Source organism: Aptenodytes patagonicus, chromosome Z (assembly GCF_965638725.1).
Source record: "Aptenodytes patagonicus chromosome Z, bAptPat1.pri.cur, whole genome shotgun sequence".
Lineage (NCBI taxonomy): Eukaryota > Metazoa > Chordata > Aves > Sphenisciformes > Spheniscidae > Aptenodytes > Aptenodytes patagonicus.
Genome location: NC_134982.1, coordinates 88,920,318 through 89,200,124, shown reverse-complemented (window position 1 = coordinate 89,200,124; position 279,807 = coordinate 88,920,318). Strand labels below are relative to the sequence as shown.

Here is a 279,807-nt window from a genome sequence, read left to right as displayed (position 1 = left end):
AATATGAGCCACTTGCTTCTTTTTCAAATTAATATTCCAACAGCAAGCAGGAATGTATTGATTTAAGCATAATAAAATTATATTTATGTAATTTGAATTTATTTTTAATTCAGCATTCAGAATACTGGCAGATCTAATTCTTGCCTATTTCCATCTTTCAGACAAAGCCAGGACCAATCAAGGCGGCCGGTTCTCATTCTGAGCGCTCTGCTTTAGTGTACTGCTACAACTGTTCCCGGAAAGGACATTTTGGATATGTAAGTCTCAGCAGTCTCTGGCTCAGTGTTGAGTATATCCTTGGGGTAGAAATTCATCTCTGCCATGGTGTGTGGTTGGAGAAAAGAGCTGGAAGAGTCAAACTAATGCTCTACGAAGGGCCACTCTAATGAAATGTTTGTGACTTCGCAGCACTGCTGCAATCAGTGGAGGCCAATGTATAAAGTGATCTTACCCATCTAATTTAAAGATTCGGAGGAAAAGAAACATTACTATCTCTCCTTGGCAGGTTTATTGATTTGTTTTTTAAATCTTAAATCAAAATGAGACTGCCTGAGAGAGTGAACGTTCATTGGAAAACAGGCAGTTGCTGAACAGAGCTTGCTTGCTTGCTTTTCCTTCTTTTCTTTCTTTTCTTTCTTTTCTTTCTTTTCTTTCTGTCTTTCTTTTCCCGTGTTCATGGGATGAAACATTAGTGCCTTACTACCATGTTCAACATGATGTAAGGTTTTTCACCACAATCAGCCCAACAATTTGAATGTCCGTTTTAGGGATTTTCCATTTCTGCCTGCTTTTGATGATCCTTATTTGTAGTTTCTTAGTTTAATTCAACATCTGAATTAAGTTTGACATCATCCTTCTGTAAGGTACACAGCCTGGTAAAGGAGGACATCATGATCCTTAAGTGGCTTCAGTAAAAACTGGAGGTGTGCTACATCTTCTAGCATCAGCAGATGGCTTGCTGATGTTTATCACCTTTTTCAGCCCCCTGTCTACCTGCAAACATCAACACCAAACAAATGTTAGTTCTTTTCTTTTATGGAGTAAGTCCAGAAGCCACAAGTATTCTAGAAAATGAATGGTACTCGCGCGCTGGATGAGTTAAGTTTATAGTTTCCTACAGCTTAGAGAGAGCAAATTCCCAGCAAATTCCTTCCTTCTCTCCTGTGTGCTCTGTGTGTTGACTCCTACAACTACTGAAGATGTACCTTTAAAAGCTTGCTGCTGTTTTCAGCTAAATAGTTAATCCCTGTGGGGAATAGTGGGACAGGTAGGGCAGGTTTGCTGGGATCTTCTCATGGCAGAGCTGAAAGATAAACGGAAGATTTTTAATGCCAAGTTGTCTTTGGAGACAAGTGAAGATTTTTCTCTTCGAGTGGTGTGTTGAGGCCATCGCGTACGTCCAGGACACACTGCTGCCTGCACAGGCAGGTTGGAAGGCGCAGGAAATAAGCAGCTGTTGCAATCCAAGCGCAGTAAGAGACGAGTGTGTGCCAGCAGCCTGGTGTCACCCCTGGCACGGCAGAAGTACAGGCACTGCCTTGGCTGTGGTACAGGAGTCCAAATCCTTGGCTTCACCTGCAAGACATCTGCTCGAGACACAGCTACTTATGCGGCAGCGGTGTGAGACCTCAGCAATACAGTCATGTGAACTAGCTTGTTCTCCCTGCTGTTTGGGACTAGAGCTGATAAAACCTATGAAAGCAGCATTGAAACTGATCCTGCTAAACAAAACCAGAATAAAGCCCCTGACAGTAATATAGACACTAAAATGAGCATATACAATAAAAACTGAAGTGACAGGATTGAAGAAGAAGTGAGACTGATTGCTGGCAATGGATAAGGAACCTTTTACTAAACTGTCAAAAAATGGCATTCGAGGGAGGCAGCCATACACAGATACAAATAAGGCTGCTGTAAAAATAATTATTAAATATGTGGGAGGAGCTGATAGTAATTACTTGGATAGAAAATGGTAGAAACTGTATAAATCAGTAAGGGAGTAAAGTGACTCAAGGACAACACTTTATGGCTATCAAAGTTAAAGAAGATAAGATAGTATTTTTACTAGCATACAACAAGCAGAAATAGCCTGAGCAATGACTGAATGAAAATGGAGAAGTCAAAAACAACACAGAAGGGCAGAAATACTCACCAGATCTTTCTATATGCATACAGAAAACATCCAGGACACACATAGGATTATGTAATGATAACTAAGTATTTGCCCTCAAATCACTAAAACTTCTATCCAAGAATGGCAGAGGAAATTGGACCCGTGGCCTGCATGTGCATCTTTACAGCGACCCAGCTGGACAGGCAATGCATCTGAGATTTGCAGCTCTCACTGGCTAAGAAAACTGAGGTCGTAATCAGTGCCTAAGCTCATGTGGTGAGCAGCTCTGTTACAGCTTGAAAGATCTGCCTATAATTTAAGGGGCAGAAAAAGAGGGGGGTTTATTGAGGGGGTTTTTTTAAATGCAAGTATTTTTAAGCGGGTAAAAATCACTTGTGATGACAAGCATCTCTTAACATTTTTCCCATTTCTATACCTCAGGAACCCTGCTCTATTGCCTTTTTTTGAGCGGTTAAAGCAGAGGAATAACAAACTGACCAAGAAGAAAAGGCTGGGGTTGGTTTTGTATAGATGCACCATAATCAGTGCTTCCCACTGCAGTCTGTTTCCTTTCATGTTACCATTTGATGTAGTTTAGGAACACCTGAAATTCCTTTTCTTTGCTAGAGGTCTAGGGAGACCTTTCCCAAAAACAGAGGCAAGAGCAAAAAACTTGCTAAATCCCAGAGTTAACTGTGCAGTTCCAGTAAGGAGGTCATTGCGGGTCACTTCTTCTTGTTTGTAGAAATGGAAATAGTTAAGACATAAACTGTCAGAGGTTCCAACGCCTGGCAGTTTTGTTTCCTGAATTTGCTGTATTGTTTATTAAGACAGTCATAATTTTATGTAAACTAAGGATTTAATAAGGACAAGAAATCTTATTTTCTTTAGTAGACTTCACATCATAGTTCATTTCATAGCAGTCCACACATCCAAAACATTGTCTCTTAGGGTCCATAACAAAGATGTGCTCATTTTAAGCAGCATCCCCGTAGGAAAGTTAAGAGGAAGGGCAAGTTAATGAGCGACAGCCCACTGCATTATTCAGGCTGCAGCAAGTTCTAAAGGCAGCAGGGATAAGGAACTGTAGGGTATCTGCAGATGTGCCTTGCATTCACATCCCAGTATGCCAATCACATAGAAAATTCCTCCTGCAGGTTGGTAGCAGGCTCTGCTTTCCATCCTCTGTACGATACCTCCAGCGCTGAAGACTGTCCCAAGAGTATTTAGTAGTACACAGTGTACGGCAGCAGTGGCAGCTTACTTGAGAGGAAAGGATATAGCCAAGTGCATGTTGGACATTGCTGACCTGATTTATCAATGTAGTGGAGATAAAGAGGAAAAGAGGAGCACCGATTTGGGTGGCATGTGCATTTCATTCACTAAGGCTTCTCTGTCAGCATATTAACAAAAGAAAAATAATGAACGGGCCACATGCCTGCAGAGCAAGCCCTAGATTTGATGCGGGATGTCAAGCAGTACATTTCACAGGTATCACAGAAAGATAAATGTGTCTTTGCATACTCCTGTGTAAAGCCAATCTATTTTGTTTTCAGTAATTTCTTCGGCAATGTTTAGGGATGATATTTTCTTTCATTTATTCCAGATAGGCAGGCAGCTTTGTGCCCTGCCTAAAGGCCACTCTTAGGTTTCACTCATGTGAAACACAGGTATCTGAAGTGTCGTTTCTCTGTTATGCTTTTCTCTCCTCTTAAATCTGAGGGAGGTAGATGGAGGACCCAGGAAGGGTGAGAGAGGAGGTTTCTTTGTAGGGCAATAGCTGGCTGTTTAAGGTGTTCAGTGTGAAATCTGGTCCGTCTTCCAGGATACGCCTATCTCAGATGAATAGCTACTGAGAATGGTCTCAGGCAACGGATGGACTCGCATGCCCCCTCCTAGCTCCCTTTCAACTTGATTTCACAGTGGGGTAAGGCTGAGCCCTCAGACTTGGGTAGGCTCCAGCTACAAGCTGCCATTGCTCGTCTGCGCTCCTCCATGTATGTGGAGACAAGCCAGTTGTCACACAACCTAACGGTATCCTTTTGGAGGACACCACAGAGAATAACCTGATTCTTCATTTAATTTCAGCCAAGCAAAGACCAAATACAAGCTGAGAAATATGAAATACATCTGAAATGCATATTTGATGTACTCTGCCTTTAAAAAAGATAGGGTAGGAGGACACACAGGGAAGGGGGGTGCTAGAGGTGGCACTGAGTGGTAGAAATAGCAAACACAAGAAGGAAAGCTGCTTCACTTGTTGTGGAGACATCGGGGGGAGCGAAAGCTCCTGACAGTTTCTTGACAACAGCAAGGCCCAGAGCTCATTAGATTTGGGCAGTGTCCAAGAAGTAGAAAGATGATGTTGCAAAGCACAACAGTTAACAAGAAGTTTACAAGTAGAAGAAAGCATCAGTTAATATCACATGGTACCCTGAAAGAAAAGACAGAATCATAGGAAGCATCCCAGTTAGCCTGGCTCGCAAGACATTGCTAAAACTTTGTGTACAGCAGTGAAAAAATTCACATTCCTGAATGAAGTCTTTAGGAAATAGGGTGACATGCATGTGATGCAAGAGCCAGCCCTCTCCTCACCTCAGCCGACTGTTTGGGGCTCTCTTCCTCTTCCCTGCAATCTGATGAGCTAGCACAGCAGTCTCCTTCAGGATTTGCTTTTGTTTTGTATCTGTGAGAAAAATGCATACAATCAGACACACCATTGTGGCTGCAGATGGGCTGTGTGGGGAGGATGCTGCCCCTGACTCCTCATCGCTGCCCGCTCCTTCCCTCAGCTCACCCCACCCTTTGAGTCTGCCACATTTCTGCACATACTTTCACCCCAAATGATCCAGGTTAAAAGACCTCACCTGCAATTAGAAGTATTTGTCTTTCGAGGAGACCGGGCATGTGGTTGTGCTGGGAGACCAGAGGGGGCAGTGAGAAGCAGCGAAAGCAGGTGGGGGGGGACGGGACTTGGCAGGACAGCCCTGTTCCCCAGATCCAACAGCTGTTTGCAGTGCTCACCTGTTTCTAGTCCTCCGCTTGTATCAGTGCTACAGGTGTGTGGTAACTGCGGGAAGACATGGGATTCCTTCCATTTGCTGCAAGAGGACTGCAGCTTGGCTCATCTAATGCATGTTTTTCTGTGTGCGCAAGGATTATTGGATGGTAATAAACTTATCAGTGTTTAAAGAATTGCTGGCCACATCCTCCACAAGTACAGGCCAGCACCTGCAGAATCTGACCCATTTCCCTTCCAGGAGAATTGCAACTCAGCCACATCTAGTGACTTGAAATGTGTTTTGCAGGAGTGCTCAGAAAAGCGGATGCATGGGGGCATGTTCCCTACTTCTCCATTCATCTACTACTACGATGATGAATACGATATCAAGAGAAGAGCAAACAGATTAAAAAGAAAGGTTGCAGGTACAGTATATTTTGGGAGATCCCTCCTGCCTTTCAGTTCTTTGAAATACTTTGTTCTGTGCTTGCTGCATTTAGAAATATAGTGGGATTATTTTCACGTGTTGGGAAAAGCTACAGGGATTTGAACAGATAGTCTAACGGTAGTAAAAGATTTGTGACTTTACTCATCTGTGTCTATCATGGAAATTTATTGTGTCAAAGCCACTGGGTGGGTGTTGTCAGATATTTTAATTCTAAAAAATTAACTGACATTAAAAATGCTATAAACTAGCAGGAAAAGGATTAAACTGTAATTTGTTAAGATTCTAGTCTGTTGACAGAAAAAAAACACTAAGAAATATCTATCAGAGAGTTTTTTCCCTAACTTCATACATAAGGAAAGCTGTGATGGCTTGGGCACTAGGTTTTAGGTTTTCCGCATGGGTATTGAAATAAACCGCTCTGTTTTACAGAACTACAGGAAGCCGGCCTTCTGCCAGAACAGTCAGAGACACCATGGCAGGAAGAAAAACATGGGGGCCACAGCCATAAGAAAAAGAGCAAGCCTTGGAAAGAACACGGGAAACATAACAAAGATGGCGAGTGTCACAAAAAGATGAAGATGTCCCGGGCAGAGAAACCCAAAGAGAAACACAGAAGTGATGTTGAAATTGGCCACAAGATGGAGGAAGACTTACCTAGAGGGTGTAAAAGGCAGGCATGCAAGGGCAGCAAAATCCATCACAAGTCCATTTTCCAGGCATTCTCAGGCAGCAAGACTGCGTATGTGCAGGAGCCTCTGGAAGGTGCTAAAAGGAAGAAGAAATGGAAAAAGCAGAAAGGCGCTAGTACTGATATCAATGAGAATTTATTCCTCATAAAACAGAGGAGGAAGAAGTCCAAACAGAAATCCTGGTGATGAGGAAGTAGACAGGTAGCACCGGCATTTACTGGCTCCGGCTCTGCCTTCTGTTTATTTTTGTCCCTCTCTTAGCACACTGAATTTGAGTCCGTCCCTGAACCCAGGCGGGCATGCCCAGGCACCAGTCACACATCTAATGTCCATCTCTGTTCCTGAAAGGGAGTGCTGTCTGTCGTGAACTGTCCACTTGACGGGCAGCACTCAGTGCTTGTGCCTGGAATGGCTGTACTTTTCAGCAGTCCCAGAATAGGCTGTAAGTTTATTTTCTTTGCTTTGGGGGGGGGAGTGGGGAGGGAAGGGAGCCATGCTGGGTTTGGTAGGTTTTGTTTCTTCACTGGTGAGATGTTGCTCTGCCTGTCGGAGCAGGATCTGCAGCTAGGGAGCACAATGCCTTTGGAACTGACGCTGGAGAGACTCTCATATTTGGAGGAGTCAGGCTGCAGGCTGGGGACATGGATGTACAGCACGTTCTCCGCAGCCACTCAATCCTCTCCACAGTGCAGCTGGGCGCTTTTTTCACTTCTGTCCCTCCTGGAAGATGCTGTGAAGTCGTTGCCGTGCACTTTGGGACATGACAGTCTCCCCCCTTGCGCTCCAATGTGGTGTTGTGGATCCATCACCCTCAGTGCCACGGCTTTCGGTGCTGAGCACAGGCAAGCCCTGTGCGAGCCCATTCTGTCTTTGCCAACTAGTCAGCACGGCAGGAGAAAGCAGCTGAGAAATGGAACGGAGTTTACATCTGGAATTAAATATGTCCATGTTCCCCTTGATGTGGAAGTTGTTTCTGGAGAAAAGATAGCAGAGTATGAAAAATGTATTTGATTCCAGACATACTGTGCTAAAATTTAATAATTTTTTTAAAGACAGTTATTTTTGTACACTGGAATTAAAGAAGTGTGTTGTTAAAAGCTTTGTAAGAATAAATGCTTCATCAAAGGAATAACCCAAATAAAACTTTACATGAGGGATATAAAAAAAAAGTAGGTTTGTTCTATATTTTCTTGCATTACCAAACATAATTAAAAACTCTTTAATTAAATAATTAACATAATTAAAAGGCTCTTTCCTGAGCTGAAACTGCATCACTTCTGGCAAGAGATTTTCTAGTTTTGAAAAGGAAATTATCTATACTCTACTGATTCATGACCTACTCTATACTATGCCATTGCTTTTGCTAAGCAATTGATAGTACATGTCCTCTCTTAATTCTTACTAAGAAAGGGGCCTTTGGCTACGGTTGTGTTTTGAAATTAAAAAGTATTTGTAACCTGTGCTAATGCAAGGATATCGGAGGAGAGGAAATGGGTACACTAGAAAAAATTCAGGACTGTCATTCTGCCAGTAGTATTCCATGCTGGTACTCCCTGAATTCATCAGCTTTTTCTTTGGCAAGGTCGCCAGTGAGAACACTGGTATTTTACTGACCGTATCACCTCATCTCAGAGGTGTTTGGAGTAGAGCTACACCTACATAATACTTGAGAACCTAATGCCCAGTTTTGCTTAAGTGCATCCTTGTGGCAACTGAAATTCATTTTTGCTTAACTTCATTGATTACTTGATTGAAAAGTTCCTGATGATATTGAAAAAGTAAATCACTTTTAGCCCTAATAAAAAAAAAATTAATTAATTCCACTCCTGAAAAGTCTTGCCCCTAACATTGAAACTCATCTTTTCTTGTGTGCTGTGTTTTACATCCCTTTTTGTTTCTCAATACCTGGTTCTGTTTGACCAAAAGTCTCCAGTAGCCTTTAGCTGAACCAGCACGTCAACTGGTAGATAGGGAAGGAGGGTTGTTTAGATTAAGTGCTGAGATCAACTCCAACTTTTCTGATGCATTGGTTTGGTCATGTGGCCAGCTAAGTTGTCACGAGTTCAGTAAATCTCCAGGAGCTGCACCCTTCTTCAAAGAGCCACCAAGAGCTTAGGAGACTGCATTCTTGCGCTCGTGTCCCCTAACACTTCCTTGGACAGAAGTGTCACAATGAAGGGGATTCCCAAAGGGACCAGATTCTCCATCGGCAAGAGATGGATGGCTCAGACGTCAGGAGTCAGCACTGCCTGGGGATACGTAATAAGCCTGTACCTACTGTACATGGACACCATGCAGGGATGGAAAATCTCTGCTCTAATAACGGGTGACTGCTCTCAGAGGATTGCATCCTAGTGGCTGTTCTACCTCCAGGGTTAACTAGAAAGCACATAAGTACAAAAATAGCGAAAGGACAACACTCCTAACCTGTGGTTAGGCGGATTTTAGGGAATCTTACCTCCCAGAACTGTTTTCTTCACCATTTTTCAAGCTAATATTCAATAAGTTTTGGGGGCTTTTTAAGGTAAAAGTGACTCGGTGAAATTGTGGCCCCACCATTCTCTTCACTGTACAATAGTGCACTAAGAACTGGTCCATGCGCTGGAGAGTTTTCAGATCCTCCATGCCTCTCATTTACTGAAGAACATCATGAGCAGGTAGTTTGCTGCTTCACTCCCCCAAAACTGAAGCAGCTGTGTTTTAAACAATGTCCAAGAGGCCAAGGAGAAAACTGAACTGCAATAGCAGCTAACGAGAGATTGCTCTGAGCCGTCAGTCTGTTTGTGAGGTGTTTTATGGGTGCCGTGTGGTGTGCCATAAAAGAAATAAAACAGACGCTCTTAGATGTGAAGGGCAGAAGAGCATTATTCTGATGGCTACTGGGGTAGCATGCTCTGGAGAGGATGCCCATGGGGACCTCCTCCGAGTCTCTACCTCTGACTGTCCTTGTTCCAGCATTCTCTTCCACCTTTTCAAAGGAACCTGCAAGGAGATAGAAAGTGCAATTTACTCCTCCTCCAGGCATTATGCAATGGCTTTATGTGATGATGCATTATTTAACAGCCTAGCCAATGTGAGAGGCGACATTGGTAGTGGGAAAATGATACATGTTGAAATCGCTCAACACAAGAAAGTCTATCAATATTAGTATTGCCGTGCTAGTGAGGCTGTTGTAGGAAGACTGATACACCAGCTCAGGGGCAGCGGCGTAGCCCCTGTGCATAAGAGGTGCAGATGTCTTCACATTGCCCGTGTGCAATGCCAAATGGTGGTCAGATGCGGAGCGAGTCAGTTTTTCCTAACTCCTCCTCTGAAGATAAGGTGCCTGGCCACTGTGGCAGGAGTTAAGCCAGCCAGGAGTCCCAAGTTGTTTCTCTGATGCTCAGTGGCTTCAGCCAACAATATGTCACCTTGGACTCTTCTATGGAATTTTTGAAAACCAGTTATGTGCTGGTGAGCAAAACCCTGCCTTGACTTGGGAAGCTAATGGTGGAAAGTCTAGGCAGGGTGTGTAACTTACACAAGTGCTTGGTGAAACCCACAGAAGCCTGGCTGTAGATTGTGGCTTCTGCCTGTCACTGGCAGTGACTGTTGCAAGCACCAGATGACACGTTTGTGGTGGAAACCTCTCTGGCTTTCCCTCTGAGTACTGAGCAGCTTCCCAGTCCTGCAGATATCTAACCTGGCTTTTGCTCTGATAGATGTCTGTTGCTTGTGGTTGCAAGACAGTGAGTAAAAGCACAGAGAAAGCGGGGTATTTGGGACCATGGAAAGAGAAAAAGATAAACCAGCAACATTTGGAAGCAGATGAGAGCTGGATGAAGGATCTTCTTCTAGCAACCTTGCAGGTGAAGGCCAGGATCTGACTGACTGAGGAGCAGTGTTGCAGTGCAGCTCCCAAGCTGAACATGAGGCAGCAAAGCTGTGATAAAAGAAACGATACTGCAGCAACATGTACAAACTGGAGCATTAACCACAAGTCCACTTAGGTCATGGCAGGTTAAGACATCACCTCAAATACTGACTTATGTCAGGCTTTGCACAGCAAGACAGAGCGAATCTGCTCTAGGGGGCCCACCAGAGAATTTGGAGAAGAATCCGAGGGTCCAGATAATGCAGCTAGCAAGGAAAGACTGATGTGAATGAGGCTGTTTTTTTCTAGAGAAAAGCAGCTGGGTAAATAAGGTGCAAAGGAGAATGGCTGTTCTTAATATGGGGCTGAGTAGGACAACAAAGCACACGCTTAAAGAACAGCAAGAAAGGTGTAGCTGAGACACCAAGAAAAAAAGACCTTAAAATGGTAAAGATGACGGGACCACAGCAGGTTGTCTGAGGAGGGCATGCAGTCTTGCTGGCAGGTTTCAGGGAAGAGTTGAACAAACATCTGCCAGAGATGACAGAGATGATTGAGCGAGCCAATGAGTGGATAGACTGCTGAGGTCCTTTTCTTCAGTGGTCTCAGCAGACTGGTCCTTTCCTCCCTTCCGTGTAAGCAGCAGTGCCCTGAGCTGCCGTTGGGCAGAGTGAGGGCAAGCATGCCTGTGACCAGGCAGTGCTGGAATGGAGAGCAGGAGAACCAAGACACTTACATCCCACCAGCTGCATGGGACTGCCCTGACTTCAGCAATTGCTCGCCAGCCCAGGGTAGTGCTCAGGTGCCTGAAACTCAGTGCCCCCCATCTCACAACCAGCATACTCCACTCCAGCTTCAAAACCTTCCCTCAGACCGGGTGCTGGAGCCTTCTTGCACCTGGGAGCAGCAAGGTGCAGTGAGACAAGAAGGATTTGTCTCTTGCCAGCCAGCAGGGCTGTAGCAGGACCCACGTTTCCAGCCCCAGAGATGGAGTCCCACGGTGTACACCCAGTCAGTGAACTGTTTCCCCCAAAATCATTAAACTCCCCGTGGACCAGTCAGGAAATCTCTGCTTACCTGCTGGAGAAGCAAAACCAAGTGTCTGGTCTGTGTGCCCATGCAGTGGGCTCCACTCACGGGTCTCTCTTGGGCCGCTTGAAACAAAACAGGTTGCGTCCGGCACCAGCAGGCTGTTACTGGTAATCAGTGCCTCCCAGCACTACCAGTAAGGCTTCTGTCTAGCAGCTGATGAATTTTACAGAACTTAGTGCAAAAATAATACAGTTGAAGATGTTTTTGCTTTAGATGAGAAGGACAGGATAAGGAAAACAGCAAAAAGGGTTGATGCATTTTCTACCAGCAAAAATACCACCACATTAGGTACTAGTTAAAGGAAAGCACTGCATTAAAATCCTTTTCTGGACCAGGTGGCTTGCAGACTGAGTTACTTTCATCAAGCTCCATTTTATCCTATTAAACCAAAATGTACTTCAGCCTGTCATTCCTCCCACCTCTTTTTTTTCCCCTCTTTTAAAGAACTGTCAGTCTTTACTCCAGAGATGCCTGGGACTGAAAAACATGCTTATCCCAGGAGAGGATAGTGTCTCAAGGTCACAGTTGATGTGCACTGGTGAAGCAGCATGAGGAAACCTACATTGCGTGAATAAATAAAGGGCCGTAGCTCAGTCCAGACTTTGTGGAGGAGACAAGATGGATAGATCAAGAGGTCAGAGTCTTGTTGGATAATGGGGGCAGTTGTCCCAGGAGTGAAGAGGGGAGAAGAGAGTATTTGGTCTATCATTTGTTGCAGCCACTGCACAGCAAGGTTGAGGAAGGAAGGAATGCTGTGATTTGAGGTGTATATCTCCGCAGCATACCAGCGTGCACTGGAAAGGAATTAAACGTGTCTTTGTAACACAGTGAAACAGAGGGCTGGCTCCTCCTTGAAGCTTTCTTTTCCCTAAAGTCTGCCTAAAAATATCACTCTCTCTCTCCCCCCCCCCCCCCCAAGCTATTGTAGAATCTGCTGGGAAAGTCATTTAACCAAGCGTGTCTGAGCTACACAGCCACACTGTACTGCGCTTCTGGGAGCAGTGACCAGCATTTCAGATGCTGAGTGCCGCCCCACACACCCCCACGCAGCCAGTGATGCCTGGGGTACTGCGGCTGCATCCCAGCCTGGAGCCCCTGCGCACAGCCCCGAAGGAGAGCTCTGAAGCCCACAGCAGAAAGGTGATCTGCTCCCACGTCACCAATGCCATGCGGGTCTCCAGACAGATCATCAGGGAAGCACCAGGCACGAGCAGCATCCTGCTAATGGCAGGGCCAAAATCTGGGGCTTCCCCCATCAGACAACGCTGCTACCGAGGTGGGGAGTCCAGTGCAGGTCTGACCAGGGTGTGCTACCTCCTCCAGGCTGGCACTGTTCCTCCAGCAGCAGCGCTAGGTAGTCTGTCTTGGACATCACAGCTCTCCAGGCTGACACCCCAGTTCGTGAGCAAGCCAGTGAAGATGTTTGCCCCAGGGGGTCCCTGCAGCAAAACGTTGCTTCCTGAGCTCCCCATGGTATCAGGGCACCACAGTATGGAGCTGTGTCCCAGTCCTGCCCAGGCAGAGGCTGCAGTGGAGCATGTGGAGTGGGGTGTCCTGGTGCTGAGGACATACAGGCTGGTGGACTGAGGAGAGAGTGATTATTGCCCCATTTTGTTGGTGTGGAGCCAAGGCCCGGACACATATGCCTAAGACATGCTGCATAGCCAGGACCTGAGTGCAGATGTGGTCCCCATCACCCCTAAAACCATCCTTCTTCCCTCTCGGGCAAGGAGCTGCAGCTACACTCCTGGCTTGGCAGAGCACATGGAGCTTTCAGCCCTTGATCTTTGCCAAGAAGTAGTCTCTTGCTGTGAGTCATTTGCAGAGCATGACTGGGATTTGATTTGCTGTGCTTTGCAATGGAGCTCGCTGGCTTTGGCATTATTCCTTAACCGCAGCTCAGAGAACACCGTTACCTCCCTGCCCTGGAAATCCTAAGGCCAATTTTTCTGACGAACAATTAATTTTGTTTTAAGGCAGCAGCCCTGGTCTCAATTGTGAAGAGGAGTACCACCTCTGGTCTCTGCCAGATACGCAGGACCTTGTGTCTCCCCGTGGCCACCGGTAGCCTGAGCAGCCTCCACCCACAGCGGGAGGCTCACGCACTCCTGCACCACGTATTGCAAGTGTGGAAGCACAGGCTCAGGCCCCAGCACCTGTGTTTGCCGCCACGGTTAGATGTTGTTCATCCTGGCAGAGGTGATGGCAGGGAAGGAGCCGTGGCAGGCAGATGGGCAGGACTAGTGTGGTGGCATTGCACTGCCAAGCTGGGCTGCAGGAGGGCACATACCCAGCCACGGCACCCACCTGGGAGCTGGCGGAAGTGTCGAGGATGCTGATCTGTGCTGTAGGAGCCAAGGAGGCCGGAGGCCAAGTCCATGCAGGGAGGCAGCTGTGGTTATTCCCTGCCACAGCACAGCAGAAGCAGTGGAAGCCACCCTGTTTTGGGACTGTTTTGTTGCTATGGGGCAGGAAGTGGATTTGCTGTGGGGGGGTTTGTCCCACGAGAGCACGGATCCCTGCTCCTCACCCAGAGGCAGCAGAGTCGGGGTCAGGATCCCCCGGACAAGCTGTTGAGCTGATCCCAGCAAGCAGTGAGTGTAATTGCAGCTGTGGTGCCCGCAGAGAGCGGGACAAAATTAACTGTCTTTATCTCCTGTCATTTTGCTTCCCCAGCAGCTCCTGACCAGACCCAGCCCTGACAGGTCAGGTGCTGTCCATGGTGACTTTGCAGACCCGCAAGCCTCAGGACGGTCTCACTCTTACCGACAGATCTTGTTCCACCCACATGTCACTGAATGGCTCTTCCAAGAGTGCCGAGTTTTTGCCCTGTGAGCAAACCAAAGCAAAAGCCAATCCAAGGTTCAGTTTGCGTGAATCGGTGGATGAAGATACCTCAACGCGTCAGGCTTTCACGGGCCAGATCAGCAAGGAAGGGCGCTCTCACACTGCCCTGTTTCACAAGCACCTTTTAGACAGGACTGCATTCTTCTGCCAGCGAGTGACCAACCCTTTCCCAGAGCTGGGTTTGCTTTTTGTGTGAAGGGTTTTCTTCTTCCTCACCCACTCCTCGCAGGCGCTCTCACAAATACCCCTACCACCCACTCACTAGCAGGGGTGCAAAGGGCATAATCCAGCGTCCACAAAGACTTCTGGTGGAAATGGGGTTGAATTCAGCTCACAGTGTGTGCATCAGTTTGGAAAATGATTAAACCCTGTCCCCTTTCTCAGTGTTGTGGCACAAGCCTTCTCAGGTGTTCTCCAGGAGGGAATCTCTTGCTCTGCAAGAATTATTAAACAAGGCAAAAAATACATCAGCCTAACGAAGCATGAGTGACGGAAGCTGCCCACATGGATGAGGCACTCTGTGGATTGCTGCTGCTGAAACATCAATGGGTGCACTTTCTAAAGCAATGCTGGAGCAGGAGGACTAACATCACCATGAAAGCCTGTCTCCAGCATTATGACTTCCTAATTACTAGGTCCTGCAAAAATTCATTTTTATCCTGTTCTTTAGGGCTTAGGCAGAACATAAGCTCTAAGAACCTCGCTGTATGGGAAATTCAGCACACGCTGAAGCAGACCAAGCAAAGGTTTATCCTCCTCGTCCTGCTCCTCTTAGCTTGTGTGTTAAGAGGTTTCTATTGAACTCCTGGTGGATTTTCTATGCAGCATGGTTTTTCATTTTGTCTTATAATTTTTCCTTTAATGATTTACTTTCAACAAAAGAACAAAGTCAACACCAAGCTATAAAATAATATATTTTTAAAGATACACACACTCAGACATTCTGAGCTTTTTTTAACTTTTAAAATATATTAGCAAAACTGCCTCAGCTAAAGGTAGGAAGCACTACATAAAGCGGATGTTGTGCATAGATTGTACCCCTCATCATCATCTTTAGTGCACTGATTTGGTACCTAAAGTCCTCTGCTTTTCTGTCTTCTACACCTGTGAGAGAAAGCCAAAGGAGTTTAGACTAATGCCCAACCTGTGTGTGCCCTGAGAGGTAGAAGTATCTCAGAGGAGCGCAGGGGCCTGAAGAGCTATTGCTTCCAGTCCTGCTTCCATCCTCAGTCTGAGCAGAAGTTTGAGGCAAAGAGGCACAAGCTGGCGGCTGCCTGCCCCTTCTGCTCCTTGCCACTGGCATGGATGAGGGCATCCTGGAGAGGGAAAGAAAGCCTCATCACCCTGACATAGTTTTTCTAAGCCTTTTGGGAAACACGAATTCACACCAGCAGCTGTGCAGCTCCTGCTGACAGTGCCCAGCAGCACAAACAGCTGCCCAGCTGTTGGCCATGCTCCCAGGCGATGGTGGGAGAGCCAGACACCACAGGAGCAGAGTGGGGCAGCTGTGCCATGGTGGTGGCAGCAGGACAGCAGCGTGCCGGCAGGGATAAGCCACTGGCGCCACAACAGCATGTGGGAGCACTGCTGCAAAGATGGCAATCAAGGTGAGCCTGCAGCATCCGTGGAACAAAAAAGCCCTGCAGCCACCTGGGTGGGTGACTGTGGCAAAGCAAGGTCCAGCTCACAGGACACCTGGCAAAGACCCGCAGCCCCGCCAGCCCCGGCCCAGCTGCACTGTTTGAGGCAGAAGGGACCAGTTGAGCACTCACAGCCCCACGGCACTGCTCTGCTCTCCAGCCAGTGCAGGTTTTGTCTCTGTGACCCTGAGTAACTCTTGACTGTCTTCACTGTGTCCACCCGTACCGATGCAGACTTTCACACAGTTACAACTGACTGTGGCACTTCATGGCACGGCAGCCAGTAATTGTACTTTTTTGCATTGCAAAACGATTATTAGCACCTCAGTTCATTATCAAAGCAAATTTAATTTTTCAATGTAAAGGAGCCAGTTGTATTTATAAAGGAAACATTGTTGATATAGCCAGAAAAAATTAATTCATGACAAATGTAAGGAAAATTAATAGTCTTTAACCAGGACAATATTTGACTGTGTCTAATTGTGCTTTGCCAGGTAAAGTACACTATCTTTGAAAAGTCCTGACAGAGATTCTTGCAGAAGCATTTTACACTTCTTCTGATGAAACTGCATTTAAACATTGGGGTTTTTAATTAACCTTGTACCAGTCTGGTCAAATCATATAAAAACTGTTGTGGAAACTCAGTATTCTCTCGTGTATTTGTGCACTGGCAGAGGTGTTGTGTACATTCAGGAAGGTCTTGTCTAATCCAAACCCTTCCAGGCAGAAAAAAAGGGAGAGGAGAAAACACCAAGGGCAGAACAGCCACAGAGAGCCCCTGGACCATGGGTACAGATCCTCACTGGCGGGACAGTGGTGTAGACATGCAGACACCAGCCAGATGCAGCTGATGCTGCGTCTGAGCCAGCATCTGCTGCTGCTTTCCTCTGCTGGCCCTCCCTGCGCAGGTGGTTGTACCCACTCATATGCCTGTACATGAGAAGCAGGACAGGGAACAGGAGCAGGAAGCTGACAAGGTAGGTGATTCTGCATTTCCCTTTCAAGGGGAAGCCAAAGAACCAGGCTCTGCCCCAGGGTCTGCTCACCACGGAGGGCTTGTCCCCACTGGTGCAGATGGTCTTGGAAAACTGGAGTCCCTGAGCCTTTCCGTGGGCTCCAGCTGGCCCCGCTGGCTTTCCCCATGGTAGACAGACAGGGAGAGCATTGAGGTGTCATAACAAAAGCCCAAATGCCTCTCACCGGACACACGCCCACGTTCACTCAGGGCAGGACAAGTCCCCAAGTGATCTCCACTGGTATCATGGTTTAACCTCAGTCGGCAACTGAGCACCACACAGCCACTTGCTCACTCTCCCCCCCCCCCCCCCCGCCCCGTGGGATGGGGGAGAGAATCAGAAGAGTAAAAGTGAGAAAACTCTTGGGTTGAGATAAAAACAGTTTAATAATTGAAATAAAATAAAATAATAATAATAAGAAGAAGAATATACAAAGCAAGTGATGCACAGTGCAATTACTCGCCACCCACCAACTGATGCCCAGCCAGTCCCCGAGCAGCGGCCCCCCCGGCCAGCTTTCCCCAGTTTATGTACTGAGCATGACGTCCCATGGTATGGAATGTCCCTTTGGCCAGTTTGGGTCAGCTGTCCTGGCTGTGCCCCCTACCAGCTTCTTGTGCACCTGCAGCCTTCTCGGTCAGTAGAGCACGGGAAGCTGAAAAGTCCTTGACTAGTGTAAGCACTGCTCAGCAACAACTAAAACATCAGTGTGTTATCAACATTGTTCTCACCCTAAATCCAAAACACAGCACTGTACCAGCTACTAGGAAGGAAATTAACTCTATCCCTGTCGAAACCAGGACAACTGGGCAGGGTCTTCCCTAGCAGACCCCCCTCCTCAGGCTAGCTGTCGCCCATGGAGCCTGCAGACAAGGGTGGGCACAGGGACCCCAAAAGTGGAAGGTTCAGCAGTTGTTGAGGGGGTTGGGGGGGAAATCTCAGAGAGACACGTATGGCTCTCTGGTTCTCCTTAGCAGAAGTTTACCGGTGAGAACATGCTAACACAGGTGACGTTTTGAATGACAGGCTGCTTGTGCATAGCAAGAACAGGTTCAGCAGAAGAGGCACAAGCCCAGTTGAGGCTTAGGTGCCCCCTTGGGTCAGAGCACCAGAGGGTCTGTTTCTGCCTGGTTCTCCAAAGGTTTCCACATCCCAGCTGTGGCCCAGCCCCTCTACGGCACCAGCTGTCTCCACCTCTTGGCTGCGACTGCAGCTATCCTGATTGACAGCAGCAGGAGAGCTGCATCCTTCATGTGAAGAAATCCCAGGTGCAGACCCCCCAGGACAGGATATGGGCTTGTTAACAAGCTTATAACACTTATAACACCTTCCCCATTACACTTGAGCGGAGGCCTCTCAATCAGCTGGTTCCAGTGTCAACACTCCTACCACCTTCATGGGGGCTGTGTAGGTACCATGGCCTTCTCCAGCACTCTTTCACCAAATGATGTGTCAGACTCCTGTAGTGCCCAGCGGGTTGACGGTGATGTGTAACTCTGAGCCAACCCCAGGGTCAAAGTTGCATCTCATCTCATTTGCACCCGTGTTGTCTGCTGGCTGCAGCCAATGTCAGAGATGGGAGCAGGGCAGTGCTGGCTGGGGCTGCCTGCTGATGGATTGATGCCTCCCACCCTCAGGGGAGATTCAAAGCTTCTCTGAGCTTTGGAAAGGCAAACCAGAGGGCCCCAGTGCATGAAAGCACCAGGTGGGCAGGATGGGTCCCCGCATTTTCCTTGTGGGCTGTGGGTGTTGCAGAAGCAATGTCTGCCCTCCCAGTGTCTTCCCCCAGCCCTGTGGACAGTCCCAGCCTCTCACCCTGCCACCGCACTCAGCTCTCCTCAGGACAGCTTGGAAATGCGCTGTCTTCTCAACTCAGCCTGCCAACTTGAAGCCAATTTGCATTGGATAATTATTTTCAATTAAGTGATAACAATCCTGTTCTGAACAGAAATAATCTTGTCCAAAGGCCAAACAGTTTATCCTGTCTCAGAGATGAGGCTGCAGCTTTGTGCAGGCGCACATCAGTGTCAGCGCTGTTATCGGCTCCACTGTGCTGAAGGGTACAGCTCATGGCCAGGGAGGGTTGCACATGGTCCCATGTGCTGACTAACTCAGTCCACTTAAAGTGGCCCACCCTGGCCACCGGTGCACCCTCTAGGTCCTCACCAGCACCTGCTTCTCCTGTGCAGGCCCACCAGCACACCAGGTCTCCTTTCCTGCTCCCCCACTGAGCTAAGGGGTTTTGCAACCCTGGCAGTTTTATTCCGGTCCCCAGGTGAGAGCAGAGCTATTTTTCATCTGCAGATCTCACCTGCCCACCAACTGTCTTCTGCAGCACCACACGAAGTGGGCATGTGGTCTGCACAGCAAGGTACAGCCGGAACAGAGGTGCGCACTGAAACGGCCCCAATCCCCCCAGCCGGCTGCCCCGACGGAGAGGACTTGAGCATGTTTCTTACAACGTTGGCACCTTTCTTGCTCAGCATCCTCCCTGCTAAGGATGTCTTGCCTCTGCAGGAGCCAGCAGCAGGAGCTGTGCAGGTGCCCTTGTGAACTGGCCTCTTGGCACTGGTTGTATGCAAGTGTCCTCTGCTCTCGAGAGCAGCACGAGCCAAGGAGGATCCCTCACACACAGCGGGTGGTGAGTATGGGTTGGTGACATTCCCCCGAGGAGCTTTGCCTGTAGGCTGTCCATCTTTAACTCAGCTCTTACAAGAAAAGACAAGCAGGATTGCTGCCACCAAAGTACAGAGTCAGCTGGGCCCCGTCCTGCACTCAGTGGGGCAAGGACCTACCCCAAACAAACTATCTGCCAATTTGGCACAAGTCACAGGAATTTGGTGCTGAAATTTGGAGGCTCTGGCCAGCTCCAGCACAGGAAGGGGGAACAACTGTGAAGGTGCCGGAGGCAGTCGCCATCCCCAGCAGCTTCAGCAGACACCCAGTGAGTCTGCGCCAGGCAAGCGGGGTCTGCACTGGGCTGGGGCCAGCCAGCTCAGCAGAGCTGCCTCCAGAGGCATAACCCGCTGGCCACGGTCATGGCCCATCCCGGGTGGCTGCCCCATGGCTTCCTCCCCCTCATCCTTCCATGCCCGGCGCCACAGCCAGCGAGGGGCAGGCAGTGGCCGTGGCTGCAGTGGAGGGCTGGCTGTGGTGCTTGTCGCTGCACCTCGGAGCCAGCCAGGGAGCTGAGCTGGACCGGCTGGGCAGTGGCAGTTGTACACACAGAGATTTCTATACTGCACTTTGCTGGATGGAAGTTGGGGGGGGGGGTGTTGGTTTTTTTTAATAATCCACCAAAGCCCAGTCAGTTGGGAAGATTGGACTCTGGAGCTCCTGCAAGTGAAAAATAGCAAATCCAATATCTTTTTAGTGGTGTTTTTATATTCAAATTAGACATAATCTCCATGAATAAAATTACTGTTCCCAAAGGGATCATGCCCAATTTAAATGTATAAAATGTCATTAAAAGGGCACTGGCTTGCTATTAAAATTTAACTCCAGCAAACCCCCAATGTCATTTGTATTATAGTTTCACAATTAAGCCAGAGATGTTGGAAATAATAGTTTTGATGTACAATCTCGTACCATACAGTAAGAGTGCATTGTTCCTTAGAAGACTGCAGCCAGACCCGTTGCTGGAAACATGGCCATGTTGGAGCTGCAATGCCACCGAGGCCAGCCACAGCTCCTGGGGAGGGGGGCGCAGCCATGGCACTGCCAAGGGGCATCTGGTCGGGAACAGGTCTGGTGCCACACTGTGCCCTCAACTCCTGCTCATAGAGTGGTCCCACCCAAGACCAATGGCTGCAGCAAGGACGTGGCCAGCGCAAGCTGACATCCTGCTGGAAGGATCCTGTGCATGGGGCTGCGACCCCCTCCCATTCGGGGCCATGAAAGCTGGCCCAGGACCACACCAGGCAAAGGATGCAGATCCCTTTCCTTGCACTCTTGCTGTCTCAAAAGCAAAACACCACGGGGAGGGCGCGAGGACTGGAAAGCAGCACCAGCAGGGCACGACTGCAGAGCAGGGGCTGCTGGGCTTATGCAACGGCTGGCAGCCACCTGGATGGAGGGAGGCACTGCCAAGGAGGAGGTAATCGCAGCAGCAGTGCTCCAAGCTCCGGGTCTCCCCCAGAGGGACACAAGCACGCGTGTTGCCCCACACAGCTCCGCTCCTGAACGTGTGGTGCCACTGAAAATGTCCCGCAGTACCCAGCTCTGGCTGGGGAGAGGTGAACACCCTCCTGCCCTGCCCCTGGCACCGGGGCTCATTTAGCTCCCAGGAGGGCAAGATGCAGCATCTACAGAGGTTGGTGTGTGGATGCTGGTTGCCCCATCCATGCTGTGGAAATGGTTCTCTGCAGCCACAGTGACCCGAGACAGGCGAGACATGGTCAGTGCAGGGAGCAGCTTGGCTTTGCTCCTGGCTTTGCCCTGGTCTGCTGCACCAGTGCTGCGTGCGATGGTCTGGCTGCAGGCAGCTGCATGGGGAGCTTGGTGCTGCTCTCAAGGGCAGGTAATCCCCAGCAGTGATCTTCCCCAGGCAGCTGGTGCAGCTCACGAAGCAAGGTGGGGGGGAAGAGGTCTGCCAGGCACGATGCCTGTGCCAGAGGGGCTGGGGGAGGTGGTGCAAACTGCTCACCCACCTCTCCCCAGCAGAGGTGTAGCTTGCACCAGGTCATTATTTTGTCTTTAATAGAGCACCAGTTCAGCCACGAGAGCTGCTGGCTGTTTTCCCCCAATGCAGGGGTAGGAGATCAGGGTCCTGTCGCAGGAGACAACATCTGGTTGTAGTTGAGAAAGGTGGGTGAGCTTTCAGACATACAGAGAGCCCCTCAGTTATCAAGTAACCTAACAAAAGGTGTTTTCACTGTCCCTAACAGATGGTGACTCTGCTGAGCCCCTGCTGTCATGTACTACAGTCCAAAAGCAAAACCAGGTAATCCTGGGCGGTTACAGGGACCAGAGGAATGGCCTGTCCTGTCCCAAACGCTGGTGGTCCTGCTCCCCTCACCTGGGCAGGCTTCAGCTTTTATTGAACACCGATCAGCATCAGCAGGGCAGCTCCTGACTCGGCACACCAGCCAACTGTGGCCATTGAAAGGGTGTGACTGATGTTTCCTGCAAAATCTGACAACACGAAGCACCCAGCTAAGGTTAGCAGGAGCCACCCCTTTGGCAAGCTGGTCACAGAGCCTATGCTGACCTTGGGCATCTAAAACTGGGGCCTTTTTTGCTGAGATCTGGAAGAGAAAAAGAAATCTGAGTGAGCTCTCCGGACCCTTCCCAGCCAGCACTTGCTGTCACACAAAGTGCACATAGTCCCCTGGGAAAGAAGCTGTCGCCCCATGCTGCCACCCAGCACTGCTGCACCGGCAAGGTGTCTGTTACCTGCCCCCAGCCATGCCGGGTCACCTGGCGGAGCTGCGGGCTGAGGCCAGCCCGGGGCACCGCCACCAGTCCTTCCTCTTCCTTTTGCCCCCCAAAGCCCGACCCTTTGTAAAAGCCTCTGCGAGCACCTGTCCCAGGCGTGGAAAAGGCAAGGTGGCTACTGCAGGAGGTGTGCAGGGGGAAGGCTGCTGGCAGCAGGCACAAGTACCCAAGCGCCATGTCCGTGCCTGTGGCACACCGTGCACGCCCCAGAGCTGCAGCAGGGCACCACGAGCAGAGGCAGCGCATGCAGCCCAGCCATGCCTTGTGACCTCAGCAGACCTGACACGGTTTACCTCCCAGAGTCAACGCAAGACTGCGCACAAACATCTACTCCCTTGAAAGGGACTGCTCAGAAAGACTCTTCGCTCTCTACCAAATAATTACTATGCATTAAAGGGTATAATGCATATTTAAATATGCATTTAACTGTCAGAGTAAGCAGGTGAGTGAATACGCATGTTATAAAAATATGTATTTAACTAATATGCAATTAATGGGGCAAAACAGTCAAAACTATTTATTACTTCTGGGAACAGAACACCTTCCAAAGCATTTTAATTACTGCAGTAATATTCTGAAAACAAAGATCACATTCAGTCTTTCTCACTTTCTCTTCTTTTTCCCCAAAGAATAGAAAAACTATGTTAAAACCCAGCAATCCTACATGTAGGAGAGACCTGTTAAGCAAACTGAGTATATGGACCCGTGGAAAGGTTGCGATCAAACAAACAGCTGCAACAGGAGAAAAGTAAATACCCCAGTGTGGACTTTGCAAAAACCAACCCAGCTTCTGGCCTCCACTCTGGCAAAGCAAAGCTGCAGCCCCCAGGGGATGCACAAGCAGTGTCGCGGGGACCAGCGCCACAAGGGCTCTGCCCAGCACTGGCGCAGAGACATGGAGGTGCTGCAGCACAGGCGGCCTCGGGGGCTGCTGCCAAAGCTTGCCCTCCCAGCCAGGCTGCGGGTCGCCCCTTGGAAAGTGAGAGGTCCTAGCCACATGCCCTCAGCGGCACCCGTGGCAGCCAGTGTCACGGCATCCTTTGCGAGTCTCCTCTCTTGTCATCTGTCTGGCAGTTGCCTGAATTACTGCTGGAGCTCATAAAGCACATGCAAACAGCCTGCAAAATGGGAAGCATTCATCTGAGACATGCAGCCCAAACGCCCTGCTCGCACTGCAGACGGATCACTTAGCCTTGTCATTGTGTTTATGAGGGTGAGAGAATTTTTCACTGCTGTGGTATTTTCCCATTAGCCATTACAAGGAGATGCTGGTGGAGGGAACAAGGAAAAGGCTTCTCCTATGCATGACTGAGCTCCAAAGGCCAAATCAAAGGGACAGGTTGTGCCCTGGGTAATTCGTACCTTGATTTCCATGTTGAAACATGATAAGCCGTGTAATAAAAACCTTGTTTTCTTCCCGCGCCCTCATGTCCTCACTACTGCACCCCTTTCCGAGCCCAGCCCCACGGCCATGAACACCACTGAAATTTCAGTGTCGTGTCCTCCCTCCCCGGGCCAGCTCTGTCTCTACGCCCACAGCAGCAGGTCTCAACAGGCCAGGGTCTCCTGGCTCACACCTGAGGCACTGACATGCCACTGCAGTCATGGTGAGGTGCAGCAAAGCCTCGACGCGTGGTGGCATAGAAGAAAGGCAAGGCCTGGGCACCACCCTGCAGATCAGCATGAGAGACAGTGAGCTGTGCCGTCAGCAGCCACCGCTGCAACAGGCGGTGCCTGTCCTCTCCTCTCCGGTCTCCCCGGCCAGGGTCTCCCCTGCACACACGGGTTCTCCTCCCGCCACCTGCGGGTGCACGGGCACAAAGGTATGGCGGGAGGAGGCAGGCCCAGCCCTCCCGCCGCTCCACGCATATGCCCTGCGGAGAGGGGCCTGTGGGCCCGCGGTGCGCCTGCAGGCTCTGCTGCCATGCACCTCCCCGAGCGCATAGCTGTTCCGGGGGACCCTTATCACACCAGAGCCAGCAGAAAGCATCCCAGGGCACTGCTGTGCTTGTCCGCCCCTTGCTGCTTCTCCTCTCCACAGGGGGGACATGTGGCCCCGCCAGCAGCAGCAGCAGGCAGAACCCCCCTGTGAGGACCAGCAGGTACAGCGACTGCCGAGCAAAGCCCGTATCTCTACAGGCTTCTCATGTGCAGAGCTGCACTGAACAGCTTGCCCTTGCGTGCACCCAGAGACCAAGAACCGTCAGCACACTCCAGATCCCCCATTGTTCGTGCTGCACAACCTCCCCAAGCACTTTCTGCATTTCCTGCCCGAGGGAGGGAGTTTTGCTTTTATTGTCAGAGTGAAGCAGCAACTTAATGAAAAATAAATCTTTTTTTTTTCTTTTAAAGGAAGTTTCCAAATTTATGTTAATGTCAGAATGCTTCTGAGTCATTAGGTGGCTGACAACACACTGGTTCATATTTTGCGTTAAAATATATTAATACAAAATGAAAATATTGGCAGATTTAGCATCCAGCAGTCCAGTGGGGAAATGCCCCCATCCGGGCATTTCCAACAATAGATTGCATCTAAAACAGTTCTGAGTTTGGTCCTGACCACTAATGCTCTGCACAATTGCATGGAAGAAGTCCCTTTTAATTCTTAAAAGGAAAACAGTTTAATCATTGTAAGAAACTATACCTTCAGGGTATCGTTTCAAAAATACAGGCAGAGATTAGAAGGGATTTGCGAGATTGTGTTTATTCCCAATTTAGGTACTTTCCATAAATTAATTACAAAAGCAAGCCCAAACCAGTCAGAAGTACACTGGGAAATTCTCAGAGTGTTAGTCATTTTCATGCACTAATATTCATGCCATCTGCCTGCCTTTTTTCTTTTTTCTCTAAATGCCCCATTGTTAACCGTAGTCTGCTTTCTTTTGCTGCGTTTAGTCCCTCTCTCCCTCACCCTGCTGCAGGTAGTTACCCTGAGCATGCTGTTTTATTTTTATTGAAAGAGCATTAAAAGGCGGAAGGGTTGTTTTGGTAATTGGCACTGATGCACAGCAAACAGCGCCTCATCACAATGCAGACACAAGCTGTCATTTTGTTCCCATTTAGAAGATTTGCTCCCGTCTGCGCGTTGTCGCCTTTCCGAGCTCCCCGCCCAGGTGGTTTGCAGAGGACCACAGGCTGGAGGCCTCCAGCAGAATGGAGAGCACGGGACAGGGCTGCGCTTGCCCTTGGCTCTTCCTGCAGCATGGCATGAGGTCCTGGGAGAGCCCTGGAGCTGCAGTTGTGGGCAGCGCTGCCTCTGACGGAGGGATGAAGCAGAGCAGACTGCCCATTTCTCCGCATGTGGTATCCACGTAATGCAGTCAAAGACCGACTTCTGGGTCAGCCTATAATGGCAATGGTAAAATGCAGGTGCCAAGTGTCCCCCAGACAAGTTTCCTCCGGCAGCTGTTACATCTCTGGACAGTGATGTCAGCAATGCAAATCCAGCAATGCTGCCCAGGATGGAAGCTCGTCCAGCAAGACTGGGGGACAACAGGTCACCTTGTGACAGGACGAGATCTGCCAAAAAATGGTCCCAGTGCTGTCAGCGCTGCTGCAGCCTGCTCAGGAAGTGTCTGGGGATTAACGAACCTTCCCTCACCTTGGGAGCTGTAGCCCCAGCTTAACCAACCCGGCCTTCTCCGGCAGCTTTCAGCTAGGGAAGGGGGGATGGGGTGAGCAGTGGAGACCTGTGGAGAGGGGCAAGCTGTGGGGCCGGGGCCACAGGACATGTGTCCAGGCGGCCCGATGCCCTGCCCGCATCCCAGGCAGGCACAGGGCAGGGGGGGGGCAGCCATGCTGGGCAGAGCCAGCACTGCTGGCCAGGACGCCCCTCCCTTTCGCCAGGCTGGCAGGGGATCACCACCCCCTGCCCTCAGCACTGACCCGGACGGCTCAGAAGACAGTGCTCCCCAGGCGTGTCTGGGGATGGCTGCTCAGGCAGCCTAATGACCAGAACCAGAGCTCGCTCCTCAACTCGCTCCTGCCAACCCTCTGGGCCCCGCTGGGGCTGCTGGTCGGTCACACCCCCACGGAGGAGTCCTCCCGGGTCCCCCTGAAAATGGCTGCCTGCTGTGAAAACCCAGAAGCCCCACCTCTGCTACCTCTCCTGGCCAGCCCAGCAGGGAAGCAGCCAGCAGTGGTTTGGGTTTGTCCATTGAGCTACCTGGGAATGGGAAGGAAGGGCAGGAGTCAGTGCGGGGAAGCCCCCAGGAGCTGTCCTGGCTCCGGGGCTGTGTGGCTGCTCCTCCAGCCCCTGGCTGGCAGAGACTCAGCGTGGTGGCCCAGGCCCAGCCAGGCCACTGCATGGAGGCAACTGGTGCTGAGTTTGATCTATCCGCTGTGAATTCTCTCCAGGTAGAGCTTTGAGCCTTCTGTTAAAGATGGCAGCTGTCTCTTTTAAGAAAAGAAAATTAAAATATTGCTTCTTAGAACAACATCGTCCAAAGGTTTTGGTTGCTGCTAAATACAAAATCCTAGCTATCCCTTAAGAAGGATTAAAGAAACTGGTGTGGTTGAAATCCCTAATGGAGATGATATGTTTTTCTTCCCTACAGGAAACCTCTGAAAATGCTTTAAAAATAATCTTGTGGTAATAGTCTAACAGCCTAAGTACACATTCGCCCTCCAGTAAAGGCAGACTTTCACCTGGCTAATAGACTTCTGAACATCACAGAGCCTGAAACAGCAGCGTCCTGTGTGTTGTGTCCCACATGCAAAATCCCTGGCTGCACAAACTGCACAAAGGAGAGGAGTCACCTCTGCTGCGGGCACAGCAAGGCAAGGAGGGTCACAGGCACAGCAAGGCAAGTGGGGACACAGGCACACAGCTAGGCAAGCGGGAGCAGCAACAGAATGAAGCTCAGACTAGGACAGGATGGGAAAAGTCAGGGTCCTGCTGGCCTCAGGCCCCAGCTGGGCGGGCAGTATGCTCCCACATGCAGCTCCCCGTCCCTCTGTCCAAGGAGTGAGCCTTGGACATCCAGGGGAGGTGAGGAGGAGACTGAGAAGTAAGTGCATTTGGAAGAACGACCCAAAGGGCTCCGACTCTCCATGGGACAGGGCAGTGCCACCTCCATGCATGCACGTGCCAAGAGGCAGTACAGAGCAGAGCTTGGAGCCACAGACTGGGGGGAAGGAGAGATGAGCACCAGTGCCTCAGGAGGGCCTGTGGCTCAGCAAGTTAACCCATAGGCTTGTGAGTATCTGATCCGTTCCACAGTCCCACCTCCACAGCTGCCACATCGAGCGACGGGACTCTGGTGACCTCGGTCCTGCTCAGAACTCCCAACGCAAGTGTCTGGGATCCCAGGGCTGTGCATCTGCTGCTGGAGGAGACACAGCCCCAGAGGCAGCAGCATGACTGGCAGGGGTGGGAGGAGGCTATCAGCCTTGCTAATGGACGACCATGCGGCACAGCAGTGGGCCTGTCCCACAGCACTGGGGGGGCTTCCAGCCTCATGGGGACATTGTTTGGCAAGGAAACAGGACAGTCAGTGATTGTGTGTGCAGTGACGATGCTGACTGACAAGGTCCTGCTCTGCTGGGGACACACGATGGTGCTGCCAGGCTAGCTAGTTCTGGCTCAGGGAAGCCCCTTCCAGCAGAAGATTACCAGTTTTGTCAGGAATAGACCCAGGCAGGGGCTGCAAAGCACTGCCAGCCCAGCGTCACCACTGGCTCTCTTGCAATGGCAGGAACCCAACCCAAGAGCAGTCAGCACCACCACAGTGGGACATGACCATGTTTACCCCAGGGAGGCAAAGAGGAGGTGAGCGGTGCACAGGCAAGCAGCAGCACATCCAGCCTCTTCCCCCATGGCATGGGGCAGGGACTGCTGAGGGGCTCTGGGCAGGAGAGCCGGCCCAGCCTTGCTCCCCATGAGCAAGGGGCGTGCAGAGCCACTGGCACAGACCTGCAGGTCATGTTGCTCAGGCGTGCAGGTCCCAGGGCCACTGCTCGTGCCCAGCTTTGTCCCTGGAGTCACATGGCACATCCTGATATGGGAACGCAGCCATGCCCCACGGCAGAGTTATTAATTAACCAGCTGGATCCCAACAAGCACGCTTTGCTCTGAGAAGTGACCAATGAATTTGGTGGGCATAAGTTTGGCTGGATTTGGTTCCGCCACCAGCCCTTTGGCAAGTGCTTTTCTAGTCTAGGCTGATGTAAACCCCTGGGAAATTGGTTCTCACCCCCAGCACTCCCTGGAGAGCCATGGCTCCTCCTCAAAAGTCAGGATGCATGGATGGGATCAGATGGGATGGGATGGGATGGGATGGGATGGGATGGGATGGGATGGGATGGGATGGGATGGGATGGACAGACAGACACCCAGCCATTCTTTTTGCAAGGAGCTGCCACACCTCCACACTCCTGTATCCTCCAGAGACCTGCAAGCGTTGTCAGGGGTGACTTGTATTTCAAAAGACATCACCTTCATATAGTGAAAGTCAGTGGTTGTTTTTGTCCTGCCCTGACACGCCCTCCTAAAATCTCATCAAACTCCTGCTGTACCCAAGAGGGTGGCATTTCCACCTCCTCTGGTGGAGCACGCACCCTAGAGTCACTGGCAGAGGCGGCTGCTCAGCTCACAGCAGCTCCGTGGCCCCGCTGGCATTGGCCCGTGGCTTGCACAAGGGCGAAGAGGCTGGGCGAAGCTCAGACACATCTCCTATGGCTGCCTGCTGACTCAGATGGCCAGCTGGCTCTCTTTGCGCCGAGCCTACTGGCAGGAAAAAATAAAAGCAAAGCGTTGGGAATCGAACAGCCTTGCACAGGGAAAACGTGAAAACAGTGTTTGGGGAGGCTATTCCCATGACAAGGCTTTTCCAGATGTGACAGCATCGATGTGCTAGCTGCTAAGGCAAACCCCTGCAAGTTTGCACAGGAGAAAGAAAAGCTGGCGCCAGACCTGGCTGGGACATACCCAGGGTCCTTGCTCCTCCAGCAGCAGCCCGGCTGCCTGCCAGCAAGTGGAGGAAAACGTGGCATCCATTCATCTGGTTTTGCAGAGCTCTGCAAAGTTTCCCAGGGCTGAAATGGTCTGCAGGCCTGTCTCAAACAAACCAGATGGTAAAAACAGAATTTATAGCTCAGTTTTCACCAGGGTGTCCAGATAACAGGAAAGATGCCAGGTCATGGATGAGAGACCGATTAATTAGTGATCTGAAACTCCGGGGTGAAGCAAAGTGTGGTAGAGCAAGGAAAGGCTACAAGGCATCCCCAGGTCAGGCAGACTGATGGACACTGTGCAGCATTTCAGAAGGGGCCAGCAAAGGCAAGTTGGTGGAAGAGGCAGTGGTGGAGGACAGTGGCAGGTGCAAAGCCATGAGGAGCAGGCAGAGGCAGCAGGATGGCTGTGCTGGCCTCCCTGCAGCCACTCATGTTAGTGGTCTGCCATGGCCGAGGAGACAATGGCTCACACAGCAGGAAAACGATTCAGAAGGAAAAGGTGGCTAAAGATGCCATGATGCCATGGCTAAGCCTGACATATTCACCTTCACAGTGTGCACAAAGAAGAGGAGAGCTGGCCAGGGCGTGCTGTGGAGAGGCAGTGCAGGCTGGCATTTCACCAAAAGAAGAGAATTAGAGGAAATACAGAAAATATTAAATAAAAAATACATTTACGCATTTGGGGGGGGGGGGGTTTACACACATACGTGTATGTAATATCTATAAAACACCAAGATGGGAAACCAGGAATTGCCATCCAGTTTGTCCCATGGGAGAAGAAGAGAACATTAGGTTGAATGGCACCCAGTGTAAAACCAAGGAGAGGAAATAGCTCCTTCTCTGTGTATGGCTGTGGCATGCCCTCGAGCCAGGCAACAAAGGGGTCACAAACAGACTGAACACTCTTTTGCACACAGAGACCGTTCAGGCTTAGAAATAGTCACTGTACGTGTTTTGCAAAGGGCACAATTTCTGCGTACAGGTGAAGTGCTAATTAATAGGGGTTATTTCTTGGGGTGGCTTACTGATACCCCTGCTCTGAAAACTCCAAAGAAGCTGGGACAGGCCAGACTTGGGAGTGGGCGGTGGGATGGGAGCACCCACAGCGCAGAGAGATGGTACAGCCACCAAGCTGCTGCTTTCTGCCCTCAAGGGACAAGCAGGTCTGCCCGTTTGGCAATGGCTTCAAACTGCTTCAGTCCCTGCAGTGGCCGGGCAGCTGGACACGCCTCTGGATGTGCCGTACGGTCTCCTGCCTGATCTCCTATAGACTTTCCCACCTCCCAGCAGCTGCCCCCATGCAACCCCCATCCCTTTTCCCCCTGCTTCATGGTCCTGCCCCAGTCCCTCCAGTTCTCCCGCAGCGCTCCCAGTTTCCTTCTACGTCCCCAAGTGCTGGCTGAGCAGGAGCTGGCTGGTGCTCCAGGTGGCTGGGTGCTCCTCCAATAGGTAGGCTGGCAGCACCGCACCAGCAGGACAGGCAACAGCTGCAGGCAGGCATGCCCCTGTCCCTGGCAGGGACCCTGGCTCTGGTCTCCCTCCCTCTGCCCACCTTGAGCAAGCAGGACTGCTGCCAGGCTGGGATGAAAGTGGACGGAGGTTTCACGCACATTTGGGAAGAGCCAACAGAGGTGGGCAAACGTTACAACCCTCATCCCTGCAGGAAGGGAGGGGATGTGTGTCAGGAGACACTCCTGACACCCCCGCACTGGAAGGTGAGGTACCAATACTGCACACCCCCCTACTCAAAGAAACAGCATCAGGCGTCTCTCCAACTTCCCCCTCCAACTTGCTAGCTCAAAAAATGTGAGGGCTTGGAAAAGTTGGACCACATTGATTTACACTCTGTGTCTGGAGATGTGAGCCACATTTCTACAGCCATCAGGGTAAAAGGTGGACATGTAGAGGGCCAGGACCTTGCCAGTGTCCCATGGAGGGGAGGGCTGTGTCACACACTCAAGTCAGTGCCTTCACCCCCTCCATCCTCATCCACAAGGAACACTTCAGTGAGATGTGCACCTCCTTCAACACTGAACGCAGTCATCCACAAGGCAGAAAATCACAGGGAATCAAGCTCCATTTGTTCCCGTGCTCATGAAACTCCTGCCTTTTTAAAATCAAGCACACAATCCCATGACGCCAGGACCCGTGGCTCCGAGTAGCGCTTGAGATGGGGTGATCCGGGGGAGGAACCTGTGGGCATTAGGAGCAGGCTCAAGTGCAATCCCATTTGTGCCTGGCCTGACAACACAGTTTTGACCAGTGCAAGAGCTGAGGAAAGAGAAGGTTCAGGGGGTCCTATCCCTGGGTATAAATACCTGATGAGGGAACAAGGCAAGGCAATGGGCACACACTGAGACACAGGAAATTCCACTGAAACAGAATAAAAATGCTTTTTCACTCTGAGGGTGGCTGAACACTGGAACCAGTTGCCCGAAGAGGTTGTGGAGCATCCATCTGTGGAGATCCCCCAATCCCAGCTGGACATGGCCCTGGGCAACAGGCTCTAGGTGACCCTGCTTTGAGCAGGGGTTGGACAAGGTGACCTCTGGAGGTGCCTCCAGGCTCAGGGACCCTGTGGCTCTGAGCTGCACACCACCACAGAGGACACCCATAAGATGCAGTGCAAGAGCACAGCACTGACAGTGACCTTGCCTCCAGAGGGACTGAGGATCTATCACCTTTCCAAGAGGCAGCGAGTTTCTCGCCCCAGTGGGCTGTGACCTGTGAAACTAACAGGCATGTAGACCTGAGCTGCCGCTAGCTCATACGGTGCAAAAGGATTTTGTCACCAAACTGTGCAAGTGATGTGATCCAAAGGAGTAGGTCTGAGTCTGCGAGCAAAATATCCTCAGGTCTGGCATGAGAGGCTGGCTTCATCCTGCTGGAGCTGACTGCCAGCTGCATGCAGGGAAGCACACGTTCCCTCGTCCTTGGCCGGATCATGTTGTCACAAGCTTTTGCCACTGAGCAGTGATTTTCTGAGACATCTTAGACCATGCACAGGGTGCATTTGCTGAGCAGGTCCTGAGACCACTGTGTGCCTGTGGCTGGAGCCAGTGGCCCAGGAGGGTGGTGACAAGCCAAGGCACTCCAGGAAAGGGTTTCTGCACATTTATAGTAAAGACTTTGAATCTGAAGCCACACAGCTAAGGAGACAGTTTACAGGTGCTCTGTGCGTTTAAGTGTATTGATAAAACCACAGTTTTGCCAGCACTGTGTATTTTGTTTTGTAAATAAATCCTCTCTGGGGGTCTCCATTTCGCTCGTACTGGTGCCACTGGAGGAACTGGCCAGGCGTTCAGACATTGCCACTGCACACGGTGCGCTGGCTCTGGCAACACAGGGCACTGGCAGCTGCGGCACATACTCCCGAATGAGCGACTCCACCATGTTCACCTGGACAAGCAGGGGAGGGCAGCAGGAAAGGAAAAAGGAAAACCCTTGCAGCCACAAGATTAGCATGGAGATGTCATGCTGGAGAGCATATACTCCTTGCACAAATCCTTACGTGATCAGGGAGGGAGATAAGATGTCAGCTCTAATGATAACCCAGCTCAATAAAATAAAATAAACTTTCAAGCAATTATTAAAGAATAAAATGGATTCTGCTGGCATAATCTGACAACATACTGATGGTGGGAGCAGATATGCATCACGATAAAGGAAAATCCCACCAGTAGAGTACAGTTTCATTAGATAAGCTGATACCTCATGTAGCACTGATGATTTGTGCCAGAGAAAAGCACTGTAAGTCCCTGGCCTCCAAGTTTGCTATAAAACTCCCGTTAAGATCAGATGGTTGCGCAATCTGGCTCTCTCCAGCCCTCTTGTTAAAGCTTCCATCACATAATGAAGGCTCTTATCTCCCAGGGCAATGACAAGGAAGAAGCCCCATAGCGGATAGACGCTTTGTTTTCCCAACAGGGCCAGCGCAGTGAACCACGATGATCCAGCCAGGCTCTGCCCTGCAGTCAGATTGCAGCTGCCCGACAGGAGTCACAGGGCCTGAGCCTCTGCCTGCAGATCGTCCTTTTTCTAAACTCAAAACCTGGGAGGGGGGGATGCTGCAGCCTGCCCCCATCTTTCGCATGGCACAAGCCTGTGGAGCACCTGCTGTGGAGCAGTAGAAGGAATCCCGGATAGATATTCTGGGACATTAAAGTCCACTTTCCCTCTGTCCACGGATGTGTTTTCTTTACTGGTATGACTCTATGCTCATTCCCAGAGATAACACACCTGTTTTACCACACCTTCCTATGCAAGCTCATGTCTCCTTTTGATTCCCACCCACCCACTCCTATACCTAGCTGTGTTCATTTTGTGATCATAAAGCAGATTAAGATCAAGTCTCCAGCAAATTTAAGTCTGGCTATTAACAAGTCAAGTCTGTTTAGCACTGGGAGAAGCTTTACTCTGCCTATCTCTGGCCTTTGGAAACCTCCCAAAGTAGTGACTGGAGGCTCTGAGGTGGAAACTCTCATCCTAAAATACTACCCAATACCTGTAGCATCAATTGCCAGCTAGAGGTGGCAATCCTTCTCCATCAATGAAGCTTAGGCAACCAGCTCAGCCTAGACCCTTGCTGTGGGGGCAATGTGTCAGAATGGGGCTGCTCTGTAGTGTCTCTTCAAGTAGCTGAACAGAGGCACCTTTAAGGAGATGAATGCTGTTCCTGGAGCTGGAAGTTGGGTAGCTTGTTCCTCTTGGCTGGCACGTTCTCACTCTTGCTTTGGAGTAGGTATGCACTGCTTAGAGATACAGGTTGGGTCCCAGCAGGGTGTATCATCATGGCTCCTCTGTGCCTCCTCAGCCAGCAGAGAGAGAAGTGCTTAAATGATACCTCAGGAGATAGAAATGAAAGAGATGAGAGCTCAGAAAACAGTCCTGGTCAGGGACCTGGTTGGGTAACCACAGCAAAACAGAATCTGGGAGGACCCATCACCGTGTATGCTGGTCCAGAAACCCACCATTTCCCAGCAAAAGCGATACAGGTCATAACCAACCCAACTTTAATGACACTGGCACAAAGCCATGTCTAAAAGCTGGTTGATGAAGTTCCTGCCCCACCTTGCTTACTTAGATTACCAGGCCCTTGGCTGATGATAACTTCCTTCTCCAAGTGGTAGAGGAGCTGACGATGGCTATGCTGGACCTTGTTCTCACCAACAAGGAGGGGCTGGTGGGGAATGTGAAGCTCAAGGGCAGCCTGGGCTGCAGTGACCACAAAATGGTGGAGTTCAAGATCCTTAGGGCACCGAGGAGGGTGCACAGCAAGCTCGCTACCCTGGACTTCAGGAGAGCAGACTTTGGCCTCCTCAGGGATCTGCTTGGTAGGGTGCCATGGGACAAAGCCCTGGAGGGAAGAGGGGCCCAAGAAAGCTGGGTAGTATTCAAGGATCACCTCCTTCAAGCTCAGGAGCGATGCATCCCAACAAAGATGGGCAAAAACTTAGAAAGGCTCTGCAGAGGGACCTGGACAGGCTGGATCAATGGGCCGAGGCCAACTGTATGAGGTTCAACAAGGCCAAGTGCCGGGTCCTGCACTTCGGCCACAACAACCCCATGCAGCGCTACAGGCTTGGGGAAGAGTGGCTGGAAAGCTGCCTGTCGGAAAAGGACCTGGGGGTGCTGGTCGACAGCCGGCTGAACATGAGCCGGCAGTGTGCCCAGGCGGCCAAGAAGGCCAATGGCATCCTGGCCTGTATCAGAAATAGTGTGGCCAGCAGGAGCAGGGAAGTGATCGTGCCCCTGTACTCGGCCCTGGTGAGGCCGCACCTCGAATACTGTGTTCAGTTTTGGGCCCCTCGCTACAAGAAGGACGTCGAGGTGTTAGAGCGTGTCCAGAGAAGGGCAACGAGGCTGGTGAGGGGTCTGGAGCACAAGTCTGATGAGGAGCGGCTGAGGGAACTGGGGTTGTTCAGCCTGGAGAAGAGGAGGCTGAGGGGGGACGTTATTGCTCTCTACAACCACCTGCAAGGAGGTTGTAGCGAGGTGGGGTCGGTCTCTTCTCCCAAGTAACAAGTGATAGGACGAGAGGAAATGGCCTCAAGTTGTGCCAGGGGAGGTTTACATTGGATGTGAGGAAAAACTTTACTGAAAAAGTGGTTAAACATTGGACCAGGCTGCCCAGGGAAGTGGTGGAGTCCCCATCCCTGGAAGTATTTAAAAGACGTGTAGATGAGGTGCTTAGGGACATGGTTTAGTGGGCCTGGTGGTGTTGGGTTGACGGTTGGACCTGATGATCTTAGAGGTCTTTTCCAACCTTAATGATTCTATGATTCTATGAAAAATGGCAGGAGGCCTGCATGGATGAACAAGGAGCTCCTGGACAAACTCAAACACAAAAAGGAAGCCTTCAGAGGGTGGAACCAAGGACAGGGAGCCTGGGAGGAATACAGAGAAATTGTCCGAGCAGCCAGGGATCGGGTTAGGAAAGCTAAAGCCCTGATAGAATTAAATCTGGCCAGGGGCGTCAAGGGCAACAAGAAAAGATTCTATAGGTACGTTGGGGATAAAAGGAAGACTAGGGAAAATCTGGAACTAGGCCCTCTCCGGAACGAAACGGGAGACCTGGTTACCCGGTATATGGAGAGGGCAGAGGTACTCAACTTTTTTGCCTCGGTCTTCACTGGCAAGTGCTCAAGCCACGCCACCCAAGCCGCAGAAGGCAAAGGCAGGGTCTGGGAGAATGAAGAGCCACCCACTGTGGGAGAAGATCAGGTTCAAGACCATCTAAGGCACCTGAAGGTGCACAAGTCCATGGGACCCGATGAGATCCATCCACAGGTAATGAGGGAACTGGCGGATGAAGTTGCTAAGCCACTATCCATCATATTTGAGAAATCATGGCAGTCTGGTGAAGTTCCCACTGGCTGAAAAAGAAGGGAAAACATAACCCCCATTTTTAAAAAGGGAAAAAAGGAAGATCCGGGGAACTACAGGCCAGTCAGTCTCATCTCTGTGCCTGGGAAGATCATGGAACAGATCCTCCTGGAAGCTATGCTGAGGCACGTGGAGGACAGGGAGGTGATTTGAGACAGCCAGCTTGGCTTCACCAAGGGCAAGTCCTGCCTGACCAACCAGTGGCCTTCTGTGATGGAATGACTACATCAGTGGACAAGGGAAGGGCTATAGATGTCGTCTGTCTGGACCTCTGTGAGGCCTTTGACACGGTTCCCCACAACATCCTTCTCTCTAAACTGCAGAGGTATGGATTTGATGGGTGGACTGTCCGGTGGGTGAGGAATTGGTTAGATGGTCACATCCAGAGGGTAGTGGTCAACGGCTCAATGTCTAGATGGAGACTGGTGACGAGTGGCGTCCCGCAGGGGTCCGTATTGGGACCGGTACTGTTTAATATCTTCATCAGTGACACAGACAGTGGGATCGAGTGCACCCTCAGCAAGTTTGCAGATGACACCAAGCTGAGTGGTGCGGTCGACACGCCAGAGGGACGGGATGCCATCCAGAGGGACCTGGACAAGCTGGAGAAGTGGGCCCGTGTGAACCTCATGAGATTTAACAAGGCCAAGTGCAAGGTCCTGCACCTGGGTCGGGGCAGTATCGATAGAGGCTGGGGGATGAAGGGATTGAGAGCAGCCCTGCCGAGAAGGACTTGGGGGTACTGGTAGATGAAAAGCTGGACATGAGCCAGCAATGTGCGCTTGCAGCCCAGAAGGCCAATTGTATCCTGGGCTGCATCAAAAGCAGCGTGGCCAGCAGGTCAAGGGGGGGGGATTCTGCTCTGGTGAGACCCCCCCTGCAGCACTGCGTCCAGCTCTGGAGCCCTCAGCATAAGAAAGACACGGACCTGTTGGAGCGGGTCCAGAAGAGAGTCACAAAAATGATGAGGGGGATGGAACACCTCTCCTGTGAAGAAAGGCTGAGAGAGTTGGGGTTGTTCAGCCTAGAGAAGAGAAGGCTTCGGGGAGACCTTAGTGCAGCCTGTCAGTACTTAAAAAGGGGGCTTATAAAAAAGATGGGGGCAAACTTTTTAGCAGGGCCTGTTGCAACAGGACAAGGGGGAATGGCTTTAAACTAAAGGGGGGCAGATTTAGACTAGATAGAAGGAAGAAATGTTTTACGCTGAGGGTGGTGAAACACTGGCACAGGTTGCCCAGAGAGGTGGTGGATGCCCCATCCCTGGAAACATTCCAGGTCAGGTTGGACGGGGCTCTGAGCAACCTGATCTAGTGGAAGATGTCCCTGCCCATGGCAGGGGGGTTGGACTAGATAACTTTTACGGTCCCTTCCAACCCAAACTATTCTGTGATTGGTGATGGTATTATATAGCATTACACATTATAGCATTACAGTGGTACTTCTTGTACAAAGGTATGAAATTATCACCACGATGATGGACAGAGTTCCATGTCATAGTTTCCAATATTTGGTAGTAGCCCCTCCACCGGTTCTGGAGAAGACACCAGGGCTCATGGATAATACCCTGATGCTGCAAGGAATTTGAAAAAAAGTCAAAAGGAACCCAAATAAATGTATGCAAATATATATACACATATACATGTATGTGTGTGTATGAATGCATACCTCATCCACACCAGGGTGCCCCCTGGAACCAAGGGCTGCTTGGCCCTCCTCATTGGCATGTGTACCTCTACGCACAGACACAGATGTGAATGACTGACAGGTGGATGCACCCAAACTGTTCTGTCTGTCCTTCTGTTTGCCTGCTCTGCTTTTCTGGCCACCAGCACATTGACATCTGTAAGAATCCAGCCAGACTTTATTAAAACATCATCTTAGGTTTAAAAATCTTTTAAAAGCCCTGCAGGACTCTTGTAAATTTCAGTCCCTGCCAGCTCGCAGGAACAGAGCAGGCAGGCGGATCAGTGGCAGGTGTGTTCTGAATGCAGACATCTGCAAGCTGTAACACAGCGGGTAGATCTCCTCTGCCATCCACCAGTACTCCATTTCTTGGGATTTGCAGTCTCCACACCAAGTCCAGTGGAGTTACTAATCTCCAAAACGCCTATGGAAAGGTCCCATCTCCCACTCCATGATGCAACCCACCTTTCCCCTCTCCCATCCTTAAATGTTACCCATCAGCATCCCAGCCAGGCTGCTGCTCCCACCCTGCAGGATGCCCACCTGCAGGCTAGGCAGTCTAGGTACCCACAGACCCTCGCTTCCCCAGAGCGCTGATCCAGCAGCTTGAAAGTCCAGGAGCCTTTCCCTCCTGAGGCCAGTGCTAGGGCTTGGGGACATCTGTCCTGTGCAAGTCAGGGGGTGGGAGGCTGCATGTGGAGTGCTTCTTTGAGGGAGACCCAGCAGCAGCCCCTGCAGGACTTGGCATGGGGCAGAGAAGTTGCTGGCTCCTCCTGATTCTAGGGTCCTGCCACCCACGCAAGCACCAACAGTAGCACAATGGGTGCTGCCAGGAGCAGCTGCGCTGCGGGAGGGGTTCCTGTGAGGCGGAGGAGGTGGCACAGTACGGAGTGCCAGCTCCCACCCAGGCCTCGAACCAGCTGGTTTCAGGGCAAAGATGGGCTGCTGTTCTCAGTGGGCATGGCAAAGCTCTCTGCAAGGGGAAACTCACACCTGAAACTTTATGATCATTTACCATCTGTTCTCGTAACAAGCTGCTGGTCCAGCTGAATGCACACCTTAATCCAGAGAAAGAAAAGGCGATGTTAGTAGGATGGAGGAGCTGCAGAGAGGCTGTAAGCTCTCCATGGTGGGTTAGCAGCCAGGACTTGTGTCCTGTCTCCACGCATGCACTGCACGTGTGCATTGCATAGGTGCTCCACGCATGCACTGCACGTGTGCACTGCGCAGGTGCTCCACGCATGCACTGCACGGATGCATTGCAGAGGCGCTCCGGGCGCGTGTCCCCCGTGTGCCCCGCCTCCCGCTCGCAGTGCACGGACGCTGCCCGGGGGCGGGCCGGGCGGCGCGGAGCGGCCGCCCGGGGTCGCTGCGGCGGCGGCGGGCGCGGGTTGGGTCGGCGGCGCGGCGATGGCGGTGTTCGTGACGCGGCGGATCCCGGCCGAGGGGCTGCGGGTCCTGTCGCAGGCCGGCGGGTGAGCGCAGGGCCGGGCCGGGGCCGGGGCCGGGGCCGGGGCCGGGGCCGGGGCAGGGGCCTGGGCAGGGGCAGGGGCGGGTCGGATCCGGCCCCGGCCCCGGCCCCAGCCCCGGCGGCGCGGTGACGGGCCGCGCTCCCGCCGCAGGTGCCGCGTCCAGCAGTGGGACTCGGAGGAGCCGGTGCCGCGGGCCGAGCTGTTGGCGGGCGTGGCGGGGAAGCGCGGGCTGCTCTGCCTCCTCTCCGACCGCATCGACGGCGAGGTGCTGGAGGCCGCCGGTGGGTGCGGGCTGCGGCCGCGGACCCCTCCGCTCCCGTTCCTTTCCCGTTCCCCTGCCCTCCCGGCCCGGCCCGGCCCCCACTGGGGCAGCGCTTGGTAGCCGCGTGCTGGTGGTGTCTTGCAGGGCCCAGCCTGAAAGTCATCAGCACCATGTCCGTGGGGTTTGATCACCTCGCCCTGGAGGAAATAAAGAAGCGGTAACCCTCGCCTGCTCTGCCCCTCGCCCTGCCCCAGTGAGGGATGGGGCCCAGCCGGGGGAGGTGGCGGGGAAGGAGGGCAAAGCTCAGAGCACGGCCCGCTCTTGACGCAGCAGAGCTGACTTCAGCAGAGGCCTGGCGGGTGGACTTTCGCAGAGCACAGGGCTGGATGGGGTTTGCGACCTGCACCTCCCTCTTGCTAGGGTATGGCTAGGGTCACCCCCAACCCAAGTGGGGTTGGAGGAGTCTTTGGATGCTAGGGTAGGGCTGGGATAACCCCACCTCAACTGTGGTTGAGAAGAGTCTTTGGAGGAAGGGCTGAGAAGCCAAAAGGGATGTTCTCTTGCACATGGTACTGCAGACACCTAGAAGAGGTATAGCATCAGAAACTTGCACAGAAATTTTGAGGTAGCACCCCAAGACTGGCAGTGTTGCCCCAGAGACCTGTGCTTGCCTTGCAGAGGGATCCGTGTGGGGTACACCCCTGATGTTCTGACTGACGCCACCGCAGAACTCTCTGTAGCTTTACTTCTGGCTGCATGCCGCCGGCTGCCGGAGGCAGTGGAGCAGGTAAAGAAGTGAGTATTGGCAGCTGCCAGCTGGAGCAAGGACTGGCTTCTGAGCCCGGCAGACCCTGGGTCGAGAGCTGCAGGAGAAAGTGTGCCACACTGGACAGATGAAACGGGGCTGATGCCAGAGTTTCACCCGGCTTGCACCGAACATCTTGCAGGCCAAGGTGGAGTCCCCTGCAGTTCTGTGACTCTTTGGAGACGTGCTGCTCAGGGGCTGTGAGAGGGGCAGAAGTCTCCTCTGTGCTAGGTAGAGGACCTGCAGGAGAGGGCTCCCAAGGCCACCGCAGGGCATGCATGGAAGGTCTGGCCAGAGCTCACTGACTGGCAGTCATTCCAGGGCTGTGGTTAGCAGTGCCTAAGTTAAATCAATCCCAAGGCTGCTGCTGCTGCTGCACACCTGAGGTCCAAGCAGAGTCCTGCAGGAGACCATGGAGGTCACTTGAAGCAGGAACCTCAGAGAGGCTAGTTGTAAGATCATCTGTCTGTGCCAGAGGGGCTGGCCACCTGCAGTGTTGTACTCTCTGGTGTACTTGCCCAAATGCTGGACTGGGCTATGAGCAGGCTCTCCCCTGCTGCTGTCTGACATCTGTTTCTGTCTTGCTCTCTGTGCTAGTGGTGGCTGGACAACATGGAAGCCCTTATGGATGTGCGGCTATGGTCTGTCTGATAGTACAGTGGGCATCATAGGTCTGGGGAGAATAGGTAAGTGCAGGTCAGGTGCAGGAGTTGTGTGTCTCCAGTGACGGCAGGGTGGTTTTGGAGGTTCAGCCAAGGTGGTGTCCCTGGTGCTCACCTCTTTAAAATCTATGAGAACAACAAGGAAAGCTCTGTAGAGCCTCTCTGAACAGCGATCTTGACTCATCAGGCCTAAACCTTAAAAGTTAAACGCATTCAAATGCATCCACTACATCTGAATGCTACAGCAAACTGAACGTCATTGTCTTGATTTTCAGTTAAACAAATGCCCTGACAAAGTCCAAGATGACGTGCTGGTCATCTGTTCAGTTGTGGACTTTGTCAGCACATAGCTATTTCTTTCCTCACTTTCCAGTTTGCTCCCTAGGGTAGCTTCCAGTTTAATGTCCCACAGCTCCCTTTCCGCAGTTTGACTCTGGCGGGGAGTTCGTTCCTGCTCACATGAGGAGCAGCAGAAGACATCCACCCCCCCACCCCACACCCACCATACTCCAGGCTTGGAAGCAGCCTGGCAGGAGCAATCCCACCACAGCAACCCTTTAGCGAGGGATGTGCTGTGCTGGCTGCTGCGCTGTCAGCTGCACCGAGTGCGAGCTTGCCAAAGGATGGACCTGGAGAAGCCTGATGGGCCCCTGCAGCCTGGCATTAGGCTCTGTGCAGCACACCTCGTGCAGGCGCTGGCACAGTGGCTGGACAGTCTTCTTTCTTGCTCCTAGGACAGGCGGTTGCCCGCCGCCTAAAGCCATTTGGGGTCAAGAAGTTTTTGTACACTGGCAGTCGACCGAAACCAGAGAGTGCTGCAGAGTTTGAAGCTGAGTTCGGTAAGAAAGGCACCAGGAGCAGGGGCGGCGGTTGGTCATCTGTTGCAGGGCAGCACAGAGCACTATGGCTGGGATGGCTCCAGGGACGTGTTACCCCACGGGGGTGGGCCAGCGGGCGGGAGGGTGCAAGCTGGAGGTTCTGGGCAGCTCCTCAGTGTAGCTGGCATGAGCCACTGTGGGGGCAGCAAAGGAGGGAATGGTGAATCCCAAACACTTCCCAGGCAGCGGTGGTGGATGGCAGGGAGGGAAGCCTGCCTCCTTTGAGCCGGGCGATTCCAGCCAGAAGGCTGGCTCAGGTGTGCACTGACCACCCACCATAATTGTGGACTGTGGCTGTTTCTGCTGCTTTTGCCTTTCCTCTTCTCCCTGTGTCCATCCATTTGTGATTTCCAGTTAGTTTCATTCCCACAAGGAAGTGGAACGTAACGGACAGGGAGGGGAAAGTGGCAGCTGCCCCTGGGAGGAGGGGAAGGGTCTTGTGGACCATCCCGCATGGGATGGGTACCCAGACATCTTGCAGGGAGGAGGGGATGGGCTGAGGCTGACCGCAGATCTTCACTGAGAGTAGATGTTGGTTGCTGGAAACAAACATCACCTTTAACCTCCTGCTTTAAAATGAATGTCACAGTCCAGCCAAGCCTGGGAATGTCTCTTAGCTGCTGAATGGGACTTTTCTGTAGCCCTGTTAGAGTCCCGAGACTTGCATCAAGTGCTAATTGAAGCTGGCATATTTCCAGTTCGTACTTTTTCGCACCAAGTCATTGGCAGAACTTGTCCTGCTCCTTGTACTTTCCTCTCACCTGTGAAAGTGGCACAAGTCATTATCTGTAGGTACTATATAGAGAGATTTAATGCTGGTATAAACTGTTGCTGCCATATTTTGCTGTCTAAACACGAAATATATACCAGAGCCTCCTTTGGGCCAGATGGCTGAAGCATTGCTAGGTTCCCCTTTGGCTTGACTTTAATTCAAAAGTGAAACAAAACACTGCAGTAGTATCTGTAGGAATGTGCATGGTTTCTGTTGGGTGTTTGCTGGTCCTTGTGTCTCCCCTTCTGTGGAGAAGGGTTGACCAGGTCTCTGCAGAGCAGCACTCGCTTGCTGGTGAACCGTATGGATAAGAGGGTTGCTGAGGTGTGTTGCTGAGGTCCCCAAGCAGAGCTGTGACCTGTGTTTCTCCACTCAGTCCCACTCACAAGGCTGGCCGAAGAGTCGGACTTCGTTGTGGTGACATGTGCTTTGACTCCGGCCACCCAGGGAATGTGCAATAAGGACTTCTTCTGCAGAATGAAGAAGACCTCTGTGTTCGTCAACACAAGCAGGTAATCGCAACCCAGTCTCCGGCACGGGGGGGTGACTGTCGCCCTGCCGACAGCTGTGGTTGCAGGAGGGATCTGGTAGGCTGAGAGATGTGCTTCCACTGGGAGTCCAGGCAGTGTGTACAGCCTTCATGGCTGCAGCTGCCGGGACCATTTGCTCAGTGTGTGGCCTGCTCCCTCCAGCCCAAGGTCTCTTGCGATCAAGCCAAAGGCAGGGTAAGTTATGCAGGGGGCTACAGCCTCTGTCTCCTCCCCAGGGCCCCATGTCCCACCCTGGTGGGGTGGACAGATGGGTGACTGTTGCGTGACAGGAGGGTGAGGCTGAGGGATTGCCCAGGAGAGGGCTGCGACTGCCAGAAGCCTTGCTTTTGGGACAGAGGTGGCTGCGACAGGGCTCCTTGGCCGAGCCTGGTGGTAGCCCCCCGTTCCCGCTGCCTTCTTGTGGAGCACGGTGGCAGGGCAGAACATGTGCGGCCCAACACGTGGCATCCAGCCGGGACGCCTCGGGCTGCCTGTGCCTCCCTCCACGGCTGCCCCGGGGCCGTCCTGCGCTCAGGCATCCGGCTCTTCTCCCTGCTAGTGGGCAGCCTGGAGTAGGAGTAGGAGCAGCTCATTGCACTGGGAGGTTCAGGTGCATCCAGAGAGGGTCTGACCTCCGCTCAGGCAGCCCTGGGGACCCGGGTGCCACCGCCCAGGCTGTCTGACATGGCCTGTGCCATGGCCACGCACCCCTGGGAGCCCATGGGACCCCTCAGCAGCAACACGGGCCTTCTACTTCTGTGTTTGCCAGGGGGGCCGTGGTGAACCAGGATGACCTGTACGATGCACTGGCCCATGGCCAGATTGCAGCGGCGGGCCTGGATGTCACAACACCGGAGCCACTGCCCGCTGACCACGCCCTGCTCTCCCTCAAGAACTGCGGTAAGTGGCCAGCTGGTCAACCGAATCCCCACTCTGCTCCAGCAGCCTGTGCTTTGGGTGCTTTGGGTGCCCATGGCTGGGGACCCACTAGCTGGTGTGACGAGGATTCCCCGTCCCCGTTAGCCTGCCGGTGCAAACAAGCATTGAAACGTGGAAGGACAGGAAGGTCAAGTGTATTTAAGCAGACTGTAGATAGCCACCATACAATGTGGGGAGCTGCTAGAGGGAAAGACCTCATCAACGTAATGTAAAACAAGCGTGGGAGGTATTTTAATTCTCCAGAAAGCAGTTGAGATCAGCTCATTTTTTAACACCTTCCTGATGGATCTCCATTCGATGGGCTGAGGCATGGGGTCAAATTCATGGAGGAGTCTACAAGTAGGTACCTGAATGAGAAACCAAATCCTTGCTCATGCTCTGCCAAGCTCTGGTACCGTGCAAGCTCCTCGGTATATATTCTGCTAGGAAAGCTTCCCATGTGGCTAAAAAGCTGGGTGCCGAGTCTGCCTAGAGGAATCTCGGCCTCGGGAGCGCTGCAGCCACTGCAGGACTCGCCAGCTAGCTCATCCACTGTGAGCCTGGGCTGCCAGGCACAGGTTCAGCACATGTGCTCAGAAGCACAGTTCATTTAAGTGCTGGCCTTGTCCTGACATCCACGTTCCCTAGCAGGTGTCAGCAAGGCAGCCCCGAGCTGAAGAGGCCAGCAAGTGCTCATGCTATGGGATGAACAGAGGTTTCTTTGTGGATGGGCTAGCTGCATCCCCTGGACAGCCCAAGGCAACTTTCACTGGGAAAGTGGAGCCCCGCAAGCTCAGGCAGCCTGTTTTCTGGATAGTAACGGGCATCAGGCAGGTAGGAAGGTGCTGGTCCCAGGACTAGTGCATGTCTTTTCCAGAGGAGGTTAGGCTGGATGAGGAAGGCCAGTTAGGAAGAGGCTTGCTTGGCTGCTCTTGTGCTTCAGCATCGCCAGGCTGCTGGAGTGGAGGCAGGAGCGCCTGCAACCAGAGGCAGTAGCTGATCAGTGTTAGTTTCACCGGTGCTTTCCCAAAAGCTTGCTGAGAGCTGCCACGTGGGGCAGGATGATGTTTTAGTGCAGGATGTTAGCAGCCCTCAGTGTTTTCCTGGGATCCTCGTTGTTCTGGACTGAAGGGGCTGTGTGGGGGGCTGTTTCCAATAGCCTTGCCACACACCAGTGCAGCTCCGTTCTCACAGGCACCACAGGCTGGCCAGAGGCCTGCGATGAGTTGGGGACAGCTCTTGGTGTGTTCACTGCCTTCCCTCATGAGGCCTTCAGTTAGTAATGTGGCCCATGCCCTGTAAAGTGGGGACAGGAGGTTTCCTCTCCTCCAGATAGGGAGCGTGTGGGTTGGGCCAGTTACTGAGTGGGACTGACTTGGACACAAGCCAGACAGGCTTGCTTGTATGCCTTGAGGCAGAAAAGAGACAGAAATGGAACATGGAGAAGGCACTGCTTTTTAGTTAGAAAGTAAACGTCTGCGATTGCGACCCTGTCACCAGTGCAATGGCAGGGTGCCTGTTCCTACCTGAATGCTTGGCTTCGCTGGGGTGGCTGGCCCTGCTCAGAGCTGATGGCACAAGCTGGGCCAGAGCAGCTTCCTCTCGCATCGTTGTGTGCCTTGGCTGCTCAAGCTGCACCCCAAGCATGAGATCTGGTGTGTGCGTCTTCACTTGCATGGGCAAAGTACCACATCGGCTGTGCAGGCAACAGCAGGATGTCCTCTCTCCAGGAAGGAGGTTTCTGGAGTAGGAAAAGTCTGTTCCAAAAAGAAACCAAAGAGACATTCATGAAAATTTGGAACTGACCATGACTGAGTATCCATTTCTGAAATACAAGTTCATAGCTATTGTTTTGATTATCTTTTTGCTAAAAACTATTTTTTATTTGTTTGCTTTGGTTCCCATAGTAGACAGCGTGAGAAATGATAAAAGCAGAGACTTTCTGGAAATATTTGCAGGACTTCAGAGATCTTAGAGCTCTGGAACAACACCAAGCAAGACACAAATAAATACATATGTATTTACTTTCACAGAAATGAGACTTTGATGATTCTGAAACTACTCACAGATTTCACCCAAAACTGCCAAATTGTTTCAGCAGCTGGAGGAACACGGCATAAATAGAGGAGGAAGAAGTGTTGACATTACATTCACAGCGAACAAGGAACCCAGGCTGGTTCTCAACTGGGGGAGAAAGGACCTACGTGGCCCCACAGCCCTTGGGAGAGCCTTCTCCCCCCGGGGCAGCAGCGTGTCGGGTGTTCAGGCTTCTGCATTGCCTGTAGATGCTCTCTGTTATAAAACAAACTGCAGTGCAGGCTTTTATCCATACCTTGGGCAAGTACTCTTCACTACTAATGTTATAATAATTTACCACTAAAGCAGCTTTGGCTTGTTCCTTTGCATTGCATAAAAGGAACCTTTTCACATAGGTGGATAAAAGTCCCTGCCCTGACTGTGCTACAGCATGCCAGCTCTGTTTGGCAGGGGCCGTTTGCCTCTACACATGCCTTTCCAGTGTACCCACGGGTCTGTAAACCATGATGTTTCACAACAGTCTTCAGGCTCTTGCCCCGATATGTGTTGGTTCATGCCTGTTGGTGAGCAGAACCTCCTAAAGCTGTGTGGCTATCAGGCAACAGCATGCAAATTTCACTGCATGTTCATCTGCTGCAGGGATAGTATTTTACATCTACCACCAACTCTGAGTCCATGCAGGAAGGTGAGTACCAAGCCTGAACACAGAAAGGAGGACCTACTCTTGGCTGACTGTCTTTGGTCTGGAGTACTTAAAAAATAGCTCAGTTAGCCATTTATCAGATGTCTTTTCCTGTCCTTAGTGGCTGATGATTTTGTTTCATGGTCCATGTCTGGTGTCGGCTCCTGGTGGAGCAGTGGCTGGTGCAGGACACAAGTTGCCCCACCATGGAAAGACCCCTGAAAGAGGCTGTAAGAGGTCGGCAAAGGTAAGAAACAAGCAAGTAACCCTCCCTGTCCCCTGCAGTGATTCTGCCGCACGTTGGGAGTGCCACGTACGCCACGAGGAGCACCATGGCAGTGCTGGCGGCTGACAACCTGCTGGCCGGGCTGCGAGGGGAGCCCATGCCCCATGAGCTGCTGCTGTGACAGCCGGAGCCCCGCTCCTGCAGGATGGCAGGGCTTGGCATTACCTTCCCCTGGAGAAGCTTCACAGACCAGTCCTGTGCCTCCTCACCTCTGCAGCAGTGCGCCAGTGGTGCCTGCGGTGAGGGAACTGCACTGTAGCCATTAAAGAGAAGCAGTGAATGTGTTGTGCTCATTTCATTTGAGAACGGGGTGCCCCCAGGCACATGGCAGAGCACACAGCAGTGCGGGGGGCTGTGGGTCCCACGGTTGCATCGCTGCTGCACTCAGGAGGCAATGGATGGTGTTTGGCCCTGATTCAGAAAACGCTTGAAGTGTCAGGACTGTTGTGCATTTTGCTAGCCAGCATGTGTCGTACTGTAAGGGAGCTGCTGCTGCAGTGCCTGTCCTCAAAGCCTGGCTCCTGGGGTCACAGCAAGAGGCCAGGCAGTTCTGTACTTGAGCTCCCAGCTCATAGCCAGGAAGGGAGAGAGGTAATTGCTCAATTGGCACAGGCGCACTGCTAAGCACTTAAAAGGTCTTGTTGAATCGGTGCCAAGGTGTAATGTTTCTGTTCTTCAGGATTCTAAAGAAAAGCAAAAAAGGCTGGCATGGCTCCCCTGGCACCTCCAGTTCTGCCTTTTGTATCTGTAACTAATTCTGGGCATGGCTCTGAAGTGGATTGCAAACTGGAATTCACGCTGGGAGGTTCTGCAACCCCCCACTGGTTCTGGCCTCAAATCCTCTCCCCAGTTCGTTTTTTTCCCAGACATGCAATGACAAGTGTTAGTGCAAAGGAAAACCTGAGCGGGTGTCAAGCCCCTAGCTGCCAGGAGAGGCCTGGATGAACACATTTCAGGGGCTTTGGGGATTCCGTCTCTCCTGCAGCAAGTCCCACTTCTAGAAATGGGGGTTGGAACCCATCTCTCCCTGCCAGTCCTCCCCAGCAAGCTTCCACCACAGCTGGTGAAACAATCGGTGAGGTGTGCCCCTTGGATTGCTCCTGCGAGCTGCTTACCATGCCCTGTTTGAGGGCAGCGTGCCCCGATGACATCATTTGCTTAAGAGAAAGGTGGCTGCGACATTGCATTGCAGTGGCAGGAGGAATTTAACACATTTAAAGCTTGTCAGAAATCCTGCTTTGAATGCATGTGTGTTGAGTGTGATCCCCGAGCACCTTCCTGCTGCAAGGGTGGAAAGGGTCAAGTACGTTTTCCAGTTTTGTAGGGGACATGCCCATAAGCCATCTGCAGCAGGATCCTGCACAGTGAGTGCACAGCACTGCAGCATCCAGCCATGTTCTTGAGGACAGGAGCAGCTCGTTCCTCACTTTCTTCAGCAGGGGGCTTGGCTGTGAGCTTGCAAAGTTTTCTTCCCCAGAATAAGGAGTGAGTGAGCCCCTTTCCCAGTGTTACCCCACTTCCTCTGGGAGCTTGCTTGAAAGGGGTAGCTTTCCTCAGAGTCCCCTGGAGCTGTGGCAGTCCTTCTCAGTCTGCTGCAAGCAAGCCCAGGGGTCTGCTCTTCCTCAGATGGGAACTGAGCCCTTTGGGGGCCCTGGGGAGTCTTCTGTGGCTGGGAGCCACAGTTGCAGCTTCACAGTCTAGACCAGAAATTTTCCCATTCTCCTGTGCAGCCAGCACTCAGGGAGCAGCTCTGAAAAGGTCACTACACAGCAAAGGAAAACATCCAACTGGGATTTTCAGAATAAAAGGCAAGGATTTGATGTATAGGATTGTTGCATTTTGAAATCAACAGCAAAGTCTGTTAAACAAGCACAGTCATGTTACTTTGCTGGAGTTCTCCCAGAGACTTGTCCTGTGCACAGTCTTGCAGCAACAGCACTGCCACAGCTGGACACATCTGCAAATTGTGAATTTGTGTTCCCCATGTATGAACACATGTATGATGAAGCAGCCAGTTCAATTTAGCTTCTTTTCATGTTCTACCTCTGCGGGATGGTGGGGAAGCCTTGGCAAGTGCAGCCTGCTAGGGCTGGTGGGGGGACAAGATGGGGGTTCGGCTGGCCCATCCCTGCCTGACGGTGGTGAGGCTGCTTGGGGGCACATGTTGGCCTTCCCATGGTCCCATCCCCTCGTGCCCTCCTGGCACCTATGACCATGAAGCAGATGGGAGAGCCCTGCCCACTGCCTGCAGAATCTGTTCACAGACCTGCCAGTCATGGCCACGTGGTGCCACCCACCCCGGCCAGCCCCATGGGTGTCCCCGCTGCATGGTGTGGAGATCACTCTCACCGGTTTTAAACCAGACTCCTGCCAGCTCCGTGTGCTCCCAGTCCTCGTGCTGGGGAACATGATGAAAAGCAGACCAGGACTCAGGTTCCTTGTGAGCTGTGGCTCTCAATCAGTGCAGTGTTGGCCTCACCCACCCAGACACTTCCCCACATCAGCCCAGAGGGATGGACCAGGGACATGGTCCGAGGACCAGAGGCAGCCCTCTCCTCCCTGCCAGCCAGCTGCCTACTTCTTAGAGCGACTGAATAAGGTGCCAGATGCTGCAGGCAGCCTGGGACCTTCAGCCGGTACAAACTCTGCACCTGCACCACCCAGCACCTCCCTGCCACGGCTCTGCCTGGTGATGCCACGTGCCCAGCCAGCACCCCCGTGCCCAGGGAGGAAAGACCCTTCCTTGTGCTGCCCAAAGGCTTCAACTACACTTCAGGTCTTGGTGAGAGCCACTCATGCCCATAGAAATTGCGCTGAAAAAGGGAGAAGTAACAAAGCCTCGGCTGCTGGATGGACGCGAAACCGGTGCTCTTGTGAAATGATGGCTCAAGGGGAGGGGGAGAGGGCCTGCAACAGGTAAAAGGAAAGTGTCTCATTCCTAGCTCAGGAGCTTGCTGGCAGTGCTCCCAGCAGTGCTGCCAACAGCCCCTCTCTGCCAAACTGCGGGTAGGAGCTCTCGGCACCCACGGACCAGGAGGAGGAAGAGCCTCATGCTTCCTCCCGCAGGGAGGCCACAGCCCGGCCAGACCCCTCCTGGAAGGTGACCAGTGCCCAGCGCTCTCCTCACGGCAAGTCAGGCACAAGGCAAGCAGTGCGTGCCAGGCGGTGACGCTGCCAGAGGTGGCCGAGCCTGCAGGCAGTTGGTGCTGTGCTGCAGCCAGATGGATGGACAGAGAACAGCCTCTGGAGGAAAGCCCAGGTCAGTAACTGTCCATAACATGCTTGAACTGCTCAATTTACTGTTCATTATTGTACAGCACAGGAAGGTTTCTGGAAAGGGTAAAAGAAAGTGCATGAGTCTGCACCTCTGAGAGCAGCAGTGTACTGTTTTCTCCAACTCTCATCCCGTATCAAAGCTGAGCAGGGTGCTGCATAATAATCCAAAACATTTCTTAACAGATGAGAGGGGAGGGCAGCAGCTGGTATTGTCGTAAGCCTGCTGCAGGGAGGGAGCTGAAACACACAGAGAAAAGCCTGTGCTTGGGAATTAAAGTTCATCTAGTACACTCTGTACTTCTCTTTCTGCCCCATGACAAGTATTGTTCATGCTGAATTCTCTGCTTGAATTTCTCTTGATGTTAAATGAGCCATACTCTGATAGCAATAATAGCTATTGGAAGATGTTAATTGATTAGTTATTGATGCTGGATAGTTAAAGGAAGACCTTTGCTTCATGCCTCAGAGAGTATCCGACGTTTATCAATACGCTTTGATTCACAAGCCTTGCTGATTACTGTATGCTTGCCCATCAGAAGCAGAAAGTGTTTGGGAAGTTTCTAATGAGACCTCTGCTGACCAAGGAAAAGTTTGTAGCCATGATGGTAGATAGGAAGGGAGTGGTCTCCTGAGCATCTCTACTGGCTGGAAAGTTTCCAATTGACATAAGAGAAATCAGAAGGATTTACTTTGATGTGAAAACCTTGGCTGTATTACATGGGCACAAGTCCATCAGGTTAGTTTGCTGGTCTGTATGATTTTTGAGTTTTGACACTAAAGATTCCGGTATTGGTGAAGTTACTGTAATGCTGAAGGATGTTGACTAAGTATTTGAGAGGTTATTGTGACCCCTAATGATGTGAGAAATAGTTAAGTGTAAATGAACTGGTATCTGAGCACTTGTATTAGATTCTGCAAGCATGTTAAGAAATGGACACAAACTTGTAAATAAGGCTGCCTCAGTGACTGAAGCACATTTCAGGTGTCGCATCTTGGAATTTCTTCGAGAAGAGTACCTTCTGCACTGTCGATCATTTTGCTCTGCCAGCCACAAAAATCATCAGTATGCCCTTACTGAAAAGTTTTTGCTTTCTAAAAATACTTAAAAACCTGTAAATGATAAAATGTTAACCTTATCTCTGTGCCCCTGCTTAAAGGAACCTGCAGTTTTTTTAGGCAAGTCTGAGTGTGGCTGGTCAGAGCTGAACCTACTGACAGCAAAGCACAGGTAAGCCTTGCCGAGTCTCTGTCCAAGGGCAAACACCTCTGAACAGGATTTCTTGCTCAGTAAATTCTGGACATGCTCTGTACCAACAATCACTAGTCAAAACTTTGTGCCACCAACACCTAAATAGCTAGCCAGTGTGGTGAGCTGCAGCAGCTCCCAGGGCAAAGTAGCTGTGCTGGGCCTCCAGATCATTGCGTCAGCATCTTCCCACAAGGAATTCAGAGAGCAACAATGACAATGGATTATGGATTTTACAGATGTCGCGTAGATGTTAACATTATTTCAGTAACGACCATAATAATAATCTCTTATGAAGAGTATATTCTACCAGGAACAAAATTGTTACTGAGTAAAGTACAGGCTTTTACGATTCGTTTGTGCTAAGAACAAGTATTTCCTTACAGGCTGGCATAAAGAGTAACAATCACTTTGCAGGTGCCTTTCAAGTGGCCTGTTTTGGTGGTTATTTGGCTGATGGCGCTGATGCAAACAAGAAGACTTGCACTTGCCCTGCTGCGTGGGAAGCATTTCACACCAGCAGAGCTATTTCTTCATTCACCGTGTGCTCACAGCAGGAGGAAGAGCCCCGAGCACAGCAGGGAAGAGGCACTGGAACGCTGTCCCTCTGGACGGGTGGCTGGTGGCTACGGAGCCAAGTGTCACGCTTGCTCTTTTCAGCTGCTTGCAAGGGTCAGCCCCCATCACGTGACACATAAGCAGTAAAGGTGGTAAAACTGCCACAGAAGTGAGAGTATTCACTGCAGCAGCTCAGCACTCAAAGTACCTACTGATGTTTAAACGATTGTCAGGGACAGACCCCTCCCTTGGACTTCCTGAACAGAGATATTCTTCTTGTGGTTCGGTAGTGTTTTACAAGGTTGAATTATGAGCAAGAGATGCTTGTGGACTGACCTAGTGAGATTACAGTACCCTGCTGGAAGTCACTGACACGAGTGACCTGTAGCAGCCGTCTGCAGAGACAACCGGCAGAGGACAGAGCACACAGCCTAGCCTCCGTGCAAGTTTTCCAACAGGAAACTTTGCCAGAGTCTTTCCAAGACTACTTTCTCTGGCAGGAACAGCAGGCCTTCAAAAGTGGTTCCATAGTGTAAGTGAACACAAGGCTTCAGCTAAGCATGCGCTCCTACAAACACATAGTTACACAGAGGTAGTATTAATGTATGGCTTCTACCAACTGACATCTTACATTAGTTCAGAGTATTCCTTTTTACAGGAACCTCCAGACTGAACTTATTTTCATATATTATTAAGAAAAATTAAGAGAGTGCAATATAAGACTTAAATTACAGCCTGCTGGTTTTACGCCTTTTCAAAATCTATTTAACTAACCTGATGTCTATTCAAGACATGAATTACGCTATCATGTAATGCAATTTATTCTTGTCAGCAGTAATACATTTTATTAAGCAGGTCACCAAAACAGCCTTTGCTAGTTGCCTTGTGCTGCAGACCTGGAAGGTCAGTGATGGGCATTCAGATGTTGTTACCAAAAATAATCATGCCATTACCTAGCCACTCATCCTTGCTCCCTTGCCAGCACAAGCACCTGCGCAGTCACAAAGTGAATTCATCAGGGAACTGATACAGCTGAAAAAAATGTCAATGATTTCCATGCACAGGTAGGGATGCTCCCAGAATCCCAAAGCTTTCCAGCCTTCATCTGATGAGGGAGATGCAGGCAATGTGCCCCTTCCAATCAAGGCTGCAGTAGGAGCAAGAATCCCTGCAAGTAGGTCAGCCAGCCACAGCGCATCTCAAATGATCTGCATGAAACATCTTTAATGAGAGCCAGCCAGAAGACAGCCCACCACACTGAGGCAGTGGCTCCATGAGACACTAAACCACCCTGAGCCTGATCAAAGCCACTACAGTGAAGTCCAGCTGCACTCTGCTGGTTCAAACAAAGCATTGAGGGGACAACACAGTCCTTCAAGACTTTATACTGGCTCAAATACGGACCCACTTCTTGTTGATTAGGTATCACATGTCCCCTCAAAATTGGCAAAGCCTCAGCATGAAGCAGGAGGCCGGCCACAGGCAGCACTATGTGCTTGGCCCCATTTGACAAAAATGCCTACATGCGTGCCTACATTTCAATAGGATTATTTTGCACTGCCAAGTGATCTAGTAACACAAAGAGCCCAATCAGCTAACACACAAGCATTACTTGTTTAGTCAATCCATTATATGCTGTTGGCAAAGACACCAGGATAACATAAACAAGTACATCAAGTCAGACGCAGCAGCACAAAAATGTACGGTTTATTTTCAGATGTTTCATAATACTAACATACCGACATCTTCACATGAGATCTCACTGTAGCATTTGTAAAGTTAAATTTTGAACAAAAGTCAGGGTAATAAGCTCTTTGACAATGTTACCAGGCTTTGAGATGAGGTACTCTCATTTTACAGTAGGGGATAGCTAAGTGGAGATACCATTCTGAGATGTCGCTTCATACTGGAAGACTAGGAAAGCAACAAGCTGGCCACAGGTTCCTGGGTTTGCAGTGTGCTCCTCCAGATGCACTAGATGTCAATGAATAATGAAATTTAAAGTTGCTACTTCCAAAAATGCTCCAAGTTGAATTTTTTCTTAAAGAAAGAAGTCCTCCTGCACAAGGTCTGATATTTCACAATGACATTAAAATTTTTATAAAAACAGAATGAAAGTACAATTAAATAAGTTTATTTGCTCATATTAGTTCTTAATTACTCTAATCTCCTTACGCACATAAATGCTTTATTCCTATGCATCATAAGAATTCAAGGAATTCAGATGTGCTATAGGGAACAGATAGAAAAGGTAAAAAATCCCCTATTTTTAAAACAAAACACTAGAAATGCAAGGAAGATGAAACAATCAGAACGTTACTAATAAGGCAACACAAGAAACTATTAAAGTACAAAATACTGCATTTTATTGATGTTTCAGTGAGATTGTTTAGTATAGCTCAATGCTGTTAGTCCCCTGATATCAAAATTATTATCAAACAAAACGTGGCATATCCTAATGCTTTAAAAAAAATGCTGTGTATTTCCTTAATGCTTATAAAATCAAGAGCCAGAAATATGACCATTAAATAAATCCTATAACAAAATCTTAACATTTTAAAGGAATTAATTCAATCATTCACTACGTTTCCATGTTCCTGTTTACCTTGGATGCTCAAGGTGCAAATGACACGTTGACAGACATTTGGCATTTTTTTTTCAATGTGAAGCAGTGTAATTAGAGATGAAGATACATTTCTTCATTAGCGGACTATTGTTTCACAGAAAGCCAAGTACAGAAAGATTTCCATGTTTCCTTTGGTCTGACAATGACTGACTGGTTTCTGTGCTTCAACAGTTTTGATAGTTCATCCTGCTAAATGACCTACAGGACTGTGGATTACAATTTTATCTTCAGTTTATCCAAATATAAGTCCAAGATGTTTAAGAAGGCTAACTATTATGTAGCACAAACTCCATAAAACTGCTGAATATCATCACACAGGATACATTTCCTATACAGAATAAAATAAAGAGGGGAAGGTTTGCAAATTTTTTTTGTATTAACGGAAAGCTCTTGCTCTGTGACTTAGATACCAGGAAATGTAAATCTTCTGTCTCTCCTGAGCAGAATGGACATGCTGTAGCCCTGACCCAGCTCGTATATGGTAGAGCAACATTAATCAGCAGAAGTGCTCCAAAATTTTGTTTAGAAACCTAATATGCTGAACACCAGCAGTTAGTTCATGTGCATCTTTAACACAGAAAAAAAGAGACTGCAGACAGTATTAGTTACAATGGTATCAAAGAGGAAATTAAAACAAGATTTACACAATTCACTTGAAGAATAACGATCACTGAATTTCTGCTATACAAAGTGTACAGTGCTATTTTTTAAATTAAATTTATGCTAGATTTTTTTAATTTATGTGGAAAAGTACATTTATGATACTACTTTAAGTGGAAGGACTGGATTTGACAACTACATTTTATAGAGAGACATAAATAAATATGGCAAATGAAGATCATTCCTGACTGGTTTGATCTGAGGAACAATCCATAGTTGTGAAGGACAGTAAGTAAGTGTACAGAGGAGGAAATTAAAGCCTGAAGATAAGAGTGTCAGAAAAGGACAATATGCTTATGCAATTAATGGGGATCAGATTGACTATCAGCATCTGGAAACAGCAAGAGACTATCTTACACAGTAAAAAAAGCCATCACAAATTCTCTCTCTCCTTCAAAATAACAAAGCAGACAAAGACAAGCTCTTTTCAGACTTCTCTGTATATAGAATTTTAACATAGGAGATACAAATTGGTTAAAATGCTGCTAAGAATAGCACGAACAAGAAACAGTACTTCACTTATCACTTAATACAAGTTTCTACAGAAAAAATCAGTCAAACATCCAGATCTTGCTGTATTCAAAGTATATATACATCTGGTAGTCCAAAAGTTACTTGTCTTGGATTTAATTTAAGCACCTTCATTACACAGTGTCCTTTACTACAAAACAGCCAAACATACATTCATAACCCTAGAACTATTTTTATAATTAGCATACTTTAAAGTATTATGTCAGACAGGTGCATCCAAAGTTGTTTTTCTCTTTTAAAGTCTACATTAGTTACAGTAAACAGCTCTTGCGTTACTATCCATATGTAATGCAGCAACTTGTTTTAAAGGTGATTTATTTAAATGCTTTCACTTTTACAAAATACTTTAGAAAAAAAAGAGGAAATTTGCACTTCAGTTTCTCATTCTTGAAACGTGCTACTTCATGAGATAACTACGCTCTCACCCCTCTGCCCTGCAAAGGAACTGCTTAGCTCTAGGGATTGTATCCCGATCAGCCCAAGGCCTGAACATACATCATAGTAATGCTTCGCACATCTACAGTGCGACTTCTGAGGATCTCCAAGTTCTTTGCTTACAGCTGTTTAAGCCTCACAACACCCCTGTGAGGTAGATACAATAATATCCCCAATTGACAGAACCAAGACTTTTGTGTGTGTGGCACAATCACACGTAAGTGTTCACTGACCAACAAGAGCAGCCTCTGAGCCTGCAGCCTTGAAGAAAATAGTGTTCATGTTCCTGCAGTGCTTCAGGGAGCTAGACATCTGCACTGGCATTCTCCTTCAGGCCCGGGGTGGAGAAGGTTAAAGCAACGTGCTAGGCAGATTGCTGCTCTGCCACCTCAGGCAGGTTGTCTTGGAGTGTTTATACAGGTGGCTAGACTGGCTGAACCGTTTGCCACACTTCAGGCAGGCGTAAGGCTTTTCTCCCGTGTGCACACGGATGTGTTTCTTGCAGTCTGTCAAGGTCAAAAACGTCTTGCAGCAGATCTTGCATGCATACTTCCGTGCACCTTCTACAACCAAGACGTTGTGCTCAGATAAGGCCTTCTTGCATTTTGAAAGGACATCTGCAGATGCCCTCGTCAGCTGTGGCGGACCAGGTTGCGACGGATGCCCGTTTTCAAAAGAAGTGGTCCCATTCATGATCAGCTGGGAACTGGATGAGTTATCTTGCAGCTGGGAGCTCCTGACGGAGGTCACCACAGGCATTTTGGGGGCTATGCGGCGGTAGCCAGGAAAGCTGCTAGCTCCACCTCTTACTGAGCCCATCATTGCCCTTGACAGGGAGTGCAAGCCCAAGCCCGACCGTGGAAAATCCATGCCGAACTGTTCTGCCGCCCGGTACCCAGAAGTCTGTACACAGGGGAGACCCATCACGTCCTGCATTGGTCTAACAAAATGAGAGTCTGCAGGCTCACTAAATGGATTCTCGACATGAGAGACAGTGGTGGATGAATGGCCACCAGCAGGCCCCGACTCTGGACTCATCAGATAAGAGGCATCACTGTCCATTCTGCAGTCACTGGTGGTATTTGGAATGTTGTCATCGCTGTTCTGACTAGCACCGAAGCCACCACCTCTGCTTTTATTTAGAAAATTTGAGATACTGAAAGTAGACTTGTGTTCCAGGTTATTTGACACCTCCATAATATGGATGTCTCCCACCCTATCCGTACTGGACTGTGGGTCAGAAAAGCTACGATCACTGCTCTCGGGACTCAGTTCTATCTTCTCTGCGCTCACTACTCCTCCTTCCACTTCAACAGACTCACTGCCCTCTGCTTGCGACGTGACATCGCTCACCTCGTCTTGAGGCTCTGGGGAACTCAAGGGTTCAGACTTCACCACCACCCTCATGTGCTCTTTTTCATTCAGACTGACCTCTGGATTCTCACATGGGAAGTTGTTCTTCTCAGAAGCAGCCTCCTGATCAAAGCTGGTTTCCACCTGCGTTGCCTGGGATGCCATGGACATCTGTGAAATGTTTCCTCCACTGTTGTCAGACTGGCTGGGCACTTGAGCATCTTCCTGAGCACTGAAAGACTGATCAAACATAATAGTATTATCCTCCTGGTTATCAGCAACAGTGTCAGCCTTAGAGTTGTCCACAATCTTCAGTGAATCAGGTGAGAAGAAATCTTCCCGTGAATGAACTACTGACTGCCCGGTCTCTGCAGTCACATCGGAAACAGACTCATCCATGGTAGGCCTGATGCGCTGTCTGGCCCGATCTTCAGAAGACTGTTTACGTTTGTGGAGACGACGGATAGGAAAAGTAGTGCGCTGCTCGATGTTACTTCTCATCGAGGAGCTCATAGTATTTGGTTGTTCTTCTGTGCTCTGAGTGGAATTTAATGCAGAGCTCACGATGCTTAGTCCAAGCTGCTGGAGCATAAAAGACCTCTGCATGCGCGCATTTTGCTCTTGAACTCTATCACTCGGTGGAGACATCGGCAGCGTCCTGGTAGTAAGGTAGTGTTTGCATGCTTTAACAACAGAGTTCAAATGTAAGTGAGAAGCAGCCAGCAGGACATCCATAACGTTGCTCTCCCCAAGCATTAGTGTGGAAGTATACATCATGTCTATCAGAGCAGCAAAAGCTTCTGCTGTCACCACTTCACTGTCCAGCTGAATCATATTCATAGTCTGATCTCCTTCTGCTACTGTAAACAGAGCTCGGAAATGTGTGCTACATGCTGCCAAAACAGAGCGATGGGCTTTGAAATGCCTGTTTCCCACCACAATGACACAGTCGCAAAGCTGGCCATGAAGCCTCTGGTAGTTGAGCTGCTGAAAGATTTGCTCAAAGTGTCCTGGAAAATCCATGATCCTATAAAACAAAACAGAAGAAACTATAATATTAAAAATGGCTGAAGTCCTATTCAGACCACAGTGAAACCAGGTTTAAAAATGAAAGATGATGGCTGAAAGACAGATGAACAATAACTGATCTTAATTTACCACTGACACATTGGTACTGTATCAAAGCTGGCAATCTTGTGGAGGAGGATGAGGAAGAAAATACAGGTTCTGCCATGGAGCTGACCTAGTATAACAGCCACCTCAGCATCAGATGTGTCACAAGCAGCTCCGCTGTAAACTGAATAACACAGACCATTTCACCTCCGTTAGCTCCTGTCCAAACTAAACCACACTCTTTAGTAAAACATTTAATCCTGTTTTTTAAAAAAATCTAGTTGTGAATAATCTACTGCAATCTTTGATAAATTGCTCACGTTATTAGGTAACCTCCCACTGAAAAGTCTGAACTTTAATTCTGAACTCATTTAATCCAGCTTCACCTTCTGCAAATGACTTCCTGCAGTTTCTCAACTACTGCACAGAACTGTCATGCAGGTATCTGCTTTTCACACAGAAACATAGAAAAGAGAGTTAATGGAAAAGGAGGGAGACAATTCTGCACTGGAACAAGTGGTCAGCTCTTATCTCAAACTGCCACCTTTAGCTATCAGAAGTGCAATACAATTTTCTTATTCACTATAGTTTATCAGCTGGGATGCACTGAAAGTCCTCTGTTTTTCCCACAAAATAAAGAAAATGGTAGAAAGATAGAAAAGTTTGCTGACGTTAAGAGCCATCTCCGTACTTGCTATTCCTTATGAACCTTCTCGGTCCATAAGGAAGTTATGGGAAGCTTTTGACAAAATGATGCACTACTCAACAAGACAACTAGACAAACTCAGGGGTGTTTTTTTTAAATTTCCATTAACAGAACGTAAGTCAAATCTTAGCAGACTCACCTTAAGACTAAATAGGTGACTTTCAGTGATATCTCTACTTTTTCTCATGACAAATCAACAAAGCATAAGATTTGGGAAACAGAAAGGTTGCATGTATGGGGCATACACACACACATTTTTGTGTTCACATTTATTTTTCAATAGCAATGCCACAGTATCATGTGATACAAGAAGACTGTAAAGCAGCTAAAATAAAAGGTCAAACAGAAAGAATTATACTTTTGAAGAGGGATCAAATGTGAGCCTGCCAATTTAGAAATTCTGTCCTCAAATGCACACGTTGTGAACAAACCATATGCTGTATTTGCATATCTGCACAGTCATAAGCTATATGAGTAAATTGCATACAAAGCTTCCCATAGTCACGTTTGACCAGTAAAGAAAAGTTTGCTCTGAAATAATGTTTGTGTTTCAAACTCTCCGCAGGTGTTTCACTTTGCACAATGACTTTGCTCAGAAAGTATGCTCAGGCCGGAGACAGTAGCTGCCAAGTACACGCATTCATTCAGAGGAAAACAGATATAGCTGTTGATGTAGATTGTTAATTACTTTGCGATTTTGTTCACCTGGATGGACACAGATTAACTATTTACTTGGAAGGATCAGCAGAAAAAGCAAAACCTCAGAAATGCAAAGAGCAACTCCCGAGATTACAGGCATGGAGCAACAGCAGCACGTGGCCACAAAGGCTCCCTTCAGCCTGCAGAAGCACACAACCTGCAGCAGCTCGAAGCTCTGCGCTCTCCTTTGCTGCAAGGCAAAAGGCAGTAAGGGAGGCAGGGCAGACTGGGGACTACCACCTTTGAGACACATACTGCTGTAAGACCATGCTGGTGAAGGTCAAAAAGCCAAGCAATACACAGAAGGGCACGGATAGATTTACACACTTATGCATATGTAAGCAGGCTGCTGTAGAATTAGAAAGGTCCACGGGCTTCTGGCAGCAACTCAGCTCAAACTAGAAAAGTACATCTGCAACGTTCCCCAGCCTTGGATTATCACCATTAACATGTCAAGGGAAAGTGGAAGGGTTCTTGATCCTCTTTTATAAAGGATACACGTCTTTTGAACTAGTTCAGGAGTTATTCTGCAAGCAGCATGAGATCAGGTTTCTCATTAGGAAACAAAGTTAACACATGCTCTGTGTGCCCTTGCTCCCTGCACAATAACCCCGCTTTCTCCCACGCCGCACCCCATCACACCGAATCCCCCCATGCCCCAGAGGAAGCTCAGGCTGGGCCTGAGCAAGGTTTCCCAGCCACAACATCCACTGGCAGAGCAGAACAAGCACAAGCTGAACACATGCTGGGTTCTCCATTCAGCAAGGGTACAAAGCTAGGCCCCTCTTTTCTATTAGGCCCACAGCTATAAACCTTAAAATACTTAAAGGTATTAAAATACTTAAATTAAGTATTTAAAATACTTAAAATACTAGTGTTCTCAGCCAAAACTTGCCAGTGTCTGCAACAGCTAGGTAAGAGATGGGCAAAGCAACTGTACTCTGTAACACTTCTTGTCACCACGTAACAGTTCTGCGGACAGGAGGCTACAGACAGCTATCAATCAGGAAGGCCTTAGATGCAGATACTCTCCGGTTTTAGCCTGTCTTGCGGCTATTATGGACACTACTGTGTGATGAACAGCTACCATTTTCTGATTCCTAGGCTTATGAAATCCCTTAGGGGCAACCTGGACAAACAAAGGGACCTGCTCAAGTTTGCAGCTTTTGCTGCACTTGGACTAACATCAGGCTACATAAAATTAAGGGCATCGGTAGTATAGTAGGCGAAGAGACCTGAATTCATGCCAGAAGAGGTGGCAAGCTAACATAAAAATACAAAGACTAAAACCATTAGGTCACCAAAAAAATCTCACAAAACAGCCCCTGCCTGCCTCAGCTGCCAGGCTGGAGCTAATGTAAGAGCAGCTGCTGTTCCCCAGCCAAGAGGCAGCTGGCATTCACCCACCTCCTCCTCCTCTAAGGCACACAACATACACTTTGCAGGTCTTTGCTGGAGAAAGATTTCACCACCTAGTCCACTGGACAAAGAACCTTGCCCCTCTCCAAAGGAGACACGCTTGCAAAGAATCACAGTTTTACCTAAACACTGAAAAGCCAAAAAGCCAAAACTTCTGCTGGCAAAAATCTGTTGCCTCCAACTGTAATTGGTTCCTGTGTATTTTAAAAAGAAGAAATAAATTACACGTCATGCCTTCCAGCAATGGTGAGGGTCCAGGCTTACCACGGCATCAAAAATCCCCTAATTTGGCGGCACTAAGGCTATGATGCCTGAAATAAACACCGTAATGAGATTTAAGTAAGTACTATGTCAGAGTCTCCCTTATCTCTATAAATGAAGTTATGTAATAAAACAGAAGAATTTGAGTTTGCTGCTTTTTTTTTATAAGAAATAGGAAGCAGGTTATTTTATTTATCTTTCACTACCAATGTGTATGTGACAGTAAAAATAAGATGACATTTTCAAACAAAAAAATGTTAAATAAGCCAAACTGGAATTGCACAATTTTTATTTCTACACATTTTCTCTGAGAGAAGGATAACAGAAGGGAAAGTGAGGAAATGCTTCCTGGTGGTTGTAGGAGGCGGAAGGAACATAAGAGCAGACCCTGAAACTCACTGATCTCGGGCAGCAGGACAAAAGAAGATGGGGAGCCTGTGACAAGAGCCACAAGTCCCAGCCAGAAACGTCTGGAACGTGGCAGAGGCCAGGGCTGCTTTGTGAACAGTGCTGCTATGTCACTGTCTGCCTTTGCTGCTCCTGCACATCTGGTTAAACTCATGCCCTCCTTTGCTCCAGCAAGCACCATGGAGGGACGATCTCCTCTGTTAGGAAAGCCGCCCTCCAGACAGGCATCTCTAGAAAGTTGAGAGGGGACTGCCAAACAATTCTTCATTTATCTTCTTTTGCTCGCCTCTGAGATGGGCTAGGTGTTATGCCAGAGATAACGCTCTATCCTTCACTTCATGGGACTAGGATCTAGGGAGAATTTGGAGAGAGGAAGAGGAGGAGATGGAAGGGGCCCAACAGTTGCCAGAACAACAGAGAAACTCTCTCTTTCGCTCCATTTAGAGAATCATCACTATAGCATCAGTGTGCTCCTGGAGGGCCTGGATGTTGGTCGACTTTCTTTTCACTTCACTCCCCATTCAAGAGTGACAGCTCCAAGGAACAATTTCACAGTTGTACAGCTATATGCAGGGCTGATCCGCACAGTGTACAATGCTACAACCCACCAGCAGACACCCGGGAAAACGCCAGGCACTCACCACACCAGGAAAGCCAAGGGATCTCCTTTCCCTAAGGACCAGAACTGCAGGACACTGTGGTATTAACTACAGTGACTTCCCAAAATGCAGCAGTGCTGAACCATAACCACCACCACTTACAAAGGCAGCTAAGACAGGAGCACTTTGCTATGCCCCATCTGCAACCAAGAACAAAACCATTCCACTTGTATCTTCACTGCAGAAAGCACAGGCCCCAGCAGAGAGTGCTCCAGCTTCAAGGGTCATCAGAAGCAAGCTGTTCACAAGCACCCAAGCAGTTCCCAGTCTGTGCACTGCTTCAGGTCATTTTAGGAAATGCACTGTAGAAGATACAAAATACCTGAGAGCTCATGCATTGCCCTTATCAAGCCAATCCCAGGAGGTGGTGTGTTTCAGAAGACTATGTAGTAACTCATTCAAACCAATGTCCAGAGAAGACTGGATGTGGAAAACACCACACCACATGAGGACAGGATTTCACATCAGTAAAAAGATTGAGCTGGACTCCAGAAAGGAAGATGGGTTACAGGGATGGTCCAAGGTATTTCTGCCCAGGCAGCAATATGTATTTGAACCAGAGAAAACAGGCAAGAGTCATTGTTTTGACCAATGATTTGGTATTTCAGAATTCAGAGAGAGTCGTTGCTTACAGTCACTAAAAGTGATTGCATCCTTTGTGCACCTGAAACAAGACAAACCCCAGTTTTGCTTCAAATAACATTAATTTGGCTTGGTATTTAACTTTTACTACACCATAAAGGCTGAAGTCCTCAAGCCAGAATCAACAAACACAGACCCCACAGTGAAGTTGAGATCTTGTACAAGATCAATTGAAAATTATAAAACTAGATTTGAGTCATATATATTGCATACTATGCACACACCACATTCGGTGAGATATCAGCTACTTCAGGTTACTAAATACATGCAATGCATCTAAGTCAATATCGAAATGTAAGTGACATTTCTGGATACGCACATTCGGTCTGTCTTCCCCTCCTGCTTTGGTGATACCTTGCCTTTCCGCAACAGCTGGCCATAAAGACTCCCCTGAACCACCCGTGGGCTGCACATCCCCATCATCCCCCTGTCAAATGACCCAACATCTCCAGCACGTGATGGGTGGGCATTCCATCACACGGTGTGTGACTGCCTATCCGGATGAAGGACAGAGATGCTCCCAACTGAGTAGTGAGTGGTTTCAGTAGCCAGTCTCTGCAGCCTTCATGAGGCTCACAGCCAGCTCCAGTTCACATCCTGGGGACCCAGGGAATGTTAGATGAAATCTTCCGCTGAATCAGATCCAGTCAGTGGGACCCAGGGAAGGCATCAGTGGTACAAACAGCAGACATCGAGTCCAGCGGCCTTTTGGAGAGCAGCGGGAAAGGGAACAGCTTAGTTCTATAATCAAACAAATGACCACAAGTGAAAAGAAACTATACCAAATTGTTTAGTTACAAGCAGTTTTACTATAAATACAAATAGTCAGAGCCAGGAAAATTTTAAGGGCAAGCAATGAAAAAACATCTACGAAATCCTGACTGGAAAACAACCATTCTGCCTGTCCCTGGACTAAGGCCTGTGAAATGAAACCAGCAGGGTCAGAACCAAAGAAACACTCCCTTCATGTAACACAGTAAAGCTACAGAACTCCTTGCCATGGGCAAGTACACGTGAATTCAACAACCATTACATAGATTCATCGAAGAAAAAACAATTGAGAGCTATTAAATGCTCAGATGCTACCTTTACCTGGGGAAGGCACTAAGTGACAAGTCACTGGAGGCGTAGTTTTATATACACTTACCTCTCTGGCTTTCAATTTTACAGCTTGCTTTGGTATTTTCAGAAGAGTTTTAGGAGAGAACTATGAATTTTTTTCATATGAGATTGATTTGGTAAAAATTAATAAGGAAGCATTTTGATTATATGCTTAAAACAATAATTAACCTTCGAATAAAAAGTGTGCTCAGTAGATATTTAAATACTTAACTTGCCTCTTCACTGCTAGAGGAAAACATTACCACAGCAGATGCAACAGCCCAAGAGAGGTGAGGCTGCTGCTGCTAAACGTCCCCAGGTCCCAGAAGGAGAGTGGGAGAAGACGCATTCCCAGTGGGCACAAATGCACAGAGCACCCATATATGCTACAAGAGACACTCAGCACTCACACAAACAAAGGCAGCAGCAGACGCCTCATCCTGCTTCCCTCTCTGGCAGGGCAGGATGGAAGTCCACCTGCGAGAACATACATACAGGCGTATGAGGTGGACACCTCCAGCAGCTGGCCCTCCCAGCAGCTGGCCCCTGGGTCCCAGGCTCCCCATCCCCAGTCTACAGGCATACGAGCCCCCGAGGACACAGCCTGGCTCCAGTTGCCAGTACAGATCGTCACAGGTACATAGAGCCAACCAGGATTACCCTGGTCCCACAGCGGACCCTCCCATGTTCTCGCCTCTATAGACGCAGGCGCTGTCACACCCAGAGCTGCCCTCAGGGACCCACAGACCCCCTTGCTCCCAGGCCACTTCACCAGCTCATCCAGGTTGATCTTTGCTGGCCATCAGACACTCGCACTTGCTCAGTCAACGCCCCACAGACACAGGGACCCTCTGCCCTGTCACCTGACCCCTGCTGCACCCACACCGATCAGAGCGCCCTCACCCAGGACAGGGCCAGGAAGGGATTTAATTAGGAGCAGGACAGACAGCGCTGATCAGGTGCAGGGCATGGCCAGGCAAGTGCACTGACCAGCCAACTGCCTACATGCGACCAGCCCTTTTTGTCCCCTTACCCCTCTATATTTCCACACTTGTTCCTCCCCAAATCCCCTAAACTCCCTCCTTTGCCTCAGCTCTGGTTCCTCCCCTAAACATCCTGTAATAAGTCCTGTGGGATCCCAGGCTGGTTTTCCCTGCAGCCCATGTGTCCCAGCAGTAGGCAGCAACCCCCCTGGGGCAAAGGCTTTGCTGGGACTGCCCTGGCCGGGGCCTGGACAGAGTGCTCCCTCCTCAGGGTCCTTGATTTGGGTTCCCACCTGTGCCCCTGTGCTCTTCTGGGCCTGCGACGGGCTGGCTCCAGGGATGGGCCTGGGAGCAGCCCCGCAGGGTACTGTTTGGGCTCCCCTTCCTGCCATTGCCTCTCCAAGCTCCCTTGGGGCTGTGCAGAGGAGCTTGATCACGTAACCGAACATTCATGGTGGCATGTAGTAAAATATTCCTCATATATGTGGATGAAGATTAGGCTTAAATTTCTAAAACTTCACCTTCCATATTAAGAAAGCATCAGGATTAAAAACACCTGATTGGGAAGATGATGTGCAAGTGTTTTGAAATTCTAGGAAAAAAGACCTACAATTTACAATTACACAGCCTGTTTATTAATCTCCCATTAGTTATTAACCTCAGAGTCTCTCTGTCAACTCCAACCAAATTTTACAAAGAGGAGGTGAGATACTGAATTCCCACATTTTTTGTTGAAGTTGGTGTATGGTTACACAAGAAGCCAAATTTATAAGGACTACTTCTCACAGAGTCGTAATTAATTCCCTTATTCTCTTAAACAACACAAAACACTCAAAACCAAAACCAGCCAGCTGGCCAGTTTGCACACACAGCTATGAATGAGGCACTCGTGCTGCCATCTGCCCAGCCAGGCAGGTAGGAAACACAAGGGACAGCTGGTAACACAATCACATAGCAGGAGAAGGGACACTATAGATTTTTCCACGGGAATTCAGGTTTTATTAGCACATATTTCTACTACTATTAATGGTAAAAATTTCTTCATATGGTTTCTTTCTATTTCTTGAATGATTAGCATTGATAATACTATGTAGACTTACAGCCCCTTTTTCCATCAAATCCCTCTGCTCTAATACTTTAGCTGCAGCAAGATGGGACGAGGCAAGTATTTAAGTACACTTGCACTGAAACTACTGCAGAATTGAAAACTTTTCTCTCACTTCTTTAAAAAAAAGTTAAAGTTAACACACTATAAAATAGTGTGAAAAATAGCAACTCTGAATAATGATCTATTTAAAATTTTATTGCTATGTCCAATACTAAAGGACAGTTTAGATTACACTGCAATCCTGAGCCACTGTCAAGAAGTCAAACCTACATAGTCAAACAAAAAAATCAAATGCAACCTCAAGTTCCCCCTAAAGAAGCTTTTAAAAAGTCTGCAAAGTAATTGATTTTGTGTTACTAAAACCAACAACAAAAGCTGCCTCAACGATACTGTTCAGTAGAATGGTATCAGAAGAAATCTCACATACAAATACACTACTGAAAACTTTAGACCAGGTATTTTTTTTTTACTTATCAGATAAACAAAGGACAATTTATTACTTGTACCTCAAACCCCATTCCCAACAATTTGTATTTAAATGCATTTGATATTCTAGGTACCAAGCCTGCAGGAATCCCTAGCCTATAGCCAAAACTTGAGAGTGTGCCAATATAATATTAATAACTGTTTGCCTCTTAGCTTAAATTACATTTTACAAAACATTACAATACACTTGTACTGTGCTTAACCATTGTGCTTGAAATAATACAGCTCATAAAAAGCTCCCCTGAAGCCTGAAATACAAACATAAACCTAGGTACGAGTCAGTGATAGAAGTGTTATTTTAGAAAACACTTTCTACTATCAGTTATGTTGTTTTTTTAACAAGCCAGCAGGACAGTGGGAGGGTAGAGGCAGGAAAAATATAAATGGAAGTTTTCATTTTCTTTGACATCTTCAGCAAGTTTTGTCACTTTGAAACATGGAGGGTGTGCATTCTCTGCTCTGAGAGTGTTTTCAAACTGAACATATGGTGGAATTTTAGTTGACAGTAGTTAAAATGATTTCTGGATTTGCCCCATACAACTAAAGCAGACTTCAGTGTTACATCGCTTTCGTGTATGCGACAATATGGTGAGTGCCAGCCATGAAAGGCATTTTTGTGTGTGTCTGACAAGTACTTGCAACTAGTGACTTTGACAACTGACAAGTGAGCTTACAGCATCTCATTTGAGGTGTTTCCTTAGCCAGGTTTTATATATAGTTCAACTCACACAGTTTATCTCCCTATTGTCAGGGAGGGTGAGTTACAACTTGTCTAAGAATCAGAAAGGATAAACTGCACCACAAAAGCTGCTGCTGGTTGCACCAGCCCTCCAGAGAAGAGCAAGAGATTTGCATATGGCTTAGTATTTTCTCATCATCTGAAAGGTACTGCAAATAGATAGTCCAACCTATGGCAACACCAACTCATTAATAAACAGTAACAGCACAGCCTGCCAGCTGCAAAGAGCATCTTTGAAAGGAGCAACAAAAAGCTGCCTTAAGACGACTAGATTTTTCTTAGACACTCTTAGTTATCTGCAGAAATGGACACTAGCTATGAGAAGGCCATCCTCCTGCTTCCTCATGTTTTCACTCACCTCCTCCCAGCCCTGTGATGCATCTCTCCGGATCCTGCAGCACAGTGTGATAGTTCAGAGGAAGACACACAGGAGACTGAAATGTGACACTCCTGCATTTTGATGTGCCATCTCAGCTTGTCACCCAGGGGGTTGTTTGTTTGTTGTAATTCTACTATTTAACACACCTGTACTGCTGTATATTCTGAACAGACCAAACACTGTTTCCTTATAATTCCTGATGAACCCGTTCATCGTTTGGGCTTCAAGGTCAGTACCACAGCTTTCACAGGCATCAGTCTCTCTCAAAAGAGTTGACGTATGCTTTTCTGGTCAACTTACAAAAGCACAGTGTTTTCTAAGTATCAATAAGAAGCAGGAAAAGATGATCATGGATTCTATTCTTGGTCTCATGAAGCTAAAAAACTGTATCTAGATATGAGAAAATGGCTGTTCCCAAGAGCACAACAGGTTTTTAGGCATTGCACAGCGAAACACCTGAAGAAAGCCATTTGGGCAATATCACAATTTGATTTATTTACAAAGGGAAAAGCAGATAACGCTGCTACACAGAACTGGTGATACAGCCATTTAAGGGCACAAGAAGACAAACTGCCATCAGTGAGGATTGATCTGAACTCACAGTTACATTATCAGTTCAGAAAACCTCTCCTGAGGTGCATGGTACTACGGCAGTCTCTGTCACTGCCTTTGTCCTCTCACAAGAATGCCCAGCGCTGCAAAGGAAACTCAGTTGCCAGCTTCTCCTGCCTACCATTACCCCCAGTTCATGAATCAAACCACGAACACCACACAGAACCAAAGGTCTGCAGGCAAGGATCCCAAAGGAAAGGGCAGCCACAGACAGCTCGGTGCCAGCATGATGTCTTCTTGCTCAATATGGCAATCATTTCTAAATCTAGCTCAACTTCACTATTTACCAGAGACTCGAGAATTTTAAACAGCCCTGTCCAAACACCTTCCTTGGTGATTCCTTTGCCTAAGCTTTTAACCCCAATGAAACTAGGGTTAACTGCATAATGAATAAATCTACTTTTGCCAGGAAGTGGTTTAGATCGAAGTAACAAATATTAGTTTGCCACCACCACAATGGATTCATTAGTATTACACATCTTCAGCCTAAGCAAATAACTATATCCATATAACTGACTCAACAGATGACTACCATATTTCAAATGAGAACTGTTGAATTATCTGCTTCTGATCTTCCCAAACTCATTTCAAAAACTCATCTTCTAACACTGTGATTTTACCCTCAGAAGGGAAAAAATCTACATGGATGCACTGCACAGTTCTGTCTATTCCGGCATTGTGGTGGGTTGATCAGACACCCACCCAGCTGCTCTCTCACTCCCGCTCCTCAGCAAGGTGGGGGAAAAAGTAAGATGAAAAGCTTGTGGGTTGAGATAAGGACAGGGAGTTCATTTGCCAATTACCATCCGAAACACTCGACTTAGGGAAGATTAATTTAATTTATTGCCAATAAATAACACAGTAGGATAGAAAGAAAGAAAGAAAAACAAAACTAAAAACACCTTCCCCCCACCCTTCTTCCTTCCTCCCAGGCTCAACTTCACTCCCAACTCTTCTACCTCCTCCACCCAAGCAGCACAGGGGGATAGGCAATGAGGGTTGCAGTCAGTTCATAACACTTCATCTCTGCCGCTCCTCCCTCCTCACGTTCTTCCCCTGCTCCAGCGTGGGGTCCTTCCTACAGGAGACAGTCGTCCACGAACTTCTCCAATATGGGTCCTTCCCATGGGCTCCAGTTCTTCAAGAACTGCACCAGCATGGGTCCTTTCCACAGGGTGCAGTCCTTCAGGAACAGACTGCTGCAGCGTGGGCTCCTCTCCTTGGGGCCACAGGTCCTGCCAGGAGCCTGCTCCAGCACAGGCTCTCCACAGGCTGCAACTTCCTCCAGGGCACATCCACCTGCTCCACCGTGGACCTCCATGGGCTTCAGGCGGACAACCTGCGTCACCACGGTCTTCACCACGGGCTGCAGGGGAATTTCTGCAACGGCGCCTGGAGCACCCCCTCCCCCTCTTTCTTCACTGACCTTGATGTCTGCAGGGTTGTTTCTCTCACATACTCTCACTCCTCTCTCTTGGCTGCTGTTACCTAGCAGTTTCTACCCCTTCTTAAGTATGTTATCACAGAGGCACTACCACCATCACTGATGGGCTCAGCTTTGGCCAGCAGTGGGTCTGTCTTGGAGCTGGCTGGAATGGGCTCTAGCCAATATGGGGCAGCTTCTGGTGTCTGCAGCCACCCCTGCAGCCGCCCCCACTATCAAAATCTTGCCACGAAACCCAATACAAGCATGTACTAATGAAGAATTAAAAAGAAAACATTGTCTTAATCAAGGTTGAAAAGCTACACTAGATGGTAACAATTTACATGATTTGAATGTATTATGCTGAATTAACTAAATCCTTCCGAGTACTTTTTGAAAGGAGGAAGAAATTAAGCAGCTTTTGTCAGTTCAAAGATGGTAACTTCTTTCTCTGTTTTCACACAGACATCACTCCAGGTCTACCTTTCCTTTATAACATATGGGTTTACAGCAGAGTGCCACACCGTTACCAGCATGACCACTGCAGACTTTGCCTTCGCTAGCACAACCATGAGAAAAACTGGCAGCGAGTTAGGTCAGTGCCACAGAGACAACACATACATTCCAGAGAAGCAACTGGTGTGCACAAAACTTCTGTACACCAACAGTACATGTAACATCTCTCCACTTGTATGCCGTCCTCCACAAGATAAACTATGACTCAATAATTACACCAAGTACAAGAAAGTAGAACTTATTTATAGCATGTCATCTGAAGATGTTTCTTTGAAAATTCCAGAACATTAAATTAACTGACAGATAAGAAAGGCTGTTGTTCCTGTGCTCATTCCTGAATGCACCAAAAGGCACTGTACTGAAGAATTGTGTTGTACCTTTTTTCTTTTTTTTACATCACCTGGAATATCCAAGTTTTGCGTCCCCCTCAAGACTCAAGATAGCATCTACATCTCATCCTTCCATCATTAGTAGTTAAAAATACATCCAGATATTTAATTTTGTATCTTACACAAACATCACCATACACACAACAAAAGGCCCTCCAGAGATTCCTTGTCAAATGCAGCGTCTCACACTCAGCAACAGAGATTTGTGTGTCTTGACCAGGTCAGAGCCAAACGCGCTTCAAGGAGTCCCGATGCAGAGACCAAGCGCCAGCTTCGTTCCACAGGATCCTGGCAGAAGGAGCACCCGACTTCTGCAGGGGCTCTGCACTTGCCGGTATGACGCTGCCGCCACAAGCCTGCACCTGAACAGGCCCACGGAAACCCCAAGTCCTCAGTGGACAGAAACCCCACGAAGGCAGCTGGGTGTCCGAGAGAAGCGAGGCCGCCACCGGCTCGCGGGGACCGCATGCTGTCCTACGGGTCCTTCTCAAGCACAGCAGAACCGCGTTCCCCGCCACCCGGCGGAGCATCCATCGCTGCTGCCATCCGCAGCCCTCCGCTCTGCACCGCCCGTCACACGGCCGCGGGGCCCTGCCGCGCCAAGCCTCGCAGCACCGCCGCCGGCGTGCCGATCTTCTGCGCTCCCCGCTGCGCGGGCTCCGGCGGCCGCCCTCTCCCGCACGCACCGGGGCCGCGGGCGGCCCGCCCGCAGCTCGTCGCCCTCCCGAGCACCTCCGCCTCCCACGGGGCTTCCAGCTGGCCCGGTAGGGTTGCCCGGGGCGGCGCGGCGGGGACCGGGAAGGGGCGGCCGCACGAAGCAGGCGCGCTCTCCGCCCCGCCCGCCCGGCCTCGGCCCAGCCGCGGCCCAGCCGCCCACGTCACCCGCCGCCGCCGCCGCCGCCGCCCCCCCCCCGCGCGCCCCCGCCGGCGCGCTCCCGGCCGTCCCCCCACCCTTGTCTGGCGCCGGCACCACCCGCCGAGCCCGCCACCGCCCCCGCTCACCTGCGGTCCCCGCCCCCCCCGCTACCTCTGCTCTCCGGGCGGGAAGGGCCGCGGCGGGGCGCCCCGGGCGGCGGGAAGGGCCGGGCGCGGCCGTCGTCCTCGGCCCTGCAGCCCCGTCCCCCGCTCCCGCGGCTCCGCCCCCACAGGCCCTGCGCTGCGGCGGCCGCGCCGGCGGTCGGAAGTGACGCCATCGCGCAGCGGCCCACTCGACACGCGCGGGCGGGGCGGCCGTGCGGGCCCGCCCACCCGGCCGCCAACCAATCAGAGGTCTCATTACTGATAAGCAACGGCTTGTCCTCCCCCTCCCTCCTCCGCCAACTCGGCAATAAGCATATCCATGATTGGGCGGATTCCGCTTCCCCGGGAGCGCGGAGGGGCGCCACCCGCCGGCTCGGCCGGGCCGCACGCCCGGGTGCGGTGCGGTGCGGCCGGAGGAGGAGGAGGAGGAGTGGGAGTGGGAGTGGGCCCGGTGGCGGCAGTGAGCCGCTTCCCGCCGTGCGCGCTGCCGCCCCCCGGGTGCCGGGGCCTCGCGTATAGCCTCTCGAGGAGGTGGGCGGAGGGGCAGGCCTTCCCGCCTCGCCCCGGGAGGGGCCTCCCATCGCCACTGACCCTCGCTGTCCCGCACCATGGCCGCCGCAGCCACCTGGCGTTACCGCGGGGATCCCGAGGCGGAGCAGCCGGCGGTGCTGGGTGAGGCGGGGGACGGGGTGGGCGCCGGCTCGGGCCGGAGGGCACCGCGGGTCAGGACGGGGCTGCAGACGGGAGCGCAGCGGGCGGCCTCCTCCGGTGGGGGCGGGGGGCGCGGGGCAGGGGACGCCGTCCGGGCTCACGGCCTCTTCACGCCACCTTGCAGTGCAGTTCTCCAACGGCAGGCTGCGGCGGTCCGACTCTATGCGGTTCACCGTCTACCGAAACAGGGACACAGCCCATCCCCGGAAGAAGCACCGGAGGATCCTGGTAAGGGCCCGCTCGCGGAGCGCGCTCCCGCGGCCGCCTGCAACTAGTCCTCGTGTTTGCAGCATCGGTGGCTGCGGTAAGGGCGGCCGCGGGAGCTCAGAGCTGTGCTTGCCCTGAAACGGGCCGCAATGGCGAGTGCAGCTCTGACAGCATCCACCGGCCCGTGGCTCGCCGTGTAATGAGGAATGCTCCGCTGTAGCCTGGGCAGCAGCACAGAATGACGCGTTGGGAGGCTGCAGCGCTGCAGCCTCCATTAGAGATCAGGGTGAGAGCTACACCTAGACCCGTGCTGAGGACGCATGAGTAATTCCCACCTTGGCAGCTAGTGATGGGTTTTCACCCTTTTTTCCCCTTATGGCTATAGTTGTGGCAGCTCCTGCGAGTAGGAACTAGAAACCTCTGTCAGACACACAGTCCCTGTGGTCCCGTTTCGGGTAGACTGCTATTCCTCTCCAGGCTCCTGCCTGCTGCCCTGCTCCAGCGGCTCTCATTACTGTATAGTGAGCAAGACTCAGAAAATCTGCATGAAGTTTTGGTTTGTAGCATTTTAAAAAAATAATCAGAGTTTAGCCCCAGCCTGTGTGAGAGAGAGAACCATTTTCCAAATCTCACAAAATCTCTGGGATTTCAGAGGAAGTTCTGATTCTTATGTGGGCTACCACCACAATGGAGATGGGCGTGATGGGGGGTGGCAGTTCAGGGAAACCCTGTGCAGAGGTGGACAGGGGGAGAGCCGTTCCCTTACCCTGTAGAGTACTCTGTGCTCGCGAGCCAGGCTCACTGCCAAGGCCACCAGCGCTTCTGCAGAGACCCACGAGGTGTCCTTGGACCCTGGAGAAGCCGGTGTGGGTCCTGCAGCCCTGCCGAGTCTCAGGGCACAGTGGTTTCTGTGGAGTGTGACAGGATCAGACCGTGCCCTCTCGGGCTTGGCATTGCAGGTTGACTCTTGGGACAGAAAGGAACCTGAATAATGCAACGTGGGACATTTTGATTAATGGTCTTGAGACTGTGAGTTAGTAACCTTTCCATCAGAACTGAATACGTGCTTATTTGAAAACTTTTGATTGATACATGGTTGTGTATTCTCAGGCAAAGGTTGATTTACTGAAGTTGTCTGTGTTCGTGATTTATTTTAATGACCTAAAGGGAGATAATATTTGAAAATTAAAAGCTGTTACTTAACAACTAGTCAGGTCCATTTCATCACAAAATCTGTTCTGTTATGTTTACACAGTGAATTCTTTACGTACGCCTGCAGGGTGATCTTACTGGCATCACAGAGACATGGTGGGATGGCTCCTGTGACTGGAGTGTTGGAATGGAAGGATACAGGCTCTTTAGGAAGGATGGACAGCGGAGACAAGGAGGGGGTGTCCCCCCCTATGTCAGTGACCAGCTGGAGTGCATGGAGCTCTGCCTGGGGATGGACGAGGAGCCGACTGAGAGCTTATGGGTCAGGATTAAAGGGAGGGCAGGGACAGGTGACATTACGGTGGGGGTCTGCTACAGGCCACCTGACCAGGAAGATCGAGCAGAGGAGGCCCTCTATAGACAGATAGGAGCAGCCTCACGCTCACAAGCCCTGGTCCTCATGGGGGACTTCAACCACCCCGATATCTGTTGGAGGGACAACACGGCAGGGCATAAGCAATCCGGGAGGTTCCTGCAATGCGTCGATGATAACTTCCTTCTCCAAGTGGCAGAGGAGCCAACGAGGAGAGGTGCTATGCTGGACCTTGTTCTCACCAACAAGGAGGGGCTGGTGGGGAACGTGAAGCTCAAGGGCAGCCTGGGCTGCAGTGACCACGAAATGGTGGAGTTCAGGATTATTAGGGCACCGAGGAGGGCGCACAGCAAGCTCACTACCCTGGACTTCAGGAGAGCAGACTTTGGCCTCCTCAGGGATCTGCTTGGTAGGGTGCCATGGGACAAAGCCCTGGAGGGAAGAGGGGCCCAAGAAAGCTGGGTAATACTCAAGGATCACCTCCTCCAAGCTCAGGAGCGATGCATCCCAACAAAGAGGAAGTCAGGCAAAAACGCCAGGAGGCCTGCATGGATGAACCAGGAGCTCCTGGACAAACTCAAACACAAAAAGGAAGCCTTCAGAGGGTGGAACCAAGGACAGGGAGCCTGGGAGGAATACAGAGAAATTGTCCGAGCAGCCAGGGATCGGGTTAGGAAAGCTAAAGCCCTGATAGAATTAAATCTGGCCAGGGGCGTCAAGGGCAACAAGAAAAGATTCTATAGGTACGTTGGGGATAAAAGGAAGACTAGGGAAAATCTGGAACTAGGCCCTCTCCGGAACGAAACGGGAGACCTGGTTACCCGGTATATGGAGAGGGCAGAGGTACTCAACTTTTTTGCCTCGGTCTTCACTGGCAAGTGCTCAAGCCACGCCACCCAAGCCGCAGAAGGCAAAGGCAGGGTCTGGGAGAATGAAGAGCCACCCACTGTGGGAGAAGATCAGGTTCAAGACCATCTAAGGCACCTGAAGGTGCACAAGTCCATGGGACCCGATGAGATCCATCCACAGGTAATGAGGGAACTGGCGGATGAAGTTGCTAAGCCACTATCCATCATATTTGAGAAATTATGGCAGTCCGGTGAAGTTCCCACTGGCTGAAAAAGAAGGGAAAACATAACCCCCATTTTTAAAAAGGGAAAAAAGGAAGATCCGGGGAACTACAGGCCAGTCAGTCTCACCTCTGTGCCTGGGAAGATCATGGAACAGATCCTCCTGGAAGCTATGCTAAGGCACATGGAGGACAGGGAGGTGATTTGAGACAGCCAGCTTGGCTTCACCAAGGGCAAGTCCTGCCTGACCAACCTAGTGGCCTTCTGTGATGGAATGACTACATCAGTGGACAAGGGAAGGGCTACAGATGTCGTCTGTCTGGACCTCTGTGAGGCCTTTGACACGGTCCCCCACAACATCCTTCTCTCTAAACTGCAGAGGTATGGATTTGATGGGTGGACTGTCCGGTGGGTGAGGAATTGGTTAGATGGTCACATCCAGAGGGTAGTGGTCAACGGCTCAATGTCTAGATGGAGACTGGTGACGAGTGGCGTCCCACAGGGGTCCGTATTGGGACCGGTACTGTTTAATATCTTCATCAGTGACATAGACAGTGGGATCGAGTGCACCCTCAGCAAGTTTGCAGATGACACCAAGCTGAGTGGTGCGGTCGACACGCCAGAGGGACGGGATGGCATCCAGAGGGACCTGGACAAGCTGGAGAAGTGGGCCTGTGTGAACCTCATGAGATTTAACAAGGCCAAGTGCAAGGTCCTGCACCTGGGTCGGGGCAGTATCGATAGAGGCTGGGGGATGAAGGGATGGAGAGCAGCCCTGCCGAGAAGGACTTGGGGGTACTGGTAGATGAAAAGCTGGACATGAGCCAGCAATGTGCGCTTGCAGCCCAGAAGGCCAATTGTATCCTGGGCTGCATCAAAAGCAGCGTGGCCAGCAGGTCAAGGGGGGGGGATTCTGCTCTGGTGAGACCCCCCCTGCAGCACTGCGTCCAGCTCTGGAGCCCTCAGCATAAGAAAGACACGGACCTGTTGGAGCAGGTCCAGAAGAGGGTCACAAAAATGATGAGGGGGATGGAACACCTCTCCTGTGAAGAAAGGCTGAGAGAGTTGGGGTTGTTCAGCCTGGAGAAGAGAAGGCTTCGGGGAGACCTTAGTGCAGCCTGTCAGTACTTAAAAAGGGGGCTTATAAAAAAGATGGGGGCAAACTTTTTAGCAGGGCCTGTTGCAACAGGACAAGGGGGAATGGCTTTAAACTCAAGGGGGGCAGATTTAGACTAGATAGAAGGAAGAAATGTTTTACGCTGAGGGTGGTGAAACACTGGCACAGGTTGCCCAGAGAGGTGGTGGATGCCCCATCCCTGGAAACATTCCAGGTCAGGTTGGACGGGGCTCTGAGCAACCTGATCTAGTGGAAGATGTCCCTGCCCATGGCAGGGGGGTTGGACTAGATGGCCTTCAGAAGTCCCTTCCAACCCAAACTATTCTATGATTCTATGACTCAAAAAAGAGCTAGCACTACCAGGAATGGCTCAACCACCTAAATGTATTTCAAAATGTTTGTGTCTCTACTATACTGTAGTACATTTCCCCTGAGGATTTTGGCTGAAAAACCATTTATTCCTTGAGTGAATCATGCATTTAAGCAGCTGTAAAACTTAACAATAGCAGCAGAAAGCACCTTCTGACTTTAAGCTTGGTTCTCCCTTCACTGAAAGAAATAGAAATCTCCTCATGATGTAATTTAACAACAACAACAACAACAAAAACCTTTGGTAAATCATAGAATCATAGAATGGTTTGGGTTGGAAGGGACCTTAAAGATCATCTAGTTCCAACCCCCGTGCCATGGGCAGGGACACCTTCCACTAGACCAGGTTGCTCAAAGCCCCATCCAGCCTGGCCTTGAACACTTCCAGGGATGGGGCATCCACAACTTCTCTGGGCAACCTGGTCCAGTGCCTCACCACCCTCATGGTGAAGAATTTCTTCCTTATATCTAATCTAAATCTACCCTCTTTCAGTTTAAAGCCATTACCCCTTGTCCTATCACTACATGCCCTTGTAAAAAGCCCCTCTCCAGCTTTCTTGTAGGCCCCCTTCAGGTACTGGAAGGCTGCTGTAAGGTCTCCCTGGAGCCTTCTCTTCTCCAGGCTGAACAACCCCAACTCTCTCAGCCTGTCTTCATAGGAGAGGTGCTCCAGCCCTCTGATCATCTTCATGGCCCTCCTCGGGACTCGCTCCAACAGGTCCATGTCCTTCTTATGTTGGGGCCCCAGAACTGAACGCACTACTCCAGGTGGGGTCTCACCAGAGCGGAGTAGAAGGGGAGAATCACCTCCCTCACCTGCTGGCCACGCTGCTTCTGATGCAGCCCAGGGTACAATTGGCTTTCTGGGCTGCAAGCGCACATTGCTGGGTCACGTTGAGCTTCTCATCAACTAACACCCCGAAGTCCTTCTCCTCAGGGCTGCTCTCAATCCATTCTCTGCCCAGCCTGTATTTGTGCTTGGGATTGCCCCGACCCAGGTGCAGGACCTTGCACTTGGCCTTGTTGAACTTCATGAGGTTCGCACGGGCCCACCTTTCAAGCCTGTCAAGGTCCCTCTGGATGGCATCCCTTCCCTCCAGCATGTCAACCGCACTACACAGCTTGGTGTCATCTGCAAACTTGCTGAGGGTGCACTCAATCCCACTGTCCGTGTTGCTGACAAAGATGGTAAAGAGCGCCAGTCCCAATACCGACCCCTGAGGAATGCCACTCATCACTGGTCTCTACTTGGACATTGAGCTGTTGACCACAACACTTTGAGTGCAACCATCCAGCAAATTCCTTATCCACCAAGTGGTCCATCCGTCAAATCCGTGTCTCTCCAATTTAGAGACAAGGTTGTTGTGCAGAACACAAGTCAAGGTAGATGATGTCAGTTGCTCTTCCCTTATCCACCAACACTGTAACCCCGTTGTAGAAGGCCACCAAATTTGCCAGGCATGATTTGCCCTTAGTTGGCTGTCTCAAATCACCTCCCCGTCCTCCACGTGCCTTAGCATAGCTTCCAGGAAGATCTGTTCCATGATCTTCCCAGGCACAGAGGTGAGACTGACTGGCCTGTAGTTCCCCGGATCTTCCTTTTTTCCCTTTTTAAAAATGGGGGTTATGTTTTCCCTTCTTTTTCAGCCAGTGGGAACTTCACCGGACTGCCATGATTTCTCAAATATGATGGATAGTGGCTTAGCAACTTCATCCGCCAGTTCCCTCATTACCTGTGGATGGATCTCATCGGGTCCCATGGACTTGTGCACCTTCAGGTGCCTTAGATGGTCTTGAACCTGATCTTCTCCCACAGTGGGTGGCTCTTCATTCTCCCAGACCCTGCCTTTGCCTTCTGCGGCTTGGGTGGCGTGGCTTGAGCACTTGCCAGTGAAGACCGAGGCAAAAAAGTTGAGTACCTCTGCCCTCTCCATATACCGGGTAACCAGGTCTCCCGTTTCGTTCCGGAGAGGGCCTAGTTCCAGATTTTCCCTAGTCTTCCTTTTATCCCCAACGTACCTATAGAATCTTTTCTTGTTGCCCTTGACGCCCCTGGCCAGATTTAATTCTATCAGGGCTTTAGCTTTCCTAACCCGATCCCTGGCTGCTCGGACAATTTCTCTGTATTCCTCCCAGGCTCCCTGTCCTTGGTTCCACCCTCTGAAGGCTTCCTTTTTGTGTTTGAGTTTGTCCAGGAGCTCCTGGTTCATCCATGCAGGCCTCCTGGCGTTTTTGCCTGACTTCCTCTTTGTTGGGATGCATCGCTCCTGAGCTTGGAGGAGGTGATCCTTGAGTATTACCCAGCTTTCTTGGGCCCCTCTTCCCTCCAGGGCTTTGTCCCATGGCACCCTACCAAGCAGATCCCTGAGGAGGCCAAAGTCTGCTCTCCTGAAGTCCAGGGTAGTGAGCTTGCTGTGCGCCCTCCTCGGTGCCCTAATAATCCTGAACTCCACCATTTCGTGGTCACTGCAGCCCAGGCTGCCCTTGAGCTTCACGTTCCCCACCAGCCCCTCCTTGTTGGTGAGAACAAGGTCCAGCATAGCACCTCTCCTCGTTGGCTCCTCTGCCACTTGGAGAAGGAAGTTATCATCGACGCATTGCAGGAACCTCCCGGATTGCTTATGCCCTGCCGTGTTGTCCCTCCAACAGATATCGGGGTGGTTGAAGTCCCCCATGAGGACCAGGGCTTGTGAGCGTGAGGCTGCTCCTATCTGTCTATAGAGGGCCTCCTCTGCTCGATCTTCCTGGTCAGGTGGCCTGTAGCAGACCCCCACCGTAATGTCACCTGTCCCTGCCCTCCCTTTAATCCTGACCCATAAGCTCTCAGTCGGCTCCTCGTCCATCCCCAGGCAGAGCTCCATGCACTCCAGCTGGTCACTGACATAGGGGGGGACACCCCCTCCTTGTCTCCGCTGTCCGTCCTTCCTATAGAGCCTGTATCCTTCCATTCCAACACTCCAGTCACAGGAGCCATCCCACCACATCTCTGTGATGCCAATAAGGTCGTAGCCCTGCAGGCGTGTGCATGTCTCTAACTCCTCTTGTTTATTCCCCGTGCTACATGTGTTTGCATAGTCAGTGAATTGCAGTCACTTGGCATTACTAGAGCTTTAAATAGATCATTGAAAATCACATTTTAAACTGAATTCCCCTTACTTGTAGTGGTGGCTCTGCCCAGTGTGTACCTTTGGCCCAGGCTGAAATCTGTAAGGTTTGTCCTGGCTGGAAGCTTAGAGAAGCTTTGACCAACTGTGTTAAGGACCCTAAAGCATTGGAAATAGTGTCTTAAGTTGACTGGCGGATAGGCCTGATCTCTCTTCACTAGTGGCTTTGTGAGTAAACCCAGTTTCGTTCACAAACTTGCTTCTGGATTAAAGTATAGTGGTCAACACAGTGAGGCATTTTAACTGCAATGACACCCAAGTTTGCTACACTGATAAACTCTGAATTATGATTCCTATGATTTCTTTGCAATGGTTCCTCATCTTCTGGCCCAGTGAAAGTTGAAGTAGCATTATATATCATGGATAGTTACAGCTTCAAGAAATGTTGTCTGTCTTTTAAAGATTTTTGACCTGATGCAAAACATACCCAAAACAGGCAAAGTGAAGTTTGCCTACGCCTGACTAGTGTCCGATGCCTGGGAATGTACAGCTTTGTGGCACAAGGGAAAATAAAGTGGATTCAGAGAAGGTTTTTCACAGCCCTGTATTCAAGTAATTTTTCTTTGTTTTTCAGGTCTCAGAAACTGAAAGGCTTTCATATGTGGGGAATAACTTCGGCAGCGGAGTTATGAAATGTAACTCCTTATGCAGGTATGGGTTGCTGGCAAAATGGGGGCAGGGACATGGAGGTGGAAGCAGAGGAATTGCTCAGATACAAAGTTCCTGGTAGCCTTTCTTAAAGCTGGCTCGGAAGTTCCCACTGAGGCCATGATTTGAATCAAGAGGATTTTGACAGGAGACTGGCAGCTGCATTGTTTGTGCATGTTACATCCCTTTGGAAGTTGTGATGTTACATACAGATAGAGTGTATTTGAAAAGGTCTTGTAAAGGAAAGGATGAGGAGATGATTTGATGTAGCTGAAGCCTAGGAATAACAGCTTTGTTATTAAGAAACTTAAGAAATTAAGATTAAGGAATCACCAAGATCATCTGCTGCTGCCCAGGAAACCCCTGGGTTATTAATCACCATTTAACTTCAGGGCCACAGCACGATGCTGCTGCGTGAACTAAGAAGCTGTCTGTGCCACATGCTGTAAAAGGAAGCATTGGTGAAATCACCAGCCTTTACATGTCTTGGTTTAAGAATGTGTCCTTTGTAGCATTGGGGCAGATCCCACTAGCCTCCTAAGAGGTATTCTGTATGTGAGATCCTTCTCATTCTCTAATAGGAAAACCACCAAATGGGTGGAGAGCCAATGTGAAATAATCTTGCCTTGTTATACCCAAAGGTGTTTGTTTTCTCCTTTGATGCATATTACTGCTCCTACTAGGCTACACAATGCTGAAATGCATGTAATGTGCATGTCAGGCTCTTGGTACCAAGTGCTCTGCTCCATAGATCCACTAGAGTTGCCCCACGTGGTTTCCTTACATAGCTCATCTCTTCTCTATTTAGACTGCACCGACCTGATCATGTCCGACTAGTTAAAGTACAGGTGGGGTGAGGGAGTGAAGAGCAAACTGAGTTGTGTAAACCTGTTAGGAAGAGGAGGTGCTTTCAGATGTTAGTGCCCTGGTGGTCCTATGTTCTGAATAAGACTTGATATTAGGAAGCATTTCTTTACAGAGAGAGTGGTCAAACACTGGAACAGGCTTCCTAGAGAGGTGGTCGATGCCCCATGCCTGTCAGTGTTTAAGAGTCATTTGGACAATGCCCTCAGTAATTTGCTTTAACTTTGGTCAGCCCTGAATTGGTCAGGCAGTTGGACTAGATGATCATTGTAGGTCCCTTCCAACTGAAATACGCTGTTCTATTCTGTTCTATAATTCTGTAAAAGGAACTGGTTTCACCTCTGCAAATAGTCCGTCAAAACATGCTAATACTAATCTTTGTTCTTCTTTCTGAGAAGTGAAACCAGGAGAGCTGGACCTTTAGATGTAACAGTCCTCAGTTTAAGAAGCTGTAGGTGAAAAAAGGCACCAAGGAGCTTTTTATTCTTGAGTTTGGAGAGATAAATTTAATTTAATTAATATGTATGATACAGGTATCAGTGCAGTATTATTTCTAGGTGGATTTAGTGCTCTTATCTCTGCACACTTCACATAGCTGATTAAGAGATGGTTTTAGTGGCTTAAGTGGTTCTTGCCTGCACCTCTGGAGATCCTGAGCTACGGAAACTAACAAGGCCAGCGAACTGCTGATATACGTTCAGCTTCAAGTATTAGCTTTGCATTAGGTGTGCACATGCCTCAGGATCTCCAGAGATAGAGGCAAGAATCAATTAAGTCATTTCTTGCTTTTCTTTCAAGTTTTCCCACCCCATCCTTCTGTCCCTTTCCTCCCACATCTGCTTCAGCTGCACGCATGAGGATTTCCTCCAGTGGATCCATTCCCGTAGCTCTTGGCAGCTGTCGGCCTAACACTGTGCACTCACAACTGTTAATGTGGGTATAACAGGGAGCAGAAACCACCTCTGAGCAAACAGCCCAGTTTGTTCTGAGTGGAAAGTCAATGAGTCAGCCAAACCTCTGGGCTTCCTGGGACAGGAGGAACTGCCAGAGATCCTTTCTGGCCAGTGGGGTGCTGTGATTCCCACTGTACTTAGGCAGCTCCTCTGAGAGCAGTTGCATAGAGAGTATTGCTCCCACTGCAACAAGCAGCCTGTTGTGCAAGCGGGTTTTGTCTTCAGAAAGCGTGTCCTGAGTTTTAGGAAGATGTGTTATGGAGCAGAGCAAGTTCAGGCACCAGTCAGAAGGATCACATGGAATGAACTCTTCCGGCTGGATAAGAAACTGGTACAGTTGATACCCTGATCAGCTTCAGCCAAGGGTGACATACAGCCTGTTCCTGGTGGGTCTCAGCAGCACAAACCATTTGGGCTTGCTCCTCTGAAATGTGGGATGAAAAAGAATTTACCTAAAAGAAATTATCCTATTTTAGAAACAGCAAAATCACATTTCTGAGAAGCTCTGAGGACTTAAAGTGACTTGTACTAAGCAGAGAACTGGCCACAGGGAACCCAAGTTTTAAAAACACAGGAAACTGCATAGAAGCACTGAGAAACCACAGGTCCTGACACATCAAAAAAGACAAAAGAGAATAGCAGCTAGCACTTTGGCACCTAGACTTTGTGCATTTTGGAGCTAACTTAGTTGTCTTAAGAATTCCGCATTTACTTAGAGCAGCAAGTCTATTTTTTTTATAGATAGATATATCTATATAGTGCATGCCTTGGAGGTAACTTGTTTTATTGTGACATTCTGAATGTGCTTGGAAAACTTGTATTTGCAAGGCAAAAGAATTGGCAGGTGATGGGGAGTACACATGGCTCTGCACCATGTATTTTAAAACATCACTTCCAGTGGACTGTCTCTCGCTAATCACTTGCCCCTGTTCTTCCCAGGTATTTTGTCGGTGTGTTAGACAAGGACTCTGGGCAAATGGAAGTCTATAATGCTGAAATATTCAACATGCAACCCTTGCTGTCAGGTAGGAAGATACTGTGTTTAACCCCAGCACCAGAGTCACAGCATGCTAGACCTATGTATGCATTCAGCTATTGACTGCTTGGTTGCCGACAGCAGTGCTCTCTGTTTTCTCTCTGGCTGCTCTTTCTTCCTTATTTCTGCCTTATTCCATCAGCATGAAGGAAGGAGGATTCATTACACTCCCCTTCTAAGGGACTGCATGATGTGAAAAACAGAGAGAGGAGGAAACAGGGTGAAATTTAGGGTGGAGATTAAGCAGAGAGCATTACAGGTGAGAGGGTGGAAGTGCTGGAGTCAGTAACAAAGTTGTCACTGTTCAGAATAAGTGCAGCCTTGTCTAGGTATGCTCTGTTGAGGGAAGCCTGGAAATTGTCAGGTCAAGGGACTGGATCACTGAAAAGCAAAAGAGCTTTTCTTCAGCAGAACTGCTTTTTGTTGCTGAATCCAGGAGGATAACCCAAAGAATACAGTCTTTTGGGAGCTTATTTTTCCCCTGTGCAGCAGGACCTGCAATCCATGCATTACGCTTGTAGGCTTTATAGCAAAAATTGGCCTGCTTTTCCTTTTTTGTTCTAGATACGTACTTTTATATTCAGTATGTTCCTTAATTGACAAAGTCCTATGGGAGAGATCTTGAAGTGTTGTGCCAAGTCTTTCAGTAATGGATTAGAGCTAAAGGAATACTGAATATGTATGCTGTCCTGGCTGCTGCAAGCCAAGCATACTAACTTTTGTTCTTTTATAGATAACTTAATACCTGATGACACGAAGGATTATCAGAATAAATCCTACAGGGAGAAGGTAAAGTTGAAACCCCATATCATATTCTGCTGTGATTATCCAGGTAACAGTGGCAGATGATACTTGTCTGAGACTGTGATGTTTCGTTTACTGCAAGGTAAACCTGTGCAGGTTCAGCACTCTCTGTGCCTTGGAGGTCTACGAGACAGCACACTATTAGTGCCTAACTCGGCAGTATTTTCATAATTATTTCAGACTTGATTACAATCCCAGTTACTTCCTGCCCCCTTGCAGATCAGTGCTTGTCAGATGGTTGGGTTGTGCCCAGTGAAATGTTTGAAGTTTTCTTAGAGAATGCGAATGTGGAACAAATGGTGGTTAGCTGAGTTTTCCTCTTAGATGCAAAGTGTCTTCAGTTCAACGGTGTGTTTTAATTTGCTTCTCTCTTGCACAGATGGATTTGTGCATTGAGGCCTTTGGTACCAGCAAGCAGAAGCGAGCTCTGAACTCTCGGCGATTGAATGCAGTGGGCAATGATATTCTGAATACTGCTGTGACAAAAGCAGCAGCAAACATTATAGATGCAAAGGGAGTAACAGGTAAGAATATTGTCTTGGGGTTTAACGAAGGCAATCAGAAGTGCCTTTTTCTGTCTGTTCCTTGCCAAGTATGGTAGGAAGAAAAAAGGGGTTTTCTTCGAGTGACCAAGGAAGCAGCTGGTCTAACAAGCTGAGAAGGGCACATGTGGAGGAACTCATGGGTCTTTCTGGTGGAAAGGGAGCTGCTTCCTTCTGATCCTGCTAGACTTAGTGTGGGAGTTGCCTGAATGAGGGAAGGTCCCTGTGGCATCAGTGCCCTGCCCATTGTTGGGAGCTCTTCTGGGAGTCCCTGGATATCAGTTTACTGGGATAAAGGCAGTACATTCACCTGGTCTGAACTGAGACACTGAACGTTCATTAAGGTGAACTGTACCCTGGCTTCACAGTGGCATGTCTATGTAAAATGGTCCGTGCCCTAAACCAGGTCACAGCCCCATCAGGTGCCATCCCCAGTGCTGTTACGAGCCAGACTGATGGACTTAGGCTTCTGCTATGGAGGAGCCTGCAGCAAAGAGGAGTCTGCCGTGGCCTTAGTTATTGTCACTACTGCAGGAAAGTTCACTTTCCAAAGCATCACACTGAGGTGATGTTTCAAGGAGAGTTGATAACCCCACTACTGAGTGCTGGTGAGGCTGCATCTGTATTATGTTGTCCAGCCTGTGCCACCCCGCTGCACCCCTGCGCTGATCAAGAAGGAGGTGGAGAAATGACAGAGGAGTCATGGCAGGGCAACAAGAATGGGCAGGGGCTTGGAGCACACAGTTGACAAGGAGAGGCAGAGAGAGCTGGGCTTGGTTAGTCTGGCAAAGAGGAGGCCAGGGAGGATCTAACAGCATCCCACAGGTACCTGAAGGGCAGTCAGAGGCAAACCTTCTCAGCAGTGCCAACAAGGGTCAACAGCACAAATTGCAGTGGTCCCTGGACCTTGGGAGGTCCACGTGGGAGACTGGGGGAACCTTCTTGCCTTGGAGGGTGCTGCAGCTCTGGAACAGGTCACAGAGAGGTGTGGAGTCACCATCCTTGGGAGTTTCCAAGCTTTGGCAGGACAAAGCCAGGGCTGCCCTGATCTAGTGCTGTAGACAGTCCTATTCTGAGCAGGAGGTTGGACAGAAGACCTCCAGAGCTCCTTTCCACTAGCACTTCGGGGATTCTGAGTTTTACTGACTGTGAATAGGAGAGATGTCTGTTGACTATAGAACCTGTCAGCTCTCATCCCTTGTGTTCCAGGTTGGGTATTGACTGTGCTCTCAGAGCTGCTTTGTGCCAAAAGGATGTTCAATGGAACCCAGGGTGCCAAAACCATATTCTGCCCACCCTGCAGGCAAGAGGTGCAGCAGCAGCAACCAGTTTGTCTTGGTGCACTTCTTTCCTAGATTTTTCTCTAGTCTGGAGTGGCTTTTCTAAATTTTAAGGAGCAGAAAGTTCTTGGTAGAAGTGATGACACCAGTCTAAAACCCAGCATGCTCAATACATAGCAGGCATATCAGAAGCTCTTGGACTTTCTGTGCCTACTGGAATGCTTTTTGTACAGTAAGCACCTACATGTGGCAGTAATGAAACTATTAATAGGAAAGAGCTGTAGCCTTTTCCTTACTACTGTCCCAAGTGAGATAAACTGAACTGGAGTTTTAAACCTTTAAAACTCCAGCTGTGACTAAACTGGTGTTGACCCAAGAACCACCATTGAGTAGACTTGTGTTTAAAGGAAGGATTTGGGTTGTGGTCGTGTTCTCTGTGGTTTTGTCTGCGTGGTCCAAATACTCTCTTCTTTCCTGCTCCCCTCCAAAGCTCTGATCCAGGACGTGGCCCAAGATGATGTACAGAACATCTCCATCTTCCTCCCACCGTGTAATGAAGATGCTGACAAACCAGAAAATGTTTACAAGTTTGAGGACAGTATCTTTTTTCTGTGGCAGAGTGGTTTCCCACACCTGTAAGCCTCGATGTCAGTGGTCTGGCATGTGGGAGTGAGTGCTGCCAGGCGCGTGAATGAGCTGAGCCTTCTCCTCTCACAAGCCAAAAACTGAGAGCCAGGGACATGCTGTGTTGAGATTTTGGGGCCTGCAAGTCCCATATCCTGCCTCTTTCCTACAAAGAGCTGGATGCTGTGCCTCCCTGTTGACAGCAGTTTGACTGGGAATAGTAATGAGGTCAGCCATGCAGAATTGACTTGTGGTTGAGCCACGGTCCTTTAGAGACCTTTGTTATTGGCCAGCTTCCTAGTCTTGTTACGTCCTGCCTGTATATAATTTCCTTCCCTCCTTCCCTGCCCCACACCTCCTAAAGCAAGAGTAGGTAGAGCTTATCTCACTGTGGGCTGTTCAGACCAGAAGGGAGAGCAAAGGCATGCTTGTTCTTTTCTTTAAAATCCTTCCAGTTCTGTCCCCAGCAGAGTATGAAGCATTGCGGGCTCCAGCAGCAGTCTTTGTTAACATCACTCCAGAAGAAATCACCAAGAAAACAGAAGATAAAAGGTAATGCTGCTGCAAACAGCATTGTAATAGTCAAGGTGGGCCCTGTGAAACTGTAGTTTTTCTATGGGACAGGATGGCTACTGATGGCTCCACAATAACCAGGCTGATCTTTTCAGTGCAGAGGGAGGACATTTAATAAAAGTACAGCTGAGCAACACCTACCTTGGGAAATGTGGGGTATAGTTTTACAGGTGAGGAAGTTGTGTGCACAGCAGCATGGCTGCCCTTTGGGGAAGTGATTGCAGAGGAACAGAGTGGAGAAATCCAAAATGGGGTCTGAAGGCAGGTGCCTGGAAGGAGGGACCACAGAGCTGTGCTGAGCATGGTATGCCCGTGGCTGGGCACGGTCCCAGCCAAGTACAGACTTGCTGTGGATGTTGCTGTGGCTTGGTAAGCTGACATGGACGTACACTTAGAGCTGTTAAGCCTTGTGCTGAGGGGCTGAAGTCAGCAGGAAAAGCACAAACAGCACCTCACTCCCTGTGCTTCCTGCCTGCTTGTGCCAGAGTAGAAGCGTGTGTGTGTGCCATGTTGAGAGCCTGCAGTTTCTGCAGTGCAGGGACCTTCTTAGTAGCTGCACACTGAAAGGAGCTGGCTGAATGTGGCGTGCTCACAAAATAGCCTCCTGGGCTATCCTTTATAGGTGTCCAGGGAACTCTTCTCAAACAGCTGAGCATTGAAGTTACAGGTGTGTCCTGTCCTCCTGATGATGTAAACTGGTCCCTGGTTCTTTGAGCCTCATCTTCCCCCTCTTTCTCCTTCAGCCATTGCTCCTTTGTTTTAGAGGAGCTGAAGTTTCTGCCTGCTGATGAGAAGAGCAGAGATCACAAAGCCCGATGCCTCTGGTTCCTGGACACCCTTATTAAGTTCAGCTACCTGAAAGTGATCAAGAAGAAGCGTAAGAGAGTTTTCAGCTCCTCCACTTTTAAGCTACCTGCTGAGACTTGGTTTGTAATTACTGCAGTAGGAAACAGTAAAGCTGCCCAGAACGAGCTGTGATCAAACAGCTAGCTGCAGCAGTTGCTTTCAGCCTTGTTTCATGCTGAGGTTGAGGATCTCTGTGTTGTTGAGGGTTGTTAGATCTGCGTCTGCTGGGAGATGTACGTCTAATCCTTTTCAGTCCCTTCCTAACTGCCATGCATCAGGATGGCACCATGAGATCCTCTTGGTAGGAGACAGGGTAGCTTAGATTGGAATTTTTGAGATTCTTTCTAGTTTATCAATAGTTCTGTACTTATAAACATGTTTTATATTTTCACACTTTATTCCTAAGCCAAGAGGCTGGAAACTATCAGCTCTCTCCCTCGTCCAGCCTCCATATTCCAGGTGCAAGAGCCATACAGTACACAATACATCCTTTATATCTCCTTTTGTGCTTTTGAGAATGTTTTCATCATCCTTTGCTTATTAGCTGAATGTGTGGATCACAGTGATCATACCTCTGTTGTCTTCAGGATCTTTCTTTTAAAATGGCAGGAACTGCTGTTCTCAAAAGCACTGCACAAAATATTTTGGTTGAGATTTTCAAGACTTGCCATCTTCCATAGAACTTGTGTATCTGAGTCTCCTTGTCAGTGCTGAAAATGTCATTGTTAGCATTTTCAATGGCAGGGGTGTGATGGAGGACGAAATGGCAAGCCTGTCTGTAAATACCTTCCTGCATCGCTGGAGACACAGGAGTCACTCTGTAGGACTTAGTCAAGGAGGATGTGGAAATGACTAGTCTTGGTGCTAATAGGAATTTGTTAGTGTGGTTTCAGTTTTAATAATATTTTATGACAGGACCATCTATTAAAAGGCAGGAATCTATTAAAAGAAATATATGTGTAGGCACACATGCACGCATTTTAGATTGTGTAGTATTGAAGTGGGAGATACCATTTGTAAAGAAAATAAAAACTGTTAGGAGCCTCTCTCTGACCTGAAAAATGATGAAACCTAGAAATCAAGTGCCCAGGTTCCTTTTAGGTTCTTTATGTTCCTGGGAAGAGGCAATAAATGTCATGGTAATAATAAATGTGCTATTATGATAGCTGGTGATGGGCAGTACAAGGAAGAGTATGTGTTTCTCATTCCACTGCAAAACCTCTTTCTGTCCTAGATCCAATGGGTCCTGAATGCCCACACATTATTAGCAGGAAACTCATGAAGAATTTCACTTCACTGACCTACAACAATGGCAGGTAAGGAATCACGCTTGCCTTGATGTTCTTGAGGCGGAGATATGACAGAGTTCAGCTTGAAGGGCCATGGACACATTATCAGGAAACCTCCTACCGAAATGGAAGATGGCAGTAGCTTCTCTTGCTTCACACCCTGGCCCTGTAGAACATTGGGTTGTGGCTGGTGATAGTCCATTTTAGACAGTGCAGGTCTAAAATGTGACTGGGAGAAGCAGGGTCATGTGTGCAAAAGCAAGCCTGCACCTATGGATTTAGCTAGTGTGACCGAGTGGGGTGCCCAGCCATCCGCCTGACCATTTCTGGATGCAGAATGGGTGCTTGCTTTGCAGCTGACTCTCGACTGTGCAGCTAAATGGGCAGCTGTCTGCATGTACATTTTCACTGTGAACCAAGGCAGCTGACGGATGGATGCGTCAGCTCTTCCACCATCCCAGAGTGGGTCAGGACAGAGGTAGTGCAGTGGCTAAATAATGGTGCTTTTTTTTTACACTCACATAGTTTTACTAGCGTAACAGGGGCACTTTTACATGAACCTAGACCTGACTTGACTTATTTGGATTCTCCATTGAAACCTGCACAGACAAAACTGCATAAAGATTTGCACTGGTTAACTCGCGCTGGGCTGACACCCATGCCATTGCACCCATGTGTATACAGGCCAAAGAGTTCTGCCTAAGCTTTGCCCAGGCATTGCCTGCCAGCAGTGACAAAGTTTGGTATAGTAAGGTAGGGTCTGGTTCTGCCGTGGACGTCAGCCAGGAGAATCCACCACCCCATGACTGGAGCAGAGGCTGGGAAGCTACTGCAAGGTCCTCCATTCCAGCAGTGTTAGAGCCACTTGTGTGGTGCTGAGTGCTGTCTCACTGCAGGGAGGGCCTTGGGCAGCTGTTGGAGGCTGTCGTTGACCAGGTGGCCCTTGGCTGCAGCCTTAAGAAGGATGCCACTTACAACTAAGCAGTTATAAGTTTGGATAAATGTTTTCAGCAATCCTGTTGAGTGGAAGCACCAAAATGCAGGTAAGAGTGAATAGTATCCTCTTGCCACAGTGCCTTTGCCACACTCAGGGAGCCAACAGCCTCTCTGCCTAAAAGGGGCATAATGCCGATGCTCAGCTATTGTACAGCTGCACTGCTGCTCTTAATCTGACGTGAGCAGAGAATTTGAGTCCAAATGGGCCAGCTTTTGTCTGAGACGAGCAGTCAAATGCTCCCATAAGATTGCCAGCCAGGGATCTGCTTTGTGTGGATTGTGTATTTGAGGTGTCATTAGTAGTTACACACTGAATGCCCTCAGAACAGCTTCCCTTTGCTTTGCTTTTGCAAGGGACCAGCCTGCCAAAGAGACTGAAGTGCCTTTAGTTGGTGATTTTTGTCAAGTTTGCACAGTGATAAACAACCCCAGGGTCCTGCACTTCTGAACAGAAACAGGGGCATGTGAGGAGGATAAAGAAGTCTGTTATGCCCCTGTGATCAGAGGTCTCTGTTGCTTTTGCTCTTTTTTGGTGTCTAGGAGAAATTAGTCATGTTTAACTGGGGCTCCAGTTCTGTCTGCACCTCATGGGGGTTGTGTTTTGGGTTCACTGACACGCCACATCTCATGTGTTCTCCCTCTTGCCATACAGTGTCCAGAATTTAATCTCTGCATCAATGAAGGCTAAAATCACAGCATACGTCATTGCATTGGCTCTGCACATTAACAACTTCCAAACAGACCTCACCGTCCTGCAGAATGACATGAAGCTCCAAGAAAGCAGGTGAGTCGTCATGCTTGTTCATACCTGCTGAGATATGCTGTGATCCTCCCATAAAGAGCCCCTGGGGAGAGAGCTCTAGCCTCTCTGGCACCTGGGTAGTACAGTGATACCTGCTGGCGAGTCCCTCTTGTTTTAATTGGTCTTTTATGACTGTGTTGAAGCTTTATTTTGAAGCCCTGATGCTCATAAAGGAGCGTGGTTCTATGTCTCAAACTTTGAAAGGGCACTTGTCACAAAGAGGTCCTCAGGTGCATCAACAGGCTCTTCAGCTATTCTGCAGGGAAGGAATCTAAGGCAGGCAGCACCAAAATGGGCAGCTGGGACAGATTCCAGGACAAGACCTATCCACTGCCACCCAGCCCCTTTTCTTGCCTGACAAATCACATCACTCTTCACCTTCCTGTCCTCTGTGCCTCTTCTTCCTGCAGATCTCCAGTCCCTGTTAGGTACCAGTCTGGGTGTAAGTGCAGGTTTGCAGCTGAATGCAACAGGAAAACTAGAAACAGGGATTTTTTTCTCACAATCACACTGTGAGCATGTAGTTGGTGTTTACATAGAGGAATCCCAGGCCCCTGAAATTTACCCACTCTGCACTTGGCACTGAGGAGATTGTTTTTGTTTCTGAAATACTGATGGACCTGGGGACTTTTTAGCAAAGCATCATGCAAAGAGGTTGTAGGCAGAACTGCTGGCCCCATAATATTTGAAATAAGGATTCGCCAAATCGGGGTTAGTGAAGGTGAATGGGTAGAAAACAGCTTGCAGAATAAGCTTTAGGGCAAACAACCCTTGCTGTGTTAGCTTTTGCGGGCAGTTGTTCTCTAGATTTTAATTTTCAGTGGAAGAATACGTAAGTGTCATGCACCTGCTGTTAGCTGCAAGACCTGCTTTTCCCAGCAGGTGTCAGCCGGAGCCTGCTGCCAGCTCCTCTGGCTTTGGGAGCTGTTTGCACTGTACTGTTTTGGCCCCTGCAGAATAAATCAGGAATTGAGCAGTTCCGATAAGCCAGTCCACTGTGTTTGCTGGGAAGTGTCCCAGCAAGCAGACATCAGCCCAGCAGGCAGCTTGTTAACGCTGTCTGGGAAGGGATTAGGTGGACCCATTAGTGACTGTCCAGCCATGCTCATTAGTATCCCTCTCCCACCTTGTCCTGTTCTGTGGGTGATGGTGATGCCAAGGACATGTGTTTCCTAACTCAGTCACATTGGTCTTTCTTAACAAGATTGCTTAGAGGTCATGCGGCTGGGTAGGAACTGCAGAAGGACACAAACCCTTCACTGCAACTGAGAAAAATGTTGTGGACTATCCTGGGGTTTCTGGCTGAGGGATGTAATGTTAAGGTCCAGTAATAACTGGAAGTTACCAGAGCCTTTAGTGACCTCTTGGTTTTGCAAGCTCCCTAGTCAGCCTTGATGCAATGACTTCTGATTTTGCTCCCAGTTATGTTTTTTATTCTTTGATGGGTCATAGTGGGTTTAACAGCAGTGTTTGCTGTTGGTTTCCATCCATTTTTTCTTTTTTTTTCTTTTTTTTCTCCCCCCCCCCCCCCACTTTGGAACTAAGCTTTTTAAGGAAACCATGTTGGTTTTTGCAGTTTATGCACAGGTTTTGTTCTTAACTGTTGTACTGGAGCTGGGAACACAGGGCATAGGATGCTGTTGAGAAAAGGGTGGAGGAGGCTGGGACCTGTTGGAAAAATTGAGGAGCGACACATAGCCCTGAGCTACCTGATGAGATGATCCTTGCCTGGAGTGGGAGGTTTGACTGAAGAACCCTTCCCAACTGAATCCATTTGTATTTCAAAGATAACAAGAGTCAGCTGGGAGGATTCAGGGACTTCTGTGTTCTCAGGACCCCAGCTGAGGCCAGGACACCTATTTCCCTGCTAGCTTCCCTTTGGATGTACTTTGTTCTCTCTGTTTGACAAGGCTCCAGGTGTGTTCTGGCTTGTGTAGGGTGAAGAGCTTGGGCAAGAAGGCACGTCTCAAACAAGCCCTTCTTCTTACAGCTAAGGATGCTGAATTTTAGTGGCTAAGAGGAGATGCTGTTGCTGTACTAGATTCCATTCATTGTACCACACACGGGAGATGAGTGCACTGGGGAGCAAACATGGGCTGCCAGCAGCAGCAGCTGAACACAAATAATGCCTGTTCTCCTCTTTGTAGGGAAATGGAGAGCAGCATTATTTTTTCTCAAGTCAGCTGGCCATTGAGTAAGGCAACGTGGGTTTATAATGCTCTTTGAGGTGGCGGTGCACAGCTCAGTAGCATTCTGGCCTCCCCAGGAAGGCTCTATGTTGTAGTCTTTGAATACTTCCAGCTTCTGTCTCCATGGTATCCTTGAGATGCAGAGAATGCATCCTTCTCACTGGTGCCTCCCGGCTTCTCCCCTGAGGCAAAAGGCTGTTATCTTTTGTGCAGTGTCATGCTACAGAGACCTGTGTGCCGCACTGACACAGTATTTCTCTGGTGTTTTCCAGGATGATGGACATCGCAAAGGCCATGCGGTTGAAGGTCTCCAAGGCAAAGGGGCTGCCAGGACTTGAGAATGATCAGAACCACAAGCTGGGCACTCTCTCTCTCCCCTTGCCTGTGCAGAAGGCATCAGGGAACCAACGGAAGCGCAAGAAAATGAACTAAAAATGCCTAGGAGGTCTGACCAGGGGTGAAACAATTCCTTTCTCAGCTGCCGTTCTGCACATACAGCATCGTGGGGATGCTTTTGTCTGTTGGATTTGTCTGTCCAGCATCAGCACATGACCCTGCTGAAACCCTGTATTGAGGCTGGGCTGGAACAGATGTTCACCTCATTAAAGTGCTTCTTTTTTCTATTTATATAGGAAAAGCTATAATAAAACATCTGTCTTTTTTCCTGTCCATATGAGGGGAGAAGGATGTAGGTTGTGCTGGAGCAAGGGAACACAGTTTGAAACTGCAGGTCTTCTACTGACTACTGTCTGGTTGGTTCTGGCAGTGACCTGTTGGCTCATGGCCCGTTTTACCCCTTTTTCACACATGCAGAGTAGAAAGCATAGAAAGAGGCAGACTAACCAAAGCATTCCTTACACACAAGTTTGGCTCAGTGTATGTTTGTTTCTCTAGAGTTTCAGTGTAATTCTGTGTTGAAAGTGTAAAGATGCAACACAGACAAAATATTTCTGCCATTTTCCTTATCCTGGCTTCTTGCCTGAAGGAGGGAGAATTCTGCTGACTCAGAGCTGGTGTCATCTTCAGAAGGGGTGGTTAGTTTGAATCCACAGCTATGGATTCCCAGTCCTTGGGAGAGAGAATTCTGTGCTAGTTTCTCTGCATTTTCACTCTAGGCCTGGGCTGCTGGGCTGTAAGCGTCATTGCAGGTGTTTACTAAGCAAAGTTATAGTAATCTGGGGCTTGTGAAAAGCTGAAGATCACCTCCAAGATAAAAAGCTTATGTGAAACAGAAGGAGCATGAGATGTCAAGAGCGGTCTTCTCTTCGAGGTGTTTTTGCTTCAGATAGTAATTTGGTTTTAGTACATCATTTTGGGGTTTAAGGGTAATTCCTTACATGCCTTAATGACCCATTCTTCACAGCTCTCATTACAAGTGACACACATCCAGTTTTCTGGGTAGAAGATAATTAATGCCATGGGAATTACAGGCTACAGATAATTGATAGGAATGTTTTTATCACAGAATGGTTAAGGTTGGAAGGGACCTCTGGAGGTCACCTTGTCCAATCCCCCTGCTCAAGCAGGGCCATCCAGAGCCAGGTGCCCAGGACTGTGTCCGGATAACTTTTGAGTATCTCCAGTGATGGAAATTTCACAATCTCCCTGGGCACCTTGTGCCAGTGCTTGGTCACCCTCACAGTAAAAAAGTGTTTCCTGATGTTCAGAGGGAGCCTCCTGTGTTTCAGTGTGTGCCCATTGCCTCTGGTCCTGTCACTGGGCACCACTGGAAACAGCCTGGCTCATCGTCTTTGCACCCTCCCTTCAGGTATTTATAGACATGGATGAGATCCCCCTGAGCCTTCTCTGCGCCAGGCTGAACAGTCTCAGCTCTCAGCCTTTCCTCATAGGAGTGATACTCCAGTCCCTTCAGCATGTTAGTCACCCTTCATTGGACTCTCCAGTATGTCCATGTCTCCCTTGTACTGGGGAGCCCCCAACAGAACACAGTACTCCAGGTATGCCCTCACCAGTGCTGAGCAGAGGGAAAGGATCACCTCCCTCGACCTGCTGGAAACGGTCCTCCTAATGCTGCCCAGGACACCGTTAGCATCTGCTGCAAGGGCACATTGCTGGCTCATGTTCAACTTGGTGTCCACCAGAAACCCCAGGTCCCTTTCTGCCGAGCTGCTTTCCAGCTGGGCAGCCTCCATCATGTCCTGGTGCATGGGGTTGCTCCTTCCCAGGTGCAGGACTTTGCACTTCCCCGTGTTGAACTTTGGAAGCCTCTGACTTACCCAGGCCTTGTTCTCAAGTCTTCCGTAGAGTGAATTTGCAACTGCTGTTGCAAAGCTGCTTCTTTGTGCCAAGGCAAGCAGAGAAGTAGAAAGCTGAGGTGGTTGCCCAACCAATCAAGCAAGAAGTGATGCTCTTTTCCATGATTTGGAGCCACTTGCAGCAGAGATGAGGATGTTAATAGCCTCTCTTGCCATCACTGCTGTGTGCCGCAGAGCCTGTTCTGACTGTGTCTGAGAGCAGCAGCCCTGATTTGAGGAAAATGAGTGCTAATTTAGTCCAAATGGGAGAATGACTCATCTGCAATGTGTCTCACTATTAGCCGCTGCACTTTGGAAAGCAGCTATTTGCCTTCCCGATAACACAGTAGAGTTCTTGCTATATGGAAAGAAGTGCCAGGGCGGGGATGTGGCAGTGGGGGAAGGGGACCCAAGATCCCATCGTGGGGCCAGAGAGGTGCTCCCTGGTGCTGGGCAGCCCCCACTGAAGCAGACAGGACAGGACTGCAGGCAGGTCCCGTGGAGGGGACTCTTAACAGGTGTGAACCACAACAAGATGTAGGTAGCCTAGAGGGACTCAAGAGCCCCCAGTCAAGTACTCTCGTCCCTGTCTGCCTCATGGAGAGGGGAGTGTGAGTAGATGTTTTGATCCCTGGGAGACAACAGGAAATGTTGAAAGGAGAAGTAGCAGTGGGGGAAGATGCTTTGCTGGAGATGAGAAGTTTTCTAACACTCTGCTCAGCTTTCTGTGGTCACCTTACTCGAGAGCACATCCTGGACTTTGAGAGTGCAAGAGAGATTGGGAGAGAGGCCGTGCACTTCTCTCCAAAGGCAGGTGTCCAGGCTGCCCTGTGAGAGACTGACAGGCATGGCAGCTGCAGGTTAGAGAATGCTAGCCCTTGCCAGAGTGCAGTGCCACCAGGACAGGCTGGCCAGGAGCAGGAGGGCCACGGCCATGGCTTTCCTTGGACTGCCACTGAACAGTTCTGCTGCGAACACACCACACCTGCCCACAGCTGCCGCCTTAGCAAGCATGTCCTGTAGCCAGGCAACGTCGGCATGCCTGAGCCAGCACAGAAGGAGATGAGGCAGGATCTACGACAGATTGCATTGTTGTCCTTGTCTGAGTGGGAGCAGGGTGGCTTCCATGGCTGCCTGGTTTGAAGGTGACCAGAGGTTCTCCCTGCTGTTCCTCTGCCACCACCCCAAGATCACTCCAGTACTTCCCCAGGTTACAGACAGCATTATAGTCCTCTTCATAAGGTGTCTGGCCACCAGATAAAAGGTTCCATGAAATAGGCTGGGTGCAGGCTCTTTCTCACACCTAAGAGCATGGGCCTCTGTAGGACAGTGTTAGGTTGGAGTCAGCTTCTCTCAGTGATGTTGGCATATTGTCTCACAACTGGTTCCTGCACAGACAGCAGGAGGACAAGCACAGCAGCAGGGAGGCACTCAGATTTCACCAGTGCTGCCTTTCTGGAAATGGTGAGCTCTAATTAACTTATGAGCAAACAAATGCACTTTGAGCAAAGCAAAATGCAAGGTCTGTGCTGTGCCAAGAAGCGGCCGTGCAGGTCATGTATGTGTACTAGCTTTGCACAATGTTTAGGTGATGAAAAAGCCAGCAGAGATACAGCTTGTGCCCTCAGCAAGCTGCTGGGTCAGGGCAGCTGGGGGCTGTTACCCACTGTGTCACAACGAGCACTCGAATTAGGGGTTTGCACAAGTACAGCAGCATCCCACGCTGCTTCCGTTACGCTCTATAATCTGTCCACTGCAATACAAGAACATAAAACATTTTGTAATTAGTGAATGCCACTGAAAATTAATTAATGCCCACTGAATTCTCTCCACACAAGGAGAGAATACTATTTTCTGACTTTGTCTGAAAGTACTAACTACTGACCAGTCAGGGTCTCAAGTATATTTAACATAAAATTGAAAGATTAATTGGGAAAGCAACCTTTATTTTTGCTTTCTTTGTGAAGATGAAGTCAGTATGAACATTTGGGTTTTTCCACAGTGATTGATAGTATGAATATTAACATTTGAAGGCAATATTTGAACTCTCTACATCCAGCTCAACCTGTTGACAGTTCAAAGATACTTGATCACATGACCTCTTCCAGGTCTTACTCCATACATTGAAATTAACTGCTTGCTCATATTCTGCTATATGAAGCAAGTTAAACTACATGTATTTCGTGAACAATTTTCTGTATGCCTGCTTGACAGCATGTAGATCCTCCATGGTGCATTTTGCTGCCCCGAAGTGCAAAAAGCACATAATGAAAAGGATCCTTACAAGCTATTGTGAGGATCCCAGATCTCACTGTTTTTCGGTTTTTTGGGGGTCTGGCTGATGGGATTCAGAAGCCTCTGGGAAGTGCCTGAACACAGAGATGTTCTCCTAAACCCCAGGGTTCAGGCCACTGCAGGCAGCCCCAGGCATTACAGGTTCCCCACCTTATTTTTGAGGTTCTCAGCATTGGCTTGGAAGTATGTGCAAGTTCAGCCCACTCCAGCTTTTGTGTGCCAGTAACCACTGCTGTGAACAGTCTGAGCCTCCACATCTATTGCAATTGTGCTATTTATTTCCCTAGAGGCATTTTCAAAGTAGTACTGAAAATTTCCAGGTGCTTCTGCAGGCATGCCAACCTTCTGGCAACTTTCCAGTTTAAACACACCACCATGATCTTTCTGTCTGTGCCAGCAGCCTGGCTCTGTCCTGACTGATGTACAGCCCACCCTTCCTCTCCCAGTTCACCCATCTCTAAAGGTTCCCCAAGGTCATGCCCCACACACACACATCAAGGCTGTGTATCCATGTCTTTGTATGTGAAGCAGGCAGTACCGCAGAGACAGCTACACCGAGTCTGGAACTTCAGGCTCCTGCCCTGCAGCATGAATTTGGTTCTCACATCCTTGCCACACACCTATCCCTTCTACCAACCTGTGCATTCGTTCCTCTCCTGCCGCTTACCAAATGACTCAAACAGGCATATTGTGTATTGGCATCTCTCCTACTACTATTGCCAGTTTCTTCTACTGCTTGATGCTACCCCTGCTCCAAGACAATCTGTCAAGCAAACCAACCCTGTTATCAGCTGAAAGGTGAGTCTCAGCTAGGAGCTGCCTTCCCTGAAGGCACCCCTTCTCCCAAGTAGCACCACCATGGCAGGGACTGACCTGCAACAGCCCAGTGGGTCTCATCTTCCCATTTCTCTAAGTCTAGTTCAGCTCAGCCATGCTTTTCTCAAGAGACCCCCCCCCCCATGCTTGGCTCTCCTTGTGCTGTGCACATCTCCTCCCACTCTACCCAGGGACTGGTGACCAGCAGTTCATGCTTCGGATGCACTTCGGTCTCTGAAGGCTTGTGCTAGGTCAGCTTTGCCTTTATCCTGAGGCAAACCAGGCCTTTGACCAACTCACTAATCATACAGTACCAAAATAAAACAGGCAGTCTTTTAATGGTAAATGGTTTTCTTTGGTGGTGGTTCAAGACGACTACGGACTGTACACCTAGAAGTAATAGCTATATACAGCTAGGGGCAGAGATTTGCCAACTTACAATGTTGCTACTCACCTCTGGTTTTAAACCTGTTCCTGAGAATATGAAACCCTCCAGGCTTTGGCACATGCTGTGTGCTTGCCAAATGCCTGCCCCTGCCATGTGGGCAAGGCTGCATCCCACGGCCTTGCAGTGCGAGGAGCCCCTTCCGAAAGGGTTGCCCCAAAAGTCACTCTAGAAAACCACGGTTTGGAAAGCAACTCAGTTACTAAAATGTAGACAATTTTTAAAATATAGCACTTTATTTGTGGCAGACAGTTTTCCTGAGATTATAGAAAACAATACTTCTCCTTTAAAAAAAAAAAAAAGCGGATTGGGTCTTCTTACAGCATTGGTCTGCAGAGAAGCATCAGAAGGCATCAGACTGTGCAACACAGTTATGCCAGCTCACACCAGAGAAGAAACCTGTCTGGACAGCTCATTATGTGAATGAGACAGAGAAAATCCAGCTGGGAACTGACTGCCAATTTCAGGCGGGGGGATGACAAGGCAGAAACCACTAGCTGGTCATGTGAGGTTATGGCATGCAAGCCTCCGTCTCCCCATAGCAAGAGCTCCGAGCACCAGGGGATGGCAAGGGATCACCAGTGACACCTTCAGAGCCATGAGCCCCTGCCCAGCTCCTCCCAGTCCCAGGGGAGCTCAGCCCCATGAGCTGGGGGACACCCACCTTCTCCCGAGCACCTCACAGACCCAGGGGTCACTGCCAGGGGAACAGGAGATGCTACAGGGTGCAGGGGAAGAGCATTCCAGGACTGCACAAGGCTTATTACAGGATGCCCAAGGGAGGAACCAAATGTGGGGAAATGCAGGGAGCAAGGTGGTTTGGGGAGAAGAAACATGAGAAAACAGAGCAATAAGGGGACAAAAAGTGGACCACTGTGTGTAAACAGGTGACTGGTGGCCAAGGACAGATGCTGGTCTGGCCATGCCTGTGCCTAACGAGTGCAGTCTGTCCTGTCCGCTCACCAAATGCCATTTCTAACTCTTCCCAGAGTGAGGACTCTCCCTTCAGTGTGGGTGCCAGCGTTGGTGGTGTGTGGGGATCTGCATCTGCATGGGGCTGCTACCAACAAGGAGGTGAAGTGGTTTGGGAGCCCAGGCACTCTGTCTGTCTGTCTTTGTGTGTCTGTGTCTGTCTGTCTGTCTGTTGAGGGGGGCCTGCAGCCTCTGGGGGCTCATATGTCTTGATGCCAGAAACTGGGGAGACTGAGCATCCTGGTTTTGGCAGGGATAGAGTTAATTTCCTTCCCAGTAGCTGGTACAGTGCTGTGTTTTGGATTTAGGATGAGAACAAAGTTGATAACACACCGATGTTTTAGTTGTTGCTGAGCAGTGCTTACACTAGCCAAGGACTTTTCAGCTTCCCGTGCTCTACCGACTGAGAAGGCTGGAGGTGCACAAGGAGCTGGGAGGGGGCACAGCCAAACTGGCCAAAGGGACATTCCATACCATATGACGTCATGCTCAGTACATAAACTGGGGAAAGCTGGCCGGGGGGGGCCGCTGCTCGGGGACTGGCTGGGCATCGATCGGCGGGTGGTGAGCAGTTGTACTGTGCATCACTTGCTTTGTGTATTATTATTATTATTATTATTATTTTATTTCAATTATTAAACTGTTTTTATCTCAACCCACAAGTTTTTCTCACTTGTGCTCTTCCAATTCTCTCCCCCATCCCACCGGGGGGGGTGGGGGGGAGTGAGCGAGCAGCTGGGTGGTGCTCAGTTGCCGACTGAGGTTAAACCACGACACTGAGATCCAGGGGCAGGTACTGCGCAGACAGTGTCTGAGCCCAGTTGCTGGAGAGACCCACACTGCACATATGTATGTCTGTCTGCGTTGATCTGTGTGCCCCTTCTGGGTCAGAATCAGCACAAACAGAAATTGAGTGAGACCACACAGGACGTTGTCAGCCCCTGAGTCTTCTGGCACAAATGCAGATGGTCACTGACAAAGCAGCTTCAAAGCAAGTGATTACCAAATAAATAATGCTGCAGGCCCCATGGGAAGAGAGGTTTGTCCGGAGCTCAGGCTGGGGAGGCCCGGCCAGGTGCACTGGTGGTCCTGCCAGGAGCACACTTCATCTAAGGAACTGCTCACTTGTAAATTACCCCAGCAGCAATCTCAGTGGGCAAAGAGGAAGAAATTAACAGCTGTTTTCCTAGCTATTTTTTATTTAGTGAGATGCCACTGAAGTTGCAAAATCCTTCATGAAAAAGGGAGTACAGTCCAATGGGGTTCCCTGTCCCTGAGCTGTGAGAGCTTCCCGGCAGCAGTTCTGGAGAAAAGACAGGCAGAGAGTCTGGTGAATAAACCTCCTCCCTGGTCAAAGAATGGTGCAGAAGATGCTCCCGTGGTTGTGGCAGCCCCCGTCCACCCTGGTGGTTATGCTGGAAACCCTCTGACCATCAGCCGCTGTGCAGGACTCTGGGGTACCTCCTTCAATGTGAGGCCGTGCTGGGGGGTTGATCAGCATGCACTCCATATCAAACCTGAGAAAAGGAGAGACATCTGGCATGAGCAGGGTGGAACAGCACTTCCAGAGCAGCCTTAGAAATGCTCCCTTCAGGTTCACCCTTCAAGAAAGAAAGGGGCAGAGCAGTGCTGCCAGGCATGCAATGGTCACCACACGACGTCTGTTCCAAAACCCAGGTGGGACAGAAATGGTTGGAGAATTGAGACAGAACATCTTGCTTTACTGCAAAAACTACTTTCTGTGATTTCACAGACAACACCTCTAAATGACTGCAAGTTCTGGTGGATGGGGCAAGAGCCTGCAGAGGGAGAGTCAATGCCGGGACCTCCCAAGAATTGCTTAAAGGGGTACAGATTTGAAAACCTAATGGAGGAATGTTGGGGCTAAGGGCACTGGAGGTGGTGCTGAGAGTCCTCCCTAGTGCACTTGACTTTCACGCTATGGGAGTCTGGAGGACCAGGTGAGAGCATCATCAACCTGGGAGACCACATGGCCTAAGCTCCCTTCAGAAATGCAAGTCTTCCAGTTTCACTGTGCCCTCTCCCACACCCTGGACCAAGATTTGTGACCCAGAGAGAAGAGTCAAGGTCAAATTTCTAGCTAAAAAGAGCAATCCACTGAATACCCAGCCCTTGTATGGGTGACGGGGCTCCAGCTTTCACTCCTCAGGTGTCTGCTGCAGAGTCCTGCTCTAGAGTGACCTGTTTTGAACAAGGCCTATAAAGATGAGAGTCACTGAGATCTGGTGACAGCCAGCAGCTATGGAAAGCTTTGCAATACCCATTACAGGTCTGCAGCCACAGTGGTACCTGTGAAGACCACCAGAAGACACTTTCTCAGACTGGCACAAAGACCAGGGTAGCTAAATCACACCCGGGAAAAACAAGCACTCCAAGATCCATTTTCCCATTCGCCATTCACATTGCTCTGGTAGCAAAAGCCTGGAGGAATCTGGTGCCTAAAGCCACCCACCTCCTCACCAGCACAGAAGCACAATGCAGACTGGGCGTGGCTTTGGCTGTTCCTCCTTCCTCTGACTCTCTCGGCCCAGGCTACAAACACACCGGGGCTGTCCGTGCTGCAGGGACAGCAGTGCAGTACGCAAACACAGCAGCCAGGCTTCAAAGGCAGCATGGCACAGGAGAATGAGCCGGCCAGGGCACAGGGCAGATGTCCCTATGCTCAGAGACATCATGAAGACCCACCCTGGCCTGTCAAGGAATAATCCAAGCCCCTCACTTGGCTTTAGAGGTATCCCATGAGGAACCTCTTGGCTTTGCTTGATCTGCAGTCCTCGTCTGCGGTGGTTCACCATGCACATGGGGCTGGTGCTGTGGTCAGCAGGTATGGGAAGCTGGGAAGAGGAGCTACAAAGCAGAGCCCTGCAGTGCTTGCCTAACACAGGAGCGCAACGGTGGCTCCAAGCTCACAACTGCACCCCATGGTGCCAGGAGCCTCACCTTTTCTTGAAGGTGAGAAGCATGTTGTTTTGGATGATGCAATCCTCTGCATTTGACATTGGTCGCAAAATGGATTTCTTGGATGTCCCTTGGAAAATGAGGTTTTCCTGCACCAGGCCTTTGGCTTCATCAAGGAGAGCAATCCCATAGTCCCAAAAGGACTGGATCCTGTTCTTGGTCACCTGCAAAATAAGCTTCAGACAGGATGGTCCAAGCAGAAAGACATTGTTCATACAGCTCTTTGATCAACACAAAACCAAACCCCAAAGCTCTTCCACAGGCTCACTAGCACTCCCTGCCAGTTTGGGAGCATGCCAACGGTTCAGACTGGATGTGCCATAGCCATGAACACGCAAGCTTTCCCAAAGCCTTCCGCAAGTTACTGGTGGCCCCAGCTGGCAGCTCAGTTGCTGTCAATGCTAGATGCCACAAGCTTCACTGCAGCTGCTACCCAATCCCCTGGTGAAACACAAGCACAGATGCTGCTGAACATGAACCTGCCACTGCTCCTTGCTCTCCGGGTTTCAAACGGCTGTACTGACAGGCTGTCACTTCTTTGTATATGAAAAAAGAGCACTTAGAAGTCTCCTTTTCCCAAGAAAGACAAGGCCACAGCTCTTGCTCTGCCATCATCTGGAAGATGTTCGGTCCCTTCTCCTCCTTGGCTCCACAGCAACAGCTGCTGTGACGCTCCTTGCCCAGCACTCCTCCCCACCCAGCACTGCACACCATCTCACCTGCTCTCAGGTACCTCTTGGGCTCTGCCAGTGGGCAGACGAGAAACGACAGCATGACATTGCCAGTACTTCAACAAGGACTGCGCTGCCCGCTCTGGTTCCCAAATGAACCCTGCAATATGAATCCTACCTGTGTGCTCCAGGAGACTGGACAGCTGGAACCATGGAAAATGCAGCGATTTTTAGCTTCTGGTCCAGAGGACAATGTTTTTCTATGGGCATGGTTTTCAAAAGGAGTCTGCAGCCCCTGCAGGACTCATGCAGAGCATTTGTCTTGGCAGGGCTTTCTGTATACTCATTTTAGGGGTCCTTCACGATGAGTTAAACTGCATTTATCTATCATTTTGATGCACAATGGCTTCATTTCAATGAAGAACAGAACGGAGGCAACCTTGAGCCAGGTACTAACCTTGGGAACTGGCTAGATGCTGGAACACTGCATCTAACTTCCAAAAAATCTAGTTCAGACACCAGCTACCCCACTTCTTTAGCACAGCTCGCGCAGCCTGCAAATCTCCAACAGAGGCCTATGGGATCACCCACTTGACTGTGCCACTCAGTTAAATACAGGGGACAAGCCTGGGAGAAGATGGACTTTGTTGAATGTCGTTGCACCAAAACGCACAGGATTCCCTTTGCCCCTCTGAGGGAAGAGAGTTCTCTCCTACAAGCCATCTGTGAATCCACATGTGGAAAATGACAACTGAGCTGTCCTTTACCAAGGCTTAAACATCAGACAGATGTGACAGGCCATCTGTGGATCACTGTCAATGAGGATACAGCCTTGAGATAGAACTTCCAAAATTTACTCTTTTCGTTGCCACTAAGCAATGGCATGAGCTCACACAAGCCCTTCCCCCATGTGCTTGCCCACCTGAAAAGCTGCTGCTACTCATAGACCTCCTTTCACATTCCTGTCACTGTGGGTACCGAGCGCTCTGGAGCAACACAGCCAGCTCCACTTGTACACGTGTGCTTTCCTGCTGCATATGAGCAATAATAAGCATGGACCCAACAGCGCTAAGGCTAGGGAAGATCTCACCTCCTCCCTCTGGGCCCTGCAGAGCACTTCTAAACCCCTCCTAACAGATGTTAGGACGTGACACACTTCAAACCCACTAGGGATGGAAAAGTCACTTTCTTCTGAGTAGTGCACTCTAGTTTTGCACTGCTGGCCCGATTAAAACCAAATGCTTACTTAATTGCCACCTACATCGTCTCTCAAACAATTTCTGCTGACTTTCCTCCAGCCTATTCCCAATGACTGCCCACAAAAAAACTGGAGTTAAGGAGTGCTGGTGGAAGGGAGCTCTGGAGCAGGACTGTCTACAGCACTAGATCAGGGCAGCCCTGGCTTTGTCCTGCCAAGGCTTGGAAAGCCACAAGGATGGTGACCCCACACCACTCTGTGACCTGTTCCAGGGCTGCACCACCCTCCAAGGCAAGAGACCCTCAGTCTCCCACGTGAACCTCCTGCAACTTGTGCTATTGACCCTTGTTGTACTGCCTGGCACTGCTGAGAAGGGCTTGGCTCTGACTGCTGTTCAGGTAGCTGTGGGATGCCATTAGATCCCCCTTGGTTTCCTCTTTGCCAGACTAACCAAGCTCAGCTCCCTCTGCCTCATCTCATCAGTCATGTGTCCCGGCACTTGCCCATCCTCGTAGCTCTGCACTGGACCCTCTCCCTTTTCTCCACCTCCCTCTTGACCTTGAGGTCCCAAACTGGACACAACATTTCAGATGCAGCCTCCCAATGGCAAAGGAGGTGGGTGACAACCTCCCTCAATCGGTTGGACACACTTCTAATGTAGCCTGGAAATTACACCCCCTCTAATCACAGGGGCGATGATGCAATCCTGATTGTCCGCTCCTCCTGCTGGCAATGGCAGGGCAGTCCCTCCTGTCCTGCTTGCCAACCAGGGGCCTGCTGGCTTCCCCCTCGCCCAGGGAGGGAGGGCAGCAGCAGCAGGCTTTGTCTCGCCTCAGCCCCCGGCCGCAGGGATGTACAAGTCAGTGCCCCCTCAGCTCTCCGCAAGACGCACCTTCATGTCCGCTGCCTGGAGCAGCTGAAGGCCACACCTGTGGTTGCCGATGATGTCGTTCTCTGCGATGACACCCTCTCCCTTGGAGACGATGCCATGGCTGCTGTTCTCATAGATGCCGTTGCCACGCAGCTCTACCTGGCACTCAGCCTCGACCAGCACACCTTCCCGGCTGTTGCAGGAAATGCTGTTGTTTGCAATGCACGTCAGCTGGCTGCTCTGCAGCACTGCCACCCCGTCATCACGGTTGGCGTGAATTACATTGGCGATGATGTTGAGCGCTTCGCTGCTCTTGACGTGCAACCCAGCAGCTGCCAACCAAAAAGAAGAGCTATCGGTTAAGAGCTTGCAGCCTCAGTCACGATGACCACAAATGTATTTCTATTTCTAAAAGCTACTCAGTTTCTTCTGTCACAATATGACTTTCTGATTGGGAGCTTAAGGACAAAAACCCACCCACACTCAGGTCTCGGCCTACCATTTCTCCAGGGTGTTCCTGGCCTGGTGGCAGCTGAGGAAGGCCCTGGCAGGCCCCGGTGCTGGTGGGCCAGGACAACACACTGTTCTGCACGCCACTCCTTCTCCCGGAGCCCAGGAAGAGCCCCAGGCCCTGAGCTCACCTCCGTTGTGGTTGATGCTGTTCAACTCCACCAGCGCCACACTGATGGGACGCTGGGCAGCTGGGTAATCCTCCTCACTGTCAGAGTCGTTCTCCCCGCCGGCACCCTCCCTCTCCTCCTGGAAGCTCTCGCTGCGCCCCTGGCCATGGGAGTAGTCACCAGCATGGTCCTTGCGGCAGAACACTGCCACCCCGTAGATGCTGTTGTGGCTGATCTCGTTGTTGATGAGGTGCGGGAGGCTGGAGGACATCATCCACACGCCGCAGCCCTTGTTGCCTGCAGTGCGGGGCGGCATAGCGACTCAGCAGCACTGAAGACCCCCAGCCCTGCCCCAAAGCGGCTGATAGTCCACATGCAGTGCAGATAGGATAGAGGTGATCCTCCTCTCTGAGCACACATGAAGGCTAACCCTACATGTCAGGGGCTCACAGCAATCCTTTGGCCCTGACTTGGTCCCGCTGGGCCAACTTGAGCCCATGAGCTCACTGCCTTTGTTTCCCCACCTCCGCCCTCTACTGGCACTGTTCATGCTCTGACCCCAGCTCAAGTCCCTGGTTTAACTCATGCAACCAGGAGGTAAACCCCCGTCACCCTGGGGCTCTGCAGGATGGTGAGGCACAGCCCTGTCCACCGGATCCACTGGCAGGTGGCTTCGCCACAGACAGGCAGCCACAGTGCTGGAAGCCCATGTGCCGCCAGCACCCCCTCCTGGGATTAGGCATGCCCTGGTCTCTCCTCCTCCATGACTGGGAGTCTCCAGGGCCAGGGAGCAAGCAGCTCTGGGAGCACCGAGCTGAGTTTCCCCGAGGCTTGCGGGGGCCCAGGTGTATTCTCCAGTGTCTAATGCAGGCTGAGCTGCAGCTTTGCCAGCCCCAGGGTGGCTGGGCCCTACGACCACCGTCCTCCTGCTCCAGCCACTGCTGTTCCAGAAACCTCTGAGAACTCCCTATCTGTGTACCTTACCCTCGCTGTGAGGGGCTGACACTGGCCACCAGCACTGCTGGCCACCACTGCCTCCAGCGTTACTAGCAGGACAGACGGACAGACAGATGCACACAAAGCTGTGCTAACGTGACTGCCTGTGTCCTGTCTCCATCCTAAACAGGGCCAGAGAGGAGCACAGCTCCTCCAGGACTCTGACCCACACCCTGGCAGTGGTGGGCTCTCTGCAGCACTTGTCTCTATGCAGCCACTTTAAAACTCCTTTAAAAAAGCTATTTCCAGCTTCCTAAGAAAATCACCTGTGGAGTTTACCCCCTGCCAGTTTACCCCCCATTAGCCCAGTTGTTAGATTACAGACCCTGCCAGACTCCTCCGGCCCCAGGTTAGCTGGGTGCAGGACAGCAGCAGACGTGGCTCCCCTCATCCCTTGTGTCCTCTCCTGCAACCCTGTCCTGCATGAAGGCAACTGTGCAAGGCCGGCTTCCCTCTCAGGGCTCAGAGGGAAGCTCCTGCCCTCCGCTGGAGACAAAGCTGTGGTCTCCTCAGCAGGGAGAGGGCCCCTGGTGAGCCACAGACTGACAGCACTGGCGGCACAACCTCTGGAGTGCTTGTGCTGGGCTGGGCCTGGTGCCGTTCCCAGCCAAGCCTCCTGGGCACCCACCACAGCCCCCTCCTGGGCACTCACCACCAGCTCCCTCCAGGGCACCCACCGCCAGCCGCCTCCTGGGCACCCACCACAGCTCTGGAGCGTACCGGCAGTAGAGGGCAGCCTGGTAAGCCCAAGAGGACAGGGGAATGGGAGAGAAGGCGAGAATCGTTCTCCACCCGAGCTTGCTTCCTTACCGTAGATGACGTTTCCTTCAATGAGGCCCTTCCCGTGCTCGCCCACCACCATGCCGTCTGAGTAGCCGCAGGAGATGAGGTTGTTCCTGAGGACAGGATCGCCCCCATGGCGGATGTCCACCCCGCCCCACTGGTTCTCACAGATGATGTTCCCTAGGGCCAGTCAGGGAGGACGAGGTGACCACACGAGCCTCCTGCCCACAGAAGAGCAAGGAGACCTGGCAAGCCAAGACCTGGTGGCAGAGCCCAAGCCTCAGGAGCTTCCCCATTCCCCCATTCCCCTGGCAATGCTCTCCCACACAGGACACGTCATCAGCAGTTCCAGTAACCACCACCTCCTCATCCTCGGAGGTGTAGGGCAAAGTGGAAAACCACTCAGAGGTGCCATGACAGTAGGAAAACATCACTGACAGCTTTAGCTTATAAACTGAATAGCACAGGAGGGAAAAAAATGCAGTCCATGTGGCAGATTGCTCTGGAGCACAGTTCCATGTCCCAGCTGGGCCAGAGATGAAGGGAAAAATAATTTGGAGGACATGCTGCAGAAAGACATGCTCCCTCTGTCAAGGGCAGAAATGACAACTAGAAAATGCAAACCAGGGGATTATTGCACCTAAAGGCACCAAAGAACCCTAACAAGATAAATTTTGCAATCAAACAAAGCTTAGAGAGAGAGAGAGACGAACTGGGCATAACAACGCCATTTTCATTCCCATACCTGTGATTTGGCCTCTCCCGTTCTCATTCACTGCTATTCCAGCAGCCAGTCCCTGGAAAATATGGTTCCCACTGAGGTAGGACAAGAAGAGAAAGTTACCAGCAGCAGTGTTGCCTGCTCATGGTTTGCACCGATGCCAACACAGTGGGTCTTTGCACAGGCACCAGTCTCCCTGGCTGGCTACCCATCACAGCCTGTTGACTATGCCCGGCAGTGAGAGCTGGGCATGGGGCAGCCACACAGCAAAGCGCAGCAGGAGGGAAGCACAGTGGGGAAGGTACATGCAAAGCAGAGCAGAGCTACTGACAGCTGAACCACTTTCAAGGAGGTGAAAGCACAAAAGGGTCACAGAGAAACACACATCAGCAAGAGCATTCGAAGAGCAGGAAGTGCTCATGAACATCCAAATGGCCACCGTGTCAGACCAGTTGTCTGTCCAGCCAGGGTGCCATCTCCAGGAATGGCCAGCCACAGCCACAGCCACAAGGAATATACGGACAGGGAGAACCAAGTACTGCCTCCTGCACCCTGGCCTCTCCGCCCCGCTGGCTGCCTGCACCCATGGTTACCGCCACCCTTGAGATGGACTTCTCCTCAGGATTAAATTCACTCCTCTGCAAACCACCCTGCACACTCAGCTTTCCCAGCACCACGCAGCACACCCCACGGAGAGGCAGGCCACCCGCCGCCGGCTGCTGCGGCCTCCCTACCCCTGTGGGCAGCGCAGAGCAGGGGGCTCCGAGCTGCAGGCCCCCATTGAAAAGTGCAGAAGATACAGCACGTAGCAGCTGGAGCCCACCTAGATGGACGCCGCAGAGGAGTCTGTGAGGGCTTTAGCCCATTTCCTCCATCCTCCCCAAACCACGGTGGAGGCAAGAGGCTTTATCAGCCACGGGACTGCTGCTCCAAGAGGAGCCTTGAAGCCAGTGGGCAGATGACGATTGTGGTTCATGGTGGGAAACATTAAACATGGTGGCAGGAGCAGAAGCAACACCGCGCTCAGAATGATGGCCTGGAGAGCACCCATGGGCCCCACGGTGCCAGAGTAGAGGCATCACCCACCATCCCCTGGGCTCCCACCTACCACCTGTCAGGAGGAACAAAGCCCAGGATCCCCGAGCCCACCACCAGCTCCTCCTCCGCAACGTGACCCTGAATCTCTGGCTTGCTGCTGAGGTTCAGAGCAAGGGAGCAATCAGGTTGATCACGAAGAAAAAACACCAACTGAGTGCAGTACCTGGCACTGACTCTGCCCCGGCATCCACCCAGGAGCACTCAGTGGAGACAGCTCCACTCCCCTCGGGCTGTGAAGGGAGCGGAGGAGCTTCTACAGCAGTGAGCCAGGGTGGGAAAGCAGCACCTCTGACATGCGATCACCAGCAATGCATGATCACCAGCGCTGGCTGGGGGTGGAGGGGTGGGCGCAGTGCTTCACGCTGCTGTTCTGCTCCCAGGGACAAGTGCAAGCAGAGTGGGGGCCACCCCGCCTTGCCGGGCAGCTAGTGGCTCTGCTGTCCTTGGCTGCCCTGGCATGGCTCCCCCTCCACTCACAGCTGCCTGCTCGGGGGCAGCGGCTGTGGCTGCCTACTTGGGCAGGGCCACTTGGTCCAGCAGCTGAGGGAAGCCCCCGCCGCCCTGCCAGAACAACACAGCTCATCATTCCGAGAACAGAAAGCTGCTTGTGGGCTACAAGGCCTGGTATGACACACGCACCTGCCTCTAGAAAGAGGGACCAGGTGAGAAGAGCGCACAAGGAGCCTGTACTTGAAATCCAGGCTTGCACAAACAGCTGCAGGGTAAGGAGGAAGAGAAGCCGTGAAGCCGTCCCAGAGGCAATCCCCCAGGAACACAAGGCAGGGGCTCTCAGCTGCCCAAGTCCCACTGCTGCGGGGCAGTGCACCAGCGCTGCTGGTGCTGCTCTCACCAGCTTCGGGGAGCAGGCAGTAGCCTGGCACCACCGGGCACCATCACGCTCGGCACCTCCAGCCTCTGCACAGTGGGGGACGCAGTCTTACCCAAACTGCTTTTTAGCTGCTGCAGAGGGTACCCCTGACTGGAAGACGTACACGCCCAAGGGTTTATCATGCTTAAAAATGGTACTCGGCACCCATGTCGCTGGCACACTTCTCAGAAGCGTGCCAGCTTTCTGCATGGAGTCCCTTGCAACGCCCCACCGAAACCTGTCCCCCAGCCAGGCAGCTGCAGGCAGCGACACGTGATGATGGAGCTGGGCTTGCAGCTCTCAGGGATGGGCAAAACATTATTCTGTTTCCAGCTGTGCAAAAGGCACCCAGCAAAGGACATTACTCCTACCATAAACCTCCACCTTCTGCCAGCCCTGCCTGCCCGCAGCTGCACATGCCATCCTGTCGGAGAGATCCAGCCATGCTGACAGCCCCCATTGAGCCCCATGCTCAACACAGCTGCACGTGGCACTGCCGGGACAGCGCTGGTGCATGCAGCCTTGGCCAGTGCCAGAGCCCGCCTCAAGCCAGCACAGCCAAAACACAGCACAGAGCGGCATGCACGAGCGGAGCAGGGGAGCTCCTCCAAAACAGGTGGCTGGTCAGGAGAAGAAAGGTGTCTTCCCACCAAGCTTCCTCCCTGCCTCCTTCCCATCATCTTCTACATGCCAGCAAGCATGGATGTCAGTCACGAGGTACAAGCTGGGGTTGCAAATGAAGTTGTGAGAAAGTACAGAGGGAAGGATATCTAGTGAATCTCTCCATCCCGCAGCATGTTTCCTCTGCCCTGCTGGGCCCTGCCATCACAACACAGCTTTGCTCAGAAATAATACCTGAGAGAGCACTTTCATAATCCCACGTTGGAAAGCCCAGCCCTGACCCCTGTGTTTTCAGGGCTGGTACGTCTGGTACAGCTTTCTCCTCTCCAGGTCCCAACCTAGACTAAGTGCCTCGGTAACCTGTTCTTAAGTGTCCATACAGGCAGTCTGTCTAAACCTCACCAGCTCTGCACTCAGATCATGAACCTGCAAGAAGTCACTTCCATTAGGACTGCAGGACTCGAGGCTGAACCACTGTTAATTATCAACACTTCCAGCATGAGTACTCACATCCTAGCTGCTGATCCAGGGCAACTATTTTCTTCCCTTTGTGCCCTACCCTGCTCTATAGCACCGTGGTAAGTTGTCACACACCTGTTCCTTATCACCCACAGGCACGGTGAGAGGCGGGAAGGGGTGGCAATACAGCCAAGATGCACCTCACATCTGCAACCAATACTGTGCTCCAGCTGCTATCTCATTTCTGGGTTCACTGCTACCAGTTGAGGCCACCGGGTAAAGCTGATGGCATCGACCTGAAGAAAGCCTGCCAGACACCAATACTAACATCTAAACTGAATGGTATTAAACATACTGACAGAGACAAGTCAGTAGCTCCAGGTGTTTGAAGCAGAAAGGTGAATCGGAGTAACAATGATTGGAGTGCCGAGGTCCATCACTCCCTTTCCTGCAAAAAGCACCACGACATGTGTGAGTTGTTAATCTTGAACACAGCCTCTGTCCTCCTCAGATCCAGGGGGAAAACCCAGGACTGGCACTTGGCAAAGACCTGGGTGCAGCAAGCAGATAGAGGGAAGTCACAGAAAGGCACTAGTGCACCATGGTCCTACTTCTGCTCTATGGTGGGGATAGAAAAAGAAGAGAAGAAAAGTGTGCACAGTGGGAGGAATAATTCTTAACAGATGAAGGAGGAGAGAGAGAGGTCAGTGCTAGCTAACATACCTCACAGCAGGGTTTCCATTATACAGAATATAAATGCCAGCTTCTTTATTCCCATAGATCTGATTGCTACGGATGATGCCTTTTCCGTTGCCAACGACGACAATGCCTGAGCGAAGGCCACTGTGTATTTTATTGCACTACAGTTTTATTTTTGCACATGTAGAGAGAATAAAAGCAAAAGGAAGGAAGGTCACTCATAAAAGTGAGCAACAGGAGACAGCAACCATAGAGAAAAGCAACTCCCAACCCTGCTGGGGAAAAGGGCAGAAGGGTAATTAATCCAGCTGCCAAGAAATCACTCTCAAACGGTCAAGGCACACTTAACTTTCACCTTTCTTTGGCGTTCTAGTACACAATGCCAAATTTCCCTTCCCATCATACCTGCAGCCTCTTCTTCCTCCAGCAGCTCCTGCTGCCATCTCCAAGGGCTGCCCTGAACCCAGTGATGCTTCATTCCCTGCAGCCCATCTGACACTGGGCAGGGCTGGTGGGGCTGCAAGTCCAACACCTCCCCATGGCTGCCAACAGGAAAAGACCCTCGGTGGCTCCCCACAGGAGCTGGAGGCAGGAGTCCAAGCAGGGTGCTTGGCGTTACAGCGTGGTGCCTTTTCTCAAGCTGCTAGACCGTGCTTTGCACAGCCTGAATGACCGCTGTCAACAGCCACGCAGCTGCTTCTTTCCACAACAGGGGCCAGCATTTCCTGTGAGGACAGGAGTATGCTGGGACCCTCTGAGCAGGACAGCAGTCCCAGCCTGGTATCTTGCAGAGTGGCAAGATAGGAATCACCAAACCAGGCAAAGCAACAAACAGCAGCTCAACCGAGGGCCAGACATAGCCCGTGGCTCTGTGGCTGAGCTACCACCTCTTCCTCCACAGGGCCACAGCTCTGTCAGCCCCACCTCCTATGCAGAGCTCACATGGGGAGCTCCATGCAGCCACAGGTTCACTTGGATGGTAGTTTGTATCTACCTCTCTGCCTCCCCCCACACAGTGAAGCCCCGGTTCCTCCAAGGATGACTACAGATACAGTGTTCAGTAAACAGGGTCAAGGTCACCCGTTGCACAGCTGGAGACACTACCGATTTGGAGGAAAAGCCATACTGCTGGAGAGCGGGCTGCTGCACCCCTCCTGCCTGAGGCTGAGCAGAGAGCTGAGACCCTCCACCAACTCCCAGGGTAGACAACACGATTCCCAGTGTGGGAGAAACAATTTACAGTGCAGTGCCAATTTACTACCTCGCTTGCACGAGTTCACTCATTACACAGTGGTGTTTATTTGGATGGGGAACATCTCCCTACCCTCCCCTCTATGCGCAGCAATTTTAAGACACATACCATCAAATAGAGCAGAAGACAATGCATGTACCAGCAGGCAACACTTCACTGTGCCTTGCCCTTGGGGTTAGCTATAGTCTAATTCATCAACAAAAACCTAAGAAACAGGCTGAAGGGCAAAGCTAACAGAAAGGTCAGTGTTTTCTATACTGGGAGATGGATCCCTGCTGCCCCTTGGAGAGAAACAGCACATGAGAAAAAGAGTGTGCTGCCCTCCAGCACAGCTTGGAGGGGTACGTACCAAAACAAGGGGGTTGGCTCCCTTACGAATGTCCACTCCAGCCTCACAGTTCGAATGGATGTTGTTGTCTGCAATCAAGCCTCCCGCCGACAGGCGCAGGAATATCCCTGATGCTTTGCAATGGTGGATGTCATTCCTCAGCATGATAACCTGCAGGGAAGAGGAGAAGCACCCGTAGTTGTAGTTAGAAGGACAAGGAAGAGGACATGACCAAAGGATATAGCTCTCCCTTCTGCTGCCTCTGTGCATCTACAACCTCTCTGCTTCTGCCGCAACCTGGGGTGTGCCAGGCACACAGGCCAGCTGAAAGGAAAATCAGTGCCTGTGGACAAGTGCTGTTGGCATTATCCACTGGCACGGGTCTGCCTGGGGATGGGGACCCACAGTGCTTGGTGCTGCACAGCCAGAGCAAAGATACCCTCTTGGCCTGACACAATCTCTCCGCTTGACAAAGCCCACGTTCAGGTGTGCCCAATGGCTTCATTCACTGCATTGCGCTTACACACCGTCAGCAACAGCGAGCAACCATTCCCCATCCCTTCTCCACACCACTTGTGGTACAACAGACTTGCACCCTCCCGGCTTGGGCAGTCCCCATTTGCATTGGCATCCTCTCCACACAGTTGGCCACAGGCTGCTTCCTGACGCGCAGCCTCCCATGAGTCTCCCATGAAGCTTACTGGGCCAGTGCGCTACAGCACACAACCTGTCCATTGCCTTGCGCCTTCAGAGCAAAGATCCTGCCATTTGGGGGCAGAAATGGCCCAGCCAGCAAACTGAAACCAGTGACACCACTCATAACAACCCAGTTTCCTCTAAGCAAATAAGTAGTTAAATATTTACACAGCAGCAATCTTTAATATTTTCCAGCCAAACAAAATCATGTCTTAAATCCATGTCTTACGAGTGCTAAGAAATAATCTACAAATTGCCTTTGCATATCCCACTTCAATGAGCAACACAGATCAGAAGGTAATTAAATTATACTTCCTTTTATTTGCTCATTCCAGAAAGGTGCTTCATTCAATCTCTTGACTAAACATGGAGCTCAGCAGGGCTTGACAGCCACCTGTCTTCATCAGTCACACTTGGCTGCCCAGGGAAGGGGCTACAGGAGGTGAGAAACGCAGGCACCCGCTCCAGCTGGGTCCCACACACCAGACCCTGGTCCAGGCTTGCCCTGCGCCGGAGGGTCCCGGCTGTGCAAGGACACTGAGCCCTTGCCAGCTCTGCTGTGCTCCCACTTCACATTGCACCTTGCCCCTATCTCACAGCCAAGCATTTCACTCTCTCCCATTGCCTGATGCTCTGATACCCACCTCTCAACAAAAGCCTCTGGGCTAATTCCCAGCTGAGCAAATTCTCACTGAGAGCGGCAGCTGGGCTGGCCTCATCTCCCTCCCATTTGCTACCAGTTAAAACCAGGCTGCTGAGTGAACTGGAAGCAAACCGAGGGGAATAAAAACAGAACGTGGTCCAAAGATCTGGACCTCCATTTGTTGCTAGCCTAACTCCCGTGAAAACAGCCCCTGAACAGCTCAGAGGCGCTGAGCAGCACAGCAGAGCCACGTGAGGCGCCTCTGTTCCCTCCTGCCACCACTCTGCATCCATGGGGCAGCCTTCAGGAGGGCACCTCTGGTACAGGTATCCCTTGGAAAGAAAGGAGCCGTCCCCCACTGCCAAGAAGCAAAGCATTTCTGCAAGGCACAGGCAACAGCGCTCTGCAGTCCTTCTGTGGGGACTGCAGATAGGGAGTCCTAGCTAGCACCATCACAGCAAAGCCCTTTCCCAGAACTGGGCAGAAAAACATTCCCCTTCCTCTCCCTGCACAACACTTTTATTTGCAGTCTTTTAAAGCGAGACTGAAAAATGGGCCCAAACCCTGGGCTGCCCCAACCACGTGGTGGGGACGGTCTTGCTCTGTGTAGGTGGCTGGAGAAGAGCCTCCTGAGCCCCCCCAGCACCACCAGCACTGGGGATTTTGGCAGTGTGATTCTCCCCCCAGTCCTCACCGCCACTGTCCTTTCTGAAGAGGAGCACAGGCACAGAGGTGGAGAGCTCCAGGCAAGTGCAGGGTTAGATGACGCTGTGCTGAGGGAAAAACTCAGTTCAGCCTCCAGCACATGTCCCCAGCCAAAATCCCTCCTTCCACCCCATCTCTGCCTGCAGCAGGCACCCACCCCTGCAGGCTCTCCTGAAGCAGCCAGGACTGGCCATGGCAAGGGGCAAGACCAAGGGTTGACACCACAGTCCCCAAGTCTCTGTATCTGTGGTATGGGCTGTGCTAGGAGCAGCAAAGGTGACGATAACCAGCAGCACTTTCACAGGGTGAGAGTTTAATTTACAGGTAGAGCGAGCCTGACTACATGACCCCAACATGCCACTGAGTTAATGCCTCCAATTGCAATTACAACGTTACTGCATGCAGAAAGCAGGTAGCTGCAGGTGACCTGCCTTTTGTTTGGGCTGCTTAACCCAAGCTACGCGTAGGAAAGGAGCTGGTGGAGCAGGAGGGAGAGGGAAGAGGGCTCACAGCAGTTTTCACAGCACCTTACTGTTTTGTATGCAGCGCACTGCATAGGTCAGATCCCTGAAGATGCTTCCTTCCAGTTTTGCTTGCCCTCGTGCATAAATGAATATTCCTCCCTTCCCATCCCTGAAAAGGCACTGTCGGATGATGCAGCCTTGCAGAGAGTTAGCCAAAGACTGGGCCTCCTTGTCCTGCTGCAGCTCCTGCTGCAGAGACTTGAGCTTAAGGTCCCTCTGAAGGGCATGCAGTCTGTTGCTTTGAAGCCTGCTGTGCGTAACGTCAGCAAGTGTGTGACTCAGGCTGTGGGCTTGGTAGGGCAGTTTGTACACAGCCTGAGCATCCTCTTCATCATCGCTGTGTAAGTCACTGTCACTGGAGTTTGAGTTGAGGGCTGGGTACTCCTCCTCCTTTGCTGCCCGCAGGTTCTCTCTGAATTCAGTCTCCTCCTGGGCCAAGCCAAGCAGGGCTCGAGCACCCACAGCAGACAGGAAGCTGCTTCGTTCTTCCCCTACGACAATCTCACATGTTCTTACTGGTCCCAGAAGCGATTCTCCCCAGCCATCCTGCTTGGCCATGGGGCAGCCAGCTGGGTCGGGCTCCCCCATGGACGCTGTGCAGGACTTGGCCAGCACGGCCAGGTGCTTGCAGGCCCAGTTACGGTCAGAGCTCGGGCAGCCCTCCACAGTTACAGAGGCGTTCTCACTGCCGGTGAACTCACAGTTCTCCAGGACACAGAGGGCCATGCTGCGGAGGTGGATGCTGGACTGGCTGAAGGTGCAGAACTTCACCTGGCATGTCCCTGGCGCATGGATCTGCAGCTGCCCACTTTCGAAGTTGCAATTGTCGAACTGGACGTAGCCTGAGGTTGTCTGGAGAGTAAGCACACAGTGAGATCATTGCAAAAAGCAAGAAAAAGCAGTCCTGGACATACCACGAAGTCCTTCCACAGCAAACAAGCTCACGCTTACAAACACAATATGCGTTCAGGTGTCACAGATGCAACGAGCTCACACAGGCACAGATGCAGTGCTGCAAGCTGAGTTAACAAGTATCTTGCAACAAGTGACACCTACTGACTTTCTTCCCTGCTGGCAATGTTTCCTTAACTTCCCTGCCAAGACACAGCTTTGCAGTCTCAGCAAGGCCCAGCAGTAATGTGTGGGAGCAGACAGGGCCTAGATGTGCCAAGATCACTAAACCTTAGCAACGTTCCCTACACAGAAGAGTTTGCAACCTTCAGAGATGTGTATTTGCCAGCTGGCATTGTTAATGGACTCAGGGGTTTACTGGGTGAAGCAGCAGGTAAGACAACATCAAACATCACCTGGTTGGCCTGGAGAGCTACAATTCTCCCTGGAGCTGTTAGCGTACTTGGTGGAAGGATGCTGCACCCATGATGCATCAAGCTCAAAGCAAAGCAGGTAAAAATTTGTGCTGTACTGCTGCACAGGCATAACCTTGTGATACTGCAGTAGGGGAGACACCATCAATTCCTTGTTCCCTGGCTGTGGTTTCCCATCTGACTTGCTGGTACTTGCAGAATTGTGAGCCATCTCTACCACAGCCTTCCTGCTTTGCTAGGCAATGCACGTAGCAATTTACGGGTGCTGGCAAACCACCAGGATGATTGTGCATGGCCAAATATCTCTCTCCTGCATAGGCAGGGCAAGTCTCTGCTTATCTACAGAAAAGGCCATAAGAAATGTGACAAGGTTTTGGGGCCGGTCTTGTTTAATTGGGGCCGGTCTTGTTTAATATCTTTATCGATGATCTGGATGAGGGGATCGAGTGCACCCTCAGTCAGTTTGCAGACAACACCAAGTTGGGCGGGAGTGTTGACCTGCTCGAGGGTAGGAAGGCTCTGCAGAGGGACCTGGACAGGCTGGATCGATGGGCCGAGGCCAACTGGATGAGGTTCAACAAGGCCAAGTGCCGGGTCCTGCACTTTGGCCACAACAACCCCATGCAGTGCTACAGGCTTGGGGAAGAGTGGCTGGAAAGCTGCCTGTCGGAAAAGGACCTGGGGGTGCTGGTCGACAGCCGGCTGAACATGAGCCGGCAGTGTGCCCAGGCGGCCAAGAAGGCCAATGGCATCCTGGCCTGTATCAGAAATAGCGTGGCCAGCAGGAGCAGGGAAGTGATCGTGCCCCTGTACTCGGCCCTGGTGAGGCCGCACCTCAAATACTGTGTTCAGTTTTGGGCCCCTCACTACAAGAAGGACGTCGAGGTGCTGGAGCGTGTCCAGAGAAGGGCAACGAGGCTGGTGAGGGGTCTGGAGAACAAGTCTGATGAGGAGCGGCTGAGGGACCTGGGGTTGTTCAGCCTGGAGAAGAGGAGGCTGAGGGGAGACCTCATCGCTCTCTACAACCACCTGAAAGGAGGTTGTAGCGAGGTGGGGGTCGGTCTCTTCTCCCAAGTAACAAGCGACAGGACGAGAGGAAACGGCCTCAAGTTGCGCCAGGGGAGGTTTAGATTGGACGTGAGGAAAAATTTCTTTACTGAAAGAGTGGTGAAACACTGGAACAGGCTGCCCAGGGAAGTGGTGGAGTCCCCATCCCTGGAGGTATTTAAAAGACGAGTAGATGAGGCACTTAGGGACATGGTTTAGTGGGCATGGTGGTGTTGGGTTGACGGTTGGACTCGATGATCTTAGAGGTCTTTTCCGACCTTAATGATTCTATGATTCTAAGGTACAGAGGGGGCAGGTCAGAAAAACTGAGTAGTGTGCTTGGAATTTCACTGCGCTCCTAATTTGACCAGGAGTCTCCTAAATCATTATTTTCTCTTCCCTGGTTATCCCTCACTTGCCTAGTGCACCACATTAAAAGCAGACAGATCGATAGCTTGTGCCAGGTGAGCTGGGGCAATTTTACAGAGATTTCTGGAGTTTGCAGCCAACACACCATCCTAACATTTGTTTTAAGCCTTGAGCACTCTCAGAAGTGGTCATACTGCAAACAGGTTTTGGAATGCATTTCTTTGTACCCAAAGACAACCACACAGAAATCCCTTCAGACCACTAGCCTGCTCCAGACTGAATTGTACCTTCCCTTTAATTAAAAAAAGCTAATTAAAAGGGACACAATCAAATCAGCTTCTGAGAGGCTGCTTGTGAAAGCCCTTCTGAAATTGCAACTCGCAGGGTTTTAATGACTGCCAGTAGGACTGGCATGTTTGCTTTTTTAATTTGTTTTTCATTGATGGATTTGGGAGGAAATGCTCTTGTTCCACCGAGAGCAGCTGAAGGGCTATACCATCACCCCACTGCGTGGGGAGACCAGAGCGACAGCCTGAAAGGTGAAATGCAGCCATGCTGACCAGCCAAATGCAGGAAACATCGCTGAGCGAGACACCACATAGAATCATAGAATCATAGAATCATTGAGGTTGGAAAAGACCTCTAAGATCATTGAGTCCAACCGTCAACCCAACACCACCAGGCCCACTAAACCATGTCCCTAAGCGCCTCATCTACACGTCTTTTAAATACCTCCAGGGATGGGGACTCCACCACTTCCCTGGGCAGCCTGTTCCAATGTTTCACCACTCTTTCAGTAAAGAAATTTTTCCTTACATCCAATCTAAACCTCCCCTGCCACAACTTGAGGCCATGTCCGCTTCAGCAACCCAGCACGTGGCCGTGGACAAACAGGGGCTTTCTCAGCAGATTTGCAACTCAGTTTTCCGACCACGTGCCAGTGCATTATCTTTCTCCTGGGGACTTTCAGGCTGATTAAGTTAAATATGTCACATAATAAAACGGTGAAAAGGCAATGAAACCATAAATTATAACTAATTTGGTGGGCTGACTCATCATGAGGGTCTCGTTTTCGGAGGCACAGCCCACGGGCACAGCACTCGCACTGGGCACATCCCACTTTGGACCAGTCAGCGGCTGCCCATGGTGACCAAAGTGTTGTCAGCACGGACCATGGCAGCGGGGCTGGGCCCATGATCCCACGTCCTGGCTTAGGTCCGGAGATGATCCTGGGCTGAGGGCTCCCAGCCCAGGCTGAGGGCAGAGTGTCCAGCGGCAACTGTTTTTTGGGGCAGCGGGGCTGGTCCAGGGCACACTGCGGGGAGTGCTGGCTCCCGAGGGCGCCTCTTGCACGCCCAGCCTCTCAGGTTGCTCACACCTTGCCATGTGGGCAGTCGGAAAGATGGCTGGTGAGAAGGGGAAAATCACTGAACAAAGGAAAACACCTGCCAGCCTGGGAGCCAGAAACATCCTTGAGAAGTGCAGCTGCATCTCTGAGGTGCAGCTGCATACTGAGAAACCAGAGATATCGCAAGATACCACTGATAAGTGCAAAATACAAGGGAATGTAATGGCAACTTATCATCTGGAAAAGTGGAAACAGTCTAGAAAAATAAAATTGCTCTGAAAGAACAAAAATATCATCATCTATTGTCTGTTCCACCTGAAAAATGGAAATTAACAGCATCTATTAGTTACTCAAAGTGGTGGTATGCTACACCCTCTTAAAACAGATTTCAATGGAGCCTCTCTCTGAGAACGTTCTGTCCTGCACGTACTTTTCCTTTCCTAAACCAGCTGAACTCTCTGCATGAACCTGCTACGAGATGTCGGACCCTGGCGGGGGATGCCCGGCTGATGCCACTGTGACATGGAGCGTTTTTGATGTGAGACTCTGTTACCTCGCTGGTCCCCCTTTGGCCCCACTTTTGGGGTTAGTTTGGTTTGCCCTCCCACCTCTGGGGTGGTTGGGTGCCCCTAAGGATGGTGTGACAGATGCCCCCACTCTGACCAAGTGAACAGTGCTTTGGTTCAGGCATCACTGACAAGTAGCCCTGAGTGAAGTCAGCCCTGCTGTGCAAACGTGGTGCCAGGCCAGATCTTCTCAGGGACTAAGGAGTCTAGGCTACGTCTTATCAGGAGCTAACAGTGCCAGCCTGAGCTGGGACAAAACAAAACTAAAACTGCTACAGCTGTGCACCAGCACAAACACCAAAGCAGGGGTTGACTATGAGTCCATCACTTTACGCTATAAATATTTGTAGCCCCCCCCGAGCCCACTGAGCTCTCCTGTACAGCAGCAGGCTGCATGGCAGGGATCTCCCCTGAGCAGGGACGCCTCTCAAGGTTCCTCCTCGAGGCTGAGACACTTCTTACCTGGCATCTGATATATGTATCGAGGTAACTTTACATTAGGCCTAAAGGTATATTGTATGCTAGCAACATTTTAATGTATACATCCAGCTGTAGCTTAATTATTAGAAGAGTAGTAAGTAGTACAGTGTTTGACCACCATCTAAATTAATGTTTAAATCATCATTTAAATCATTGTTAAAGCAGTGTTTCATTACCATTCAATCATTACTTGATCACCATTTGATTAGCATTTAATTATTCAATCATTGATTAATTATCATTTGATCATCATTTAACCATTAATAAAACCCTTTTAGTTTACCCCACAATGATGGCCTCTCTTAATAATTCACCTGTGACAGACGGTTTGGCCCCTTCTGAAATCTGTCTAATTCTCTTGATACCTGTATTACATATCCATATCAGTAATCTATCATAAGCATATCTGCTGTTGTATTGGTGATAAGTTTGCAGTAAGCTGTAATAGTATATACCTACTTGTTTGTTGCTGTTATTGGTTGTTGCTATAATACTGGTTGTTGCTATACGATTGATTGTTTCTATTACTGATTGCTGCCATACTATTGATTAATACTGTATTATTGATTGCTGATAGTAATTTGTAATAGCCTGATATATATATATATATTTGCTTTATTAATCAAAGGTAGACTTGCTAGTGGAGATTTGTGTGGCATTTGTGGCAAACTGTAATGAAGTAGTTCAGAGGACAAAGCCCCTGAGCCCCCATGCATTAGGGAGCCCCACGAACCCTCGGTCACGCTCTCCAGACGCCCACAGTCTGGGGAACCCCCTCAGTCGTGACACCTCGGCAGCCTCGCCATCCCCACCGCCCCAGCTCCGCCAAGCCTCACCTTGTAGAGCACCGAGGTGAAGCGAGCCGGCATGAAGACCATGTTGCAGAGGCGGGCGGTGGGGCAGTGCTGGTCAATGCTCGCCAGCAGCGCCACGTCCCCCAGATTGCCTTGCCCCACAACCTCCACGGGCACCTTCAGTAGCACCTCGCCCTGCTCCTCATGCACGCCAGGCAGCAGCACAAGGCAGTCATAGGGGCTGGCAGCGGCCAGGGCGGCCCGGAGGCTGCTGAACTCACCCGCCGCACCGATGCAGAGCTGGCGCCGGCCCTTCCTCCTCCGGAAGAGGGAGAGGCACTTGGATGACTCCAGGTCCTGCGTGTTTTTGGTCCAGGTTTTAGAGGCCAGGTAGTGCTGTTTGAATGCCTCTCTCCAGGACCGCGGCTCCACGCTGGGCTGGTTGGGCCAGTTGGGGTGTCTGTGCTCAAGGCAGCCCAGGCAGAGCTGCCGCCAGCGCGTTTTGTCGAGGCTGAGGACGAGCTCGTACCAGGCCCTGCAAACCAAGCTGCAGCGGCCCAGGTCAGGGAGGCGCAGGTAGGATAAGATGAGCTGCCACAGCTCCACTGGCAGGCCGCTGACCTCCATCAGCACCTGCAAAGGACGGGACACAGCGTCAGTGGTGAGCCCTGAGAGCTTGTGGGGCACGGAGGGAAAGATGAGGCTCAGCCAGGGCAGGGACCCCGTGTCGACAGGGACATGCAGGTCCCTACTGGACATACCTCTCCGGGGACAGAGCTGTACACAAGCAGGCCCGGAGCAGCAGGCCAGCATGCCTCAGGCAGAGACACGGGCTCTGACCAAGTGGGGTTCAGCACTCACCCTACGGCATGCTCCCTCCACCATCACCCCCAGGCCTCCCTCCTTCCCTCTCATGCTAGCCCTGCTCATGGGCCAGCAATGCCTAAACAAGCTGTTCTGAGGTCTCTACTCTTTCGGGGTGGCTAAAACTTTGTTGCTTAACCCTGGGGCTCAAAAACTGCGCACGAACAAGCACATCTGTCTGCCCCTGGCAGGCTGTGGCATTGTTGTGTCCCCTGCCACAGATTCGCCCCGCCACACTCTGTCAGTCCTTGGCAGACAGCTGGCCCTCAGCAGGTCTCGCCAGCCACCTCAGCAGGCATGACACTTCCCTCTGGTGCTGCACCGAGACCGCTGGGCAAGGCGGCGGCAGGGGGAGAGCCAATGGCCCTGCCCTCCTGGCCCCAGCAGAACTCCCCATGCACTCAGAGAGCCAGAAGGAGTGGGTGGCTGCACGCGGCGAGCACTGCCAGGGCAGCAGGCTGCAGTGCAGCTCCGGACAAATCACGGCTGGCCGCTGGGAAGGGTGAAGGTGAGGCCAAAGCCTCCCAGGAAAGCACGTCTCTTAGCAGAGTTGAGGGCAACTGCTCAGCAGCACGCGAGCATCTTTTGAGGGGCTGGCGGAGGGTCCCAGCCCCTGCCCCCTCCTCCCTGGGAGAGCCATCTGCCAGCTGGTGGCATGAAGCAAGGCCCCGGGAGCGAGGTGCTGCTGAGGCAGGGTGGACATGAGGCCAGACGCACCTCTGGTGAGTGAAAGGCACAGCCGGGAGCATACGCTACACAATGCAGAGCCACTGCGAGTTCAGCTAGGTCACGCTGTGGGGAGAGGGCGGTGCACCTGCGGGACCTGCCCAACTGCTGCTGGCGATAAGGGGGCTCGCAGGACCACGCTGCAGGGGACAGAGGGCTGCCAGTCCCCAACGCCAGCTGACAGTCCTGTCTGGGATGCAGGGCTTGTTAGGAAAGGTGTGAAACTTTCTCCAGAGGCCAAGTTCATCTTGCAGTCCAGTGCCCGGGAACACCAGTGGGACCCTCCAAGCAGAAGAGGGATCAAGAAGAAGAAAGCATTCATGACTGCTGGCAATGCACTGCCAGAAAAGCAGGCATGGCTCACAATGGACCCCAGACACCCAATCCCACCCTGGCATGAGGCCGCTGCTGCCGAGGGTGTGCAAGACCATGCCCCTGTGCTCCAGTTCATGCCACCACCTGCCCAGCGTCATTGCCTATGTCCCACCCCGAGAAACGGTGGCTACAGACGGCACAATGCCCCTTCTGATTGTAGGACTTCAGCCCCTGCTTCCCATGCTGGCCCCCCACCTGCTGCATGCAGCAGCAAACAAGCCTCCCGATGCCCCATGTGCTCAGCGACCTCCCACCCATCTCCACAAAGCACGGGACAAGCAGCTTCACTAAATGGGGAGGTACCTCACAAAATTCACCACTTGGTATTTGAGAGTGTAAGTGTTATTATCAGTGACCAGAAAAAACAGTAATGCAAAACGGGGAGTTCCACCATCCATCAGCACTCTCCCTGAAGCAGCCTGCTTCGTGCACATTATCTAGCGCACAGCAACCAGAGGTCAGTGCTCCAGTGCGGTAGGAGCCCTACAAACACCACAAGAAAGCGTGCACGTCCACGGGGCAGCTTCAAGTCAGCTGGGCACCTGAGACAGCCTTTGCTGGCCGGAGCAGCTCTGACCCTGCACCAGGCAGTTCTGGCTTTGGCCCCACCTATCCCCACCACTGGCAGCTCATGCCCACTCGTGTGCCAGGAAACATGCTCAGGTGAGGACTGCAGCTACCCTCTAATGCCAGAGTTCATCTCACATATGATGCTGTTAAAAGCAATCAGGAACCAGGCTCCTTTCTTCTCTCACAGATGCATGCTAGCATGTTAGACAAGCGCTCAGTGCTTTGAACGATACTCTTTGACCAAATGCAGGGAATTTTACTTCTCCTCACAGACAGCTTGACTTCCAGCTATCCTGCAACTATCACGAGGGAATCTGCTCAAGAAAGCACAGACTTGCCTTGAAACTAAGTCTCAAGTTTGTCCTAGCATCCTACACAATGCCTGGGTACCCAGTGGGGAATCCCCCACTTTAACTTTACTGGAAGAAATACAGACTTGCTGCCACAGTCCTGCAGCGGCACTCCACACAGTCTGCTGGGATGGAAGGTCTTGTGACAGCAGCGCCACATCCCTCACAACTATGGTCTGTGGGGCTTGGCAGCTCTGAGCCTCTCCCCTGTCATGACATCCCCAGCTTGGGCATCGTGATGCCATGGAAACTGGACACCGACACTGGAAGAGGGAGAGTTTTGAGCAGAACTTGGGAGCAAGACTTAGTCTCACACCCTTTCAAGCAGGCAAACAGCTCAGCATTTTCTCTTTGCTGTTCCTCTCCCTTTTGCAGGCTTATCATTACGGGTTAAATTGTAATAAGCCTTGCCATTAAACTTTGTGGTAGCAATACTAAAATAAAAATGAGCCATTATTATTTACTACCAAACTACTAAAATTAATCAAACCCCACAACAAAAAAACAGTAAAACTATGCACTCTGTTAGTGCTTTGTATCTTCCAGCACCTCCCCAGTGAGAGGCAATACTGACATCAAGACCAGCCAAGAAAAGATGATGCCACCTTTCTCAAAGGACACAGAGGAGGCCTCGCTGACAGCTTCACACCAGCCTTGTAGGTGTCGGGGACCGAGCGCCCAAGTCCCCGAGAGCCTCGGAGCCCAGAACAGCACCCGCAGGCAGCCTGGGATCAGCCTGGTGTTCTGACCACGTTCTGCCGTGGAAAGATGCCTGCCGTCCTGTGCTCAGAACCACCCCTCCGAGACGCGGTACCTGATCCTAAAGCAGCTTCTCGCGTCCCTGCGAACGGGGTCAAGGGGTCGGCACAAACCCGGGGCAGTGCGGGCAGCTGGGAAGCTGGAGAAAGAAACCGGGGTAGAAGTTCTGCCGAGCCTCCTGCCGGCGGCGGACGACCTCCCTCCGCCCACTCGCCGCGCACGGCGGCTTTTCCCTACCTCTGTCCCGAGAACTCCGGGGTTCCCGCAGCGGGGGGCGAAGCCCTACCCAGGGCGGCAGAGGCGCTCCCGCCGCCTCCTGCCCAGCCGGACCTAGCGGCGCCGAGGGCTCGCACGGGGCTGCGCGGGCGCGCTCCGGGGCTGGGCTGCGGCACGGCGCCCTGCCCGGCAAGGTGGGGGAGCTGCGCGGAGGGGCCTCACCCGGCACTCCCACCCCCCTGCCGGCGGGGTGCGAGGGACACGCGGGGCGCGGACCCAAACGAGACGCTGCAGCTTTTCCCGGCGGGGACGCCGAGGCACCGGGCAGCGCCAGCGGGAGGCGGCGCTCCAGCCCCACAGCGGAGCCCGGAGTCCGCGCTGCCGCCGCTCGGGACGCCGCGCCCGCAGGCTGATCGGCCCGCCGCCCCCGAGTCCGCCGCTCACCTCCGCTCCACCCCGCCCCGGCGGGACCCGCTGCGCCCCGAGCCAGACCCGCGCGGCACGCCGGGGGGCAGGGCTCGGGGCGGGGCTCTGGGGCGGGGTGGTGCGACTGCTCAGCCCCGCCCCCGGCTCGCGCGCGTGCCCCGCGGCGCTGCCTGATTGGCTGAGGTGGGGAGGGAGCAGCGCTGCCACCGTCCTTCCTCTGAGTCACGTGAAGGGGCGGCGCACCGGGTTTCTTCGCCCTCCCCTAGCATCACCGCTTGCGTCAGGCAGCATCGCACGCCGCCGCGCGGACGGCGGAGGCTGCGGGGCCTGGCCGGGCCGGGCCGGGCCGCCGGCGGAGGCTTCCGTCCACTCCCGCCCCGCCGCCGCCGCCATGGTAACGGCCGCAGGTGCGTCCCGAGGCGGGGCCCGCCGCCCGCGCCCCAGCCCGGCTGTGTTCGGCGGGGCCTGTCCCGGCTGTGCTCGGCGGGGTTCGGCCCGGCCCGGCCCGGCTCGGCTTGGAGCGGCGGCCACGCAGGCGCGCGGGGGCGGACGAGCGCGGTTCCGCCGGGAGCAGGCCGCAGCCGCCGCCCCGCGCTCCGCTGCTTCGCCGGCCTGACCTTGAGCGCGAGCCCGGCCTGCGGGCGCCCGCCCGCCTGCTGGAGCCGAGGGCCGCCGGGGAGTGGGGCAACGCTCTAGGCCCTAGTCCCGGCCCCGGCTCCGGCCCGGGAGGGCGCCGCTCCGCCGCCCGCGCGGGAGGGGCGGGTGTTGTCTCCTGCCATCCCGGCGCGGCCTCCCCGTTTGCGCCTTTGCCGCGTTCCTGACTCGTGCTTGCCTGTTTGCTTTCAGGTCTCCTGGTGCCGTGCCCCGGAGGGGCTGCGATCGCTCCCGAGCGTCCCCGGCAAACCGGCGCCGCGGTCGGGCGGTCCTGTCAGCGCCGCTGGGAGCACTGAGGTTTCCTCAGCGGCACCAGACCGGCGGGTTTGCCCGGGCAGCTGCACGGTGGGAAGCCCCGCACCGAGAATGCAGTGAGTCTGGAAGTGTGCTGCGTGCTTCGGGAAGTGCTCGGTGCTTCCAGTGGGCTGTCAGTGGCGAGGAGCCAGTGGCTGGTGAGCCCTGAGCTGTAGTCTGGTGTATGTTGTAGTGGTAGCTGATCAGCTGGAGAAGCAAATGAACAAATCCATAAACCTTCCATGCTAACTGACACACCTGCATGTCTTCAGGATTTGGCTAATTGTGTAGGGTGAATGTTTCTCATAATTGATGGCGAAAGAGTGTGAGTTTGTAGTATTATTCTGATTCACTGATTGAATGACTGTTGAGTTCCCAGAGTAATCTTAAACTGTGACTGGGCAAGGAGGACTTCCTAGGTAGCACATTCGTTCCACAGCAGTCAGGATGATGGGAAACACTGCAATCTCTTACCAGTATTACAAATACAGAGATATAATGTAATATCAAGTAACAAATGTCCTTTTCTTTATTCTTCCCCTTGTGTTCTTCTGACCTAGTGGATTACATGCAAACATTTTGAAGGCCATGGTCGTTTAGGCAGGTAAATGGGTTGAAATCCTTCTTTAGAAGCACTAGATGTGCATACCACAAGATGGTGACAGTGGCAGGCACCTGATGTACAGATCTTGGATCAGGGAACATGATGTCAAAAAGGTTCACATGTGCCCCCTTGCTCAGAGCGCTCTGAAATTGGCTCCTGGGTTGAGGGGAACTTCTGTGTATAAATGGGATGTTGCAGCAGCTTCAGGGGTTTGTATGTATAGGCAATACTGTTGATCCAAAACTTCTACTCTTTTTTGAGAATGGTTTCTTTTATGTTAAATTCTAACAAAGTGACTGCTGTGATCTAGTACTTGTAGGTGGCACAGGCCTTACAAATTATGTGTGAAAGCAAGGGTTCTGTCATGAACACTTCTGGGAGGACTTGCTGTGCCTGGGTCTTGCAAGTTCCCAACTCAGAAGCATGATGACTTCCTTACGTGAGGATCGGTGCAGTCTTCAACGCTTCCCTACTGGACAGACCCAGTAGTTACACCAAAAGGAGCATGTAGCTTCTGAAACTAAACTAAAGGTCTCTCTCTTTTTTTTTTTTTTTAATTTATTTTACTTATTACGAGTTTCTTTTGAGGGAAAAATATGTTTTGGCGACAGACAGCTGCCACCCATATAAATGACTAGTTGTCAAAAGTCTTTTGAATCATCTCCTTAACAGTGTTTTCTCTGGTGAGACTCTTCCACGCTGTGTTAGTTGAATTAGTATGACCCACTGTCCCCTGTCTAAGACTAGCATATCCGCATATGTGGCTTTTTTAGTATATGCAAGTAGAACTACAGTAATCTGAACAATAGTCTAAACTGGTGCATATCTCTGTCTCTGATGTTACTTCTTGTATTGACAGAAACACTTCATCTTTGTAAATTATTTAGGTGGCATTTTCACTTGCCAGACCTTAAAGGATTAAATAGCATGTAACTGTAGGGGAAAGCCAATCCAGGTACATGTGTTTTGTTTAAAAAATAAATTGTGTACTTGGTCAAAATAATCCGTCAGGTTGCTTTGAGCAATCCAGGTTGTTTCTGTATAGCCTCTGCCACGCGTCCTTCACATAACAGCCTTGTAGAGGCTGCACCTTGAGAAACAGTTCCTCATGCCAAGCAGGGGTATTAGCCCCAAATACCATTTTGAAATCATGGAAGTCTCATGCACGTTGCTGGTGGGGAGTATCTGAAGTTCACAAACCACCACCAGCCCCACTTGATTGTTACTGACTTAACTCAAGCTGTGCTGTAATGGAAGTTAGGATTCGGATCCGCTGCAAAAACAGTGTTTTATAATTGTTGAATAAGTAATCCTGTTTTAAATGACAAACAAGTGTTGGCTGGTAATGATTACTTCAGTACTTCTCTGCTTTATTTGGAAGAACTGTCTCTGTTTACGTGTCCTTTAGGATGTCAGATCTAGCCAAGCTCAAAGTCTTAAACTTCTCGACAGAACATGGAAATCAAGTGTGGGTTCAAGATGCCGTCTTTCTCTGCAGATGAGGCTGCAGGTTAATTAACTGGAACTTTCAGAATTTTTCAAAAAGTGTTCTTGTAGTTTAATTTAAGCCTGTGATTACAATTGTGTACTAGTTTTAGCTGGGATAGAGTTAATTTTCTTCATAGTAGCTTGTATGGGGCTAAGTTTTGGATTTGTGATGAAAACAGTGTTGGTAATACAGGGATGTTTTAGTTACCGCTGAGCAGTGTTTGCACAGCATCAAGGCCTTTTCTGCTCTTCACACTGCCCTGCCACTGAGCAGGCTGGGGGTGCACAAGGAGTTGGGGTCAACTGTCCCAGCTGTGTCCCCTCCCAGCTGACCAAAGGGATATTCCATACCATATGATATGCTTGTGCTCAGCAATAAAACTGGGGTGGAGGTTGGCAGGGGGGGGCTGCTGCTCAGGGACTGACTGGGCATTGGTGGGTTGGTGGTGAGCAATTGTTTTCATTTGCATTGCTTGCTTTTCTTGGGTTTTATTTTCCTCTCTCTTTTTGTTGTTTTTTTCCCCTTACGAATTTTTTTTTTTAAATTTCTTTCTAATTATTAAACTGTTTTTATCTCAACCCATGAGTTTCTTTCTCACTTTTACCCTTCTGATTCTCCCCGCCATCCCACTGGAGCCGGGGAGAGAAGAGTGAGTAAGTGGCTGTGTGGTGCTTAGTTGCTGGCCATGTTAATTTAAATAACAATTTGTCATGGTTTATCTGCCACAGGGAAAGGCAGAGTAGAGGGATTAGAATTTGTAATGCTACTGCATGTATTTTATTTATTTTTTATTTCTTTCTTTCTTAAACTCTCTTCTGTCAGTACCACCACTGTCCTGGTGGTGTGTGTTTTATTAGTGTGAGAGTAGACCCTTCACTGTTTGAATTCCTTGGCGCAGTGAATGGGGAAATCTAATGTGTAAGCTTCCTCTTGTCAGCTGTAACATAGCACTTGAGGAGTTCATATCTCAATTTCCTTCCCAATTTATTTCTATTTGAATTTGCAAGTGTACAGAAAGGAAAAACTGCTGCTTTTTCAGGTCTCTGAGACTTGAGTAGAAAACGGTGCAACATCTGTCAGATCTGGCATTTGTTGCTTTTCTCCTTCAAATTTTAGGGGCTTTCCTTGGATGTCAGATACCAGGTGCTGTTTGAATGATCCACTAGTGTGAAAAAATCTGCAGGGTCACCTGCAGCTCAGCTCATGTTCGTTCTTTTTTCTTTTTTGATGTAGGGAAGGAGAACTGAGATATGCTACAGTAAGAAAAACAGTATGATGGATTCAGAAGGTTCTGCCCCGACAAATTCAAAGGAATATCTAAACAATGACATAACGGCTACCTCTGGTAAACATTATATTTGTGGCTACTGTGCGGCCTTCACAAATATAGCAGTCACTTTTCCCATCCAGAAGGTCCTCTTTCGACAGCAGTTGTATGGCCTGAAAACAAAGGATGCAGTACATCAGCTGCAGAAGGACGGAATTCGAAATCTCTATCGTGGCATCCTTCCTCCATTAATGCAGAAAACAACAACGCTGGCTTTAATGTTTGGCTTGTATGAAGATTTCTCCTCCCTGCTCCATAGCCACACGAGTGCTCCTGAACTCCTCACTCGCAGCATGGCAGCAGTGCTTGCAGGGACCACAGAAGCTGCTCTTACACCCTTTGAGCGAGTTCAGACTTTGCTTCAGGACTACAAACACCACGATAAATTTACAAACACTTACCAGGCTTTCAAGGTACTGAAAGTCTATGGGATGAGAGAATATTATCGGGGATTGGTGCCTATTCTGCTCCGAAATGGACCCAGTAATGCACTCTTCTTTGGCCTACGGGGACCTATCAAACAGTGTCTGCCTGAAGCAACTTCTTACAGCACTCATTTGGTCAATGACTTCATCTGTGGAGGGCTGTTGGGTGCCATGCTGGGATTCTTGTTTTTCCCAGTGAATGTTGTAAAAACTCGCATGCAAGCTCAAATTGGTGGTGAATTTCAGTCCTTCTCAAAAGTCTTTGTGAAGATCTGGCTGGAACGTGATAGAAAACTGATCCACCTTTTCAGAGGAGCCCATCTGAATTACCATCGTTCTGTCCTGTCCTGGGGCATAATCAATGCAACCTACGAATTCTTGCTAAAGCTATTGTGAAAACCACTATCTTCCTTCAGCTCTCTTGTTCATTTGTGTATTGGCACATATGATGTCGCTTAATCCCAGGGAACAGTGCCTGCGTAGTGTGAAAGGTAATTAGTCTTGGCCTTCAATATTTATGGGATGAATGGTGATGCATCTAAACCTTGGTGCAATTAAGATGAACTTTTTAAAGTATTTATCTGTTGGCAGGTGAGTTTACCCATAATGGAGCTACTAGACAAATACAATTTTTTTAAAAAAAACTTGTATTAGTCCAGCGGCTTATTCTGTATCACTCCCAAAATTTGTTAACGCTCCGCGATGGAATGTGCTCCACTGTCCACATTGTAGAACATGAAAATCAAGGAGGGGCTGATGAAAATTGATTCCCTTGCCTGATAAACTTCAAAATCTCAATTTAAGAACTGCATTTTGAAATGTTTTAGGGTCCTAAGTACTCCTTATTGTTTAAAGCTAAAAGGATGAATCCAGATGAGGATGACTGAAGTTTAGAACTTCAAGCTTAAACTAAGCCTACGCAAACTCTTCTGCCAGCTGTTTTGATGCTTGGCTTTAAGATGAACGTTTTGTTCAGCAGTGTAAGAGTGGTTACTGAATGTTTAACTTCATTGCAAGCTGACTCCAGTTCAAAGTGGGATCTCTGTGTGTGTATATGTACATGTGTGCCTTCATGTGAAAAAGGGAAAAGTGGAAGGAATGAAACAGCAAATTTACTAAAGCTTGTCCTTCCTTGTTAAAAAACCTATTTGTAAACATGGAGTTTGTTCTGCCTTTTTTTTTTTTTCTTTTCCATTGCTGCTTTTTCTGTTGCTTACAGCTATGGGGCCAGAAAGAAGATGGCCCTTTCTGTAATGCTCATGAAATAGTTCAGCTTCCCGCAGTTGTGAAAGTAGTTCACAAATATAACTCTCTTGTACTGAGGTATCTTGTCTTTTGCAAATTACTTCTGTTTCATTTTGGCTGTGGAATAATGGATCACAAGAAGATACTTTTACGTGATACTTGTAGTTCTGCCTACTTGATATGTACTCTTTAACAGTTCTGTAAGACAGAACTGTACAGCAGCACTGACAAGATGAGGTTTCTGGGTATTATCCACTTCAGTAGAGGTCTGTAAGTGTAGCAGAGATGACAGCCAAAGATGACCTTAGAAGCAGCTAGGTAGGAAAGATACAGCATTTGGAGACATGTTTAAGGACCTCAGTAGGTGAGTATTGAAAAAGACTTACAGAAATATGAAGTATTGTGTGTCTTACAGACTTGGGAGTTGAGAGATATGAGACTTCAGGCCTTAGAGAAAGGGACAGAAGAGCAAGCATGACCATAAACCAGGTGAGGGTCTTAATAAAAAGCATTTGATTCTCCTGCGGGACTTTATTTTATAAACTATATAAAACCAAATATTTTGGATGATGGGGGGTAGGAAAGCTCTCAGAAACTGGTCTGAATTGGTCTTTTCATAAGTTTTGGAGTGGCTTTTACTTTTTTTAATTTGAGTTTTCCATTTGATTCTAATCAGTGTATTGTAATATAGTCCCTAGCTTCACGGTCAAAAATGACCAGGCACAAGTGAGCATTCTTGAATCCGAATGTTGTGATTATCTGCATTTAAATAAAATGTTTACTGAATGTTTGTTACTGGCAGAATCTGATTTTTACTAGTGTGCTGTTTTTTGTAATCACTCCTTAACAGAATAAAAAAAGTTGCGTCCTTCTTCTCTGTGGAAGATATTACATACTTCTCTAATGTTGGGAAATCTGAAGCATGGCTGGTAAGAGTTTAACATAAGCCTGCTGCTAACTGGTGATAGGCATTACTGTAGCAAAAAGAAGCAAGTGTAGTCCTGGTCTGTTGCTGTCTTTGCTTATGTATGTGGCACAGTTAGATGGAGCGTGCTGTAGGTCTGTCATGACAGAACTATGCTCAACTATCATCTTCGCTTTGCTTTATAACCACTGACAGTTGTACAGTACATACTTAACAAATTACAGATGTTTTATGTTTAAGAGGACAGATACTCATAATCAGTGAAGAGACGGGTCCAGTGAATTTTGGCACACAAATGATCATGTATACCTATTTTATGCTAGTCAGGTAATGACATTTGGCCAGTTCTTAGCTGTTTGGGGGGGGGGGGGGTGGGGTGGGGTGGAGCGGGGCTTTTGCATGGGAAGGTAAACTAATGTGAAGGCAACAGCTCTCAGCAGTTCTGAAATGATAGTGTGGCTGGGAGAGGCAAGAGGCTCCAGCAACAGCTATGAGAAATAAATACCATGTGTCAGTCAGGCTGTGATAGTCCAGTTAGGTTTTTTTCATAGAAACTAATGCCACCACATCTCTAACAATTAGAGAGACAGCTTTCCCCTCATTTATTATGCAGTGTATAATGAGGAGGCAAGAGAAAGCCACACATGCTGACAAGCCCAAACAGCATTTTTGCAGCATCAGGATAGGTAAACTGGATATAGCAGATTATTTTAGGCAGGGTACAGACTGTTTACTGCTACCTGCTCTGGTGGTCTGCATCAAACAGGGCTGCTGTATGGATAAGATGTTCAGTCAAATTTTGACTCATCTCATTTTCAGGAAAAGTTGATGGAAAAGCACTGTGATGCACAAGCTTGAGAACTGTAGCAGCAGCTTAGTATTACTGCCTTTATAGCAATGCCAGGGCAACAAAGTGTGCTCATTTCGTTAGCTGCTTAGCTTGTATTCCTTTGGCCCAACTCAAATCCACCTTCTGATGCAAACCCAGATGTCAAGTTGCTCCTGCGTGTGTTGAGGCCTCATTTACAGGAAACACAACAGCAGATAACCAAGTGACGTGCACAACATGCCCTGAGCATGCAGTGCCTCACTGGTCCTGTATGACACTGTGACATTTGTCTGCTCCTCAGGTGATGCTGAGGCAGAACCCGGTTTTGTGCAGATGCTGTTTTCACTGTGCCAGGTGGCCTCACTGGAGCCCAAACCTTTGCAAGTGGAAGTGTAACAGGGCAGAGTGTCACTCTTGGCACAGGCAACCCACAACCCTCTGCCTTGGACACAGCTATCCATGGCAGAGCAGGCAGGATAGTTTCAGGCTGTTCCCTGTGGACAGATAGTTGCCTGCTCACCAGTGCAAGACTCCTTCAGCAAAATTTTACAAGAACAAGAATGCTGCCTTCAAGGGTTTGCTGTTTGAACAAAAGGAGCCCTCTACCCCACAGATACTCTCTCAGGCAATGGAATGGTTAATTACACTTAGTTTGTAATTATCATACTAGCTCCAACATTTGTCCTGCTTTCTAGGCTTCATGAGTGAGCTGTTTCTTCTCATAAGCATGCCTGACAGTAAGGACAGTAGCAAAGAAACCCATGGAGGGAAAGAGACCTGCGCACAGCAGTTGTTTTGCTTTAACCACTGTTTTTTTCCCCCCCCTCTTCATTGTAGAGAGTAGGCAAGAACCAGTGAGCATGACAGAACAGAGCTCAGTGTAAGATAAATACATTAAAATAGATTTTAATTCACTGAATTATTAAATGTTTAATTTATTATGCAAGCAAGAGAAACTGTCCACAAATATTAAGTTACTGTACGGCTGTAAGTACAATATTTTCAGAGCAGTTCTGATACTTTCTATACTGTATTAAAAGGCTACAATTTTTACTATGAAATCTCAGGTATTTCAAAATATTCTACATGCACAATTTGTTCTTGTATTAAAAACCTTATACTTAACTGAAGATACTTAGTGCTTAAGAAAATGCACCTTTGACTAAGGTCAGGAAATGAGAAGTTTCTTTTTCCTCCAGGACAAAAATACTATGGGCTGTTGACTTTTTCCTTTTACTCCAACTTTTTAGAATCTTGTAAACTAGATTTTTTAAAAGCTTTCATTTGGCAAGTGTATTTCTTTTTTCTAAGAGTTCACATTTCATAGAGCAACAGACCCATGTTTTACGGTATCAGGACCTTCTCCACATCAGTGTTACCCAAATTAAAAAAAAAACGCCACCAACAAGCAAACAAAAAACCCCCCACCAAAATCAATCACCGCCCCCACCCCCCAAAACTGCAGAAAAACCTGATGGTTACATTCTAATTCTGGTAGTAGGCAATCAAACTGTCCTTGCCAAGACTCCAAGAGTGCAAACAAACGTGTGTGTGTCTCTGTGTCACTGTGCTTTTTTTCCTATCCCCAATAGTTCTGTTTGGAGGTTACATTTTTCCCTGAACTACCCATGTTTGACAAGTGGACTGATGCCCCATGGCTGTATATACACTGAAATACACACACCCCCCTCATACAGAGAAAGTACATATACATGAATGTCATTGTATAGTCCCATTAATAGCTTCTCTCCCCCTCCCCACAAACGTCTAACAGTGCTGCACTGATTTAAAGACTGACCTCTAATGGAATACTCAGAAAATGCATTTACTCCCACAACATACAGTCACTGGACTATTACAAAAGGATTACTAGCTTCAAACACTAGTTTGGTTCCTGTAGACACTGCTATACGTTGACATTCCTACAGAGATCTTAATTAAGCAGTTTATCTGCTTCTGCTGATCAGCCATGCTGTGAATGGAGGAATTCTTTTACTAGAGAAGTTAATGAATATGAAACCATGCATTTAAAAAACATACTGCATGCTTTATAATCTAACAGGGAGCTCTATCTTCAGTAGAAATACTGTAAAATTTATCAACTGATGTAACACTCGAGTGGTCAAAAGTAAACCAGTTTAAAGAAACCTCTGGTATAAGCCACTATCATACTTTGCTGTTAGTGCGGTCTTTCATCTACTGTTTGAAACATTATTATATTTGTTTCAGACAGTTTTATATAGTTCTGGAAGGTTAAGAACTCATCTTTTGAACATAACAAGAATATTTTTTTTTTTTTAGTATCTAGAAATAATCCAAAGCTCACCAACAAATTACTTCATTAATTCAATAAGGCAAGGTAATATTGTTCAGAAAGACAACTGAAAATCACTCCTTCCACCAAGGTGCAACTGCAAGGCATATCAGTTATATTGAATAGTGTTTCAGTAAGTGTTACGTGAACTCCATAGGTAAAACAGATTAACCTTCATTGAAAATTTCCAAGTATTGTTGAAAAGGAGTAATCAAATGATCAAAATCTAAGATTACCTACTTACTCTAATTCAAACTTATTACAAATGTAATCAGAAGAACTAGGTAACATTTCTACAGCATACATGGACAGAATCCATCTTAATATGTATCTGCTGGACACGCTACAAAAGCATAAACATATCCTCAAACCCCTTAACCAGGTCAACTTTTAGCATCAGTCCTACACTCCTGCTCAGTGGCCCTGGTTTCCAGAGCTGGGCAGGGCTGGTCAACCCAGCACTCTTGGTGCTGTGCATTGCCGGTAGTATCTAGATGTGATGACCTGTCACTTTGGAGTAACAGTTCTTTATACAGAAAAGTTAATGTCCAATGTTTCAGCACAATACTCTTGTAAAAAACAGCGTATCATGAGGTAGAATTAAAAAAGTAACACTCAGTGCATATTAACAGGCATAGAATTAAAGTCACAAGCAATCTACAAGTTCAAGGAATTTCCGATAGGAAAAACCAACACCAGCTATGAAAACAAACAGACCCAAGAACTGCTTTGATTTCATGGGTGCTTCTTCGCCTCCAAAACGAACACGGTTCAAGCCTGTGAGAACAGCATTTAAGATTTCTTCAAAATGCTACCTATAGCCCCTTTAATGATGTTTAGTAAAACATTAAATAAGATGAGAAAACAGCAGCCTAGAAGCAGGGAAGCGAGTGCTTACGGAAAAAGCCATCATGGTCCAGGGCAGGGACGGGGGAAGAACCTGTTTCTTTATTACTAACAGGCCACAACTTTTAATGGAGCAGAGTGCAGAGAAGTGCAAATATTCGTACAGTCACACTACATTGTTTCAAAATACTTCAGGAACAGGATACTTAACACTTCCACCGGACTCATGTCAAGAACACAGTATCCAGAAGTTTTGCCACTCGCTGCTACTGGGTTTTTTGTTTCTTTGTTTTCCCCAAACAGCTTGGCCAATTAAAAACTCCTTGTAGCTTAGCTCCTCCTTTGCATAAAGATCTCGTATTCCACAACTGTCCTCAAGTTTTCTGCACATTTCACTTCCATTGCTTTAAGTCACAGACAAGGGAAGTCCCCCTGAACTGTTTCTAACAAACCAACAAATCCAAGCTGCCCCAGGCGTAGGTTCAGGTTCACAGGCTGCTATACGCACTCAAAAGGAGCTGGCTGCAAATGGAAGTGATGTATTTCTAACTGGTCTCAGATACACTTCCGTATTTTATTCCTTCAGTCACTAGGCCCCATTTTTCATGGCCTGGCCAATTAAAGTGAAAAAATACCTTTCTGTGTTCCTTGCACACAGTTCCAAAAGCATTCAAAAGGTACAAGTGTTTGAACTTGTCAGTTTTGTAAAACAGGGCATCTCTCAATTTATGATTTCATCAGTCTACTTCCAAGTTCAAGACAATAGTTTCAGCAACAACGGAATTCCTCAAAAGATATGCTATGGAACACTTCAACATTTCAAGTTGCTATCTGAGATGACTATGGGCATTTATTTGCATTTTAAGTAAACTGAGTATTTTTACTTAAAAAATTATTCTTCCTCCTCCAGCTGGGATGATATTCTACTGAGACACCATCGCCAAATATTTCTGTTAAAAACCCATGAGAATAGAACGTTTAGGACTTTTACCAAACAGTAGGAAGTCCGTCAGCTGTGCATACTTGACTACTTGAATGTAATCCTTTAGCAGTCAGTTGCTAGAGATGATGAAAACCCAATGCAGGAGTAATTAACTAGTCCTCAGATTACCAAATACCCAATATTGAAGGCTTTGTATTACTAAATAAATTCTCCAAAAGAGGAAATTTAAGATTTTTTTCTTATAATCCAGAGGAGCCTTAAGTTTCAATGACTTCTCCACCAACACCCAGAGTATGCTACCTACACAAATTCAAAACTGCAAAAGGATCGTCAGGCTTATGTATTCCCAGCTATCTCATCTTCATAGATGTCTCCTTTTTCCCCAAACACATATTTTGCAAAAGGCTTTTTAAGAGTCAACTTTTTAAAAGGATGCTCTGTCAAGCTGGAGATAGTGAATCTGAACACCAAAATATGACAGTCCTTTTTAGGTAAAGTTTCCTGCTGAATTGAGTGTGTGATTGCTCAGCAAAACCTTAGTGAAACACTAAAAAAAAAAGATCTTGGAACATGTAAGTGATGAGAATATTATAAACTGATATGGACATACGAGACCGAAATAACTGTGCATTTACAAGGTTAGCTATATTAACTTGACGGCTAAAACTTGGCATTCATACTTAGTATGTGATTTAATGGTGAACATTAATGTTTTTCCACATCTTATGATAAGCCCAGTTAAATCCAGATAGATCTTACTGTAGACAGGCATGCTTTTAATCCATTCCCAAACTGACAGTACATGTGAAGAAAGGCTTATCTGGTGATACTGTGAAGAATTCCTCTCATAGCAATGGTGCAGGTGAGGAGCGGAAGAACAGTCAGGTGGGATATAGTCTTAACATCAGCAGAAAATTCTGCAGTGTTAAGTTTCAAACATGGGATGAAGGTTTAATGTTACTGATGTGGAAAGCTCCCTACAACAGATACCCTGGCGGCTGAGGAGTCAAAGTTGCCCAAGAGAGGTCGACCAAGGACACCCCCATTGTACAAAACATCCAAACAGTTCGTCTGCAGTGGTTACAGGGCAGGGTCTTCACCCATTCAACTCCTGCTTCCCTGCCCCATTCTTCTCCTACTAAATTCTCTGAGGAAAAAATGCAGCTACGTCTCCATCCAGAACCTCTTCCTTCTGTCAATAAACACAATATATGCAATCACAGAAAACAAAATGTTTTAACTGCAGCAAAACATTACAGAAAGTTGACTCATTTTGCTAGCCAATGACAAACAACCAAATTAATATATAAATGAAAACAAAATTTTCTTTTCTTTTTGTGACAGTAACTAATTGTGTTAGTTATGTAGAAAAGCAGCTCATTATCTAATAATCACCATATAGTAGTTTCAGCAACAGAAAAGGCCAAGGAAGCGTACGTGAGGAAGTCCAGCTCCTTTGGAACAAGGAGGTGTCGTACCCAGGGAGCCTGGGCGAGTTTTGGCTGAACTGCTACCCTTGTCCCCTCTACGTTTATTTCAAATAGTCCACTTCAAGTTGCATTGAAGGAAATTATCAACAAGTGTTATGGTACAAACAAACCAGAACAATGACTCAATGGCACAGGATCAGCAGGAGCAGACGTCTGCTTGGAAGGCTGAAAACACAGTGCATGGAAGCAGACTTGTGGATGCAGTATGAGAATGAATACAGTGCTGTGCTGGAAATTCGTTCCACTGTTATGTTCAGAGATCATAGTAACTATGATCTTATCTGGATTTAGAGGTTTCAGAAAGAACACACTTCAACTAAACTGAAGTAAAAACCACAAACATCTGAAGGTCTTGTTGATGCAAGATGTGCCTAGAACTTTGGCTGATACAGAGAAACACGTCCACTAAGGCACCCCGAGGCAATCTGACAGTGTGTTGGAGAAAACTTGGTTGTCAGTACCACATCCTTGTGAGAGTAGAGGGAACGGATTTCTTTCAGGGGACTGGCTTCTTTGGGCAAACAGTCGACAAGTTCGCTGCAGTGTGCATCAAACCCCAACAAGCGGATCCCAAAGCCATGCGGGGATGAAATCATCCGGCCATCGGGACTGAAACAAAGTTCTTTGATGTAACCCCGGCCCACATTGGCTTCTTCAATGCAATGAGTCAATCGCAGGGAACAACGAGGCGAGACGGGGCGCACAGGGGCTCCTTCCTGGAATTCATAGACACAAGTCCACTAAAGGGAGAGGCAGAGAAAGGGACATTGAAAGAAAAGTAAAGCACTGCAAATACTCATTCCCTCCTGCTGCACATTCAGTGAGTAACACAGGAATGACCAGTGCTATTGCTTATCTACTCTTCAATAAGCATCTACTATGAAACACTGAAAACAGGCCAGTTCCTTGGCATCTCCTCCACTTTGAGCTGACTAAGCAAAACAGCTGTCAGCATCAAAGCTGCTTTTTTAATTAAATGGATGCTAGATATAATCTTTTGAATCTAGTTTTTATCTGGAACAAGCAAAGCCTAATGGCCAGGTATCTGCTCTGATTTAGCAAACATTTAAATGACATCTACAATGAAGTAGAACTCAGCCTACTGTAATTTACAATTGACCACAGGCATTTTGTGCCCTTAACTTCAAAAGGAAAGAAATCTTGAAACAAGAGGGAAATAGATTTTTGAGGAATGTTATGAACAACTCTATAGCCAGCTTGTTACTTGTGAGACAGCCAGGGATTCTAATGTGTAATCTAGCTATCTAATCTCAAACCAAATGCAAAAACAGCTCTATGACAAAGTTTATATCATGTTGAAAGATTCAGTTTCACCCACAAGACAAAATAAGTGTTCTTAGTTCTGTTCCATGTATTCTACTGAAATAAACACAAAGGGAACAATACTAATGAATATTAATAGAAGAAAGTAAGGCAGACACTAGGACTACAGGAAATTATTAAGTAGGTCAATTGTCAGTATCAACTAACCCAATATAATATTTGCATTTTCATAAAATTCTGTGTTGTATAGTGGTTTGATTATAAATTTACAAAACCAGCATTAAAATTTATAACAAATCTGCTAAGCTTCCATTCAGTCCTCTACACATCTCTAAGAGGCTACCATTACAAAGAGTGGCTTTCTTCAAAAACAAAAAAAACCACCAACCAACCAAGCAACCACAACACCACCCTCCAAAAACCCCAAACAAACCTAAACAAACCCAAAACCAACCCCATTACATCAGCTATCAAATTAACTAAACTGTTTATTATTGGTCAAGTATTCAAATAATTCTTTGTGGTTTTGCAAAACAAATACAAAACCTCTGTGTCTTGAAAACAGAGTGGTCTGCACAACTGTCACAGCAGTAAGTTTTAAATAAACCTAGGAAAAAATGGTGTTTGCAAGAGGATCATCTGGCGGAATCCAAGTGCTCTGAAGGCTCTGGCTGGGCTTTAAGTTATAAGTAAATTTGAGTTAACCTGAAAGTTACTTCTTTAAAAGCAGGTGCTCCCAAACACAACCTGCAGGCTCTTGCTTTTTGTATACAGTCCATGAAGAAGTTTTTTCATTATTTCTGAGTGCATTACAGGCTGCTTGTTTGTCTTAAAACAGGGTCCCAGTGCAATATAGCAGCTATTATGTGACACTTCACAAACAGAATCTGGGGAAACGTAATCCAACACCGGCCTTAAAGTCTACCATTACTTCTTTAAAGCAGTATTTAGGGGAATGAAATCTGCAAGTTGCAGGTGAGCTGTACCTGGTCTTATGACTTAGTACTTCAAGTAAAGGCTTGAAATGGATTCTGCCAGGAAGATCATTGATACCCCCTTTATATTTAAGTTGCAGAGTTTTAGGATGACAGTTGAGACCAAGGCACTTTGACATTACATAAACATCACTGGAGTTCATCATATTCAGACCTATGGTGTGGCAGTTTTAAGTAGATGCAGAAATATGCCATGAGGTTTTCTCACAGCAGTGTAGGAGCAGCCTCTGGAAAGCATTCATCAGCACAGCAGGAGCACTTCATCCTTGGAGCACCAATGGAGGTAGAAAACATTCTGAAGGCACTTGAGGAATTCAGAGGAGCTTCTCTGCTCAACTTAAACCATGGTCACCAATACACAACTCCCTAATCCTCTACCTTTTCCAAGCTTATGCCTCCTATATTTTGGCAGGTACATATTTTTAAGTCATGTATTTGGCAGCACAACTACTGTTTGAAAACTTTTAACAGAGCTGTGAACTATAAAACATATTCTGTGAAAGAGCTGGGCAACAGCAGTACTGAATGCAGGATACAGAGTCATAGGAGATCATTTAAAAAAATCAACAAAAAAGAATTTAATAATCTTGGTCTAAAATTAATGCATTTGTAAGCAGAAGTAACTGACTAATTTATTCAAATGCAAATTTACCCCAAAACAAGGAAGTTTCAATATAGTTGTATGATCGATACATCTTACTCAAAGTATTTTTAAAAAAAATACACGTTTTACCTCCTGGTCATCTGTATTACTTGAGCACCGAAGAAGCGTAGCCCACCCTTTTGGATGTAGCTGTAGTGATGTAATGCAATTGCCTCGATCTCTTTCTCCAGGGACCTCTGGTGTTAAGACCTCCAAACTATTTCTAGGTGATCCACCTAGAAGGGAAAGTCAACTGTAAGTCTCAATGAAGTCTATACATTGATCTTCACACCTCTCATCAGTCTACTGCTGAAACTAGGTCAAATATGTCACCCTTGCATCTGACTGCTAGAAAAGACTGCACCTTTATGAAAGGATAATTCAAAGCAGAGGTTATACGAACAACTGAAGCTAATACCAATGGGCTCAGTCCTGATTTCAAATAACTTCTTTCTTGAAATTTGCCTTCCAAGACCTGCATTAAATCACCTCATATTGTGAACTAAGTCAGAGTTAACTTTCCACACATACACTCTTCATTATCATTAAAACAGAGACTAAAGAGTGGGGTTTTTTATAAGAACTACTTGTTCTCAAACTTGTATGATGTCGTTTCCAAATTCCTTCCAAAGTCTGCTCAGCTGTATGCAACTTGCCTCCCTTCTCCTCCTCAGCCCTAGAAAGCTTTTCTCAGGTAAATCATGCCCTGGCATCCAGATAAGCCTCCTCCTTTCATAAGTATGTTTGAGGATCTCACAACCATGAGTAGTTAAAACTTAACATTATACTTATTTTAAATTGCATGTGATTCACAAAGTATTTACCAATTTGCCAAGTTCACACTGACTGAAAGTGTACCCTAGATTCAGAGGAAGCCTGCTAATCACAGGATCATCAGTTTTCATAGCTCTGTAGTTACGTAGGACTTGGTTTGTAATCAGAACTTCACAAAACACTGTCCACATTTAAGACCTGTTCTTTGTTCTACAGTATTGACTCCTCATGGAGAAACTGCCCATATATCTTCCCATGATTAAGGAAAACAAAGAGCAAAACAGCTATGTTCTGCTCTGGGTTTTTTTTTTTTTTTTCTTTTTTCCCCTGAAGTTCATTCACACAAACTTTGAGGAAAAAAAAACACAAGGAAAAGGGAGCACCTCTACATAACAACAATAATGTACTAATATAAAATAAAGATCTTGTTGCTGTTATCAGATTTCTTGGGAAAAAAACTGATTAGATCCCCACACTTTGGTGTGCAATGATATTTTACTGGTTTAACAGAAGTCATAGCAACACTATTCGTTTGAAAGTCACAGAGACAAAACCACAGTTTTTCACTGTCATACTCCGGCCTCTTCTGGATACAATGAGTCAAAGTCCATGATTCTTTATTTTTTTATTTTTTTTAAATCTTTTCCTACCTTCTCGCTGGGAGGACCGTGACATGTGTTTCTCAGACAGTGGACCTGAATCATTCTGGTGACACGGTGAACCAACAGCTCGAGGACCAGATGAACCTGATGATGTTATGTCTGCAAACAGCATCAGCCATGTGAACATAACAGCTAAGCACAGCCCACTTACTATGCATGTTCCTCACTTAACCCTCCTTAGAAATGTTAAGTAAAGGGTAAGAGTAAGGCATCTTGTTAAGAAAACACTTTTCAAAGCTCAGTTTATAGCACCATTCTGTTTCTGCCTCATAGAAATAAACTGCCAGCACAACAAACTCTACTGGGAATATGAGGCAAGTTGCAGTCCTTCCTTCTTATACACTGTCGCTACTAGAAGCTGGGGTATGAATTTTTCCCCAGGCCACTCCCTTTATATCCTGACACCCCCAAATGGCAGAGTTTGTGGCAGTAACAGAGCAAAATACTGACAGAAAGCAGGAAGAAGCAAGCAGTGAAATTTCAGAGCAGGCAATTCTTGCAGGTCTGCTGTCGAGAGCAGCCACACCGCTACAGAACAGTCATTAGTAGTTGCTGGAGCTCACACACAGTCAGCCCACTCAACATGGGTTAAGTTTCACTTATTACAGGACCAAGGACAGTGGATAAATAAAGCTAGAGACTGCCAGCTCAAGGTGACAAAATCCCACAGGCGCTATATCCTGTAGTGCTGAACTCTTGATACCAAAAATCACCCTGGACACTTTACCTGAATCAGAACATACCACTCAACAGTACAGATGCATGTGACCTCTGAACAACAGAGCAGCTACCGTGCTGAAGAGTTCCTTGGCAGAATCCTTCCAACTCCACCTCTGCCTTCTTTTACTAGCTAGGAGTATCCCATAAAACACCTCTAACACAGAAGCTGCCATAGACTTTTCCACAAGCATTCACCTGAACTTGATGTAGTCCTCCTAGCTCTTAAAATTGGGTAGCTGCCAACCTCTAAAGATTTGTTTAGGTCAAGGTCATGCAAAATCAGGAGATATCCAGAAGAGGTTGAGATCAACATTTTGGAACAGTCTGGTGTCAGCCTCATTCGCATAAGAAAACGGGTGTGAAAAAACTTCTTGTGGGGACATCCATCTTCTGTGCACCTAGACAGCAAAAAAAGCACAAGAAATAGTTGCAATTAGCTTCGACTCAAGTCCCTAATAATGTCCAGAAGAGTCCAAGATGTACTAAGCATCCTTGTTCATCCGGAAACTTTTTTGGAGTACTGTCTTTATCCTACTTAAATCAGATTTTAATGAAATGGCAGAAGTCACATTTTCATACTACCACAACAATGAAGACAGAACTTTTTCAAAAAGGAAGAACTACATTTTGGCATGTCAGCAAGAAAAGCTCTCTTTTTAGTTACTGGACTATTACCATATAAAGATGATGCAAGTTCTTGATAAGGGCTATAAACTAATCACAGTATTTAAGAATGCATTATAGCTCCATTCAAGGAAGCAGGTTTTTCGTCTTGTACAGAAGAACCCTATCCTTGTGTATTCTAGAAACATAACAGCACAAACACAGCCACATACCTGTTTGTGTCCCAGATGATCACATTTCCATCGAACCCTGATGTTACTAGTAATCTCGTATTGGTATCATACTCGATGTTCTTAACCCAGCTGGTGTGACCATGTAAAGTGCACACTTTTGTGTTCAGCTTTCTCAAATCCCAAAGTGCTATTGTAGTGTCATCAGAACAAGTCGCAAACAGTCGATTATCTAGAAACCTGAAAATGGGAGAGAAATACTGTGGCTGCATAGTGCCTTTTCTAATTTAAATATTCTTAAGCAGGAATTTAAGCTAACACAGAAATAGAGTGGCCACACAAAAAACACAAACGAATTAACATACAGCAGAATATTTGCCAATAAAACAGCTCCATTAAAAAACAGTACTGTTGGATATGAACCAGTAGCACAACTGTAGTAGCAAACTAGTAAACCCGCAGAAGCATAGCAGAAGTTTGTTTGTTTGTTTTTTTTTAATGAATCTCCTAAAGATCACACAACCACCAAACCATCAGTGGAACAAACGCTCACACAGAATCCCTGTGGCAACTAAATCAGTTACCCATCTGGACAATACTCAGCTTTAAACTTACCAAGTCTTTATAAGACACAAACGTCCTAGAACTGGTCAGCTTTTAGACCACTGGCAAGACATTCCCATTGACTGGTTTGGCAGTCCCTGCAACAGAGGTCTGCTATGCTAGATTGTTTGTAATTTATGCCTTTCATCTTCCTCATTTTTGCCAGATCCTTTCACTACTACAGACAGGCAGCACCAGAAGACACCTTCATTTCAGACTATACAAGATTCTATCAGCTCATAATTAATTAAACCCATGCCTTTCTTTACTCTCTTCATTTCCACCCACATATCCACCCTCCTTCTTCCCCTCTTCCCCACCGCAGACATAAGCTCCCTGCACTCAAAGGAAGTTTTTAAAATGAAGATCATCTTTTGTTATTCCTACTGGAAGCCCCCTACTGCTTTTAAACCTTGCTGCTCCGTACAGCACACATCCCACTAGCTCAGCTGAAACACGTGGTGTCCAAGCCTCCTTTAGCTAGTGCCTGAACACCTGCCCCTCTGCAAGACCTGACATTGCTCTGTACCACACATGGTCGCTCGGCATCCGATGTAGTCAGTCCTGACCAAAAGCTCTCACCAGATCTTGACCCCACTGGCACAGGCAGAACACAGCGCTCGTCGCAAAGCCTGCAATAGGAGTCAATCAACGGGGACATGCTTTCAGAAAAACCCTGCCTAGCCAGCCTGGCACAGATAGCAGTGAAACCTCCCATGCTGGAGGCACTCAGTGCCAGGCTTATCGGGGTGCTAGTGAGGCAACCCGAAGCTCTGCTCTTACCAGAATGCTGTTACAGATGATGGATCTCCAGAGGCCATTTCCAACCAGACCTCCTGCCACTCTGTGATGTGGCCACAGCTCTGCACAGACGCCTGAGGCACACCACATGCCTGCACCGAGCACGCTGAAAAGTTGGCCCCGTGGTTTTACATGGGACATACAACAGTACTTTTCTGGATTAACTGTCCGATGTATGGCTTGCTTTACTAGCCACATGGCTTACACTACACACAGTATTGCCATCTTGGAAACATGTACTAGATTTAGATCTGAACACTGCCACTGTTTGCACATTTCCCTCGACCCTTAATTTCATTCCGCTTTTGCCCATCTTTTGCTGTGGAGCCCGTCCAGCTCCACAATGCCCCAGGAGCACTACTCGCTGCAGAGCCAGGAGGAGCCATGCAGACCTCCTGCATTTGAACCACCTGGACAGTCTCAACAGTCTCCAACAAAAAGCAAGGGGCTTTTGCTCCCACGTTTCTGCCCTTCCTTTCCCCACAGTACAGTTCATGTGTTTGAAGCAGGCACATGAAGTTGGGCTTTTCAAATGCACAAAAGCAGGTATGCATATCAAAGTGCAAGTGCAGAGCACTGTTTAGGATGAGAATTTCAGATCATCTTTGGAAGTAGCAGCTGCACAAGTGGCGTAGGCTATCCAAATTTATGGACTCCTTCAATACAGATGTGCATTTGAGGATTTGAGTCATTCGAGTTTGAATCACAATATAACATGAAATTCTGTTTAACTAAAACTACTGCAAGAAGAGCAAGCCTACTGCTCTGTATTTCACAAGGTATTTACAGACCTGCAGTTCTACAGTACACTTTTATGCAGCAGTGAATTTATATCACATGCATAGTGCTCCATATGCACTGTGTCTGTTCTGCACTTAGCAGGTCTTGAGCGCCTGCTTTCTTAACAGATGACAGGCTCATCACTAATGTCATATCGGGAGAAGGTGAGAAAGGAGAAAAGAATACGGGTCATACTAGTTGGATTACTACACTGATCAGGTTAAGTACTTAGCCTGTTCAGGTGGTAATTCTTTATCATGATAATCTCTGGTCTTCAGCCAAAATTCAAGGTATATATCACTCCTGCCTGAAGTAGTATGAGGCAACTCGACCACCTTTAAGTGACTACAGAAGGAAAGAATATCTGATGTAAAAGCACTCCATCAGACAGAAGGGGATAGAAGGGCTGGAATCAGCACTAAAAAGGCATAGCTAGGTAATAAATTGAATAAATTGAGACTAAAGGTTACTGAAGCAAATGCAAGACTTTTCAAAAACACCAGGTGAAGACAAGACTTTGTTTGAAAGCGTACTTAGACAAGTTATTTAGTTCACTGAGAAAATCTGGATAAAACTATTTAGTTTGCATTACACAAATTGAAGTTTATCATACTCCATTCCCACCACAGTTTATGCATGCCCTTGCTTTTAGAAGCATATAGTGTTTTATGTTTGGAATTCATGCCTGATGAAGGCATTTGGAAAAAAAAGCCGTACCTGACATAAAAGGGAAAATAAAACCTATGCAAAAACCACCAGAAGTAGCTGCACATGAATACTAAGGCAAGAACGATCTACACAGAGACATGTGGTAAGTTACCCCTAGAAACAGCATTTTATCTTTCAGACTTAGACCCAGGCTACATCACGTTAAAATAACAACTCCAATGAAAAATAACCAACTACAATGGGAAGAATCCAACATTTCAGATTTTCAGGGCGAAAGTAAAACAGAATACACCTCTTGCCTGTATAAATCCATCATTTGCCTTTATCTTGGATGCTACAGGCAACCCTGCTTCACCCACCACAAAGAGGTTTCAGTAGAAACAGACAGGGAGATACAAATTGTATTGAACAGCTTTCATGTAGGGAATGACCAAGTAGACTAGAATTCACTTGAAAAACAGCTAATTGAAGGTGCATATGACTCAGGCATATAAAACTGACTGACATGGAGGAAGTAAATAGAGATTAGTTGTTCCTTGTCTTCCTACTTAAGAAAACAAAAAAACCTAGAGGGCTTCAAACTAAGCTAGCAAGTTTTAAAAACGCTATTAAATACTCCTTGAAACACATTTGTGCCATGGAGTTCTGCCATGGGAAAGTTTTAAGTAAGGTCAAAACCTGACCAAATTCAGGTGGGAAAAAAAGTCTGCTTCAGCTGACTACACACAAATCCCCAGCGACTGGGAGACTACTGGAAGAGGACCATTACATGCTTCCCTGTTCATACATACCTCTGAGGCACGTGCTATAGGGCACAGCAGTAATGGTATTTATTTTTGGTGCTTATTACAAGGCATTTCTGTAGTAGTATAGTGGCTGGAGTCCTGCTCATTAAGCAGAAACAATAGTCCAGGTAATGCTGTACTAACCACGTATTACAGAATATAGTTAAGTTCCTTGTAACTAAGTTTATAACAAACAAATGGGGATCTGCACGAAAACACAGAAAAAGATGCCACTATCCTACAAAGACAAAATAAAGCTTTAAGAAGCATTGTGAAGGAAAGCAGAAAGTTTACTACACGTTGCTAGGAAGGACCTTAGTCTGGTGATTAGCAGTAGATCTGAGAGTTATCTGCTTGGAGGTAGTACTGGTATTTTTATGTAAATCAAACTACACAGAGAAAAGACATTTAAGGACCAAGAACAGACTTACAAAGCCTCACAGACAGCCAAAGTGGAAAGAAAGGTGATCCTCTGAATAACAGAAGAGAGTGGCAGGAAGTTTCCATTCTGTTCTCAACCAAGGAATGAGAGAAATTTTCAAGACCAGCACAGCTGACTACAACAGAGACAGCCAACCAGTCAAGGGGCCTGCAACAGAACGCTCTTTGTAAAACATGGTCCAGACTAACTCACCTGAAACCCTAGCAAGAGCAGCTTGACTGTAAGGCTCAGATACTGAATTACGGATGTACAAAAATCAAAATAAACCCGGGTTGCCTTTGTCTTCTGATATGTTGATTACATGGCTTTATTTCTCACCTAGCTTTATATAAAAACTAAACATGTTTAAAGAACAACCACTGGCATGCAAGACGTGAAGTTTTATTTCCTTACAGAAAAGCACATTCCAAACATCTCCTCTTCTATTTGTGTCAGCTAGCCCCAGCTTTCACTTTAGCTTTTCTGAAAGACATCCAACTGATGTAAAACTTCAGTCTCTTCTAAAAAGGACAGGCAGCTTGTGAAAAACAGCAATTTATCTGAAGAACGCGTAAAGACACTGGCACCCCACATTTTATTCAGCTCTTTTGAGAGGAAATGCTCAGATTGCTTCTACAGTTTTCCTGGTGTTTTTTGGTTTGGGTTTTGGGGGGTTTTTTTGCTTTGAGAATCTGAGTGAAGAGAGGCTGCAATATTGTCCACAAGGTTAAAAAGTGTCTTAAGTTCATGTGTGAAGTCTATCCTCAGACCCAGAACAGCTAAAAATTATAATAGAGTTTAAAAGGAAAAATATTACATAACAAAAATACTGATGATTTAGGCTCCTGTACTTGCTGTTTCCCACTTCATCCTGACAAACAGGCAAAGGTTTTAAACCATAAAGACTGAGTTTAAGTTGAATTGCGGAAGCCATTTCACTTTACCAGCTCTTCTATATCATACCTGTCTTTAAAGCAGCCAATCTTTGTTTGGAAATTTCTATGCAACTATGGCAATTATTCTTACGATTCAAAATACCAGGCATATTCATATAAACATCTGATCTTGCTACGGTCTAGGACTTGCACTTCAAACATAAATCACACACTACTTGTCATGCTCTGATTTACCGCGTTCAATCAGGGCATTCCAAAGGCCAGTTAAAACAGGTGATAATATCTTAACACTCTTCCCCTCCCATAAACTGCATCTCGTCCATCAGCAAAACCACCTGCATTATATACTACCACCACCACTTTCAGATTTCCCCTCTTCCCCTTTCCAGCCTTTCCCCACCTCCAATACCAAAGAGAAGGAAAATGGCACAAACTGCAGCCTAATGGCTTCACAAAACCCACTCTCCCCAAGAAAGCGTGTAACACAAACTTACGCTGTCATAAGAAAAGCATCTATGGTAAGACAAAATATGAGGTCTTTTATTCCTTCTGACCTACCTGATATTATTTACACAGTCTTCATGAGCTTCGGAGAGAGTTTTGATGTGCTTTGAAGATATTGGGTCAAAAAGCAGTACTTCAGTCTGTTCACAAGCAACGGTCAACACTGACCTGCAGGGGAGCAGAGCAAAGCAGAAACATTTGTATTCAGTAAAAGAAATTATATCTGTGCGCATCCAGCTAAACTCCATTCCCTAACCTCACAGAAACACAGCTTCACCATTACTTAGCTTGGCTTTCTGTTTACACTGCACAGAATCTGCAGCAGTGTTTAGATTTTTTTAATTGCCTTCTTGCAGATGCCTATTCTCAAGCACCTAATACACAAAAAAGTAGAAAAAAATAGTATGCTGTTTTATTCTGGAGAGGTTAACTTCTCTAACTCCTTTTCCGAGAGACCATGACTCTTCTCCTGCTTGGCCGTTGGCATAATTAATGCACAGCTGGTACATTTGCTGGACAGACCACATGATCTTTTAATTCACTTTTTTTTTTTTTAACATGCAAGGTGGTTGTTTTATAACAGCTGTGTACTTCATAGATCCAATGATGGCATTATTTAAATCACACAGTTAAGTGCATTTACATCAGTGGTTTTTTTAGAAGTTACTTGAGAGTGATTTGTCCCATCACTGCAGTGCAGTGCACGAACTCAGTGGTTTTCCTGTCTGGGAAAAAAGAAGAAGAATCAAGCTCTGGCATGAAACCCACTGCTTTGTTCATGTGAGGATATTTGCTTAATGTTGCAGGAAAGAGGGAAAAAAAAAAAGACAACAGCACCCAAGAGTAAGTGGAAAGGCATCTACTCTGAAATTCTACTGCAGATTTCCCACATGACTGTGCCAATGTCGTGGCCTCCCTCTGTCCATTCACTGGCAGCACTTTTTGGGGGGTTCTGAGACACCGTGGTTTGCTTTTCAGGGTGTGAGACGATCAGCTGAAGAGCTCTGTAAAACGCGAGGGTCTGACAGAGGCTGTACTGAGAAAGGAAGCGCAGCCTGCGCCAAGTGTGGCAGCCTGCTCACACGTGTGAGCCAACCAGCTGCGAGCCACCTTTTACACTCTGTCATTGCACTAACCCTCATTAAAGAGGACAACATATGGTAACAACTCCCTCCAGTCTCCCTCCCTTACCAACTACAACAATATTCCCCTAAGATCTCTACAGATGTTACCCCAGCTACACTACCACTTTTTAACAGGCAGCCAGTCCTGAAGTGCAACCACCTTCTGCAGGGTAAAGATGTACCGTTTCCTCATCTCCTTCCGTAACACTGACTTCGATAGCTATCTAGTTTGGCATCCACCCAAAAGCAGCATAAAGATGACATTCAGACTGCGTATTCAGGAGCAGAATTTTTAAACCAAATTCTAAAGGATAGCACCCTTCCCCAATAATCTGACTACTCAAGCAGCTCTGCTGCCTGCCTGCATTTTTCTACATCAGAATAGCATGAAGCCAGTAAATGGTGAAGGCAGAAATAAGACTGATTCAAAGGCTTATTTAAAATATCTAGCCTTTCTGCAACTGAGTCATTTTTTCACTAAAAGCTTATTTTATAAAGTTTAGATTTAAGAGTTTTACTTTTTAAAATATCAAGAAGTCAGCGGATTGCTATCAGACATCACATGCTATTAACTACAAAGCAAAAGGAGTTCTCTGACAAAAGGTGCTGTTTTCTAAATGCAGTAGCGTTGTTATGGAAGTGATGGTCAAAGGCAGCAATAGCAAGGCACTGGCACCAGTCTAAATTGGGCATTAGCAGAGACTCAGGCTGGGAACATGGCTAATTGTTATCCATGTTTTTTGAGATTAATTTTGCAACAGACATTAAACCACACTACCATTAATACTCTGAGGATGCAGAAAAGTCTGGAGCAAGATTTAGTATCTTACTGTGTCACCTAATTCACTTGCCAAAACCAGAACAACTTCTAGGAACTACAATTTGAAGGACGTTACCTCCTCTAAAAAAAAAAGCACCTTTTCTTCTCCACATGAAGACCTCCATGCATTCATTTACAGCTTCCCTCAGAGAAAAAAAAAAATCAGACTTGTCCAGGATACACATTCTTTGTGAATGAGACCAGAGAGACATCTGCAGAGAGTTCACAGGGGTCCCAACAGGCACAGAAAACATCAACTGTCCACAGCTTGGGCAGGTTGGCTAGCTCTGCACCAGCCTCTCCTAGGGTATTGGTATTTACTGGGTTCATGTATGTTGAAAAGATCTAAGTACAATGACGCTGAGAGTGACAGTGAAGTTTGGCCTGATAAATTAGTGAAGCCGTCCTCCAGGAAAGCTCAGAAGTTCTCACAACACTGCGACAACTCTGACCAGTACAGCAGTGTTATGGCAAGAGGGCAGCACACCCCAGCGACCCTCGGTCCACAAAGTGAGCTGTTGAGCAGCAGTTCCCCACAGGCAGGCCAGACCTAACCAGCAGCGCGCACACAGCCCAAAGGCAAGATCCTTGCCGTGTCCCCAGAACAGTGCTTTGCGGAGCTAGAAGCTGACAGAAGGTGCAAGGAACAGGGACGCAGCACCACTGACTGCGGTTGGTTCACTTGAGAGAGGCTACAGAGAGACCAGAAGTCTCCACTGCACAGGACAGGTCTGGCCAGCATGGGTTAGGGCAGGTCTGTGACTGCTCTAAGCTGAGCCTAACCAGCAGAGAATCATGCAGAAGCAAGCAAGGTTTGGGCTGTTTCATTTGGTATTAAGACAACTAAGGTTCAGTGCCATGGTCCCAACCTATGCTCAATACCACCTGTGGTCCGCTGGACCAAGCACTGCAGCCACACGAAACACCAGGTCCATGGATGCATCCCTCGGACATGAGAACCTTTTTGCTGGGTTTGTTTTTGGAGAGGGAAGGTCCCTGGTTTAGCTCACCGTGCAGCCTCACAAACATCAGGGACAAGGGAGGCGGGAGGAATATAAAACTACACCTTTTGCCAGAAACTTGCACAAATAATCTTAAACCACGGCCCAGTTGTACTGCTACTGCACCTGACACTTTCTACACCGGTACAGAACATCCATGTGTGGGTATTTTTCCAATTTAGCCACTGCAGCTAAGCCAGCAAAGCGATCCCACCTGGCCTCTTCGCACCACATACATCAGAGGCTCCCGTGCCTCAGGAACCTTAAGCACACCCGGCTGGGGTTCTACAAAAGAAATTACTTTTCAGCAACAGTCACCTGAGAATGATTTTGACAGTTTCTGGAGCTTAACTTTGTCCTCTTCAAAAAACAGAAGAAAAATAAGGAGTTGAAACTTGGCTCTACAGCACAACCATGTCAAAATCGTTGTGAGTTCAGATGTTCATGGAAACCAGAACTTCATCTGTTCTGATGAAAACTCACTGAAAACAGAAAACCTGACTAGCCAGCAAGAGCAACAAAGATCTCAATTCTGACTATCCAAACTGAAAACACTGTTGACACCACCCTAGCTTGCAAGGTCTTTCTGCCAAGAAAACTTCACATACAAGCATACTGCAAGATACAAATATTCAGATAATCTCTGAATTTAACTTGCTCTGCTTTCACCTGGTGTGCCAGGACATCTTTTGTTCTAAATGAGTCAAACTGTCCCTTGTTTTTGTCTACACCGTTACACAAGTGTATAGCAGGACACCTCTAAACTCATTTGTCAGTGCAGATCCACAAAATTCAGGGAACCCTAAATGAATAATTATCACATTTCAAACAGAAACTTAGCTCTCTGAGGACATCTGACATGAACGCTTTTGCAAGTCAAAGAAACGGTTCCACCACCCTGCTCTCAACCTCGTGCCTCAGTTTGTCGCTTCCCCTTCACCTGCAGGAAGAACCACAAAGGAGCCGGGAGCACCGCCGGGCAGTGGGAAGCGCACCCCGTCCAGGGGAGCCCTCTCTGCTACCGCTCTCCTGCTCCACCCGTGCTCTTCTGTGCCTACTGCCTGCAACGCAGCTGCTAGCCTGGAGCGAAACACCAACCAGACGGCTCACAGCGTGACGGGTTCACGGCGTGACGGCCGTGCAGTCGTTAGCAGGCAGGGACCGCGGAGCGGTGCAGTCGCCGCACAGCACCAGGGCCTCCTGTCTGGGCCCGACGAGCCAAGCCCTGTCTCCCTCGGGTTGAGTCTCGATGCTCCTCCAGCTGAGCCACCTCAGGGTCTCCCCGCCATGGGCATACCGGGTCATTACAGAGGCGGCCCCCAAGCAAGAGAGCAACGGGGGTGACTTGCCCAGCACCCGATGGTGACTTCCGCGGCGCGCACAGCCGCGCCGCCGGCCGGGCCCGGCTCGGCTCCTGCAGGCCGGGGCACCCCCGCGCCCTCCCGCAACCAGCGCAGCCGTGCCAGGTGCTCCGCAGCGGGCAGCAGCCGGGCGGCAGGGCGCACCGCTCTGCCCGCCCGGGCGGGTCAGCGCAGCGCGGCGCCGGTGGGAGCGGCGGCAAGCAGCCGCGAGAGCGCGGGGCAGCGGAGCCGCCGGGCGCGGCCGGCAGCGCGGGCTCGGCGCAGCCCGCGGGGGAGCCGGGGGAGCCGGGGAGCGGGGAGCCGCGCGCGGCCCCTACCCGTCGGGCGAGTACTCGAGGTTGAAGACGGCGCCGTGCGTGTGGGTGCTGAGGTACACGGAGTCGGCGGGCTGGATGGAGCCGTACAGCCCGGTCATGGCGCGGAAAGTGTCCCGCGCCGGGTCCACGGCAGCGCTGCGGCCCAGGCAGCGCCCGCGCAGCCACCCGAACAGGCCACCCCCCGGCACCGCCCGTGGGGAGGCGGGCGGCAGCGCCGGCTCCATGCTGGAGGGCGAGCCGGGCCCCGAGGCCGCCGGGCCGCCGCCGGTCCCCACCCGGGGGGCCTCCGCCTCCACGCTCATCGCGCGCCGGGCGCGGGCATCGCCGCGCCGCGCCTCCGTCTGCCCTCCGCCGGCGGCACCGCGCCTGCGCGCCCGCCGCGCGCGTCACCACTGTCTCACGTGACCGCCCCTCGCGGCGTAGCTCGGGCCACGTGACCGCCGCCCCCCTGGAGCGGAGGCCGCGCTCCGCGCAGCGGACCCGCAGTCGCCCCCCGCCGCCGCCGCCGCCGCCGCCGCCGCCGCGGCCTCGCTCACGGCCTCGGGGGCCGGGACGCACGCAGCGCCGCGGGGCGCAGGCGGGAGCCGGGCAGAGCCGAACCCCTCGTCCTCCCCCCATCCTCCCCAGACCCAGGGAACCGCAAACCCCGGTGACCCGCCAGCCGCAAGGAGTACGTACAGAACAGCTGGCCGTAATGAAGTGTATTAGATCTCACACCGCAGAGCTGGCACAGTGCCATGGAACAGCTTGTTTTAAGTCACATCGTGACCCAGCCCGCTTGTTACCTGTGCGGCCAGTGCCGAAACCAAAGCTATGCTCTTCCAGCTGTGCCAGGAGCGCAGAAGCGCTAGAGTCGGCTCAAACGCTGAGGAAGAGGGAAGCCCACCATCCCTCATGGCTACAATCCGGCATTAGCTTTTTAATCCTTTTACATACTGAGAAATAAGCCACTCTAGCTTGAGAATTAAGAGCTTGATCAGTCTTTCAGATACGTAGGCATTGGGGAGCCATGTCAGGCACACTCGGCTTCTTCCTTTTCCTTCTCTCCACAGGACATCCTGCCCACAGCGTAGAATTCCGTGTTTGGGCGTAGGTCAATATAATGAGCTATACAGTTAGACATAGCAAAAAAAGCAGAAATCATGCCTATGTCCCAGGCATCTTCATGGTCAAAACCATGCCTCTCCAGCTTCTGGAAATGCTCTTCAGTGATGTTATCAGCTTGACAGACTGCAAGAGCAAACTCCAGCATTGCCAGGTCCCGGTCACTCAGGTCAACCAGTTTCCAGTTCACAGTGACCTGTGAGAAGGCAGAAACCAGAGGTAGCACAAATGGACCCAGCAAACAGTCTAACTGGCTGACCACCTTCTTTGCCCCGCAAACCAAAGAGATGGCAGTACACAGGCTCTTACTCAGCACCTGAACCAGCCGTCCTGGCTACCATCAGACAAAAGACTCATCTATTTTACCGCCCTTCTCATCTTGGGGACTGTGGCAGTTTTGCTGAGCAGGCTATGGAAGAGTTCTTGAAATGGGACCCAATGCCACCAGGATGCTGCAGCTCCCCATTGGTAGCAAGTTCCTCCACAGACCAGATTAAAACAGCAAAGAATGTGGCCAGCAGGATGAATGCTCTGCAGGTCAACCATCCCTCCCCACATCTTGCTTGCAAGGTGGATGAGGATACACAGACCCCCACCTTGAGGTCCTACCCCCACTGGCTACTGGTCTGACTGCTCACCAATAAACCTAGTAAGCCAGGTATTGAGTTAGGGCCCCAAACATGTCAAAATTGCTCAAGATTGCTGGGAACCTCATAGATCAAAGGTTCAAAATACAGATTAAGGATCAAAACTTCAGGTGAGAAAGCAGACACATCAGAGGGCCATTCCCACCTCCCAAGGGACCATGCAAAGCAGGTGGGGTGCACACTGTTGTAACCCCACTGATGTGGTCAGCCAGCATTGGCTGCTTGGAATATATCCAATGAAGTGCTCCATGTCCAACCACACAGGTAGGGACATCTATTCACAACACTTGTAGCCACAATTATGAGCTCTTTCTCTGCCTTGCTGAGTCACCCTACAGGGACAGCAAAAGATTTGGCACACTTTGCTGTTACAAATGTCCACCACAGCAAGTATCACTGGGGAAACAGGGAGGGGAGGGCTCCAGGTACAAGCTGCCTGCAGTACAGCCCAGGAGACAGAGCTTCAGAGGTCATGCAAGGAGACACTGCAACCAAAGCTCCTAGATAACAGGACAGGGGACAATGGTTTTAAACTGAAAGATGGTAGGTTTATATTGGACATAAGGAGAAAATGTTTTATGATGAGGGTGGTGAGACACTGGAACAGGTTGTCCAGAGAAGTTGTGGATGTCCCACCCTTGAAGCATTCAAGGTCACGTTGGACGGGGCTTTGAGCACCCTGATCTAGTAAAAGATGTCCCTGCCCATGGCAGGGGGGTTGGGACTAGATAATCTTTAAAGGTCCCTTCCAACCCAAACCATTCTGTGATTCTATGACCATCCATGCGACAAATTTACCTGGATAGTTGCTCGTGAGGCACCTAATTAGGATGAGGGACATGAGATTTGGTCAACAGGGAAACAACAATTCTACATAACAGGAAAACTCAGAGGAGCAAAATTACTTGCTCACGGAGTAGGAAGCTCGGTTGGTACTTCTCTGTGTATGTCTCAGAGGCAAATGGCTAGGGAAGGTGTTGCCTGTTCTTCCTCTGACGCTTTATTGCTGCTTTTAGAGAAAACTGCAGTGTTCTAAAACCTGCTGAGCAGGTTTCAGCAAGTAAACGTTACTGGCAGCTTTTGAAGGCAGAAAGAAAAAACCAAAAGGAACAATGAAGTACCCTAGGACCGGGGCTTTGAGAACTTCTAGTGACCACCAGACAGACAAATCACAACTTCTACAGAGTGTCTAGCCCTGTCACTGCTCTAAAGAAGCTGTGGAAAAGAAGGCTGTGTTTTGTTATACTCTGAATCAATCCTAATCATTTTCACAAACAGCTTCACAACAGGACTGTGCACAGGATCTGAGGAACTTACCTGGCTGCATTATCAACACTCATGCTCTTTGCCTTTGCAATAATTAGCAGCAGGGTTTTTTCAAAACTACACTTCACAGGGAAGGTCAGGGTCCCTCCTCCTCCTCCCCACAAAAACTACTGCTTTACTGGACTTCGAAAATATTTCCATAAAACCAGTGTCCTCTAAGAGCATGAAAGACACTACTAAAACCTCCTGGGTAAAGAGGAGTCAGGAGAAGAGGCCTTCTTGCTCTGGTTCAGTGACAGAAGGTCGCAATGCTGTGATACTGCAGGAGGTATGCTGAAAAGGGTGGGATCCAAAACAGTCCTACTCTTCAAGTCAAAAAGGAAGCATGGGAATGAGAAGGGAAAAACAGTCCCTTGTACAGCTAGGGACATGGCTTCACTCCAGCAGCACAAGCAGAGTAGAAAGCTTCAGAGACTGCATGTACCATGTGGGAGAGGCATAAGACTGCACTCCTCGCTGCCTCCAGATCTTGCTCAGACACTCCTCCCAAGCCCTCATCTCCTATAAGAAGGAGGAGCAGTCTACAATGCGCCAGCTTATTTTACAAAATCCTGGTTTTACTAATGTACCTTCACAGCAAAAGCAATGAGAACAGGCCCCTCGGTGCCCGGTACCACAGGAACTATGAGGGAGGAACAGGCAGCCCTCAAACTGCGTTTCCTCAAAGGCTGGAGAGCTGTGCGGAGTTCCCTACAGCCATGCCCAGCGGCACTGCTGCAGCCAACCCTCCCTCATCTCCACACTGGGGCACCCAGAGGCTGCCTGCTGCACAGGCATCCCAGCGTGCAGCACGCACCTCGGTCCTCTCCCTGCTGCTGCAGGGTACAGTCACCCCCAGGTTCAAAGTCCCCGGTGCAGTGCATCAGGGCCCAGAGGGCACAGCCTCCCTCACACAAATTTTGCGCGCTGCTCTCGGGCAGCTCATCGCCAAGAACTGTTGTGAAGGAAGAACTGCAGGCAGGCTCAGCAAGGACCTGCCCCTCCCTTGGGAGCTGTTTTATGCTAGGCTTTGGCTGTGACCCCACCTGAGCCACGCTGTGGCTGCAGTGCCTGGCTGCATAACCCTGCTGGTCTGGAACCTGACTGACCCCCAGGCCGACTTTCTGGCTTGGTCTTGGATCTGCCTCGTCCCCATGGACTTGCCTGGGAAATCTAGACTCCCGGCTGGCCCTGGTCATCACTGCCAGGCCTACCCGGCTCGCCTTGCACTGGTAGTGTGGTGCTGCAGCCTTGCCCATGAAACCACTGCCTCTGCCTGTGGCCTTCCAGCACGCTCGGCTCCCAGCTCATCTTCCCTTAGGCAGCAGCCCATCCTTTCTTTGTCGTGACACAGAGCACGGTGCAGCGAGGCAGCAGAGCTTGGCTTGAGAGCTGCTTTTTAACACAGGCTAAAGAGTATGAAGCTGTATGCAATACGAGTGAAGCTAGAAGCAGCTGCACAGTTCCAGCCTCTGCCAGCTGTTATTATGGTCTGGGAGAAGGCACGGTGAGGCAATACATCTGAGGATGTCAGAAATGTCGCTTCTAGCAACTTTTTGCATCTACAAAGGGAAGGGCAGTTTTGAGGTGGTTGTATGGTTTACCTGTGTCTTTGTTCATAATGCGTTGTATTAAGCAAAAAGAGCTCTGAATTCAACAGGTCAGTGAGACATGGCTTTCAACACACTGGGCAGAAATCCAGTCTGTTCAAGGAAAAAGAAAAACAAGTCAAGAACTGTAACTTAACACAGAGCACAGAGGGCGACATGAATGCACTAGGCTTAGAGAACAATTTGTTAGCACAGCAGTGCTGGGGAACCTCTGCAGATCCATTCTCTTGCCCTTTGAGCCCATTTATACCTATGGCTGAACATGTAATGACGTGGTTCTTAATTAGGGGTTGCTGCAGTTTCATAGCATGACTGATTGCACCGCTCACTTCAGCCACAGCAGTAATGACCACCATCATATCGGCAAGCCCCTTTCCAAACTGAGAGGCTGTCTCCGCTTGGCCTCCCTACACAGATGCTGCTATGCCCATTCGACCGTCCTAAACCTTCTGTAACTCTCCCCTTCCTTCCTTCTCCCTGCGGGCAAGACCGGGCCCACCCAATCCGAACAGCAAGTCATTTGAGGTGCCGGCACACAGTGGATGTATATGCTGGCACAATGATGCTGCTCTACTTCTCTCCCCATTCTGCCCCCGATAACTGCCAATGCCCAGTCCATCTCTGTGATGGCGTGCAGGGCTGCCTTTCCCAGAGAATCGCTTGCTGCCTCTCACGTGCAGGATCAGCTGATGCAGCACCCACCCGTGCCTGGGTCCCAGCAGTCAGCATTTATCAGCAGGGGTTCAGCCTCAGTGCCTGGCTGCCCACTGCAGTTCTAAACAGTCTGGGTTCGCTGTGGTTGTGCTTCATCAGCTTAGCAACTGCTGTTCTTCAGGGTGTTTATAGAAAAGGAGTAGCCCAGGTGTCACAGACTCCTCTGGCAACCTCCTTCCACTGCCACACAATTGCCTGTGCCTTCCTCCTGTCTCACCTGTCTGTTTACTGTTAGTTAACCAAGGGGAGGCTCTTCCCTCTTCATCCACAACCCATGAGTTTACTTAGGAACCTCTGGCAACAGAGGTTGGCAGCACTGTTTGGATACCCAAGTCTGCTAGGTTGATTGGATCCTATATGTAGGTCTTTGCTGACCCCTTCAGTGCACTGACACGCAGGGGTTTGTGTCACAGCATGTGAAATTTGAGCTGGCTCTTCCTCTGTACATCATATTTACCCTCAAGTCTGCGGACTCCTTTCATTACTACACAAACTTCACCAGGGCCACTGCAACGGTAGCAGAGCACAGATTCAACAGGCTGGCAGGAAGGATAGGGAGGGATGGACTGACACTCACCTGAGAGGAAGCTCTTGGAAGAGAGAAGTCTGCACAGAGCTGTGGCTGGTGGAGCGTTTTAGCCATCAGGAAGGACTGTGTGGCATTCCTCCTCCGCAACAGCAAGGAAGGAAACTCTTGTCCAGTTCCCTCTTTTTCCCCTTATACACAGTTCTGCATTAAGCCTACTGTTCTGCCACTGTGCAGCCCGTTTAGTTTTGGAGAAAAAAAAGTCAAAGCTCAAAAGCAGAAATACCCCCTGAGCCTTTTAATACTGTCATGAAAACAGCTCCTCCCATTTTTTCTCCATTAAAAGTGTTAAAAACACTCCTAATAGTGTCTCAAGTAAACACAGATGCTCTCCCAGAAAAACAAATACATGCCAGTGTTCCAGCTAAGCCCATGCACAAGACACCATCTGAAACAACCCACTAATCTCATGGAACCAGGGAGACTTACAATTCTGCCAACACACTGCAGGATTTCCAGCAAAATCCCCATCCTGTAAACTGGAAGGAGCTTTGCAAGAAGTGCTGCCCGCCTCAATCTCCTATCAGGTTTGTTAGACGTAACTGGACCAGAACTGCTCTCTCAGGGTTTATGACCTACTCGGACTTTGGACCCTTTCCACTGACAGAGTTTTGCAGAAGAACTCCTTTACCTTCATTCCTATTTCCTCCGTAAGGTCCACAATGTCATACGGCATGTCCTTCTTATTGGGTACCAGGTACTGCCCAACAGGTCTTGCAGCGCTCTCTTCCCTGGTGCTGTATGCCACCGGGGGCCACCTCTGGAGTCCCCCTGAGGCTAGGAGAGGCAGAAGCTGAGGAGAAAGGAGAGAGGAGACTTTGTTATTTGGAAGGACACATACCATCTCGGCAGCCTGGGGAGGGAGGACTTTTCCTCAGCTACTCCTGCTTTTCTGACAGGACTCGGGCACCTCTGTCGCTGTAAGCCACCTGCTGCTCCATTAGCGGGGCAGTCGGTGCTCTGGGAAAGGAAACACAAGTCCCATTCCTGGCTGTAGCCCTAAGCTGCTGTGTGGGCATCTGGCAAGCATCACCTCCCCTCGTCCCCCTCCTGTGCACCATCTCAGCTGCAGGCTACGGCTGCTGCTCCTTGCAGTCCTCGCCAGCCATGGATCAGCCCATCTGCACCAATGCTGAACCTGCGGCATCTCCCAAGCTTAAAAGGTGTTTCCTGCCAATCTGCACACAGCAACATCACGTGGATATCCAGCAGTGGCCCTAACAGATACCCTTCAACAAAGGAGCACGAAGAATAAATTCAAGGCCCTTTTTTTCTGCCAATCAGCCTTCCTTCAGGCAAAGCCACCTTCCCTCCTGCAGAACAATCAGTGGCACCAGAATCAGGCCTTCTGGAGGCCTGAAGCAAACAGCATTGTTACACCGGAACCACTGGAAAGGGTTTGGTACTGAGAAGACTGCATCACCCTTTGTAATGCTCCATTACTGTAAGAAGTTGTGGTCTTGCAGCATCTAGGCTATAGGCCTCGTTAGTTCTTGAACTGTGTCGCAAAGGGCTTTACAAAAGCAGCTGCATCTTGCAGATGCGTGGGCTGGGCCGGAGCACGGAGTGACTTGGTGTTGGGGAGTTGGTGCAGGCATGGGAACAGAGCCCAGGTGTCCCGGCGCCCTGCTCAGAGGGCGCTTTGAGTGTCTTCCCAGCGCTCCAGCATGCACCACAGCAGTTCTGAATATTCCCAGGAACATTGCATGATCCCCAGTCACCCCCACCATCGCGTGGTGTCCCCCACAATTTTGGGGTGAAAACTAAACCTGCTGGATCACATATTCTCCCAGTGTTCTTGCTTGGCATACACTTGAGTTCTGGCCTGACACGCCAACACACTACTGCAGCACAAACGAGTAACAATGATAACCAGGGCAGAGACATCTCAGCTCGCTGCTATGAGGAATGAAGATGCTGAAACAGCTGTACATGCTGTACCAGCACGTATCCAGGTACTACCTATGAAAATTATGAGAAAAACACAAAAGCAAGTATAAGCAGGAAAACCAGCTCAGAAATGAAACTTCTGTTTCAAAACAGAAAAACCCCCGTGTAAAAATACACTGGGGTACAACAAGTAGCTTTAGGGCCATTGAAAGCAAGGATTCCCATCACGTAAAGATCAACCACGCATCCGGTTCAAAACCAGGGCAAACCTGTATACATCAATACCAAGGTCTGGTGGATTTTCCTATCACTGGAAGAAAAAGCATTAGAGGATGCAGGGTCTGTGACACGAAGCAGAAGCTTCACGGAGGGACAGTGCACAAGTGCCTGACAGATTTACCCTCCGTTTGCGATGGTGTGTGACGTCCCGAGTGACAAGGAGAAGCTGTCAAGTGGTAGGAGCCGGTGGCCTCGATGAGACCCGACGGCTCCATGGAGGCCACAGCCGGCGTGGCCAGCGAGCCTTTTCTGCTCCACCGCTTCTCCTGCGGATAGACCGGCCAGACGCCACCGCCGGGGGCAAGTCCCTCAGAAGGCACCGAGGCCAGCCGCCGGCCCGGGGTACTCGGGGCCGCGCTTGGCGGCTGCCCGGGGGGACGGACCAGGACCCCGCAGCGCCCGCGGGCCGCCGGGCGGGCGATCGCCGCCCCCGCCCATCGCGTTCGGCCCGGAGCCGCCCTCACCGCGCCGGGGCGGCCCTGCCGCCGTCTGCTGCTCCGGCCCCGCGAGGCGGCTCCTCCCTCCAGGAGCACTGCCTCCGTCCCGCGCCGAGCCCCGACCCACGGGCGGGCGGGCGGGCCGCAGCGGCGAGCCGCGCAGCAGGGAGCCGCTTATAGCTCATGCTCCCCTCGCGGGCCGCCAGGCCGGGACGGTGGGGCCGGCGCAGGCGGGGCACGGCCTCCCCTCGCCGCGGCAGCCGGCCTCGCCGGCCGGAGGGCCAAGCTGGGAGCCGGGGGGCGCCGGGGCCGCCAAGCCCGCAGCCCGGCACGGTGCATTAAACGCCGGGAAGCCGCCACGGCGCCGAGGCGGGGAGACGTCCCTTGGGAGCCGAGCGCGGGGTCGCTCCGGTCGCCTGAGGCCCCGCGGATCCGCGGGCAGGCGGAGGAGCGGAACGGCCGTCCGCCGTAGCGCCCCCGCCCCCCTGCGCCGCTTCCGCGGCGAGACGCCGTTGGGCCGCCCGCGCCGCCGCGGGATGGTTCTTCTGCTCGTGGCGCAGCTCCTCCCGCGGGCGGCAGCGGACAGCGCGGCTCTGCCCCCACCTTCCGGCTCCGCGGTTCCCTGCCAGCTGCGCTCAGGGCTGGCGCACGCTCCCGAGGACCCGCGGGGGCCTGCTGCACCCCCCCGCAGAGCGCAGCCCGACGAGCGCGCCCGCAATGCTGAGCGGCCCACGTCGGCCTTGCCCTCGCCCCCGGCTCCTTCGCCCAAGCACCGCCCCCTTCTTGCCCCCTCGCCAGCCCGGGGCGCCCGCGACGCCGCCAGCAACACCCGCCCGATGTCTCTCCTTCCGTGCCAGGCCCCGCCCCGGGTCCGCCCTCGCCCGCCCTGGGTCCGCCCCTCCCCGGTCCCGCCCCGCAGAGCGAAGAGGCGCCGATGGCGGGCGGCGGTGCCGATGGTGGCTGTTCGCCGGCGGAGTCTGAGGGGGAGGCGGCAGTAGCCTGCGAGGCTCTCCGTCTGCTGCGGATCGAACCCTCGGCCGTGGGCTCTAGCGCGGGGCGGGCGGGCGGCGCGGCGTGGTGCTCGGTAGGTGCTGCGGGGCGGGGGGCGCTGCGGGTAGCGGCCGGGCCCAGCCCAGCCCAGCTCAGCCCAGCTCCGCCGCCGATGGGGCGGCCCCGCGGGCTCGGCGGCAGGAGGCCCGCAGGCCTGAGGCCCCGCTGCTCCCACAGAGGAACGTGCTGCGGAAGTGGAGGCGCTGGGAGCGGGTCGTGGCGGCGAAGAGGAGGAAGCGGCGGCAGGAGCGGGAGAGGAGCAGGGTCCGGCGGGCCGAGGGCCCAGGTGAGGGGTGGCGCGGAGCGGCCCCGCCGAGGCGCTCCTGGCCGGGGGGCGGGGGCCGGCCGCGGCCCTGCAGCCTCGCCGGGGCCTAGGCTGCCTTCTTTCTGCTCTTTCTCCCAGGGGCTGCCAGCCGGGACGGCAGGAGGGCCCCGGCTGCCCTCGCAAAGGAACGCCTTCTGGAGGCTAGGGCGTCGGGGCCCCGGCTCTGCGTGGACCTTGGCGTGGCTGACTGTATGACACAGAAGGTATGGGGGCCCTTGCCTGCTACGCCCTTCTACACCGGTGCTGCTGCTGTCTGCCGGTGCAGTCCCTCTCCACGGTGTGGAAGCTTCTCTGACACCCTGGGGACATGCCCCATCATAGCCTTGACACGGCCTGGTGGCTTCTCTTCTCATCCCTCTGTCCCTCTCTGCTTCCGCTCCAGAAAGCGTCCTGCACTGTGCTGTTTCTGGGAGGTGCTGTTTGCAGGGAGGGAGCAGAGGCGAGCCCTCTGAAACAGGCCTGAGGGAGAGGAGGTGGCTAGGGCAGGTCACTGGTTTGTTCTAGCTGTGCTGGGAAACTCCAGCTCGGCTAGAGCTGGGATGTGTGAGGGTGCACAAACAGCAGCTCTCCTGAGCTCAGCCTCTGGGAGAATGCTGGCCCTTCCCATCTCTGCCTGTCTCTCCACCCCCAGGCCTGCCTGTGAGTACCTGGTCTCCAGCACTGGCTGGCTGCACACCCAGCTCACTGGGTTTCCTTGAGACCCAGAGGCAGCTGAGCTGTGCTCCCCAGGAACGGCCTTTTCAGAGTCTTAGCAACCAGCTGGTGACATGGGCATGATGGATGTCTGCAGGCCCTGAATGGAGCCATGTTACCCCCCTGCCCCTACACTTGTGGGTCACTGTGCTTGTTATTTGTTGGAAGGAAACAAGCCGCCTCGCCTCTCAGATCAGGAGACTCTACGGGGCAAACAGGCGAGCCGAGAAGCCATTTTGGCTCTGTCTGACAGAGTTTGTGGTGGGCTCGTTGATCTATGAGGAGTGTTTTCGCATGAACGACGGCTTCTCCAATTATTTGGTAAGGGTCTCTGACCACATTGTTTTCAAGGCTCATAGCACCCTGTGACCACAGTGCTCACCCTCAGTGTTGACCCAAGACAGGCTGAGGTGGGCTCGGATGGTGGGAATGCAGTTCAGTGACAGTGGTTAAGGTCAGATCTTCTTGCCCTTTGGCAGGAGACAAGAACTGAGAGATAATGGGGTGATGTGCAAGGCCTTCTGGTTAGAGCTCGTGTCCCTTCTGCCTGCAGGAGAATTCCTTCTCCATATGCTACTTCTGCAAAGAGACCTGTGATACTGGGGAGAGGCAGACACATAAGCTTGGTCAGGCTTTGGGTAGGTCACACGTTCCTGCCCTGAGTTTTTGTACCAAGCTTGGTGCGACTCAAGCACAAGACCCACCCGTACAGGTTATGGCAGTGACATTGAGCTGTGTGTTCTACAGCGCATGTGGGGCTGCACCTGGTAACAGTGAGGGGAGAAAACCACCTGAAGTGGAAATTCCTCAATCTCTCAAGAATTAGAATCTCATTTAAAATTAGGTAATTATTGCTGAGCTCCCTTCTTCAAACCATGTCTAGGGATTTTGATGAGAAGATAATTTAATGGATTTTGAGATATGTATTGTTCAGTGCCCATACAGAAACATTTTCCAAATTAAAAAAAACACTCTAGCTGTAGGAGTTTAAACATGTAAGGCAGTAGTGTCAGTTCTGGTATATTTCCGTGTCTGAGAGTGGGGTTTGCTCTGGTAGATGCAATTTGGGCTAATGGGCTTGTTCTCTTCCTGTTTTGCATTTTTCAGATGGATACAACTCAAGAAAGTTACTTGGACCTGTTTCCTTTAGATGCAATTGTTTATCTCACTCCTGACTCTGAGAATGGTAAATATTTTACTTGCTTTAGGCACAGGGAAACTAGGGCAAAAGGTTGATTTTTAAGCTTTTCTTTTTGAGACTATTTCATACTTCAGGTGATTCAATTCCAAGCATTCACTCTCTCAAATTGCATGAGATATACTGTGTACTTAGGTCTGATGCTAAATCTATTCATATCTCAGTCTGTTTTGACAGGGAATGAGGTTTTGAGTCAGGGCTGTGTGTGATCTGCAGCAGATCACGCCTGTATTTTGTAATACTGTGAAGTGGCAAAGTGGAGATGCTGTGGCAGTTTTGAGTACAGTCTAAATTACATCTTTTTCTGGAATAACACAGAAGCTACAACGTTCCCTTTGTTGGTTAATTTGCTGCTGTGTTTATTTTTTCCTCTTCCTCCATTTCTAACCAGCCACATCTTCTTGGGGACATAGATCCCTTTCTTGTTTTACGCAAGTGCCTTACTCTGATAAAGAATCATGTAAGGGTGGGGGAAGGTTTTAGTAGGTCACCTTGACAGTGGGGAGGGGTCTGCGGAGCAGACTGGGATCAGACTGACCAGATGAGCCACATCTCAGAACAGACAACCGTTAAAGGGGAGTAATGTATGGTATCTCTGCGCACTTCATGCTTTCAGCCTACGTCTGATCTCCCCCTTTCAGTCTACCTGCAGGTTCAGGCAGACACTTCTATCTCTGAAGCCTCAGCCTCCTTCGCGGTCTGAGGCTCCAGGGTGAAGGGTGACTCTGGCCACAGCTTTCTCATGGAAGTGGGGTCTTGCCTGGGGAATGGTGTAGTGCAGCATTTTACTGTTGTATGGTGGTGAGCAAGTGCTTATCTTGTTTCTAGTCCTTGAAGATATTGATCCAAATAAAGTGTACGTCCTCGGAGGCCTGGTGGATGAAAGTATTCACAAGGTGGGTTATAGCCTGTTGGAACCCGAAAGTGCTGGCTGCTCCATTCTCTCATGAGAGCAGAGACATCCCATTGATAGCACCCAGTGCTGCTGCTGCCTTGATTTGAGACATCACTACTGCACCACCATCCGTTTTTCCTCAAGGTTCTGCCTGGATCCAGCACCAGGCTGAGAGAGACTGTAGCAGTGTGGGTGAAAGGAGCCCCAGGACAGTTTTCAGCTTCATAGCTGCTTGTACCCAAAATGACGTGCATGCTATGCATGTGCAAGTTTGTACACGTTGTTCTTGTTTCCCTCGCAGAAGCTGACTCTGCAAAGGGCACAAGAGCAGTCCTTGCAAACAGCCCGCCTCCCCATTCGCGAGTACATGGTGAAAACTGTTAACACCAAGAACTACCACTCCGAGACACTAGCAATTAATCAAGGTGAGAGGCTGAGCCATCTCCTGTCACTTGCCTGGGCTGGAGGAGGGGGGAGGCTATCAAGCAGCAGAGTTTTCAAAATGGAGGCCTGGTGCTGAGTAATGGGGGGAACACTGGGAGCAGAGGTTTCTCTTACTAAGTTTTATCTCTGCTGCCTCCATTTTAATGTCTTGTGTGCTCTGCATCAGCCCATTCTGAGGAGCAGGACTTGCATCACTCTTGCTTTGCACAAAGCAGTGAACACTTAGTGTGGGGAGATGTGAGGAGGCTGCTGTTGCTACAAGTCCCACAAAGTCCCAGGCAAGGGAGAAGGACAGAAGTTGTCAGGCCTGTGTCAGGCTCAATCAAGGCAAGGCTCAAAACACCACGGTGGGGTGTTTGTGTGCTGTACCACTGTGATGGCTCCATGTCGTGACCATGGGCTGGGCCACCTGGTCACATCAGTGGATGTGCTCATGCTCCTTCCACCTCTGCTGGCAGCCTGTGGCTTTGTAACGTGAACACCTCCCTGTTAGGGACTGTGGAGGGGCTCATGTCCTAGGCTAACTCTAGTAAGTTCTTACCTCTGGCATAAAGACTTTGTTCCCATCTCTGTCAGCACAAGGCAGAGGAGGTAGCGGAGGGCTCTGCAAAGCACCCAGCCTAGCTGCTAGAGACCACTGTGTGTCCCAAGGAAGCCCTGATGTGGAGACACAGCATCTGAGAAGCAATGGTGGAAGCACAGCAGGTATAAGCCACCATGAGTGTACTGTCATCAGCAGCACAGATGGGCAGTACAGATTAGTCAAAATGGTGACTGGGGGCACCTTGCTTTAGTTGACACAGGCTCTGCTTTTCCTAGCCAGAGCTCACCAAGGTCATCTTCAAAGTAGTCATCTGCTCCTAGATGAGCTGCCTCACACACTTGCTCATCAGATTTTAAATGAGAGGGAATGCAAACCCCATGCTAACCTTCTCTGGCATCAGCTATTATAATTTCCTGATGTTTTGCAGCCAGTGGGGTGTGCATTACAGAGCTTGCTATTGATACCAGTATCACAGCATGGTACATCTCTCTGTTCCTGACAGTCTTTGATGTCTTATCAACTTACTATGAGACCCGAAGCTGGCCAGCAGCCTTGAAAGCTGGAGTTTCTTCTGGAAAAGGCTATGTGCTACCAGATGCAGTGAAATAAGTGGAAATACCTAAGCATGACAATGCACAAGAAAACTGTTTATTTTGTGATGTTAAGGAGCTGTGCAGACAAGAGAGGCAAACTCCCAATTTCAAGCAGAGGCACCAGCATGAATGTGCATAGAGAAAACAGCTCTGCTTAAATCTTGAGGACCTTGTCAAGACTGACACATTCTACCTTAGCAGTACAATGCTGGAAATGACTTTGCCCCTTGAAGAGAAAACAAAAGCCGATGGAGCCCTGGGATCAAGTAAAAACTGACAGGAGTTCAGTTTTGCTTCTTTGCAGATGCTTGTTAGGGTGTTTCTGACTCTTGCATGTACACTTGTTCTGGGACAGGGAGGAGAGCTTTAAGGTATTTCATCCGTCTTGATTAAACAGTAAGTTGGGTGAAGTTAGAATGGCAAAGCTCACTGGCTCACTGGAATTTTCCATGGGAAAATTCCTTCCCATGGAAAAGGACAGTGCTGTTCCAGTTGGGGAACACAAGATGGGAAGTCATTCCCCAACGGAGAAACAGTTCCCAGGTGTGCCATGTCCTAACAACTTTAAACCAGTTGAAGATTTAGTGGGTTGTTGAAGCCTATAGCTAATCCTGTGCATCTAAGCTAAAATAAAATGTTTACTCTTAAACTCCCATTGCATCCTTATAGTTACTGATGCATGCATGGTACATCATCACACCCTGACATGGGAAGTTCACTAACCCTGATGTTCCTGCTGGAAAGATACCTGGGATTTGACTGTGCCCTGCACAAAGAGCAGTGATGTATTTCATGGCCACAGCAGAAAGCGTTTTTGATGCATCTAAGTTATGTTACCTCAGCCATTGTTGCTAGAAAAAAAAAACCAAACCTCATGGTCAATGACTATGTCTAACCACCAGTGGAAGGACTTGAAGGTCTTCTGAGGTAAATTACTATCTCATATGCTTATGTGTTTTCATTTCTTCTTCACATCAAGAGCCTTTTACAACACCTGGAATTCAGCGCCCATGAGACTGTGTCAGTAGGACCTGCTGCAACAGAAGCTGTTGGTGGACACAGGGTGTTGCTCCCCATATAAGCTGAATTTGTGTTTGCCAGTGCCTGTTGCTTTGCTGTGCCCTATGGGCTCTTTTGGTGTCCCACAGGCTCTTCCAGTTACTACTCTTCACGTCCCCCTCCTCATCAGCTGTTGATGTGTAGTTAGAGGTCTGCACTTGGTCTTCAGTGTAAGAGACTTCAACTTTCTAATTGAGCCCGAGTTTGCTAGGCAGCAGCATATGCTAACCCAAACCACCTGGCAGTGCTACCCTCCCCAGTGGCTGAAGGTACTTTGGTCACCCTGTCCCTGTGCGGCCAGGAAAGCAGACTGCCCTTGGTTAGCTAGCTTGCTGCCTGTAGGCACACTGTTAGAGTAGCAGCTGTAGGGAGTTTTGTGTAGGGCTGCTAAAGGTTGCTGAATTCCTGTGGGTGGTTGCTTGCCTGGTTAGGGAGGTCTCTTAGGGGTGCTGCAGCACTCCCTTCTGCCCCAGCTTCCATCTTCTTCCACACCAGGGTTCAGCTGCAAGGACTTGCCCTTTAGTCCCTCTGGAAGCATTAAAGAATGAGCAAAAAGCAGGGGGTGGCCTCCCTCAGATGTTACAGAGCCACGGGACAATCCTGTCCCCACGCTGCCCTGGTGCTTGGGGAGATGTGTGCATGGACAGAGCTGGCCATCTCTTGTGGCCCGCCCATGCTCCTCTGCTGCCTGGTGCAGACCCCTCCATCCTGAGCACACTCGGTAGGCTAGAGCAACTGACCTGCTGCAGTGACAGCTCGTCACGCAGCACACCTGCTGCAGGCATCCCTCAGAGAAAGCCAGCTGCTCCCAAACAAGCCCCTAAGTTAGATCCCAGCAATCAGGGACCTGCCTCTGCCCTCTTCACCAGGTCGTGCCTCCAGCACTAGAGTGCTGATTCACTAGGGATGCACAGCTAGATGACCTTTAAGGGCAAACAGCTCATACCTAGCTAGGGATATACCACACGATGGAAGAAGAGCTACTGACAAGGTTGGGAAAAGGGGCTTGACCTTGCCTAGGGAGGCCAGCATAATGGGTCATGTCCACAGCTGTGAAGGTGGCATTTCAGTTTCAGGACTTACTCATTCCTTCTGGAAGACACAGCTCCGTAAGTAGCGTGGGGGGGGTTAATCAGGGAATTTCTCAAGCATCAGCAAACAGAAACAGAAGAGCTGGTTGACACACAGAAATATCAAAAGAGCAGGATATGGTGTTGCCTCCCTCACCTGGGACAACCCTCTCTTCAGCCCTTGCAAGAAAAAGCAGTTAAATACAGCAAAGCTTTGTTCCCAAAGAGTTTTCCATTACAAGTCCAGACACATCCTCAGCCACAGAAGGTGGACAAAGCAGCCTGGCTTCCTTCATGTCGGGCCAAGGTGGGATTTGATGTCACTACTTCAGAGTCTGCCTGGAGAGTAAGGAGCCGGAGGAAAGGCAGGCCAAAAGGCTCGTCCTTCTCCACAGGCAACAGAAGGCAGCTAAGACAACACCTTGAGACTGGCCACCTGCAAGGCCTTTGGGAGGTGAGGGACAAGCCCCAAGCAAGATACATAAGCCACTGAAGTACTCTATGGGTTTGCATATTACATACGGATTGTGTATGCAGAATTACACAAAGCTAGGCTGGAGGGCAGCATGCCCTCCCCCATGACCACCCCCCCAGCCAGGGCAGCTCTTGGTGGAGCTAAGCCGAAACACATGGACACATACTTCTGTGACCAATCTCGAGCTGTGGGGCTAAACATCCTGTCGGGGAGAGCCTGGTAGTGGACAGAGGGAACATGGCTGGGCTCTTCACCACCCAGTGCACCCGTGTACCACCAAACAGCCCCATCACAACAATGGGGGTACCCTGAACTGCTGCAGGAGACAAAACATGGCAGCTGTAAGGGCTGTGTGTTGGCGGGCGAGGAGCTTGGCACCCAGATCCGGGCAGTCTTGCCTACAAAGCTGCTGGTGAACAGCCTGCACAAGCTGGTGGTAGGTGCCCACCACGTCCACGAGCGCAGCCCCGAGCTCTTGCTGCCTCTGCCTGCACAACTGGCAGTGCGTCACCTGGAAGCAGGCCACTGCCAGCTGAACCAGGTGGTCGAATGTCACCCTCAGCACACGCTGCAGCTCTTTGAGGGGCTGCTCTGTTTTCAGGAGCTCCTGGCAACTGGACAGCAGGTCCCGGGAGGCTAAGCCAAGGGCACCCTTGCTCTCAGCACCCTGCTCTGCACATTGATCTTGCAGGTGGGTTGCCCGGTTCCTGCAGAGCTTCCCCACAACCTCCTGAAGCTCTGTGGTGTAGGCTAGGAAGCAGGAGAAATCTGCAGGGCTCATCCGTGCTTGGTCCTTCAGCTGGCTGAGGGCTTGGACATGAGGGTCCCACCATGCCACATCCCTAGCAATGGAGACTGGGTAACTGCCCACAGGGGTCCCAGGAAGACTGCGGCTGCTGGATGGTGGGGTCGTGAGGGGCCCCAGAAAAATGCTGCACATGGGGATAGTGGTTTCACGTTCCCCCTTGTCATCAGGCCTGTGGAAGCAGCTGATATAGGACAGCCGACAGCTGCACTTGTCCATTCCAAGCTGTGGTGGAGATGTCTTCTTCATTGTGGAAAAACCCAAGGACCTGGTCATGATGGGCTCAGAAGGGGCCTGCTCATCCTTCTTGTGCTTAAAGCAGAGGAAAGAGTGTTTTGAAGCCCCATGGTCTCCTGCTCTTTTCCCCAGTGAGCCCAGGGGAATTGGGCCTGAGGAGATGGAAAGCCCTAGAGATGGAGTCAGAGGAGAGTCTTTCCCCACCTCAGTAGCCTGTTCTCTGGGAAGAGGAGTCTGAACAGGCCCTGGCTCTTTGTGAGCCACATTTCCTGCATCTTTTCTGGGCTCTCCTTCATCCAGCCCCTGGCTGCTTACCAACTCTTTCTCAAAGGGTGGTCCAGCTGGAGATGTTTGCATCTCCCTTCTGACGGCATCAGCCCCCAGGCACCCACTGGTCTTCTGAGAGGCCAAAAGCTCCAGTGGGATATCTACCCTTTCCTGAGATGGGCTGGGTGATATGAGGTCTGTCCTCATCCCAAGTGAGAGCCAGGAGAGGCGAGTTATAACTCCAGAAGTGCTGCTGCAATCTGTTAAGAGCTGGGTTGCATCTGGAAAACCCACATGATTTTTATTGTGCGCTTTCCATAAGGCCTCCTTGTTTATCACTTGTCTGCTTTTTGCCTGTGACAAGGCACTGTCACTGCTGTTTTCAGCACAGCTGTCATGATTAGCTTTTCTTTCTTCACAGGGAGCCAGGACAGGCTCCTCACATGCTGCTTGCCTTCCAGCAGTGGGGAGCAGTTCCTGGTCCTGGGCCACCTCATGGGCAGAGGCCACACTGGGGCCATGAGCTGATGGCAGCAGTGTGTGTTCATTAGTGGGGCAGGTCACCTCTTGGCCCAGGGATGGGAGTACATCGCCAGCTTTGTGCTGGGCTGCCATTGCCTCACCCACCTCCTCCAGTGCCACTTGGGCCAGCCAGCCTCTGGTGGCCACACAGCTCTCCTCATTCGGCCACCCAGTATTTGTCTTCATGGAGGAACTTTCCTGGGCAGCTCTGCTTTGTCCCTCAGGAAGGGGCACAGTGTCCTCCAGGGACAGGGAAGGTGGATGTACAGCATGTGCGGGTTGGAGGCCACCATCCACATGTATGGCAACACCTGCACTCTCTTCCCTGTGCTGGTCAACTTGCAGGCGAACAACTGAAATCGAAGAAACCACCGAGTCAGTCACTGATTTTGTTTCCATGGTGTCAGGCTCCATTTCCATCAGGTCAGAGGATGGGTTTGTGCTAGGAGTCTCTCTCTGGGCCTGGATGGCAGCAGGAAGTCCCAGCTCTGCATCCTTCTTGATGTTCTCTGAGGAGCGTGAAGCTGGGGACTGAGCAAGGAGTAGTGGTGGGAGTGGCCAAGAGCAGCAGCTCTGCAGAGAGCCTGGCAAAGCCAAGGGAAAAGTGACCTGTGAGGTGTAATCGGTTTTCACGAAAGATCTCCTCTTCCTCAGGCTCTTGGCATATGTTAGCTCCTTCTCCTTTCTGTGTTTCTCCCTTGCTGTCTGCCTTGTCATCAGGTTTTCCCCCAAGCTGTAACACTTTGGTTTCTTTAGGATGCAGGAGGAGTTGTCTGTACCCTCCCAGGATGTCATATTGTAGGCTGCTGGCAAGAAAAAAAACATGCAAGTCAGGAAATAGCCCCAGGCAGCAGAATATCCATGCATCTATGCAGTGGGCCAAAAAGCTCTTAACACAGGTCCTGCAATTGCAGACATAAATGTCTGGCAGCAAAGCCTGGCTCCCAAGTGCCAAAGGAAACTGCCTCTTACGTTATGACCAAGCACCTACTTGGAGTCAGCTATGTCAAGAAAAATAAAGAGTCTGGGTCTGCGGCTACAAAGACTGAAGTCCAAGATGAGCGATGAAGCGTGCTGGATCGTCTCTCCCCTTGTTTACTAGAGTCACTTGATCTGACTGCAGGTACAGCTATAATTCTCAAGTTAAATTTGGTGATATTAGCAGCAGCTACAGAGAGCACTGCCTACAGCTGTAGATTTATTAACACTGAATAGAAACAACATCAGAAATTCCCAGCCTGGATATTTAGATGATAAAAATTGCCAGAGATTACAGTTTTGTGCCTGGACATGGTATTGTTACCGTGCTTGAATGCAAAAGCCAAAATTGTTCTAACTACACAAAACAAATTCTTAAAAAGTTTAGTTAATGTTGAAAGAGCTGATTATTTCAGAAACAAGAATCCTCTCCTTTCTGAGAAAATACAACTACCAGGGAGCTGCTCAGCCACAGGACTCCTTGACCCAGTTACATAACATGCCCCTGACCCAAAAATTATTTTTGATCTTGGGGGTGCATGGAACAATAATGTTTTACAGCTTTTAGCTCTCCTCAGCTTGAAGGAAGATAGCAGAGTGAAGGTACTGCTTAACAGTGGAAATATTTGCCATAAAGCTCCCTGTCAGTGCAAAGACACACAGCTTTTCCTATATTCTGTTTCTGGAACTCATCACTCTTTTCATCACCGAAGATTCAGCCTACACAGAAGGATGCACAGAGCTTACTCATGCAGCGTGTTGGTTTCAGGATCAGGCAAAGCCATACATCAGTATTCTGGAATTCCTGCAGAAACCTGGGGACTTTCCAGAATGCCAAACTAATTTGAAAACTGACTTTTTCTGGGATCCAATGCTTGGATGTGATGACAAATCGCCCTGCAAAGTTGCAGCTCTGACCCCTGTGTGCACATCCACTGTATTTCTGCTGAAGAGTGGCTTATGAAGAATGGGTGTTCAAAGGTCCTTCAAAAATCTTGGGAAAACTATGAAGAGCTGAAAGATGATCCCTCCAGGAAGACTGACACAGGAAACAGGCAACACCCTAGCCCAGGGGGGTGGAAGGAAGGTGACCTGCAGCGAGTGGGTGAAGGTTTACCTGCCATGGCATCTGGAGGGCTGAGCCTGTCTGCAGCATCATAGAACTCCTCCTCAGAGCTGGTGTCACCAAAGCCTGGGGGCGGCTCCAAAATGAGATCGCTTGCCTTTGCCCTCTGCTCTGCTCCACGTGGTGCCTCTTCCTGGTCAGACCCATCTTTCCAAGGACTTCTTTGAGGGCTGCGACTGATGTTGCTCCTCTCCACACTGCCTGCAGGGGATATGCTGTAGCACAGGCTGTAATAGCCCATGGTGTTTCTCTCAGACAGCTTGGTCTCCAGCACAGATGCACCAATGTCCTCCCCTCTCTGCTCAGAGGGGCTGTCTTCACTCTCAGGCTCCTCTGCATGTGGTACCTGCAAGAAACAGAAGGAGTCTCTGGTTTCTGCCCTGCTGGAGCCTCCTGCAGCATGAATTGGGAAGAAGCTCTTGTCTGAGCTGCTCATCTCCTGCACTGTTGGTGTGTAGAAGTGGAAGAACTCCGGCCTGGAGGAAGAGCAAGCTTCCAACTCATCTTCTTCCAGTGCATCCATAGATTCACTGGAGCCACTTGTCTTAAACCCTCGACTCTCGGTGTTGGCTGAATCTGAACCCTCAGATGTGCTGTCTGTTGCATTGTCACCCCCATCACATTGGTCACTCCCTCCAGCTTGGGGCTTTGTGCTGTCCTTCTCCAGGCTGTGGAGCTCTCCTAGCTCCTCCTCGTTGCACACTGGATGGGCGCTGCTGTATGCTATAGGAGTGTCCAAGCAATGCTCTGAGGAGGAATCCAGCTCCCAGGAGTCTTCAGAGTCACTGCAGGTTCGAGATTCATACCCTGGGATTTAAACACATCTATCAGCCTGTCCTTTGCAGTGGCAAGGAGGAACAGCCAGACAAGGGTTATGAACTTGTCTGCGCAGCAGGGACTCAAAGCCCAGAGAGCTCTGCCCTCAGTTGCTCATCAGCAAACAAGGTGAAGATGCAGTCTGACCTGCAGGGCCATAACCTGTCCATGGAGGCTCGGTCCCTCCTGCCTGCTTTGCCTGGTTTTACTGCAGAGCAATACCAGAGGGAGCTGCAGAACAGCAGCCAGCTAACTCATTGCCTAAAGCCTCAGTCTGCAACCCCTATGAGGCTGGAGTTACCCTGATGAGGGACAGGACAGCATGGCAAACAGATTGTCTCTCTCCTGGCCAAGGTATGCCAGCAGAGGGGAAGTTGTTCAGGAGGTTGGTAAAGGAGTACAAGTGTTCAGTGACAAGTTTGCTATTTTGATGACAGGCACTCAGCCTTCACTTCTTGGGAAAAGCTGACAATTACTACTGCTCTTCCCCTGCCCACATGTCTGGGGTTGGTGGAAACCTGGCACTGCCTGCACCAAGGCTGATATAATAATTTGCAGATGCCACTGCACACCCCTCAGCTACTGTTCTAGCATGATGCTATTCCCAGGAGGGAATAACACTTCTAATGCTGGAGGATCCACCCACTTTCTCCCCATCCTTTGGCAAAAAAATGGCTGGTCTTTTTTTAAACCTTCTTCAGCTGAGACACGGTGCAGTTGCTGTTTTTTCTCTCCCCAGGTAAATATGGAGACATTTGCATCCACGAACAGTCTGTAATAGCCAATGATGAGGCAGACAAGATCTTTTGCACTGTTCGATTCCAGCAGCAGAGTCAGCAGCTTTTTTTTTGGGGGGGGGAGTAGAAAACAGTAAAAAATGTTAGAATAGACAAATATTGCTTGTACCACAATCTGCAGGAACATGTTGCACACTGAAAAGACATCCCCTCTCTCCCATACCGCCATCATTGCAGAGCACTCTGTTTTTGCATGAGGCACAGAGAAAGAAGAGAAATTGTTTTTCTTGCATTTTGTTTCTTTGATATGTCTCACTGATGGAGGACAGCAGGAAGAATCACTTTTCTTCAGTCATTTTGTATTCTTCCTACAAGCTTTCCCTTCTGAGTCTGTAGTAAGCCTTTTGTACTGATGATACCATCAGCTAAATGTCAGATTTTGAAAAGAATAAATGGTGTGAATGACTGCCCCCTTGTTCTCTGGCCCTGACACAGCCACACGCTGGTCATTATGAAAGCACCGCTTACCTTCAGATCCTGCAGGTAGATTTTCACCATGCTCACTTTTTCAGACTCCTCTGTAAGCTCCACCCTGCTGATGTTTGCAAACTCTGCCAGACTTGTTATGATGTTGAGCTTATTATTGATAATCTGGCTCACCCCGTACTTGGCACCCACCAGCAAGGCCACATATGATTCTCTGTCCTGTAGCTGTAGGGGGAGAGGTTAAATCTGTAGCCAACATCTGAGCAGGAACCCATTCACCTGTGCTGGGCAGGGACTCCTCAGCCACCCGATCTTGTGTGATATCTTTTAACACTGGACTCTACAACTGGGCTGCAAAGGGAGCCCCTCGTTACTTACAGGCTGTCAGGTCACCTGCTCCCAGCCGTTCTCTTCTCTGGCTTGGGGACCACCAGTTTCCCTGTGCCCCCAAGGCAGGTGGGCCCCAGAGATGCACCAGCCATCTAGCAGATCCAAAGAGGTGGTCAGCAGCAGGTTGCTATCAGAAGTGTCACCTGGCAGGCTGTGCCAGGTGGACCTAGCGAGACCTACTGGAGCTGGCTAGAAACTTCAGGAAGGCATTTTTGGTTTTGGAAGAAATTTCAGCACTTTCTGTTAGGATCACACACTTAAAAAAAAATAAATTAATGCCTATATAATTTGGCAGAAATATTTCAATTTGCACACAAGTGTAAACCTAGGTATTGCTACAACCCATCAGCAAGGTCCTCCTCTAGTACAGACCTACCTACACTGCTCAGCTCTCTGTACAAAACAGCTTGTGGTCCACAGTTCAGTACAGATCCAAATGGAGGACAGGCAAAAAAAAACCCAAGAAACCTCTTGTGAAAAGAGCAGTGTTCTTTTTTACAGTAAGGTTTAAGCATGGCCAATATCTTTTCAGGAGTTTCTGAACACCTCCCCCCAGATCTCTTAAGTACTTTAGGACATAGAAAATCTAGACAGAGCTTGTCTGAAGAGCAAGAGTGACAACTTTCAATTAGAAAAACTATGCGTAATTATTGTGTAAGCTGGTATGTTACTCATGTCAATGGAACTATGCTGAGTTAACCCTAGCAGAGTCCGTTACCAATATTTATCATGATGTCCCAGGACAGGGAAAAGTGGTATGACTGGAGCTGGCTGAAACAGCATCACCAGAGCTAATGTTACATTTTCTATGAACATCAAAGCAAAGACAGGGAAGGAGACTCAGTAAGAGGTTGCTAGTCTCACATCAACAATCAATTTAGAAAAATATTTAAACATTTCTGCTTTAGATAGGGTTTGCTTTGGTTAACACATGATCTTACCCACTGGTGAAGAAAAAGGGTTAAAACTGCTTCTTATGCCCTATCTTTGCAGTTATTGTCCAAGTACACTGCCATACGAGATTCACAAAGCCAGGCAGTAAGATAGTATGCCAAAACCCAATTACATAAATAAACAGTACTCGTACCATCAGGGTGGCATTAAAGATCTTCCCATTGTACATCTTCAGGTCTCCCAGTATTTGCAGGTAGCTCAGGCGCACGTGGACTGCTGTGAGCGTATGCTTCATTTTGCAAGAGAAAAAATACTGTTTAGAAACATGACAGACGAATGAGGTTTGACAGGTAGCCTGTAGGCTAGAAGATGTTCTTTTCGTACAGGACTTCGTATTTGACCAACACATCTAGCTTGGTCTGGATAGGCAATAGATCTGTACAGGACCATCCCACATTACCACATTTGCCATCTGGTAACCACACAAGCAAACTGCAACAGACACACTATGCACAGAAATTAGGGTGCATGCGCAGCAGAGGAAGTTACAAGAGGAAAAGATAGGAGAAAAGCCCCAAGTGGTCCCATAGAGAGGAGACCCACGGAGGAAAGACATTGCCTCTTTGGCCCTAAGAGATGCTGCCCCCGTCCTGGGAGGCACCTTGAACCCAGGGGATGCACACTACCTTCTGCCGAGGGTCCAGTAGCACCTGGTTCCGCTTCATGTGGTAGCTGATGGCTTTCTTTATATCCTTCCCTCTCATGTTTCGAAGCAAAGTTGGTGAGATGAAGTTTTCGATTCCCCAGTCCCTCCTGCCAGAAAAACAGGAAGGGATCAAAAGGGGTCCCAGCTGTGCTGTCCCCCAGCAACAGAGGAATGTGCAGAAGGGCAGCTGGCCAGAGGCAGAGAAGGGCAAAGGCACCACGCCAGTCCAGGATGCACAGAGCCTTAGGGTGCTGTAACATGTCTGGACAGCTCATGCAACATGATTGCCTCACTCGAATTCACTTCTATGTGCATCTGCTACTGGGTCAGGAGATAGGGTTGGAGGAACACGTGCTTTCATGCAGAATGCCTGTTTTTATATCGTTATACAGGAGACAATCTACAAGCTTAGTCAGCATAATGGTCCCAATCTGTCCTTGCCACCCAGAGGATGAAGATTCTGTCTTTACATTCACTTTACTTTGGTTACAAGATTATTACATTTTAACATCTCCAGTTCCCTAGACCCAAAAATGTGGGCCATCTGTTCTGCTGCAGAGTTTATTCAGCCCAAGCATTAAATATCCAGGAACTAAGAATGCTGCAGTTGTCTGTAGTCGCTTCTCACTCTCCACTAACTGCAGATGGTTGGGTATGTTTGGCTGTATGCAAGGAATCAGTAGTTCTTGCATGGGCGGGTGGAGGCTTAATGGTGCAGTTACCACACAAATGTCTGTTATTTAATGATTGGCCTATCACAAGTTCTTAAAGCAGGGTTGTTCTTTAGGGCAAGTGTGGTCTAACAGCACTGACGTGTAGCACAGCACACCTGCTGCTTGTTAAAGCATTTTTCGGTATTTTTTTTCCAGATCCCATTACTTCACAGGACCTATCACTTATACTGAAATTAGATATTTCTGATATAGTTCTGGTGGATGAACAGATGTAAAGTACTGGCTGTGTAAAGTTGATGATTACTTTCTCTCAGCTACAGCATGCAAATCTTAGTATACTGGCAGGAGCAGCCTGGGCAACCATAACTATGTGAGAGATTTGCAATTTCATTTCCCTGCTGTAGCTACAGATCAGAACCTCCCTCTGCTTAGGGACATGCCCAGATGTTATACCGTCCATATTATTCAAGAAGCTCATCACGTTAAAGACAGGGAGGCTTGTGAAGCCACCTTGCCCTAAAATGACTGGCACAAGTCTCTTTGGATCAGAGACAAGTCTTATATCCAGAGTTAAACACTGGGCAAACATAGAGCTGATGCCACATTTAGTTGGCTCCTTCTTTTGCCAGGCCTAGTCACAACATAACACAGAAATTTGGGAACTTACTCAATGTATTTCAAGGATACTTTCTGTGGCTGAGCACAAGCATAGATCCTCTCCTGTATGTGCAGAGCAGCCAGACGTAACGCCACACTGCATTTCATTTCCACAGCAAATCTCTCCTGAAGCACATCACTGCAGCTCTGGAACAAACAGAGCTGAGTTAGCATGATGATGGGAGCTCAAGAAGAAGTCAGGATATGACCTCTGATATGACTACCATGTGTCAAATAAAGGGAGCCACCCAGCTCATTTCAATCTCATTCTGTTAAAAAGCCAAGCATTTAAGTTGATTCAAGAATTAAAGGCAAGTTGAATCCAAATGCTCTGTTCTTAAGTGCTCTGCATTTCACATTCATATAACTGAACTGGCCTGAAGTATGCTTTGGTTTAAAGCAGAAATGAGAATTGGGTGAGAAGAGATCCTGAAGCATGGAATGCCTCGATTTCACCTGCAGGTAGAGATATTCAAAGGCAACTGGGTCTTCCTGCAGGAGGTCTAAGGGATCCTTTGGGACAAAGCAAACTCTGAAGAGGCACCTGTAGTCGTGAGATTCTCTTTTTTGGACCACCTGCAACAGACAAACAGCATCATGCCACAACTAATGCTGTAGTACCTCCTTTCATAAATGCATAGTAATCCTCTGGCTTGTATGAACTCACAGAAATCATTTAAAGCTACTGGCAAGTGGGATGGCTGCAGATCAGCCATTGTCCTTAGCAAATACAAGGAGACATTGCTAGTGTTTGTAATTTTATCTTCGATTCTTTCTCTGGTTTTTGCTTCTGCCTGTGGTAGCTTGGAAGTCCTTTGACAGCAAAACTTCATTAAATATCCATTGATCTCATATACTTGCAGTATAACCAGGACAGAGGCTTCAAGGCTATATGATAATGACAGAGGAAGGGGCAAGCTTCTCTGCTTTTAAGTTCAGTCATAAGATACAACAGCCCTAAACAGACACTTGGATCATCAACATAATGTCAATACAACGTTAAGACCCCTGGGTTATATATTAGCATCTTTTATTCTGGGCAAATCCCATACAAGCTCACCAACTGAAACAAAGCAGAAATTCTCAGGCACATGTGCTCAGTGGTTGGACAGTGTTAGCTACCAAACCTCCTGCATCACAGTGGATCACCAACCAACAAAGTCAACAGCATGGAGATGAGACTCCCAAGTATGCACATTCTCACAAATCAGATTAGCCCAGAATTACTAGCAGAGCAACAGAATTACTAACAGAGCTAACTTCATGTTTGCAGGACACAAACTTTTGATTTAGAATTTAATCAAAGTGGCATGTGGCTGGGTTAACTCTCTGACTACCTAGGGAACTGTAAATAGCTGGGTACGCAGCCATTTTAAGATCATCTCAGATAGTGCTCTGTAGATGGGCCTATGTGACAGGTGGCACAAAGCAATGCTCATCCCCAATTGCTCTACACAGTCCAAGCAATACCAGCCCATGGGTATTGTTCTGTGGGCTCTCTAAATGGAGTGAGACACTTCTGAAAGCACCATTTCTCCAGGGGCTCTGATTAATGCAGTGGTAACACATGCAACAGGCAGAGAGAAGAGGACAGCAACTCTGGAGATGGTGCCAAGCTCACCCCCTCTTGTGACACCTGCAGAGCTGAACTCTCTCTGCACCTTGCTGGCCACAATTCATTGGTGCTGGTGCCCCCCTCCAGTGTGGCTGCAGGGGCATGTGAGGGGCTCTCCTCACCTGATCAATGAGCTCCTCCTCATGGAGCAGGTGGATCTTTGCCACGTTGTACTGCTCCTCCAGAGCAAGAGCAAAGTGCGCGATGTTCCGGATGGAAAGCTTCTCCTTCAAGGTGAGAACAATGTCCTGGGAAGGGAAGGCACATAGATGGTCAAACAGAATTTAGACACAGTTGCTGAGCACTGCTAGCACACCGCATGAATGTGGATGATTCTAGCCTGCCACTGGCAGCTGTGTGGGACAACACTGAAAATGGCAGTGGGCCAGACACAAAATTCTCTGCAGCCAAGAACATGCTTGGTGCTGCAACACAGAGTGAAATTTTTAGTGCTGTTTCACAGGAAACCAGTGCCTGTATGATGTACTGCCTTTCCCTCTTCACTGGCAGCTTTGGAACACATTGACCTAGACAAACCACAGAGGTCTCAAGGTTAGAGAAAGCCTGCAAGTTCATCAGAAGTGGAAGTACGGGGCAACCTCTTTGGGACACCAAGCACAAGCTTGACAGTTAGCTGCTGTGCTATCCCAGCTGGATGTCTGAGCAACAAACGAATATGCCAGCCAGGCAGTCGGCAGGATGGTGGTCAGAGCCACCCATGTCCACTGATGCCAGCCAGTTGGTAAGGAAGGGAGTCAAGGGAACTGCAGAGGAAGCACAGATAAAGGGAGGACAACATATTTCAGTAGATCAGGAAGACAAGATAGGGAAACTGCAGTTGCTGCGGTAAGACTGCAGTAAGATGCAAACTTCAAGGCATAATAGGCATCAAATCCATCTCCTAGAGTTGCATGTCCTGGGCTGCTTCATGCTGAAAGTTTTGGCCTTACAGTTTTTAGTTTGGTGGTGTTAAGCACTTTCTGTCACCCTTGATCCAAATGTTTGCTGTTAACCATTCTAGCTTTCTAGAACTCTACAACACTTTTTGAAGAAACTATAAAGAACTGGTGAAAAACGCTTCTCCCCATCAATAAACAAGAATTTCAGAGCATAATTGTAAAAATCTTACCAAATTTGACTGAAACTGGTGTTTCAGTTGTATGGAGAATTCTGTTGAAATACTAAGTGTCATAGAAAAAACTAGGTTTATTTTTGGCAAACAGAAAACATTACATAAGGCTTGACTGAGTACAAATTGAAAGAGAGGTCCTTTGACTCTTGAGGTAAGCATAAACGTTTGACTCATCTCAGTTTTAAGCAAGGATCTCTCAAACAGCAGAGGAACTTTTGAAAACACCTAACTTAGGAAGCATTTTACCCATTTCAGTGTTTCTGTGAGGACGCTGGTGAGGGTTGCACTCAACTCTAGTAGGGAAAAATTTGTTCCAGGTCAGAGGTGAGCAACTCAAGTCAAACATGAAGAGCTAATCCATCTTTTAGAAATTAATCCCTTGCAGGTGGGCATTCAAATCTCTCTTTACAACTCATCTCCCCTTTCCTTACTACCTCCTTGCTTTATTTCATTATTTTCTTTTTCTCTGCCCTGCAAGTCACAAGACTTGCGGAGACTTACTTGCATGAGAGATGACAACAGTTTTATGAAGTTTGGATGAACTAGACAATAAACTCCTCCTTTTTGAGGAAAGTTTTCAGTGCATTATAAATAAAATCACCTTGCTTTTCCCCTTAATATTCTTTCAGCCTAATAACTCCAGAATGTCTGTCCATCATGCATCTTTTCACAGTAACTGCACTGCTGCAGGACATCATATATCCTTTAAAGAAATTATGACCTCCAATCACTGTGCACAGGCAAATCTTACTAAGTCCAACATAAACACTGAGCAACTCTAAAGGTCAGGCTAGAGAAACTTAAAGTTTGTAAGCCTACATCTGAACACGGCAATTATGGAAAGTGCTAGATTAGTGGCTCTGGAGAGCAGCACCTTGTATTTTGAAGAGAATGATAGTAACTTGTCTATAATGCCTCCAAGCACAAGTGATCCTAGGGAGGTGGTACTGCTTTTCCATCTCAAGGGTTAATCAGTTTTCATGTCTCTACAGGGGAACATTTTCACCAGTGCAGAAATGAGGCTGGAACACGGACTGCCACTTTAAGTAACGACTGGCACAATTGCAGTTGCTGAGTTCACATGATATCCAAACCTGGACTCCACTGTCCAGGTCCCAAGCCAGGAGACTTGTTCTCCCTCTCAGGGATGCACATCGTCACTGCTATATTAAACAAACTCCTCTGTATTTTGCCATGTGGTTTACAAGGAAAGCAACATTTGTGCAGACAGCTACTGATTTGCCAGTCCCCCACCAACCTGTCCTCTTGCCCAACTTCAATCACACTTCACAAAGCTGTAGTGGTCTCATAGCCAAGTTCCTGCAAGTTCTGTGAAAATGGGTTGCGGAGAAGAAAACAGGTGAACCAAAGCAACGCCTCCTCTGCAGGAAGGACATGGAAAATCCAGCATGCTCAGCATCAGATGGCAATCCTGTTCCCACTAGCTGGCCAATACAACCAAGAGGTTGCAAGTTCCACTGCATGCACCTTTGCTACTGGATTGAATTCAGGTGGTAGGAACAAAGACAGACAACCAAGCATCATTACCTTCACAGTAGTGCTCATCTCAAACCTGAAAGCCTTCGTCTGTCCATTTTCCAAGTATACCTTGAGAACGTTGGGCATACAAAGCAGAGAATTCCCCTGCAGAACAAAAGCAACAGCACTAATCCTTGGACATTAAGCCTCCGGGCATCAGGCTGCTCTGCCTGACACAGCACATCCTGGTATAAGTAAAAATCTTTCTCTGCTTTTGCAATCTTCTTCTGTGGCACCAAGCTATATTCCCTGATTATGCTTCTGGTACGGAACAAGGGAAAGAGAGCCTAACAAATGCCTTTACTATAAAACTCCAGCCAGTGCAATAGCTGCACATGGCCCAGATACGCCCACTGTTCAGTTCCCACGTGGCATAGGAGGATCTGGCAGATACTGAAAGCTGAGAGCCATCCTCTGTGCTCATTACCAGAAAAGCAGTGATGTCTGCTGGAAAAAAACATCTTCCCATTACCAGGCACCAGGCAGCACTAACGCCCACCATGACACTTTCCCACTGGCAATGGCATGACTTCAACTCAAGAGCTACCCAAACCCTCCATGTTACCATGAATAGATCTTGCACACCACGGCAAGGCTGTAGGATTCAGCTAAACATGCAGTGGTACTTTTATTGAGCATTCCCCTAAGATTTGTGACTCTGGGGCTTCCCAAACAGGAGATCATGTCACCAGAGTTTCTTGAGATAGGTCTCAAATGCATTAGACAAGGCAATGACTCCTATAGCAAAAGCACCTCCATTGGGTGCTCTGAGAAAGGTCTGGGAACTTGGCCTCTGTCCTTCTGGGGCTGTCTAGAGCTGCACCTTTCAGCCTTCCACCTTACTCCTTTAGTAGAGCTCATTTGCACCTTTTTTCTTGTTTTCAGCCTTATTCTTCTTGTTGTTCAGTGCTGAGAAGGTTTACTCCTTCACCCTTGAACTTCCCATTCAGCATATCTTTCTTATGTTCTTGGACGAGCATGTTCCTCCAATCTTAAAGAGTTTATCTACTTGTCATGACAGTCTCAAGGTTGAGAATGACATTTCTAAGATGATGTCTCCTATGTTTCATTTGCTGTGCAACACCTTATAAATCTCACAACTTTGGTCCCTCTTGACAGAGGGACTATATATGCTGGCAGTACTACCAGAACAAACATAAAACACTTCTGAACCTTGTTCCTTGTTCCTCCCCTCCCTGTTTTGTGGGATTCAAGCTGCCTACAGTCATCACTGAGAAAAAAGTGAACACTGCCACTATTCCTGAGCCCAGGCTCTAACTCCTTCATGCTAAGTAGCACGAATGCATCACATCTTTGACAGGCTTTGGGTCCTCCATCAATTTCAGAAAAGTGATGTTGGTTTACTGCACATTTTCTCTGGTAGCTCCTGCAGCTGCAGGTTATCATATGAATGGGGCCTTGTACAGCCAGCACACAGCAGAACTTGAAATCTATATAGAAATTCATATACAAATTAAGTATCACCACTTTCCTGGTCAGATCCAATTAGCTGGCCAGAACACACAGATGGGATTTCTCTCCTTTTGTGCAGGCTCTAATAGACTACTATGAAAGCTTCTGCTATGGCTTAAGCAGCTCTACCCCTCCTGTTTTGTCTGGTGCAAGGCTGATTTACTCCATGTTACAGCTAGGCCCACAACTTCTAATAATACACTGACTGATGCTGACCTGAGGATCCTGAGGGACCTGTCTCTTGCATACCATTCAGTTATATGGAAATACATAATAAGTTCACAACAGAAAATAAAGGCTGGATAGCATTGAGGCTTATTAACAATTTATGTTCCCAAACTGGAGTTTCAGGTTTCAACTGCGGAAGGCAGCCTCTGGGTTCCTTCCAGTTGCCACAAAGATCATTTAGCAATGCTCCATTAAGACAACAAGAGTAGTATATTTACTGAAACAGGAGGCTTTGCAGTTTTTCAGGGCCATAATACTCATTTTGGCTGTCTTAATACATCAGTCTGCTGAAAGGAGAGCAGTTCTAAAACACTCAAGCAGAGTAGCTGCTGTCCATGGTGAATAGTGCTTTTCCAGAAAGAAGTCATAAATATGCAACAAATTTATTTATTCTTCCTTTATGCTAATATTTTACTGTTCAAAACAGGATCCATATCCAATTGGTGAAAAGGGAAGCTAACACCAGTGGGACCCCAACACCCGAATGAATTTCTTCTACCTTTATGTTCTCCTTAAATGAATGGCAAACTATATATTGACTGTGTCTCTCCTCTGCACTTGCAAAGGTATAATTAACTTAGCTCAGCAGAATATTGATAGAGGCTTTGTAGGAAGTGCAGAGTACAGCGTCCACTCCAGAAGTGCCTTCTTCGGACCTCTCAAGACCTACCTTGCAATCAGTAAGTGAATGGCACAGATCTGAGACCTCCATGCACTGCAACACCAGTGCCCAAGCTCTAACTGAAGCAGCTCCATGGAAGCTCCCAAGCAGATACTAGTGTGAACCTCCAGCTATAAGAAAAAGCAGACACTGCTGGCATTTTCAGGTCTGGCTGTATCCCACGATCAGCCAGAGTGCCTCTCAGTCATCTCTGCTTGGGACCACTTCCAGAGCACATCCTCCTCTTCCCTATTCCCAGCCTTGTGAGCTCTGTAGCCTGTGTGCCACGTCTCCCAACCACATGAAGGGTCCAGTACCTGGCTTCTATGTCAGGAAGGGTGGCCCAGCTGCCGTAATGCTCAGGCAGGATCCCAGACAGACCTGTCATTAAGATCTGAGGGATGTGAACACAGCCTTTGGTAGAGCAGAGACAAGCCTTGCAGCAGCTCCAGCACATCTGGCAACAACTTGGCAGGAAGGAAAGTATCCCAGAGTCTAGAGAGACTTACTGGCAAACATGCCAGGAGTCACACCTGACCCTCTCCTGCTCTGGAGAGCAGGCCAGAGAAGAAGGAGTCGGAGTCCCGACATGCTTGGAGTCAGGCACACTTGCCAAAGCACTGTGCCTGTCAAATAGGCTAGTGACATTCATGGCACCTCTGGCTGCACCTCTGCCCTAGTGCAGGAGAAGAGGAAACGCCTGCCACAGGGAAGGCTCTGCCTGAGCTGGGTCAGAAGAGCTCCCTACCACCAAAGATGGGAAACAAGAGACAGCCTAGAAGAGAAGAAGAAAAGGCCCTAGTGGCTGGTCCATCATCACTGCGAAGTGCAAAGAAACAAGATTTGGTCAGACTTGAACAACTGAACAGTACTAATGAGTAGGGGACAGGAGTGGGCCATTCTGACTGCTGAAATTTTTCATTCCAAAGGGAAAAAGGAAAACTCAACAGAGTTAAAGACTCCCAACTGACCCCAGTCCATCCCAACCACACTGAGCTTAGTAAGTTACACAGAAAGAAAAAGGAAACATTTAAGAGCTGTTCTCACTTCGGGGAAGCTACAAGTGTTCTCACTGCTTGTCCTTTTCTACTACAGGCAGACCCATATCTACCCAGCTCATTTGTTATCAGTGCTAGAAACCCTGTGATAAATTTGCAGCATTCCTCCAGTGAGCCGTGATCTTGTTTCACGTAAGAACAGATTGGCTCAACCTACAGACGGTCTATTATGGAGGCAGCTGTGAATGCTCTGTGGAAACCCTCTGCAAGGATATGAAACACAAGCAGCTGTCACCCTATCAGCTAGAGAACATATGTCAAATTCAACAGCAAAACAAAGTCACCAGTACCAAACTCTCTGAACACAATGCTACCTGAGCACTGCTGAAGGCCAGGAAGAGATACCCCAGCTACTTTGGCAGAAAATAAACCTAGCATGGACAGTAGGATTCACCTCTCATCTTTAGGGTTAGGATTTGTCATGCCCAAACTTCAGTCTAAGCTTACTACGGAGAGATTAGCACTTCAAGAGATGACTACTACATCCCACAGCTGTGTAATGCTTGTTTAAAGTTCACCTGATGGTAAAAGGACAAAAGTAGTACATGCAGGTATTTACCATTAGCCTAAGTAAGCAAATCAAAGATAAAACCCTCTGGAGATGCCAGCGCTTCCCCCCAGTCACCAGTGAGCCTAGGAAACAAGTTAGGACCAGATGCCTGGGATGCATATCCAGGGCAGACTAGCACAGTGAGGGTACAGCCACTCTGTAGACCTGGCCACGTTAACGCAGCCTGGCACCTGTCCGCAGGAGTGACCTATTTCTTCCCAGCATGCAGTGCCCACGGCGCCCAGCTGCAGCCATGCCCCACTGACCTGTGTGTTTCCATTGACCAGCACTTCCTCCGCGAACCGTACTTTCACGGGGTTTGTTTTTAGCCTTGCCCTCTTCTCTGCAGTGAGAAACGATGACTTAGGCCCGCCCTGAAAAAATAACAGCACTTGGTTGGCAGCTCAGTCTGTTGCAGTTACGTACGAGAGGCAGAGGCCCACAGCACAGGCATGGGTGCGGTCACAGCCCATGCTGAAGCTGCTCACACCACATTGCCTCGCACTTACAGGAACAGGTGTTGTCAGGAGTCTCCCAGCCTCCAGGGTTGCTACAGGCCTTTTTGATCTATCTGGGTGGTTGCTGCCTTCTGAACCCAAACCCAGCTGTCCAACAAGCGGACACATGTGCAACACATGCTGTGCACACTCCTAATTTCACTGCATGCTAACCAGTTACTGTGTTTAGGCATCTCCCCAACTCCTGCAATGAAGTCAGGATCCTGCAGAACGACTGTTAATCTACCAACAGCTGGCTTGCAGTGGGGCTACACAGCACCATAAACCAACACATGCAGAGTGCCTTGCAGTGATAGACAAAACCCCCTGTCGGTGTATCACAAGAACACAGCCGTGTATGCAGCACTTCCCAGCTCAGCTGGGGTTTCTAGAGCATACTCACATATTGCAAATGTTTAAGAAAACTGCCCAAGGCTAAAGAGCCAACTTGACTTCATTGCACTGTTGTCATATAACCATGCTTGCACCGTGACAGGGGCTTACCAAGCTCACAAGACACCACATGAGCCTAGGAACCACTGAGTTCTTGTGTGCAAATGCCCTGCTCTTGTGAAGCACAATATTCCCTAAAAAAACAGAGGCAGTATCCCTCAGTGTCCTTCCAGACAACTTCGAGGTACAGCAATTCCTACACTCTTGCCAGAGGCGCAGGTGCCTCCCAACCTGCCACAGTCCCATCTTGCCCAAGGCCATTTGGCAAGGACGGAGGAAGGGAGGCAGGCAGGAGTCTCTGTGCCCGGCCAGCAAGCCCTTCCAGAGTCTGCCGGGCTGTACGGAGCATCATGCCCCGCAGCTGCCCAGAGGAGGGCCAAGGCCTCCCACATCTCTTCTTGTATGGCCAGAGCAGCCCCGGCAGAGCGTCTGGTATCCGTCGATGGGAGGCGTTACCTCTCAGCTCTAAGCACAGCTGCCTTCAGAGTGGGGCAAGAGCCAACCCCAAACCCAAGATCAGCCTTGGCTGTATTTGGAGGTGTCCTTAAAGTGACCTGCAAAGGAAAAAACAAAAATGGGTTCATGCCCCATTTGCTTCTCAACAATGCATGAAGGCCTGTGAAGGGTGTTCCAAATCCCATGAAGGAATCCTTTTCTCTCTGAAAAGCCATTGCATTTTCCCCCTTTTGGCAGGCATTCAGGTCTTGCATAACTAACTCTTATTTTTTCCTTGATCTCCAGAGCAGATCAAGCACTGGCAAGACTGACAGCCAATGTACTAGGCAAGGGAGATCAGATTAACAAAAGAGGGAAGCCACTGCTCAGTGGGTTTGCTTAAAGTTTTTCTGGTTACTTTGGCTTTGTGCACATCCGTCAAACGCCAACACCTGGGAAACTTTGGGCAGGAAAAATATATTTAAGAGATTTTCTCTTTAATATACCTTTACTGAATGGCCAAGAAACCTCATGACCTTAAGCCTGAGAGCTCCAGTAACTCTTCTAAAGGAATTATCATTCTTGTTTCTAAGAATGAATCAAAATAAAAAAAAACCTCCAAACAAACGAAAAACACTCCCAAAATGCTTTCAGGGGCGGAGCAGGGGGGGCGGGGGGGAAGTCCCCCTCAGGCCACTTTCATACATCACAAGAAGCCAAAAAGCACACAAACCCAATTTTGTCCTTGCTTTGCAGCTCAGCTTTTACACACATTGAAATCCACATGAATAAACACACCATTTCGGCAGTAAATGCCTTCTGGGGAATTTTATGCTACAGGAATGGGCAATCAGCACCAAAGTTTCGTACTAAAACTCTTCTTCTATTCCCAAAGTATGATCCACATCCAGGTCCCAGCCCTTAACCAGACAGAGCCTGGAGAAAAAGGGATACATTTTTCCAGCACTCAGAAAGGAAAACCTCAAGAGCTTCCAAGGAACACTTACGGCAGACACTGGGCCTGCAGCCTCAGCCTCTGCGTTTTGTGTCTGGGGGGTTCCCGTGGCCCAGACAGCCCCAGCATGTGCGCAGCACTCCAGGCTGTTCTTGGTGGGCAGGCCACAGCTTGCTGAGGAGACCTCCCTCCACCCCAGTCGTTGTGGCCTCCTGGCCCCTGTGGAGCCCACTGGGCCCTCACAGCTCCTGATGGAGCCTCCAGCTCCAGGGAGCATGGGCTCAAACCGCTCAGTGAGCCTCTCCGTGTGACAGGCTCTGCAAGCCACCCTGGCCCTGCACCCAGGGGAGCTGTGAGTAGTTACCACTGATTCTCCCCAAAACCTCCTCAAAGTGCGTGTGTGAAAGCAGAGGACCCTCGCAGCTCCCTCACGGCTTCAGTCGGGCCCTTGCGTCCTGTGGGCTGCGCCCGTGCCCAGCCGCCCCCACCTTCCCTGTGGGCCACACTGCCGGCCATGGCCATCTGAGGCAGTGCTGCTGGGAGTGCTGAGAGTGCTGAAGAAAGGCCATTTACCGACGTGCAGCGCAGGACGGTTAGGAGGAGCTCATCACCGGCCTCCCTGTAACAGAGACATGCAGTCAGCCAGGGTTAGCAGCTGCCTGTGCCTTCCCCCCGAGTGTCGCGGCAGACAGCGCCAGCAGAGGCCTGTGGCCCCTCTGCCCCCGCTGCGAGGGAGGGCTCTCAGCGAGGCAGGGTGCAGCCCACTGAGCACTGCCACAGTACAGGAAAGCGGGGGAACCCCTCTCTCCTGGGCTGCTGTGCTCTTCAGCCGCAGGGTGGACTCATCCCTGTAGGACAGGCCCCCACCATGCGCAGCACCCTGGGAGGCAGCGAGGTCCTCCTCTGCGGGGGGGCCGGCCCCACACAGCTGTACACCTTTGCAACCCTTGGTGAGACCCGGTCCCCACACCTCTCCTCTCAGCCCTCTGCCACCTCGTCCCCACAGGCCATGCGGGACCACACCTGATGATGTCAGCTGCTCGTTCGACAGACACATCATCCACCGCGGTAGAGTTTATCAGGAGGAGCTGGTCGCCCGGCTGCAGCTTCCCTTCAGCGGTGCTCCCTGCGGGCGACCAGCACACTGTTAGTCATGACAGCACCACATCAGCAGACCTCCTCCCACAGGGGATGCTCACTGCAAGCTCCTCTTCCCACCTGGCACCCACTTTCCTCAGCAACTGCCTCTGGATGGCAAAACAGAAAGGGGCCAAAGGACGTTGGGCCCTTATGCCAGCTGGTGTACCACTGCCCGTGTCCATGCCGCCTCGCCCGAGCTGTCCTCTGGCTCCACAAGCTGCCCCTGCACCACAGAAAATCACTGTTGCGCATGTCTTTTCCCTTGCCACAGTCCACCACACAGTCCTCAGACACTGCCTTCCCTGGGGTGCAGCAGGAGGGCTTACAGGCTCTCAAGAAACCACAGGAGGACTCGGGGGTAGCAGCATTGCCCTGCTCTTCACCCGCCTGTGCGCCCTGGGCCCACAGAGGCCTCCGGGGGCCTGCGCAGCTGCTGCAGCACAGTGCTCCCTCTCTGCACCCTGGCCTGACCCTGCTGGTTACATCCCAGCGGCTGACAACATACAGCGCACAGGCCAGAGCTCGGCACTCCTGGCATGCCACCATGAAGACCAAGGTGCTACAGCAGTCCCCAGGAGATGTGGCCTAGATTCCCAGCACAGTGACTCCCCTCTGCAACTCAGAACACGGAGGAGGTCTCCTTAGCCCTGCTGTCTGCTGGGAGGACCCACAACAAGAGAAAAATATGGTTTCTGAGCTTTGCTTTCCAGGAGAGTAGCAGCCGCAGGATCCAAGGGGCTAAGAAGCAGGTGGACCTCTGGTCTGAGAAGAAGAAGCATGCATGCAGGCCCCAGCTCCACCATGGCCAGCCCGCTGGCTGAGGCACACTATTGAATTTCTCTGCCAGATAGGTTTGCCCACGAACCCACCTAGCACCCGCCACCCATCCCTCAGGGAGACCCCGGTGTCAGGTAGCATACATGAAAGGCAAAACACAAAGACAATAATTTGGAATTAAACACAGTGCTTTTAGCAGTGTGGTCCCACAGCAAAAGACAGGACTTAAAAGGACAGATTTCTTTGTGCCTCAGTTTTAATAAAATGTTGATTCTTTCTTATCAGGAAAAAAGAAAAGCGTAACAGAAAACCCCCTTCCCCACTTCTTAGACCCCAAGACTCTCAGCTAATTTAGCCACGTTTCACATGGGAAGGGGCATAAAGAGAAAATTTCAGTCCAAAGCACTCTGAAAGGACAGAGACCATACTGGTGCTTTTATGCTAAACATCCCGCAAGCATGAGCACTTAGGCAGGCTGTTCCCCCAGGCAGATGGGGGATGTCAGAGCCCACATGGGCGGCCAGAGGCAGAGCTCAGGCCAGCCCTCCAGCCACACTCCCCACAACACCTACCTGCCCAGCTCGGGCATAGTCTTTCTCTGGCTGTCACACTCACACCAACAGGTAAAAAGCAGGCATTTTTATGTACCCATTAAAAAAATAAAAGGTAAATAAAAAACAGATTCACAGTTTTTGATTCAAAACCCCCAAGCCACCTTAAAAGCAGAGTTATATCCCTCCCATTTATAACTGGAGGAGTTGATCTGTTTGACTTAAGCAGAATTTCAGCTGGGCTGCCTGTAACTAGCAGTGATCCTCTCCACATTACAGGGCTGTAAGCCCAGAGAGCATTTTCAACTGGGGCCACTGCAGAATAAGAGCTCTAAGATCAGATGAAATTCTTCCTTTGCATTTCAGATAAAAGACCAGTAAGAATTTTGCTTTGAAGCAGCTTTCTGCATCCCTGAAGGTCAGCTGTGTCCGAGTGCAGGCAAAGGATTAGCAGTGAAGCTGCCATTGGCTTAGATTTCTTCCATGCCATCAGAATCAGGTAGATGTTCAAGCACTCTGCACGCCACAGGCACACAGGCTTTTGCCCTCAGTATTCAAGGATCACATGCCAACCAGAGGTAAATAAATACTCATAAATACCTGACAGAAGTTTATCACTAAGGCCATCTGGGACAGTTCAGGCTTCTCACACCTGTGATTGTAGGGAGAAGGAAACAGTGCTTACCTGCAGTGACAGATGCAATTGTAAGAGGAAGGTTTGGACAAATCTCAAAGCCGTAGTGATGGAGGACCAAATCTTTGTATACTGTGACAGTAAGTTTGACACGGCTGGCAGGCCGGCCACTGCCTTCACTGGTGCTATCTGTCACAGACACTCTGCCCCTGTAAGACAAGGAGCCAGCGATTAATTAAGATATAGCCAGAAGATACTTTATCGAAGGGGCATAGATCCACACACATACACACACCCTCACTTTCAGTGGGCTGCACCAGTACACAGAGAGGCCAGCACTTCTCTGGATACCCATGGGTGGCTCTGCACTGTGCAGGCCAGCAGTGATCCCCCAGGCTCCACAGAAAGCTGAAGACATCAGGCCAGTGGCACCAGTTGGTTGTAACCACAATTTCAGCCACCCCAGCCCAGTCGTAACATGGAGGGAGAACTCCAGGTGTGCTCCACAGCAAGCCCTGACCTCCACAGATCACAGCAACACCTTTACCCAGCAAGGCAGTGAGAGAATTTACAGCTCTCTGCTTCTGCCAGGATCCAGTCCAGCTTAATTTTGATTCACAAACCTTAGAAAGTCAAGCAGCTGTGGGCCAGGATCACTTGTAATTGCAACCCAGTCTTGCCCTAAAAACATGGGCCAATGGTAAGACACAAAGAGAAGTACAACCCCATCTTGAAGAAAAGCACATTTCGCATTGAGAATTGTTGTATTTCGGCAGATGTGGCTCACAAAACCAGAATGGGTGAAAGCAGGAACATCTGTCCCTGGAAACCAAGGGGGATGCTTAAAAACTCTGTTTTTTCTAGGGACTACTGCATATTTCCCAAGAACAACTGAAAAAATGAGTAAGATCTGCAACCTGTGACTGCCCCTGTTTGTTGGAAACAAGCTTGTGCAGTCTCTGATCAAAGGTGATCAACAGATATTCCTTTCACAAAAAACATGTTTACCTGGATGCACCATCCCGAGAGCGATGAAGCCATTTTGCTACCATTTGCTCTATTCTACATGCTTTGCGTGTCTGGATTAAGTTAGTCTCCAAATCTTCCATTTACCTGAAAGTGACAGAAATCACAGGAAAACAGAATGATAAAAGATTGAGGAAATCTTCTAGACACTGTTCAGAGTTATCAATACCAGTTCACAACTCTTTTGTAATAAGGAGATCCATTGGCACTTAGGGAAGACCACGTGCTTTAACAAAGGATGTTAACATCTGTAACACTTACTATGATTCTTCCTGCCCATCTAGTCTCCCCTGCCCAGCGCTTTTGGTTAGTGCATGTTGGTGGTCATAGCGCATTAGCTTCTTATGGCAGAGAATGACCCAGTAACCTCTGTATTCCTTTTTCATGGTTTCTGGATCCAGTGATCTGTTTTCTCAATAAGAGAAAGCTGCTGTACCTAATCATAGGAAAGCCCTTCTCTATTTTAGTCTGAGATCTCTGAACGATAAGTTTGGTAACACCCACCTGTACATTGATGCAAACTAGACACGCTTCTTCCATTGACCATCATTTCAGGGACAAGTACGCAGCCTTCAGCCTCGGTGGGCCAAACACTTCAGGGCACGACAGTGAGGTTTACAGCCAACTCCTGGCTGCCTTGGGGAGGCAGAGAGCTGGTGTATTCCCTCCCTGTGACAGATTTCCCCTCAGATTAATACAGCCACAGAAGTTCTACAGAGAGCAGTAATGAAGCAAGAAACTGAGTGGCCAGTGCAAGCTGCTGCACACTGCTGTTTGCACTTGCAGAAGCAGTCTCTAAACCAAGGTCATAACTTCAAATTTGTCTCTGATAAAACTGGTGCAGTGTACTGACATCTACTAGTCCTACAGCTCTGCAAACATATGTGGTTCCAGAAATCAGTAAAATGAGTGGCTCATCCTGGATCTTCCATTTAAAAGCTCGAGTTCAACAATATGAAAATAGTAACTCACCCAACCTGCTCCTTGTGCGTGTACCCTCTGCTGTTGACAGGATGTTTTTAGTCCTATTGAACTGAAGAACTGCAGCATTAGAAGGGTTTGGCTCAGATCTGGTTAATTCATTGTGACTTTAACTGCACCTAAAAACGTTCCTTCTTTTGAAGATGCAAAGGCTAGGTCAGCTTCCAGACCCCAAACTGAACCTGCCAGTCCATGATTCCCCTATCAAACCAGATAATTTGCCACTTTAACATTGTGCCTTCCAAGATACAGAAAGCCTGCAGCCACATACCATTTTCATTACTCATTCAAACACTGGAAAGAACTGTGGGCTGCAAGTGAACCAAACACAAAATGAAACATAAAATATGCCTGCATCTACAAGAAGTCATGAAGAATATAAACTCTTTGTATTTCAATTGTATTTCACCAAGGAAACAGAATTATTATAGCCACCTTTCACACTGTGTCTTCTGGTCAGCTTGCAAGATTTGTATGTCCTGAGCTCCTCTCTCGTGTCTTCTGCTCAGACAGTAAGTTCTGCGCATCGGGGACATTGTCTGTTATGCTGGGACAGTGCACAGGACAGTGGGCTGCTGGTCCATAGCAGGAGCTCTGCTGTAGCAGAAATATTAGTAAGTTAACTTCAGAATAACAAGATATAAAACAGATGTTTGGAAGCTGACAGAAATGAGGCACACAACATTTTGTCTCAACACAAACTGGACCTCTTCCCCTCAGCACCCTCCCAACTCACAACACTCCCCCTAACTCATCTTTTCTAACAAGGATAAGAGGACAGGACCAACATTTGTTGATGTCTCTTTCCCTCCCAGGAAGCCATTCTGGCCCATTTCACTACCTGCCTGTGTAGCAATGGACAGAAAAGAGGGCCATAAAATTCAATGCTTCAGGAGTTCTTTTATTGAGCATTCTCTTGGCTGCTCTTTCTTATGCAACACAATTCAAAACTGCTCCTTCAGCCACACTGCTCCTGTATCTGCCGCTGAGCAGCATCTCTGAACCAAAAATGAATACCCTTGCAATCAAGCGGTGTTTTCTGAAGGAAACTAGAGCTTGTAGGATGGGAAATCTGCTCCCTTTCCAGGGGGTGACTGGGAAGTAACCACATAACAAGTAGAAGCGTAGCAGCTCTGCAGCCTGAAAGACACACATAGGGCATGTCAAACCAAGGCCTGAGCAGTCATCGTCTATGCTTAGCATGTTCCCTTTTAGCCTCAGTATTTCACTGTTTCTGACTGTCAGCTCTGTAGACACTGTAAAACTCATGCAACAGTGTGGTTGCAACCATCTTCTGACTTTGACTTAACCTCTCCTCAGTAGCATAAAGTGCTTTGGCTTTCCTACATCCCTTCAAATGCTCTAACACTCCCCTCTGAGCCATGGGGGAAGTCCTGCTTGCAGCTGGTCTTTCTTCACAAGAGGCTCTCTGTTTGGATGCCTAGAAGTCACCTGCTTCAGCTACTGATGCACTGAGATCAATTGTTCTCTGGTGCTTTCTCACTACCTCCATGGGCAGTTCCACCCTCTACCTCTGCCCCATATGTTTTACTTCTTTGCAGAAAGGACAGCCTTTCCTTTCTATGCTTCTGCTGTGCTTCACAAAACAGAATTTCTGGAGGAAGTCTCTTAACCTGCACAACAAGGAAGAAAAGCTTGAAAAACAAACATAAATGCTTAAAAAACCCAGATGGAATACTAAAAAAGAAAAAACCCCACATTGTCCTTTCAGTAAACCAGAATGTTTGAGCCAAACAATAGGCATCTTAGAAGAGGCAGTTTTGGCAGATATTTCCCCATAATAATGCAAAACACAAAGCAGCAGCCTTCTTTCTGATGGTGTCCCCAGGGCACACAGACACCTGCACATGTGCTGAGTGGGACAGAATTACCCAGCCTTTTGTACAGACCCATCATGCATGTGCAGTTAGCACCTCCTCCTTGCTTTAAAGATGTTCTACGAAAGCTCTGACCTGAGTCCTTCTCCCACCTGCCCTTTTGCAACTATTTTTGAGCCAAGCCCTTGAGCACGTCACTAAGCGGCTTGAGCGGGCTAGGATCCTAATACACAAAGATCTTTAAACTCTGTCAGAGGAAACTAAGACTTGCCAGGTATTTGCATGGCTAACTGACCCAGCCAGCCAGCCATTGCTTGGTGTCTCAGAGGAAACCTGGGTGGGTGATTCTGGCTCTTCAGGAACAACACCTACTTGAAGATCAGTGCCTTGGCAAACCTCAGAGCATGCAGCCACAGGGCAGTACAACAGACAGCAGTGTCAGGAAGTGCATTGTCTCCTGCATGGAGGAACAGAGGACACAAGGAGAACTGCCAGCCTTCACTGTCTGTACGTCATGCACCCCTGCCACAGCAGCAAGAATACTGCTTCTCCACCAGCCTCCTTTTCCACAGCCTCCTTTTCAACTACTGCAGTGGCACAGCAGGTTCATATATTCCACCCCTGCTGCAAACAAGGACAACATAGATCTGATCTCACATCACTTGGTTCTTGTCCCCTCCGAAGCAGAGCGGAAAGTCGGTGGTAGCCCACCGTACAAGGAGAGGAAGAAATGTGTGCCGATTGCGCAATCAGGCAGAAGGCACCAAATGGAGGAGTATTCAGCCAGCTAGCACAGATTTGGCTGGCAGGAAAAAAAACCCAAACCAACTTTCAAGGAGAATACTTCAATTTTTCTCATGTCCTTACATGGAAAGTAATTTCATCAAACTGAAATTTTCTGATGGACAAAGGTTTTACTGGTGTTTTTGAAATTAGATCTCTGTTTTAAAGTGTTCACTACCATCAAAATGTAGCAGCAGGAGCAGTAGTCAGAATCAGCAGGTCTCCTCCACTCACAGATGGCAGAGAACTGCAGGAACAGAAGTAGTTGCAGTAAGCTGTCATAAACCAGCTCTGGATATGGTCCATCCATATCTTCACTCATTTTGGCTTTTGGAAGCATCTTTCTAAGTACTTCTTGTTATGGATGCCAGTCAGTAGTGTGCAATCTCAAGGAAGGCAATAACAAAATCCAAATAGTGTATAATGTGCCCTGTCCTTCCCCAGCCCCCAAAGCACAGTACAATAATGGGTAGACAAAGAACTGTGACACTTCAGTGCTCCTATGAGTGAACAGTGCTCATGATTCATTTGCTCACTGCCCATGCAGCAAGCCTTCAACATGCAGACCACTGTACACGTGGCAAGCAGCCCTGCAAGGCTAAAAAGAGTGTAACGGTTTGTGGCAACATAATCCTTGCCCTTCTGCTGCAATTTTTTCCCCACCGGTGCCTTGCAAGAGCACACATTGCTGAGACAGCACCAGGCCAAAATCCAGACTTCCTCAGAGTAACCAGCAGACAGAACAAGGATAACCTAGATTAAATGACCTCTGGCTCTCTTCAGCATATTCAGCATGGTGGCTTTTCTTATACAGCTTTTTGATTCTGCCAGAGACTTCAGGCAGGCCACCTGAGAGCAACCAGAACAACAGGCAGCCTGGGGGGAGGCAGAGGGGAGGAGATCATGGGCAGGTCTGATTCCAGCTGCCTGTGCTGAGCTCTGAGAGCTGGGACACAGTGAGAAAGATGACCCGTCTTCTGCTGTCTCCCACAGACATTGTCAGAGGTGGTCAAGCCAGCTGAGGAAAATTCCTTTCTTCTGCTTTTAAGGGTTCCTTTGCACCTGAACCTCCCTGCAAAGCTCTCAAAACCTCCTGTGGACATCAGTGACTCACTGGACTTTGCAGTGCAGGGCAGGACATCCAGCCGCAGGCAACATAGAATGTGCATGTACGAGATCTTTCTGCAACACTCCATCTTCACATCAGCACTAACAACTCATTACAGCCCAGCCACCCTCATACTGATGTTCCCAGAGCTCCTGATCTAGAGCTATATTGATGGCTGGAAGTTTCAGATTCGGTTTGATTTTTACCATGAGAGTGAAGTATCTGAACTTTATAGTGGCAACAAAAACACCCTTGATCACCCTTGATACATGATCCCAGGTGCATCCTCACAAGGCAAATAGAGAGGAATTCAAGTTTTTTGTTTGTTTTAAACTTCCTGAAGTTTGGGGACGTATTTGTTCTAAATACTGGGAATCAGCAGTTATGGCACAAATATTAGTGTGAGAATATGTGTATTTATAGCAGATGCAGAACAACTACATTTTCTTCTTTACAAAATACACTTTTCTACCTGAAAAGCAGATGATCAGCATTTGCCTTACCACTGTTGGTGCCAGCCCTGCTGATGGTGCCAGTAGAAGATGAAGCCAGACTTGGCAGCAGGTACCCAATTACTGTAACTTGCTCTCTGTGGGGTTTAAGGAGCACATATCAGGAGCCCGTGCAGCTACGCAAAGATTAATGCAGTACTCCTGCTCACATATGAATTTACAAAGGGAGTAAAGGGCCTTTAAGGCTTCTTCCACCTCCCATCTTCAAGTCAGCCCCTCCAGCCACTCTGCAGTAATGCTTACAGTGGAGATAATCAGGAGAGCAGCCAGGTCCAGCCTCTAAGCTCCAGCTAATCCTACGCAGCCCTCACAGGAAGCCTGGCCATGTGCAACAAGGTTGTCTGATCATGGAAGACACAAACCCTGCCTCTGGCCACCCTAACATGCCAGGGACCCCAACTCTAGCAGCAACCTCCACAGCAGCTGTGGGGGAGACCATTCCTTTTGCAGATGTGTCTACAAGTTCTAAACATCTGTTTCCCTTAACTGGAAAAGCCTTAGGGCTCGCAGTCAAAATTTGTGGTGTTGAAAACACAGGCAGTAAGTGTGTATGCCACTCAATGGCAGTGAGTGCCATGGCCCAAAGCATAAATACAGTGCTTTGTGCTGGTCCCCTCTGCCTTTCATTGAACCAAATCTCTCTTTTGATGCATGGTCAAAACCAGTGCACTGGGTTAGATCTTTAAAAAGCAGTCTGCTGTTCCTCAGGAGAGGCTCCCAGCTCCAAAAATGGCCTCTTGTCCTCTTCCAAATCTCCTTTATGAGGCTGATGAGTCTCCCAAAAGCAGTAAGACTGCTGGTACTAACACCATTTATTGCTGCTAATGCAGCCTCAGTGTCTTATCGTTCCTCTTATCCTTTGACAGATGGCTAGTTCCAGACCGGAGCTCCGGGATTTCAAAGTAATCACAGTGACGTTGAACTTCAGCAGTTCCCCTGGAGAAAAAGCAGGTGTCTGTGCCATGCATGCAGTGCTATGAGGATGCTGTGCACTACAGCTGTGAAAGCCACCTTCCAGAACAAGCTGTGAAAAATACACGACAGGGTTGTGCATTTCGTCATGTCTTCCTTCCCCTTTGCCTTTTCATGGGAGAGTAGAGGAATGTAAGTAAGTCCACAATCCTGCCAGTAGCCAAACTGTAGCTATTCTTGCCAAAAAGGCTGAAGGTGCTGGTAGAACCATGCTCTGCCCTCCCTGAGACAGAAACAGAAACATCCACTAGGAAAAACACAAGCTCAAACTGATCCTGTATCCTCCCACCACTAGGCAGAAGGCAGTAACTTAAAGAAAAGGAGTGAATGGAGGCAAGCGTACGCTCGGGGTGGCAGGCGAACCCCCTCCTTGCCTACCTCAACTTCCCAGGTGCCTCCATACAACAGGTATGAGGCTCTGGATTTGGAAGTTCAGTCAATTGATGACGTGGATGATGGTGCATCTATACCTGCTGGTCAAACTAAAGGGAAAGAAGGAAATGCACAGGCAGTGGAAGCAGGCACAGGTGTCCTGGAAAGAGCATAGGGATGTTTCCCAGTTGTGTAGGGAGGGGGTCAGGAAGACCAAGGTGCAGCTGGAGCTGAACTTGGCAAGGGACGCAAAGAATGGTAAGAAGGGCTTCTACAGGTATGTCAGCCAGAAAAGGAAGGTCAAAGAAAGTGCACCCCCCCCAATGAACACGACTGGCAAACTGGTAACAATGCACGAGGAGAAGGCTGAAGTACTCAACAACTTTTTGGCCTCAGTCTTCACGGGCAATCTCTCTTCCCACACCTCTTGAGTGAATGGACCTCAAGGCAGGGACTGGGGGAGCACCGTAAGAGAATATCAGGTTCGAGACCACCTGAGGAACCTGAACATACGTAAGTCTATGGGACCTGACGAGATGCATCCCAGAGTCATGAGGGAATTGGCTGATGTAGTTGCCAAGCCACTCTCCATGATGCTTGAAAAGTTGTGTCAGTCAGGTGAAGTCTCCAGTGACTGGAAAAAGGGAAACATTGCACCCATTTTTAAAAAGGGTAGAAAGGAGGATCCTGGGAACTACCGACCTGTCAGCCTCACCTCTGTGCCTGGGAAGACCATGGAACAGATCCTCCTAGAAGCTCTGCTAAGGCACATGGAGGACAGGGAGGTGATTCAACACAGCCAGCCTGGCTTCACCAAGGGCAATACTTGCCTGACCAACCTAGTGGCCTTCTACGATGGAGTGACTACATCAGTGGACAAGGGAAGAGCTACTCACGTCATCTATCTGGACTTCTGTAAGGCCTTTTACACAGTCCCCCCACAACATCCTTCTTCCTAAATTGGCGAGAGATGGATTTGATGGGTGGACTATTTGGTGGATAAGGAATTGGCCAGATGGTCACATCCGGAATGTAGTGGTCAGCAGCTCAATGTCCAGATGGAGATGAGTGACGAGCAGTGCCCCTCAGGGGTCTATATTGGAACAAGTACTGTTTAATATCTTCATCAATGACGTAGACAGTGGGATCGAGTGCATCCTCAGCAAGTTTGCAGACAACACCAAGTTGAGTGGTGCGGTTGACATGCCTGAGGGATGGGATGTCATTCAGAGGGACCTGGACAAGCTGGAGAAGTGGGCCCATGTGAACCGCATGAGGTTCAACAAGGCCAAGTGCAAGGTCCTGCACCTGGGTTGGGGCAACCCCTGGTATCAATACAGGCTGGGGAATGAAAGGATTGAGAGCAGCCCTGTGGAGAAGGACTTGGGGGTACCGGTGCATGAAAAACTGGACATGAGCCAGCAATGTGCACTTGCAGCCCAGAACGCCAAGCGTATCCTGGGCGGCATCAAAAGCAGCGTGGCCAGCAGGTCGAGGGAAGTGATTCTGCCCCTCTACTCTGCTCTGGTGAGACCCCACCTGGAGTGCTGCATCCAGCTCTGGGGTCCCCAGTACAAGAAAGACATGGACCTGTTAGAGCAGGTCCAGAGGAGGGCCACAAAAATGATCAGAGGGATGGAACACTTCTCCTATGAAGAAAGCCTGAGAGAGATGGGGTTGTTCAGCGTGGAGAAGAGAAGGCTCTGGGGAGACCTTATTGCGGCCTTTCAGTACTTAAAGGGGGCTTATAAGAAAGATGGGGACAGACTTTTTAGTACGGCCTACAGCAACAGGACAAGGCGTAATAGTTTTAAACTAAAACAAGGTAAATTCAGACTAGATAGAAGGAAGACATTTTTTACAATGAGGGTGGTGAAACACTGGAACAGGTTGTCCAGAGAGGTTGTGGATACCCCATCCCTGGAAACATTCAAGGTCAGGTTGGACGGGGCTCTGAACAACCAGATCTAAAGATGTCCCTGCTCATTGCACAGGAGTTGGACTGGATGACCTTTAAAGGTCCCTTCCAACCCAAACTATTCTATGATTCTATGATTTTTACCTCCTGTGTAGTTGGTGACACATCCTCATACTGTACAGTTCAGAGACAAAGTGGGGCTGGTCCCTGCCCGGGCTTCCCCAACTCCTCAGGCGCGGCCTTCCCTGGAGACCAGTTATCTGCTATGTGCTGCCCTCACAAGCTCTGAAAAGCAGAAACTGCAGCAGCAGGGTTTCGCCACATGGCCAATCTCCTTGGTTTGGAGAACAGCACAGAGAAGCCCTTCAGCTCATGCTCGGCCTCTCTGTCAGAAAAGAGCCTCTCTGCGGCTGTCAGAAAGCCACATTTTTTTCCACCTGCTTCCAGAGATCACAGGGACTGCAAAAGAAAGGTTCGGCCCAGGTTCTTGTTGAAGTCCTCCCCAGCCAATGAACACCCCTGACTCCAGAGAAAGCCTGGGCTCCCGTGGGACGAGAAACCTGGTCTGTGGTCCCTCAGCTAAGTAAGGAGTCTTCACCCTCAACAGCAGAATCAGGCATGGAGCTGCTTGGGTCAGGCAGACGCAGGTTCAGGAGAACAGGCAGGTTCTCACACAGCCAAATGCACATCTCTGCTGACCAGCCAGGGGATCTGGGTCATGTAATGGGTCAACTACAGGGTAGGGAGGTATTGATACAACTGGTGACGTCTGCTCCTTCAGCTGCTGCTCTTGTCCAAGTACCACCAGAGGCTAAGCACATTCTTTGCTTCCTAGGCAGGTAGCAGAAAACTAAGCTCATTCTTGACGAATAGTTCATCGTGAGCCTGGGCTGCATCAGGCAGCATCAGAAGGCACTTTTGGCAGGACTGGGGATCTCTGCAGCAAAGCTTTTGAAGGTCAGCCAGCCCTGACAAGACACTGGGACAGAACAGTGATTTACAAATTTTCCACACAGTAGCTTCTAAAGATGTTCTCCGAGATACGGTCAGGGGAGATAGCTGGGCCAGAGGACCAGAATTAAAGCTTCCACGGCAACTTACACTCCTACCAGAATGCAAGCTGGGATGCCCCAGCTGGGATGATGATACTAGAAACCCCTCCAAGAATGTTTCTGCCTGTGTAGCACCTGGCCCACAAGGGCTCTCCTCCTCTTAGGAGATGTTTTACCCAAGACACCAACCCCGAAATGCTACTGAGATGCCCAGACTCATGATTTGAGTTCTGCCTGGAAGCAGGAGCAGCTGGATGGCGCGTGGCTGCAGAGGCAGAGCATGCATTGACAAGTGCAGCCCAGCAGCCAGCACTCACCCACTACCTCCTCGCTTCCACATCCCCTGGGACTCTCCCCAGGCTCATCTCCATGCAAACACAGCAGATGCTGACAGGGCGGGCCTCCTTCCAACGACCAAGGTTTGTTTTGGGGGGGGGGTTGGTTTTTTGGTTTTTTGTTTTTGTTTTTGTTTTTGTTTTGTTGTTTTGGGTTTTTTTTGTTGTTTGTTTTTTTTTTTTTTTTTTACAGAAATTGAGGGTTGTTACAGGCCCCTGTCATGGCTCCCATCTTCAGCCCCTGCAGCGAGGCAGGTGAACAGTTTAGGAAGCACATGGGCTGGGGTGAGCTATGCTGCTGTCATTATTTGGCTGTGATTGAGCTGCTGCTGTTACAGTTTCCACAATCACACAATTAAGTAACATAACCCCTGCAAAAAAGAAATGAAAGGAAAAAAAGAAAAAAAAAAATCACTATGGTCATCCTGTCTCATAAGTCACCATAATATAAGCAGGAGAAATTTTCCCTGAGCAAATCTGTGATGTTTCCCTGGCTTTTGCAGAGACAAGTTGCATTCACACGAGGCTTGCCCAGAATCAAAGGCCAGCCCAAATTGTCCACACACAAATTTCTGCCATACGAGAGTCATGGGCCCATCTGGGGCTCATTCTGCTGCCCGAGGAGGACGGTCCAGAGCAGGATCCACCCCATGGCCACAAACATCCTTGTGTGTCATGATGTCAGTCCCCTCACCCATTACAGCAGCACTGCTTCTCCTCACAAGGAAAACACCCCCATGACACTGCTCAATATTGCCAGATGTCACTAATAGGATTGAGGTCTGTTCAGCAGAGTTTATCCTCCATGCTCTTATGTCAGCTGCTTGTCTGATCACCTCTGGGGCCCTGGTTATAATTGCTTTGGTACCACAGGATGGCCTGCAGAGCTGAGCTGATGTCCCTCTGACCACATGACACTCCTGAGCTCTTCAGCCTGGCCTCTCCATGTTAAGGAAGCTGAGCTGGGACCCAGAAAATGAGCAGCTTTGACTTGGTTAAAAGGGGAAGGAGGCCTACAGCACCAGCCAGTGGGTCAGCAAGCTCTTGACACTGTGCAGAAGTATGGAACACGTCCCTCCAGCCTGGTCAGGAAGCAGCACGCCAGAACAATCCTACATAGCCTTCTGTACATTCTCTGGTTCATTTATTGCCACTGGCAGCCAGAAAGAGAACCTGTGCTGCGCCAGAAACACATGACCTTGTCTGCCAAGCAAGACCAGGCAAGTCCAGCACCATCTGATTTCAGTGCCACTGTGCACAAGCCTTCTCCAGCCTTTCAAGCAAGCAGTCACCACTTTGGTTTGCCATGCTTTCAGTGAGCAGGTGGGCAAGTTCTGGCTTCTCAGCTGTTGTCACCAACTACCTTAGGCAAAAGCACCAATCTAACTTTATTCGTTTTTCATCAAGCCATCAATGCATCTTGGGTTTTCAGCTTTTGTTTCTACAGAATGAAAGTACTTTGCACTTGAGTGGCTCATCACAGCTCAAGCAACAAAGTGACAGCCACTGCCATGCCCACTCATCAGCCCATCCTCAGAGCCAGGGCAGCTTCCGACCCCGGGAAAATGGACCCACGCCGTGTGAACCAGACCGACTGCAGCAGCCTGAGGGAGTGTCACTTCTGATGCCTCCTGCAGCTACTGAAGAAGTCACAGTCCTTGACTGGACTCCTTTCACGATGCACTATACCCTCCAGTCTTAAAGGAGGAAAGTAGCACATCATGTGGTAAGAAAGCCATGAAGTGTTTCAGGAGGTGCAGTCCATGTCAGAAACATGTGCCCAAGCCACAGTTCACACAAAGTGCTGCCAAGTCATAGCATTATTTCCTTCTCATCCAAAATGGAAAAACCTTTGATGTTCAGCACTTCTTTGTAATATCAGGAAAAGAATTACCACCACTACCACCCCCCCTAGAAAAAATTTTTAAAAAGCACTGTTGCTTTTTAATGTTATTGGAAACCCAGGGTTTCACCTACGAACAGCTGCTGAGGAAGAAAAAAAAAAGAAAAAAAAGAAGTTTTCCAACTGCCCTAAGTCAAAAACAGTCAGCAGGAGAATTCTGAGCACTTGGCAACCCAGGGAAGACAGGATAGATTCTGCTTCAGGCCATGGTGCTGCTGAACCCTGCCCGATGCAATTGCTGCACACAGATGAGGCTTCCCAGAACAGCAGGGACACCTCCAGAGACACCGCCTGTGCTGCCTGTACTTGCACATTCCGATCACCTGAGTCCTCCAACCTTCCTCTTTCCCACAGCACTGGTCAGGTTTTACACGGACACACTCTGGCTCTGAAAGACCACAGTATCTTCACAGGTGCATGTCACTTGAGACAAAGCTCCTCAGAGCCCCAGCCACACCCTTCAGGTGCTCTTCACAGGGGAACCTGCCCTGCAGCAGATGCACCCTGGCAGTGCCACCACCCAGTGCCAGCGGAGGAGGGGAATGGCATGAGACCCCATGCAACCTGCAGACACATGGTTTACTGGTGGGGGCACAGACTCAGCACTTCTGGGACCTAGTGCCAGCACTGTCGGCAAGGTGGCTCCATGCCCAGCCCTGGAGCAGGGCCTTGTTGCAGCAGAACAGAGGAAGAGACCAGTGGCCGCTGGCCAGCTGAAGGATGAACCTGAAGCTCCAAATGAGCTACACCCTCCACAGCAATCACCTAGCACAGCCATCTTCCAAGAGGCCCAGATGAATCCACAATGTGGCATCTAAGCAAAAGCCAAGTAACACCTGGCCAGACCCAGGAAGCCAGGAGCATATCTTGTAGTTTGCCTGAGAACAGACTGAAACACCAGAGGAGCAGGGTGACCAGTGCTGCCAGATCACATCTATTGCTGCCAGATACTCATGAAGATGGTCCCTTTGTCTCTTTTAGCTTGACCAGATGTACTACTGGTGGCCAGAAGTCATTAGTGACCACAAGCAAAAGCCGTTCACTGCTGCTCTCCCCAGCCAATCTGCAGGGCAGTGCCAGCTGCCGTCGTTTGCAAGTCTCATTGTGCTCTGGCTTCCTGCAGACAGAAGAGGCTTCACATCTGAATTAGTTTTAAAATACGAGGTTCTGGACAGAGCATGCAAAGACTTCAGGCACCAAATCAAAATCGTTTTAGCAAAGGCCCTACATCCTTGCCTGGCTCATATATTTAGAGCAGAGGGGGAAAAGTAATAATAGCTTTGTGTACGGTCCAATACACACAAACGGAAGAAAATGACAAACAGAATGTTCAAGGTGGAAAGGAGAAAAATCAATATTTCCCCTCCTGAATAGCTTTCACTTCTAAAAATAGACTCGTGTGGAAGTGTGTGAAGACTTTCATCCCTTCAGCTATATCTGTCTGGACAAGAACTGCCAGCACAGAAGGAATGTTCACCTTCCAGCAGAGAAGGAATGTTCCTGACTTAGCTTTCCAAGACTAACTTCTTTTCATGGTGGTGAAAAGAACTGCCTCTGAGTGTGCAGTCAGATCCTCTTCCCCAGCCCCTGTATGCACAATACCATGAAATCAAGCAGCTGAGCCGTTAGCAACACTTTCATGCCACTTGCAATTTGCAGAACAGGGAAAAAAAAAAAAAAAGATTCTGTGCAGAACTCCACATATTGGCACTGGTCTCCATGTCCTGGTGCAGACCTTGAACCAACAAATATGCCTGTAAAGTTCAGCACTCTGGAGTATTTCCAGTGTCTTCCTGGGGTCACTTGCACAGAAGAAAACTCACCTCAGCATATACAAGTTCAGGGCAGGCAACCCAACAGGTTCCTCCATAGCTGTTGGTAAAGATGCTTTTTACGTGTGCCTCGGATTTCACCGAGCATGAAGACTATATGCTGGGAAACAACCTCTGCATAGCCTTTTGGCAAATTGCAAGAAAGGAAGAATAAAGAAGGGGAAAATATATGCACTTGAAAATATTGATTCAGGAATTTCAGGCTGCATACAGAGCCATTTCACACAAGCCTAAGAGCCTCTCTTCAGCTTTAAAAATGCCAGGCTTTTTGCAAGCATTAGAGCCCAGATAACAGCATTAAACACACTGCTTTATTTGCTAGCAGCTTGCTTAGCAAGAATTTAGAGGGTAATTTACTAAAACTTAGAGGAGCAAAACCCAGGATAAATTAGATAGCACTACACTTGGAAATGTGTGCCATATGCCTGTTACCAATGGCTAAATCAGAGAAGCATAGGAGTCTCCACCACAGCCAGCTCCACACTTGGCTTCAAGCCCAGCTGCACCCAAACACTGCCATTTCTGCTGCTGAGCCACCTTTTCCCATAGCAGTTGCAGTTGGTACAGGACGTGACCGAGAAGCTTTGGTGGAAATGAACTTAACCTGCCATTTCCTGGAAGGCTTCGCTGGCTTCTTTCAAGCCCCCTGTGTACTCAGAGCCCTCCTACCCCTCTCTTCTTGTCTGAGAAAGACGTGTCTCCACATCAACATCTCTATTATCTCTGTAGTATCATGAGGTTGGACAGAGGGCCAAGTCTCCTCCTTTGAGTTGTGCTGCGAGCTTGCAATCATTCCAGTATACCCTTGCTTTTGGCCTTCCCACCCAATTTGGTCCCAGAGCTTACTCATCAGTCTTGCCAGAGCTGCACAGGCTGATTCACAAATGGAGGGACGGAGCAGGGGTTAGGTGCCTCTCTAGCTGATGCCTGCTGGAATGTATGCAGGGAGAATGAAATGCTGCCTTGCAGACTTCCAGAGGTTTTTTTTTTCTTTTCCAGCTTGGATTTTTATCAGGTTGTATGACAGCCCTCTGAACATTTCTCTCTCTGCCTTGCTACAGAGAACCCCATATGGGAGCGGGAACAGCACCACAGAAAGAGATAACATGAAGGAAATGGTTCACTGAGGGCTTCTTATCTAACATGACTATGACTTCCATCTCCAATTCTGCAGATTCTTCTGGGCCAGCAGGACTGTTCCTCCAGGACAAGACCCCCATGACTAAATGGGCTTCATAACATTTCTTCTCTTATAGCCCCTTTAGACCATTCAGCCTTATCTCCCACATCTCACTGGCAGGTTAAGTCTCAGCCAAATCTGCCAGGAAGGAGAAACTTCAGATAGCTTCCCACTACTGTAGTAAACCCGCCTTCAGCAAGGGAGCCACAGACAAGCTGTTGCAGAGAGTTAGCGAAAACACATGATGCTCAAGAGGTGGTGATCAGCATGCACATCCAGAACAGGTTACCCAGGTGGAAGCTGGCAGGTGTGTTTTCAGTGGTTAGATAGCCATCATGAGCACATACAAATGGCGCAAATCCAGTCACTTTGGCCAGCAGCACAAATCTGTAACACCTACCAGATGAACATGCAGTGCCGCCCTGACCTTATCCACTGTCCTTCACAGAGTTCTGATCTCTGTGCTCCAGCTGCCCCGCAGAGATCCTGCTTTTGCCCAGTGAGACCACCGCCCTTGGTGATGAAGAAGCTCTCCACAGAGTGCTGCACCTAATGCTTGCATGTTAAAGCCACTCTGACTTCTGCTCCCTCAAGCTCAGGTGAATTTTCTCTCACAATATTTTCCCATTGTGGTAAAAAGCCAAAATCATCGACTGTGAATTCCACAACAGAGAGGTGTTGAGGTTTTTTTGTTTGCTTGTTTTGGGGGGGGGGGGGGGCAGGACGATACACACACGTATAGCCTACTCCCATGAAAAAGAAAATTAGCTCACAGCGTTTGGTGCAAGATCAGGTCAGAAACCACTAAACAAGTAACCTAAATTAAAAGAGAGGCACACAAAATTCAAGATCATGAACATTTCATTCACACAGACATAGCAGAAGCAGCTGCCACCCAGCAAGGCAGGTATTTCTGGATAAAAGATAACAACAGGACACTAGACCAAACCTCAGAGCCGCCAGCTTTCTGCTAGATGCCTGGGTTATTATGGCACAACCTCTCCCACCGTATCAGCCTGGCCACCGCCAGCTAAGCCAGTGTGGCAACACTCATTTCTTTGATGACAGCCAGTTTTGGGGCAGACATCCCTAGAGCTGGCTATAAACTCCAGTAGTAAAGCAATCTTCCACGTGGCTTTTGAGAAACAGTTGATGTGGAGCGAAATCAGTCGTAGTATACTCATTGCAACACCTCTTTCAGCCGAAACCGCCAGTTTTGACCGTCTCGGCTGACACGCGCTGCTCCGCACCTCCGCTGGCACCGCCGGCAGCGGGACCCAGCCCGCCCCACCCGCGGCCGCCGCGCCGGGGTACGCCCGCGAGGAGAGCGGCGGCAGCGCCGGAGAAGGCGCAGGGAGCGCAGCGCCGCGGCCCGAGGGCCGGTCCGAGCCCGCCCGCTCCCTCAGCGGGAGAAGTCCCACAGCCGCCTCGAGCCGCCCCGCGGCCCCGAGGCCCCCGCGCCTCCCAGCCCGCTCCTCGGCGGGGACTCCAGCAGGGCGGACCCGCCCCCCCGCCCGGCGCGGGGCAGGGTAGGACCGCGGGGAGACCCACCCGGGAAGCCCCGAGGAGCAGCCGCGGCGTGCGGCCCCTGCAAGGAGCGCAGGGCGGAGCCCGGCCGGGGCCGAGCGCGGCACCGCCCGCGCTGCCGTCGGGAGCGGGCCGGCGGGGGCAGCCCGCCTGGCCGAGGGCCCCAGGGCCCGAAGCTGCCGCGCCGTCGGGGGCTCCCTGGGCCGCCTCCACCCGGGGCCGGGGGTCCCGCAGCTCCGATGCTCCTAGGACAGGAGGGGACCCACGCCCAACCGCGCCGCCGCTGCAGAGAAAGGCTCACCCGTTACCTGCTGCCGGGAGCGGAGCGCGGAGCCCGCAGCGGCGGTGGGGCAGGTGCGGCCTCTGCCCGGGGAGGCGGGGCCGGGGCAGCGGGGCGCGGCGCGGCGCCTCCCCGGGGCCGCGCCCCCGCCCCGCCCCGCCCCGCCCCGCCCCGCTCCCCGCAGCCCACCAGCCGGGCGAGCCCCCTCCGTCCCGCTTTCTGCTCTCCCCCTCGCCTCCCTCCTCGACCCTGTTTCGAGGCCCCGTCGCGGTGGGCGGCACGTCCCCAAAGAGAACCCGCGTTTGGACCCACCACAACCCCGCCGATAAAGACAATTAAGGTGGTGCCGTTTGCACAGAAAATTGGGCAGTCGAGCGATGCCGCCCGTGCCTACGGCTGTGGCCGACCTGCCCCCTCTTGCCCCACAGGTCTCCCGCAGGTGACCTTACACCACCTGCTGCACCTGCACTGGCTTTGAGAGGCTTTTTCCAACCCTACACCACACTTCCAAGGAAGTCCGAGGTTTTCCCAGCCTCTGCAATGTTTTGGAGAGGCCAAATCTGGCAGCCTGATAGAGGTGAAGCTGCTGCACCTCCTTATGCCCAGGTCCAACCAGGAGCAAGACTGAGAATGTACTCCCCAAAGGCACATATAAAAACACACACCCCCAGCACATACCTACATGGCTGTCCATACAGAGCAACACTGACGTGCACTCAGAGACCACACAAACACAAACAGCACCAGCAGCCTCAACTTGTCTCTGGTTGATCAGCATAAGGGTCCCTAGGTGGGAGGGTGGGTGGGTAGGGGGGTGTGGGTGTGTGTGCCTGGTAGCTGCCCCTGGATCCCAGTCTCCCCAGTTGCTGGCACCTACAAGAACTTACAAGTTCCTGAGGCCATGGCCCCACTCCAGCTGCTGGATCAGACCCTCTTGCACACACCAGCACAGACACACAGACATACAAAGCTGCCCAGGACTGCCCTGGTTGCCCCAATAGCCAGCCCCTCCAGTGGTCTCACCCCTAGAGATCCACACCCCCCGACTCCCTGGTCACATCACCTCCTCGCCACTCGTCCAGCTGGATCGTCAGCAGCACTTGCACACTCACTTGCACACCCACACTGCTCCAGGTGCTGCACCACTGACACATGGGCCACTCTGACACACATGTGCACACCAGATAGAGAGTCCCTCACTCAGAAAAACTGCTAGAAGTGGAGTTGAATAAGGCAGCAGGACAGACTGCGCTGACCCGGCACAGGGCATGGCCAGACAAGCACCCTGACCAGAAAACTGTTTATATGCTGCTGACCCTTTTTATCCCCTTATCCCTCTGTTTTCCCACGTTTGTTCTCCCCAAACCATGTCGATGCCTGTGTTTCCCCACATGTGGTTCTCCCCTGGGCATCCTGTAATAAGCTTTGTGCAGCCCCAGAATGCTCTTCCCCTGCACCCCATCGCATGTCCCGTGTTGATGGCAGAGACCTCCCCTGGTCCCAAGTGTGCTCAGACATTGACTCTTTTTGATAAGTTTCATGCCTGGACTGTGGAGCTGAGCCTTTCCTGGGACAGCCCTGGGAGGGCCCTGGACAGGATTTCCCTTCCTCTGAGTCCCTGATTTGTGTTCCCAACTGCCTTTGTGCCCCTGTGCTCCTCTGGGCTTGTGCAGGCGGGCCTCTGATGGGCTGATGACTCCTGTGTGGGCCTGGGAGCAGACAGGGCAGGGTATTATTTGAATTTCCCACCCCGCCATTGCCTGTCTGTGCTCCTCTGTAGGTGTGCAGAGCCCCTTTTATCACGTAACACAGTGTGCAGTGCTCCTGGTACTCTGGGCATAAAGGGCTTGGTGGTGCTAAGGACAAAGAAAGTGGGTGCAAGGCTGCTTGGAGATTGCCTGGCACTGTGTGACTTTCATTAGGCACTGCGCAAATGAGGACACAGGAACCCACATCCACCGTGTCAGCTCTTCCTTTCCTTCTCTGACACCAGCCTTTGCTGTAAAAATGCCCTGCTCTGTGTTTAAATTCCTCTGCGACTGTCTGCAGCTCTTTATTTAGCACAGGGCTGGTCAGGAAATGAAGACTCACCTACTGCAAGGTATTGATTTTTTCTGGTTTGTGCCTTTCTGGTTTTGCTCTTTCATACTCCCTAATTAGCCAGAGTATTTCTGCACTGCGTGTCCTTCTGCCTTTACCTTTGCTGCTCTTACTGCTCCTTTTTCAGGGACCTCTCTTCTCCCAGATCAACTCACCCACAGAAACTGGTTATTTTTCTTTTCTGCCAATGTAAAAGCTGAGTTTGTCTAGTACCTTTCATGATCAGTGCTAATTTGTGGTCACTGAACTTAACCAAAAATGAGGTTGGGGCCTGACATCTGTAATTAATACAACACTAAACAGTGCCCAGGAAAAGGTTTTGCATCAACTGCTGATTCATGCAGCTCTCCTGGACAACCTGCATCACATTTCCCTTCCTACCAGTGCCCCTGGACGGTGTTTTCAAAGCAATCCACACAGGAAGCAGAAGCTTAATTAAAAAAGAAATTAAGCCATAGTTCTCTTTCCTGGGGATGAAAAGTGGTATCCACTAACAAGAGAAATCAGAGCTTCATGCCAAGCTACTAACTGTATTAGATTTGTACGTGTGTGTGGTGGAGCTGAGCATGTGGTTTTCTTCTCTCTGATTATTCTGAATTTCAGAAGCCTGGGGAACATTTCTCCAGAAAGTTATGAGACATTTTGTCTCTAAATAGCGTTCTTCATTGCCCATGTTTTGATCATGTCACAGCTGACCTATAAAAACCTTCTGTCTGGGGAAACATTTCAAAACTATTTGGAAGCTTCCAACTCATTGCTGCTTGACTGCCAAGCTGTTTCTATGAAGAATGCAAGAATATCAAACCTCTGGGAGCTCATTCTAGTCATGAGCTGAACCTGTGAATCCATCTCCATGTCCCACGATCCAGATAATTGCTCTGGAATTGCTGGGCTTAAGGATCCAGAAAGCTGCGTCTGCTGAAGAAGAATGACTAACATTTCTTGAAGGAGAAAAAATCTTCACATTTCACATATCTGAAAAATTGAACTTAGCAGATTAGCCAGCTCCTCTCTCAGAGTTCCTTAGTCTGGATGTGGTGGGGCTGCCCAGCCATGTTTGAGTGCCTGTGTGCTGCAGGTTTTTGATTCCATGAGCTGTGCAGGAACAGCTCAAGTTCCCTGACGTTCTGCCTGCCCTTCTGCAGGATAAAGCTGCAGACAAGGCACACCCTTATCCTTCAGCCCTTGCTGTGTGGTTGGCCATGCTGTTCTGCTGCTGCCGCTCAGCCCAGTTGTCTGATGATGTTTGACCCATCAAAGGTCATTGAGCATTATGTGAGTGACCCAAACTACCTTATAATCATAGAATCATAGAACAGTTTGGGTTGGAAGGGACCTTTAAAGGTCATCCAGTCTAACCCTCCTGCAATGAGCAGGGACATCTTTAACTAGATCAGGTTGCTCAGAGCCCCGTCCAACCTGACCTGGAATGTTTCCAGGGACGGGGCATCCACCACCTCTCTGGGCAACCTGTTCCAGTGTTTCACCACCCTCATTGTAAAACATTTCTTCCTTCTACCTAGTCTGAATCTACCCTGTTTTAGTTTAAAACTATTACGCCTTGTCCTATTGCTGTAGGCCGTACTAAAAAGTCTGTCCCCATCTTTCTTATAAGCCCCCTTTAAGTACTGATAGGCTGCAAGAAGGTCTCCCCAGAGCCTTCTCTTCTCCACGCTGAACAACCCCATCTCTCTCAGGCTTTCTTCACAGGAGAGGTGTTCCATCCCTCTGATCATTTTTGTGACCCTCCTCTGGACCTGCTCCAACAGGTCCGTGTCTTTCTTATGCCGAGGGCTCCAGAGCTGGATGCAGTACTCCAGGTGGGGTCTCACCAGAGCAGAGTAGAGGGGCAGAATCCCCTCCCTCGACCTGCTGGCCACGCTGCTTTTTATGCCGCCCAGGATACCTTCTTAAAATACAACATGGCACGTGTGACCAGAGGAGGACAGAGCAGCTCAGAAGACAAAAGAGGTGAGAAAGACATATTGCAGACATGGTTGCACTGGCATCCACCCAGAGAAATGGCACTCATGAGGAGGGCGTGTGTCCGTCCAAGCCTTTCTGTGTGCAGTATCTCTCTCTCCCCACTGGGAAGACCTGTCTGGCAGGCCAGGCTGTAGGTTGAGTCAGGGCATCTCTCTCAATGTCTCCTGCAGAGTGCCTGCTCCTGTGTGCTTAAGAAGCGCATGTCCTGCCTGTTTACAGCTCACCCTGATGCTCTTGCTAATAGCCGGCTTCTTAAGTGTGGACAGCAAACCAGGCCAAGAGACAGCGCTGAGAAGCTCTAAAGCCTGCTCTGCAGGCACCCCTCACCAATCTGTTTTTAAGGAAACACTTCCAGATCACTTAGCAAGGAATGAACAAATGAACCCACAAAGCAGAAAAGCTACAATACCTGAGAGCCAAACTATACAATCTACAATGTGCCCTTGAAACTTCTGTCTTCCTTCTTACATCTTTGACAATGTGTTTCAACGACAGAGAGCTCAAAAAGGAACCCACATTTTTTTGTCTGTGCTAGAAGGCAAAAAGGAGAGATTATGACAAGAGAAACACTTCTGTTAATGATGTAAGTGACCAGAAAACGTTTCTCCTGAAGGTTCAAACTCACTCAAACTGTGCAGACAGGTAGCATAATATTCTGCTACATGCTCTAATTCTACTCAGAGTAGCAATTGCTTCTTAAAGTGATACAGACAAATGATACAAATGATATCCCCTTTCTGGTTCCCTTCAGCGTAAAGGTCAGTGCATTAAACCTTTTGAAGACATCAGAAACCATGTTGTGCATGGGCAGAACGTGCTGTGGGTATGTGTCACAGTTTTTGGGGGAATCACATTTCCTGTTAGCTCTGTCTCTCCCTGTCCCAGATCACAGGTAAATGGATGGCAAGTCTGAAATATTTGCCTTGAGGCTCTGGCGTCGCTTTTTAGCATTTTTTTCCTCTTCCGACTGAAGCTTTTAGGGCTGGTTTAACTACCTGAGCGTACAAAGCAGCACAGGGGGTCGGGCAGCAGCTTGTGCAGCTCCACAAGCAGCAGGGCCACTTTTTGGCAGGGCCACATTCTGCTCCTCCCAAGGTTAAGGGGAAACAGCAGGAAGAGAAATCTTCCCTTGGACTGCCAGGAGTGCCAGGGTACCCTGAGTCCTTCGGGCTGGGGGACACCCGCTCTCTCCCGAGCACCTCACAGACACAGGGGTCACTGCCAAGGGTATGGGACACGCTACAGGGTGCAGGGGAAGAGCATTCTGGGGCTGCACAAAGCTTATTACAGGATGCCCAGGGGAGAACCACATGTGGGGAAACACAGGCATCGACATGGTTTGAGGAGAACAAACGTGGGAAAACAGAGGGATAAGGGGATAAAAAGGGTCAGCAGCATATAAACGGTTTTCTGGTCAGGGTGCTTGTCTGGCCATGCCCTGCGCCGGGTCAGCGCAGTCTGTCCTGCTGCCTTATTCAACTCCACTTCTAGCGGTTTTCCTGAGGGACTCTTTACAGTGTGCATGTGCTTTCATGGTGGTCTCAGGCCAGAAAGGGGAGCAGGTTGAGGCTGCTTGTGCTGTCTGTGTTTGAGTGAGTGCTTAGGGTGTCTGTCTGCGTTGATGTATGTGGCCAGCCATGTATATATGTGTAACTGTGTACTGTAAGGGTATATATGTGCGTGCATGCACTTCTGGTAATACCTGCTCAGCCTTGCTCCTGTCTGGGCCTGGGTGCAGCAGCCTTACCTCTCTTGGGCTGCCGGATCTGGCCTCCCCTGACAGGGAGCAGTCGAAGATGATTTCTTCGCTGGCAAGCCAGTTCCAGCAGTCTGGCAGAAGCAGACAGGGGAGGCTGGAGAATCACCACCAGTACCCTCCATTCTGCAGCTTGAGGCTGCTGTGCCGGTCTCCTTCTAGCTCTGGGGAGCAACCATCATAGGTACAGCTTTAGGCTTTCACAGAAGAGCCAGAGGTGGCCTGAGTACTGCATATGGAGGTGACAGGAGAAGCAGAAGAACCCCTTGTCAGAGGTGTGCTCCCTCTGGGAGGAGCAAACTCAGCTCTGCTGCCTGAGCACTAACCTGTCTGCCAATGCAGGCAGTGAGGAAAGGGGTGGACTAAAGCCACATTGTCATACACCAAGCTGCCATCACTGGGACAGGGCTGGCAGGCTGCTGGCCGGGGGATGCATGGTGGGATGGTGACCTCTGATGGTAAAGGAAATCCTATCACAGAAAACCAGCCTGTGGTTTTCTGTGTCACAGTCTGGCCCCTGAGGTGCCAAGCCCCAGATGTCCAGACATGTGGCGAGTGTGCAAGGGTCCCAGGGCAGAGGCCAGACCAGTGCTCTGAGTGAGCACTCTTCTGCTGCTCCTTCTCTTCCTGGTACACATCAGGGACTGTCCCCCTGTCCCAGGTCCCCATCAAGCAGGATGTAGCTGGTGAGGCTGCTGAGATGATACGACCCACAGCAAAGGGGATCAGGGAGCTGGGTAGAAGCACAATACTGCTGTGAAGTGGGAGACTTTCAGCCCAAGGTGCCCTAAGGACTCAGCCATTCATGTGGTTGGCACTGCCTCTTCACACTGCATCTCTCTGGGCCCCATTGTGCTTTTTCACTGTGCCCCCAGCAATGCAGAGGTGAGGTGAGGGCATGAGTCTTCCTGCCCTGGAGTTGTTCTGCTGTGTTTTAAAAGCACTACGTGGATTTACATTGCTGGAGTGTCTGCTCTGGTGTGGTTTTGCCCCTTTTTATCACCTAGTTTACATAACCCCCAGGATACCCTGTGGGCCTGAACGCTGCCTTATTTCTTGTTAAATGCTCTGCAGAAAAATAACATCTCTCCCACAGTCCTAGTGTCAGCTACGGATGTCACTCTCCCCAGCAGTACTATGCCAAATGCATCCCTGCACAAGAACCTACAGAGTCTCCTACCTTGTTCCTAGAAGTGGTCAGTGCAATGTATTTTTAAAAATCTTTCTCTGCTTAAGCTCCTTGCCATTTTGCTTCCCCTTTGGATTAGCCATCCAGTTGACAGCTCTGCTACAGCACAGTATTAGAAGGAGTAGATGCAGTTTCCATTTTGGATTCTGTCATTCAATGAAGTTATCTGTGCCAAAGAGTCTTCCCCCCTGTACGGTCACCAAGAGTCCTGCTGGAAAGGTGTGATTGGCACTGCTAACTTTCTTGCCACTAGCTGCAATTCATGCCAGAGCTTCTGGCTGGAATTAGTTGAAAGGAAAAGACTTCAGACCTGGTAAAGTCAGAGACAGAGCTCTAACTGTGTATAGTCAGGTGCCTATCTTGCAGACTTTTTCTCTCCAGTGACATGGGGATGATGTTACCTGCCTCAGAACTGAGGAGAGGGGATGAATGGATGGAAGACCATGCCATCTCTGGGTGTCTGTTACTGTAGCCCTGGACAGTATGACTACTGAGTGAGCAATGGGCACTGACCTCGCTGTACAGCTGCCCCAGACACCATGTAAAACAGCTGCATTTAGCCGCGCACCGTTTGAGTAGACAAACTTGCAGAATCCTATATAACAGCCCTCGTCTTCTTTCCTGACCTTCACACCAAAGGCTGCAGATCCAGGCTGGAAAACACAGGAAATAAAGAGGAAAGCTGTTCACTAGTGACTGTCCCAAAACAAAACAGCCTGTGGACTGAAATGGCAGATCAAGCTTCACAGGCAATACTGCCAGGGCAGTCCTGTTTGGGAGGGGTCTGCCAGAGCATTCTCCTTTATGAGGGAGACCTGCCTTGCATTAAATAAACCAACCTAAACCAGCCTAACTCAGACAGTCTTTGCCCTGGTTAAGCCTGGGTTAGATACCCGTATCTTCTCATGTGCCTGTGCAGCGCTGCCTGCAGTAGCTGCATCAGTCCTAGACTCAACATACATCTGGTCTTTAGCCACATCTGGTTTTAGACCACCTGAACTGAAAGCAGTGAGTAGGGATGCTCCAGCTGCAAGGCGCTGGGGAGCCAATGCACTGAGCATCAGACTCCAGCAGCAAGGGCCATGCACACTCTTCACCCATGCACTAGGAGAGATGGCATCGCCCTCTACACCAGGCCTGAGAAGCTGGGAGGCATCAGTGGGGTGGGTGGGAACTGTCCCCTCGGCTTGAATTGGCAGTCACATTAATTTGCTTTTGGGGCTGGTTTGATGAAGCCCAGAAAATGTATCTTTGCATAGTCTCACCGACTGTGTGGAGCCCACAGAGAGAGACTACAGACTGGCAAGCTGAAATTTATTGGCCAGACAAAGAGAAAGTCTTTTTGTTTGCACAAAGGCAAATGCTGCCATTAGTGTATGTATCAATATTGATTCTTTTGATGGGGTGAAAGGGTCAGCATGGTAGGTAGCACCAAGGCTCCAGCACTATCTACTTTGCCACCCCCTAGTGCTTCTGCAAGGCTTCCCCTGGGCCTCTAAAATGCCTTTGATATGCATCAGTGATAAATGTCCTGATCCAACTCCAGAAGTAGATGTTTCTGGCACTTCTCTGAATCTTACTGGTAGATGCTCAAGGGGCCAGGGCAGGCTAATGCTGCCTTGCCTAAGGGAAAGGCATGCTGTCCTTTCAGCTGGCTGACGAGCCATCTCCAGGATGTGGGAGCAGCCCTGGAGAAACACCCCAGAACAGCGTATGAAGGGCCATTTCACAAAACATCTTCACTGAGTAGGATCAAGCCACCTTGGTGAGTTCCTTTCCCCCGCAAACCTGCCTGAGGTCTCAAAAAGGGCAATCAGGGCAGATTTAATTTCTGAGCACTATTTCTTGCCTGCCCCTGCACTAGCTGTGTCTTACCCCAGCACCAGTGCCAGCACTTCATGGTGGGGGGAGAACCCCTGGGGCAAGAAGTCCGAGTTTTCACTAGCGTGTCCTAGCTCAGGTCCCTGGGCAGCCCTGCCCAGCCAGCCCCTCTTCTCTGCATTCCCATCCAGCATGCAGCCCTACCACTTTCACCCAGAGTCTCTGTTCCTTGGCCTGTAGAGCTTGTGTGCACCCAGATCCTGCAGTTTTCCAGATAGCTTCTGCCCACCCACAGCAATGGCAAGAAGAATAGAGAACAAAAGCTCCTCACGCAGGCACAAACACATCATCTGAATCACAGGCACAAGGGAATGTTGCTTTCTTTATTGTGCATGCAAGGGGACACCTGGACCTGGGCCTGTTTCTTGGTGATTTTGCCATTGGGGTAAAGAGGGAGCCAGACCATGCCTATCCTCGGTACATGAAATGCACCTTGGCTTATGTGGACCTTAACTGGTTGACGTGTGGAGTGAACTGGTTTTCTTGCCAGGTTGCTATGTAAACCAATGCAAATTCATATGCTGTGTCACCTTGTCAATCTTTTCTCAGCAAGGCTAGAAAAAGCTGAACCTGTTTTTAAACAATGTTAGGAAGCGATAGGTAGCTGCCAAAGCCATCACACCTAGAAGATGCATCTACATGGTAATACCAGGAAGGTCAATCCATTCTCCTGGGTGTTCTCAAGTCTGTTAGGGAAAGCAACGTGTCTTCCCCTTCATCCTCCTGACCAGGACAGTAGGTTTGATATGCACGCTATGGCCAAAACAACAGGTTTGGTTTACAATTCTGCTCTAGCAATGGTGATCACACACAGGGCTGCTTGGCTGCTTCCTCCATGCAGCACTGGCCACAACATTTGTGTACCTTGGTACTCCCTTTTCCTGTTTCTCGACCCTCCTTTTCATAATCCTTGTACTTCCTTTGTCTGTCCCAGTCTCCTCCCAAAGGAACAACTGGCTTCTAACTATTTTTTCTCCATTGGTATCGTGAGGGTTTTTTTTTAACATCTGTGTCCAGTTTGGTATTTCTGATACTGTTAGCTAGGTAATCTTAGCATTATGTGCTATTAGTGACACAGTTACTGAGGAACAGCTAGCCTTGCCCCAGAAGGACCCCAGTTATCTGTGAAGTTTGGCCTTTCCTCACATCACTGCTCCATAACCACTTGGGAGATCCAGCTGCCCCTTGTGGCATTATCTGCAACTTTTGTCAGCTTTTCACACTGTTAACTGCCATATGCAGCCGTTTCACATACCACGTCATGCAGTTGTCCATGTTCTGTTCAGAGACCTTAACCTCAAGCCAGTGCCCAGTCAGTGGGTAGTAATCTGCCTGTAGCCCCAGGAAATGAAAGGTAAAATTCTCATGCAATTACAGGACTGAGTAAAACTAAAGATATGATATGAGCTGTCAAAACTGCACAGTTTGGAAGTTTGAAGGAGTTCTGGAAAATTGCCACAAACATTTCAAGGACAGCTAAGGAAGTTATTCATGCTGCTGTCAAAACCCAAAGCCACTGCCTTCTGGTCCTTGCCAGTCGCTCCACACCTGAAGTCTCCTGCCTATCCAATGTGGATGTCTCCCAAAGGAAATGTTTCTTATCCTCCCGTCTCACAAAAGGATGAGGAGAATGGGGTGACTCCCGTGAAACAACTTGTGGCAACCACTTTCCAGTCAATGTCCTGGCAGAGTCCCTGCTCACGTTGCTCCTTAACAACAATTCCTTGTTTTCTCCTTGCTCCAGTCTCTTTTCAATACTGTGTCACGTTTGATTCAGCTTTGCCCAGATTTGCCCCAGTTCTTTTATCTTCTCCAGAGCAATGCTTGGGAAAACAGCATCACTTCTGCTTTTCAAATACAAACCAAGACTGGGAGGACCAACAGTCTTGAAATGTAGGATGAGACTCCTTGCTTTTCTGCCAAGATGGGCTTGGGACCTGCCAATCTGTTTCTGCTAGCAAAGACCAGAGAAACACACCATTCAGAATGAAACCTCGAGTAAACCGAGATTTCCTGGAAGCCAGCAGAACAAGGTTGGTTTATGTCAGCTACAGATCTAGGCAGCTCTATTGTATTTTCCTCCAGGGCCTTGCTGTAAAGCTCTCAGGAGGGCAGGCTTACAGCTTCTGTGACCAGAAGAGGTTGCCCCTTCATTTGCACTGGGGATTGGGATTGAATGTCCTGCAAATGTGCTGGGAGTAGGGTGGTTTGGGAACACTCCTCCTTGGCCGTCCTTTGCAAAGACAGGGAGGGCCCTTGAGGTAGCACAGAAAGGCAGGAAAGCTCCCCCAGCCAGTGGGAGATGCAATTAGCCCTGTTAATCATTGGCACAATGAAAGCAGCTGCTCTGTAATTGGCTTTGCCTCAGGTCATAGGCAGCTTAGCTGAGAGAAATCTGGGGGGGGTTTATTATCTGCCTACTATGCATTGCCTGATCCTCAGGAGCACAGGCAGAGCAGGGTGGGCTGTAGAGCCCAGACTTGTGGGGGTGGTAGAGAGAGACACAAGACACTGCCTGCTTGCTTGATCTTCTCCAGGCATCACTAGCACCTGTGTCCATCTCTGACAGTATTCCTGGCATTTGAGGAGTGCTTCTGAAAGCATTGCCGGCTGCCTGCCATGGGCAGGAAATGTACGGCTTGGCGGGCTGAAGCCTGTATGGTGCAGACGGAGCTCAAGAGTGAGGACTGAGGGCTGCATACACAGTTCTCTTGAGCCTGGTCTCAGGCCTGAACCAGCTCCTATCCCTAAAAAGGGGCACAATTCAAGTCAGCATTCACGGTCATCCATTTTCCTGACTGAAATTCATCCATAGCCCAGCTTCCCGTGACCTACAACTCCAGGAGAGGGGGCTTTGTGGTTGGCAAGGGGCCTCTCCAAAGCCAGGATCCCTGGCCCTCTCAGTCTCTTTGTACCTGTTAAATATTACTGGCCTCCGACGGTCTCCTTGGACTTATTTGGGAACAGGGGTTGCCTTTGCACAAGACCTTATACGATGGGGTTCTGTGTTGGGGTGAAGGCTCCTGTGTACTAAGCAAAGCAGCACAGATAAGTCAGTTACTAGCTGAAGCAGTAACAAACTCTGCAGATCAGCAGTGGTACCAAATATGGTGCATAATTCAGGAGACAGTGCATGATTCAGGAAAGCTAGCAGAGCCAGATGCACATTGACTCACAGTCACATGAATTCTTTACTGCAATTAGAGAAAAACAGATATCTATTAAGTCCCATTGTAAATAGATTACCCAGAACAATGGCACTCAGAAGAGTTCAGAGGGGCCAGCAAGGCAACCCCTGCTCCTGCCTGGTGTGGCTATAACCTTCTCTCCCCAGTGATCAAGCACATCGAGACTAGTTTGCTCTTCAGGACTATGTTCTCATTGCACACGTCACACAGTAGTACTACACAGACTGGGAAGCCAGCAGGGTTTGCAGCAGGGGATGTGATGACACAGCCAGAGCTCCTGAGTTTGAGGCTGTTGTGCTGTGACATGCTTTGAAGGGTTGTGAGGTGTAATCTACAAAAGCAGGCTCTGCTTCATCTGTATACATCTCCCCTAGACAGAGCCATATGATGCATTCCCATGCCCAAGACAAGCATCTGGTACCCGTTGTTCAGACATAACTCCAACTCCTCGGGACCATCATTAGTCACAGACCTTGTCGGTAACAGACATTCCAAGCATACTTGCAACAGAGTTGACAGGCATTGTACAGTTTCTCTGTGCCTTACTCTGTAGGCATGTTCTATGTCTGCTCCCTACTCTCTACCTTCTAAGGGAAGGCACTGGACTGAGGAGAGAGGTTCGTGGTAGTCTGCATGACCCTCCTCCATGACAGCTACGCATAACCAGGAGAACTGTTCCATGCACTCGTGCCAGTGTGCTGCCTGCACAAAGGCTCCCCGAGTTCACACCCATGGGGCAACCAGACCAGGCAGCTCCTAGGCTGCTCTGCTGTAGTCTTACCCCCAGGGTGGAGAGAGCTGTCTTCCAGCCCTGGAGGAGCAGTGACTCATGTGGCACAGCTCCCCATCGCAGACCTATCTTTGCCCTCTTCACCACGAGAAACAGTGCACTACTGTCTGCAACCTGGCAGGAGCAAAAGAGGCACACACTGGTGGTGGCAGGGACAGAGAAACTCTGTCTGCGGGGACTCCCCGAGCTCCCTGTGTCCCGGTCAGACCCCGTGTCTGTGCCTTCAGCCTAGCACAAGCAGGTGCAACCACGGCCAGCACCCCTGCCAGCACCCCTCGGCAGAGGCAGGCTGCGAACCGCTGGCCCCTGCCACAGCTCCGCCCGGGCCGGGCCGCGGGCAGGCCGCCCCTGCAGCCGGCGGGTAAGGCCGCCGCCCCGTGCTCTCCGGACGCAGGACGGCGCCGCGGGGCTGGCCGCAGCCCCGACTCGGGCGCCGCGTTTCTGGGAGGCTGCCCCGCCCCGCCGGCACAGCAAGCCCCTCCACAGCCCCGGCGGGAGGACGCTGCGGGTGCGTTTGCAGCGCACCCCCCCCCCCCCCCCCGCGACTGCGGGATGACGGAGCCCTCCCGCCCCGGCGACGGCCAGAGCGCTCCCCCTCCGAGGGCCCCCCGGGCAAAGCCGACGCTCCGGGGAGGGAGCAGCTTCCAGCCCACCCGCTCGTTCCAGGCCCGGGGCCGAGCAGACAGCAGCGCCCCGCTCACGGCCGCGGCCTCGCCGTGCCGCAATGCGCATGCGCCCCCGCCACAGACCGCCCCCATCACGTGAGACGGCCTTCCCTCCCGCCGCCGCCTGTGTCCCTCCTCGCGAGCCGTAGTAGCGCCGGTGCGGGGGTGCGCGGGGGCTGCTGACATGTTCCGCATCGAGGGCCTGGGGCCCAAGATGGACCCGGAGGAGCTGAAGCGGAAGATGCGCCGCGACGTCCTCACCTCTGTCCGCAACTTCCTCATCTATGTCGCGGTGCTGCGGATCAGTAAGTGCTCGGGGCGGCTGCGGCGCGGGCCGCCGGGCATGGCGGGGTGGCGGCTGGGGCCGGGGCCGGACCCGGACCGGGGCCTGCGCCCCCGGGACGGGGCGGATCGGCTCGTCCTGGTCGCCTGTTCGCGTCCCGCAGGGACATCTTTGCTTCTGGCAGCCTCATGACCGCCTCTGTGCCCGCGGAGGTTGTGGGGGAGAGCCTCCGGCGCGGGGCTCCGTGTCCCGGTGGCTGCGCGCGTCCCCAGGTGAGTGGGAGAGGCTCGGCATCTCAGCACCGTTTCCAGAGCGCCAGCGGGAGCCTGAGATGCCTGAAGTGCTGGGCTTGGGCGAACAACAGTGCTTCTGTACTTTTCTAGAGCGTGAGAGAGCAGGGCCATGCTGTCTGTCTTGTAGGCAGTGCTTTAGTGTGTTGCGTCAGAGGCTTGCAGCTTTCCTTTCAGGATGCCCTTCTGTTTAGCAAATAAAAAGTCACGTTTGGATGGTTCTCCCCGCCCCCGCCTGGTGGTGTCGACAACAGGCCCCAGGCTCTGACCTGCAGCACAAGCAGGCATACCCGATTCCCCCCTGGAATCATGCTGCCTCACCTGTTAAAGCAATTATGCAGGGAGAGAAGGGACTATGTGAGAGGCAGAGGGTGGTATCTCACCAGAGTCTGAATATTTTAGATGCCACATAAATGTGCTGCAGTTTCATCACAGACTCACTGCAGGCTTCTTGTTATCTTCATCTGAGTTAAGTTCATGCTGCTTTATTTTCTCTTTTCAGCTCCTTTCATCCTGAAGAAGCTGGACAGTATATGAACACTTAAGAAGATTCAGTATATGAAAACATAAAATGGACTGTAGCTGCTTTCCCCTGTTTGTTAATTAAACATTGTGCCAGAGGCAGACATCCTATACTAAATGGTTCTAAAATGTTTCACTTAAGTATATCTGACCTGTGAATGATAGCCTAGTTGGGAGTATGGGGAAGATGTCTGTTGTCCCTGCAGGTGAATTCTGGTCACAGAATACTCCCTAGTATCATCGTGCAATGACTTGTGATGGAACATTTCTTGTACTGTTTAAAAAAAAGTCCATCCATTTTGTATGAAGTGTTAAGTGCTAGCAAGTTGCTTTGTTATGCAGCTACCTCTAAACCGCCACATGCTATGGCTATCAATCTTACTGAACCTGTCTGTATGGAAAATGAAATGAGTCTTGAATGAATCCAGCTCACAAGCAGTTTGATTTGAAATAAATGGAAGAGCAGTTGTATCATTTAACTCTGATAGTGATTTATTTTTAATAATCATCACTTAAACTAGAGGTCACCTGGTATTATTTCCCTGGCTCTTGTCTTAAGCCCGCTCTCTCCTCCACCTTTAAAATCAACTTGTATTGAGGAAGAGCAAAGGGGAGTGAAAAAGAAAAGGCAATGATGTGTTTTTCGGGTTGCTAAATGTGTAGCAACTCGGCTGTGAAACATGAACATGTCGTCAAGACTCAGAGAAATAAAAGGGGGAAGGGTGGCTCAGCTTTATCCAGCAGGCCTGTGCCAGTTTCTCCTTCAATTAGAACCTCCTGGATCTTGAATTTACGTGAAGTAAAGCAGGAACAAGGCCGTATTTCTTCTGTGAGCTAGTAACTGAATTTTAGTCACAGCAGACTTTTTACAATGCCTGTTACTGCCTCATGCCAGTACTTGTAGTGTTTTGTCATATCTTGAATTCAGCTCTTTTTACCATGACAAATTGCTGTATTCTAGTAGTTCAGGAGTGTTACTTTATTCAGAGGCCGCCTGCAATATTCTTACCTTGTACTGCTTATGCTGATGTCAAAATAGGGGGTATTTCCTTAGAGAAGCAGCTTGCTTTTTGAAGAGGGTTGTCATTGTCCTCTCTGAAGAGGATTTTGTAAGTTCTGGGGCTGATGCTTACGAGTCTGCATCAGTTTAAGATGACCCTGAACTGAGTTGCCAAAGCAGGAGTTGGATTTTCAGCCATTTTGGGTTACTTCTCTGTTTGCCTAAGTCTTAAAAGATATATTTAGGATTTGACTTGATATCCTTAGATCAGCTGCACACCAGATCTCCAGAGAGACTTAAACATTTCTCAGACTTGTACTTAACTCCTTGAAATAATTTTCACCTGGTGTTAGGGGAGTACCTGCAGAGCCACTTGCAGCAAAGGCACTGCTTACTCTTTTCTATTGCTCACTTGCTCAGCTGAAGGAAGAATCTGTTCCTCCAGTGCCCTTGGCTGAAAGCCCAGTACCTGTGTTAAGCATGATGGAGTATTTGTTGTGCTTGCCCAAATCTTGTGATCACAAAGTCTTCTATGAAAAGCAAGTGGGAAAAGATTGTTAGGTCAGTTCAGACAGAAGGGGCAGACTTTATTGTTGGCTGGCATCAGAGAAGAGAGGAATTACAAACAATGGAGAGACTCCATTGAGTCAATGGAGAGACTCACCCTTGGAAATTTCCACCCTTCCATTTTGGCCAAAGCTTGAGCTCACCTGCAGAAAGCTGTTCGTGAACCGTATGTAGGTTTGAAGCTGGAAGAGGGACAGATACGGGAGGAGTGGGGACAAACACTGAGGACTGTATATTGCCTCTTAGCTTCAGGCCTGATGTATTGTAAAAGGGCCCCCCGAGTACCTATCCCCAAGACAGGCCGGGGTTGAAAGTGCAGTTCATGAATAGCAGGCTTGGAAACTAGGTATTAATTTGGAAGCAAAACCAAATAATTGGAGACTTCTTACCAGAGCTGACAGATGGCCCTGGAGCCTTGGATGCTCACTGCAGTCAAATGAAATAACCCAGTCCTATTTAATTCTCTAGATTTTACTGAGAGATAAAAGCAAGAATATTCCTGAGCTCATTTACTCCGATATCTTTGTAAAATGGAACAAGTGCAATTCAATAAATTGTGGGATTATATTATCCAGTTGACAAAGTAATGCAGCAGGTAGCTGCATTGAAGTTACAACGTTGATGGTGGGAGTAATGAGATACATTAAAGAGTTTGGCTCTACCTGTGCCAGCCAGAATCCTCAGCCATCCTATCCTCTGCCCAGCTATGAAGAATGGGACACTGGTATCCCTTTTGATCTTGGGCCTTTGTGCAGGGTCAGAGGTAGAGCGGTAGAGTCCTCGGGAAGTATAGGGATGTGAAGGTTTCTAGCAAGCCAATTTCACTTTACTAAATCCTTAAAATCATGTATATGGCACCCATTTTTGTCCACTTGCAAGCATGTTTCAAGGCTTAACACAGCTGACCTGTCAGCAGTTCTGCATACCTCTAATCCTGAAGAAATGTACTTGCTGAAGACTGAGTTTGAACTGGCTGTTGGGAGCTGTTAAAGACCCTTCTAGGAAGTTGCTTTCAGGCACATGGAGAGATGAAGCCATCTCCTTATTAAAATAGAAAATAAATAGTTGGTGTTTTTCTTGTGACGGTGGTTTTCTGCAGTCTCTGATATACCAGGCAATTGCATATTTCTCCTCCAAGGAGGAGAGAGATGGGCAGCAGGCAGGTGAGGGGGATGTCAGACTGCAGTCTGGCCAATGACTCCCATCTGTTGCCTCTTCACTTCTATGGCCTGTCCTGCTAAAGTACAAGATGTGCTGCTTGTGTGGTCTCAGACCCTGGAGAAACACCTACTAATCTTCCAAGCAGAAGCAGAGTACCTCTGTCAAGTATAGGGTCAGGATAGCAAAACAAGTAGAGTGTAAGTCCTCGTGAAGCTTAGAGCTCAGGTTATCCTTTTCTCAGGTGCCTTTTCTCAGGTGACTTTATGACTGTTGGCAGTAGGAGGAAGACACTCTTTCCCCCTCACATTTTAGGCTCTTGGTAACAGAATTTTCTTTCTGCTCTGTCTCAAGGACCTCTGTCATCCGTCTGTGATGCAAGTCCTAGTGTTTGGGACAGTCTTGGCCTGCGTCAAAACTCTCAGTGTGGAGTCCTCATCTGTTTGACTACAGTTAACTTGATGCAAGCAGGTTGCAGGCTTACCTGAGGTAAAGGACATAAGACTGAAAACAAAGATGTTCCTAAGTCCAGCATGTGACCATATCAACATGACATTTTCATGCACTCGTGCTCCTCAGAGCAGCTATTTCAATGTCTTGGCATTTTCTAAAATAACCTTACCATCATAATACTTTTGGACCTAAAATACAGAAGCTCTGTATGTGATTTCCTTCCCTTGGGTTGTATGGGCAGCTACACACCAAGCAATTGTGAAGGAGAGCAGCCTATCCCTTCAGCTGTGGAGCTGATTTCAGTGACTCGTTTGATCAAGATGCCTTCCAAATTGACTCTTGAGGCTGGAAATGAAGATCAATGAGGAAATGGAAAAAATACTGTTTGCCGAAAGTGTTCCAGTGGCTGCAGGTACATGAGTTCAGACAGTCAGAATAAGCATGACTCTGGGGAAGATTAATCATCTCTGCATTTAGTGAGGGAAGACAAGCACTCAACTGGAGAATAGCCAGCTATAGGCAGGCAGCACAGCGTACAGAAACATCTGATCTAGCGGAAGGTATCCCTGCCCATGGCAGGGGGAGTGGAACTAGATGATCTTCAAGGTCCCTTCCAACTCAAACCATTCTATGATTTTATGATTCTACGATCTAGCAGCACATCAAGGACACTAGAAAAATAATGACGAAATTGTGAAGCACTTAGCAGTAACAATTAGCACAGAGAAGTGTTTAGCATGCAGCTCGTTTTAGATAAAAATACCGGACTAGAAAGTGTACAAAAGTGCATCTGCAAAACTTTTGTGATGTGTAAGCACTGAAAAGCAGCACAATTCTTCTCTAGATCAGTGTTAAATACAACGCAGCCTTTTTGTTCACAGCTTTGACATCATACTAACAAAGACTGACATGGTTGTAATAGTATGTAACATGAACTGCTTGCAGTGGAAACCAAGTGCTGTTTTAAAGCAAGAGTAATTAATCATTGTAAGGTACACTCGTAATATACAATGATATTTACAGTTATCCCCTAGTGTAAAACCAATTACTTCATCTTCCAGCCAATTAATTGTTCTTGTACTTTTCTTCTGCATTTAAGACCTGTTACTAGCTCCTGGTTTTTTGTTAGACAGGTAACTGTACCACATAATCAACTCTTTTTTTTTTTTGGTCAGCTAAATAAACTAAGTCCTAAGTCTTGCTGTGCAGTATTTTCTCCAACCTCTATACATTTTAAATCCCCTCCAATAAAACAAACAGACCTATTATAATATGGAAAGCAGAACTATTATTCCAATGCCCATCTCACAGTCATGCAAATTAGTGCCTTGGATGTATTCAGCCAGCAATTTACATTCCCTCTTGCTCGGCCTCTGCAGAACCATCATGTTCAGCTGCTTGGCCACTCCCACGCCTAAATCTTTCCAGCATCTCTTTAGAGACCCCAATTCTGTCTCCAGACCTCACATTCTCTGCTCCTAGATTCCTGTCAATGCTCTGTGCTTGGATGTACCTGTCTGCTCAGGCAGCCTGGGGTCCCCAGCAATCTGACTCACCTGCAGATCCGCTCAGTGGTCATTTCGTACATAGCTTCAGAGAGCTAGTGGGAATTGTGAGTACAGGACATGAGCCCCTGTGAAATGCCCACAGCATCTGAGGATTGTCTATGTTAAACCACTTAAAAGGGGTATGTCTCCCACTGCCCACACGGTTACTGCCTTAAAATGGCTGCCATGTAAAACAAAGCTGAAAAAACTCTTGCAAGAAGTCCCACAGATGTACAAAAGCCTCTACCAAATTTGTAATCACAAATAAATACTTTCTCTTTGACCTCTTTGCCTCAGAGCCCCAGCATCTATCCTTGCCAGCATTCCTACCTTTTACAACCAAATCCTACCTCAGGCTTCTTCACCATGGCCAGTGTTGGGGAGCCAACCCAAGAATCACAGAATCATAGAATATCTCAAGTTGGAAGGGACCCATAAGAATCATCAAGTCCAACTCCCTGCTCCTTGCAGGACTACCTACAACTAAACCATATGACTAAGAGTGTCGTCCAGATGTGCCTTGAACACTGATAGGGTTGGTGCCGTGATCACTTCCTTGGGAGCCTGTTCTAGTGACCGACCACCCTCCCAGTGAAGAACCTTTTCCAATCTGAACTTCCCCTAACGCAGCTTCATTCCATTGTAACATCCATGGCTTGCTCTGCTTTCTCTCTGTGGATGGTATAGCAGGATTAACCTGTCTGAGCTCTAGCTCTATGGAGCTGTTCCGTGTAACAGCTGCTGTGACAACAGGTTTGGTATGGTGTGATATATGTAGTGACTGACATACTAACACCAAGCAGTTATTTTCTTATCTACAACCCTTGAATAAAATGCAGTGTAGAAGAGTAGAAGCACGGTGGAAAGAGCCCAAGTTGAAAACATAGGCCCCAAACCCCTGTCCAAGGCAGCACAAGGGTTCATTGCTGAAAGTGATTGTAAGGATTACCCATATTGCTGCTGCTCCTATGTAGAGCCATATCGTGTTGCTTTTGCTGCTTTGGGTAAGCTATTACCATGATTAGGAAAGGGTGTAGGTATAGTGCCAAGGATTCATATATAGCTGTAATTTATACATGCAGACACATGTATTTGAACTCATGGTCTCTTGGTTAACCAATACATCCACCTTAGTTAAAGTAATTGCCTGGACTGGTATTTCTTGCCCGTCTCTCCTTTTTTAGTTGACTGGTGTTTTGGTAACCTAGTCTGTAATGTGGATGCAGCAAATGGGTAACAGTGGCAATATTTCATCTGTGTGCCTCTGACTTTCTGGCATTTCCTCAGAATCTACACATTTTATAGGCAACACAAGCAAGCAGAGACTTCAACAGATAGCCTTCAGTACTGCGGGAGAAAAGTGGGACGGAGCTGCAAATCTACAGAGCGGACAACAGATTTCAGGACTTGTTTCATATTCGCAATTTACTGGAATGGACTCACTGTCCTGTTTCATTTGCAGCAGGCAAGGAGTCATGAAGGACTTCTGCTTTTCTTGCTTTACTGTGCCTCCTCTAGCTCTCTGCATGTTTATTAGCATCAGCTTCTTTGTTTCTAGACAACATCCACTTCTTGTTCTTATTTTGCCTGTCTTGGATTTCTCTCCACTTCTCATTTCAGCTTTGAATGGAAGCATGCTCTGAGCCAGATGCACCACAGTGATAGAACCAGAGGGCATTATGTCTTTTCTAGAAGATGACTTCTAGAACTTCTAGAACTCTTCTTTTATATGTTTTTTACCTCAAGACAACTCTACTTTGGATTTCTGCCCTATGGAAGCCAAACCTTTGTAACCCAGCAAGTGCCACAGCTGGGCTGCACTGCTTTTGCCAATCCTGGGTGCAATACAATCAGCATCTCTGGGAACTGTAAATGTCCAAGGGGACTGACAGCCCACGATTTACCAGCTTCCAGAAACAATTCCATGTTTGTGTGACACCCATCTATAGCAAAACACCCTTGGAGCACATGTGGTAGTGCATACTCAGCAGCCAGGTTGATGACAGGGTGGGGCGGGTGTGATCGTGCTCCATCTTTTGCTGTTCAGCTCTAGCGCACACAACATGGCACCCCCAGCAGCTGGTGCCCCATGGGAAGAAAGCCAGGCTCCAAGCCAAGTGTCTGTCACGACTCTGAAAGCACTGCTGGCCTGCAGCAGCAGAGAGGAAGGCTCAAACACAGGCTGCAGGGTCCACACAGCCCACACACAAGAAGCCTACATGCATGCCAGGGCACTGAGGATGGGGGCGAGAGGGATGTTGGCTGCAGCCCTCCCATCATAACGGGAGAAGAGCAGCATGGGGGGCTTTTCCTCCCACCCCTGCCATGTGGTGCACCAGCAGCCTGCTGCAGATTGCATGCCCCACACCACTGCGCACACTGTGTGTCCTTACTCGGAGCATGTTGTCTGTGTTCTGTCCTGTGGCTGGTGCATAGGGCATGGTCTCCTCACCCTGAGCCCAGCATGCCCCTCTGTGCAGCCAGGTAGGAACAAACATGTCCCAGCAGGGTTACAGATGTTTGGCCCCAAATGGGAGAATTCCAGCTCTTCCAAACTGTACAGTACAAGCTGGGGTGCAAATCCAGTGACAACTGCGTAAGCAGATGAAATTTGTTAGCAAAGCTTTACTTACATGTTCAGGTTGCTCAAAAATGGTTTGCTCTAAAAACACACAGTCTTCCTGGTTGTGCTGCAGGGTTTTCTCCTGGGCAAACACATGGGTGGGATTAACAACTGGTGACCTTTTCCTCAGGGTGAGGAACTCCAACCTTGTGTGAGAAGCATGAGAAAACAGGCCAGACACAGTATGCCACTTAAACTGATTTTAAAAGTCCTGCTTTTACTGCTCTATATTTTCTCCCTACTTATTTTCAGTGAACTTTCAGTATTAATGCATATATTCAACTACGTATTTTCAAAATTAATTGCCTATTTTCTAAATAGGAAAATGTATAAAACTGACATTAAACCTATAGCAAGAGTATTAATGCAACATTTTCTAAACTCATATGACAAAGGAAGCAAAGGTGGCCACTGACTTTTCTAGCTTGTGCTCTGTGGTCCAGCTCTTCTCGAGTGAACAAATTCCTTCTCCCTGGAACAGGGGGGAGGACAGATTTCAGAGAATGTTACCAAGTAAGTCTTTAAAAAGAAATTGAACTTTCCTAAAAGCCCCCCTCAGACTCTCTCAAAAGTTCAGATTTCTGCACAAGATACTGCATTTCCAGAATAGCCTTCAAGTGGTGCACTCCTCTCTCTTCCTTTTCTTTCCCACGCCCTGATCGCCTAGTTTCAGGTCTTTTGTTACACACAGCAGACAATTCACCATTGTGCTACTTGCTGGTCCAGCATAACCTATGTTGTCTTACTGGTATGCATTACAGCAGGGACTAATGTCATGCTAGAAATACGAGGAGTGACAGAGCTTTCACAGAAGTCTGTTTCTATGGCTGTTATGTAAAATATTACCACTCATTTATCTGCCTCACCTTCATTTTCCTTTCTGGAGAGGATTCACTCCTGCCAGCAGTTGATACTCTGTTTAGGGTATGACTTGCATTCACATCTGCCTTTTATTAAAGGAACCATTCAGAAATGTTTGGTGCCAGTGAAGCTGCTTGTGCCCTTGTAGGGATAGGGAAAGCTGGTACACTGAAATACCCTTCTCTGTTGCAGGGGATGACCTTGTCTGTTGCTCTACAGAAGGACGATCCAAATATATGCAACACATATCTGATCAAGTCCTTCCCTGCAACTGACTTCTTTCTTGTCTACAAATCCTGACCTGTGCAGTGGAAGGAGACCGCGTAAAAGCCAGCTGGCTCCTGCTAATGGTATGCACTGGTATTGTCAGCATTACCTGCTAGGGAGAGTTGTCCCGTGCCAGAAGGGATGCCTCCTTCTTGCTTTTGTTCTGCTCTAGGACTGTGATACTCCCATCTGCATGTGCCTCTCCAGCTATGTTGGTAGTGTGACACTGGTAGACCCCCTCATCTTCCTTCATTAGTCAGTCAATCTGGCAAACCATCACAGAAAATATTTTATTATTAACATGCACATACATTTTGGAGACCACCCTGGGACCACTCTCACAATTAAAAACATCTGAAGTTTTCTAATCTGCCATTTGTTCAAAATAGGCGCAAAATACTGCTCCTCTATACAGTTATGAGTGCAATCTGCTTTGTGTGACATGTCTGCCTGGAAGGTCCTCCATGGTCCTTCTCTTACTGCTTTCACCACTTAAACTTTGTCACTTCTCACTACCACCAGGACCTTTGGCTGCTGCCTATCCAAGCCTGTCCTTGCATATTTTCTCTGCTGAACTTACCAAAACCCACCCTGTGCCTCCGTGCTGTGAAGGTCCTCCCCGAACTTGAACAGCTGTGTTCGCTGTGTCTCCAGGCAGCTCCTGCAGGAGTTTGACTCTTTTGTGTGACTCTGAGACCTGCAGATTTTCACAGGAGCGCGAAGATGTTAGAGGACATCTGTGAAATCCATTAGAAGTATTTACTCGCGATGAGGTAATTCTCTCAGACCATGCTATTACTGACATGCTTGGACAGGCAGGCAGAGGAGCTGCATGCAGTGCTAAGAGCAGGGAGAAGCGGGGTGATGCTCACTGGACAGGTGTTCTCTGCAGCTCCAGGGAAATGTACTGGTGAAATACACCTCTTTCTGCATACACCCAGCCAGTGCCAAGACTCTCTGATCCCCTTCTTCCTTAATGCCCCTGAATCTGAGCCCTATTCACCACTTAGTCTCTCAGTGTAGATCTTGTGTCAATAGTGAAGAGCAGAACCCTTCTGTCATAGGTACTGGGCTCTGGATACTTCTGAGCACTGATCAATATACCCATTGTTCAGTATCCTCCTGTGCTGCAGCACTGACCCCTACAGACCCAGTTCTCTAGGTATCTAAAGGGCTGAGGAAACGTTGCTTGCTTTGGAGACTCAAAGCTTCTAGGCGAATTTTGTTGTGCAGTGTGGCTCTGAGATGCCTCAGGCTGATGTCATCACAGAGCAACCCACTTTCAGACACAGAGATGAAACTGCACAGCAAACCAGTAGCACCAAGTAGGCTCTATCTTACTAGATGTATGGGTAGATGTCTGCTAGGCATACAGTGGTATTGACTACTAAGACCATTCTCTAATTTGCAGTGCTTGACAAGGCACTCTGACATTGTTCATTATCTTAAATCACTGTGAGAAGATGCTTGGATTCATGAGATCCTTTGGGGAGATGAGGACTAGACCCCGCCCCACCAGCTGTGCACAGATGGGCACTGCAGGCTGCGGAAGTGTTGGAAGAAACTGTCCCTACAGTGCTTTCAGCAAGTACACAGACGACGAATTGAGTTACCTGAAATGTGGTACAGCAACACAGGATGCGAGCATGGGAATGCAAAGCCATGTCTGCTGTTAGATACTGAAGGTGGCCCTCCTTTATGAGATCCCCAGTATACCTTTCTCCAAGTGATGACAGGAGTGGGCACTGCCTTCAGTTCACAGGACAGGTACACCTGGGCCCCTGTGACATTGTGAATTTTCTTTCATGACACAACAATCACAGGAGCTGGAAGAAAATAAACACTTTCCTGGAGGGGATGTGGCCACCTGGCATGGCCAGCATTCCCTGTGAGCTGTGCCATATGGACTAGGCAAACTGCCTCCATGCAGGCAGGAAGGGTCTGCAATCCACTCCAGCCAGAAATAGCTTGGGCCTTCAGCTTTCCTGCCAGGGAACCTCACTTCTCCTGTATAAAAAAGTGTACTGTTTGCTGTTGTGCTTTGCGGATGGCATTTCTCCCACTCTACCCAGCTCCTAGCAATGGGCGCAGTGCAGGCAGGACAAGGCACTGACTTGACATGTGCATCTTGCTGCAGAAGGGGAGCTGTAAACCTCAGAGGATACAGCGTATTGGCCACACTGTAGTACTGGCTCAATGCTGAAGTCTGCTTTGTCAGAAAGCATGTAAATACTCCCACAACCAAGAATGTCATAGCATGAGAACCCGGGCCCTGCTGCAACTGCTGCTGAAGGAAGGTTGGGTATGAAAGATAAGGTTGTCCAGGGAGAATGAGGCCACAGGCTGGGACTCTTGGGTTGCAGTCTGTATTTACATTAGATCAAAAGCTACCTAAGGTGCTTACTCTATGCTGACTGGGTGTGTGGGTGTGTGTGCGCGCGCGCGCGTGTGTGTGTGTCTTTCCGCCCCTACTCTAAGCCCAGTGCCACATGTCTTTTCATGAGACCAGTGAGCTGGTGGATAAGGACATTTGAAAAACACAATCCAAGCAGAGAATCTCTGTGGCATCAAGCTCGTGTTTCTAGTATCGTGTGAGGGAGCAGCACAGGCGGTAGCTGAAGTCAAGGCATGAAGTCAAGGTCCCAGACGGACCTTGACAGGCTTGAGGAGTGGGCCCACGCAAACCTCATGAGGTTCAACAAGGCCAAGTGCAAAGTCCTGCACCTGGGTTGGAGCAATCCCCAGTATCAATACAGGCTGGGGAACGAAGGGATTGAAAGGAGCCCTGCAGAGAAGGACTTGGGGATACTGGGGGACAAAAAATTGGACATGAGCCATCAACATGCACTTGCAGCCCAGAAAGCCGAATATATCCTGGGCTGCATCAAAAGAAGCATGGCCAGCAGGTCAAGGGAGGTGATTCTCCTCCTCTACTCTGCCCTCATAAGACCCCACCTGGAGTACTGCATCCAGCTCTGGGGTCCCCAGCACAAGACAGATATGGACCTCTGCATGTGCAGAGGTTCCTCCTCTACCCCTCCACAGAGGTGCAGATGGGCTCCTGCTAAGCTCAACCACATGGAGGATGACTAGCATTTCATGGCCACTCCCACCTTTATCTAAGGAGAGCTTTTCCTGTGCAAGTGAACTCTGTGCTTTTGGCAGAAAATTCTAGGGCCCTGAGGGCACTAGTAGGTCGTAATGGCCCTGAGCAGCCACACCTAGGGCCTCCACCCTGTACCCATGGGCTCAAAAGTCCCCTTCCGTCCCACGCCATGTTGGAGAAGTGCTGATTTCCAGCTGGGCCATAGCCACAGCCGTGCCTGTGCCTGGCTGTGGATGCTGCCCATCCAGCCCTGACTGTCAGTCTGACTTCGCGGCCCAGCCTCGGGTGTGCGCTGTCACCACGTACCTGCCTGGCAATCATAGGATGCCATCTTGACATGTTGACTGACTTTTGAGTTTGACCTCAGACCTGCCTCATGACCACCCACTTGCCTGGCGGCCTCAGCTCCTGGCTGAACCTGGCTATGCACTCTGGCTCTGTCCTGTTCGTGCCCTGCCGGTCCCGCAGAATGTGCCCTGCCCACGCCACTGCCTTATCCCCTTGGCTCCCCATGCCTCAGGAGCCCTTGCCAGCCCCGACTGAACGTGTTTTTGCAAAACAAACAAGCAAAGCAGCCCACCCAGCAAAGCTTCTCTCCAAATGGTGAGTTTGTACACTTATCGGTAACCTGTAGCCTCCCCAGAAGCCACAGGGTGGTGGGAAGCTCCGGTTCTGCACAAGCAGCAGCCTGCTCTCCCGAAGCAGGCACGTAGCTCTGGATGGGGCTGGTGCAGAGCAAGGACCATGTGCAATGGCTTTTTATGGCTGTTACTAAGCTGTTTTTCCAGCTAAGGTGAGCACTTCTTGCACACAGTGCCTCCTGAAGCCCTGAGAAGTCTGTGGCAACCTGCCACGAGGTTAACAAAGGCACTGGACAACCATGGCGCATGGGAAACATGCATCCTACTTCAACTGTGTCAACAGCCTTCAGAATGCTCCTGGGAGAAGGCAGCTGATTTGCAGCTGTTGAGAGGGGAGAAGCTGCAGTGAGCCTCTGGTGCCCTTGTCTCCCTGCGTTATTGTCTTTTTTGCACTAGCAGTATCTACATCAACCTTTACTAATGATGGCGTTTTTCCTCACAAGACACCCTCCTGCCAAATGAAGCCAGTTTTCCAGAAGTGTGTCCCACCTCCACAAAGAAAGGTCACCTGCAAGCAGGCATCCTGAACACCTCTCCTCTGGCTCCTCTTCACACAAGCTGCCCTCTTCTAACAGCAGTGAGTGCCAGGAGAGAGCCCAGTCACTCCCCGGCACCACAGCGAGGCTTTCCCAACTTGCTTGCCACACGTGTCTCCATCCCCTGTTTTACATGAGGCATCCCATGGTGACAGCCTGGCATCTGACCCCACTTACGTGCTGTGTGAGCACACGGATACAGATGGAAGAGCATGGGGTAGGCATGTCCCCAGCTGGGAAAGGGAATGTTCACTCCCGCCATGCCCTTTCTCAGCTGGTGCAGGACTCGTCATGACTCCTTGATAAAACAAAAGAAAAGGTGAAAAAGTCCATCTGTTGCAAGGTTCTCCATCTGCAAGATTACCTTTGTCAAATAAGTATTTGCAGTAATGCCACGTAATTGAGTCTGTAAGAAGATGAAGTGTCCTACACTGAACATGCAGTAAGTCCCTGTGGATTCAAAGATTAATACCTGCTAGGTCTGTTCTATTTCCAAGGGCTTTGATGACCTAATAACCTAACGATTCACATCTGCTCTTAGATACTGTTATACTCAGATGTAAATTTAAGCCTTCTGTGGGAAAAACACACTTTATGACAGATTGTGAAGCTGAAGCAAGGGTATTACGAGAATTTTTTTCTGTTGCTGCATGGCTTTCAAATTAATTGTCAGTCTGTTGACTAGTTGCTGTGCTGCCCCACATACTAGCTTTTACCTTGCTGACCCTTAGAAAAGATTACCTACTTATAATTTTATAGGAGAGAAAGTAACATTTTTTTTCCTCCATGCCATGCTCACCATGTTGTTATGATGGGTACTCATGAAACACAGAAGTTAATACTGAGAAGTTAATGCTACTGGAATACAACTACTGGTTTTGGCTGAGTTAATTTTCTTCATAGTAGCTTATATGATACTATGTTTTGGATTTTTGATGAAAAAAAGTCTTGGTAACACAGGGATGTTGTAGTTACCGCTGAGCAGTGCTTGCACAGTGTCAAGGGCTTTTTTGCTCCTCACACTGCCCCGCCAGTGAGCAGGCTGGGGGTGCACAAGGAGTTGGGAGGGGACACAGCCCGGACAGCTGACCCCAGCGGACCAAAGGGATATCCCACACCAGATGATGTCGTGCTCAGCAAGCTGGGGGAAGAAGGAGGAAGTGGGGGGGCATTTGGAGTTACGGCGTTACGTGGGATGGAGCCCTGCTTTCCTGGTGATGCCTGAACACCTGCCTGCGGATGGGAAGCCGTGAATGAATTCCTTATGTTGTTTGCTTGTGTGCACAGCTATTTGCTTTACCTATTAAACTGTCTTTATCTCATCCCATGAGTTTTCTCACTTTTACCCTTCTGATTCTCTCCCACACCCCACTGTGGCGGAGTGAGCAATTGGCTGTGTGGGGCTTAGCTGCTGGCTGGGGTAAAACAACAACAATAACTCAAACAACGATATAACAAATCCACCTAAAAACCTGTTCTTTGCAAAAATATGTTTGAGGGCATGTTTTCACACCCTGAAACATTTCAGCATTTCTAGGGTATGAAAACTTTGTCCCACAACTCTCACCCTGACCTGCTTCTCTGTAGAGCGTTTTGATCCTCTGAATTGTGTTGCTATCACAGGCATTTTGGCTGTTATGAGGAATCTAACACTCACCATATCTAAGTATTCCCCATTGTTTGCAACATCTTTTTTCAAATCTGGCAATAACAGTTTTGGGCTTGGCTTATTTTCCATCTGTCAAGTTCACTTCCACATCCCTGCAGCACAGAAAAGCTATTCTATTTGAGCTGGAAAGTAACATGGTCTTCACTTTCCCTGCATTATTAGACCACTTCATAGTGCACATAGCAGTGCCATTGCTCTTAAGTTACTTCGGCTGGAGAGCAGCCAGTGCTGAGGATCCCCTGCTGACTCACAGACTGAGGATCAATGGGATCATCTGAAGGCAAGCAAGGAAAGGAGGCAATCTCAGCCATGCCATTTCCACTGTTTCATGGCTGCTTAGTTGCAGCTCATATTTTCAGCTCTTCTGTTTCCCAAGCCCCTGATCTTTGGTCTAAAGGTCTTTCCAGGATCTCCTCTGGAGATTTATATCGCACGCATACACATAAAGGCCCTCCCTGCCCAGTCAGTCACACAGTGAACCTAAACCTTGATGTCTTCAGCCATGGGGACAGTCTCTCATGTCAGCCGTCCCCTGGAATAACCAGATATTCCTCCATCCATGCTGCACTCCCACACTCAAAGCACATAAAGCAGTATCTACTTTGCACTAAGTGATCTCCCTTTCTCAGAGAGTGAGAGGCAGAGAAAATGAACGTGGAAGAAAACGCAATTTAATATTGCAGAGAAAGCAGAGCAAGTAAGAGATTGGTAGGCAAACCTTGCATGGGCTGTACTGAAGAGAGGAGTGCAACGGGGGAGGAAAGCCATGCTGGGGCAGAGACTGGGAAACAGCACCGGGCAACAGTGCCTTTCAGACTGATGATAACTTGAAGCTCTTGCTTGTTCTTTCACTGTCTGGCTCACATATCTGTCTACACTTCCCTACTTTGGTAAAACAGGATTCTGGCAACTGCTCCACTACACAGTACCAATCAGGTATCGCGGGGGGCATACTGGCACTGGCATCGCTGACTTCTCTTATCCTCATTTGCCAGGGTGAGGGGAAGCTGTTAATGTATCAGAGGAACAGATCATTAAAGTATTTTTGATTCAGGCATTTGCATATCAAACGCAGCATAGTCTGCTTTGGATTCCATGGAAATAGCACTTGCATCAGAGAAATGCTGTTGGGGAGGGGCTGTTGACCTACACGAAAGTACAATGCAGCACCAGGAGCCTCCTGCTCAATGGTGAAGACCTCACCTCCTACCATCTGTGCTTAGGCTACCGACATAGACAGCTACCAGAAATCAGTGGCTGCTCAGTCATCCTCACTAAGGACTTGCATCTTTGGTTTACAGGTCCACACTTGCGCTGAAGCCAGATGAACCAGATGTAAGCAGGGAACCCATCTCTGTCAAGTTGTTATTCTTGCTTGCCTGAATGGCAATCTCCCTGACTGAAAACTAAGTGCAGCTTAATAGTGACAGACAGTCCGAGCTCCTCATTCCATTAAGAATTAACGTCCATAGATGTATGAAGATTCCTGGATGGTGAGTTTTCAGCTTGTGAAGTTCTGTTATGGAAAAAAGATCACAGATTTTTTCACTGCTCAGGAATGAAAGCCCTTTTTATTTCAACAAGTTGCAACAAATGTGGAACTGGTGGCTATTTTGGAAAGCAATTCAAGTTTGTATGTAAGTTTCTGTTCATCATCATCTCAAATCTCACTCACAGCCAGCGCTACTTCTGTGCATCTCCAGTGACTTTTTTTACAGGTACTACTTTAAAGACCACACTACTGTGGTGCAGGCTTCATATTGGCTTCATCAGGTGTTCAGAGTGATACAGAATTTGTTTGAGGCCTTTTTTTTTTTTTTTGCATGTGTGTTTTGGATGGCTGCCAGAAACATGACATTTGCCTTTGGAAACATGTTCTGCTGATGCAGAGGGGGAAATGATAATGAGAAATGAGCTTCCCGGCCATTGGCTGCTGCTGAGGTGCTTCTGTGAAATGGTTTCCATACAAAATGCTCCATAATTCTCTAATATGACACAAGTTAGTGGATCTGTGGTATCAAAGGCATGCAAAGAACACCAAGTGATTGTATTCACTTTGTTAAGGAATGGAAAAAAATCCATGAGGGCAAGAGTTTACTAAACAGAAGTGATTATTTCACTGGTATTCTGTCATACTGTACAGCTTTTTGCTAGGTAGCTGGAAACAAAACATAAAGCTGTAGATTTAGTCTGGTAGTGCTTGTATTGCCGTATTTAGGCAGGAAAGAAAGAATGTAAATCAATGTAAGGATGGCAATAATAGGAAAAAAAATCATCTTTCTTAATACACAAGTAAAAACACTAGCTGTGATTTTGCCATTTTTAAATCTGTCTCCTCACAAAGTAATTTTAAAATGTGTACTTCTGTGCCTGAAATCACCGGCAACAAGTCATTGTAAACAGAATAGCAGATCATCTTTCCTCTTCTGCTGATTAACAGAGTGCAAAGCTGTCTGGTCAGGTGCACTAGAAAATCCTGATCTTAAATCTGATCCACAATCTTAGTAAATCTTCAATCTCTGACTGATACTTTTTCATCCACCGGATGTTTCTGTACCTTTTCTCTTCAAATTACTGCCCCTTCCTTGTATTAGAAAGGGGTTTCACGACTCCAGATCTTTTATGCAATAAGTTTGAGGACTGTAAATAGTACTGTTTTCTTTCCCATGCGCAACATATTTGTCCCAACGGTGTCCAGGAACAAAAAACAGTGTCATCAAAAATGTAGAAGGCAAATGCAGATGATAAAAGAGAAAATGAAATTTGCTGAAATCAAATAAGCCCACAGATCCTGATGCACCCATTCTGAAGAAGGCCCAGATAAGCTGCCAGATGATCCAGGCCATGTCAAGCTTCAGGGCCAGAAGGGAGTGAGAATTTTACAGTCAAGGGAAGTGCCAACACAGTTTAGCACTGACTGTGTGATCTCAAGCCCCACCACGTGTCTGCTGCCATCAGCAGCTGCCATATGTAAGTGCTCTGGGCATGACCAGCGGCAGGAAGGAGACGTCTATGCAGACTCCAGATTATATATTGCATCTCTGAACAGCAAGGCCCACCAGGTCTCCTTCCTGGTGGACACAGGCAACACGCCGCAGATGCTCAGGCCTCACAGGTGCACAGCTCCCAGGAAAATTCCATGTATGGGTACTACATGCTCACAAATGATGGCTGTTGCAATACACATATTCAACAGCAGAATTCTGCTACTGGCAAAAAAATCATTTCTGCAGCTAGGGACAATACAGAAATTTCTGAAACATAGAAAGTGGATTACTAAAAATAGTGAGGTCTCTGAGAACAAGAACATGTCTTTGGCGAAGTTTATGACAGGTTTTTAGTAATTATATTTGTTATCCTGATAGCAGCTGTCCTCCAACTAGTTGCAATTTTAGACTTTTTTTCTTGAAAAATTTTAAAATAAAGAAGTGCAGAACCTAAAGGCAGAAGGCTTTCTTTGTGCATTGCTAACAAGAGGAAAACATAACTAGATTTGTGCATCACCTGTTGCATGAAAGGATAATGCTAGTGATCTATGCTACTTAGTATTCAAATAACAGTTCTAATGCAGAACACTAAATAGCTTAATTCAGCTAACTGCAGCTTTGCATCTGAAACTGAATGGTGTTCTTCTCATGCATGAAGACACTTCTCATTTTTTACAAAGTGGTATTCTGGGCCTTCCTTAGTTACTAAACATGTCACAAACATGAAGCAATACATAGCTGGAGAAGTCCTTTTTCCTATGTTTTCCCCATTTACAACCAGCCTTTTCAATTACAAGGTTGTGTAACAGGTGTAACTTTTTCTGGGGCTGCCTTGTTCGGAATCCAAAGGAATTGGTAATTTTTTTTTGTCTGAACACAGCTGATAGATTTGCCAAACAAGAACTTATTAGGCATGTGCAATTGATACTGAAATACTAAGGAGACATATGGTTTTCTTTGTCAAAGCAAAGTAGCTAAATGTTTTGCAGACTGGACATTCCCTAGGTAAAAGGAATCCTTGAAGCTCTGTGTACAGGGGTGGAATAGATAAAGAAGTTATGCTGAAATCAGCTACTGCAACTAGGTGAAAAGACTGAGTTCAATTAGCAGACACGGTGAGGAAGACTATCGACGACCACCAGAGGACCCTGGAAGACCACCAATGAACATAAAAGCACATGCGTTAAAGACTTTTGCATATGTTAATGAGTTCCAAGAAATAACATGAATATGCTAATCATTTCTCAGAAGTCTAATGAATATGTATATTCTGATTGTACATAACTCCCATAGTTGAGCAGCCCGGTGCGCGCACTAGGTGGAGCGATCCCCTGTGTGCCCGGCGCCGCAATAAAGAACGCCTGCTTTCTAAAACTCCAAACTGAGTCTTGGAGAGTTTTTCACCTGCTGACTTACGGTAACACAACCATTCATTTAAATTGCATTAATCTTCTGCTTGGGATTATCTGATGTAGCAGAGAGGCATCCTGGGAGGGGCTGAGTTCAGCAATGAACAAGTTACTGTCCTGGTGCTTGTGAGAAAACAATTCCCGAATAAACAGCACCCATCTCTACTCAAGTCGCCTCCCTGAGAAAGAGAGATGCTGTTCAATAGAGATAAAAGTGCTTGGGGTGTCTTCGCGGACCATCTTCTCCAAGCCTCTGAGGACAGGCAGTGTGCAGTTCAAAATGCCTTCCTTACTTCTCTCATGTCCCTAAGGAACGTCATTTTTCCCTGTAAGGCAAAGGCTGTCCTGTGATCATTCCTGCATGCCCCCCATTCCCTGATAGTAAAAATGCCTACTGTTTGCTGTACATAAAGCAAAAATAATAATCCATGAAATATAAAAGACAGTTGCCCTTTGCTGAAGCTCTGCAGACCACATGCTTTGGAGTGAGACTATCAATCCGTGACCCAGCAGCTGGAGAAGACATGGGCAGGTGACCCAGCAGCCAGCATATTGGGAAGTGCTGCCCAGCCTCCCCTGGGTGCAGATAGTCTCTGCCATCTCAGGCTTTGGCAGCAAGCTGGTACCCCCCCTGCTGTGGTCTGCTGCCACAAATGGCGCAATAAAAAGTGACCACTGTCCAGGCGAATTAAAGGATTAACAAGGCAGCAAAGCAGTTCAGCTGATGATGGCTGACACTTCCAGAGCTGACTCCCAGGCTGTGCAGAGGCGGCAGAGAATGAACAGAAATCACTTTGTGGTTTTTTTTCCTTGGTGGAACCTGGTAGGAAATAGCAATATCCCTGACTTTTAACCACCGTCCTTACAGAGTCACCCTCCAGTTTACATGTGGCTTTTTCTCACTGCGGCGTGACATCAAGGGCTTGATCTGGTTGCTCACTGTGGGTTGCCAGCCAGCCTCTTGCAGCTGCCCTGAGGGGGCCAGGTCTCCATGTATCCTTTGTCATACTTGCAGACAATATTCCAGCCCCTCAGGCTCAACACCAAACCACAGAGGAGTGAAGAAAGAAACAAAACCCTGTCTTTCTAAAGTTTTTGATACCTCCACCAATTTGAATGCAGCAGACAATGTCACTGCGGCTGCTCAGCCACCACCGCAACAAAACCTTAATGCAGTTTTCTGCTCCTGGCAACCAGTGTTGCAGAGTTGCAACAAAGGAAGAACACCTATGTAAAGGGCCACTGATTAAGACTTTAAAATGGCCTGGGCTTTACAGCAGCACTGTTCTTTGTTTAAATGCAGTACTCTGCTTTAGGTTTTAGCCCTGTCTTTTGGCAGTATCCGCATCCTGGAAAGTCATCTTGACAAAAATACTGGCGTATTTATGCTGAATCTCAGTGTAGTGCAACAGAAGTACAATGTTGTCAGCATATGGGAGACTAAGGTGTTTTTCAAAGATACCAAGTGAGATGCTACTGACAACAAATTTATAGAAGCATGAGTTAACAGGTCTCACAAAAGATGGTATATCTATGTCTCTTTGTTTCTTTGGAAAACAGAAGCTAATTATCTGTTGCTTGGGACCTAGCACCAACTAAAAACCAGAACAAAACCCACAACCATGCTGGAAAAAACAGCCTGGGTTAAAATGGCATCCAGAACTTGCCCTGCCACAGCTTGCTGAACATGTAGAAATGAAGGTCACCTTGGACCACCCTAGCAGAAGGCACTGGAGAGGCTGCAGGGCTGAGAGCCAGTGTGGCCACTTGTACAGCAAGGGCTATGCATCCTAAACACAGCCTCACATACCAACGATCTCAGAGAAACTAAATACTCCTGAATCTGGAGGCTAGACACAGAACATTTAACAGCTCCACCTGAAGATAGCCTTTCCAAATTATGAATTAACTATGCCACGAACAAACTGCAGATTTCAGTACTGAGCATTAAAACAAAAAAACCCCACTACTTCTCTTTCAGTTTAGGTAAAAAGAGGGCTTAAAAGAGGGCTAGGATAAAAATGAGGTATCCAAAGAAACAAAAAACTTATGAGAGTGCAACACCTACAGAAGTCTCACTGTGCTTCCCAGCTAACAGATCATGTCTGGTTATAAAGTCTCTTGACAGAGCAAACTGTTTTCAATTCTTGCTACTACCAGACTTTTATTCCTGATAAGATATTTTAACAAACATTCCGGGGAATTGCTTCAGGCTACAGTCACACAGAGGCAGAGAGCAAGACGTTTCAGGAAGAAATTAGATTAGACATTTAGATTGTTTCAGATTGTGGCATCTTTTCAACATATAAGCATACATGTAAGGACATTTATGGTTATGAATAACGTTATTAAAACAATGTTATGGGCAGATTGTAATGGGAAAGGATTAAAACTGCTCTGGGATGGAAGAGAGCTCCTGCTCACATACCCACATCCCTTAGTTTCTGTGACATTTTTTGCACTTCACAAACTCAGAGTGAAACACTGTACTCGGCCCTGGTGAGGCCGCACCTCGAACGCTGTGTTCAGTTTTGGGCCCCTCACTCCAAGAAGGACGTCGAGGTGCTGGAGCGTGTCCAGAGAAGGGCAACGAGGCTGGTGAGGGGTCTGGAGAACAAGTCTGCTGAGGAGCGGCTGAGGGAACTGGGGTTGTTTAGCCTAGAGAGGAGGAGGCTGAGGGGAGACCTCATCGCTCTCTACAACCACCTGAAAGGAGGTTGTAGCGAGGTGGGGGTCGGTCTCTTCTCCCAAGTAACAAGCGATAGGACGAGAGGAAACGGCCTCAAGTTGTGGCAGGGGAGGTTTAGATTGGATGCGAGGAAAAATTTCTTTACTGAAAGAGTGGTGAAACATTGGAACAGGCTGCCCAGGGAAGTGGTGGAGTCCCCATCCCTGGAGGTTTTTAAAAGACGTGTAGATGAGGCGCTTAGGGACACGGTTTAGTGGTGGAGTTGGCAGCATTAGGTTAACAGTTGGACTCGATGATCTTAAAGGTCCTTTCCAACCTAAATGATTCTATGATAACCGCTGCCCTTCCTGCTTCACACAACAAGCCCAAGATGCTTTACAAAGCTGAGGCATTAAAGGATTTCTGTAGATCTGCACAGGCTGAATTGCCACAAAGCACTTAGCATAAAAAACCCCATGTCTCAAACTGAGCAGCTGTCATGCTGATCTAATGAAGACTTTAAAATGTGTGCGCGTGCGTGCACACAGAGAGCAAAGGAGACATTATCAGCTCTGAAAAAGCCAGTGGCTGCATCATGAATGCAGAACCAAATTAATGCACAACATAATCAGCAAAACATTGTAAATATTTTTAAACAGGGCTGGATACACAGTTCCATTGACCTCACCAGGGATGGAAGCACTCACAACATCTTTCAAAGTGCCTAAAAGTAAACGGTGAGCTTCAATAATGAGTGATCCCGAGTATCTGGCTATGTTTCTTTGGTTACAATTAATTACTGAAGCGTCCGACCTGACTGACTGACAAAGACAAGCAAGGGACCTGAATTTCACCCCAAACCCTCTGGAGAACTTGGAGGATGGAAGTAAGTTAGGGATGGTGGTTTTTGACATATTTTCAGAAGCAATGAACCCTGACAGTCCCCAGTGAAACTGAAGGCCCCAGTCCTCCTCTTGCACAGGAACGGTTTGCACTGGGAAATGTGTTTCACTACAGAGCCTGAACTGAACCCTGCATGAAGGTTTACCAGCTTGCTAAGCCTGCCCCCGAAAGTAGTCCCCTTTTGCAGGCAGTGGGGGCTATGCGAGGGCCCATGGAGGAAAGGATGCATGAGATTACTCTTTTGTTCAGCCATTTCCAGGAAAGCGGGGCTCCATCACGGCTAACCCTGACTTGGAGGGACAAACGCTGTAACTCCAGATGTCCCCTCTTTGTCTTTCTTCCCTGCAGATTTTATTGCTGAGCACGACACCATATGATGTGGGATATCCTTTTGGTCAGTGGGGTCTGCTGTCCCGGATGTGTCCCCTCCCAACTTCTTGTGCACCCCCAGTCTGCTCGCAATGGGGTGGCAGCATGAGGAACAGAAAAAAGGCCTTGATGCTGTCTAAGCACTGCTCAGCCATAGCTAAGACACGGGTGTGTGATCAACACTGTTTTGCTCACAAATCCAAAACATAGCACTGTAGAGCTACTATGAAGAAAATTAACTCTATCCCAGGCAAAACCAGTACAGAAGTATACCAGTCCTCCAAGACAAGGCACGCTTCCCAGTCAGAAGGATAGGATCCTAGGACAGCAAAAAGTGCCATCTCAAAAAAAAAAAAAAATTTAAATGTTTTGGCCAAGATGAATTTACTTAAGGCAAAAGGCTACTAACTCATGCCAATAATGTGGCTTCAGACATAATAGTCTCAGCTAAGAAGACCATGAAGGGTCTGGCAAACGCTTGAACAGCTCTTGTGTTGGAAAATGCATTCCTGAAGCACTCTAAGGCAGTGGTTTCAGACTTAATAGACTCCATTCTGAAAAAGTCCCATGATTTAACAGGCAGACTCTTGACTAATTATTTAGATTTTGCTTCAGCGTGACGTGGGCTTTGCTCAACTCAGTTGTAAGGCATATGGCTGTATTGCCCATGTTGGCCTTCATGAGCGCTACCCAACAGGAGGGTGTCCCTCTGCTGGAAGTGCCCTCCGGGCTGAAGAGGTGCTCCGGTAAGGAAAGGCAGCAGCTCTGCCGCAGCAGCCAGGCCAGCCTCTTCCTCCTGCCACACAAGAGAAACTGCTGGGCCCAGGTGCACTAGCTGTAAATCAGACGGGGCCGGGGGAAAGCAGGGCGGCGGATGAGACAGTTACACCTCCTCGGAGGAAGGGAGCTGATGCAGGGAGGGCTGCCAGAGTGGAAGGGGCCAAACGAAGAAGTGCCGCCGGGGGAAGCCGACGGCTTGAGAGGGCGTGTTGGCACTACAGCGCCGGGGGGGCCAAGCAAAGCTGGGCACCAGCAGGAAAAGGGGCATCGCCCCTTGAGCTTCCTCATTCTCACGCCTCACCTCCACCTACTGCTCCTTCCCCATGTCCTGGTCCTGCCTCCAGGCTCCCTGCCCCTCTGCAGCCTGTACTCCTGTTTACAGCTCTCCCTTCCCAGCCAACACCAAGTCCCCGCTGCAGCCAGCATGTGCTGGCACAGATGCATCCCTCACTACAAGCTGCTTTTTACCCAAAGGTGTGCTTTGTTCCAGTGACTGCACAGGGGGGAGTGTGGGGCTCTGCCATTCCCTGTTCTACCCACGCATCACCCCTTAGTGCCTCGGTCCTGCTAAGGTCTATGTGTTAGGTTCGGTGTGGCCTCAAGCCTAGGCAGGTCTGGGCCCAGGTGCCTGGGACCAGGTAGAAAATGGCTATTCCACCCCTGTGTTCTCCGTTCTGCTTCTTACCGGGCCCCCTGCAGAAGGGAGCATGCTTGTCTGTGACAAAACAGGCCCACGGCAGCTCTTCCAGCTGAGATTTGACAAAGGCTCCAACGAAGTCTGGGGGAACTACCTTTTCAGCAGGCTCAGAGCCTCCCTGATCATTTTCTTTGCCAGGTTTCTGCATCCCATATTACAGTAGACCTGCACAGGAGAAGGGAAACAGCCCGATGGGGACTGGTTGCCCAAGACTGTCTTCCTACAGAGACTTGCAGAAATCTGCCAGTAGCTGGACATCGTCTGCCACTGGGGAAGGCATCCAGCTCCATCCCCCAGGAGATCCCTCCACACCTCCCTGTCTCTTTACCTCCCCTTTGAGGCTGAAGAAGGTGGCCTCTTCGAAGCAGGCTATCACATTCACTTTCTTCTCCATGGAGTTCCTCAGGACCTCCGCTTCGTTCAGTTTCAGAAGGGCCTTTGAGGAAGCACGCGGAGAGCAGGTGAGCATGGGTGCAGAGCCCATGGCCAGCCCCGTCCTTCCCCATTGCCTCTGGCACCTGTCTTAGGAAGGCCTGTTTCTCCTCCCCGATGATGCCCACCCTAACACAGTCACCCTGGCTCCGAGGACAGGCACCAGTGATCCTTCAGGCCATCTCCCTGCTAATGCCCCTTGTGCTAAGGGCCTGCCTCAGTGCCTTGTGTCTCTCGCAGTGGAAGAGGCAAAACGGAGGAAAAAGTCAGGGTCTGACCCCAGCGTTTCCCTTCCAAGGCCCCACGAAGGCAAAGCCCTGTTGCCACAGAGAAGTTGCCCTGCCCAGAGCCAGGCGACTGAGAGGACTCCGTGCGCAGTGGGTCCTGGCAAGCAGGGCAACTCACCGTGTCACTGCTGGAGACGTGCATGTCGGCAGCCGCTCCCTCCAGAAGGCAGCAAAAGGCTCTGGCAGCATCGCCCATTGCCATGTAGTGGCGAGCAAAGGCACAAGCACCGATTCCACAATGGCTTCGCGTTCGCTTGAACACGCGCCGTCACACTTTCCCTTGGTCTTGCAGGGCAGCTTAGCTGTCCATTCCCTCTTTGCCAGAAACTGCTCCGCTGCTCCCATCAGAGGCCAGAACCGAGGAAAGAAGAGAGCAAAGAACACAGGAGCATTAATTTAATGACCTAAAGAGTTACCCGGCTTGTGGGTATGTAAGCATCATAACGGCCGGGTAATCCTTTAGGTCATGACAGTAATTGGTGTCAGAAGTGGGATTCTGTAAAATACACAGGCCAGGGATGCTTAGGATGAGGCAGTGGAAGAACAGCAAAAATGGCAAGAGGATAAGGGATGGAAAATACCTGGGTGGGACAGAAAGTGGATGGCTGAAAATTGTTTTCATTGGGAAACAGTGCGAGCAGAGTTTCAGGACTGCAGGAAACTCATGTATGTAAAGCAAAGGAAAGCAAGGGACCCTTCACTGGGCTTTTTGCAGAGGCAAAAAAGCAGCCTGGCAGCTGCAGGCACTTTACTAAAGACTTCCAGGCAGGAAGCTCAAGACATTACAGGGTACTTTGCAGTGAGCTGAGAATGCAGAAGCACGAGCAGCTGCCTTTGAATCTCATAGCCATGTTAACAGGCAATTACTGCCACAATTAGGAACGAACCTTAGACCTTGCCTTTAAAACAGCTAGAGCAAGACCGTACACGGCCAGTCTCAGAGGGTGAGCTCGTTGAAAAGGTATGTACACTGAAAACTGGTAATAAGGAGGATGATTTTGATTTTGGCAATGGGCCTTCTGCCCCCACCTTATTACCTGAGTCTAATCCAGATAAGACAGCCTCCTTGTGCCCTCTCATTAAAACTTAAAACATATACAACTTGCAACTCATAGACAGAGGGATTTCCAAGGCAAAAGAAATTGTGCATTTGAGAAGCAGCTATACTACGATCCGTTTTCTTTGACGCATAGTTGCAAGGTAAAATGTAGACAACATACGGAGGAGACAGGAGTGCAGAGATTTAAAACGGGTAAGAAAGATTTAGTACCTTGCAGGGATAGCTGGCAACTACAAGGGCTGTTGGGACACGGTACTTGACACAGAGATTGGAAATAGTGGAGCGGAGCAGAGAAGGGGAGAAAATGCTCATGGCTGCACATAATCCAGTAGATGTGGGAGTGGGAGAAGGGCCTGTACATCACTGGAAGGATGCACGGCAGAAGGCAAATACTTTCGTAAGAAAAAAGGTGCAACAGGTGAAAAGAATGGATGGATAGCTGTGCAAGAATGCAGGCAACAATACTCAGGAGAGACAACAGGCAAATATAGAGTAAGAACAGGATAGAAAATAAGAGCCGGCAAAACGAATTGAGCAAGCAAAGAGGTGGCAGTGGCAGGGCTTCCATCACTTACAGAGCTATCGCTTGTTTGGAAAACGAGGTATCACCAGCCATTGCTGAAAACAAATGCCTACCACAACGGGTATAGAAGCACCAACCTGTCACACTTTTCTGTTACTCATAAAACATTACAGAAACACGCGTTGCGTCGGCTGTCAAAACTGATTCCATTATGACTTTATTTGGTGTCGTTTGCATTGAACCAGCCTAATGACTCTGAGGGGGAGTCGCAGGTCAGGCCTGGGGTGAAGCCAGGGTCTTGGCGGTACAAGGGAGGGGTCAGGGGTGATGGGGGGTCAGAGGTCACAGGGGAGTCGGAGGTCACATCCCCCCCCCCCCCCTCCAGACTGTGCTGACCATTGTGTCCCTGAGCGCCGTTGTCACCAACAGCCTTGACCATGGTGAGTGCAGGGGGACCCCGGCATCCGGGGCTACGGGAGGGGAATGGGAGACCCCCCTACCCCACCCCCTGCTGACATCACGGGTGGGCGTGGCAGGGGGCTGCCCCCTGCGGCTGCTGTCAGGCGCGCTGAGCCCTGAGGCAGAGGGAGCCGTGGGGGCTCTACACCCTCCTCAGTGCCGTCTTCACTACTGCCGCTGCCCTGGGGGCCGCCGAGATCCTCCTCGTGGGTCAGGGCTTGGCGGGGGCAGGGCCCGCCACGGACGGGGCAGGACTGGGCTCCGGGGCTGCGGGAGCCTGCAGGGACAGGGAAAGGCTGGGGGGGGGGGGGGGGGAAGGGGCGTGGCCACATGACGAGGGGGCGTGGCATGGGGGTGGGGCTAGGTGATGGGTGTGGCTAACCGGGGGCATGGATAAGTGGGCGGGGCCTCAGGGGAAAGCACATGGGGTGACGCCCCTAGGGGAGGGGCTGCCTGGGGAGGGGGCGTGGCCTACGAGGGTGGGCAGGGCCTAACGAAAAGAGGCGGGGCCTTGGGGTGCCCGTTGGAGTGGGCGGGATCTGGTGGGAGGGGGCGGGGCTTCATCAGCCAGGGCAACGGGGAAAGATGGGCTGTGGGGAGGCGTGGCCATCCTGAGAGGGGCGGGGACTTCTGTTTGAGGGCAGGACTTCCTCCCTTAGGGCCACCCAGGGAGGGAGGCGGGACTGCTGGGAGGGGGGCTGGCCGTCTGGGGACGGCCGTGTCTCCTGCGCCGGGGCAACCGGCAAGGGGAGGAGAGACCTTGGGGGAGGGGCAGCCATCGGGGGGGGGGGGGGGGGGGCGGACCGGTGGGCGGTGCCAGACAGGAGGGGGCGGGGCCTCGGGCTCTCGCCCCTCTCGTGGCAGGTGTGCGTGGCCCCAGGCGACTGCCCCGCTGGAGCGGGGCTGCAGAGGGCGGCTGAACGGTGGACGGGGCTGCTGGGGCTGCTGGGTGCCGTCGCCTGCCGGAGGGGCTGCCCGCCCAGACCCGTGTCGTCGTGCTGGTGAGCGCCCCCACGCCGGGGGGGTCCCCTCCCGCAGCACAACAGCGATGTCTCAGTGTGTGCCTACAAGTATACGCTGATGAGGGAGCAGTGCTCCCAGATGCTGTGCCACAGGCAGCTTGCACAGGCAACAGCACGTTGACATCACATGACATCACATGACATCAGACGACATCACGTGACATCACACCTGGGAGAGGCAGGGACCCAGGGCTGCTGCATGCCCCCAGGTCTGGGGGGACACACACCCACCCCATATGACGTGTGGTGACACATGATGACGTGCCACGGCAGGGGTGATGTCATGGGGCATGACATCACATGATACCACACTTGGGGAGGGGGGGGCGGGGACTGGGGCTGCCATGTGCCCCCGCATCAGGTGGAAAGGCAGGACATGATACACGGTGAAACACCATGACATGCCACAGCAGGGGTGATGTAATGAGGCATGACATCATACGTGACCCCGCTGCTGATGTCAGAGGGAGGTCCTGCCCCATCACAGGCCCCCAGTGTGGGGGAGGAGGAGGAAGAGGGGGGGGGCGCCCCTCGCCAGGGCGCCAGCCTGTGGGTGCCACTGGGGGGACTGGGGTGGCCTGGGAGGGCACTGGGAGGCAGTGGGATATACTGGGATGGGGCTCTGGGCCATACCAGGAATGACTGTGGGGCTCTGGATCATACTGGGAGGCACTGGTCCATACTGGAAGGCAGGGGTCTGGCGGTCTAGGCTGTACTGGGAGTCACTGGGAGACTTTGGGCCATACTGGGAAGGTGCTGGGGTACACTGGGATGGTGTTGGACCGTACTGGGACTCACTGGGAGGCACTGGTCCATGCTGGGAGGCATGGATCTGGGGCTCTGGGCCATCCTGGGGGGCATGGGAAGGCTCTGGGCCATACTGGGAGGGTCCCGGGCCATACTGGGAAGGTGCTGGGAGGCACTGGGGCATACTGGGGAGTAGGGTTCAGGGGCTGTGGGCTGTGCTGGGAGGCAGGGGGAGGCCCTGGGCCATACTGGGAGATGGGGGGAAATGCTGGGGGGGGCCACCAGTGGGCACTGGTGCGTACTGGTGCTTAGTGGTGGGCGCTGGGGAGGGGGAATGTATGCTGCACACATGCGGCAGAGCGGCTGAACAGGGGGAGGGAGGCTGGCTGGTGCTGCTGGTGGCCAGAATGGGAGGAGAAATGGGGGAAACAGGCAAAAACGGGGGAATGGGGGAAAAGAGAGGGGGAACCAGGGGAAAATGGGGGGAATGGGGGAAGAAGCAGGGCAAAAATGGGAGAAAGTAGGGAAAAAATGGAGAAAAAAAAGAAAAAAAGGGGGAAATGGGGGAAAATGTGAAAAAACAAAAAATGGGGAAAAGGGGGGGAATTGGGAAAATAGGGGGTTGGGGGAAGAAATGGGGGAAATGGGTAAATGAGAAAAAGTGGGGGGGAACTGGGGGAAAATGGGGGAAATGGGGAAAGAAATAGGGGGAAAAATGGGGGAAAAACCAAGGAAAAATGAAAAATGGGAAAAAATTAAATGGGGAAAAATGGGGCAGAAATGGGCAAAAAGTGGGGAGGAAACTAGGAGGAAATCTGGGGAAATGGGGCAGAAACAGGCAAAACCCAGGGGAAAACAGGAAGGGAGAAAACTTAGGGGGAGATTGTGGGAAAATGGAGAAGAATGTGGGGAAATGGGTCAGGAATGGGGGGGAAGGTGGAGAAATGGTGGAAATGGAGCAAAACCAGGAAAAAAACGGAAGAAACGGAGAAAGAAAGGGAAATCATGGAAAACAGAGAAGAAATGGAGAAACGGGGAAAATTGGGGAAAAATGGGGCAACAGGTGGGAGGAAATAGGGCACAAATGAGGCAAAATGTGTCAAAACCAGGGGAAAAAAGGCAAAAATGAGGCAACATGGGGCAAAACCAGCCAGTTATGGGAGTCAGGGCAAGAACAGGGGGAATAGGCCAAAACAGGGCAAATGGGACAAAAGCAGGGAAAAATAGGGGAAAACCAGGAAAAAGTGGGACGACACCAAGAAGAAATAGGAGGAAACAGGGTGAATATAGGCAAAATGGGGCAAAAAAGCAGAAACAGGGCAAACTGGACAAAAATGGGGCAAACCCAGGGCCAAAATGGGGCAAAAAAGCAAAAATGGGGCAGTGGGGGAAATCTTGGGGTGGTTACGGGGCAGGGGGGCAGCTACGGCGCAGCTGGGGGGCAAACTGGGGGACACTTATGGGGCACTTGGGGGGAATTGGGGACAGTTATGGGGGACTTGAACAGGTGTGGGGCAGTTTTGGGGCAGTTGGGAGATGGGAGAATTGGGGGGCAGTTATGGGGCAGTGGGGGGCACTTGGTGGGCAGCCATGGCCAGGCCCTTGACATGGGTCAGACATGGGAGTTCCTGGAGGTGCTGATAGAGGGGCCGGGGCTGGTGGTGTGGGTGATAGGGACCCCCCCACCCCCTGAGCACACCAGTATGGCCCAGTACATCCCAGTACCGCACATGCGCCGCCCTGGCTCACCCACCACCATCCCAGTATGGGCCCAGCGCTCCCAGTACGATGCCAGCCTGAGCCACAGGTCTTCAAGCACAATCCCAGCACGGGCCCAGTGCTCTAGTATGAGCTCCAATGCTCCCAGTACAATACCAGTCTGGGCCACAGCTCTTACAGTGTGATCCCAGTACAGCACCAGTGCTCCCAATATGATGCCAGCCTAAGCCACAAGTCTTCATGCATGACCCCAGTATGGGCTGCCACACTCCCAGTATGGGCCTAGTGCTTCCAGTATAGCACCAACGCTCCCAGTACAATGCCAGTCTGGGTCACAGCTCTTCAAGTAGGATCCCAGCACCCTCAGTGCAACGCCAGCCTGAGCCACAGCCAAGTCAGATCCCAGTATGGACCCCAGTGCTCCCAGTATGATGCCAGCATGAGCTACAGTTAAAGTAAGATCCTAGTACAAGCTCCTGTGTTCCCAGTACGGACCCAGTGTTCCCAGTACAGTGCCAGCCTGGGCTGCAGCTCTCCAAGAACGATCCCAGTATGGGCCCCGAGGCTCCCAGTGTGGCCCCCCAGTGCTCCCAGTACAGGCTCTAAGGCTCCCAGTACGGGCCCCGAGGCTCTGCATGCAGCTCTAGTGCACTCCCATTACAGGCCCCAAGCCTCCCAGTGTACTCCCACTGCTGCCAGTACAGGCCCTAAGGCTCCCAGTACGGGCCTCAAGGCTCCGAGTGCAGCTCCAGTTCACCCCCAGTGTGGCCCCCAGGGCTCCCAGTACAGGCCCCGAGGCTCACAGGGCACTCCCAGCACTCCCAGTACGGGTTTCAGCGCTCCTCCAGCGCATTCCCAGTGCTCCCAGTATGGGCCCCAGCACTACCAGTACAGGCCCCGGTGCTCCCAGCACACACCACCAATAAACAGTTTTCATTTCGACCCTCCTTGGGCTGAGCCCCCAAACCCTCAGAATTCCCCCCAAAAATAATGTCACCAGCTTGCCATTGCCTTTATTGGTGGGTGGGCGCATTAGGTCACAGGATCAGGCCCCCCCCAGTGAACTCCATCCGCTGCCGAGGTAAGAGAGAGAAAGGAGGTGAGTGTGGGGACCCTGGTGCCCCGGCCAGGGGACCCCTGGCGTCTGGGGGAGCGGGGGCGGGGCGACCCCGCTGTCTGGGCGCACCTGCGGGGGGGCGACGAAGGCCAGCCAGTCAGAGGGGCGGGTGGGCAGCAGCCCCATGGCCTGGCACTTGTAGAGAGCCAGCGCCAGCCCCAGCCCGTTGCCCACCAGGAACACCAGCCCCTGCAGGGCCCGCCGGCTCGAGCTCTCCAGCGCCTTCAGTGCTGCCAGGGGACAGGGTGGGATGGGGGGACCTGTCACTGTCACCCACATGCCGCACACCTGGCACTGTGGGGAACCGGGGGTAACGATGGGTGGGGAGTGGCAGGGGGGGAGGGTGGTGGGGGACACGCAGGGCAGATGCACAGGGGTGGCTGTTGGGCGACTGTTGGGGGACGCGTGGGAGTGACCGACATGGGGGTGACTGTCATAGGGACAGCTGTAGGGGGATGCATGGGGGCGAGTGACGTGGGGGTGACTGTTGGCGGATGCATGGGAACAACCAACATCGGGGCAACTGTTTGGGGACATGTGGGGAAACTGATGTGAGGGTGACTCTCATAGGGACGACTGTTGGTGGACACATGGGGGCAACTGACACAGGGGCAACTGTTGCAGGGGGACATGCGTGACGGGGGCTGTTGTACGGACGACTGTTGCAGGGGGAGATGCAGGGCAGGGGACCATCGCGGGCAGGGGACCATCGCAGGTATGTGGGGCAACTGTCACACCGCCGAGGATGGCTGTGGGGGCGACACCCGGGGAGCTGTCACCCACGTGGGGCTGTAGCGTGGGGTTGTACTCACTGGCGGAGAGAGACATGAGGGCCTGCAGCGGGCGCCAGCCCATCATGCAGACCATCATGGCAGGGAAGATGGAGATGGTGTTGCCGGCCATGTACATGATGAACAGGTTCATGGGGATCTGCTTCAGCGGCGCCAGTGCCACGTCCCAGCAGCGCTGCAGGGAAAGAGGGGACCCAGGCATCCGGGATGTGGGGGGGGACCGCCCTCGCACGGGACCCAGGAATCTGGGACAGGGACCATCCCTCCCATGGGGAACCCAGGCGTCCGGGGGATGTCCCTCCCTCCCCCCCGGGTCCGCCCCCGCCCACCTTCTCCATGAGGATTTTGTCGCTCTCGTGGACGCCGCCCTCCCCCAGCTGCCGCTCGGCGAACCCCAGCGGCCCGCGGCCCTCGGCGGCTCCGCGGGGCCTGGGGGGGATAGAGGGGGGGCAGGTGAGGCCGGGGAGACCCCTGGACCCCCCAAATCTCGCCCTCCCCCGGGCCTCACCGCCCCCCCGGTGCCGCCGCCAGCTCCAACGACCACTTGAAGCGCCGCCCCCGAACCGCCGCCGCCGCCGCCGCCATCTTGCGAGCACCCGAACGGGGGGGGGGGGGGGGGGAAGTCACGTGGGAGGGTCACGTGAGGGTGTCGCAGCCGCCCGGGGCCCCACACAGAGCTCCCTGTCCCGTCGCAACACCGTAGCAACCTCATAGCAATGCCCTGCCCCATAGCAGCCCCATAGCAGCCCCATAGGAACCCCATAGAAAGTCCTGTGACAACCCCGCGTCCCATAGCAGCCTCCTTCCTGACAGCAATCCCACAGCAGCCGCACGGCAGCCCCGCGCCCCCCGCGGTCCTTTCCCCCCCGGAACGGCAGTGCGGGGCCGCGGGTTCCGCCCGGACGCTCCGGACGCCCCTTGGCGCACGCGCGGATACAGCGAGGCGGCCGCTGCCGGGGGTGTTGGGGGAGCGGAACGGAGCGGGCGGTCTGCTCCTTCCCCCCCCGCCTGCGGCCCGCTCCCGCCTGCGGCCCGCGCCTGCCTGCTTCCCCCAGCCTGCAGCTCCCCCCAGCCTGCAGCTCCCCCCAGCCTGCAGCTTCCCCCCGCCTGCGGCCTGCTCCTGCCTGCTCCCCCCAGCCTGCAGCTCCCCCCAGCCTGCCGCTCCCCCCAGCCTGCAGCTCCCCCCAGCCTGCAGCTCCCCCCAGCCTGCGGCCTGCTCCTGCCTGCTCCCCCCAGCCTGCAGCTCCCCCCAGCCTGCAGCTCCCCCCAGCCTGCAGCTCCCCCCAGCCTGCAGCTCCCCCCAGCCTGCAGCTCCCCCCAGCCTGCAGCTTCCCCCAGCCTGCGGCCTGCTCCTGCCTGCTCCCCCCAGCCTGCAGCTCCCCCCAGCCTGCAGCTTCCCCCAGCCTGCAGCTTCCCCCAGCCTGCAGCTCCCCCCAGCCTGCAGCTCCCCCCAGCCTGCAGCTCCCCCCAGCCTGCAGCTCCCCCCAGCCTGCAGCTTCCCCCCGCCTGCAGCTCCCCCCAGCCTGCAGCTTCCCCCCGCCTGCGGCCCGCGCCTGCCTGCTCCCCCCAGCCTGCAGCTTCCCCCAGCCTGCGGCCTGCTCCTGCCTGCTTCCCCCAGCCTGCAGCTCCCCCCAGCCTGCAGCTCCCCCCAGCCTGCAGCTCCCCCCAGCCTGCGGCTCCCCCCAGCCTGCGGCCCGCTCCTGCCTGCGGCCCGCGCCTGCCTGCTTCCCCCAGCCTGCTCTCTCCTTCTCCCGCTACCCGCCCCCCCCCCGCCCCTCTCCCCGCGTCCTTTTGGTGGTTTGGGTTTTTCTTTCCTTTTTTAAAAAGTTATTTGGGTTGGTTTTCTGTTTGTTTTATTAAATCTCTTGGGAGCGATTTTGATTTTTTTTTTTTTTAAATTTCTGGCGTCTGATTTTTTATTTCCTGGGAGTGTTTTTTGTTTTTCCTTTTTTAACTTCTTTCAGGGCTTATTTTGATTCCCTGGGAGTGTTTTGTGGGGGTCTTTTTTATTTATTTCTGGGGGGGCTGTGACGGACGCACTGGACTCCTTAACCAAACTTGCCGTAGTTCGGTACAGGCTCCAAAGGAGGCAAAGGCCTGAGCTGTAAATGGGCCAAGGACTTCTCTAGTTCCAGTCTGTTCTCTGAAAACCCACAGAGAAGCAGAGTGACACAGCGAGCATCGATGCGTATGAGCTTGGAACACCGATCATGCGATTAACACATGCATCGGGTGGCTTTTCCAAGGCTCATTTATCAAGGAGCAGAGAAAGTTCTGGGTTCAAGGAGTTTCATGCGTACCTTTTCCACCGCATGTAATTTGACTACGAGCCAACCACTTTATTCCATAAATACGACAGCCTACGTGAGCCGCCTTTAGCTCTCCCTGCGAAGCAGCCTGGATCTCCCCCTGAGCTGGGACACCTCTTAATTAAGGTTGCTCCTCAAGGCAGAGAGACCTTTCACTGACGGCAGATCTTTGGTAAGCGACTGACGTCACGTGTAACTTTGTATTATGGTAACTATGATTTGCGTCTTGGTAACCTTGATTTTGTCTTGGTAACCGACTCTGCCTTGGTAGCTTTGAATCATTGTTCAAATGATTATGCAGTACAGTAATAGCGTGAACTTCGCCAGCGAACTGTGTGAAGTCGCACTTTTACAACATCGTATTTCAATAAAACCACTTCTGCTAATACCTTTGACAGTGGTTCTTTAAGAGATCTAAATCGCCCATTTGCGACGGAGTCGTTTTGACTTTTTGTAGTGTTTTTTTCATTTCTTTCCTTCTTTGTTTTCTTTATTTTCTTGTGGGTTATTTTAAATTTTATTTTTTTTTAAATTTCTTAAGATATTTTAATTTCTTGGATCCTTTTGATCTCTTCGGGTTGCTCTTGGGGTGTTTTTTTCTTGGGTTTTTTGGATTTTTTTGCATATGTTTTAATTGTTGGGGGGTGGTTTTGATTTCTTGCTTTTTGTTTTAATTTAGGAGTTGGGTTTTGACTTCTTGGGTTTTTTTTCTTTATTTTTATTTCTTAGGTTTGATTTCTAGGTTTTTCAACTTTTTTCCTTTGTTTTTTATTTCCTAGGGCAGTATTATGATTTCTCGGTTCTTTTTTTTTTTTTTTTTTTTTACTTGGCTTTGTTTTGGTTTTTTTCCCTCCCTCTCCCCACCCTCCTCCCTGAACCTTTCTTCCTCGCTGGCTCCTCTGTCCTTCTCCCTCACCATATATTCCCCCTCTTCCCCCCATTTCCCTGTCCTGCCCCCATCTTCTTCATTCTCTCTCCCCGCCTCATCACTTTTCCCCACCCCTTTCCTCCTCCCTGCCCCTTTTTTCTCCTCTCGCCATCCCCCTCTCCCCCCGTCCTCCCCCTGTCCTTTCTCCCTCCCTCTTTTCCTCCTCTGCCCCTGTCCTGCCCCTCAGCACTGCTGTGTCCTCCCTGTCCCTGCCTCCGCCCCACTCCCTGTTTTTCTCCGCCCCGTCCCCGTCCCTCTCCCCCTTTCTCAGTCCCCCTGCCCCTCCCCCTGTCCCCTTTCCCCCCTCTCTCTACTTTCCTCTGTCCTGCTTCACCTCCCACCCGACTCCTGCACTTGCCATGGGGCCCTGTGGAGAAGTCCCCACCAGAGCAGCTACACCCCGAAGGGCTGGTGGTCCCCCAGGAGAAGAGGCCGGGGGAGGACCTTGCTGCCATGTTAAACCCCGTGGCCTGGTGCCAAGGGACACCATATGGACGCGGAGGCAGAGGTACCCTGAAGGTGCTAAAACCCCACGCTTCCTTACGTGGTAGGAAGCACCGTAGCTGCAGCCACCCGAACTGGCGGAGGAGGACCTTGGCAAGAAGCTGTGGACGTGTAGCCATGACCCCACCTGAGCTGACTTTGGCGGCCCCGTGCCGCCGCTCCTGTCCTGAGCAACCACCACAACAGGTGGAGCCCAAGCCATGGACTAGATGGCCACGGCAGATGTTTTGTGGACAATTTACTGATGTTTTATGAAAATTTTATGGACGTTTGAAGGACAGTTTATGTAGATTAAGGGACTGATACCTGCACAGCTATCACAGGATAGGAAGGAGGCGGTGGCTGGTGATGAAAGGCATGGGGTTGGACCTGAGCACACCACTGCGGTGGGATGTGGGATGGAGGTTGTCCCGGTTTTGGCTGGGCTGGAGTTTGGTTGGTTGTCGCAGCAGCCCGGTGCGGTGCGTGCTTGCAACTGGTGGCTGCAGCAGGTCTCTGCCACCCTTCTCCACATCTCTGTCTTCCTCCCTGCCTCTCCCTGCCTGTCCCTGCCTCCGTCTCCCTCTCTGCCTGCCCACCTACCTGTCCGGTTCCCCAAAACTTTGTCCTCTTCGACCAACGCTGCCCTGTACTCTGTTGCCTTTTAAATTTTTTCTTAGCCTCTCTCTATCCGGCTCCTGCTCCCTGTTTTTTAATTCTTGCCTGTGTTTCTTGTATCTCATTGCTTTTTAAATATTCTGTGTTTCCTTCTGTCCATCTCCCTGTCCTTACTTTTTAATTCTTTCCTCGGTTTCATGCACCACGTTGAGTTGGAAAATCTTTTTTGACATCTCCCTCTATCCAGCTCCCTGTCCCTATTTTTTAATTCTTGCCTATGTTTCTTGTACCCTGTCGCTTTTAAAATTTTATTTCTACGTCTCCCTCTGTCCATCTCCCTGTCCCTATTTTTCAAATTTTTCCTGTGTTTCTTGTACCACACCACGTCTTAAATTTTAATTCTACGTCTGCATCTGGCTCCCTGGCCCTACTTTTGATTTTTTTCTTGTGTTTCTTGCACCTCGTCACATTTTAAATTTTTGTTCTACTTCTCTATGTGGCTCCCTGTCCCCATTTTTGCGGGACTGAAATGATGGTTTTCAAGGGTCAGAGGTCATGTATCAAGGGTCAAAGGTCACAAGTAAGCATTCAAGCGGTGAATAACACATTTCAAGGGTCGAATATCAAAGGTAAAGGGTTGACGGTCAAAGGCCGTAGACCAAAGGTCACAGGTCACAGGTATGTGATCAAGCAGCGAATGATGTGCTTAAGGGTGAAAAGTCAAGGGTCAAAGGTCATGAGGAAATGGTCAAGCATCAGATGTGTTTCAAGGGTAGAAAATCAAGGCTCAGAGATCAGTGGTCATATGTCAAGGATCAAAGGTTACAAGCAAATGATCAAGTGTCGAATGACATTTTCCAAGGGTTGAAGGTGAAGGGCTAAAGGGCAAAGGTCATAGGTCAAGGGTCACAAGCAAGCAACCAAGTGATGAATGATGTGTTTCAAGGGCCAAAGGTCAAGAGTAAATAATCGCGCAGCAAATGACACATTTCAAGGGTTGGGAAAGTCAAGGGTCAAAGGTCATCGGTCAAGGGTCAAAGCTCATGAGTAAGCACTGCGTCTCAGAGCCAGCTCACTGCCAGGATCTCCCACGTGCATGAACGAACAAACCTGTTCCTGTCCCTCCGCGCCCCTGGACATGTCTGCAGGCCCTGGGCGGAGGGTGGGTGGCTGCGGCTGGGTCCGGGGGACGGGGTGATGTGCTGTGAGGCTGGGGTGACGGACCAGTCAGCTCCAGCTGTGGGCTGGGGCCAGGGCAGCCCAGCTGGGACCGGTGAGGAGGTGCAGAGCCTGGATAAGGCCCTGGGGCACTCTGGAGGGTAACTAGGGCCCTGCACGGGCCCCTGCAGAGCCTGGGTGAGGCCCAGGGTGCTCTGGAGGGCAATTAGGGCACCGCATGGGTCCACGCGGAACCTGGCCAAGGCACCCTGGCACTCCGGAGCGTAATCAGAGCCCTTCACAGGCCCCTGCAGAGCCCAGTTACAGTCCTGGGGCACTCTGGGGGGTAGTTAGGGCCCTGCACGGGGCCCTGCAGAGCCCAGCAAAGGCCCCTGGGGCTTTCCGGAGGGCAACTCTGCCGTGTCAGAGCACCACTGCTGTTGGCAGTGATGGGGACCCTCCTGTCAGAGCTGGTTGCTACGCATGTCCTCACCGCGGAGAGCAGAGAGAAGCGAAACAGCAAGTGGCATTGCCCAAGGGACTGTCCGCACACGCATCAGTCACGCGCTGGGAAAAGTTGTTTGCTCTTTTTGGCTAGGATAGAGTTAATTTTCCTCATAGTAGATTGTATGGGACTATGCTTTGGATTTGTGCTGGAAACAGTGTTGATAACACAGGGATGTTTTCGTTACTGCTGAGCAGTGCTGACACACAGTCAAGACCTTTTCTGCCCCTCACCCCACCCCACCAGCGAGCAGGCTGGGGGGGGCACAAGAAGCTGGGAGGGGACACGGCCGGGACAGCTGACCCCAACTGACCCAAGGGATATTCCACACCATATGGCGTCGTGCTCAGCAGTAAAAGCTGGGGAAGAAGGAGGAAGGGGGGGACATTCAGAGTGATGGCGTTTGTCTTCCCAAGTCACCGTTAGGCGTGATGGCGCCCTGCTTTCCTGGGGGTGGCTGAACACCTGCCTGCCCGTGGGAAGCAGTGAATGAATTCCTTATTCTTCTTTGCTTGTGCATCCGGCTTTTGCTTTACGTATTAAACTGTCTGTCTCAACCCAGGAGTTTTCTTACTTTTACACTTCCGATTCTCTCCCCCGTCCAGATACTGGAGTCGGTCAGCTGGCGCACAGCACCGAGAGCGCCCATTAGCACTACAGAAAAGGCTCTCTATGCAGTTGAGGCCCTCCCAGAGGCCTGGAATGCCCATCAGTCCTCTGGAAGTTGCACTCTACATAATAGCAGCCCTCCAAAACTACAGAAAATTGTCCACAATTAACTGCAAAAATAACAAAAAAATAAAGCAACCACTGTGGAAATGTCTCCTCCACAACAAAGAGTTGACGTAACTCAAACATATGTTGTACAATAATCACTGGAGGAGGCTTGGAACTCCCAGAAGGAAAAAGAACAGCTACCAGAAGTCAGTCATACCAGACAAGAACTAACACATAAAACACCAGAATTAAAATACAAAACAACAAAACAAGAACAACACACCCAGAAGAAACATCAAACACACATCCTACACCCCTATCCTAACCCCAAGACAGACAAGAGGAAAGACAACACCCTGAAATCAAAAACTATGAAACATACAAGGTAAGGCAAAACCAACTCAGCCCCACCAGTCCAAAACCCTACCCCCCCAAAACTAACACTCTTTAACCTTATCCCACTTAAACTTTAGCACTCAATAACCCCAACACCACCATAACCCTATGTAGCCATCTTGGATGCAAGTTAAGAGGTTTACCACACCCACACCTGTGAAAATATCATGGCCATGAGGTTCTAAAGATTCCACAACACAGAAACACAGAGGTCTAGGTTCTAAGAATTTATTGCAAATTACGTGGCCAAAGCCCACAAGAGGCCCTGCTGCACTCCAAAGTTTCTGACCGCTTTTGCCGGGCTTTGCCAAGGCCCGCAAGGGGCTCCGCTGCCTTCCAGAGGCTCTGACGGCTTTTGCCAGGCTTCACTGAAGCCTCTGTTGGGCTCTGCTGCCTTCCAGAGTGTCTGACAGCTTTTGCCAAGCTTTGCCAATGTCCAGACGGGGCTCTGCTTCATTCCAGAGCATTTGACAGCTTTAGCTGGACTTTGCTGAAGACCACAAGTGGCCCTGCTGCCTTTCAGAGGCTCTGATGGCTTTTGCCAGGCTTTACCGAGGCCTGTGTAGGTTATTGCTTCACTGCAGAATGTCTGATGGCTTGAGGTGGATTTTGCCAAGGCCCACAAGAGGCCCTGCTTCATTCCAGAGTCTCTGATGGCTTTTGCCAAACTTTGCTGAGGCCCATCTGGAGCTCTGCTGCCTTCCAGAGTGTCTGATGCTTTTGCTGGGCTTTGCCGAGGCCTGTGTGGGGCTCTGCTGACCTTCAGAGTGCCCCAGGGCTTTTGCCGGGATTTGCCAATGTCTGGATAGGGCTCTGCTTCATTCTGGAGCATGTGACGGCTTTAGCTGGGCTTTGCCGAAGCCTGTGTGGGGCTCTGCTGCATTCCAGAGTGTCAGACAGCTTCTCCTGGGCTTTACCAAAGCCTGCAAAGGACCCTGCATCTCTCCAGAATGTCCCAGGGCTTTTGCTGGGCTTTGCCGATGTCTGGACAGGGCTCTGCTGCCTTCCAGAGCATCTGATGGCTTTAGCTGGGCTTCGCTGAGGACCGCAAGGGGCCCTGCTGCCTTCCAGAGTCACTGACGGCTTTTGTGGGGCTTTGCTGAGGCCCATGTGGGGCCCTGCTGCCTTATCAATCTCCCTATCCTTATTTCTTAGTTCTTTCCTATCATGTACCCTGTCGCTTTTTAAATTTTCTTTCAATGTCTCCATTTAGTTCACTGTTTTTTTTGTATGTCTAATTGTATCTAATTTGCTGTCCCTACTTTTAATTCTTTCTTGTCTGTCTTTTACCCTGTCACTTATTAAATTTTCTTTCTGTGTCAACTTGTATTGGGTTTATGTGGCACGGTTTCGGTAGCGGTGGGGCTGCAAGGGTGGCTTCTGTGAGAAGATGCCTGTCCTGGTTTCGGCAGGGACAGAGTTAATTTCCTTCCTAGTAGCTGGTACAGTGCTGTGTTTTGGGTTTAGGGTGAGAACAAAGTTGATAACACACCCATGTTTTAGTTGTTGCTGAGCAGTGCTTACACTAGCCAAGGACTTTTCAGCTTCCCATGCTCTACCGACTGAGCAGGCTGGAGGTGCACAAGGAGCTGGGAGGGGGCACAGCCAAACTGGCCAAAGGGACATTCCGTACCATGGGACGTCATGCTCAGTACATAAACTGGGGAAAGCTGGCCGGGGGGGGCCGCTGCTCGGGGACTGGCTGGGCATCGGTCGGCGGGTGGTGAGCAATTGTACTGTGCATCACTCGCTTTGTGTATTATTATTATTATCGTATTGTTATTATTATCATTTTATTTCAATTATTAAACTGTTTTTATCTCAACCCACGAGTTTTTCTCACTTGTGCTCTTCCAATTCTCTCCCCCATCCCACCGGGGGGGGCGGGGGAGTGAGCGAGCGGCTGGGTGGGGCTCAGTTGCCGACTGAGGTTAAACCACGACACCAAGTTACTGCTATAGCCTTGAAAAGAACAAGTGGTGACACCAAGACCTAAAACATGTTAAGGGCTTACTTGCCTTTTATTCCTCTATTAAGAGAAGGGAATTACACTCCAGCACGCAAGTTTTAATACACATACTCCTGTCTAACGGTTGGCCAATCCACAGTTATTACCCCCGAGCCCACATACACGTGGATGTCACCACGTCCAGCGCCTCTGGCCTTCTCCCCAGGTGGCTCCGGTTCAGTAACCGAGCCGCAGCGCTTAGTCCAGCCCGCTCATAAGAACCTCCACGGGGCCAGGGCCGGGGCCACCCACCCGCGGAGGCCGGGGCGGGCAGCCGGGGCTGCCGGCCGGGTCGGGTGGCGTACGGGGAGCGCCGGCACGGAGCCACGGCCTGGCTCCGCCCGGACCGGCCCTCAGCGCGGGGCCGCCCCCACACGCCGCGGGGCGCGGCCGGCGAGGCAGCTTTCGCTTTCGCTTTCGCTCCCGCTCCCGCACTCGGCGGCGGGCGGTGGCGGCAGCGGTGGGGCCGCGGGCCGGCCGCAGGTAGCGGGCGTGCTGAGGGGGGCCGGGGCCGGGGCCGGGGCGGCGGCGCGGCGCGGTGCGCCTGCCTCAGGGCTGTGCCCGGCGGGGGAATTCCCGCGGTTTCTTCCCGTCCCCGCCAGGAGGTTGCCGGCGGTCGCCGGTGGAAAATGGCAGCGCTGCGCCGGGCCGGGCCGTTTCCAGGCCCGCCTCCGGCCGTGGCGGCGGGGCTGCTAGGACTGCTGAGCGTGGCCTTGGCTCTCGGCGGTGACCGGGGCGGCGGCAGCCCAAGGTTTCCCTGGGACGCGGTGAGGCTCCCCAAGCACGTCATCCCGCTGAGTTACCACCTGCTTATCCATCCTAACCTCACCACCCTGACCTTCTCTGGGACCGCCACCATAGAGGTCACGGTCACCCGGCAGACCAGCGCGGTGGTCCTGCACAGCAAGCGCCTGCACATCACCAGGGCTGCCATTGAGGCTGGGAGTGCCCGCTCGGCGCAGAAGGCGCGGGTGCTGGAGCGCCAGGCCTTCGAGCAGGTGGCACTCCTCGCCGCCGAGCCGCTGCAGGCCGGGCAGTACTACACTCTCAGCATCCAGTACTTTGCAAATCTCTCCGAGTCCTTCCATGGTTTTTATAAAAGCACCTACAGGACCCAGGAAGGAGAACTCAGGTAATTCTTTTTGACATGCAAAAGTTTTTGGTAGTACCTGTAGTTATTTTGTAAATGTGAAATTACTCTGTTTTCACACATCGGGGGGGGTGGGGTGGGGTGTGAACGCTGCGCATACGAAGGTTTGTGACCAAAACCCTTTTTTTTTTTCCTCCGCTTAGGGTGCTTGCAGCAACACAGTTTGAGCCGACAGCCGCGCGAATGGCCTTCCCATGTTTTGACGAACCAGCCTTCAAAGCCAGGTTTTCCATTATGATTAGGAGGGAACCAAAGCACCTTGCGCTGTCCAATATGCCAATTGTAGGTGGATACTTTTAACTGCGTGCTGTTGATTGGTGACCTTTGAAACAAGGAAGCAAAAGGAGAACAGAATATCCAGCCATTTGCTGTTAATGGGAATGGTCATCTGAACATTACCGCGGTTCCTCTGTGAGAGTGTGTGGTGCTGTTGCTGGTAGTCCTGACACAAGTTTGGAAAGGAATGAAGAAAATAGTGCGTGGTGTGGGTTCCTGCTTCTCAGCAGGGGTGTGAGAATGATCAGCACAATGTAGTCTCCATAATCTTTATTTTACTCACAAACTGCTTTCCATCTTGGATTTTAAGATTAATGATGAAATACATATGAATAAATACATGATTCATGTGTATTAACTTAATTGTCAGACAAGCAGGACCTTCTCTGGGGAAAAAAAAACAAAACTTTGGACTTCAAAAAACATCTCAGAGTGAAAGTGCCGTGCATGTAATAGCTACAAATACCGTTTGTGATTATAAATACTTATGCATATATAGGGTTAACTACGTTTTGTACATTTGATCTTACTTTGGGTGTAAGAGATTCTTCATAATTTCTTCTGTACTATTAGTTACTGCTTTGCAAGGAAACTAACCCTTATAAATGAGGGAACAGCACCCCCCCACCCTCCCCCCCCCCCCAAGTACCTTTCAAAACCGAAACATTTTGAAAGTTGGTGTAAAAAATCAATTCTTTTGTAGGGAAATGGATAAAATAATGGATAAGGAGTGGGTGCCAGTGCCACAGTTCAGTGTGGCTAAATGTGTCCTGGGTCTAAGTTTGTTAGCTAAGGCCCTCTGTAACCAAGAGGGGAAAACGGATACCTCCAACACGTGACTCCTTTTATGCTAAACTAGGTATGAATCACGATTCGGAGGAGTTCGTTTCTCTCATGTGTAACAATGGCTGCTGAGATTTATACAGCTTCTAATCAGCTGAAGTTGTGCGAAATGAATTCGATCCGTGCGCTGGCAGACACTGAGAAAAACTGATGCAGTGAACAGTATTTTCATTTTTCTAGTTTTACCAATGTAGAAGTAAGTAACGCTTATGAATGAAACTGCCTGTATATATATGTATATGTGTTTTCATTCTCTGTGGGGGGAAGAGTGGGCATGGGAATGACTTCTTTCCAGTGTTTCTTAGAAATGTGATGTAATATTTTTAAAATGTAATGTAGAACCTTTAAAATGAGAAGAAACACAACAATTGTTGGTGCCAAGGTCCTCACAGGTACTGCTAGTGGCTGATAAGCTGTGCTCGTTTTTTAGGTGAAGTCTGTGACTATAACTCCCTGGCTTGTTGAGGACCATTTTGATACCACTGTCAAGATGAGTACATACCTCGTGGCCTTTATCGTTTCGGATTTTAAATCCATCAGCAAAATAACCGGTCGTGGAGTTAAGGTAACTCTGTCTCATTTTAAGTCTGTATGAATACATAATGGTTTACTTTTCAGTTAAATCATCAGATTTATATATCTCAATGTTTTATGGGAATGAAAGGAAAGAAATTGGTTTTGTAATTGGATGATTAGTTTGCATTCTGAGCTTTATTAGTTTGAAAAGTTTTTGGTAATGGGCTTTTTATATAATTATATGCATTGGTAACGTAGTTTGTTTCATGTAAGATTATATAATTAAAGGCAAATGAAATACAGTTTTGATGGAGAATCAGCACTAAAATAAACCTGTGTGAGTTGAATGACCCTAACATGGTAGGGGTGGAAATAGAAGTCTTTGTAGGGGCATACTGGTTCTGGTAAGTAAGCTTTAAAACTTGGATTCCTAATTCTGATAGTATTTTTCTGCAAACGTTTTCATAACTCTTGTATGAGGAGCGTTAGGTGTGTGCTCTGGTGTCCCTTTTTATGGTCATTCAAGTAACTGTGGTAAAGAACAACTTCTGTAAGTTTTTGATGCTGGTATTGAAGTGCTGCCTGCTCGTCTGCTGTAGATCTCTGTGTACACAGTGCCAGACAAGATCAACCAAGCTCATTATGCGTTGGATGCGGCAGTGAAACTTCTAGACTTCTACGAGGATTACTTCAGCATTCCATACCCTTTACCTAAACAAGGTAAGTGTTAAATTTAATTCAATGTATTCAAGAACATTATTAAGCACAGAGAGTAAAATAGCACAAAATCAGTAATTTAGAGTATTAAGACAGGGCCAAGTTTGGCTCACAGGCTTTTAAAGTGGCTGCTTCACAGAACTTAAGGACAGGTTGAAAAGCTCCGCTGGGAACTGAAGATCCTTGTCTTCTGTATAGAGCTTTTTTTTAAAGTATGTTTTTGCAATTACATTTAAGAGACCCCTTGGAAGTATGTGTGATACTTGTGCCTGTGTGGGAACAGCCATGAAGTGGGAGAGCTGGTGGGCGAGTTCTTTGTTGAGTAAAATGACACTAGTACTATTTTAATGTTTTTTCTAGATTTGGCAGCTATTCCTGATTTTCAGTCTGGTGCTATGGAAAACTGGGGACTGACCACATACCGGGAATCTGCATTGTTGTATGACCCTGAGAAGTCCTCAGCATCTTCTAAACTTCGGGTTACTATGACAATAGCCCATGAGCTGGCTCATCAGGTGCGATTTGGGGAAGAATAAGGAGTTCAAATGGGCCTGCAGAGGGGTCGGGGTTGATGGCTCCTGAGCTATAAGCTGAAAATAGCTGCTTCAGCTTGAGGGTGCTCATCTGTGAATCACGAGGACTGTTTCTGGTGAAGGGGTCCCGGCAGGCTGCATAGACACGGAGGGCTGTAAACAGAAATGTGTTCAGTTCAGCAGCTGCGGGGCCTTTGCACCATTGTCAGCCCTTGAAATTAATTGCAGGCCACCAAAATAGGAACATAAAAGTTTGGAAAGGTTAACTGTTTCATATATGGCTCTCCTGCCAAACGTGGTTTCTTTACAAGGTTTCTTGGAACGTGAGTTCCAATACCTGTGTTTTAGTGTATTAGCATTAAAATGAGAATGCAATGGGAAGAGGCCAGAGCAAGCTGTATCACTAAGAAGAGGCTCCTTAGAGGTCAAGAACATACTATAAATGCAGTTTCATACAGGTCAGTGGCAGCTTTTGTGATAAATGGTGTATTTGATTTCAGGAGTGCTTTTTTTTTTTCCCCCCCCCCAGTGGTTTGGCAACCTCGTTACCATGGAGTGGTGGGATGATCTGTGGTTAAATGAAGGGTTTGCAATGTTTATGGAGTTCGTGTCAGTCAGCGTTACCCATCCAGAACTGAGAGTTGTAAGCAGCTGTTACTGTATTTTTATTGTTACTGTATTTTTATTTTATGACTGCCTTCTGAAGGAAGGATAAAGACCAAGCAGATTTGTGCTGTGAACCACTTTTAGATTTCTGTTTTATAGGATTATCTGATGTTAACTCTGAAGGATAGGAATGTTAATTTAACTATATGTAAGTATTTTCAGGAACTGATGATGGAAGTTAATGATTGTAGTGAAAGTGTATTCTTTTTTTAAAGACATTGAGACTTCCAAAATAAATAAATTATTTAATCTTATTTCATCAAATAGGGTCAGACTTGAAAACACTAAAATCCTTCCACTGGCTTTAGCAGAGGTCCGATACATGAAATTTTCTACGAAAGTGAGATGAACAGTGCATTTGGGCAGAATTTTGCCGTAGCACTACAGTGGCATGATAATAGGGAAATTCACCTTTTTTTTTTTTTTTTTTTTTAATTTGTTTTATGGTTACTGACCACTCTGTCATCAAACTGTTGGAATGCGCGGGTGTCTTCTTGGAGTTATTTTTAAGTCTCACTAGCTTGACTATTTAGGTTAGTTTAGAACACTAGAACTCATTTGGCTGTCTGTATTACTGTTTTTTTTATGCTCTGGAATAAAAAGAAAGATAGGTTTTGTTTTCTTTGTATGATTTAAAGATCATGTGGAATGGACTGAGAAGTGAACAAATAGGGATTCAATGGTCACTGAGCAAAATGTAGTAGTAATACTTGGTTTTGCCTCCTATTAGGAAGACTATTTCTTAAGGAGATGTTTTGATGCCATTGAAGTGGATTCATTAAATTCATCACATCCTATATCTACTCCTGTGGAAGATCCAGCTCAAATTTTAGAAATGTTTGATAATGTTTCTTATGAGAAGGTAAAATACATAACTGCTATTGATTTCAGTTGTACTGCTTGTACTATACAGTTGGATTTTACTGATTTCACCCCTACATACAAGACGTCCCTGACACAGGGTGTTAGTAGTTTTATGACTTGAATAATTCCTTGTCCAAAACACCTGGGTGGATTCAAATGGCAGTTGGCTTTTCCATTTCTAAAATGAGGAAGCCTTTACTTCTTCTATCTGTTCTGTATCAATTTAGTCTTAAATAATTTTTTTAGGTTCTTAACCCAAGGAGTGTTTTTCACCGAAGCATTATATGGTGCTGGCTTGTATAGTAATTAAAAAAATAACATAACTTACTCAATCAGTGATATTTTTAAGAGTAATGATCAGAAAAAAACAAAGTACTGTTTCAATATACATAAAACCCGATTATTTTTTGATCAGAGACATAGAAAAGTGAACTTTTAATGTAGATTAGTGGCATGCTGAAATTTTTCTGAAACAAGGATCTTGCCAGCTAAGCAGTAGTTTTGTAAACACTTCGTCCCTCTTTTTTCCAGGGATCTTGTATATTAAATATGCTGAGGGACTACCTGACTGCTGATGTGTTGAAAGCTGGACTTGTGCAGTACCTGCAGAAATACAGCTATCAGAATACAAAAAATGAAGATTTGTGGAACATTATGACAAATGCAAGTATTCCTTACTCTTATGTTTTTCAGTTTCGTAACTTCTCATGAATAATGTGTCTCGCTAATACATTACTGAAGACTATGACCAGTATTTATGATTATGACATCAGAGAGATGCCCAAAACTTCTGTTTTTTTCTTTTCAGATTTGCCCTACAGTAGGTAGTGATAAAAATGAACTACCAGGTGATGGTTTTTGCAGAAGCCAACAGTCATCTTCAAATGCAGTAAGCATCTAGTTTTCTACCCATCAGTATTTAGGAGTTTGACACGTATCTGTGCCTTCTCACGTTACTATTCCATGCCGTGGCATTGATGCGCGCACCTTCCAAAAGCATTCTGTGCCACTTGAGCATGGTTCTAGGGAGAGTGTAAGTTTCTTCAGTTCCACTGGAAACCTGTTTTCTCTGAGATTGAACAGAAATCCTACTCCTGTGCCCAGGGCTGACTGAAAAACAGCAGTGCTTAAAGCAATGTCATTAACTATATGAAAATGTCCACAAGAAAATCGGCTGGAGATGTCATGATATCCAGTCTAAACATACCTATGTAGAGCTTACACATACACAGCAGCTTTTAGAGTTCTTACGTGCCCATTTCTGTTTCACTGTCAGTGTACTCCATCTTCCTCCTCTTACGTGTCTTCTTTTTCCCTCGCTAAAAACCAGCACTGGACTAAAGGAGAGACCCTTGATGTAAGGGCAATGATGGACACTTGGACACTGCAAAAAGGTTTTCCCCTGGTAACTGTCACGGTGAGAGGGAAGAATGTCCACCTGCAGCAGGAGCGCTACATGAAGGGAGTAAATTCTCCTTCATCCACAGGGTAAACAAAATGGGGAAATCTCAGCACGCAAACTGAAATACTCTCCTATGGCAAACACTGTTGTACAATAAGAGCTTTTGCTGTTGTTTCTTAAGGAACGCTCCCTGAGCTGTTTAGTTGTGAGTCTTTCCCTTTGTAGCTCAGGATCAGTAGTACCCCTGTCGTTGGACCCTGCATGCCTGTCCAAGGTCCCGGCAGCTGCAGAGCTGCCGTGGCCAGGCACCTGGGTGAGCTGGGTGAGCCTGCGCTGGAGACACGCTAGTGGAACTAGGCTGGAAAGTTCCTATTGTTGTGGCTTCAGTGTCAGTGATCCCCAAAGCAAACTAAATGCAAGCTAGCTAGACGTACGTGGCTCTGCACTGAAGTCAGAGCTGTGAGTGCAGCGCGTTGCTGTTACTGTATGGGCAAAAGATACTACTCGGTGGTTAGACTGGGACAAGCTGGAGAAGCTTTTGCAAAGTTCTTTCACTAAACAAAGCACTTCTGTTTTGCGATAGGTACTTGTGGCACATTCCACTAACCTACATTACCAGTAAATCTCACACTGTTCAGCGATTTTTGATGACAACTAAAGCAGGTAATTTCTTTGAATAATTAGGCCATTAATTTATTCAAAGTTTGTTTGCAAGACTTTTAGTTTTGCAGGTTTTTTTTCAGAATGGGGAACTGGAACTACTAGTACTAGAGAAGCAAATTTTTGTCAGCTTAATACTACTGCCATAACGATCTCTTAATATATTCAGAAACCATGTTACTGTGTTTTCAATCACTGAAATGAGAGTAACAGTATTATTGGGTATAGTACTAGGATGTGTTTGAATCACTAAGAAAAAAAGGATGTTATGTTATGTTTTTTGTTTCCAGATGTCATTATTCTTCCGGAAGAGGTGGAGTGGGTTAAATTCAATGTGGATATGAATGGGTATTACATTGTGCACTATGAAGATGACGGATGGGATCGTCTGATTAACCTTTTGAAAGAGAACCATACAGTGATTAGCAGCAATGACAGAGCAAGTCTCATCAACAATGTATTCCAGCTTGTGAGGTATGGCCTTCTGTCCAAGTCTGAAAAAATGCAAACTGTATTTATGAGTATATATCACTGAGGAAGTAAGTGTTGGTAACGTATATAGTATTCATCAAATCTATTAAATAGACTGAAAGCATATTATTTTCTTGCTTACAGCAGTGTAAATGTGGGATTTCTCTTCGCTGCAGTGGATTTATCTAAGCCTATTTAGTGAAACGTGTTCAATAAAGACATGCTAACAGAAGGATGCCAGTGTGAAGTGATGGACTAGGATAATGTTTTTGCACCTGGAAAGATACTGGTGCCATTTCTCAGTTACAAAGAAGGCTATTACAGTCATAAAGATGTGACACAATTATGATCCTGATTAGTCTTAGTTCTGTGGGTGCATTAGAAAAGGCTGTGTCTTAGAAGCGCTTTGCAAACACTTCTGTGTGGCAGCCTGGCACAGAGAAATAAAGAGCTGACAGAAGTAACTCCCGGTCTGAGTGTACGGTGTTCAAGAAAGAGGGTAGTGGGGGGAGCTGGAAGAGAGTTAAGACCGTATGAATTTGAGGTGGCAGCTCACAGGGCCATGTCAGCAGGGCTAGTCAAGATTTTTGTTTGGACAGCAGCAGAAGGGTCTTTCTATTTTGAAGAGAAAGAGGAGAGTGATGAAAGACTGCTCTGCATGTTCAAGGAGCTTAGAGAGGAAAGGAAGGGACAATTAGAGATGCAAATTGGGTTAAGCAGGGTTCGTTTTATGATGGGTGACTAGAACATACTTGTATTTTGAGGCAGAAGAGGCAGGTGAATAAGGACAAAATGAGAATGTGTGCAGGGAGCTGACATGGAAAGGAAGCAGAAAAAAGGTTTTGCAGAAGGATGAAGAAACAAACAGGGAGAGTGAGAAAAGACCTCTTGCATTTTCTCTGTTTGCTCTTGGAAGAAATCATTGAGATGTGTCCTGGCAGAGGTAGAAGACAGTTTGCAAAGTCAGGTAAAGACAATGAAGGAGCAGTTGGGATTGTAGCTTTGAGGTTTACTGCAGGCTA

At 49.5% G+C, this 279,807-nt stretch overlaps 12 protein-coding genes and 1 long non-coding RNA gene across 34 annotated transcripts in view; 7 read left to right on the top strand and 6 right to left on the bottom strand.

Annotated features, from left to right (window-relative positions):
• Nucleotides 1-7,405, top strand: part of ZCCHC7 (zinc finger CCHC-type containing 7) — a 120,900-nt gene extending 113,495 nt beyond the window's left edge. For both annotated transcript variants that reach the window (XM_076362755.1, XM_076362756.1), the window contains 3 exons: nucleotides 162-257; nucleotides 5,422-5,539; nucleotides 5,992-7,405. In XM_076362755.1, coding sequence (XP_076218870.1) covers nucleotides 162-257; nucleotides 5,422-5,539; nucleotides 5,992-6,437 — 660 coding nt within the window. In that variant the 3' untranslated portion in view covers nucleotides 6,438-7,405. The remainder of the gene's footprint in view (nucleotides 1-161; nucleotides 258-5,421; nucleotides 5,540-5,991) is intronic.
• Nucleotides 7,406-39,056: 31,651 nt separating this feature from the next.
• On the top strand, nucleotides 39,057-47,241 carry GRHPR (glyoxylate and hydroxypyruvate reductase). 2 transcript variants are annotated; one of them, XM_076362277.1, is made up of 9 exons: nucleotides 39,057-39,132; nucleotides 39,280-39,410; nucleotides 39,536-39,608; nucleotides 40,070-40,186; nucleotides 40,794-40,882; nucleotides 41,593-41,697; nucleotides 42,885-43,020; nucleotides 43,808-43,938; nucleotides 46,961-47,241. In XM_076362277.1, exons 1-9 carry the CDS (start codon nucleotides 39,068-39,070, stop codon nucleotides 47,080-47,082), a joined length of 969 nt encoding a protein of 322 aa, XP_076218392.1. In that variant the 5' UTR covers nucleotides 39,057-39,067; the 3' UTR covers nucleotides 47,083-47,241. The 2 variants fall into 2 exon arrangements, with proteins under 2 accessions (XP_076218392.1, XP_076218393.1); XM_076362278.1 differs by lacking the exon at nucleotides 46,961-47,241 and adding an exon at nucleotides 45,864-46,952.
• Nucleotides 47,242-54,384: 7,143 nt separating this feature from the next.
• On the bottom strand, nucleotides 54,385-72,406 carry ZBTB5 (zinc finger and BTB domain containing 5). Of its 8 annotated transcripts, none has more exons than XM_076361710.1 (3): nucleotides 72,292-72,406; nucleotides 63,873-64,294; nucleotides 54,385-58,673 (listed from the first exon to the last, which is right to left on the bottom strand). In XM_076361710.1, the coding sequence occupies exons 2-3, from the start codon at nucleotides 63,974-63,976 to the stop codon at nucleotides 56,645-56,647; spliced, it is 2,133 nt and encodes a 710-aa protein (XP_076217825.1). In that variant the 5' UTR covers nucleotides 63,977-64,294; nucleotides 72,292-72,406; the 3' UTR covers nucleotides 54,385-56,644. The 8 variants fall into 8 exon arrangements, 7 of the variants coding, with proteins under 7 accessions (XP_076217825.1, XP_076217827.1, XP_076217826.1 ...); XM_076361712.1 differs by having other exon boundaries at nucleotides 63,873-64,258; XM_076361711.1 differs by having other exon boundaries at nucleotides 72,317-72,406.
• A 350-nt stretch (nucleotides 72,407-72,756) lies between these two features.
• On the top strand, nucleotides 72,757-94,588 carry POLR1E (RNA polymerase I subunit E). The gene is made up of 12 exons (XM_076362642.1): nucleotides 72,757-72,981; nucleotides 73,145-73,248; nucleotides 81,047-81,123; nucleotides 83,877-83,962; nucleotides 84,707-84,762; nucleotides 85,157-85,301; nucleotides 87,090-87,197; nucleotides 87,679-87,775; nucleotides 88,540-88,673; nucleotides 89,877-89,958; nucleotides 91,580-91,711; nucleotides 94,191-94,588. Exons 1-12 carry the CDS (start codon nucleotides 72,918-72,920, stop codon nucleotides 94,348-94,350), a joined length of 1,245 nt encoding a protein of 414 aa, XP_076218757.1. The 5' UTR covers nucleotides 72,757-72,917; the 3' UTR covers nucleotides 94,351-94,588.
• Nucleotides 94,589-101,888: 7,300 nt separating this feature from the next.
• On the bottom strand, nucleotides 101,889-123,989 carry FBXO10 (F-box protein 10). The gene is made up of 10 exons (XM_076362211.1): nucleotides 123,405-123,989; nucleotides 117,437-118,285; nucleotides 114,887-115,036; nucleotides 113,310-113,446; nucleotides 109,565-109,635; nucleotides 108,847-108,999; nucleotides 107,062-107,337; nucleotides 106,442-106,752; nucleotides 103,663-103,844; nucleotides 101,889-102,218 (listed from the first exon to the last, which is right to left on the bottom strand). The coding sequence occupies exons 1-10, from the start codon at nucleotides 123,987-123,989 to the stop codon at nucleotides 102,053-102,055; spliced, it is 2,880 nt and encodes a 959-aa protein (XP_076218326.1). The 3' UTR covers nucleotides 101,889-102,052.
• Nucleotides 123,990-127,979: 3,990 nt separating this feature from the next.
• SLC25A51 (solute carrier family 25 member 51) lies at nucleotides 127,980-134,557 on the top strand. 3 transcript variants are annotated; one of them, XR_012997377.1, is made up of 4 exons: nucleotides 127,980-128,055; nucleotides 128,495-128,673; nucleotides 131,923-132,932; nucleotides 134,102-134,557. XR_012997377.1 is itself a non-coding variant. In XM_076362250.1 (3 exons), exon 3 carries the CDS (start codon nucleotides 131,962-131,964, stop codon nucleotides 132,835-132,837), a length of 876 nt encoding a protein of 291 aa, XP_076218365.1. In that variant the 5' UTR covers nucleotides 127,980-128,055; nucleotides 128,495-128,673; nucleotides 131,923-131,961; the 3' UTR covers nucleotides 132,838-134,557. The 3 variants fall into 3 exon arrangements, 2 of the variants coding, with proteins under 2 accessions (XP_076218365.1, XP_076218366.1); XM_076362250.1 differs by having other exon boundaries at nucleotides 131,923-134,557; XM_076362251.1 differs by lacking the exons at nucleotides 127,980-128,055; nucleotides 128,495-128,673 and adding an exon at nucleotides 128,681-128,754 and having other exon boundaries at nucleotides 131,923-134,557.
• Nucleotides 134,558-140,733: 6,176 nt separating this feature from the next.
• DCAF10 (DDB1 and CUL4 associated factor 10) lies at nucleotides 140,734-157,289 on the bottom strand. Of its 2 annotated transcripts, none has more exons than XM_076361856.1 (7): nucleotides 156,988-157,289; nucleotides 152,419-152,532; nucleotides 146,948-147,145; nucleotides 146,307-146,509; nucleotides 145,380-145,490; nucleotides 144,046-144,191; nucleotides 140,734-141,773 (listed from the first exon to the last, which is right to left on the bottom strand). In XM_076361856.1, the coding sequence occupies exons 1-7, from the start codon at nucleotides 157,287-157,289 to the stop codon at nucleotides 141,405-141,407; spliced, it is 1,443 nt and encodes a 480-aa protein (XP_076217971.1). In that variant the 3' UTR covers nucleotides 140,734-141,404. The 2 variants fall into 2 exon arrangements, with proteins under 2 accessions (XP_076217971.1, XP_076217972.1); XM_076361857.1 differs by having other exon boundaries at nucleotides 140,734-141,749; nucleotides 156,988-157,238.
• A 384-nt stretch (nucleotides 157,290-157,673) lies between these two features.
• LOC143172954 (uncharacterized) lies at nucleotides 157,674-165,448 on the bottom strand. 2 transcript variants are annotated; one of them, XR_012997441.1, is made up of 5 exons: nucleotides 164,377-165,448; nucleotides 163,585-163,746; nucleotides 162,945-163,122; nucleotides 161,648-161,746; nucleotides 157,674-158,287 (listed from the first exon to the last, which is right to left on the bottom strand). It is a non-coding gene; the product is annotated as an uncharacterized LOC143172954 (long non-coding RNA). The 2 variants fall into 2 exon arrangements; XR_012997440.1 differs by having other exon boundaries at nucleotides 163,585-165,448.
• Nucleotides 165,449-166,493: 1,045 nt separating this feature from the next.
• Nucleotides 166,494-189,713, top strand: TRMT10B (tRNA methyltransferase 10B). 8 transcript variants are annotated; one of them, XM_076363434.1, is made up of 8 exons: nucleotides 166,494-166,643; nucleotides 166,787-166,895; nucleotides 167,013-167,137; nucleotides 167,796-167,948; nucleotides 168,735-168,813; nucleotides 169,654-169,721; nucleotides 170,022-170,145; nucleotides 189,615-189,713. In XM_076363434.1, the coding sequence occupies exons 1-8, from the start codon at nucleotides 166,494-166,496 to the stop codon at nucleotides 189,632-189,634; spliced, it is 828 nt and encodes a 275-aa protein (XP_076219549.1). In that variant the 3' UTR covers nucleotides 189,635-189,713. The 8 variants fall into 8 exon arrangements, with proteins under 8 accessions (XP_076219549.1, XP_076219547.1, XP_076219550.1 ...); XM_076363432.1 differs by lacking the exon at nucleotides 189,615-189,713 and adding an exon at nucleotides 186,940-187,125; XM_076363435.1 differs by lacking the exon at nucleotides 189,615-189,713 and adding an exon at nucleotides 183,317-183,518.
• Nucleotides 171,341-214,577, bottom strand: FRMPD1 (FERM and PDZ domain containing 1). The gene is made up of 17 exons (XM_076363427.1): nucleotides 214,546-214,577; nucleotides 199,341-199,502; nucleotides 197,907-198,011; nucleotides 196,950-197,107; nucleotides 194,820-194,922; nucleotides 194,370-194,415; nucleotides 191,723-191,830; nucleotides 187,496-187,591; nucleotides 184,938-185,063; nucleotides 183,657-183,776; nucleotides 183,211-183,347; nucleotides 181,850-181,976; nucleotides 181,357-181,452; nucleotides 179,922-180,104; nucleotides 179,349-179,496; nucleotides 177,832-178,647; nucleotides 171,341-176,542 (listed from the first exon to the last, which is right to left on the bottom strand). The coding sequence occupies exons 3-17, from the start codon at nucleotides 198,005-198,007 to the stop codon at nucleotides 174,195-174,197; spliced, it is 4,713 nt and encodes a 1,570-aa protein (XP_076219542.1). The 5' UTR covers nucleotides 198,008-198,011; nucleotides 199,341-199,502; nucleotides 214,546-214,577; the 3' UTR covers nucleotides 171,341-174,194.
• A 13,587-nt stretch (nucleotides 214,578-228,164) lies between these two features.
• TOMM5 (translocase of outer mitochondrial membrane 5) lies at nucleotides 228,165-229,646 on the top strand. The gene is made up of 2 exons (XM_076362268.1): nucleotides 228,165-228,377; nucleotides 229,148-229,646. The coding sequence occupies exons 1-2, from the start codon at nucleotides 228,257-228,259 to the stop codon at nucleotides 229,180-229,182; spliced, it is 156 nt and encodes a 51-aa protein (XP_076218383.1). The 5' UTR covers nucleotides 228,165-228,256; the 3' UTR covers nucleotides 229,183-229,646.
• A 30,999-nt stretch (nucleotides 229,647-260,645) lies between these two features.
• Nucleotides 260,646-262,151, bottom strand: EMC4 (ER membrane protein complex subunit 4). The gene is made up of 5 exons (XM_076361834.1): nucleotides 262,074-262,151; nucleotides 261,895-261,994; nucleotides 261,587-261,740; nucleotides 260,844-261,004; nucleotides 260,646-260,730 (listed from the first exon to the last, which is right to left on the bottom strand). Exons 1-5 carry the CDS (start codon nucleotides 262,148-262,150, stop codon nucleotides 260,695-260,697), a joined length of 528 nt encoding a protein of 175 aa, XP_076217949.1. The 5' UTR covers nucleotide 262,151; the 3' UTR covers nucleotides 260,646-260,694.
• Nucleotides 262,152-271,160: 9,009 nt separating this feature from the next.
• Nucleotides 271,161-279,807, top strand: part of ERAP1 (endoplasmic reticulum aminopeptidase 1) — a 16,251-nt gene continuing 7,604 nt past the window's right edge. The window contains exons 1-13 of one of the 2 annotated variants that reach the window (XM_076362073.1): nucleotides 271,161-271,170; nucleotides 271,290-271,819; nucleotides 271,981-272,119; nucleotides 273,387-273,521; nucleotides 274,072-274,192; nucleotides 274,550-274,704; nucleotides 275,252-275,365; nucleotides 276,119-276,250; nucleotides 276,784-276,915; nucleotides 277,061-277,141; nucleotides 277,583-277,740; nucleotides 278,238-278,317; nucleotides 278,605-278,788. In XM_076362073.1, the coding sequence (XP_076218188.1) occupies nucleotides 271,317-271,819; nucleotides 271,981-272,119; nucleotides 273,387-273,521; nucleotides 274,072-274,192; nucleotides 274,550-274,704; nucleotides 275,252-275,365; nucleotides 276,119-276,250; nucleotides 276,784-276,915; nucleotides 277,061-277,141; nucleotides 277,583-277,740; nucleotides 278,238-278,317; nucleotides 278,605-278,788 (1,934 nt within the window). In that variant the 5' untranslated portion in view covers nucleotides 271,161-271,170; nucleotides 271,290-271,316. Of the gene's footprint in view, nucleotides 271,171-271,249; nucleotides 271,820-271,980; nucleotides 272,120-273,386; nucleotides 273,522-274,071; nucleotides 274,193-274,549; nucleotides 274,705-275,251; nucleotides 275,366-276,118; nucleotides 276,251-276,783; nucleotides 276,916-277,060; nucleotides 277,142-277,582; nucleotides 277,741-278,237; nucleotides 278,318-278,604; nucleotides 278,789-279,807 lie in introns of those variants that run through there. The other variant, XM_076362074.1, reaches the window with a different exon arrangement.

Bases quoted from the DNA above. Each gene is read 5' to 3' on its own strand.
- GRHPR (XM_076362277.1), top strand. From the start codon at position 39,068: ATGGCGGTGTTCGTGACGCGGCGGATCCCGGCCGAGGGGCTGCGGGTC. The intron at 40,187-40,793 runs GTGAGTATTGGC...TCTCTGTGCTAG, and splicing joins GCAGTGGAGCAGGTAAAGAA to TGGTGGCTGGACAACATGGA. The intron at 41,698-42,884 runs GTAAGAAAGGCA...TTCTCCACTCAG, and splicing joins AGAGTTTGAAGCTGAGTTCG to TCCCACTCACAAGGCTGGCC.
- FRMPD1 (XM_076363427.1), bottom strand. From the start codon at position 198,007: ATGGAAGATTTGGAGACTAACTTAATCCAGACACGCAAAGCATGTAGA. The intron at 183,348-183,656 runs GTGAAATCGAGG...TGTTTGTTCCAG, and splicing joins TTGAATATCTCTACCTGCAG to AGCTGCAGTGATGTGCTTCA. The intron at 181,453-181,849 runs GTAGTGTGCATC...TGCAAAATGAAG, and splicing joins TACTGGACCCTCGGCAGAAG to CATACGCTCACAGCAGTCCA.
- EMC4 (XM_076361834.1), bottom strand. From the start codon at position 262,150: ATGGCGGCGGCGGCGGCGGCGGTTCGGGGGCGGCGCTTCAAGTGGTCG. The intron at 261,741-261,894 runs GTGGGCGGGGGC...CTTTCCCTGCAG, and splicing joins ACAAAATCCTCATGGAGAAG to CGCTGCTGGGACGTGGCACT. The intron at 260,731-260,843 runs GTGCGCCCAGAC...TTACCTCGGCAG, and splicing joins CCTTCGTCGCCCCCCCGCAG to CGGATGGAGTTCACTGGGGG.
- TRMT10B (XM_076363428.1), top strand. From the start codon at position 166,494: ATGGCGGGCGGCGGTGCCGATGGTGGCTGTTCGCCGGCGGAGTCTGAG. The intron at 167,949-168,734 runs GTAAGGGTCTCT...TGCATTTTTCAG, and splicing joins ACGGCTTCTCCAATTATTTG to ATGGATACAACTCAAGAAAG. The intron at 169,722-170,021 runs GTGGGTTATAGC...TTTCCCTCGCAG, and splicing joins TGGATGAAAGTATTCACAAG to AAGCTGACTCTGCAAAGGGC.
- DCAF10 (XM_076361856.1), bottom strand. From the start codon at position 157,289: ATGAGCGTGGAGGCGGAGGCCCCCCGGGTGGGGACCGGCGGCGGCCCG. The intron at 146,510-146,947 runs GTATGTGGCTGT...TTTGCTGTCTAG, and splicing joins ATCATCTGGGACACAAACAG to GTGCACAGAAGATGGATGTC. The intron at 145,491-146,306 runs GTGAATGCTTGT...TGCTGTTTGCAG, and splicing joins GAGGACTACATCAAGTTCAG to ACATAACATCATCAGGTTCA.
- SLC25A51 (XM_076362250.1), top strand. From the start codon at position 131,962: ATGATGGATTCAGAAGGTTCTGCCCCGACAAATTCAAAGGAATATCTA.
- POLR1E (XM_076362642.1), top strand. From the start codon at position 72,918: ATGGCCGCCGCAGCCACCTGGCGTTACCGCGGGGATCCCGAGGCGGAG. The intron at 85,302-87,089 runs GTAAGAATATTG...TCCCCTCCAAAG, and splicing joins AGATGCAAAGGGAGTAACAG to CTCTGATCCAGGACGTGGCC. The intron at 91,712-94,190 runs GTGAGTCGTCAT...GGTGTTTTCCAG, and splicing joins ATGAAGCTCCAAGAAAGCAG to GATGATGGACATCGCAAAGG.
- ZBTB5 (XM_076361710.1), bottom strand. From the start codon at position 63,976: ATGATGGGGATGTGCAGCCCACGGGTGGTTCAGGGGAGTCTTTATGGC. The intron at 58,674-63,872 runs GTGCGTATCCAG...TTTGTTTTATAG, and splicing joins GAGGGGAAGACAGACCGAAT to GATCATGGATTTTCCAGGAC.
- FBXO10 (XM_076362211.1), bottom strand. From the start codon at position 123,989: ATGGAGGTCAGCGGCCTGCCAGTGGAGCTGTGGCAGCTCATCTTATCC. The intron at 109,000-109,564 runs GTATGGGAATGA...GACTGGCCCTAG, and splicing joins CGGGAGAGGCCAAATCACAG to GGAACATCATCTGTGAGAAC. The intron at 106,753-107,061 runs GTGAGCTCAGGG...TTTGGTTGGCAG, and splicing joins CAGCATCAACCACAACGGAG to CTGCTGGGTTGCACGTCAAG.
- TOMM5 (XM_076362268.1), top strand. From the start codon at position 228,257: ATGTTCCGCATCGAGGGCCTGGGGCCCAAGATGGACCCGGAGGAGCTG. The intron at 228,378-229,147 runs GTAAGTGCTCGG...TTCTCTTTTCAG, and splicing joins TGTCGCGGTGCTGCGGATCA to CTCCTTTCATCCTGAAGAAG.